The sequence below is a fragment of the Desmodus rotundus genome, chromosome 4 (genome assembly GCF_022682495.2).
Source record: "Desmodus rotundus isolate HL8 chromosome 4, HLdesRot8A.1, whole genome shotgun sequence".
Classification (NCBI taxonomy): Eukaryota; Metazoa; Chordata; class Mammalia; order Chiroptera; family Phyllostomidae; genus Desmodus; species Desmodus rotundus.
The window spans coordinates 128,183,489-128,471,846 of NC_071390.1; the positions used below are offsets into that span (position 1 = coordinate 128,183,489).

The 288,358-nt window shown below is 37.2% G+C and overlaps 2 protein-coding genes across 7 annotated transcripts; both read right to left on the reverse strand.

Annotated features, from left to right (window-relative positions):
* Positions 1 to 62,477: 62,477 nt before the first annotated feature.
* On the reverse strand, positions 62,478 to 75,832 carry COX18 (cytochrome c oxidase assembly factor COX18). 2 transcript variants are annotated; one of them, XM_045185343.3, is made up of 6 exons: positions 75,356 to 75,832; positions 74,124 to 74,224; positions 71,068 to 71,231; positions 70,253 to 70,374; positions 68,105 to 68,212; positions 62,478 to 65,429 (listed from the first exon to the last, which is right to left on the reverse strand). In XM_045185343.3, the coding sequence occupies exons 1-6, from the start codon at positions 75,695 to 75,697 to the stop codon at positions 65,256 to 65,258; spliced, it is 1,011 nt and encodes a 336-aa protein (XP_045041278.2). In that variant the 5' UTR covers positions 75,698 to 75,832; the 3' UTR covers positions 62,478 to 65,255. The 2 variants fall into 2 exon arrangements, with proteins under 2 accessions (XP_045041278.2, XP_024435383.2); XM_024579615.4 differs by having other exon boundaries at positions 62,481 to 65,429; positions 70,253 to 70,377.
* A 5,961-nt stretch (positions 75,833 to 81,793) lies between these two features.
* ANKRD17 (ankyrin repeat domain 17) lies at positions 81,794 to 226,603 on the reverse strand. 5 transcript variants are annotated; one of them, XM_024579588.3, is made up of 34 exons: positions 225,751 to 226,603; positions 165,859 to 166,012; positions 159,695 to 159,851; positions 156,218 to 156,365; positions 155,829 to 155,976; positions 154,472 to 154,705; positions 153,848 to 153,942; positions 151,747 to 151,984; positions 150,159 to 150,350; positions 149,686 to 149,795; positions 147,824 to 147,911; positions 144,602 to 144,729; positions 144,214 to 144,357; positions 143,708 to 143,810; positions 141,503 to 142,255; positions 137,170 to 137,315; positions 130,875 to 130,986; positions 130,583 to 130,728; positions 126,008 to 126,150; positions 125,246 to 125,459; positions 124,551 to 124,726; positions 121,457 to 121,619; positions 118,133 to 118,228; positions 116,502 to 116,618; positions 107,406 to 107,577; positions 105,840 to 106,290; positions 105,188 to 105,343; positions 103,234 to 103,383; positions 100,279 to 101,915; positions 94,638 to 94,835; positions 84,492 to 84,740; positions 83,798 to 83,976; positions 83,284 to 83,448; positions 81,794 to 82,398 (listed from the first exon to the last, which is right to left on the reverse strand). In XM_024579588.3, the coding sequence occupies exons 1-34, from the start codon at positions 226,153 to 226,155 to the stop codon at positions 82,339 to 82,341; spliced, it is 7,827 nt and encodes a 2,608-aa protein (XP_024435356.2). In that variant the 5' UTR covers positions 226,156 to 226,603; the 3' UTR covers positions 81,794 to 82,338. The 5 variants fall into 5 exon arrangements, with proteins under 5 accessions (XP_024435356.2, XP_024435349.2, XP_024435361.1 ...); XM_024579581.3 differs by having other exon boundaries at positions 137,170 to 137,318; XM_024579593.3 differs by lacking the exon at positions 225,751 to 226,603 and adding an exon at positions 197,788 to 198,120 and having other exon boundaries at positions 137,170 to 137,318.
* Between the last annotated feature and the right edge of the window lie 61,755 nt (positions 226,604 to 288,358).

Sequence of the window (288,358 nt, forward strand, 5' to 3'; positions counted from 1 at the left end):
TCAGGTGCTGGTCTTAAAAGTCAGGTTGCTAGATGTGGAGTTCAAACCTTTCACTTCTCAGAGAGAAACTTCGGGTTCCGAGTTCCCTGCTGTCGAGGGTTGCAGTTCTGTGGATGGGTTAACGCTAACGTTGCCTTCCAGCCTCTCCGACCTGCTTTGATGTGGGCCTTCTCTCCTTTGCCGGATGCATAGGAGACACTCAGGCATTTTTAAGCTTTCTTCAGAGGAACTTGTTCCACAGGGAGCTGCTTGTTCGGTGTATCTGCAACAGAAGCTGGGCCCAGGATCCTCCTGCTTGGCCATCTTGACCTGGGACTTCCTCTCCAGTGCTTCCATCTCTGTGTTTTCATGGCATGTGTTCTGATGGCTCAATCTGTTCCTTCTCTGTTGTGTGGCCGAAGAATTTTAGTTGGGCTGCTCTCCTTCTTTCTAACGTCTTTGCAACTTATATTTTAGCATTCATACAGCACAAAGGGCAATGAGGCTCACAGGCAGTGATTGGCAAAGGGGCCTCAGGATCTGGGGCCTGACACAAAAAGGCAGGGCACCAGTCCTGTGGGATTTCCCTGCAGACTCCTACCCTGGACAGCAAGACAGACACAAATCAGCCTTTCACCTCTCCCTTGGTCTATGGACACTCAAGGAGCAGAAACCTAGCACACTCATTAAAGTTAAGTGGATGTTCCCCTAAGATTTTTCTAGGATTAAGTGCCTTGGCTCTCAAACAAAGTGCTAACAAAGTGCTCTGAAATGCAAGCCAGCCCTGTACCAGTTTTTACTAAAAGGACCCCACAGTGCCTAAAGCCCCTGGGGCCCGCAGGCCCAACAGACACCTGGCTCAGGAGGGTCCAGTAGCTTCAGTTCGGAAGTGGAAGAAAGCGAGCTGTGTTCTGGTCACCACATTCCTAGAATCACTCAAGCACTTTAAATCACAGAGCACTTTCATTGAATGTCAGCTATTACCATCCTAGTAACTGGTGTTCAGAATGCCAGGTTTGCAGAACATACTTTGGGAAATGCAGATCAGCATCCCCTTAGGGAGCATCTTTAATGCAAACTGATCTGTTATGTAAAAAACAGTTTTCATAATGTAGGCTTTGGTTATGCTCAATGTTTCAAAAACAGTGTTTTTGATAAACCAAGAAAGAAAACCACTGAAAAGTAAATAGAACAAATATCTCTAACTTTGCATGATGTTATCCACATATTTTGAAAACAATTTCACTATTTGGTAAGAATTCAAATGAAGACATGCAAAAATTTAATACTCAAAAGAGGGAAAAACTGGCATCAGGGCATTCTCTGCTCGCCAAGCTGAAAGAATGCTATTGAAGATTCCTTACATAAATGTTCCTTGACCTTTCAGTGAACCACCAGGTCTTAAAAGTTGCATTAGCCAAAGCAAATTCCCATAGCAAATAAAGTTTTTAGATGAATGCATGAGAGTTTTTCCTTTTTCGGCCTGAAGAGGAACTGCCATCACCCATCACCAAGAACAGCAAAGTAACATGTTCCGCTTGCTTCTCAAAGGTCTTGGGAAGTCTGTGATACAGACTGAATGTTGCTCTAGTTCTACAAGAGAGACGGGGGTCACGTCGCTGGTCAAGAAATTATGCAATGCATATTATGAGACTGCTACCTGAAACGATCTCTGCACAAAGCGCCCAGTCCACATACTCTATGGTATTCCTGTAATTCTAGGGTGGTAGCTTGTAGGGCATCTGAAAGTGTGAGTATTTGAAAATCTATTATTGAAATGGAGTGTTCCAAATAATGTTTTATTTGAAAAACATTTTTAAAGTTGCATTATGTTATGTTTCTGTAATAAATAAGAGTCTAGAAGAAGAAGATTGGTAACTGGTTATTGTGGAATTTACACAGGTATTTATGAATTTACACAGGTTTTGGTCACGTGTTTAAAAGGTACCATTGCATTTCCTACGTTGCTCAAACTCTACCCCTCCCCTCCTCTACACTGGGGTAGCATGAGAATGCAAGGGGCTTGCGATTTTCAAAAGCACTTAAATGTCTGGTTTTTCATTGTTCATTGTGAAAAGATATGATCCATTTTATTTTCCTCTATCTGAATTTAAGAATGGTAATTATAGGAAAAAACTAAAAAGTCGTACCCATTAGGACCAATTTTCTCCACTAGTGTTAACTGACACTTTACTCAGACATTTCCATTCAAGTAACCAGGTTCTGAAGGCAAATGTTAAACTTCAAAAAAGAATTAAATAGTTGAAAAATGCTGAGAGCATAGCAGAAAAGCTATGGTCTTATGTACTTAGGGCTTTTAAAAAAGAAGACGAACTTGGAGGTGCTGTAGAATTACGATGGTGCAGTGAGAGGAAATAATTAACCACAGGTCAAAGCGCACTTGACTTGTAACACTGTCATTTCCATAGTTGTGGCTTAAATAATTTTGTGTTCTCTCTTCCTCTGTTGGGTGCTTTCGGCACTTGCTAAGGATGAATCTGATTTTGAAAAAACAAGTACTCCAAATCCAAAATACTTTCTGGAGACTTCCCCAAAGTAAATAACAGAAACAAAATTTGCCTTTCAACATGATGGCTGCTTCTGTTTCTCTCTGATTTACTTGCTCCCAGCGGAACAGAACTCAGCAAGTGGCCGTCTCCCTTCTGGGCCCCCACTTAGCCGACATCCACCCCAGGCAACATGGCCACGCAGCTTCTCGTGAAAGAGAAGTTGTGTAGTGTTGTGGTTAAGGGCTTGGAACCAGACGATCATGATCTCCAAACCTTACAGTTTTCCAGACCTCTTCTAAGCCTCCATGTCCGCATCAGTAAAAAGGGTTTACTAGTCCTACCTCACAGGCTTACCACGGAGATGAAAAGGGGTAAGGTTTGAAAAGGGCCTAGTCTAGTGCCGGGCTTCTGGCAGCTGAAAATACAGAGCCTCTCTTCTGAGTCTCTTCTCCCCTCCCTTTTCTCCTTCCCTGGAGACAAACAGAAAAGAAGCGTTGGGACAAGATCCTGCACTTGCTTTTCCTGAAGCATTAAGACTTTCTGCCTCCTACCACCTGTTCTACAATTTAAGGATAAGAAGACAACACTTTTCATAACCAGACCTTGTCTACTGGCTGTTCTCTACTCCAGAATGAACGTTTCTCCAACTGTTCGCCCCAGCACTCTGTGGTGGGGTGCTTCAAGCTCTATGCAACTTGTTTTCCCTTCCCAGAAAGCTCTTAACTTTATTCCCCCCAAGTCCCACTGGACCTTTAGCACAAACAACACTTACTTTGTGAATTTGAAGTACACTTCCACCAGCCTTCTAAGCTTCTCTCTCATCTGTACTCCCAAGGCACTTCTCACTCAGCTTTCTTGAGTCGTGGATCACCTTGCAGTTTAATGATGAATTGCTATGCCTGTCTTCCCTAGAAGAATATGAGTCTCTCCAGGGCACAACCCATCTCTTATGCTAAACTAGGGTTTAGCCCAGTGTCTGGAACTTAGTATTCAATAAGGGACTTGTAATTAGAGTGAATGGACGCTCATCTTCCCAATTCTCCCATAAATCCCATCCTTTCCCATTCACACCAAATTTCATAATCTCTTACAATGTATACTGCTCTGAAAACATGAAAGACACAATAAATACATGTATCAAATCATCACATAATACATCTTAAATTTGCACAGTGTTATATGTCAATTACACCTCAAAGAGCTGGGAAAATGAATACATAAATCATGAAAAATAGCCACTGATACTCTGCCTCAATTTGACGACCCTAAAAGCTGACTCTGAAACAAGGATTTTGCAGGTCATTTATTTGAGAGGAGATCCTGAAACCAATGGAGGGGAAGTGGGGGAAGTGAAACAAAGAAGGAGAGGCAATCAATCAATATGAATTATCAAGCCAGTTTCACATGGGTGGCTGGGATGGACGGCTATGGGGAAACAGTGCGGAAGAGAACGTTCTCACCCGAGGAGTAAAGGCCCTCGAGAACTTATGCTCCGACTCCAGACAGTCACTGAGGAGGGCTGCTGTTGCAGAGTGTCAATCCCCTGGCCCTTCCGCCTGTCACGTACACGCAGGCAGAGTAGTGACCCCTGGCTTTGGAAACAATATCAGATTTTGCTGGTCTCGCTGAGGTGGTGGGGCTCACCTGAGGGGTAAGAGGAGGGCACCAGTAACAGCATCTGCCTGGGCACGGACTCCCCACCGGAAGCTTCAGTACAGCCCCAGCAGCAATAGGCTCAAGGACAACCCACTTCCACAGGGACAAACATGAACTTTAAACAGAAAAATTTTTCTTCCCAGAGATAGCAAGCTAACACTGACAGAGTAAAATGGATTTTCACAACAGCTGCTCCTTATTTATAGTTTACTTCTAGGATTGTGGGCTAAAAAAAATAATGCATAAATGGATCATCATCATCAGAATGCAGCGTGCAGACAGAGGTGACCCTGTCACATGCTCACTGCTCTCAAGGGAAGAATCTCCTTTGATGATGAACTACACTATTTAAATGTCCTTGACTCTAAACAACTAAAATAGCTTACGTTTATTGGACATTAACTGTGCAGGGGGTGAAGTTGAACTCATTAAATCCTCTCAACAGCTTCATAAGGTAATTACTGTTATTATTTGTGTTTTTCATGTGGTGAAACTGAAGGTCAGAGGAGTTAAGGAATCTCCCCAAAGTTATCTGACTCCTCGTAGTGGCGCTGAGACTCTCACCCAAGTCTCCGAACCAGTATTTATGTCCGTACGTTATACTCATTAAGTTCACTGTCCCATATCCGTAACAAAGAGGAAGATCCTGTTACTCCGTAATTTCTTGTCATTCTTCTTCAAACACCGTTTTGTTAAGCTAAATTATAACCATTTCTTTAGTCATCTCTCATGTATCGTTTTCTTTTTATTCATGTATGTTTCTTCCTCCCCACCTCTTAAATATGTCCAACTGAGGTGTATGCAGACTGCATCCAATTCCTCGCAAATCTATAAATCATAAAACTATTATTTAAAGTTATCTATAAGCATTCATGCTAAATCTTGAAATAAACTAGCCAAATGAAAGAATCATGAAATTAGTCCCAGCTTTAAAAATCACAGCATGTGGGACAAAATGCAATTCAGAAGGAGAGAAAATTAATTATAATCCTCAGAATAACCAAATGGTGCTTTGGGTGGTGAAAGTATTCTGATTATGCTCATAAAATAAGCTAACAAAGAAAATTCATTCTTCAACCCTCGCATTCAAGAAAAATTATATCGTAAAGTTGATTTATTTTTGCAAATACGTGGTGAGTTCTTTCATCACAGGACCTTTTCCCAGACTTTTTAAACTGCCAAAGTTTCTTATTAATTTCGTTTTGCTTCTTTGCAGTCAGATCTAGGGCATCTGACATGTATTGGGTGGCATGTTTCCACTTTTCTTGAAGGTCCACATTACTGTCCCTCTATGGGTCGTAAACATCAGTAGTTTCCAAAAATGTAACTATAAGTTGTTACATTCTGTTTTCTACCTCTCTGCATTATAACCAGAATAGGAGAGGCTTAAGGAGGAAAAGCACAAGTGTGGGGTCTATGTCGATGGTACCTACGCTCACGTCTATATGGCCCTGAATAAGACAAGAGCTGCAGCTACTTGCCCCCTAGGACCTGAGGGACTCCCGGTACCTGTGTTGGCTTTCACAGCTGGCGCCTGCAGATCCACACTGCTCCATCCACCTCGGGTCCTTAGCACTGATCTGCACAGGCTCCAGGCCCTATCATCGCACTTCTTTGCCCTCTGCCTTTCAGTTGGGTCTGTGCTATTGGGAGCTCTGAATCTATCTATAAGTCAGTTTTTTTATTTTTATGTTTCAATTATAGTTGACATTCATATTACTTCATATTTGTTTCAGGTATATAAAATAGTGGCTACACATTTACATAATTTACAAAGTGATCCCTCAATAAGTCTAGTACCCACCTGGCACCATACATAGTTATTATAATATTATTGACTGTGTTCCATGTGCTGAACTTTATATCCTCATGACTACTTTGGGAGTACTAATTTGTACTTAATCCCTTCAACTTTTTCACCCAGCCCCCTAAACCCCCTCCCATCTGGCAACCATCAGTTTATTCTCTGCATGTATGAGTCTGTTCCTATGTCAGTTTTCATAACATTATATTATAGAGCTTTATTTGTTCATGCAACAACTACCTACTGAGCAACTACTGTGTGCCGATTCTGTCCCAGGCATTAGAGATCCCACGATTGCTAGATGAATGTAGAGTTTACAACTCACACTCTGAACATCTTCCCTTTCGAATCCATGTTGAAAGTATTTTTATACTGGGCTGTATTTATTAAGTAATTTGCCAGTTAAAAAATCAAAAACAACAAACAATCAACAAATGAGTAGATAAAAACAGTCAACAAGTGAGTAGATAAAATATAGCTTTTAGATACAATAAAATATTACTCAACCATGAGAAGGAGTAAGTACTTATACATGCTACATACGATATAGACGGACCTCAAAAATATTAGGGTAAGTGAAAGAAGCAGGACATAACAGGTCACACACTGTGTGACTCCACCCACATGAAATATCCAAAGTGAATAAATCCATAAAACACAGGCAGATGGGTGGTTGTCAGTGGCTAGGCACAGTGGGAAATGGGGAGTGACTGCTTAGTGGGCACGAGGTTTGGTTTGGGTGATAAAAACGTTCTTTAACTACATAGAGGGAGTGTTTGCACAACATTGTGAACGTTGTCAATGCCAATAAAGTGTACATTTAAAATGGTTAATTTTATGCTCTGTGAATTTCATCTCAATAAGAATTAATAAAAGATAAACAAATTAATCAGTCAGCATTCTATCATGAGAGACAACCAGAGATTGCTATGTTAAGATGAATTAAGTTCAGCTAAAGGCAAAAAAAAATAATGTTTTAATTTGTCTACAAACTAAATTTTTGTCTTCTTTAACCAGACAGCTAACTAGCTACTGGGTCAATATTTAACTGATCTCTAAACCAAGAAATGAAATGCTATTGAGAGGTCACACAATGTTCCAGGGATTATACCATGTTCCATCATGAATTTACATGTTAACTTTCTGCTTTCTGTATAAAAATACTCATGATTATAATAAAAGAGAAAGATCCATAACAGCAACAGTGACATCATCAACAACAGTCACAACATCTAACATTTACTGAGTCGTTAGTGTTGCCAGGAATTGAGCTAAGTGCTGGACGAGCATCATTTCATTCAAGCTTCATAGTAATATATGAGGTACTATTATTATCCTATTTTTTTTTAGATGATGACACTGAGTCTCACAAAGGTCAGACAACTTGACCAAGGTCAAAATCCAGTAAAAAGCAAAGCCAGGGTTTCACCAAGCAGCCTGTCTCCAGCTACCCAGGTGGTTAACCTCCCTGCTAAATTGTTCTACATAAAGCTTTGGTGCGTTTGCTAAACTCTCTTTAGTTTCCCTGATGCCAGACAATTCAAGCACTAACAAAACAGGGTACCTGGGCCAAAAGCTGAGTGCCATACCATGTTCGGTGGTCACCCTGGGTCCGAGAAAAGCCCAGACAGTACATTAACAGTCGATAAACCAAGACAGTGTTTCCATCTAGTTGCTCTTTAATCTTAAATTTATGAGCCTTTAAAATATTGAGGATTATACACCCAAAATGGTAAATTTACATAGTGGAATACTACCCAGAATTTAAAAAAAGATAATTTTACCCTTTATAACAGCACGGATAGACCCGGAGAACATTATGCTAAGTGAAATGAGCCAGTCAGAGAAAGACAAATACCATATGATCTCACTCATGTGTGGAATCTAGTGAACAGAGTGAACTAACAAGCAAAACAGAGACAGACTCAGATGGAGAGCAGACTGACAGCTATGAGGACGGTTAGTGGGGGGGGTGGGATTGAGCAAACAAGGAAAAGAAGGACTCACGGACACAGACACCAGTGTGGCGATTGTAGGAGGGGGCGGAGGTGGAAGAGCATACAGGGTGAATAAATGGTGATGGGAATAACATCATTTTGGGAGTAACAAATAAATAAAAATAAATATTTTTAAATGAAATAAATTTTAAAGAGAATTATTACCCAATCTAGAAAATCTATTAAAAATTACCTCTTAATAAGTATTCTTTCCTTTAATAATTGATTTATTGAATCACTCAAATATCAAAGTATCCAATAAAATATCTGTAAGTAGGCTTTTCAATTTTAGACACAAAAGCATGTCTATTAAGATACACAGGGTGGAGCAAAAGTAGGTTTACAGTTGTACGTATGCAAAACACAGAGTTCATTCTTGTATTATTATTTATTAATTATTATATTATTTTCCATACGAACACCTATAAACCTACTTTTGCCACACCATGTATTCAATTTTACAATAAGAACACCAGGAACGTGGGGCCTGTAAAGCTGGATCAGCCTGAACAACTATTCTGCTCCACATTGCCCTATAAAAAGGATTTGGTCAAGAGACAAAACTTTTTACATGTTTCATCCGATTGACTTAACAGCAAAGCTCCATTGGACCCATAGTATCAGTTCATGTGATATATGTTCTTTTCCAAACTAGCTGTAAAATAAAAATTCCACTTATATAATCCTTAGGAGAAATAGGTCAGTATTATTATCAAGCATTAGTTTATTGAAACTTTTAAATTGCCAGACATGTGCAGCTGGTTTTAGGTCCTATTATAGAAAACAATAACATAAAAATATCACCCATCAATCTATGGGAATTAGAGTGCGCAGTCCCCACTTGGAATTCATTATGACCGTGGCTGTGACTGTTCAAACACACATTCCCATGTGCATGCCACATAATGTTAAAGAAAGATTCAAAAGAAAGTACACTGAACAGCCCAGATGTGTCACAGTACACACGATTCTTCATTTGAAACTCACAAAAGAAATATCAATCAATCAGAATGCTGGGGAATGAGAGTTCTGATTGATTAAATATTCTGGATTATAAGAAACACTATATTTCCACAGTGGCTAACACACTCCTTAGCAGTTTTTTGTATTGATTTTATTGTATTTGTAAGCACAGCAAAGCAAAGTAATGATCTCAGAGTTAAGAATTTTTCCACTTTCTAAATATTATTCCTAATATTCATGATTAGCACAAAATAGACGCTCAAAAAAAAAGTGTCAAGCCATTGCAGATGTTCTTGGTGCCAGTGAATGGATGAACATTACAATAGATATTACTCTCAGGATACTCCATGAAGTTCATTGACTTCTTTACATCCAGAGTGTCTCTTCATACTTGTTCTGGGAAGGAGTCTAAGAAATTCTAAGTTCCTGTTTTACTCACAATCCCCTTTTAAGATTAGCAGCCAAAAAGTTGCCATAATTCACACCGTCTATGCTGAACGAAATCTGCTGTTCTGGCCTCAGAGAAGGGCCTCCAGGTTAGAGGTACGTTGCCGCACAGTGCGGCCATGGAGGAGGCCACCACCCAGGGAGTAGCTTGTATAAACCTTCCTGGCCAGCAACGTCATTGGGGTTAGTGACAGACAGATCGCGTCACATTACTTTTTTCTTGAGAAGTACTGATTCTAGTCTTGGCAATTTGAGGACCCAAAGTGAGTACATATTTGAAGACTCTGTGGCCCCTTGCACCCTTCCAACAAAGTCTCATTACCTGGAAGGACAACATACTAGCAAAAGAAGTACACTAAATAGTGTATGCAGTATACAGGTTACTTCTGATCAATACATTTTTAATGATTAGTGAATTTAAACCTAATCAACCCAGATTTTATTATACAGACAAAAATAGAGCAGTAGAAGCAATGCGGACTTTGGGGTCAACATCATGTATCACTCCAGATACCGTGGCTTTACCATTTAATAGAGTATCAGGTGATATTAGAGAAGACACGATGATCCTCACTAAGCCTCCCCTCCCATTTTACACTGGGAATAAGAAGTCCTACTTCACAGATCCTTACAGGCCATGGAGCTAGTACAGGAGTTTTTCACACAGGAAGAACTCGGGAAATACTTATTCCTTTCTCAGTCCTGCCTCTGATTCCCTATTTTACCTTTTAAATGTGTTTATACTCCCAAGATACAATTAAAGAATGTTCTCACTGTCAAATTAAAAAAGAACAAGCAGGGAGGTACAATTAAAGGGAAAATCCTAAAGTAGACAAAAATGTTCCGAGTTAAGAACGGGAGGAGGCAAGAGACTTTAAAATGGTAACAATTATTATCATTTGAATATTGGTATTGGACTGTCTTTTTGTTCACTTTATAAGTGATACGTAAAATCAGGTCACACTCTCCAAGACTAACGGATGGAAGTTAGAATGGGAAAATAGTCTCTGTTGTGTTACTCATTTCCATAAGAATCTGAGAAAATCATAGAGAAATCAAAACACGACCAAAGAATATGATATATTAAAAACTCTATTTTCACCTAAACATTGTCGAACTCCTCATAAGCTCACCTTGGCTTCAGATAAAGCTTTCTGATTTTGTCTAAGTGAGCCCCTCTGATTCCCTCAACTGTAAACTCGGCTCATGTCCTCCGAGTAGGATCTCTTCTCCCTTCACTTTCCATTTAATACCCTGTGCTACTTTTCTCCAAAATCCCTATAACAAATATTAGCTTACATGCGAGGAAAAGCAAGCAGAGCTTTAACATGGGCCAGGGGCGGCATTCTTAAAAATAACCCTGAAGAACAACACTCACTTATCCAATAAAAACATGAGCGAAATTCGGAACAGTTACACTGTGGGATTTGTACATTTATCTGCTCTTTGAAAAGGTAAAATAAACATGAAAAATTCCGTAAAATCCTAACCAAAAGTCACCTGCCATCACCACCACTCTGTCCTTTCCAATAAACACTTGTTGGCAGGGGCAGGGGGGAAATGGAAGTCTCTTGCCTCTTGAAGTGACAAGCACATTCTTTCCTTGTTCGCCAAGCTGCCTTTCCCCCTCTGAAGCTCCAGCTGTTCTCAAAACCCAGACATTGTTCCTTTCACTGGCTGGCCTCTGGCTCTAACTCTCAGCCAAGACTGTTTCTCCCTGAAATCTCTCGAGGACACCAGCAGCCAGGGCTTGGAAGACTGTGCCTACTTAAAGCGAGCTGGGTTTTTGGCGGAGAGAGAAAGAGGGAGAGAGTGGGGAGAGAGATGAATGGGAAATACTGTGTGTCAGCACGAGAACTCAGACAATTGTGTTCGGACAATGCATGATGCTCTGGTGCTGCCCAAGGATGGTTGATAATTCTCATAGTGCTTTCCAGGCTTTGAGACTATGGGATCTTTTTTCACTGTTGTCCACAGCCGCGGACCCCCAATCTCCACTGTGGAAAATAAAAACTGCTCACAAGTATGTCTATTATGACTACAATTTCTTTCATTTGTCATATGAATGAAAAAATTCCGAGGACTGTGGGATGCTGGGGGAGGGGGAGTTAAACCCATTCATTTGTATAAATAAACTCCAAAAAGGCAATGTAGATTAATTCTTCCTCAGAGGTTATAAGGAGTGAATTGTTTATGTTTCTCCCAATTAATAGTGTCCCTTCCTTGACCACAAGAGTGACAGAGGTGGGAGAAAAGGAATACAATGGCACATTTGTTCACTTCCAAACTTCAGGAAATCCACAATCAGAAGCAAAGGCAAATACCTGCAATTTTTTAGAAATTCTGGCTTAAAAAAAAAAGTTAAAGCTATCCTACGTCTAGACTATCCTGACTTGATAAGTAACTGAGAATGAGTTCTTTTTAACTCCACACACAGCTATTAACCTCTGTTTGCAGTGTTTCTTGAACATTAACCTGTCATTACATCAAGAGATGTCAGCAAAACACCCACTGAATCAGTGAGAATGTGATTTGGTGACGTGGGGAAGGGGCCTCAACGCGGGTTTAAACGTGGCTGTCGTCCATTTCTAACTCTCGTAACAGGATGACTGCACGCAGCTCCGAGGCAAGGACTCTGCTCTTTCTATCTGTCCCACCATCGCAAGGGCATTTCTGTCGCCCGTGTGGTCCAAGATGGTCTTCATCTGAGCCCGTCAAAAGTGGGAAAAGAGGAATTGGGGGAAGGGGGACCCCACTTCCCTTAAGGGCATGACTCAGGATCTGCACACATCCTCTCCACCTATGTCCCATTAATCGTAACGCGGCTGCAGGCTATTGGCTGAAAAACAGGCCGTCTGGATTTGGGGCACCCATGGGTCAGCTAGATATCAAGGATTCTATTAATTTAGCACAGACATTTGCAAACCACACCTGCAGGCCAGATCTGGGCCACTGTCTGGTTTGAAGGGACCTACACACTGAAAGTAGTTTTTACATATTTAAGTGGTTGAAAAAAATCAAAAGAAGAATATTTTGTGATGTAACACTTATGTAAATTCAAAAATTTTAGTGTCTATAAATAAACTTTTATTAGAACACAACCACTCCCAGTCATTCACATACTGTGTGCAGCTGCTTGTGCGCTGTGCGGGCGGAGTTAAGTAGTTGGGACAGGCCACATGACCTATAAGGTCTAAAATATTCACTGTCTGGCCCTGTATGAAAAGGGTTTTCTGGCCCCTGCTTTTAGAAGGAAAAAAAGAAAAAAGGTATGGATGGATAATAGCTAATTTGGCTGTACCAAAGTGGTGAAATTGGGAGCAGAGGATGGTGGGTGTTTAAGGGGCTATAAATAAGTTCTATTTCTTTAAAATTTTTTAATATAGTTTTTTCAGTTATCTATTCACGCACTAAATATTACCCCAAATCTTAGTTGTTTAAATAGTAAACACGTATTATTCTGCTCCTATGGGTTAGGAATTCAGAAGTGGCTTATATTTAATTACATGGCTCTGGCTCGGAATCTCTCATAAGGATTCAGTTAGGATGTTGGGAGATGATGTAGCGGTCTCATCTGCAGGCCTGACTGGGGCTGGAGGAGCTGCTTCCAGATGGCTCACTCACACATCTCTTTTCAGGAGGCCTCATTCCTTGCCATATAGGCTTCTCCTAGCATATCAGCTATCTTCCTCCAATGAATTATCTGAGAGAGAGAGAGAGAGAGAGAGAGAGAGACAGGGGGGCGGCGGGAGAGACAGACAAAGAGAAGAAATAATCAGTCTTCATGGATGGAACTGGAGAGCATTATGCTAAGTGAAATAAGCCAGGCAGTGAGGAACAAATTCCATATGAACTCACCTTTAACTGGAACATAATCAACAAAAGTAAAAAGCAAACAAAATATAACCAGAGTCATTGAAGTTAAGAACAATCTAACAATAACCAGAGGGGAGGGGGGAGGGAACAATGCAGGGAAGGGTTTTCAGGAACTACTATAAAGGACATGTGGACAAAACCAAGGGGGAGGGTGGAAGCAAGGGAGGGAGGTGGATTTGGCTGGGGTGGGGGTGGGGTAGTGGCAGGGGAAAAATGCCAACAACTGTAACTGAACAATAAAATAATTAAAAAATAAAATAAAATAAAAATAATGATCAATCTTCAAAGCCTCACACTGTCATATCCATTATAGTATCATATATCATGATACTATATCATATATCATGTATCATATATCATATATCATATCCATCATAGTCTTTCATTTCACAAAGCCCACTCCAGCCCACACTCAATGGAAGGGGAATTAGTTTCTATCTATTGAAGAGAGGAATTTTAAAATTAGAATAGTATTCAAGGGGAAAAAAGTAAATAATCTGACTTCAGAGCAGAAGCTGGTGATTATGAAATAAGTTACCTGATCAGGAAAGAATAGTGAGGCTTACATGGGAGGTGGCTGTCAGGTTTTACCTCCCTCATCCACTCTGATCAATCAGTACCAGTTGCCTGGAGTACTATGTTGAGCAGGATTCTGACTGATAACTATCAAGTCTACGTATTTTCTATCACTGGAGTAAAAAAAAAAAAATCTTCAAAGTTCAAACAATGAGAATTTGGAGAAAAAAGCAATATGTGAGGCATGTATCTCCAGAAAGCTAATAAAGCTATGGCTTTGGGGTGCGCTTCCCAGGGTGTTCCCCTGGAGAACAGGTTTCTGAGATTCCCCACCTCTCTCCAGCAAGCCTTCCCGCCATGAACAAACACGAATTCTCAGAGCACCGGCATGTCACACACAGAGCCACCAGAGGTAAAATGAGGAACAAAATAAAACTCTCACCCTCATGATGATATAGGAGCTCCTGTTTTCTGCAAAAAATTCTTCATATTTCTTCCCCTTTCTCATAGTCATATGTCTTATTTCTGGTTACTAATTGCAGTAGACATTATAATACTGAATAACAATGGTTATTTTTCATGGTGCTGGTTGCGGTATCACAGGGTTACCCAGAGTATGTGTCACATACAGTTTCTGCTAGGAATCAATAGATGTAACTTGAACAAAAGGACTTCACGATCACGTAAGATTGGAAACTGCTGGATTAAAAACGTTAAACAGATTTCTTTACTGTAGGCAACTTTAATGGGCTATGAAGCATCAAAAAGGGGTATAACTTGCTGCATTTCCAAAAGTTAGGTGAGTTTAACATTCAGTTTGCTTTGTTTTTCAAGAATGCTTGTTCAACGGTCTGACAAATGCTCTGAAGTGGCTGTTTATCTCCCTTTCAGCCACCTCGCTTCTCTTATTTTCTCTGAGACCTTAGAGTTCATCGCAACACAGAAATGTCTAGTATACCAGCAGTACACAAATTCTAATTGGAAAGGAAGTAAATGGTGACAATTATTTGCACAGTATAATTCACTAATGTCTATTTCAAAGCCATATAATATTTAAAACACGTAATTTATCATTATAAAAACATAGAATGTTTGCATATACATATATTTATGTAAAGATCTGTGTACGTAGTCAAAATAACTTTCCGAATTGCCGGAAAATATATATTCATTACACGCACACAGTATCAGACATGTTTTAGCATTAAGTACAATGATGAGCAGGAGGGAATGCTTTACTAATGTTAACTCATCAGTGTAATCAATAGCCCAGAGGATGTGAGGACAAAAGCCATGAGACACATCGTTACCACAATGGATACTTTATACATAACAGTGAGGGTATAACAAGAGGCAATACCGAGGTCTCTGAATGTTTTAGGATTTGTGTGCACCGTGTGTAACGGATGTCTGATGACAGTGGCTTCAGCATGCGGCCTCACAGAAAGCCAAGTGCAGTGCTGAGCGGCCCAGAGTGTCTTCCTGACTAGGCTCCGGGGCCTGCCCCCTTTCACTCCCTCCTTCTTGCTCTCTAGCTTAGTTCCTCTTCCTCCCTGTGGGCTGCTCTCAGGTTGGCCATTTCCCTCAGCTGCACCACCTACTTTTTGTAGTTAAGAGCAAGAAGAAAGGAAGAGTAAAAAAAGTCAAATCTAGCAGATTTCTTAGATTATTTCATCAGCTGAAAATGTCATGTAGTCGCCCTGAACTGCAAGCAAGTCTGGAAAAGTATTTTAACTGGACTGTGGACACACCAAGCGAAATTTGGTTTCTGTTAAACAACAAAAAGAAATGAATAAATATTTGGTAGTCTACTTGCCCTGTCTCTTCCAGATTCTTACCTAGTCTGAGGGGCAGAGAAGGCTGAAGGTAATAACAATGTTTTTTTAAAAACAGATACACTTGTTTCTTTCTAAATCATCTCCTATTTATCATGCCTCTAACCTCAAAATACCTTTGTACTAGCAATTTACTTTTGTCATAAATACAAACTTCCATGGAATTCCTACTACTTCCTTTGAATAACAATGAAATAAATGTGTAAATAATTTCCATTAAATGTTTGAAATTTTCAACTTCACTATGTTAAGAAATGGTGGCTTTCTTCTGTTTTTATTTGAGCTGTTTTTGCCAGCAAAAATAATTGTTCACATTGCTAGAAGTAGAGCATTAGCCAGCATGAAAAAATACTGTATAGAATAGCATTTAGCATACCCCAACACATATTTTCTTACTCGCACAAATCAGTTTAAAACCTTAATTTTTTATAGCTGTGGCCTCCGTACTTCAGAATTTAATTTTTTTTCAACTTTGTAGCATATAAAAGTACATGTGTGAGCTTATAGTGCCAAGAAAAGTTTTCTTAAAGTTATTGCATTTCTACTTGGAATTCTGGCTCCATTTTGCACAGGCCATGCCGAAGGGCTTCTCCTCCAGAACACAGAAATCCATCACCGCAGCCACTGCCAGCGCCTGCGATTTCTCTTTGATTCTTGACACCTTTTCATTCCTTTTTTTCTTAGTTCTTTTTTATTTTTTAGAAGGCTAATCCTGCATTATCAACTTTCTAGTAGTATATTCATCTTCTATGAATGGCTGATGACCAGGATGCTGGGTAACTCTCATTTTTAACAAATTCATGTGTCTAATGAACGCAAGATGGTTCCTAGAAATCATAGTCCCTCTAAATGTAATGTATTAGAGTACCATCTGTAAAGAATCTATTTCAGGTTACCCATCCAAGTGCACACCTCCCAATATCTAACCATGGGGAAACTGTTTATTATACTAACGTGAGGAACCAGTATGTTGCCATGTAAAGTGATAATGATACAGACTATGAAACAACAAGGGAAAATGTTTACTATTTTATATTACGCAGATTGTAACTTGAGGAAAATGATAGCATTTGACAAAAACAAGAAGGTAATATGCAATAATAAAAATAATTGTGGTAGAAGGTCTATAATATATGTTTTCAGTTTCTTAATTTTCTCTGTACAGTCCATGTACATGTGTTATTTTCAAAATTATATAAAGGGGAGCAAAAATAATGATTTAATTATTTCATGAAGAAAATCGTGTCTTGCACCTTCCTTTTCTGCTTGGCTGTTCTATGAGATGCTCAGCCAACTCCTCTATCCGCTAAATGCCTCCCTCTCTGCCACTCTCCTGAATGAGGGAGCGCCTGTTGGCCCACTCCCCACTTCACCGTCTCACTGGCCCGCCTGAGTCCCATTTCCACTGGCCCTGCACACGGGCTGGGTGCTTTTTATCTATTTTCACTTGGACACTTTAATAGTCCCCCAGCTATCTATGATGATGATACCTCTTATTCCGATCATTGTAGGGATTAAAAAACTTCATGGCTATAACACGCTCAAATGGTGGTGTCCGTCACAGAGTCGCCCACATTACACAATAACAGTAGCAGGATTAACAACAGCACTAATAGTATTCCTTCAAAATACATATATGCACATTTTAACAAAGTTTTGGTCAAATGGGCTTTCAAGCAACAGAGCAGACCCGTGAGAAAGTTATTTGAACCAGAGCTAATGGTAAGACAAGTGAGATTCGTCGGGGCTGAGGAATTGTATTCAGTCCTCGAACTGGTTAATGGCAGTCTCCGGGTTCTTGAGAGAGTGTGGTGCTCTCTGCATTTGAACATCCCCGTCAGTGGTCACCTGGGTGGCTAAGAGTATAGCTGTCTGCCTAGAATAAATACCTCCTTAGTTTGTTCTCATCGCTCTTCATCTTTCATAAGTCCATGGCCATTTGACCACCCACAACAGAAGAATATAACCTCCTCTTTGCCTTTAGCTGTTAGCACGTGTGAATTGCTAATCCTTTCTTAAATCTAGGTGAAACTCACATGCCCATGGCACTTGCATTTTCTCCAGAGGGCTCTTTAAGTTAAGGACCACTGCCTCTGTACGCCCCAGTCCTGATCTTCCTGAGGCACAGTTCATGTGAAAAGCGATGACCACACCTAACTCCACCTTCCACTTTACCTCCTTCTACCCTTTGACCTTAATTTTAAGGTAAGAATACCATCACGTTTTTCCAACTCTTTGTAGCAAGATGGAGTGGGAAGGGGTGAGTTTTATTGGACACTGAAAGGAAGGTTCCTTTAACACCCACATAAAGAGGCAATGTGGGGAAGCCAAAGCAAGCAGAGGGATTTAAAACCAGCTGGAATACAGCCAGGAAAGAAGTTAACACCCTAGGCTTTCCATGAACTTTTCTACTGTGAGTTCTAAGCCAGAGGATCCTTCATGATCAGAAATTACTGGAAACCTGCTTTCAAACCCACTGTGAAGATGATACAAGGAATGCCCAACAGGGAAAGTTTTACTTAGATTAATTGATTAATTAACGACCACATTTCAACAACTGAAGCTTACTTTGTGGATGTAAATGTATGAGTAATACCCCAAACCACAAATCCAGGAGCAATAAAAGACCTTAGGTTGAAAGTTCTACTGTCAGAATTATCCTGATTTTCCTTTGAGCAACTAGGGAGATGAAAATAAAGAACCCAGCAGGAAACTCATAAATCTGTGATTCTGGAAGGAGAGGCTCACATTCTATTGGGAGATGGGTCTAGTAGAAACTGCTTTCTGCGACATTCTGGGGAGGGAGTCCAGAGTAGAAAGGTCCTTTTCAGTTTGTGTCTGGATTCGTCTACATCTCCTGCTGGCTCGCCCACACATTACCCCTGCCTTTACCCACAGCGAGCTCCATATGCTAAACCACTACTGGAACAGAAGTACACTTCTTCTGGACCTAGCCACCAGTGAGGAAAACTCAGGGACCCAGCAGAACCCTGAATTTTTATTGACTCAAGGCCTGAACAAAAATAGAGAATATAAAAAATATCAAGGTTCTTGGTTAATTAAACCAAGGTTCTTGGTTCTCTGGCTAAGAGTTAGCAATTTCTTCCCTCTAGAATTCTGACTTCCTCCTTGTTATGAGTGAATTGTGTCCTTCCCAGCACCCGCCCCCTCAAATTCATATGTTGAAGTTCTAATTTCCAATACCTGAGAATGCAACCGTATTTGGAAACAGGGTTGCTGAAGGTATAATTAGTCACTTAAGATGAGGTCATTCTGGAACAGGGCGAGCCTCTAACCCCTTATAACGGATGCCCGTAGGGAAAGAAGAAATATGGATAGAGACACTCTCAGAGGGAGGGGAAGGTGAAGACAAACAAGGAAAAGACAACATCTGATAACAGTCAGAGATTGGAGTAATGCATCTGCAAGTCAGGGAATGCCAAGGACCGCTGGCCAGTAACAGAAGCTTGAAGAGGCTAGAAAGGGTTCTCTACTGTTCAGAGACAGCGCCGCCCTGCTGGGACCTTGATTTCAGGCGTCTAGACTCTAAACTGTGAGCCGATAAATTCCTATTGTTTTAAGCTCCCCAGTTGGTGGTACTTTGTTATAGCAGCCTCAGCACACAAATGCAGTGATCTATCACCAAAATTTGCTTAAGGGTCTATAAGTTGACTTGTTAAAAAAAAAAGAATTGGAAACTACCTCACTTTGAAAAATACTTGTTACCTGCTTTAGAGCTATTCACTCTCTCAATTTCAGGGAGGAATTCCAACAAAGCATTCACCGAAACTTCTAAAAAAGAACTATTTAACTTTTCCTTTTACTCTTATTTACAGCCTTCTTGTTTATAAGCTAAAGTTCAATAAAATGAGGGCAAAATCAACACTGAATACTGGAAATTAAATGTTTAAGTTTCTCTCTCTCCAGTGCTTATGTTACAGTATAACTTTTTAAGGAAGAATATTATGATTCTCATGCAAATATGAAGTCATGTCAAAAAGTGTATTTAACTGATTAATGAGAGTAACAAAAGTATGTAAAAATAACTGTTTCAAAGAGAATTCAGATAGACATATAGAGAGGCGATCAGGAATACTAATGGAGTGGAATCAATTGTATCTTCACTGGACAAAATTCATTTGCATTTCTAAGGACAGGAATCATCAAGAGTTCTCAGCAACCAAGTGTTGTAACAGAGCTCAAGGACAGCGAAAGGCTCAGACTCCTAGAATCAGATAACCGGGAAGGTGTGTTAACACATAGCCACCCTCTGAAGGGACATGTAGTTTCCTCAGGCCCATTTCAAAGTCTTTCACAATATTTCCTGGAATGTCCCTTACTGGTGATTATAATAATCTTAAATATTCTTCTTGATCACAAAATAAGACTGATCTCATCAAGTTTGGTCTGGTAATTTACATAAGTGCTGTAAGAGAGTTAATTTTTTTCTTTCTTTTTTTAAAAGACTTTTTAATTGTATTTTTTCCATTACCATTAACCCCCCTTAGATTCTCTCCCACCTCCACCTGCCCTCCTCCCAAGCCTCTGCCATCACCACACTGTGGTCCATGAGTTCTTTCTCCTTTTTGCTCCATCCTGCCACCCCCAACCCCTCCCAGAACAAAGAGTTAATTATTTGTCAAATGAAGTATCTATAAAGTTGGTAAATTCTCTTTTTGAGGTCCCCCAAATTTAGTAAGTTTTCTGACCTGAAAAGAACAGGTCTTCCTCACCACCTGAAAACCTGGACCCCTGTGAACCAGGGACCAGGCTGGTGTTCCTGGAATAGCTTCCGAGACTTTAGCTCTTAGTATAGTCCCCCTTTGTTCCTTAAAGTGACTGGTCACATGAGATTAGATGAGATTAGAATCATTCTCCTGTATTAAGCTGCAAGTAAAGCCTTAGTTACACAATTGATTAAAAAGACAGATTCTTATTGAACCTATGCAAATAACTATATTGCCACAAAAAGTAAGGACACCCAATAATAGCTTTTTATTTCAGTTCACAATAGATAAGTAGACAAAGAAACAAACAAAAACTAAACTGGGTTCTCTATTGTCTTTTGCCCAGTAGTGAATGGATCTCTGTAATCCACATGTAGAGATTTTCAAATAGTCAAACCATAAAACCGAATTCCCAATCATTATTGATAATGTAAGGCTTTAGCCAAAAACTGAAAAGCTAAGGATAGCATCTATCAGGAGATTTTTTTAGAAAGTGGGGACATGGGAACTCTGCTGGAGTCCCAAAATCAACCGAGTGAGGCTGGATCAAGTTTCTCAGCTTGTGTCAGAATGCCTACATGTCACAGAGCTGCCTTCACCCCACAAGGACCTCTGTTTGACAGGTGGTGGGTAAGCCATTACACATGAATGCCACAGCCCCGTGACGCTTGTTTCCCTGTGAAAGTGTGGTCCCCACCCTGAGTCACCCTGCAGTTCCCTCCACAGGTTTTCCATCTGTTTAGATCCAGTGTGAAAAAGTGGGACCTGAATCACGTACTTAACTTGGTGAACTGAAAACGGATCTGATGGCAACCCAGCCAGGCCAGGCCACACACTTCACATTCAGATGCAGAGGGAGAAGTGCAGCATCTTATTTTAAAACTGATCTGATCTTCCATGCTAACTGAGACATCTCTTCCTGTTTAGCTATTTCTTTCAGGTAAACTTTCATTTGAGTACAGTCTCAGTCTTTTTATAGTACCTGGTTTTCCTCTTTCTCTTCCCCACTATGTTCTCTACAGATACTATGGAAATTGTGTGATTTTAACTGTTAGAAGAGAAACCTTGTAAGTGTTTATGCCTTTCCTTGGTACCTGGGTTTATGAAGCAGTTGGATACGGTTTGACCGTGGGCATTCTGCAATGACACCTACTAAAATGTGGCTGGTCACTCCTAGCCCTACGGAGCACCGTGCTGGCACCCACTGCTGAAGTCAGTGGGAATACCCCCTGGTTGGTTCTCAGGAAATCCCCACATGGTGTCCTGAGCCCACGTCCACAGGGGAACGTAAAAGTATTCATCATTGCCCTGACTGGTGTGGCTCAGTGGATTGAGCTCCAGCCAGTGAATCAAAGGGTCGCATATTCGATTCCCAGTCAGGACACATGCCTGAGTTGTGGGCCAGGTCCCCAGTAAGGGCAAACACACATTGATGTTTCTGTCCCACTCTTTCTCCCTTCCTTCCTCTCTCTAAAAATAAATAAATAAAAAAAATTTTAAAAAGTATTCGTCACTGCACATCCTGACCAATACTTTGTATGCACATCCCTCACATTTGCTGCTCTGATTGTTTTAACAACTCACTGTTGCTTTAATGTAATTTTTCTGATTACGACATTTGAGATCTCTCTTTATGAATTTGTGAACCACTCAGACCTCCCTCTTTATATTGCCTTTTCTATTCTTCACCCATTTTATTGGGTTTCTTATCTCTTTTATTGTCATTGATGTTTTCTTATAAATATTTTATATATTATATTTATAATTTTAATTTTCACAAGGTCATTAATTCATGCAGATTTGCCTTTGTATACAGTGTAAAGTGGGAATCCAAGTTTCTTTTTCTTCATGAGTCAGAGTTTTCCCAATGCCACTAAAATAATTTTTCCTCATTTTTAATACGTCACTCTATCTGTCAGCTATATAAGTTCTTCATATATACAAGACAATTTCCAAGCTCTTGATTCCATTCCATTCATCTACTGGTCTGTTCCATAACCAACAATGTTTTTTAAACTGTATACAAGGGGGACCCCCCCAAAATGGAATTTATTTATTAAAATTGTGTATTTATTGTTACAACTTTAAACTTCAATCACCTTCAAAGTACTCTCTATTTGATGCAATACACCTATCGAGATGTTTTTTCCACTGCTTAAAACAGTTTTCGAACTCACCGATTTTGATGCCTTTTAGTGCTTCTGTCATTTTTGTTTGTTTCACCTCTTCCACATTGGCAAAATATTTCCCTTTGAGGATTTTTTCATCCAGGGAAACAAAAAAAAAAGTCACTCACAGCAAGATCAGGTGAATAGGGAGGGTGGGGGAAAGGTGCCATGCCATTTTTGGTCAAAAACTTTGGTCAAAAACTGATGAATTCTCAGCATGGTGTGGGCAGGTGCACTTAGAAATCTCCCATCATTATATAGGTGAACACACTGAAAGAGTTTTCAAAACAAATTCACTGAAGCCGAACACAGCCTCTCACAACAACACCAGCTGGTGCACCAGCTGGTTCACCTAGTTGGGGAACCCTGTACTACAGGGGCCTGCCCTCCAGAAGATAATGTTGGGGTTTTTTTTTTTGAGATCTCCCCTCATAATTGTTGTGTCAATATTTGACATAGTAAATCCTCTTGCTTTTCTTTTTCAAATGTGGCTTAACTATTTATGGACTTTTATTTTTTCAAACAGATTTCAGAAAGAGTTTTTCAAGTTCTTCAAAAAATATCAATGGAAATTGATGAAATTGTACTGAGTTTGCAGATTCATATGAGGAAAATTGACATCGTTACTATGTTAAGTCAGCCTGTACATTTATTCAAACCCTCTTGTATGTTTTTAATGGAGTTTTAAATATTTCTCCACAAAGATATTGGGTTTCTTTTTTAGATTGGCTCCTAGAAATGTACTCATTTTGGGTGATATTATAAACAACATCTTATTTCAACTATATTATCTAGTCAATAATCGCTGATATAAGAAAATACTATTGATTTTTATAAATTAGTCTGATACCCAAGACTTTGCTAAACTCTCATTTTAGTTCTAACCGCTTTCTCTTAGTTGTGCTGCAATTTCTATTCATATGATCATTTCACCTCCAAACTGACACTACGTGACACTCACATTCAGCGCCACACTGGTTTCCATGGCGTATGCATGGAAGAAACCTGCACAGTCTCCCTTTTCTCTCAGCCCGCACACTCAAAATCACGCACAATTGATAATGAGAAATTTTTAATTAAGATTAAAAAGAGCCAGTAGTTACAGTGTGAAAATTCTCTACAATTTTCTTTTTCTATTCTCTTTCTTGGCTTAAGTTTTCTTTTATCTTTTTATTTTCATATTTTGAATTATTTAAATTTTATATATTTTATTTCTGTAATTTTAGTTATAGTTACCCTTATAATTTCTATATGCATTAAACTGATCTAAAATCTGAAACAATTTATTTTTTCTTCTACCTGAATATTTAAAGGTATTCAAATTTTTTTCAGTATAATTGTGTTCCTCCTATTATAGACATTATTATTGTCTAGCATTTCATTTCCACTTGTGTTTTGCCTGCAAAATAATCAGTACAACTTCCATTATTTTACAGAGTTAGTAAGTGAGTATTTAGACATTCCCATGTTTACCAGTTTCTTTTTGTCACATTGCTCCTTGCTTCTCATTCCTTCCTTAACATTCAACGTTTTTGTTCCTAAAGTAGATGCTGGAGCACTTTTTCCTCAGTGAGAATCTACAACTAGTGATTCCTAAATGTCTTCACTTTACCATTGCCCTTAAATTAGTTTAGTTGGCTATGGTAGCTGGGCAACTCTGCTTTCTTGAAAGAGATTTTCTTTTTTCCTTTGTTCTCTATTGTTGCCACGGAGAAGTCTACTGTCAATCTAATTACGTACCTTTGTAGAGCTAATGTCTTTTCTTCTCTGTTAGTGTCTTAGGTTTTCTTTTATTTTTTAAATTTTTTTGGCTTTGGTACTCTGCAGTTTGATTGTGCTGTGCCCGTAGAGTTATTTATTTATTTACTTTGTGTTCCTTAGGCCTCACAAAATTCAACTTCAAGCTGATTATTACCCTGCTATACAGAAGTCCAGTGAAGAGAATGACATATGAGAAGCTAGCCTAAAGAACGTACCACCGTGTCACTCCACATGGAAAATTGTTCATTTAGACCTCAATAGCTTTCCACACTACAAAGTCATACAAATTGGGTTAAACATGCTGGAGCCATGCCTTGGGCTTTCATCATAGTTCAGCATTAGCCATTCACATAACGTTTTTGTATTGTCTGTTAAGTCGGAGCTCAAAAAGATAGGTTACGAAACCAAGATGTGAACAGTTCCAAATTTCTCTGCCTCCACCCCAAAATATTAATCTTTCTCTCCTTACATCCTGACTCTGAGAAACAGTATTTTTCCCCCTTTCCAAGGTTCGCCCACCTTTTTCTTCCACTATCTCTGACACTTGACTCAGTAATTTTCCTTCACTCCAAGGTTATGTAAGTCTTTTCCATTCCACCCATTTCTTCCTTACAGGTAAAGAAAATTCAAGTTTCACACTTTCTAAAAAATAAAAACTTTCCCATCTCCATTCCTGTCCCTCAAGCTAGTGACCTCTCTTTGCCACCCTCACAGCCAAACGTTAACCAAGGAGGGAGAGCTCTCCTACACCACCCGTCCGCCCACAGACACCAGTTCCATTCCAGCTCTGCCACAGCTTGGCCTCCTCTCCCAGTAGTCACTGAAACCACTCCAGGCAAGCTTACTAATGACTTCCTGACCTCTGAAACCAAAGGAGTCTTTTCAGGACAAATCTTATGTGGATGCTCTAAGGCTTTGGACATCTTTGCCTAATTTGTCCTTTTTGACTTTATGGTTATCACTCTCCCAGAATTCTTCTCTGGTTTTTTACACCGGTTCTCCTTGGATTGCCTTTCATGCCATGCTTTACTTTCCTCTGGGTGAGGGAGACCTATGGGGTGTTTATAGTCCTCTTCTCACAGCCGCTGCTGTGGCTCATCCTGTGCTTACAGACATGCTGACCTCGCTGCCTCTAATCCTTGCCTCACTCCTGTGCACTAGACACTTTAACTGAATGCCCGACAGCATCTCAAACTCCTAGTGTCCAAACACAAGTTGGTTTTTTTCAAACTTTCTCTCTCTTTTATATTCCCTGTATTGATAAATGCCATTATCAGTCACCATTCAAATGTGGAGCAGAGAAACTCTCCAGTCCACTGCTGTCCAGGTGAACTTGCTGTGATGATGGGAGTGTTCTGTGTCTCTGGTGACCCATGTGGCCACTTATAACTATAGAGCACTTGAAATGTGGCCAGCAGAAAATGAACGTTCACTGCACTTAATGTGAATTACTCTACGTTTAAAAAGCCACCTGTGGCTGTCCTACTGGAAAGCACAACTAAATTACTTCAGGTCCCATGGATTCTATCTCCTAAATTCATCCCAAAGCAATCCCTCTTTCCTGTCTCCACCGTTATCATTTGAAAACAGCAGTCTGTTTTTGTCTTTTTCCTGTCCCAAATTTCTTCATTAAACATTTTATGAAGAAAAGTTTTTATATTTTATATGAGATAATATCTGAACTGCCACTCATAGCCTATAAAGCCTTCCATGAGCTGGCCTACCTTCCTTCCAGTCACTCTCTTACTGCCACCACCCTCCCAGGACCCTCTGTGACAGGTGTACTCAACTCTGTTCTCTTCCCAAGTGCACAGAAGTACCTCTAAGCTCTTGTACACTGTGTACTTGACCTGGTTCATACTTTCTCTCTCAGTTCCATGAATTTCCACTCAAACTAAAGGGACCAGATCAAATGCCACTGTCTTCTCTATTGCATTCTGCTCTGAAAAGGACAGTGTTCTATGGAACATTCTCACTCCCATATGTGAATGAATGGATGAATGAATGATCATAAAATTCCAACAATTCCTTCTATAATTGGAGGCCAAAAGTGTACCTTGAAAAACTTGAATGCCTCCTTTTTTTAGATAGCCAAGATTATAAACCTATATATTTTTCTTACTGTCTCTATAAGCCATCAAATTTTTATGAGTGAAAATGGAGCTTTATTTTTCATAACTGAATTTAAGTCAATGACATCATTCCTCTAGATCTATTACTTATTACCCCTGCAACATTACTGATTACCCCTAATCCCTCTAGGTCCAAACTTTCCCATCTGAACAGCAGGGATAATTGTGTGAAGAAAATGAATAGTGGGGAAAAAAAGAATGAAAGAAAGCAAGAAAGAAAAGAGAGAGAGAAAGGAAGAAGGAAGGAAGGGAGCGAAGGTAAGAGCAAGAGAGGAAAGGGAAAGGAGGCAAGGAAGGAAAGGAAGAAAGCTAGAGAGAAAAGAGAGAAAGGAAGGAGCATGCAGGGAAGCCTTAGGTGGAGGTACACTTTCCCAGGCTGCCCCAGGTGATCACAGGAATACACAGATGCCAATGATACTACTGATTTGGAAGGAAGTTTCACTAGATCTCAGAAGCATCCCATTTTTAATTCTCTGTTTGAAAAAAGGGGAGTTGTAGGTGAATTCTCACACAACTCTGGATGTCAGATCAGAGCTTGGTCCAAGGCATCCCTGAAAACTAATTTCCCAATCTATGTCTGACTACACTTTTATATCAATGGTTCTGATTCTAAGTTTGCTGTGCAAGCCATAATTATAAATTTATTTTTCTGCAGACTTCTGTTCAAGATGGAGACATAGATAAACTCAGCTCACCTCCTCACACAACCAAAGCAAAATTACAACTAAAATATAGAACAACCATCACTCAGAACCACCAGGAAAGCAAGCTGTATGGATGTCCAACAATTAAGGATTTAAAGAAACTACATTCATCCAGATGTGTAGGAGGGATGGAGGTGAGGAGAAGCAGAGATGCAGAACCGGCTGGTCCCAAACTCACGTGTGGGGGATATAAAATGGAGGGATATCTCAGGAGCAAGGGATCCCACCTCCACACCAGATGACCCAGCCCAGGGTTCCAGTGCCAAGAAGATAAGTCCCTGTAACTTCTAGCTGTAGAAAGTGGGTGTTGGGTCAGCAGAAGAAACTGCAGGATTCTCATGCCTCTCCTCTTAAAGGGCCTTGCACAGACTTACTCAGACTTACTCCCTCTGGGCTCCAGCACCAGGGCAGCAGCATGAAGGGCATCAGTGGCATACAGGGAGGAACTGGTGTCTGGAATCAGGGTGAGAGCTGGGGAACAGCTTCCTCCCAGACAGAACTGCAAACAGCAGCCATGGTACCTTTTCTGAGCCTTCCCCCTACAAAGCCACAGCACCATATCTCAATCTTCATCAACCTGGCTCACACAGGAAGACCCTCTTTGATGATTCCCTAAGGATCTACCCATCCAATTTATGGGCCCACCCAAGCAACCCTCCCACACCGGTAACAGTGACTTTTTCCATATAAAGGGCTGGGCTAGGCACAGGCTTCAGATTTCCCTAAATCTTCTCAGATAAACAACAGCTAAGTCCAGGCCCCATATCTCTCACTGAGTGGCCCCAGGCCCAGCACTAGCAACAGCCATGTCAGATTGCTTTATTGTTTATGCCAAGGGACCCCAGACAGAACACAGGTGGAGGGTGAACTTGGCCTGCACCACCTGGGAAACCCCAGAGCCTGTGCACTCGGCAGACAGTTACAGACCACATCAGAGCACCACCCAACCACCTCCACAAGCCATGGACAGAGGTGATTGCTGGCCAGGGGTCACAGCCAGTCCTACCAGCTGTCTGGACTTGGTAAGTCCCTCCCATTGACCTGCTGATAGAAATCAAGACTCATCTACAAGAGGAGGAAGTACAGAGGGAACACCTTGAATACACAGTTTGGGAGATAGAGGAGGCTGTGCTACTGGACCCTACAGGACACCTACTACATTAGGCCACACTAACAAAACATGGAGTCAAAGCAGCTCTACCTAATACATAGACACAAACACAGGGAGGCTGCCAAAACAAGGGGATAAAGAAACATGGCCCAAATGAAGGAACAGAACAAAACTCCAGAAAAAGAAATGGAGATAAGCAATCCACCAGATGCAGAGTTCAAAACACCGGTTATAAGGATGCTCAGGGAACTCAGTGGGCACTTCAACAGCATAAAGAAGACCCAGGCAGAAATGGATATACTAACTAAAATAAAGAACAATTTATGGAGGAGTGGATGAAGTCAAGAATCAAATCAATGATTTGGAATATAAGGAAGAGAAAGACATCCAATCAGTACAGTAAGCAGAAAACAGAATCCAAAAAATCAAGGATAGTGTAAGGAGCCTCTGGGGCAACTTCAAATGTTCCAACGTTTCCATCATAGGGATGAGAAATTGGGAACCTATTTGAAAAAATAATTTTAAATAACTTCCTTAATTTAGTGAAGGAAATAGACACGCAACTTCAGGAAGCACAGAGAGTCCCAAACAAGATGAATGTAAAGAGGACCACATCAAGACACATCATAATTAAAATGCTAAAGGTTAAAAATAAAGAGAGAATCCTAAAAGCAGTAAGAGAAAAGCAGAAAAAAGATTGTCAGCTGATTTCTCAAAAGAAACCTTGCAGGCCAGAAGGGATTAGCAAGAAGTATTCAAAGTGATGGGAAGCAAGGACCTACATCCAAGATTGCTCTATCCAGCAAAGCTATCATGTAGAATGGAAGGGCAGAAAGTGCTTCCCAGTCAAGGTAAAGCTAAAGGAGTTCATCATCACCAAGCCCTTATTACATGAAATGTTAAAGGGACTTTTTAATAAAAAAGAAGATGAAAACTATAAACATTAAAATGGCAATAAATACATACTGTATTTTTCAGACCATAAGACGCATCTAGGTTTTAGAGGAGGAAAATAAGAAAAAAAAAATTTGAAGCAAAAAATGTGGTAAAATATTTAATAACATAGATAACATAATATTTCACCAATGTTAATGTAAGCTACATTCGGACTATAAGACGCACCCCCATTTTCCTCCCAAATTTGGGGAGAATGCATCTTTAGTCTGAAAAATATGGTGACTATCAACAATTGAATCTATAACAGAAACTAAGCAAACAGCAGAGCAGAAACAGAATCATAGATAAGGAGAACCCTGGGATGGTGGCCAGTGGGGAGGGGCACCTGGGGGAGCGGGGGAAAAGGTGGAAGGATTAAGAAGTTCAAATTGATGGTTACAGAATAGGCAGGGGGATGTTAACAGCAAGTTCAGGAAATGGAGCTGCCAAAGAACATACGCATGACCCATGGACATGAATAAAGGAGGGGGGATCACCAGAGGGAGTTGGGGGTACTGGCTGGAGGGGGGCAAAGGGGGAAAAATTAGGACAACTCTAATAGCATAACCAATAAAAATAAAATAAAATACAATCACTACCTAAAAAAATGTATTTCTCTGCAATAATAGTTTGTAACTCACAGGGTTTTCGTGAGGCTCAACGAGATCTGAATGCAATAATCCTTTTAAAGAGTTTAGCATAGCACCACACCCATAATAATGTGGTAGATATGATTATTATTTATGGCATTCAATAATTCTGCACGTTCTGCAACTGTGCAATGATTTTGAGTGCCAAATCATACATTGTTTTTGCTCAAGTGCTGAGAAGCCACACTGGAAAGGAACTGATAGCTGAAATATTATGTATGTGTGCAGCACTCATCAAGGTTGTCTTTTTATCTGGGTGATTGTTTGGTCCATATCTGTCTCACTTACAAGCCGGTCATCTTTGGGACAGCAAGGGCCCTGTCAGTTTTGGGTTATCGTTTGAACCCTAGCGTTTATCAAAGTGCCCGGAACATGGGAAGCACTCAATACTTGGTGAGATACTTTGTTCACTTCTTTGAAAATACTCCAAGTGCTACGCTAGAAATTAGGGATACAAAATGTCTCAAAAAGTCTTCAGCCATTGAAGAACTCTAGTCTAGTCAACAAGTCCCTAAATCAAACCAATGATTACAATAAAACAAAGTAAGTGTTATGAGAATTATTCACATGAAGTGCTGTGGGGAAATATAAGAGGGGCATCCAACCAGTTAGGAGAGAGAGGAGGGTTAGGGAAAGGTTTCCAGAGATGGCAACAGTTGAGATAATCTCAAAATGGGCAAGAAAAAGAGAACAGTCCAGGGAGAGCAAGAAACACAGAAATGAGAAAGTTAGAGGAAAGGCAAGTTTTTCTGTCTAATTGAAGAAGGATCTGTGAGAAAGAGAGTGGCAAGAAACAAGACGGAGAAGTAGGGAGATATGAGAACATGTATTATGAAGGATTTTGAATTTAATTATGAAGGCAATCTGGAGGCACTGAAGGATTTGAACAGGTATGATAACCTGAAAAATGAGTGGGGTGGACTAGATCTCGAAACTATCTTCCAGTTTTAGAAATCTGCATACCTGCTGGTCCCGTAAGCTGGAGCTGAAAAAAGTCCTGTCATGCAGGGATGTCATAGCAGTCACGGTGCTGTGGCAGAACACAGTACACGTTGGTGGTGACGGTGATGTAAACAAGCTACCGCACTGCCGTCGGGCATAAACGCAGAGCACACACGGTTGTGCACCGTACGTAATGCTTGGTGATGACAATAAATGACTGTGTAACTGGTCCACGAATTTACTATAGTATACTTTCTAGCACTATTTCAGAGCGTACTCTTTCTACTTATTAAAAATAAAACAGCTTTCTGTAAAACTGTATGCCATGTTGGGCAGGCAGCAAGCAGCCTCTCACAGCTTATATTTACCAGTTCTCTTCATTGCGTTATTTTCTCTTGTGCTCGATTTTTTTCTGTTGTTGTTTTGTACAGTAACACGCTGTACAGTCTTGTAGCCTAAGAGCGGTAGGCTCTACCAGGTAGTTCAGGTGTGTGGCGGGCTACACCATCTATGTTTGTGTAAGTACCTCTATGATGTTCACGAAACCACAGCGATGCCTAACTACCCGTTTCTCAGAAGTCGTCCCTTTCATTAAGTGACAGGACTGTATTCAAATACAGTATAGCTTTCTTCTGTCTGCTTGAGGTCCACTTATCATCTCTTCTTCCTCTTTCTCCTCCTCGTTCTCCTCCTCGTCCTCCTCCTCCTCATCAGTTGCTAACCCTACTTAACCTACACTCCTCAATTCTGATTACACTCCGTCTGGAAAGCCTTACCTGCTGCTCCTGCACCCTTTCCCTGAGCTTTCTCAGAATGCTCACTTTCTGCTTTGATGAATGTGTAACACTCTATATTATAATTGCCTGGTCAACCACCTCTCTCCTCTTCTCCCCACTTGCTCCCTAACGCAGGACTACGTACCTGAGATCAGAGAGCATTCCTGCATTGCTTACCAGCACCCCAGCACCACACAGGCAGCACATACTAAGTACTCAGGTTGACTTAACCATTTGTTTAAGCAACTAAAATATCCCGTGCTGCAGTAGTGGAGGCAGAAAAATCTTTGGCTTGTGTGTTGCTTCCCAAAGTCTTCCTATTTTACCCTTGACCGTTAATGTGTGGTTATACTTTGGCAAAAGACAATCCAATAAAGCCATTGCATGAAGGGAAACGGGGATAAAAGATGAACAACATCAACGAAAGTACTTACTTCCCTTTGCAGTTGTTAGAAGACTCAGATATTTTTTAACAAGCTGTGGAGGCTTGGTCCTTTAGACTCTTCTCTGTTAGGTAGCCAAGGTGGCTAAGAAAGGACCAGGAGACAAAAAGGTCCCATTAAGGGCTTTTATTCAAGGCGGGAACTGAGATCAGGCTGGCTGAATCTGAGCAGACTGCAGCAGCAAGGGAAAGGGTGGAAGGGTTTTTAGGGGTGTGTAGCAGACCCCGGGGAGGGTGAGTCACCCTGCTGATGTGTCCCAGGTGTCCAGGGCATAGGTGTTTGCAAGACAATGTCCTCTGGTCATGGATGGCTGATTCAGTGAGACAGAAAAGTCTGGGAGATTTATGGGTCTTGCTTCTGGGAAAAGCTCGAGGGAGAGGGGAGGGCCAGTGAGGATTCAACTGGTTTCCAGCAGGATTCAGTGGTTATGCCTCAGTTGCTTCCAGTAGTAGGGAACCTTATGGTCAGGTATTCAGCTGGTGACATACACGTTCTTTGTTCTGGCACAGGCAGTGGCTTAGGTCCTGCATGTCCCAGTACATTCCAACATTCGGAGGCTCAAATTATTCCTGATAATCAGACCACACTTGGCTGAGACCAAGATTCCTGAATCCTCACTCTGCTTCCATAACCGCCACCATCCCTTGCAGATTCAGGACCAACTTGCCACTAGGCCCAGCAGTAACTCAGTGTCTGAGGCCCACGATAAGTTTAGTAGTGCATGAAAATGTCTTAATTGCTTTTAAAATCAGAAGAAAAATACATTTTTAGGTCAAAAATATTCTGAAATAGTATATAAATATATGTGTCTTTATACTAACACAGTTGTAGAATGTAACTTCTAGTGCTTTTTTGGCAGAAGGGGTCAATGAAGTCAGGAGTGCCAGATGCCCATGAAAATCAGGACTTCGGCCCGCTGAGTGCCTGTGGAGTTATGTGTGCACAGGGGCCGGGATCAGGAGTGGGAATCATCTCAGTGTCTGGGGCCTTGGTGGAGCCCTGGTCCTGGTGAGAGGGCGGAGCCACGTGGCAGATTCAAGGACTGCTCCTTCGAGCTGGAGGAAGGCTTGCATGAGGGGCAGACTGGGACTGCTCTCACCCCTCTCCCTTGGGCTTTTACAGGGACTGCTGGCAACCCACCAAAGGAAACCAGAATATGTCAGCTAAAATACGCCCTTTTAACACGTTATTTTGAGTTGAAGGCAATTAAGAAGCAGTAAATGCAGAAAAACCTCCCCACTTTCCGCCTAAAGGCAGAAATAGCTTCTCCTTTTACTGGAGACTCTTACAGGCCCAGAGATGAAACCAGAAGAATCTGCGAACAAACTTTGCTAAACTAACCCTTCTCTTCCAAGTCAAGGAAGACAAGGACTGCCTAGCCCTAGTCGGATTACGCCTTGCCCAAACCCTTTGTCTTGAAAATTCTTCACCAGTTAATGGTTTCTCTGTCTCCAAGGTGTAAAAGCCTGCCCTGGTCACTTCTTCAGGCTTTCGTTCTCTTGTGAAGGCTCCATCTACATGTAGAAATTTAATAAAATTTGTTTGCTTTTCCCCTGTGAATCTGTCTTTGCCTGCTTAATTTTCAGACCCAGCCAGCGACCCCAATAAAAAGGTCAAAAAGAGCCTTCCCCTCCCCTAAACCACTTTAGCTTACCAGCTACCAAAATAAAATTGCTTCCATTACTAGGATTAACAACTAGTTCAATACACCAGTCATTCAACTCTCTATACACAATCAGAAGTCTATTAAATAATATTAGATCGATATTTTTATTATTAAGTATATTAAATAATATTTTTAAACAAATCATTGTTCTTCTATTACGTTGTATTTGACTTGTACAGTCTCAGCCAGGTAAGTCACTAGCTGCAGAGTTAGTGGAAATATCTTGCCCAGCACCTGACATTTCCTCTTTCATATCTCCAGCTTTAGTCTCCGTTCTGCCCCAGATCAGTTTTGGAAGTGCAAGATCACAGCATTTAGTTGACAAGGAGGAACATAAGCACAAGGAAGGCCAGTTCTGCAGAGCTGAAACCATAACTTTTAACCTTGAAAAACTTATTTCACTATCCCGTTCCGGACATGCTCTGGGGCATCTGCAGTTAAATGTTGAGTTCCCCCTGGGTCCGAGAGAAGCCATCCCACAAATTCTAGACAAGCAGACTGGGGCTTGGAACTGTGCTTCCCTGCAGAAAGAATTCTCAAGACACTACTTTGTAAGAAGGACTCCTCTCCTCTGCCTGGAAAGAACAAAGCTGTCGTTTGGCGGGTTTCAAGTGCAGCACTTACGGAGAAGACACGGCTGCCCGAAGCCAACGAAAGCTACATGAGAGTCCCACGTGTGGAAGTTTGCTTCATAAAGGAAGGAACTAGGTCTGTCTTCTTTATCCCTGAATCTCACGATGCTCACATGGTTGTAGAAATGCATGAATTGTTCAAAAAAAGTCACTGCTCCCTAGGTTTAGAGGGGGACTCCCGCTAAGCACGGAGCACGTTTACTTATAATTCTAAGCGCACATATTTGCTTTTTCTGCTTTTCTTTCATTATTAAGCCCCATAAATGTTTTTTGAAATTTTTCCAAATTGTTTATTTTTGTCTTTTTACATAACTTAATTCTTTTATCTTTTTTATTCATTCAGCAAATATTTGTTTCTCCTGAGCCAAACTTCCTACTTCAGAGATAATGAAAGAGCAAATGCCTTAGAAACAGAAATGCAGATCCAAATATTTATTCCACCAATTTCTAGCTTGGTGCCCTCCAGCAAGCTGCCTGATTTCTACCAGCCTCAGCAACTACACACGCAGTCCAGAACCACAGCCATCACAGGAGGTTGTCTGAGGACTAATGCACGTACACACGAGGCATTTGGTAAGTTTTCATTGTCTTCCCTGCCTCTATTTCCTGTTAAAAGGTGGGAAATTGTATGATTGGCAAATCCAACTTAAGCTCTCAGAGAGCAGACAAGGCCCTTCCCGCAGCACGGACCATGCTGCGTGCTGTCCTCACCGCCATGCGGTTTCCCCCCGGGAGTACAGAGCAAGGGCATTTCTCAGACCTCCTGGAGGTCATGGTCATGGGGCCATGAGAATGTGACAGAAGTAAAATTCACCACTTCCAGGTCTGGCCCCTAACGGAAGCCCAGAAGCAGAGAATCCAGTGGATGGCCCTCGAGCCCTGTGTGCTGTGGAGGCATGGAACAGAAGAAGTCGAGGGCCCTGACTTCCCGCATGGAGCAGACCCTCCCACCCCCACTGACCAGCAGCAAATTACAGTGTGCAAACTGCCCAGTTTGGGAGTGGTGTTGCTTTGTTTTCACAGCGTTAGCCTATTCTGAACAACTCGCTACACAAACCACCAGCCAGTCCTGGAACTGAAACCCTGGAAACAGATCAATAGCAGTCAGTTCTCTCACTAAAGTTTCTTGAGAGTGGAGAAGACTGGGTCTTAACCTCTTGGTGCCCCACTCAACACTTAGCACAATGCCCTAAATACTTGCTTATTATCGATGTGTGAACTGAGTATGAGATAGAGTTAAATATACTGGTATATTTATACTTACACACATTTTAAATGAAGTTCAACTTCCACCCTGCAGCTATTTTAATTTGAAATATACAAATTAATTGCTAAAACAATTCCAGTTTAGGAAACAACCAAGATTAGATGACAATTAAATGGCAATCAGAACACAGTCCATCGGTCGTAGGTGTGCTGGCCAGGGACAGGGGCACCAAGGGTGCAGGAGGGGCCCAGCTGATGCTGGGATGCTGAGCTCGGCAATTGCAAAGCCCTGACGCTTCCCTGTCTCACAGAGGCCGGGGGTCATTCCAGCCACTTCTGTCACATCCACTCTTTCTCCCAGCGGCCACGCTTGTCCTGTAGCTTTTGAACTACTTCTTGTATCTCGCTTTGGATGAATTTCCCTTTTTGGCACACAAGCATCCATCCACAAGTGTAAAAGTACTTGCTTGACAACTAAAAAATAGATTGCTATTTCAGTTTTTATGGTTGCCTCCCTGATAGAATGTGGGAGGAATATTTTTTCATAATAAGTAATATTTTCAAAGACATTTATCATCAATAACAATCCAACAGTATCCCAAGCTTTGGGCCCAGTTGTCAAGGATCTCCAGCTAAGTTTCCTACCTGCGGCTGATAGTTTCACCAGCAACCAGCAGTCAATACCTCTCTCTCTTCATTGTTTAAATGCCTTTATCCCAGTGGGCTCACTGCCTATTAATCCCAAAATACCACTACTGTTTAAAGTACACTGTGTTAAGTATAATGCATATTCAGAAAGCACAATTGTCAGCTTAATGAATCTCTTCACTGTATTGGTCAGTTAGTTGGTTAGTTCGCTTCCCCCTGAAATTTTGGAGACTCCTTTGCCAAAAGAGTCCTGATAATGGTCCTTGACACCCACCTATCTTTGGTTTGAGCAAGAAGATCCTTCCCACTCTGCTACTGCGGCTCACACAAACTCTCACGAGCTCTTACTAGTAATGAGTAAGTCAGCAGTAATCTATTTCATGAGTAATCTTTGAAGGTTTGATATTTAGTTTGTACCTTTCCATGTATTGATTTTAAGTAGCACTTCTTATTGACACAGAAACATTCCAGCAATAGAATACATGTTAACATTGTGTGCAAAATCTGGAGAGATACCTGCATGGTTCACTGGAGTCGTATTTACAGTGGACTCCAATCGATTCCAGAAATGGGGGCTAGGCATGGGAGGCAGGTCTCACAACAGACAAAAATCCTTACCTGTCTCTATCCGTATGTTCGCCCACGCTGTGCTCCCTCTCCCTGCTGCCTTCAAAGATCAACAGGTACAGATACTGGACTTATAGCTGGATGCAAACCAATCTTTCCTGCCTTCCCAAGCATGTCCAAAACATGGCCTTATTTAAACACCATAAAAAATGGAAATTATTCCAAAGGGTGGCATTCCAATGTTCTTGTGAAGACAATCGTGCCAACGTTTAATTCACAGGAAAGTGGATGGAAAATAGACAGAGAAAAAGCTTTTCTAGAATTATTCATTTATCCTGTAAAACAACAACCAACCATTTTCCCTTTTTTAATTTTCCAACTCTGTATTTAATTAAAACATCAGCCTTTTATTTGCCAGAACTGTCCTGAACTTGTTCTGTCCTAGCTGTAACCCCACAACTGCCCACCTCTCTTCAGACAAAGCTATAGTTCCTATTTAAAGAATGCTATGGAAATTTTCTTTCAGCCCATTCATAACTGAACAAAATTTCGTTCTTCAGTTTTTAAATCTTTCTAACCAGTATATCCCCCAAATTAAGAACAAAGTTAACAAGAAAGTATGAGATACTTTATATTGCTAAATTTTCTTTTTCCTAGGATGTTTTTCCTTGTGCCATTTTCTTTCTTTAAAAGCTATCATTAATTTTGTTGTTGTTGTTCCCATGTAGGTAACTACACTTTTTTTAAATCCTGGAATCTGATTCTTCACGTAAGTAACTGCCCTGCACACCCTGCTGCCCTGGCTGCGCCAGAAAGCAGCGCGCCGGCAGCCCCTCCTGCCCCCTGCCCCCCCCCACTCAGTGACAGCGCCCACGGCTGCCTCAGGGTCTGAGGGTGTGGGTGACACGAGCCTCAAGGGCTCCACATGGCTGCCCTCCCCAACACAAATGTACAGGTTTTGAAATGATTTAGGTGCCCTTAATATGTTTATGTTTTTGCTCTTGGATGGAGTGAAGAGGAGCTTCTTCCCCCCATGTTTTCTTGTTACATTTTCATGAAGAAAGGAATTATCTCCTGGTGCAGGCAATCCTATTTCAGTGTGATTTAGACCCAGTGATGAAACAAGCCCCGGGGGCCTGCAGCAATGGGGTGCAGGTGGAGATGACAGGGAAGGCTGACAGGGAAGGGTGGCAGGAGAGTGCGCCCTGTGAGCAAGTGGGAAGTCTAAACCTAAAAGCCAGAATCAGTGCTCTAAAAACGGGCTGTTAAGTTTGATTCTAGCTTTGTATATGTATTTTTGTATGTTATAACATTAGAATATATTGCAACATTTTAAAGAACTGTATCTGTTTCTTTAAACTGTATAGGAAGTTTCACCAAGCACACGGGGTTTTAGGGCAGTGAAACTATTCTGCAGGATATGGTAATGGCGGGTACACATCATTATGCAATTGCCTAACCCACAGAATGCACAATCCCAAGGCTGAGCCCGAACGTCCCCTGTGGACTTTGGGTGACAATCCTGTGTCCACACAGGTTCACAGATTGTAATAGATGTACCGTTCTGGTGTGGGTGCTGATAGTAGTCTTGGTTGTGAATATTTAGGAGCACAGGGTGTGTCTATTAAAAAGGTTTTATTATCTGGGTTTTTTTTCACTTAGCATTAAATCATGTGGAATAAATAAATACATAATTCAGATATGCCTTCTCAGTGAGCTCTCACCCTTCTTTAAGGGGCTCAAGGATCATATTGTCACATATTGGGACGCTGCAAACATCCCTGCACCCCTGGTTCTGGATGTCTTGTTTTAAGGAGACTTTTACTCCCTTTCCACAAGCCCTTGCACCTACACCTCTCCTTCGCATTGCATGCAACTTCATCTTACCTGCCTTGCCTGTCAGTCAGAGACAAAATCAGCTTCACTAAAACCTGCCTTTATTTTTAGCAACATCTTCTTAGTCTGTATGAAAAAAGGAGCCACAGAATCAGATCACTCTGGTGCCCTCCTCTGCAGTATTCTCTCACTGCCCACCATCTAACCACTCCTACAAGCTCCTGTCAGGGATGTCATTTTAAAGAGCCGGAATCCAATCACTGACTTCTTGGATGAAAATCTTACCTAGCTCCCACCTCTATACTGGCCTGCCATCAATGCCCTTGTCCGTCTAATCTGCACTTACCTTTCTTCCTTGCTATTTCTTGAAAAGATCATGGCGGTTTCCCCCTTCCATCCTTCACCTTGTCATCGCTTTCCTCCCTCCACTTTCCCCTTTTATGCCTAGGGAAAAAACGTTTATACACGCTTGCATTTCGACTTATCATCTCAGTGAAACCCCCCTTAGCCTCCCAAGATGGTATCAACACAACCCCTCTTCTGGTCTCTCTCACTAGCATAAACCTCATGTTTTGCATTGGACTACGGTTGATTATTCCTTTAGCTGTCCTTCCACTGGATGGTAAGGAACTTGAGTCTCACTGACCTGAGTCATCTTTGCCTTCCCCACTTCTACCTGAGTGACCAGCACTCAGTATGTGCGCTGTGAAGTCCAGGGTTGCATGATGAAAGCATTTATGTAATCAGTACCAATTGGTAGTCCACCTGACCAAGGAGAGGAGCCAGAATTTTCTCGTCTCATCCAAGAGAGGAAGCAGTAAACGTTTTTCCTTATATCTGCCTGGTTGGTTGCCCTATATACGTTTGACTTATATTATAGTCTTCCAATAAACATAGTATTACCTTTCCTCATCAATTTAGTTTAGAATAGCAAATTTTTCCCTTATTCGTGAAACTGATGATGTAAATTTAAGTAATGGTTATTACAAAGATTGATCCACCTATTTAGTCCCTCAAATATATTTTGTATCTTCCATATAAGATAAATGAGGTTTTATTTTTTTTAACCCATGGGTTTTATCTGGGAGATAAAGAACAAGCCTATTTATATCAAACTCACAAAGTACAAAATGTCCATGAAAATTCAAAATCTTATGAAAATGTTGACACCAGCCAGCTCCATGTCTCACGAGTTCCACAAGACTCAGCCTCTGCAGCACTCACGAAGCAATGCTTTCCCCTGGCAGCCCGGAGCCCAAGCAGAAGAATGGGGTTCAGGAGAGAATAATGGTTTCATGAAATGAGAAAGCACACGACCTCCTGTTGAGTGCTACCCACCACCGCTCACCCCCATTCATCCACTGTCACACACACACACAGGCACAGGCAAAATGCCCTCACAACTGCCCTTCTGAGCAGGCTGCTGTCAGAGGCACCCAGGGTAGGACAAAAGTGCATTTACAGTTGTAAGTACAGGAAACACAGAGTTTGATCTTGTGTTATCACTCACTAATTATTTACTGTTTTCCATACACGCCACCACAAACCCACTCTTGCCCCACCTTGTAAGTGGATGCCCACCACTCTTACAGCCATCTCCCGGCTGTACTTATGCAGTGTGGGAACCAGGTCACACGGGGTCGGTCCAGTGCCGGCGCTTTTCCTCACTTACTGAAACCCTAGTCTCCGGGAACCCATGCGGGAAAGACATCGGGTCGAAATGTATGTTGGACTGTGATGGGAAACCCACTGGGCTGGAAGTCACTGGCCCTGAGTTCTCACGCTGGTGCTGCCGTGGTGATGGTGAGCAAGTCTCCTCACACCTATACGTCTCAGCTGACTCATCTGCCATGGGGCATTCCAGTCTGCGTGTTCTTGTGTCTGGGTTTACGAACTTCTCAAAGGATATGGACATGTGCTAGGTACAATGTGAAGGATAAACAGGAATCATTGTACTCAGTGATAAGTTGTTTTCTTTTTTTAGTTGATCAAAGAATGTCTTTTTAATTTTTTTATAAAATCATGTTTTTTTCTAATTTTATTGTTGTTCCAGTACAGTTTTCTGCCTTTTCCCCCCACTCCAGCCCAACCCCCAGCTCTCCCCACCTCCCTCCCATTTCCACCACCCCCTGTTATTGTCCATGTGTCCTTTATAATTGCTCCTACAAACCTTTCACCCTTTTCCCCTGAAATTCCCTCCCCTCTCCCCTCTGGTCACTGTCAGCCTGTTCTCGATTTCAGTGTCTTTGGTTATATTTTGCTTCTTTGTTTGTTTTGTTGATTAGGTTCCTGTTATAGGTGAGATCATATGGTATTTGTCTTTCACCTCCTGGCTTATTTCACTTAGCATAATGCTCTCCAGTTCCCTCCATGCTGTCGCAAAGGGTAGGAGCTCCTTCTTTCTTTCTGCTGCTTAGAATTCCATTGTGTAAATGTACTATAGTTTTTTGATCCAGTCACATGATTCCACTCTAAGAAGACAAGGAACCCAATTAAAAAATGGGCAAAAGACTTGAGCAGACACTTCTCCAAGGAGGACATACAGAGGGTCCAGAGACGTATGAAAAGATGCTCAGCATCGCTATCTATCAGAGAGATGCAAATTAAAACCACAATGAGATACCACCTCACACCCATCAGAGTGGCCATCATAACCAAAGCAAGAAACAAAAAGTGTTGGAGAGGTTGTGGAGAAAAGGGAACCCTAGTTCAATGATATGTTTTGAAACAGTGCTTTCATTAGAAAAAAAGTAAAGACATAATTTGGAGTCAATTTCAAAGTTGTAGGGTTTTTTTAACGATAAAATTAGTAGATTTAGAAGACATATTATGCTTATTTTGGATGAACTTTATCTGTGCCTCCAGACACCAGTGAATAGGCTCTTCTCCCTGTGTGTTAGAAGACCTTTAGTGAAAATGATGGGAAAATACAGATAAACATTCTCCAAAATCCCTTCTGTATCTTTTCATCCTATGATTCTGTGTGACAAACAGCCAGTTTGATTTAAACCCTAGTTATAGCTCATAATTGAAACATAATGCTTTGCATAGAAAGAAATTAAAATTCTAGATTAAGGTGTATCACAATCCTCAGTATAATGTCTTTTCTTTGCTGAGGGGAAAGGAGAAAGTAGAGGCATCAGGAGAGAAGACACTGGCAAGTTCACACCTGATTCTCCAGAGGTGAGAGATAAAAGCAGGAGTGCGAAGTAAAGAAAAACATGTAGAACTCTCCTGGAAATGTGGCCGGGACTAAATGAACCTGTCCCAACGAAGAGGAGCAGAGAATGTGTGCTCCTGTGAGGTAGGAAGAAGTAACTTTTTTCTACCAAAACGTTCAAAAATCTAGATTCCAGTAAGTAGTCTGGTAGCTTGATTATTTTGGTTCTGGGCATCTCTGAGAACTAAAAGCTGAAAGGTTAAGGAAACTCTTAATATAGAGCTTCTCTAAATTATACCATTCCCCCTCTCCATATTTTACATGCACAGATTAATATAATTGTCAGTCCTGGTGTAACACACTCAGTCTTCATTTCATTACCTCATGATGGACATGATGCTTTTGCACAGTGCAACTAATCATAATGTGTCCAGCCAAATTTTAAAAAAGCCCTTGAAACTAAAGATGCAAATCTGCACAGATAAAAGTGGTACATGCACATATTTAACTTGACACTCTCCATCAGCCAGGAAGAAAATGCCCCTTTGTCATTCGTGAGGACTTCCATAAGATGGGGAGCTTGTCAGAAGAAACCTGTCTAAATCCGAACCCACGAAATAAAAAGAAAATGTACCCTGGGAAGACACATTGGCAGGAAAATATTTCTTTCCACTTTAATTTCTGCCAGTTTTGATCAGGTCTGTGATATAAATACTAAACAAAGAATGTGCTTCAAGAGCATGCTTATGCAAGGGGACACGGCGTAGGTCAGAACCTTCTTTCCAGGCAGAACTGCAGTCAGCTGTGTGCCCATCTGGCAGTCTGGTGGTTTGTGCACATAAAGTGTGTGCAAAACGATACACTGACTAGTTTATCCATGATTTATGAAAGGAAAAAATAATTATCTGCTACCAAATTTACAAACTCAGCATATACTCCTGTGTCTTATTGCTTCACTTATTTATTAAATTGCAGGTGAGAAAAGGAAAAATGAAAGATGACAGTTTTCCTTATGGCCAAGATGGACCTTGTAAAATAGCTGGAAAAATAATTAAAACAGATAAATTCACAAGCGAACTACAAACTTGTATTTGTGCACTCAGTTCTCAAGCACCTGGAGAAGAAAATATTCCAAAGTCTTGGCTGTAGTGATTTCTGTGGACAACAATAAAGTTCTAACCTTCAATGTGCTCTCCAAACAATTCAGGGTGTTGCCTTTGAACTTCAAAACCCCAATATCATTTGGGCTCAGGTTCCCATGGAAACGGCCTTTATGCACCACCATGCCTGTTTCAGCTGGCCAGCGGACAGCTGCCAACAGGTCTTAGGTGTGAATACCATGTGCTGGGAGCACTGCACTTTCCATGGAGAAATTCCATCTTCGGAATTCATTTTTTCAGTTGGTTTCACCAAATGCAGGAATATTGGCCTTCCGGTCACAGAACAAAGCCAAAATTACCTGAAACCTATGGGAATATTTACTGGTAAATAGACAGCAAATCAAACTATTCTTAAGATAGAATAACTATCTTGGCTTAAATTCTGAAAATTCTTTGATTTCCTTCTGAATCGCTCCAAGCATGCCAACGTGTGTTGAAACTATAATTAAGTCCTCCTACTTCTCTGTGAAAAAATTCAAGTCTGTCTAAATAATAAAGGTTCCTTTGCAAATGCAGGAGTTTCAGAACAATTGGTAATGAGTTATTAAAAAAAATAAAGCCATCAGAACTAGAACATTTATTTATATAGCTCGAATTGGAACACAGAAATTCCCATCTAATGCACTGGTTTATGAAGATCCCCAGAGAAGAATTAACCCCCTTCTCCAATCCATGAAACCAGATTTTACAGGTAAGTCTGGGAACAGCCCCCCATCTTTAGGAAATAGATATTTTACCCCGACCAAGCCTCACCTCAAATGGCACCCCCCCAGCAGCCTCCCATTTGCACTCTAGATAACATAGTGCCGACCCCAAAGTTAATCTTGACTACTTCTTCAGAGCAGAACTGACAGAGAAAAATATTAGCAAATCTGAAAGTAGGTCAATTGAGACTATCCAGATCGAGAAACAAAACCAAAAATGAATGAAGAAAATGAACAGAGCCTCAGACACCTGAGGGAAACCATTAAGCTGCCTTGCTGACATGTGCGGAATGAGTCACAGAGGGAAAGAACAGAGAGAAAGGGGCAGGAAAAATGTAAAGGAATAATAGCCAATAATTTCTCAAATTTGATTTAAAAATTAATCTAATGGCCAACTAATCTTGGAGTCAAGAATATTCAATGGGGAAAGAATAGTCTCTTCAATAAATGGTGCTGAGAAAACTGAATAACCACATGCAGAAAAAGGAATTTAGACCCCTATCTCACACTGCTCACCAAAAATTAAAATGGATTAAAGACATAAATGAAAGACCTGAATCTGTAAAAGTCCTAAGAAGAAAACAAAGGAAAAATCTTTTTGACATAGGTCTTGGCAACAATTTTTGGAATATAATACCAAAGTACTTGCAAGAAAGGCAAAAATAAACAAGTGGGAAGACATCAAACTAAAAAGCTTCCATACAGCTAAAGAAACAATCAACAAAATGAAAAGGAAAGCTAAGGAATGGGAGAAAATAGTTGCAGTATTTGATATCCATATATCAGTAAGGCATTAATATATCAGCTGGGAGGGGGAAGGCAGAGAATAGGGGAGGTACAGGGAATAAGAAGCATAAGTTGGTAGGTACAAAATAGACAGGGGGATGGTAAGAATAGTATAGGAAATGCAGAAGCCAAAGAACTTGTATGCATGACCCATGGACATGAACTAAGGGGGTGGATGCTGAAGGGAATGGGGGTACTGGATGGAGGGAGGCAATGGGGGAAAAATTGGGACAACTGTAATAGCATAATCAATAAAATATATTTTTTAAAAGAACTGGAAAAATAAAAAAATAAGAAAGAAGAAACGACATATTTTTACCATAAAATTTGAAGAAGGTAGAGGAGCAAGTACAGAAAAACATGGTTAGAGACACATATTTTCTTCAATGAACTCATGGAATTCTAAAAATTACATCAATATTTCCCCCAAGTTAATTTATACATTTTTTAAAATCTTAGTCAAAACATTTGGTTAAAATCCAGTGTTTTCTAGGCCCTAAAGGGCTCCAGGGCCCGAACGATATCTCTGACCTCACCCCTTCCACCCTCACTCCTTCCAACCACACAAACCTCCCCCTCTCCCTGCGGACCACCAGGCACCTGCGTTCCCTCTGCCCGCGGCTGATCCTTTCTTTCCACTTGCTCTCTCACTTTACTGAAATGCCATCTTTCATAAAAGCGCTCTCAGAAGGCATTGTCTAATCCCGTGCCCATCATCCTCTACCTTTGCCCTGCTGTTCTTGTTGTTTGTCACACCTAGCACCACCTCACGCTGGGCTGTGCCGCCGTCCCTGTGCCCATTTTCTGCCTCCTGGAAGAGGGTGAGGGCAGGGGCGGCGTGCACAACCGCATCCCGCCCGGCACCAGAAACAGTGGATGCCTGGCGCAGTAAAGGTCTCCATAAATATTTGTTGAGTGAAATAATTTAAAAATCCCAACTGGATAAAATTACTCTAGGTTTAATCTGAAATTATAAATAGAAAAGATTATAGAAATGGTTTTTAACGCAGTAAAAAAGAAATCTTGCTTTAGCAAGTATTAACATTGATTTTAAAATCATAGTAATTAAGTCAGTGTTGTTCAGGGAGAGAGATGGGAAGATCAGACAAACAAAAATGACAAACCCCAAACAGCCACAGCTCATGAAAGAACCCACTGTAGCATAAAAGCAACATTATGAAACAATGAGGGAAAATAAACTATTCAACAAAGGAGGTAAGGTACCCCAGATCAAACTTTCAGGGGGAAAGAAAAGAAGCTACTCTATAAAATCTAATAAACTTCATGTTTTAAAAATAGTTTTAAAACAAAGCAATTAAATAGGAAAATATATGTGAATATTTAGTTGATATATGAGTATGAATGATACTTGCTAGGAAATCCCACACACAAAAAAAGATTTGAACACATAAAACTTCTAAGTTTATACATATCAAAAATGCTATAGCCAAAATGAAAAGACAACATAATGAAGAAAAAAACCTCTTGGCACAAATACAACACAGGGCCATTATGCTTACCTTATAAAGGAAGTTTATACACCAGTATGGAAAGCATTAAGACTAATAGAAATGGAAAGCCAAGAGCATATTAAAATGTGCACTCTCAGTGGTAATCAAAAATATAAATTAAAACAATGCATCTATCGAATTATCAAAACTACAAATGCTAAAAGTCATTGTTAACAAAGACACAGTGGGATAGCATCTCATGCATTGCTGACAGAAGGAAAAATTGGTAAAAAAAAAAAAAACTATTAAAAACATTTCCTGTCTAATAAGAACCATTAATTCTACTCCTAGAAATCATTCCTAAAGAAGTAAGTGTGGACTGAGATTTACATCTGAAGTTTTTCATCACAACATTTTATATAACAGCAAAAATTTCCCCCAAAATTCCACAAGCTATCCAATATTATGGTGAAATCATTTATGGTACATTCACACAATGGATGATTATGCAAGTATTAAAGACATATTTTCAAGAAATATTTGATGATATCTGCTAACATTTATTAGAAAGTTAAATTAGAAGGGAGAGGAAGAGGAGAATGAGCAGAAGAAAAAGAGAATTCCGAATTACATTCAGTTATTACAGGATATCACAGCTGAACCAGAGCTTGGATCTCGTAGGTAAAAGAATTATGTTTCTTCTCAACACAGCAATTCAATTTAGGACCCAGGTCTGTTTGGTGGGGCTGAGTAGAACCACCTGCTTTTATAAATGTGTATGGAGCAAGAGATGCCTTCTGGTAAAAAAACAAAATGAGTCCCAAAGCCATAACCCTGAGAATGGATGTACCCAAACCAGAGCCAGATGTCAAGACAATCTGTTGCCCACAAGGAAACCCACATACGAAAGGTTAGTCCACTGAAGGCCAGAATTGAGACTCAGGGCCCAAGTCATGGAAGGCAAGGTGCGCTCCACAACCGATACGCACCTATTGCTGTTCCAACAGGCCCAATGAGGACCCGAGAGAGGGAAACGTCTGTCCCACTCCTAGCACTGTGCCTGGTGTGAAATCAGTTAGCACTCAATGAACATTTTTCTTGAATGAAAAAAAAAAAAAAGAGTGAGCCCATGAATCAATAAATGAATCAAAATCAGACACCTAGGACCAAGCAGTTTTGCTATGGGCACCTCAATGAAGCATGATGCTGAGAAGTATTTCTTTCAAACCTCAAAGTGTAGATGCACAGATATTTTCACCAGAACCAAGGACAAAAGCAAGTAGCGCATTGGTGAGCCCCTGACAGTGGTGGCTCCACAGTAGGGAAAATCCTTGGGGCGATTTTCCTGGGGCTTCGGGGTGCAGCCATGGCCCTCGGGGCAGCACTCAGGTGCAGAGGGCAGCCACAGGTAAGCAACGAGGGGAGGAATGGAGGTAGGGGTGTGAGTCACCTGGGAGGGTTTTTGGATACTTGGAAAAAAGCACCCAGGAAAAGAGCAGACGTTCTGCTCCTCTGTGAGGTTGGTGCCAAGCCACTGTTTTTTCGATATTTCATGGAGAGATGGCTGCATTGTGTGGACACAGACTTTTTCAAAATAAATTATTAAAATGATGTAGTGATATGCCCCTTCTGTAAAAGCAAAAATTCTTCCGTAAACACATGCACATGTACACAGTCACGTCTCAACATAGACAGACACACTTCTGCATAAAATTTTGGATTAAAGGCCTTGGATTCATGTTGTAAGTTGGGAAAAATTGAAAGATGGTTTTTCATAAAAAGGTGATAAATAAAGGGCACGAAACCCTAAAATACCTTCTTCTCTAAGGTCAGTTACAGTCACAAGGCCGTGCTGCACAGAACACAGCACAGTGAGGATGAAGGGCACACTGCCTTCACATCACCCGGGCAGCGCAGAGCCCTGGGCAGGGAGGCGGGAGGGGCCCCACTGCAGAAGGAGCGGGGAGGAGGCCAGCTTTGATGGGCAGCCCTGGAGGCATGGGCAGCCTGGCAGGCAGGAAGCACCTGTGCAGCAGAGTCTCCAAAGGCTTTTTGGCAGCAGAAGCAGCAGCATCACTGCAGGAGGGAAGAGGAGCACTGGAGCCCTAGCCCCTGGGACTAATGGACCAGGCGGGGGAAGAAAACCCACAGAGACCCACAGAACTGGTTTGGAAGAATGGGGAGGGGGGCTGGACTTCTCACAAAACGGGTGAAATTGGAGCCTGAAAATGTTAGTTTTTTTCATTTTTCAACAGTTTTATTGTCACTGCCCCAACCCCTGAGACAGTTTGTCGCTGGTCATATGCTAGATGTTTCTGTATATGTATAGCAGGCACTTTACATAGCAAAACATGTGTTTTTAAGCATAAAAGCAAAACTGGCATTTACCAAAGTTCAACATGAACAATGGAACCCCGAGGGGAAGAGGCTCACTGCGCTCTGAACACCCTGGCCCCCTTGCTTCTTTCCCAAATGCCAAGCACATTAAGCTTCTGGGTTTTTCTAACTTGCTCTTCTGCCTGGACCATCCTTCTCTGGGGTTCCTCCAAGGCCCCTCTGTTTTCATTCAGCTCACTGCTCAAACATCAACCCAAAGAGGCCTTCCCAGTGTATCCTGTCTAAAACAGCACCCTCTAACTCCTCTCCCTATCATCCACATGCTTTCAGATCAGTTTAGTTTAACTCGCGTCCCCGTCTAGAATGTAAAGCTCCTTCACAGCAGGGCCTGCATCCCATTCACCAGGCGCCTAGCACTTTGGAAAATGCCTGGCACACAGTAAGCACCTAAAAATACCTGCTCCGTGAAAATGAATTGGGCCTGAACTTATCTTGCCAACTGCAGCACTTGCTTTTTAGCTTGTGAGGTCACCTCACAAAGCACACCAACACAGAAGAAAGCAAAGCTCAGGTGAGGCTGGCCTGGACGTTTTTGAGCCGCTTAGTAGGGACTCGTGCAGGAATCCCTTGCAGCTCTGGCAGCCAGAGCTGCGCCTTAAAATGCTATTTGGTTCCTTGTCCCGCTGAGAAGGGAAAGGGGTAAATGCGAGGAAAATAAACCATGGGGGAAGGAGGAGTTGCTTACAAAATGACAATAACAAATAATAATAACCAATGGGAAGATAAGCCACACATTTTAAAGATGAATCCACTGAAAAAATAATAGTAATTTTTTAAAAGGAGATTTCTGTTATCTCATGACTATTCCTTTCACCTTAAAACACATACTGAAGTTTTGTTGTTGTTTTTTGTAATTTTATGTACAAAGAGCTAGCATTGTTTCTGTGATAAGGTAGGTGTCTTGAACGGCCCACTCAAGGAATTTCATTTAGCTCAACTAATGAAGCCTGTATCCTCTGCACACTGACGGAAACCCTGGCGACAACAAATATTGAGGCCATATTTCCAGACCAGACCACGCAGCTTCGCCGCAGATGGCAAGGCCGCAAACGCTGGCGTAATTTTCGCCAATGGCTCCAGTAGAGCTGCTGGTGACCCACCTTAATCCCTTGGATGCAACAAGGCAAAGGGCTGAAAATATGATTTGCCATTGTCATTGAGGCCTTAGTTTCACTCCGACCGAGTGTGGCCTGGGGCAAAGGTTTCCGCTGTTTTTGCCCCGGAGTGCTAAACCTTTGTGGAGGAAGGAAAGCAACACCTGAGTTGATGGTATTAGACAGCATAAGACTAAGTGGAGAATTAGGGCCTGAAGCCGAATACTGTTAAGATTTTAGAAGGAGGTGAGGAGTGGGTGGTAAAGGGTAAAGAGGGACGAATATGTCGTTACAAAAGGCAATTCGACTGTGGGTGGTGGGCACAGAATGCAGTACACAGATCATGGATCACAGAACTGTACACTTGAAACCTGTATGACTCTATTAACCGGTGTCACCCCAATAAATGTAATTTTAAAAAAGAAAAGATTTTAGAAGAAAGTTCTCTGAAAACTAAGGGGTCAGAAACTATTTCACTCAAGAGAAAGGAATTTAAGTTTGGCCGTAAACAATGGGCTGGAGCTGAATATAGTGAGAAAACCAGAGATGGGAAGCAGAGGGTATGTATTCCAGCGGCATGTTCATCCTACAGCACCATCTTCCTGGAAAGCTTTACAAAGGTCATCCTAAGAGCCAATGGTCAATCAAGGTAACTAACAAGTTTAACACTTCATATATACTAAAGAATCTAACCTCCTAAAAGACTATTTATTTCCCATGGAGTCTTATGAGGGTGCCAGAATTCAAGCCACATTCAAGAACAAATTATCTCCCTAGGGGACTCATCCTGAAGAAGAAAGGATGGACACAGAGAAAGACATAATTACAGAAAAACTGCTTTGCTATGATTTTACTGGAGAAGAAACCAGTGCAATGTGACAGTATGGAACGCCCTCTGGTGGTCGTATTAGTGAAGATTGGTTACTCGAGGATTTTTCACCCATTTTCCTACATGGGCGATGATTCCAAATGGCGAAATGGTATTTGATGACTTGATTCTCCCACTTCCCCCACCCCTGCATTCTTCATTAATCTACATCCAAATACAGCTCATCTTGAATTATTTCCCTCCCCCAATCCTACTGCTTGGTGCTTCCCAAAAGCCCCTCCTTTGACCACAGCTTTAGTAAAAAGACAAACGAGGAAGACTTTATAAACATATATTGGCAATAGCATGGTTAATTCCAGTTGACAAGAAGATATTGTTCTATATTTCTAAAGAAAAGGCCAAACATCATGAAAACCAAGGGTGTGGAAAACTAGGGCAGTTAATGTTATTCATACCGATCTCACTTGTTGCTGTGAGACAGGCAAAGACGGAATAAGTACGCAAAACACCTAGCAAAGCGCCTGTCACACAGCAAATACTGAGTAAACGTGACTCCATTCCCTGAATAACTACTGATAAATTTCTAAATAGGTTCAGAAGCAAAATGGACCAAAATAAAAAGTATCTCTCTGTGAGTTGATGGCTATGTTAATTACCCTTGATTGTGATATTCACATTGTACACAAATATCAAATCATTGTGTTGTTCTTAAATATGAGGGGGGACCCCAAAAAACTGCATTTATTTATTTTAAAAATTGTGTATTTATTCTTACGTGGTTAAACTTCAGTAACCTATTGAGACATTTTTTCCACTGCTCAAAACAGTTTTCAAACTTGTCGATTTTGATGCCTTTTAGTGTTTCTGCTGTTTTTTTGTTTGTTTGTTTCACCTCTTCCACATCACCAAAATGTTTCCCTTTGAGGACTTTTTACATATGGAGAAATAAAAGAAAAAAAAGTTGCTCAGGGAGAAATCAAGTGAATAGGGAACGTGAGGCATGGAGGTTATGACATTTTTAGTAAAAAACTGATGAATACTCAGCGCAGTGTGGGCAGGTGTGCTCATAAATCACCCATCATGAAATGGGCAAAAGTGTTGAAAGAATCTTCAAAAAACATTCACTGAAGCCGAATGCAGCCTCTCACAATACCACCAGCTGGCACACTGATACAGATGGGTTCCTAGAACACTCACTTAGTGGGGGAAGCCTGTCCTAGAAGGGACCTGCCCTCCAGAAGATAGTTCCTTTTATTGGGGGGGGGTTTCCCATTTATACATACAATTCTACTTTTCAATTACACTGCTGGGAAAAAATTAAAATGAAAACAAAACAGAAAATAAAGGGAAAAAATAAACTTGATAGAAGATCAAAGTGCCATAATGATATAGAATCTAGAATTTCATTATGGAACTGATTTTCTGGCTGCCATAGACTACCGCCCCGTCCTAGCTTTTGGGTGTGCCCTTCACGCTGCAACAACGAGCACAAGTGGAGCCAGCTCTCCGAGTTTCTGCCTGTTCAAACTAATAAGGGAAGCACAGTCTTCTGCTACTTTCTAGACATGTTATCTTAAACAAATCAATTTATTTGGGCTTCAATTTCTCCATATGAAAAATGAAGAGATTGTCTTAGATCAGTGGTTCTCTGGTATAGCTTAGCACTACCAACAAATGGTGTTCCTTTGTCCCTGGTGAAAGGAACAATGTGGACCTCTACACACAGTTGAACTACCACACTAAAAGACTGCCATCGATTCTGAGATCAAATCCTTCTGTAACCCATATGCTGTTAAAGTATCCCTTCTTTTATGAAGCACCGGGGACATGGTTTTAGGGGTGGTTTTAATGTAAAACTAAGTAAAACATTGTTAACCCTAAAATGACCCCAAATCTGGGGTCTCTGAAATCAGTTTAATTCACCAAAAGTGAGGATATGGTAGAAAGATAGTGAAATCTGGAGACAGTTAGCCAGGCTCTGATCATTCCACCCAGGCTTTGTTTACCATAAACCATGTGACCTGTGTGCTTTGCCTAATTGTTGTAAACCCAAGATGTGGTTAGACTCTGCCCTTGAAAAGTTACTGATCATGAAAAGCAAAGATGTGAAAACTTTCCTCACTGCTCTCCGAAGGTTCCTGCAGGTCTGCTTTCTAGACTGACACATGGACATTTGCCTTAGTTACACTGTAGCACTCACAGAACCTCCAATCACATATGATATCAACCTGGGAAAAACACTTGAATGGTCAGATTAACCACCAAAAGCTGAAAACAGGGGCGATTCTATACAGTCTGGGACTAAAATACAAAGGGAGAGGAAAAGACTAGCTATGCTTAAGTGTCAGAGAGTAAAAGATATTAGAATTCAATCAGAATACCTGCTGTATATGCTTATGACACAAATATTATATGCTAACATAATGACACATAAGAGTCATTTCATCACCCCTAAAGACATAAAATTATGCCATGAGTTTAAAAATTTCCAATTCCCTTCTTGGGTTTCATCCCCTTACTTATGTCAGTTCCATGATTTTCTTTACAAAGGAGGCAGAAAACAAAGGAAATCGGGAAAATGAGAACTGAACAACCACACAGGTCACCTTTTGGTCTCTAACTCCGCCTCCCCACAGAACTCAGGAAGGGAACACATTCTCCACCTCCGCTTTGACAGGCAAAGCTGCTGATCGAAACACAAGTCACAGGCACCACCTAGAGGCATTAATCCTAAGTCCGACTCGTCAGCTCCCACTTCAATCAACTCTGCAGTTCAAAATCCAGTTCTCCCTCATCACAGACCTGAACATTAAGTAAAGCGCTCCCCCATCTCTAAACACTGTCAGGGGAGGGGCGTGAACCTGGATGAAGAGGAGACGTGCAAATAGGCACGTCCTGCCCCATCCTTGGACTTATCTGTGTCACCATCTCGTTCGTTAGCATCTTTGTGGTTTCCCTTGCTGTCTAATCCACAGGAAAAATGTGTGACCTAAAAGCCCCAATTCTACCTTTGTGGAGTCGGGGGTCATGAAATTGGAATCACAATAACTTCACAGTAGCCTTGACTCAAGGAGTGGCATTCCCTTTTAACAATGAAAATATGTCTGCAGTAAATGATCTTAGATCCTGCCAGTTACTGCTGCTGTTAGGGACAAGGAGTGCGTTTCCAGGAAGTCTAGCGTTCGCCTGAGGGCTTTACCTCATCACCAATAACAAAGTATTTGGGTGATGTTTTAAATTAGTCATCTGTACATCTCATCTTCCTAACATTAACTGGGGTAAATAAACAGGGTCCCCCAACTTCAAACGCCTATCTATACCCAAAGTTTCACAACTCACCAGGCATAGTTAAGGGATAATTGAAAACAATGAGGAGCTATGAGCTTCCTCTGTATGATTGAGTCCCCAGCTCAGGACTATGTTTGACCCATACCTTGGATTTTCATGATATCGGCAAACTAATTAGAAGGCAGCTCAGCTTGGCAGAAATTATGTTGGCTAGGGACATTGGAGTCCCAGGTTCTAGTCCCATCTTTGTTACTCTTTAGCTGTGGCATCTAAGGCTATTCATTTAACATCTTAGTTTTCTCATCTATAAAATAAAGTCGTTTATTATGAATTATAAAGCTCTATAAGCGTAACATAATTTCATGGTAATTTGAAAGTCATGGGTGTAATAAGGCCTATACGAAACACCCATCGTTTATTAGCACTGATACTTTGTCTCTCACACCACTAGTGGGCGATGTTGGTCTATTTGCCTAAAACAACCTGCAGGATAGACGGGGTGATTACTCTGGCCCCAAGGAATAACCTCGGCAATGTTTTTCTCCTGATGGTCCGCAGCCCACTCACCCACTGCTGTAATCACTATCTCGTGTTTGCTATAATATACATCCACCAAGTAAACTAATAAAAATTCAAGAATAAAAAGCTTAATATTGTTTTCTTTACAAATGAATCATTAGACCGCACTCGAAGTGATATCATTTTCAGTCAATCATTAATTAATCACTTCAATTATGCATTCAAATATCAATTCATTAAAGCTATAATTGTTCAAAGAGAATTTAGATCATATTTAATGATCCAGAACAATTACACAGGTTCCTGCTTTGACCAAATAGAGGTGTTTCTGAAAAGATGTGCACGACAGCGCTTTTTATGATGACAAAAGTTGTATGTTTCACTACAGAAATTTTCAACTTCAGAAAAGTCACAAAAAGCTATAAGAATCCCCCAAATCTTAACATTTGGAAGATATCATTGTTTTTATTTTGTAATTTATCCTTTTAATGTTTACTTTGAAATAATCTGTATACATTTTGTTCTATAGTCTGCTTTTCCCTCATCACTTATACCATGAATATTTCCATGGCATTCATGATCTTCTCCATCATCCATGTTAATGTCTGCCCAGCATTACGTTATAGGGATAGGAAAAATATCATCAGGCTTTGTTCTGAGAGCTTGTTATATTTTAGCTCATTTACTCCCTGCAAGGACCTGGTGAGTTAGGGGCTGCTTAATCCCCAGTTGACAAACAAGAACACTGAGGCTTACAGAGGTTAAGAATCATGCCCAAGGGTGCACAAACGAGGTAAGGAGTAATTGAACCCAAGCCTCTAACTTCAGCTAGATATTACTGAATCTCAAAATAAGGAAGACAGGGACGGAGGCTGGTGAATGGGGAGGAGTATTATCCAAATTTGTATGGGAATAGGGCGTATGGGTACATGAATCCAAGACATTTACTTTACAGTTCTTTGACAGTAACTTAAACCAAAGCATCTGCTGTAGGCTGAAAGTTTGTACTCCCCTCCCAAAGTCATATGTTCAAACCTAATCCCTGATATTATGTTATTTGGAAGTGGGGCCCTTGGTAGGTGATTTGGTCATGAGTGTGGAGCCCTCATGAATGGGATAGTAAGAAAGGGCCCAGACAGGTCCTCAGTAGGGGGCGCATGAGAGGCAACCACACATTGATATTTCTCTTCCTCTCTTTCTCCCTTCCCCTCTCTCAACAAATAAATAAATAAAATCTTTTTTTTTTTAAAGAAAAGAAAGAAAGGGCCCAGAGAGCTCCCACTCACCTTCTGTCATGTGAGGGCACAGAGAAATCAGGAGTTTTGAACCAGGAATCGAGGCCTCACCAGACACTGAATTTTCTGGCACCTCATCTGATGATCTTGGGCTTCCTCGCCTCTAGAACTATGGGGTATGAATTTCTGTTGTTTACAAGCCCCAATAGTCTGTTTTGAGAGGAAAAAAATTAAGTGTATAAACTCTTCTTAGCTTTCAGGCTGTACAAAAAAGCAGTGAGGCCAGATTTGGCCCATGGGTCATAACTTCAGGTTCCCTGATTGGACTATCCCGTGCATGTTATTTATACTACATGGCATAGGACGAAGTACAGTGAATTCTCATTATTCGTGGTGGTTTTGGTCTATAAAGCCACTGGAAACACTACATTAGTGACTGAAACACTGGTTAGAGCAATGAACCATTGCTCTGAGCGGAAATATAACATCAGGTTCCTGCCAGCCTCTGTTCCAACAATTTGTCAACCAGTCTAGACATAACCTTGCCCTACTGTGTGTTTCTGTTGAAAGATTCCTTATTTAACATAGAGAGTTGACCCATTTACATTGAACTCATGGCCAATAGTACTGTAACCCATGCCTGAAGGAGGCCATCTAACACGTATTTTCTCTGTGAGGACATCATAGCCTTCCTGCACTTAGTGTTCATGGGCACTTTTAAGCAGAGAAATCAACAAATAGTATAAAAATGAGAAAAACATCATACTAAAGTAGACCATAAGAAGAACGCTTGTTTTCAGTGCAGAGAGCGGACACAGGCAGGCGCAGTGTCACCTGGGAGATGTGTGCGCCCAGCAACTTCCAGTTTTCACTGCTCTGAGCATGCATGCGTGATGCCTACTAATAGCAGCAAAATCAACATACGCATTTTACAAGTAAATTTTACTGAGTAGGTAAATTCAAAATATGAATCTGTGAAAAAAGAGGATTGACTGTATTTTTAAGTAAAATAACCCATTATCTCATAGGTAGGTGAAAGTTAAAGATGAGGGAAAATATATTTCATTTTTAAATCTGTACTTGATTGTGACTGTAATTTTAAATAGGAACCTCAGTTTTGATTTGGGCCTCAAACAATATATGTATTTGAAAATGTAAATAAGTACAAGCTGGAGCTTCTGTAATAAAACTTTCAAGAGGGAGTTCCTTACCTATAGTAACGCATGGGATGAATTTTAAGCGGCATGGATTCTGAAGCTGTTAATGCTCTCATAGACTCAGAATTTATGTTTTTAATACTCCTTACCCTTAGAAGCACCCATCATTCACAGAAGATCCAGGAAGCTTCAGGTTATAATTAGAAGAAATTCCTCAAATTAATTGTACTAGCTGAGACATTCAGAAATGCAGCTGCAATGAAAAGAATATAGTTAGATATGTTTCATATTCTATTTTTAAGTTCCTCTGGAGAGCTACAATTTAGCCAGAAGACAGAAATTAATGCTAAATTAAACACAATGTTGCCTTTCCCAACTAAGGCAAAACAAATGTAATTGCTTTATCAGGGATACAAAGAAAGAGAAGCATGCCTATGAAATTTTCTCAAAATAGAAGACAGCAGTTAGGCACTTTCCCTAGAGGACTCTTTTCATGAAATTTTTGGACCTCTGGAGTCTAGTAGGGACCTTCAAGGATAGAATTTACTTTTTGTGGCCTTAAATAGAATAATAACTCAATAGGAGTGGCTGCTTTCTTGGAGCACTTACTTTTATTTTTCTTTCAGATCTTTCCATAAATACGTTTGCTCCCAAACACCTAGACGTCCTCCTTTTCTAAAACACAAGCAGAAGTACAGGACTGGGCGGCCGAGAAGGCAGTTGGCAGTAGGACACAAGGGAACAAGGTCCTCTCTGTGTCCTGACCCTTTGGGACAGTTGTGTCCATTACCTCCCTCGTGTTCAAGGCACAGCAAAGCAAAAAGTTGCTGTTCTAAGATGATCTAAGTAAGGCCTCCGTATGAAAGACCTTTCTTGTTGTAGTCTAGCTGATTCTCGGCGATTTTGCTGCCATTCCTCAGCTGGTAATTTTTTACATTCTTTTCTTGTGATATCAGCCAGGCCTGGTGGTTCCTATGAATGGGAATCCACCAGGGCCAAATGCCTTTATATACAATTCTCTTTTTTTAATTATATGTATTGAAGTAGCATCGGTTGATAAGATGCTGTAGGAGTCAAGTGTACATTTCTTTGGTACATGATCTGTATGTTGCATTGTGTGCCCACCACCCAGAGTCAAATCATCTTCCATCATGACATACTTGGTCCCCTTTACTCTTCACTACTTCCCAGCCTCCCTTCCCTCTGGTAACCACCATATCGTTTTCTGTGTCTATGAATTTCAGTTTTCTATCCCACACATAAGTGAAATCATATGCTTCTTACCTTCTCTGACTGACTTATTTCACTTAGCATAATATTCTCAAGGTCCATCCATGTTGTCGCAAATGGCAGTATTTCATCTTTTCTGATGGCTGAGCAGTATCCCACTATTTCTATGGACCCCATCTTCTCTAACCCGTCATCCAAGAAGGACACTTCGGTTCTTTCTTCACTGAGACTGTGGGAGGTCTCAGGGGAAGCAGATATAAAGGCTAGGCTTTCTGAGTGTGGGAGTGGAGAATTGTGGGAAGAGACCCACCTTTTCAGGGGGACCGATTTCCTTCTCAGGGGCAATCCCTAAATCTATCCTAAAAAGAAACATTTGAAAATGAGGTGCAACTGATCTTTGAGCAACACCGGGTTGGGGCAGGGACCTCCCTCACAGTGCCACGTCCAAGCCCGACATAAATTGGCCCTCCGATGTGTGGATTTGCACCCGCAGATTCGCGTCTCCAGGTTCCCAACCGCTGATGGAGAATAATTTCCACCTGCCATTGGCTGACTCTGCAGATGGGAAACCAGGGATACAAAAAGCCCACCATATATGTATTGAAAAAAATATTTAAAAACCCACTTATAAGTTGATCTGCAGAGACCAAACCTGTTGTTTAAGGGTCATCTGTATCTTATATCCCTGACAAATACATTCAGTATTTTCCTCTTGTTGGCAAAAGCAGTGGAAGAAATTTGTTCAGCATTCACGGAAAACTAAAACACCTAGAAAATATCACTACATATTTTACCTGGAAATAAATGAGTACCAAAATAACAATGTAGTATTAACAATGATACAATTAATGAGTAAAGTTTAAACTTTTCTTATAATCCCTTTTGCTTTTAGCCTGAGTTTGACTCAGGATTGCAGTCAGGCAAATTTGTAGAGCTACCCAACTACTCCCTCCCCGTGTCTGTGCGTCGTCCTTACCTGGCAAAGCTTGGTTCAGTCGTTCAGTTTGCTCTGTATGCTGGCATTGTCGCAGCAGATAACTGGGAACTTTAGAGGGTGGTGCCTTTCAGCTGCCAGCAGAAGGGTCTACTGTACTTCGAGATGATGGAAAACACTCAAGCAGCTCTGTTTCCAGATTCTCCCCAACAATCTTATTTCACAATCATTTGATCTACCTACATTCTCTAATGACTGAATGAATAATTGTAAGACCAAGACTGATACGTACACTCTCTAGCTGAGTAAGTCTTCACCTATTATTTAATTTCTAGTAACATTACAACTAATGTGCTTCTTTTCATTCAAACTAATGTACTCATTTCATATGAAAGGGGCACCCCCGCAAAAAGGAATTATCATTTGGAGAATGGGCCGCTTGTAGTAGAGGCTTCCCCTGCAAGGTGCATGTTCTAGGGACCCGTCTGTATCAGTGCACCAGCTGGTGGTGTGAGGCTGCATTGGGCTTCAGGGAATTTTTTTCAAGGCTCTGTCAATGCCTTTGCCCATTTCACAACAATTTACAAGCACACCTGCTCACACCAGGCTGAGCGTTGAGCAGTTTTTGACAAAAAAAAAACCCAAAACGGCATGACCTCCATGCCCTTTTCACCAGATCTCTCCTTTTTTGTTTCCCCAGAGGGAAAAAGTCCTCAAAGGAAAACGTTTGCCTGATGTGGCAAAGAGGTGAAACAAAAAATGGCAGAAGCACTAAAGACATCAAGATTGACGAGTTCGAAACCTTTTTTGAGCAGTGGAAAAAAATGTCTCGATAGGTGTATTGCATCAAACGGAATTTTGAAGGTGACAGGAGTTTAAACACGTAAGGATACATAATTTTTAATAAATAAATTGTTTTGGGGGGTGGGTCCCCCCTATATTCATTAATTATTTTAAAATTTGCTAAATGTTATTCTGATCTTTTAAGCCTTTCAAAATCACTTTGCCCTGCCCTGGCCAGTGTGGCTCAGTTGGCTGGACCGTTGTCTTGTAGACTGAAAGATCACGAGTTTGATCTCAGAGCATGTGCCTAGGTTGAGGGTTCAGTCCCTGGTTAGGGACATGTGGGAGGCAACCAATCAATGTTTCTCTCTCACTTCTGTGTTTTTCTCCCACTCTCTCTCCTTCCCTACTCTCCTAAAAAATCAAAAGCATATTCTCGGGTGAGGTTAAGAATTACTTTGTTCCTTTTTCCAAGACATGAAATGGTAAGTTTTGTAACCTATTAAGTTCCCCATACCAACATTATATATTGTCATGCCAAGGTTTACAGGTCTATCTATAGGATTCTCTCAATTACTATTGGCTTGACCTCAGTCCGTTTTTCTATTTTTAAAAGATTTATCAAGGAGATATCTGGTACCTTTATGTTATATATGACTAGCAAACAATACATGTACAGATTTGTAGGTTTTGCCTGAAATAATCAAAATGCAAACATATAGGTATATATAGAGATGAATATATAAAAGTATATTTTTTATTGTTCAATTACAGTTGTCCCCATTTCCCCACCCCCATTACTCTCCCCTGCCCCACTCACTCCCCACCTCAGTCAGTCAGTCCTCCTCCCCACCCCCCATTGTCCATGTCCTTGGGTCCTTTATACATGTTCCTTGACTTGGCCCTTCACCTTCGTTCCCCCGTTATACCCCTGCCCCCTCCCCTCTGGTCACTGTCAGTTTGTTCTTTATTTCCATGTCTCCGGTTTTATTTTGCTTGCTTGTTTGTTTGGTTGATTAGGTTCCACTTATAGGTGAAATCATTTGGTATTTGTCTTTCACAGCCTGACTTATTTCACTTAGTATAATGCTCTCCAGTTCCATCCATGCTGTCCTGAAGGGTAGGAGCTCCTTTTTTCTTTCTGCTGTATAGAATTCCATCGTGTAAATGTATTATAGTTTTTTGATCCACTCATTTACTGATGGGCACTTAGGCTGTTTCCAGGACTTAGCTGTTGTAAATAATGCTGCTATGAACTTGGGGTGCACAGGTTCTTTTGGTGTTTCAGGATTCATAGGGTATAATCAAATTCAATTGTATAAACACATTACAGAAGTCAAAAGTTTCAGAAACTTTTGGATAAATATATGATTTTTAATACTGCGGGAATTCAAATATCCCAAAGCCAAATAATGATTTCATAAAAATATACATCTATTAGGCAATCAGTAATTAGAACTTAGAACTATACCCATAAGCTTCAAAGAGAAAATTTGCTATACATTCAGGTAATTTCCAGATTATCTGCGTTACGGTAGAACCAGCTCACAAAGACACCAATGTCTGTAATGACAGACCACTGTAACTGCAATCTCATGTTTGACATTACATTTGCATATGGCTTTAAGTTATTACAGAAATCTGACTTCTTTCATGATTCAATTGTCATGCCTAGAATTTCTAATTTTGCAATCTGTGGTAACTCCACTTACCACCCTACAGGAAAAAAAAAAAAAGCTACTTTTGTTGATTTTTTTCTGGGGTCTTTGTTCCTATTGCTTTTAGGGCTTAATCTGATTATTTAAGCAATTTAAAAGTTATTCTTTAACTTATACAGTTATTCTTCTGCATGAGACATGATGCATGAGTGGGCACATTGTCGTGATGAAGCTGCCCATCATCAGCTGCCCATAGCTGCAGCCTTCTGAATAATATGAATAGTTTCCACAGAAGAATGTTCAAGCTTAAAGCAAAATTTGATGCGGATGTGTTGCTCATTTCAAATGTGAGGGCCACACAATACACATACTCAACAGTATCTACCACCCCCACTGACTACTAGTAGAGTGAAGTCATCATTTGGATGGGATAGGGAACCCATCCAAGTGGCAGTGGCGAATGTAGCCCAGCCCCACTCGGAAAACTGGTGGGGAGCAAGTCGGCACACAGGACCCAAGCCCATGAATAGGTTTTCCTGTGGGGAACCAGGCCTACATTGTACCTAGGCTGCTTTGAGGCTTGTTTTTTGTGAAAACTCCTGAATTGAGGCAGCAAATGTTTACTGCATATCTTTAAAGTAACTTCCTAATATCTATGCTAAACCTCCCAAGGATGGAGTGTAACCAGTTCAACCACTTTTTCCTTGCATTTGCAAATATCCTTTTTCTTTGAAGTAATTAGCAACATTCTTTTGTTATCTGTAAAAGGTAATCACCTACAGTGAACCTGTGCATAGTAAATGAGGACCATCCAGCTTAATGTAACAAGAAAAGTAATAAAAGCCTGTCCAGGCAGGGGTTGGGACCCTCTCTCTCACTTAAGAGAGCAGTCAGGCCGTCCCTTTCCTCCACAGGACTTCTGCAGATCCTGTGAATTTGTTCATCGCAGCCACAACACACGGACCCCATGGGCCAGAGTCCACATCAGTCATTGTTCACACATGTACATTCTAGTCCACTCTCCTTGGCTGCCAGGTTACATCGATGTCACACAAACCGTTCTCATTATATTAACAATGGCTGGACTTTTCCTGGACAGACCTGTATATGGGTGATTTGAGTGTAGATACAAAATAGAGAAGCTACTCAAGTTTATTTGGAAATTAATTTTTATCCCATTCTTCCCCAGAAACTAGTTTCCTCACAGTGGTCCTGGACTGGGTGAACCTCTTCTAAGACGTGAGGGTTTGGTCTTTAGCTCTCGAGTGCTTTAAGGATATGGTATGTGGAAAGGCTTCGCCCGATATGGTTTTCCCTTCCCAGTCCTTCATGTAGTTTTGCAGCATCTCTTGGGTTACCTGCAGGGGTGGCAATCAAGGATTTTGTTTTTCTTTTGTAAAGCCACATCTTCCCACCTATGACATTTGGTCAGGATAGGACTGTTCAGGTTTTCTCTCCCAATGGTTCCTGGGAAGACTAATTTTGGGTCATTCCAAGTGGACCAATTTCATCTTCTAACAGAATTCTGAGCTCAGGTATCATAATGGTATGATATAAATTGATTCAGGCGTAAGTCTCCTTTCCTGACTCTTGGGCTGAGACACACCCATAAAAAAATGAACCCTGTCTGGAGACAAGGTACAAACAGACCATGGCCATCACCTGAACACAGAGGTTTTCTGAACCATAGGACCCAGGACTTAGCTCCGCCAGGAGTCCCTCAGCAGCAGAGATACAAGGACTAGACAGGAAGTGTCAAGGATCTTAACAGCATGTGTTCTCTGTGTCCATTTTGTACCCACCTGCCTGACCTCAGGCCCTGGAAGTGCTCCATATTCTAACTGTTGGGGAAATAAGATCCAATTCACAGACTTGGAATGTATGAAATATGACTTGCTATTTACTATAAAATCTGCCTGGAGAAAGAAATGAGGGGATTATTTACCAGTCTGAAGTCAAGTGACAGATTCACCTCCGTTCATAACTAGTTTTCTTTATACATGAGTGTATCTCAAGACCCCAGACACTCTCAGCCCCACCAGAAATTATTTTGAGACCTGGAAGAAAGGGCCTTTTATTCTCAAATAAACTTATTGTATGCCTTTGAGGAGCAATTCAAAAAGTTTGAAGATGGCAGCGCAATAGGAAAGTTGTAAAATATACATTGGATAAAAGATACAAATGTACAATTTGAAATCGAGGGGAATCACAGGAAACCAGGCAAAGTAGCACATGAAAGGAGATTGACCTATTTGAAAAGGGGGAGTCAAGCATTCCTTTATTTTTTACTTTTAAGAAAATGATAAACATCTTTGAGGACAAAGGAAGTGGGCTGAATTCCCTCAGCCCATCATGAGAAAAATATCTGAATCAGTACACAATGATGATACACATAACAAGGGCCAATTTGTTTCAGAGCCAAAATTTTCCTCAAATTTCCTCTCCTCTTTTCGCTATAAAGGAACACATACATTTCTGTCTCCGCTTCCTTGATTGTAAATGTTGCAAATAGTTATTTGAGGTAGTTATATTCTTTCGAGTCAACACAAAGACTGAATTAGTGAATACACTGTTGCTCCTACAGGGTTAGGTTCCTGCAAGCCTCTGGTCACATTCTTACCAACCATCAATACAATATATCATTGACTTATTGACACTGAAAGCATGGCCAACACAACTCATGACTGAAGTTTATCTAGCACAGGTATTTTCTCCTTAAGAAACTTCACTAGCTAGCACTTCAGCATGACACTTGGAGGCCATTTTAAATAGAGAAATATCTAACAAAAAACACAAAAGTGAGGGGAAAAAGGCACTAAATACACAAGAAAAAGGACACTTATTTACAGTTTGAAAACCGGAACATGAAGGCACAGCACTGCTGTGTTTGACTCCGCTGGGAAAAGTGTGCCTCCGGTGACTCAAATGTTCCGCTACTCTGTGCATGCCCAAGAATGCCATCAGAAGTGCTGCGAGTATTGATCTGGGCGTTCAAGTAAGTTTTAGCAGGTTGGCAAATTGGCAAATACAAAATCTGCCAAAGAGGACTGACTATGTAAATTTGAACTCCTTACTGGGAAGCGTGGTATTCTCAACAGGACAGTCATAAACCAGGGCTGGGAAGTCAGGAAAAGAGAACCTAATCTCTGCTGCTCTACATTCTCAGTAAGTCGCAGTAATATGGCAGCCAAAACGACTAAGACATAACAGAACATTACTCAAGAAATGACTAATTATCAACAATTTTACTTTAGTTTTTATTTTATTATAAAACATAAGATGGAATGATAGGGCATCTCAGAATCTGGTTCATATTCCAATACAGTGAAAATTTATAATTTATAATCTTCGCAAATACCTGTCAAATTTATTCCTAAAAATCTCAACCAGAATTTTATCACGTTTTTGAGTTCAACAAGTAAACAGCTGGGTCCGCAATTTATGTTACCTGTCAATTTTTTCCTATATTAAACATCTACCATAGTTTTAACCCACTGGAGTACTTAATCCTTCCAAATAAACAAATTTATAAACTCGCCTCCATAACAGGTAGCCCCTTTCTGGTTTGTCCTCCTTTGACTAAACAAACTTAATGCTTAGATTTTCCACTTTGGTCTCTAGCAGTACTTAGTCCCACACTTTGTATTCCAGACCTCTTGGGTGATGGGAAAAGGAATGTACACTTCTTGTATTCTCTCAGAGCGTGGTTGAGAGGCTGCCACCTACCATATGAGGCGCTGTCTTGCATGCATGGGCTACTCGACTACCATGTACCTCAAGTCCATTTTTAAAGAATCACACATTAACCCATCGTCAATGTATGTTCCATTAGAACAAGATTTCTTAACCAGGAGTCACCAGAGGCATTTCAGGGCGGTGGTCAATGATGGCCCCTCGTTGTGAGTCTTAGGAGTTTTCTGAAGAGAAAAACAGTTTCACCAGATGCTCAAACATGCCTCTCATCACACCTCTAACATCATTCACACCTCCAACATCATTCACACCTCCAAAATTTTAAGAATCGCTTCACTGGATTCTCCTGTTTTATAAAATTTTACTGGGTGGGACTGTTCGGTACAACTTGACATCATTTAGCATCTATTTCTGTTTTCCAAAGTTGTAGTCTCCTCTAGCAAATTGTAATTTTATAAACAGAGCCAGGCACTTTTATATTCTTAGGACACAATTAAACATAGTATCAATACATTTCTAGCATTTAGAAGACTTTAAGTGTTGTCAAACATAACTGGGTTATATTTTAACTCACAGTACTTCACAGAGTTCACGATTTTAAATAAAGGCAAATTAAATCGCATCTGAATAAATCTTCTAAGTATATTAAAGTGGTGGTGACAATTGTTTCAAAACTTCTGAAAAATATGTCATTTTCTTGAAATAAACTTGACATAAAAGGCAGCAAAAAGATCCTTATAAGGAGTGTCTGAATCTCCCTTGGTCAAGGGTATTCGGCAAAGTTGGCGAAACCTTGGAGAACGCAGCAGCAAGTTCTGTGAAAGGCCCATGAAACTGGAGCATAACCAGTAGAGAACAATCGACTATAAAAAAAACAAAAAAACCCGACATGAATGTTAACACCTTTCCATTTTCCAAGGACACCAAGCTCCATAGACAGGCAGTCAATAAAAAAGAAAATTATAATCTCTGCAAAGAGAAGTACATTAGAAGTGAACAAGACCTGCAGTGGCTATTAGGTACCTGTGATGGATCTACTAGGTAAGAAGGGAGGATGAAAGGAAGACCAAGAGGAGGAAAGAAAGCAAAACACAAGGTATTCCTGACAGAAACCAGATGAAACAGAGTAGCTCCCAGAGGCCTAAGAGAGGTCTCCCCTCCTTTCTTTGGCACTGAAGCATGCTTTCCCCCCACCAAGTGCCCGGATAAACTGCTATTTGGGAGTTAAGGTGCTGGAGGCATGGTCATTTACAATAGCAGACTTAGCCTTCCTAGACTTCATTTTCCTCCACGCAGTCCTCTACCCACCAAAAATTTCCAGTAACTATGCTAAGTATAGTCAGGAATGCACTACGTTTGACATTTTTGAGACGTATAGTGTTAATATCTTCAATTTTCTTTTGTGTCCCACCCATATTGATTTATACAGGCCAGTGACTAAGTTCGGCAGCCTCTAATACCAATCCCATACCTACAAGTGTTCCAAACACCTGTTTGGCATCAGCAGCTAATCAGACCTCCGAGGCATGAATGACTGTGGAGGTTGAACCCAGGTCCTGGAGTCAAACTGCTTGAGTTTGCATGCTACTTGACTTGGAGTATGTTATTTTTCTTCTGTTTCAGTTTTCTCATTTATAAAATGGGCAAAGGACTATACCTCTTTCAGAAGGCTGTGGTGAAGAATACATGAGATAATTCACACAGAGTCGTAAGCACAGTGTTTGGCCCATATTAAGTTCCTGTATTTGTTCCAAAAGCAAGTTTTTAGGAACAGAAAGTAACGAATCATCAAAGGTAGATTAGCTTGTAGTTGGGAGCAAAGGCCAAGCTGCCTGGATGTGCTGAGACACCACCAGTTAATAGATGAGTGAGTGACCTTGGATGATTTACTTAACCTCTCTGTGCTTAAGTTTCCTCATCACTAAAGTAGAAATTATAATAGCACCTACTTCAGTGCATTGTTGGGAGAATTATATGAGCTAATATATATAAACCACTTTAGTGTCTGGCACAAAGTCAATGTTGACTAAACATTACCTATCATCATCTGATTTATCCACTAAGCAAAAAGTATCCTGAATTTAACTACACACACTACAAATTGTCTACTAAAAATCATTCTTCTTCCTTACTAATAAAGTCCTAACTTTCAGCTGGCATATTGCCATCTCAAAAAAAAACAAAACAAAAAAAGACTTCTCAGCCTCTCCCACAGCTAGGAGGGGCCACAGAACTAAGACGTTAAGCACAGGTGTCTGGTGGACATCTGGCAAGGCTCCTCGCAAGGGGCTGGCTGCACGTGAAGCTCCTTTTCACCACTCCAGCAAGGTGGTGAGTCCCAGCAGCCATCACGGCCACAGTGTGCCTTAAGGGCAGAAACTGCAGACTGTGGACGATGGAGCACTGAGAAAGAAGCAGGCTGGGTCTCTCCCGTCCCCCAAGAGCTCTACACCAAACTGCCTAACTGAAGTTCTATATTTAAGAGAATAAACTTTTGGGTATTTAAGTTACTTTTTTAGATCTGTTACTCACTTTGAACCTAGCCCATCACTGAAACTTCACTGCTCTTATTTTATTTGAGCTGGGGATTTCCTCAGTTATAACTGATATTATTTCTATTCAGAAATGTAGTAAGTCTGTATTTCTTTTTATTTTTACAGGGTATTTTACAATACTACTTTTATATAAAAATGACTATGATAGGTACCCGATGCTATTCCATTAATTCTCACAGACATTATGATGTCTAGTTTAGGAGTGTGGACACTTACTTTACATAGGAATAGTGACGACATTCTGTCCAAGGGATAGCTTTAAAAACACATTTTTGATGCTGAAAACATACTGTTTCAGATTCATAACACAAGTATTATGAAAAACTGATAAAAGCCTAATTATCAGCAACAAATGGATTCTACTTCATGGTCTACGCCTCAGCTGTGGGCAAAGACCGAGTTATCGCTGACACAGCTTTGCCCTCTTAGCACTAAGTATCCATGACAAATAAGCAAAAGACTATAAAAATACAAAATAACTGAAAATGTAACTATTTCTACCAAAGTTTAATTACAAATAAATAGGGACTAGTGTACCTATCTCATAGAGAGTTGCCTGAGGTTAAATAACATTACCTATGAATCCACATGGACTCGGCACAAAGTTTTGCTTCTTTTTAAGTGCCAAATTCTTTGGCCCTGTCTACGTAGACAGAAAAAAATTCAATATAGCAACTAACCAAACAGAGTAAATACTTTGTTCATAGTACTGTGCAAGGTATTTTGCAAGATTACAAAAAGAGAAAAAGAGTTTGATTTTGTAGGAGAGTAAAGACACATTCACATAAAGGGCCAATCCCAAGATTTAAGTGTCACATGGTAGCACAGACAGTAAATTAGTTATTACGGAAAAAACTCAGAAACCAGTAAGGGATTGAGTAGTTTGAGTAGTCAGAGAAAGCTCAACAGAAGAGGCAGAAACCCAGCCAGTCGAGCTAAGCTCAGACAAGGTTAATAAGCAAACAGTACTGGTGCTCACTCACTGAAGGTACTGTCGCAGCAATTGGAATCATCAACACGGACACTGCTCGAACAAAGTACGTAGCATATGTCTGGAAACGAGACTTTCCAATTTTTTGTAGAGCAAAAATCTGAAGGGGTAGAATATATACACACAAAATTATTATTAAAATGCATAGTAAACAAGCTGTAAGACACAAACTGATTTTCGACTAGCCTTCACTTTTAATAAAAGCAGAAATAAATAAATAAAGATAAGATGAGGATAAATTTATGTGGTTGATCATCTATCTCACAGGTGGCAAACACAAGGCCGAGGGCGGAATCCGGCCCTCCACCTTGTGTTATCCGGCCCGGCACCTTGTTTCTATCTGGCGGCAGCACCGAGCTCTCTTTATCCGTTAAGGAGTAGTTACATTTACACAGTCCTAAATTACATTAGGCCCTTTGAAGGCAACTGCGAGGCTGATGTGGCCACCGGTGAAAATGACTTTGACACCCCTAAATCTTTTATAAAACCTAACAATTATGCAGAAGTTGTAAATGTAGCAACAAGAAAGATTCAGTTTTATTAAATAGAACCACAGCATATTTTTTACAAGTCAATATTTTTTAAAGATTGTAAGACTGAAAGTCCATTCAAGATAGGTACTACATATGAATCATTACCCTTGTTTTCAGTACTTAAATATAGTGCCTGGCATAAAGAAGGAACTTGGTATCTCAAAGGTTTGTCATCTGGCTATATGGATTAAGGGGAAGAACCAAGGCTGGAAAAAGCAGTTATGACTTATGAATTACTTATTTAAGGAGCAGCATGATTATGAGCACAGACTCGAGGTCCAAACTTCCCAGGTTCACATGGCAGCTCTGCATTTAGGGGTTAAGAGACCTTGTGCAAGTTACTTAATCTCTCTGTGCTTCACTTTCTCCACCTTAAAACAGGCATTACCAATATCACAGGATTAGCCAGTACCTACATCACAGGATTAGTCTAAGAATTAAATGAGTTCAAGAACGTAACCTGCTAACATAGTGCCTAAAACATGGCTATGCGAACTAAGAACAAGCTTTTATTAAACTTATGCACACTAGGTTAGTAGATGGCATAAAGGAAAGACTAGAGGATTGACATTAATCCATGGTGACCTTGTATTTGTCACTTCCTTCTTTCTAACAAATATTCACTAAGTACCAAACACATTCACAAAACTCTGCTAGATGCTCCTAGGAAATACACTTAGACCACACACTTAGACTGGAGTCTCTCCTCAAGAAACTTTCAACCAAGATCTTACGGTATCATCTTCATTTTTCTTGTCTAAAAAAATAAGGGGTGTGTTAGATTTCTCAGAGACCAGTGGACATAAGGCCTCTGAGGTCTCAACTGAGGTAGATCATTTCTAAGGTTTCTTCCAGTTCCAAGAGTCTATGTTCTACTGTATGTTCTACTCAGAGTCTGAGAACAGCTCTTTATGAAATTAAAGGCATGCTTCCCATAAACTGTTGGGTAAAGAAGCATGGGATAATGCTAAGATGTGGCCGAGAGGTCATATTTAATATGGCCTTCACCACACTGTTGCCTGTGTCTATGAGTTATGCATGTATGTTCTTTCATTAATCCCTTCACCTTCTTTCATCCAGTCCCTCTGCCCGACTCAGAGCTGTCAGTCTGTTCCATGTGTCCCTGCCTCTGTTCCTGTTTTGTTTGTCAGTTGATTTTGTTCATTAGATTCATGTAAGTATCTTCTTCTGACCAGCTTATTTCACTTAGTATAATAATCTCCCAGTCCATCCATGCTGCTGCAAAAGGTAAGATTTCCTTCTTTTTCATGGGGGTGTAGTATCCCACCATGTATATATATTGTTTTTTTAAAACTCAATCATCTACTGATGGGCACTTGAATCATAGAATTTTAAAGGTGAAAGAGACTCTGCAAGCGTTCTAATTCAGCTCTCTTATTTTAATCATAAGCATTCTGTCCCCCAAACAGGTTAAGGAACTGGTCTAAGACAGTTTGCCAACGGCTGACATGCAACCAGAAAACAAGCTTAATTCTAGCTACAAGCTAGAATTAAGACTCAAACACATTTATATTTGATGTCAGAACAGCAGCAACAGAAATCCTAAAAAGTTAACTGGCAAACAAATCTTACTTAAAACCACTGACCTCTACTATTAGTAAGTTGATGACACCAACGGAGACAGGCAGAATCCAAGTGGAGTCCAGCGCAGTGAGGTCAGGAAACCACAGGACCCCACCAGTAGCTAACTGCTCCTGAACAGAAAAGCCTGCTGAAAGTTTTAGAAATAATGAAGAATTTCTAAATACAGAAGAAGGAAATATATAAGACATAGTAATATAATTCTAAGAAGGTGTCCCTCACTCTGAAGACTTGCATTGGTTTTATTCAGGCTATTTTCATGCCACAACACAAATTAGTCCTTCTCATATGGAGGAAGAGGCAAGCAGCTTTCTGTAAAAAACAGATGTAGAGAGCATAAAAATATGTAGCAGTAATCTTTTCAGACTTAATTTTTAAATAATTATGTAGCCATAGGCTGCTCCTTTCAAGTCTGTTCAGAATGCTTTCTCGTTAGAAATGCCTTTAAGTGAAAATAAAAAACAAATGCTTTAGATTATATTGTTTCTTAAGTAATGTTTACACTTGTAACTGTGAAAGCTTTTCTGTTCCCTTAAGTTTATAAAGAAAAACAACTCAGCTAACACATCAAATTTTGAAATTTTAACACTAATTTGATTATGTCCTCCACAAAGAGGTGTCATTGCTGTCTCTCCTAGATTTGTTTTCTCAACAGTCTGCTTGCACTTACATTTCAAATTCTGAATTTATACCATTTATAGGGGACATGATTAAAGTATTCTAATTAACAAAAATATGGGGTTTTTCTTCTTTTTTCTTAAGAGTACAAAGACAGTGTTAGAGAACTTATTTGCAGGAAACAGACTTCCGTAACAACTACCTTCTGCGTGGGCTGCTCCTGTGCTGAGATTCCGGAGAGCAACAGACATGAAGATCCACATTGGCATCTGAATCCAGACCAACACTGTGGCCTTGAAAGGATGGCAGTTGTCCCGAACATACAGCTCTGAAACAAGCCTCCGCATATTCTTTAGATAGGTGAGCCTATTGTGAGGGAAGAGGGGACCCGGGAAAGGAGAAAATGTCATTTGACTACTCATGGTGTTTCATACCCACAGGAGAAACACAGCCAGATGGTGGTTACTGGCCGAAGGATTTAGTAGCATTTTTAACTGTCATAAGGTCCATGAAGGAGCTGACTAAACAAAAGGTAAATAAAGCCTTCTATTAAAATTCTCTAGCAATGTACAAAATTACATAACAATTCAATAAATCTGATGTTATCCGACTATAGGTTCTGTCCATGGTGATTTTTGGCCAGTTAGGCTTTAACAAGGGACACTTTACAACATGGTATTACCGCAATTTCCATCAAAAATACTAAAAGTGAAAGGACATTTTACTCAAATCCATCCACTCTAGCTAAGCCCAATTACTTGGTTCTTAAATATACTTTTTGTAGCAGTGTTGTTTTGTACTGTGTATGCTCTTAGCCTGTCAAAATGGTCTCCATTCTTCAATTCTCTCATGCAGATTTTCTTCATTTGTTTCGTTAACCATATTATTTATTCCTGTTCTTGTGTTAAGCCTCACTTTCTTGACTATACTCTCCTTGAAGGTCAAGTGTTGGGTCTTACTCATCTCTAAATCTCTTGCAGCATATTTTTGTACAAAAGTAAGGTATTCAATAGGTCTGCTGAATTTAATTGAATTACAGTGTATTGAACTGAGATGGTACTCACCGACACTCCAGGCCGTTTTGTAAGATAGCCTCTGCCTACTCTTCCATCTTTATCTCCTGTTACTCCTCTACAGAGACCTGTATTTTCTGGTGCCTGCATTACGTAGGTCATCCAACAAATCAGACTTCTCATCAGCACGCCTTTGGAAATTATCATACCATCTGTGTGGACAACCCACTATCTTGGCTATCCATTGACAAATTCCCTTTCACCTGTCAAGACTCAGTTCCACTGAAAATGCAGGAAACTTTCAGACTGAGGTGCCCTCCAAGAACGTGGCCACCCATCCGCATAACGATGTAGCTGGATGATCATTCTGCCAGTGCTGCACAAGCAGGGTGCCACAGACTTATCTCGGCTGCATTTATAACGCAGGTGAGCAGCTACAAATCTGTTCTTTTGGCCTACAGCAATAGTTCTGAGATTTCTCTGATCAGTAAAACTTTAAAACTATAGGGTTGCCAACTTTTTATTTTATCGAGTAAATACATTAAGCTACCACAATGACTTAAATGTCAGGTCATTTTAACATTAAATAAAGAGAAGCAATTTCACGCTGAAGATAGTTGGCAAATTTACACCTATAGAGATAAAATATATGGATACCCATAAACGAGGTCTGTCTAGAAGGTATCCAGCCATGTAATATGAAAAAGAGACATTTATTGAAGAAGACACAAGATACAAGAAACATTGTACATACGACAATGACACCTCAGTCCCATTCAAAGTAGGTACCTTGGGACCTCACACAGTTCTCCCAAAGGCCATCAGCTGCCTTGTCGTATTTTCCTGAATATTATCCATGGTCTGAAGTCTCTTCCCTTTCAAAGGTGATTTCAATTTTGGGAAAAGCCAGAAGTCACAGGGCATAAAATCTGGGCTGTGGTGGGTCTGAGTCACCTGGGTGATTTGATGTTTTGCCAAAAAACTCTACACGAGACAACGTGATGCACGAGTGGGCACATTGTTGTGATGAAGCTGCCAATCACCAGTTGCCCATAGCTGTGGCCTTCTGAATAATACAAATAGTTTCTACAGAGCAATGTTCAAGCTTTAATGCAAAATTTAATGCAGAGTCATTGCTCTACTCGCTCAGTCGTTTTGAATGCGACAGCCACACAGTATACATGCTCACTCAACGGCATCTACTGCTCCCACTGACTAGTACAGTGAAGGTGTCATTGTTCACGCATGTGCATCCCCATCTACTCTCCTTGGCTGCCAGGTTACATCGATGTCACACAAACCATTCTCATTATATTAACAATGGCTGGACTTTTTCCATACAGACCTTGTGTGTGTGTGTCTAACATATTTTTTCCTCATTGCTGTGAAAAGGTCAACACTGTGTTACAGTGCAGTAAGGATCAGAATTTGGGAAGCAAGTAGTAGCTTAGGCTGACTGAAGCAGGACCTAGAAGTTCCCCGTGGATGACTGCAGCATGGTCCAGCACCCTCAGGCAAGGCTTTTCTAAGAGACCAGGCAGATCACCACACAGGGTAAACAGTGGATGACCGCACCCCGCTACCCAGTTGCTTCTATCAGGACATTCACATTTCTGCTCCCCTATTCCTGTGGACTATCACCTACAGCATCTTTTCAAAAAGGTCAAGCCTGTAAATAGCCTGTATCATTCGTTAACTAAAATGCCAACAGACTGGCATAGTATCTTCATGCTGTGAAGCCTTCCCTGACCTTCCATAATGACCCAACCCCTTGCACAAAACCGTTTTATAGTACTTAATCCAGTCATTATTTGATTGCAGGTCTTTTCAGTTGGCTGGGGACCCTTAAGAATAAGAAATTTAATCTTATCTTTGTTTCTCCATTTCTTTGCTTTCAGCCCAATATATAAACTATCATGCCAGCCCTGGCTGGGTAGCTCAGTTGGTTAGAGTGCTGTCCCTATACACCAAGCTCGCAGGTTCAATCTCTGGTCAGGATACATACAAGAATCAAACAATGAATGCATCAATAAATGGAACAACAAATCGATGTCTCTCTCTCTTTCTCTCTCCCCCTTCCTCTCTAAAATCAATAAATTAAAAAAGTAAATAAAAATAATAAAACTATTATGCCACATAAAATTATTAAAACATTAAAAAGAACTATATGTTGCATAATTAACATCATTACTTACACACTATATACACACATTTTCCTGGTCTTCTATGCATAGAATCAGCCTACCTGGCAACTCTTTTGGACCACCCCAACTGATTTGCACGAATTGCAACTTCTTGGTTAAGATGCTGCGCAATGTTTTTTATTTCTGGCTGCAAATTTTCCACCTAGCTAAAAAAAAACGTAGAATTTGTTATGAGCACATAAAGGATCTTTATTTACAACCACTCATAATTTTCTTTTCTATTCCCTCAACACATTTAAAAATGTGATTTACTGAGCATGTCAAGAAACTTTAAGTGTAAGCATAAGAGGTTAATTTGCTTAAGATATGCTCAGTTACAACCAAATTCAAATTCCAGATTATACACTTAGCTGTGTGATCTTGGGCAAGTTCTTAACCTCTAAGATCTTGTTCCCTCATATACAAAAAGTGTAATAGTACCTACTTCATAGTTAGTGTAAGGATTAAATGAGAACTCCACCCTACACTTTTATGTTTCATCCTTGGATTTCCTAGTAACGTAAACTGGGAAAATTAAGTCTACTAATAAGTCTTTCATATGCTGTGACAGCCACAGAGTCCCCCAAATTTTGCATTTATATCTGCCCCGTGTTAATTCTTTCTGTGAATTAGCTCACAACCTTAATGATGCTGATGAATCCCTTTCTGTTCTGTATCCACAGGATTTTTTTCCCCTAATGATAATAATCTTAAAATACTGAAGCCATTTTTTTCTTAAGTCTCACCTTTGAATATTTTCTTTCAGTGCACTTTAACCCATATTACGTGATTTGATATCAGAACCTCGTGAAGTAGGACAGGAAGGTATTGCTATCCTAATCCCACAGACAAGATAACAAAACACTGAAAGTTGAGTGGCTAAGACTAACCAAACACAGGCTTGTAGGTGGAACGGCATTAATAGGGACTCAAGTTTGCAAATCACTAAACAGTTTTTTTCTAAAACGATCTGTTGGAATATTTAGGGACCAAATGTGCTGCAGACATACAAGCTGTTCCAACTCAAAAACAGTAATTTTATAGGTTTCACCCTACTTCTGCTGATTCATGTCTCTAACAAGGTGAGTAACCACTTATACTTTGAGCAAACCCAGTAGGATAAATGAAATGACAGGTACTTGTGTCAATAAACATCTCTTATTTCACACATCGAAAGCTGGTTAACTTTCTTAGCAACTAAGTGATCACGATTAATTAACAGTAAGCACTCCGGAAGTAATCTAGGTATCTTAAGCTGACGCACAGGGTCCACGCGCGGGTCCAGGCCCCTCACCTTGGCCAGGATGTAGTGCTGGTAGGCCGCTAGGGGCAGGGTGACGACGCTGCGCAGGGCCACGGTGGTGAGGAGGACGGTGCTCCACCAGGGCAGGCCCGTGGCGCTGTGCGCGCCGAGCAGCAGCTCCTCCGCGCCCTGCACAGGCGCCGAAGTGGCCAGGGCCTCATACCAGCCGCCCGCACCGCTCGGGCTAACTGCAGAGACTGAAGCCACCGCCCACACCGGCACCGCGGTGCGCTCGGCACCGCCAGTCGGGACCCGTACAAACTGCGGGCCCTGCTCCCCGAGCTGCAGCACTGGCAGCGGCCGTAGCCACCTACCGCCGAGCCGGCAGAGCATGTCTGCGCCAGAGCTGAGCCCGAAACGCCGGATCCCCAAACTAGCTGCAACTCTAGCCCCGTCGAAGCGGTCAGGCGCATGCGTCCGCGACCTCGGGTGTGAAGTGTGCGCGAGGCAACCCGCTGCCGCTGTTGACCTTCCCAGTCAAGCCAGTGACGCTAGCGTCGCACTGGAGATGACGTAGGAGATAGGGAAGTCCCGCCTTTCCCACGCGGCACAGGGCTGGCCTACTGCGCATGCACGAAACTTTCGCGCTGCTGGCGTGGCCCTTCTCAGAGGCGGAACCCGGATTGCTCATGCAGGGGCGAGGCTTCTTTGTAGAGACTGTCTTTACCGGGGTCTTTTCATTCTGTTTTACTTAAACTAATTGTATCATTTGTAGTGGATTAAGCTTGGTGGGTGGCTTTCGTGACCATTGGGTAGCCCCCACATCTTTAAGTGCACCCTGATTGCTTCCGCTAGAGACCGAGATAGATTGTACTGCCAGAGTCAACACGTGGCTGAAATGCCAGCTGGGACAGAGGCAGGTATTTTTGACCGACGCCCTTTTAATTACTACTATGCTTTACGCACTAGGCTCAGTTCAGTCCGTGGTATAAATATTTATTGGGCTTATTTGATCCAGTTAGCAATTTCAACCTCACCTGCAAAGTTTCCTACCTTTTATCCTTCATTATAATAGCAACGCTTTTAGGGTAAAGTACCATTTCCTCGTGAACACTTTTCTAGCGTTTACTTGTATCCGATGTAAGCTTTAGAGTCTGAATAGCAACATTAGGTGTCTTTTGGTTAAAAGGAATAATACATTAAGTCTACACGGACTAATTATTGCTGGCAACAGTAAACTGGAATGACATGAAGGAGTTTCCACAGGAGGGTCACCCCTAGACTTACAGGCCAAATTGCTTTTCGTGGAATGAAAATGTTGATTAAAACGAAGAAGCCTGCGACAGATGTTGGGGTAATGTCAAGTTGTAGCAATTGGTACCAGATACTATTCTCCGAATCCTGTTAAGTCAACTTCCTAAAAATTGGTAAATTCATACACGGATTTTTGAATGCTATATAAAAACTAGTATCTAAAATTCTGCAGCACACCCAAAAATAATTTTTTTCTGACAAAAAAAATAGGTATTATCTTGATTCACTCACACCAGACAACTGCTGTTGTGTTGGCTGTTTTTGTTGTTCATTTTTTTTTTTTTTTTTTTAGAGAGAGGGGAAGGGCGGGAGAAAGAAAAAAAGCAAGAAACATCAAAGTGTGGTTGCCTCCGGCGTGCCCTCCAATGGGGACCTGGGCTGCAACCCAGGCATGTGCCCTTGACGTTTGGTTCACAAGCCCGTGCTCAATCCACTGAGCTACACCAGCCAGGCCTCATTTTTTTGAGTCTAAGGAAGGAAAGTCAGTGCCCCTGACTAATCAGGTATTGAATCTTTTAAAAATTCTTGTGGTACATCAGAGTGCCTCTTGCAGCATACCAGTTGAAAATCTCTAAGTTAAAAAGAAGCAACCAGTTGCTACTGTTGATTAAAGTGGAAATATTTTTCACGGTTTTTAAAAAAAAAAATTAAAAAAAAATTTTTGCTGTTGTAAAAGTGGAAAGATTTCAAACGGAACTATCTTTGCCTATAGATTGGGAAAGGGAATTCCGCTGCATTCTCCTCCTTCCAGAGAATTGTTGATGTTGGGAGTCCTTACAGTGTCACTTAAGCCTAGGTACTCTCACCTGTTAATATCCAGGAGAGGGAATTGATTTAAAAATACCCTAAAACAAAAAGTCCTTATTTATGCATTCACTATGTATATAATCAAGTTTTCGGGGGCTGGGGGCATGGGGACATCTGCAGTAGTGTCGACAATAAAAATAAATTCAGGGTAATCAAAATCAATCAATGAAGAGTTTTCAAGAGTATTGCTCAGATCCCAAAGACTTCCTACCGTGGAGCTGTATCATGCACAGGAGTCAGGACTGGGACCTCTTCAAACAGTGTAGGTTGACCTTTGCTGCTACTAATTGAGGTCACATATTCTCATTTGATTATTCTATTGTTTTGAATACTGTGATCTAAAAAATATTTTTTATTTCATGTATGTAAACATACATTTCTTAACTCATAATAGGGATGCTATCTACTTCGTAGAGAATGTTGGGGGGAAATGTCAACACTAAAGCCCAACACAAAAGTGTCAGCAGTAATATATCTGTATGTACTGGTCATCCAGCAGTGTGATTCCCTGTCCTGTGTCTTTTGAGTTGCAGAGCACAGTATAAAATGACCATACAAATACTGAGCAAACCAAACAAAATCATGTCAATCCTAAGGCGATGCAAATGAACTTGTGCAACGTATAAGAACATTTTTAAGTTCAGACTAATTTTTTAAACTTTAAGCTCCTTAAAAAGATTATATATTTAACTTTGTTACAGCTTCTGAAATTCTCACCCAACACAGTGCTGAACAAAGGAATGGAGCTCAAAATTTGAATATAGGCCATTATTAACTCTATGTATATATTCAGTCATTTCAATTTCTCATTTCCCAAATATGCTTTCTGAAATGTTTGACAAAAGACACTTTAAAAGATTAACTATTTTCACAAGTAACTGTTTAAGTTACCTCTGGAATTAGATTTTTCTTTGTATTTCTTTAAGGTGTTAATTTTCAAAACCAAAGCCACCTAATGTAGGGTTAGCTCATTAGGAGAGGACCCAAAAAACCCTGGAATTTATAAACATTGTGTATTTATTCTTCCATGTTTAAACTCCAGTAACCTTCAAAGTGTTCTCCATTTGATGCAATACACCTGCCAAGACATTTTTTTTCCATCCTCAGAACAGTTTTTGAACTCATTGATTTTGGTGACTTAGTGTTTCTGCTGCTGCTTCACTTCTTCTAAATCAGCACATTTGATCTGGTGAACAGGGAGGGTGGACCATGGGTATCGAGCCGTTTTGGTCAAAAACTGAACACTCAACGTGGTGTGGGCAGGTGCATTCGTAAATCACCCATCACGAAATGGGCAAATGCATTGAATCTTCAAAAAAAATTCACTGAAGCTGAAACTCAGTCTCACAAGGTAAAACTGGTGCAGATGGGTTCCTGGAACACACCCCTATTAGGGGAAGCCTGTACTACAACAGGATCAACCTCCAAAAGATAATTTTGTTTTTTTCTTGGGTCCTCCCTTGTGTTTTTCTCTTTATTGAAAAACATCCTCTTTTATCAACTGAACATGCAAAATTGGCTTTTACCTTTTGAAAGTGTGATTCATTTGGAGGCAGTAGTATGAAACCTCTTACAACACATCTATTAGTCCTGTATTCCAACTGTCACATGATGAAAACATTTATGTCAAAGCCACAGTGCCCATTTCTCTCCATATTCACTTACCCAGAAGTGATGGTATATTTGCAATCAATCAAGGTGTGTAACATAGTAAGTTATATTAAAGCACTAATGATAGTCATGTTAAAATTCTAGTCACCTGGAATTAACCCTGGTTAATTTACAATACTAGCTCCTTGAGTGTTGTGACTTAAGCACACATTTATCAATGGAATGTATATTTCCAGAGACTCAAGAGCATTCAGAATTTGTAAAGTACAACCTAAGTGTATAAAACATTAGTATCAAAGAAAAATCTGGATGGCTTCATTTATCCTAGTGAATGGAATACTGACTATATTATAGTGGCTTAAAACAGTGAATTGGTTTTCCTTTGGCATTTTAATCATTTCAAAATAACCTTGATTTTAAAATGTTTTTTAAAAAGTTTGCTGAAACATGTTCAAATATGTTTGAAAGGCATGAAATGAAGATTCTGTTGGCAGAGGTAAACAAAACCACCTCTAAAATAAAATGATTAGTATATGCCCTGGCTGGTGTGGCTCAGTGGACTGAGCACTGGCCTGTGAATTAAAAGGTTGCCAGTTCGATTCCCAGTCAGGGCACATGCCTGGCTTGTGAAGCCAAGTCAGGCCCCAAGTAGAGGACGTGCGAGAGGCAACCACACATTGATGTTTCTCTCCTCCTTTTTCTCCTTCTCCTCTCTCTAAAAATAAATAAAGTATTTAAAAAATACAATAAAATGACTAGTATAAACAAACTATACAGTAACTGGTATACTAACGTTTTGGGATTTAAGGTGTGAATTAACCTAAGTGTTATTTGCAAGAATTAAGTCACTTCTTAAAAAGACAGAAAAGAAATACATTGGGTAATCCACAAGTACACGTACCACATACTTTCAAAAAGGGGGAAAAAAAGACCTGTATGGTCTCAATAAATGTTATTTTATTGTTCAGATAAAAATGTACTGCATTTCATCTGAAATATAAAAAAATGTTTTTGAAAAATGTTCATAGTACAGATATCTAAAACCATGGTATTGTACTTAACAAGCCCGATTTCCAAAACTAAATACGGAGCATTTCAATCTATGTCCCCTTACCAGTTTTAAAGTTAAGAAAATGTAGGGCTTCTTCTCTCCGTTTTTTAGTACCCATTTTAAGAAATTCAGTTTTGTGAAGCACTGCACCTCACATGTTGTAATACAGCTGGGTGACATCTGTTATCTACTAAGATTATTTTAATTAGAAAATAACCCTAGTTAATACAGGAAAGAAATTAACCAAAAAATTATAGGATAGTGGCAAAAGTCATATATAAAACATTCTGTTAAATAGCCTTACACCCCTTTCTTAGTAAAGTGCTATAATTTTATTTCATAGCTATATTTATATGTAGGGTCTCATTTAGTTTTCCCTTTAAATTTGGCTATAAATCCTAAGACAGATGGGCCCTGGCCAGGAAATTCAGTTAGAACATTGTCCCAATATGCCAAGGTTGTGGATTCAACCCACGGTCAGGGGATATACAACAATCAACCAATGAGTGCATAAATAAGTGGAACAAACAACTGATGTTTCTCTTTCTCACTCTCAAAAAAAATAATTAAAATCATAGAAAAACAATTTCATCTATTTTAAGACCTCCTACATTAAAAGATATGTTTAAAAACCTTAAGATATGTTTGAGAAATCTCCTTTTTACTCTTTATTCAGGCTATCGGAGTAAAAAAAGTATCTTATTTACTTGAAAAGCCAAAGAACCATATTAATACTGTCAGTACTGTGTGATTTATCTGAATTTCAGTTAATGTTTCACCACTGCAGAACCTGTTTAAAAAAAAAAAAAACCAGATTGATACATACATTACTTCACTTTTATGATTACTTTTCTTTTACATTTCAAACATACAAATTTATTTTTCCATATGAGACAGGGTAGGACACATTCTTTTGGGGTATGTTATTATTTATTGTTTCAAGTGAAGGGAATAGATAAATCCCACTGAATAGTTTAGTGTGGTCCTGTATTTTATATAAACAGGTTAAATGAAGACTTTATTTTGCAATCTGTGTATTCATGTCCACCATAAATTGTCTTCATGACAAATGCAAAATTTCTTTTATTACTTGCCCCAAGTTAGCTGTTGATCCTTTTCACTGATAATACACAAGTGTAAAGAATAAGAAGCTTTTAAAATTGGGGAAAAAATACTTTCCCCTAAGTAAATGAAAATTGGGATTTTATGTTGAGTCTTGATGACTAGGAAGCCAGTGTTAAGAATCAATATTATCCAATATAAAATAGTACAGTGAATTGTTTAAAAATAAACAATATATTAAGAGCTTGTATATGCTGACTGGGAACCAGCGGTGGCTTTTTAAATTCTCAGAAAAGCTAAACATTTTATGGTTAGAAGAAACCACAGGCAATGATGAAGGTGCTCCATGTCTCTGTAGCAGCCATTACATTAAAAATGTTTACAAATTATTTCATGATCAGCAGGAGGATTTTACTGGTATTAGTGATAAAGATGAGGAGAGAAGGGTGAAGTGTGCATTAGTTTTAAGCGTGACAAGGTAATTAAAAGACAATAGAAAAGTGATAAATTTCTTCTTCTATATGCACTTTGCTGCAAACAAATTCGAGAGAGAGCAAAGTGGGTATTTAAAAAGCCAATCTCAGAAACATCCACTGATAATGCCCATTGTTTTACTTTATACTTAAATTACACAAGCAGAAAAGTTATGCTTATTAATAGTTTAATGTATGGAGGAAACATCCAGATTTCTGAATATGAAGGTACATATCTCACATTAATTTAAGTCTACATAAAGTAGAGCCTCTATACTGACATATTGAAATTTACTTTCTGCTTAGCCTTTTCTGTTATGTAAACAATTGTACATTTATTTGCCATTCTAAAACTTCAGGATCAAGTTTACATAATTTTGCTAAATTTCCGTGTTTGCTCAGAAGCAGTTTACAGTACTAATACCAACCAGCCAAAGAACAGCTTCAACAGAAAGTTATGTCCAAAGGGGAAGAGGGAAGAGAAAAAAGAAAAATGATAAGAAAAATGCTAACTAAGGTAAAATGGATGATGATGGGGAATGGGCAGTCACAAATGTTCACAGAAAATAGGTCAGTTAGTAAGTTCTTCTGCAAAAAGCCTACACACTTCAGTCAAGCACATCAGTAGAATGATTTGGGAGCATAATTTTTTTTTTCTGGCCACTTGTGATTTCCTCTGAATGAAAAGGAATCTGCAGGCTAACAGCTGATCCTCATCAGCCAAGCTGGTTCATATGCACACTATTCATGTGAGGTGCCCAGGGTCCAGTCCACACCTAAGAATAAAGAACATGCATTTTATTAAATACACATTCAACACATACTTGATTAAAATAAAACTCTAGCTATGAACTAAAATAGCTAAATCCCATTTAATTTGTGACATACTTGGAAACAAGGAAGAAAAGCAAATGATAAATCACTTCTACCATTTCCTTGCCTTTCCTCTTATTCCTCAAACAAGATCTATCATCATTTTTAAAACCACCATTACTGGAGGACATACGGATTTATGACTGTAGAAGAAAAATGAGTCAAAGACATTAAACATACACCCCAAAATGCTAAAATATACAAATACGTCTATGAATTTGCAGTTACACACGGTTCTGACATTTAAGTTGCTTTCAAGAAATAACCTCTAAATGGCCCTTTCCATAACACTGGTATATTTTGATGTATAAAATTGTAACACTTTAACACTTAAAAATTTTTACTTAGCACCTGCTGCCCTATGAAATAAGGGTCAGGCACAAATAATGCCCCTTTTTATTACAAAATCTTTAATTACAAAATCATAAGCATGTAATTCGGTAACATAACAACATCACACTCAAACACACCATATGATATTTTAGGTGAAGTGTTCAAATTAAAACTATAGATTGTTATATCCACATTATTACCCTACCAACCATATTCAAGCAGGCATTACTTCTGCTAGACCCTGTATATTATGCCTTTCATAATTTTAGCCCAAAACTACTACCTTCGGTACCATTTTCTACATCCCTCTGCTACATTTCAGCTATATTAAATTTCCCTCAATTTTCTCAACTGCCCATATTCACCATACTTTCACTACCATGATTTATCTGTATCCTACTTGTCTTGGTATCTCATAAACACTAAATTAATGTTCAATGGATGATCAGTCTTACCGTTTGAGGGCCATTATTTTCTGTGGAGCTCGAAACCATCTTTATCAGGGAGTTCCAAGAGGGGTCTGCAGCATGAGGGCCATTAAATATGGGTCCTCCAGCTCCATCAGGAATAGGTGCTACTGGAGGAATCATTGCATTCCCATACACAGAAAAAGGCATACCCTGAAAAAAAGAAGAAAACAAATGTTATGCACATTCAATTCACTGCTTTTTCCAATATATTCAACAGCCATCAAATTCATATCTGAAACTACCTCATTTTGGAAAAGTGTGAGTTTATCTAGGTAATCTAAAAATTATTTTCCATTATTATTTCTTCTTGTATTAGATTATACATAAGCCTACTATATCTAAAATATTTTGTCAAAAAAAATTTTTTCTAAACTGAAACCAAATTAGAATTTATAAATAGTTATAGATTTTCACCTATAATTGTAAGCCAACGCCCTAGAATCATTTAATAGGAAAAACATTTGGAAATAATAAAAATGTTTATTTAAATCACTATTACCCCAACTTTAGGAAAGTCCATGTATCCTGCAGGAACATGCTGATGGAATGTACCAGAAGGAGTTACAATTCCTGTACTTTCTCGCTCCATTGTCTGATGCTGTGAAAACACTCCTGGATCAGACATTGGCCTATGAATCATAGGATTTCCCATCCCAGGGTTACACCAGTCTACTTTATCTGAGAGAAAAACAAAGAGCACAAAAAAAAAATAATTGGTGATATTTAAAATCAGAAGACAGTAAAATAAAATATTTTAAAGTATTTATAATAAATATTTTCCACATTAAATTGTGAATTCCTTCAGAATGACCTACTTTTGTACATTTAATGCAGTATTTCCATGTTTGTAGGTAATGATGTAATATCCTAATAAAATAACCTGAACACTTTTTGTTACAAAAGAAAAAAAGCTAAGATAAAGGCTATAGGGCCCCAAAGGAAATATTAACATCTCTTTAATGTGAAATGAAGAAAATATGCTTACATTAGACTATTTTCAAAAAGCAATGATAAATTCAATGGGAGATCACAGGGGAACAATAAATGTTTTGAACTCTTAAAGTGATTAGTCAAAACAAAGAGATGAATACCGATCTTTTAAGAATGACTATGAATGTTAAATACTGCTTACGATATTTTAGTTAAATGTATAAGCTTAATTTCCTGTAAGCAGGATAGTGTATCTATCATACCTTGATTGCCACCAATCCCTTCAAAGGACCAGATGCCACTATGCCCTACTGATGTGGACAAATTACTCCCAATAACAGACGGAGCTGAAGTTCCAGTTTGCCTGATTCGTGCAGAACGTTCAGTCCCAATAGGGACTGGAACTTTTCTGTCCTGAGAGACGTTGCTGGGCTTCTCTGACCCTAAAGGTACTGATGACGGGGCAGGAGAAGGTGCGCGAACTCCGGAGGATACTGACTGTGCAGGAGAATCTGGAGAAAAGACATTTTGAAATAGTACATACATGTCATCTACACAGTATGTAATTTTGTAACATAATCTTAAATTCTAAAGATACCTTAAATATTCATTCTGAGGAAAAATAAAATATGAGAATAATATTTAAATAATAAATCATGCATATTAACATTTGATTAAGTTCCATGACTTTGTAGTCACTTTTAATCTGGCTCAAAAATTTTTCATTTAGTTATATGTTAATTGAATGTGAAGATGTGAATGCTGCAACTACCATGTAATAAACCACTAAACAAATTAATATTTAAATAAATTAATCCTTGACACTGAGTAAAATGTAACACCAGAGCAATGTGAAGACAATAAATTAAAACAAACAAACAACAAAGTGGAGGTGGGGATAATCACATCTATATTGGCAATTCCCAAACTATTCCTTCGAACACTTGTCCCTTGGTATATTGTGATGAAAAAACAAAAGGATGAGGGTATCTATTAAGCCTAAAAAGGTTAGCTGAAGAAAAAAAGTAGGTTTCTTAAACACAGAATATCACAGAATCTTAATATGCTTATAAAGTACCAGCATATTATACTATACACCTGAAACTAACAAAATAACATTGAATATAAATTGTAATCTAACAAAAGAGCCAAGAGAAGGTTATGCCTCATTACCCAACTTTCCTTTATTATATATTGTGCGAGTGTGTGGCTGTATTATCCAAAGGATTCAGGTAGTTAATAAATTTGCAAAAATCTATCTAATGGATCCAAGATGGTGGAGGAGTAAGTGGAAGGTGCACAAACATCTTCCCAGGACCAAATTGCAATTATAGCTACATTGTATAACCAACTAAACATGAGCTGGAAAGAAGTCATATAACCAAGGGTAGACAGAAGAAACAGCTTCACCACAATGTGACTGGAAGGGAGTGTGGAGGAGGCACAGGAGGGCTGGCTGGCTGGGCTCCCAGACAGCAGCTGAAGTCCTGGAGGGAGCTTTCAGTGGCCAGGAGGGTTCCCCCTCAGACATGTGGGTTCTACACCCCAGGTTGGGTTTCACAGCCTACAGCAACAGAGCAGGGAAAGAAACCCAGATAACATCCACCTGTGAAAAGCACAGGGATACTGTCAGCCAGGGAAAGATGGCAAGAGATGCAGAGAGCCTCTTAAAGGTCCGACACACAAAATTTCATTGCAGCCACTTACCCTGGGCTCTGGTAGAGGGAAGGCAGAGTGGACTAGAGATGCTTGAGGACAGACTGGGGTTGGTGGCTCTGGGGAGAGAACTGAAAGAACCAACACCAGGATCCCTGTGCTTAACCGTTCCCCATGCTGTAGAAGCCATCTTGCCCAAGCAGAGCACTCTCCTCCAAATGGCATCTGCCTGAGGGGAAGCAATAGCCCTGCCCACAGGAATTATTCTGACCCAGCCTGCGGAGCTTAAGCCCGGTTGCTGAGGAGTACTGCTGGAGGTTATCTCAGTGACTAAGTTTAACAAAAAGGCGGATCTCTGGGAGCTCTGAGACTTTAGCTACTACCTTCCCCACACCTGCTGGGCCGTGGTGCTGGTAAAAGCCAGCCTTGGTGCACAGCTTGGTTCTTTCTGCACATAGCCAGGCCCAGCAGAGGGAGCCACAACTGTAGATTGCTCATAGACCCAAACAGGTTGCCTAGGGACAGTCACAGGCAGTATCTGACACAGGTCTACAGCAGGTCTTTGCAGATCTACCTAATACCTAGAAACAAATACAAAGAGGCAGCTAAAATGATGGTCTCCAAATGAAAGAATAAGAGAATCCACCGGAAGAAGAACTGAAAGAAAAGGAGGCAAAAAATTTATCAGGTATCGAGTATAATGATTATAAGGATACTCAATAGCATGAACAAAGACAGAAAAAATTAAAAAGGACCAGTCAGAAATAAGAGAATGCAGTACCTGAAATAAATAATACACTGGAAGGAATATACAGTAGGTCAGATGAAGCAGAGGATCAAATCAGCGATTTGGAAGACAGGGTGGAAACAACTTCACAAGCAGAGCAGCAGAAAGAAAAAAGTAATAAAAAGAATGAGTGCTTAATATCACAGAATCTAACAAAATATAACACGATGTATAACAGCATCTGCATCTTGAGAATACCAGAAGGAGAAGAGTGAGGAAGTAATCAAAAGCCTATTTGAATGTAATAACTGAAAACTTCCCTACTCTGGTGAAAGAAAAAACACACAAGTCCAGGAAGCAAAGAGAGTCCCAAACAAGATGGACCCAGAGAGACCCACATGAAGACACATCATAATTAAAATGGCAAGGCCTAAAGAGAAGAGAATACTAAAAGCTGCAAGAGAAAAAGCAGGTAGTCACCCAAAAGGGACCTCCAATTAGACTGTCATCTGATTTCTCAACAGAAATGTCAGAAGGGATTGGCAGGAAATATTCAAGGACCTACAACCAAGGTCACTTTAACCAGCAAGGCTATCATTTAAAATTAAAGGAAAAACAAACAGTTTCCCACATAAGAAAAAGCTAAAGGAGTTGTTAATACCAAACCAGAACTATACCAATGTTAAAGAGCTAAGAAGAAGAAGAGAGGAGGATGAGGGGAGGAGAGAAGGGCAGGGGGGGAAGGGGGTGAGGTAGCAGGAGGAGGAGAACAGAGGAAAGTAGCAGTATACAAAATTAATATAATATACATGGATGTGGCGGAGGGCTAAGGTGGGGTGAAAATAGAGACAGCTGTACTTGAACAACAATAAAAAAACCCAAAATTAATATACAGAAATTGGTTAATTTTTATATTCCAATAATGCACTAAGGGAAAGGGAAATTAAGAAAACAATCCCATTCACAATTGCTTCAAAAGAATAAAATACCTAGGTATAAATCTAACCAAGGATATAAAAGACCTGTCCTTGAAAATTATAAGAAACTGAAGAAGATACAAATAAGTGGAAGCACATTCCTGTTCATAGATAGGAAAAATTCACATCATTAAAATGTCCATGCTACCTGAAGCAATCTATAGATAGACTCAACACAATTCCTACCAAGAGTCCAATGACATACTTCACAGAACTAGAACAAATATGTCAAAAATTTATATGGAACCAAAACAGGCCCGGCATCACAAGAAAGAAGACCAAAGAAAGAAGATCCTAAGAAAGAAGAACAAAGTTGGAGGAATCACGCTAATATCAAACTATAGTATAAGGCCATAGTAATCAAAATTGCATGCACTGGCATAAAAACAGACACATAGATCATAAAAACAGAATACAAAGCCCAGAAATAAACCCACACATATAGTGAGCTAAAGATAGTTTATTCCATAAACAGGGTTGAGAAAATTGGACAAATACATGCAGAAAAAATGAAACTAGGTGACACACAAGAATAAATTCAAAATACATTAAAGACTTAAACATTAGATCCCAAAATTAAAAATCCTAGAAGAAAACAGAGGCAGTAAAAAATTGGATATTGATAATAGCAATATTTTATCTGATTTATCACCCCAGGCAAGGGAAACAAAGGAAAAAATAAATGTGACTACATCAAATTAAAAAGTTTTTGCAGAGCAAAGGAGACCATTGTAGAATAAAAAGGCACCCCACAGAATGGGATAATATATTCACCAATACATGTGATAGGGAGTTAATATCCAAAATATATAAAGAACTTATATATCCAAAGGAACCCAAAACACTAATGAACATAAGTACCCTATGTTCAGTGCAACATTATTTATAATAGCCAGGATTTGGAAGCAGCCCAAGTGTCCACCAGTAGATGAGTGGATAAAACAACTATGAGACTTTTATACAATGGAATACTACTTGGCTGTAAAAAAGAAGAAAATTTTACCCTTTTGTGACAGTATGGTTGAACCTGGAGAACATTATGCTAAGTGAAATAAGTCAGTCAGAGAAAGACAAATACCATATGATTCAGTTACATGTGAAATCTAATGACAACTGAACCAACAAGCAAAATAGAGAGAGACTCATAGGTAGCAGAACAACAGCTACTGGTGTGGGACAGGGGAGAAGTCAGGGGGTGGAGGGATCAAGGAAAAAGGAAAAAGGACTCATGGACGTGGACAAAGTATGATTGCAGGGGGAGGCAGGTACAAGGGGGTTAAATGGTAATGGAAAAAATACAATAAAAAAATATCTATCTGCACGCATGCATGCAGACACAAAGGCATAGTGCTTCTATTTTCCAATGTACTTTTTGGGGAATTTGGAAGACAAAGAAAAATTCAGAAATATATTAGCCTGAGTATGCTTTTTAAAAGACTTATTATACGTATTTTAGAATCATACAGAATGGAAGTACCGTGGAGATCAAATTTGTCTTACTAGCACTTGCAGAGGTCTATTTTTGGTTAAATTGACAGTTCCTCCTATCACTGAGTTGTAGTGACTATAAGTAAAAAGAATGTGAAAGTTCTTCATAAATTATAAGTTATACAGATATTGGTATGATTGTGGAAAAAAGCATAAAACGTGATGGGCTTATTACCTGTAAAAGTAAACCAAGAAAACTGTTACCCTCTAAGAACAAATTAAAGTATACCTCTTATGGTTATGGATCACTAGTAGTATGTGACAGTACTTACTTTTAACACATCATAAGAAAATGGAAAACTCACATAAGTGTCTTTAAAGCAATTATAAGAAAATTCACCTTAAAATTATATTGGTAAAAGAGGGAATTCTAGGATTTTGGTGATGGCAGTAGCACAGGTTTTGATTCTTCCCAAACCCTCCCATTGAAAAAAAAAAAAAAAAAAAAAAACGCTACTAAGCAAAGCTGAAAAACAACATTCCCTCTCACACCCCTCGTTGATAACATCTAAAACCAAATAGACAAGGTATCCAAATGAATCCAAAGACACAAGTAAATGGGGACAAATCACCAACAGCTGTAAGGCTCACGTTGTGTCAGTATCTGTGTGGAAGGAAGCAACACTCCAGACCTAAGAACAGAATATGAGAACCACAAAACAGTCAAAACTACTCATAGGAAAGTAAGGCAGGCCAATATGAGAACAGCAGGTGGAAATGGGTGAGTTCTGCCTAAGTATGGTGATTACAAGGGCTTCACAGTAAAACAGGGGTGTCAAACTCATTTTCACCAGGGGCCACATCAGCTTCGAGGTTGCCTTCAAAAGGCCGAATATAATTTTAGAACTGTATAAATGTGATTACTCCTCAACAGTTAAGTGAGAGCTCGGTGTTGCCGCTGGGTAGAAACAAGGTGCTGGGCTGGAAAAAACAAGGTGAAGGGTCAAATTCGGCCTGCGGGTCTTGTGTTTGCCACCTGTGCACTAAAGTCTAAAAGAGCTGATGCGGTATAAGTCCCATGAACTCTCAAAAGTACCTGCTAAAGCCTTCTTCCAGGATAAAGTCACATACTGATAAGAAAGTTCTGGGAACAGATTCCAAACTGAGCAGGAAAGGGACAACAGAAGCAAAGAGAACATCCAGTCAAGAGTAGAACAGATGTGATAAGGCCAACAAAGATTGGGTGGGTAAGGCCAACAAAGACAGCAAGCAGATTTAATGAAGTTTAAGGCCGTATTTTTGCACATTTCCCTACAAGAGGGATTTCTGGCACCTTTAAGCTAGAAAACATATTCTGATCCACTTATCCCTTGTGTAAGTTCAGGAAAACTCATCTAAAACTGCAGAACAACCGAACTGGAGTCACATACCACACAAAATTGTTATATGAAATAAAAGAGATATGAATCCAGAACATCTTACAGGCAATAAAAGCATGCTAGAAAGAAAGCTGTATCTTAATATTCCAATGGCACATTAAAAAGAAACTAAAATCTAAGGACTTTTGGTCAAGACGGAGGTGTAGGTAGACATGCCTCGCCTCCTTGCACAACCATAAGAAAGGTCACAAGTAACCTCAAAACACAAAACACCTGAACTGCCAGAAAACTGAACTGTATAGAAGGCCGACAATCAAGGATTTAAAGAAGCCATATTCATCCAGATGGGAAGGAAGGCTGGAGATGGGGAGATAGGGCAGACAGCATGTGGAGTGGTGGCAGGTGGCAGAACAGGTGGCCCCACATTCACATGTGGTGGATAACAATTTGGAAGGATACCTATGGAGCGAGTGATCCCAGCCCCAGGCCAGACCATGAGGCCAGAGTTCCAGCTCTGGGAAAATAAAGCCTCATAACTTCTGGGTTTGGGGCAGCAGAAGAAACTGTTGGTCTATCAGGAGAATCTGTTTAAAGGGCCCACATGGTTGTAGAACATATGCAAACACACCCACTCTAGGAACAAACACCAGGGCAACAGCTAGAGGGGCGCTGATAGTGTATGGGAAAGGGGTTAAGTGACTGGAAGCCAGGCGATTGCCAAGGAAACCTCCAGGGGCCAGGCAGCGGCTTTGTCTTCTCTGGGACCCCTCCCCAACATACACAGCCACAAAGCAGTAAAGTGGGTTGCCCTATCCTGGTGATATCTAAGGCTCCACCCCATACAACTTAACAGGTACTTTAAAATGGAGTTAAAGCAGCTCTACCTAATACACAGAAACAAATAGAGGGAGGCTGCCAAATTGAGGAGACAAAGAAATATGGCCGAAATGAAAGAACAGAACAAAACCCCAGAAAAAGAACTAAACAAAATGAAGACAGCTATCCTATCAGATGAAGAATTCAAAACACTGGTGATAAGGATGCTCAGAGAACTGACTATTGCAAAAGCATAAGGGAAGAAATGAAGACTATACTAAGTGAAATAAAGAGAATTCCACAGGGAATCAAGAGTGAAGGGAAGGACATCAAGGTTCAAATCAACGATTTGGAACAGAAAGAAAAAACAGTCAACCAAAACAGAATGAAGAAACAAGAATTCAAAATGAAGAGGAGAGAATAAGAAGGCTCTGGGACATCTCCAAAAGTGCCAACATCCAAACAATAGGGGTGCCATAAGGAGAAAAGGAAGAGCAAGAAATTGAAAACTTCCTTGAAAAAGTTAAAGAAAACTTCCTTAATTTGGTGAAGGAAATATACATATATATATATAAGTTCAGGAAGCACAGAGAGTCCCAAGTTAGACCCAAAGAGAAACACACCAAGACACATCATAATTAAAATACCAAAAGTTAAAGATAAGGAGAGAATCTTAAAAAGCAGCAAGAGAAAAGGAGAGAGTTACCTACAAAAGAGTTCCCGTAAGACCATCAGCTGAGTTCTCAAAAAGAAACCTTGCAGGCAAGAAGGGGATGGAAAGAAATATTCGAAGTCATGAAAGGCAAGAAGGACCTACATCCAAGATTACTCTATCCAGCAAAGCTATCATTTAGAATGGAAGGGCAGATAAAGTTCTTCCCAGACAAGGTCAAGCTAAAGGAGTTCATCATCATCAAGCTCTTATTTATATGAAATGTTAAAGGGGTTTATTTAGGAAAAAGAAGAAAAAAACTATGAACAGGAAAATGACAACAAACTCACAACTATCAAAACTGAACCTAAAAAAACAAAAACAAACTAAGCAAACAACTAGAACAGGAACAGAATCACAGAAATGGAGATCATATGGAGGATTATCAGCTGGGAGGTGGAAAGGGGAGAATGAGGGAAAAGGTACAGGGAATAAGAAGCATAAATGGTAGGTAGAAAATAGACAGTGGGGCTTAAGAATAGTATAGGAAATAGAGAAGCCATAGAACTTATATGCACGAGCCATGGACAGGAACTGGGGGCGTGTTACTGGAGGGAAAGGGAATTACCAGGTAGAGGGGGGGAAAGGGGGAAAAATTGGGGCAACAGTAATAGCATAATCAATAAAATATATTTTAAAAAAGAAAAAAATGAAACTATAAAATTCCAAAGTGAGTCATAAAAATATATGAAAGAACAGCGTAATTCAGAATTAGTAAAACTGGAAACAACATGCAAGATTTAGGAAAGTATTAGAAATGAAATAAACTCTAGAAAAGACTAAATTGAACTATAAGGAACACAAGATGGTGTAAACACAAAAGATAAACAAAGTTTTTTTAAATTGTTTTTTAAATTATGTATTAAAAGGGCAGAATTACATACCTGTGAAAAATCAACCCAGAACAACTAAAACCAAGACATACCATATTTTGCCGTGCATAATGCACTCCTGTGTATAATGCGCACCCACATTTCTGTGTGCGTTATACACAGGGTTATCACACCCATTATAATATCCATGGCATGTAATCATTACGCCCATGTATAATGTGCATCCTTATTTTTCCCTCAAAAATTTGGGCAAAAAGGTACACATTATACACGGCAAAATATGGTAGTCAAAGGAAGTAGGCAGGAAGGCAGGCAGGAAGGATGATTAGAAAAAGGGATGAATGAATCTTACCTTCCCCCAGGCCCCTTCCTGGGAGCCTGCCCTAACCTCTGTATATGATCTAGTTTCTCTTTCCTTTCCTGTATCCTTCCAAAAACAAAAGCAAAAGCAAAATAACAGTAACCTTCCAACATTCTGTTTCAATGTACAGAATATCTAGATCACATCATCATCAATATACTTATTCATTTTCTCAGTCCTACAGTGCATCTCATAGAGTATTAGAATTGCTTATCCACAATATTAAACAAATGTCCTAAGTAGAACTGAAGATCTGTCTGAACTCTATTTGTCTTTCCCCTGAAGGGTACATTATTTTCTTCTTATATTGGTACATTATTTTAACATTTCTTAACATTTCTTACATTTCTTATTTGTGGCATATTCACAATCACAATCACTTTGAATTCTTTCTTAAACCATTTCTTCTTCTTTAGGGTAATCTGTGCAAGGATTAATTAAATATTCTTTCTTTGTGATATTCTTCATTATTTGACAAACACACACACAAAAACTATACAGAATGTAAATTCACAACTTCATACTTTAACTGGCATCTCTTTAATATTTATTTATTTATTTTTCTATTTCGTTCAGTTAACCAGGCTGTATTAACTGGGTTCTGATACTCTTAGAAAGAAATTCAGTTTAAAAAAATGGTTCTTATTATAATTTCCTAAAGGAGAAAGCAATTTCATATTTCTATCTTCACACAAAGAAACTGAATACCAGAAACACAAAAACCCAATAACTTTACTACATAATTCTCTTAATATAAGTCAAATTTCCTATTTGTAGATGATCTTCCTTAGTTTGAAAATCTAATCATTGCTTCCAAAGTCTGACTACAGTTAAAAATACACATCTGATAGTCGTGCTGTTAATGTAGTAAATGAGATTTAAAGGTGGACAAAAAGCATGTGATATTTATACTTTTAAGGCTAGAAATCTTTTTCCTTGGTAGCTGTGTTCTCAAATAAATCTAAAAGTGAAGATAAATCAATAAGCGGTACAATAAGGTTTGTTCCCCCTCAACAAATAATTCCTCTTAGGAATCAACTCTAATAAAATATCCTACATTTGATATAACTTATTAAGGTTGATTTCAGTAATTTATTTCTTTTTAAAAGATTTTATTTATTTATTTTTAGAGAGAGGGGAAGGGAGGGAGAGAGAAAGGGAGAGAAACATCAGTGTGTGGTTGCCTCTCACATGGCTCCCACTGGGGACCTGGCCCACCACCCAGGCATGCGCTGACTGGGAACTGAACTGGTGACCTTTTGGTTCACAGCCTGTGCTCAATCCACTGAGCTACACCAGCCAGGGCTGATTTCAGTAATTAAAAAACCTAGAAATTCAATTGAAATTCTCCCTAGTTTCATAAATTTTTGCCATGCATACAAATTACACTTTTATATAGTATTAAATTTATGGTAAGCTTTAAGAGTTAAAAATTCCAAACTTTGAAAAACTTAAATCCTTTTGTTTTTAAGGAAACAAATGCAAACTCTTCTTATGAAAGTACAGTGTATAATACTCACCATTGGATGCTGATGAACATGGGGTCAACAAACTAAGTGGGGAAAAATGCTGTCTGTTAAAGTTCGCAGCTGCGGGTGCTCCTCCAAGGGGTGCCCCAGGTCCGTACATCTGACCTCCTGACAGGTTTGAGGCAAAGTTTCCCAAATGTGTAGAAGAAGGTGTTACAGAGCCATATGGTGAGTCCATATTGACAATACCTATAATGTAGAAGATAACTGTAATTTATAAGTTACCCTACCCTAAGAAAAATAATTAGAAAAACTTAAAATTCTAAGAAGCCCCTAATATATCCAAAAATATTTTAGATTAAAACGTCTCTCTGCTTATTTCTTCTCCATTGACTCACCATTTCCCCCTTTATTTTATAAACACAACTATAAAAAATAATTATCAAGGAAAACAGAATTTTAATATTTGATATTTTATCAATTATAAAATACATGTAGCTTTAACATCAATATTGTAATTTAAATAGGTTTAATGGCCGAGGAGTTGCATAAAAATTTTATCTTTAAAAAGTTTAGGCAGTGAGGAAGGATGAATAGGTAAAACACAGAGGTCTTAACCCTTGGAATATGTATCACCAAGAGTAATCCCTAATGTAATAGTAAATCCATATCCATATCAAGGACCTTGATATGGATATGTTAATGTAGGTTCATCACTGTAACAAAGTACCAGTCTGGTAGGGGATGTTAATGAGAGAGGCTATGCCTTTGTGAGGACAGGTGTATATAAGAAATCTCTGTACTTTCCTCTTAATTTTGCTGTAAACCTAAAAGTGGTATAACAATTAATAAAGTTTTAAGAAAACTATAGGGGAAAAAGGAAAGGCTGTGGCTACACTACTCCAACAGAGGGATCTGTTAATCAGCACCTTAGCTAAGTGGCCGTACCTTCTATAACCAACAGTGGCACAATCTGCCATTGCCTCCAGAGGTACTGCAGTGTGAGGTTTAAAACACTACCTATGGCCCTGACCAGTGTGACTTGGTTGGGCATCCTCCTGCAAAGCAAAAGGTCACTGGTTTGATTCCAGGTCAGGGCATGTGCCAGGGATGCAGCTCAGGTCCCCAGTAGGGGCACCTATGAGAGGTAACTGATCTTTTTCATCCTCACTTCCATGTTTGTCTCCCTCTCTTCTCCTTTCCTTCCCCTCTCTCTAAAAAACAAACTCTTTACAAAGAAACACCACCTATCTAATGTTCCTGTTAGAAATGTCCAACCTGAATGTAATCATGGATTAAAAAAAATAGATCTAAAATGTGGGACATTTTTTAGGACAATTCGACTCTGTGCAGAGGATTCAAATATCAAGAAGAACAAAGGAAGGTAGTAAGATGTTTTAGACTTGGGAAGAATAACAAGATGTAACAGTCAAAAGTAATGTGTGAATATTGATTTGATCTGGGATCAAAAGGAAAAAAAAACACACATACAGACATAAAAGTAAATTTGGGATGAAGTTATTGCATATCTGGTGCCATTACTGAATTGATGTTAATTTTCTTGGGTGCAGTAATAGTGGAGTAGCTGTAAAGGCAAACATGACTGTTTTGACCTCAATCTAGTGAACTGTCATATGATGGACCCTCAAGTTAAAATTCATTGCTAACTTTGGCTCTCATCAACTATAACCACCGCCCCCCAATCTCACCTCCCTTACAGAGCTTACTATATCTTTATGGAAAATAAGAATTTCCTTTTTCTCTAAATCTTAATTTTAGTCTTTCTCAGCACATCACCTAGGTTTTCATTTTTTGAAAGGTGAAGCATTACCACTAAATTCCAACTATTATAAAATGAAATATAAAAGCACTTCCAATGTATTATTGTATCTTTTAAAATCAAATTATATGAGGGTAGATCCCCAAAAAACAGAATTCATTTATTCATACACATTTAAACTTCAGTCACCTTCAAAGTACTCTCCATTTGATGCAATACACCTATCAAGACTTTTTTCCACTGCTCAAAACAGTTTTTGAACTCGCTGATTTTGATGTCTTTTAGTGTTTTTGCTTTTTTTTATTTTGTTTCACCTCTTCCACATCACTATTCCCTTTGAGGACTTGTTTCATCCAGGGAAACAACAAAAGTTGCTCGCGGTGAGATTGGGTGAACAGGGAGGGAGGGGCATGAGGGTCAAGCTGTTTTTGGTCAAAAATTGCTGAACACTCGGCTCAATGTGGGCAGGTGTGCTCGTGAGTAACCCATCATGAAATGGGCAAACATGTTGAAAGACTCTTCAAAAAAAATTCACTGAAGCCAAAAACAGCCTCTCACAACAATGCCAGCTGGTACATGGATACAGATGGGTTTCTAAAACACTCACCTAGCAGGGCAAGCCTGTACTACATACAAGGGGCCTGCCCTTCGATGATAATTCCAGTTCTTTTTGGGCGCCCCCTCGTAGATTATACTGTTTTGGTTTTGAAAGTACACATAAGTATTTAAATAAACCCCTAGCAAAGAAATATTTACTGATGGAATTACATTATATTGGGTTGGCCAGAAAGTTCGTTTGGTTTTATCAGTAACATGGCTCTAGTAGCACTGAGTTTATTTAAGTTCATTTGAAACAATTTTGTTTGACTGTATTGTGACAGTTGTCATATTAGCATTCATTTTTTAAAAACTTTACAAAACTGGTGAATTTTTGTGTAGCCATTTTAATACTGAAAATAGAATATGCAATGTTTTCAGCATATTATTCTTTATTATTTCAAGAGAGGTAAAACCACAATTGAAATGCAGAAAAATATTTGTTCAGTGTATGGAGAAGGGCTGTGACTGACTGAATGTGTCAAAAGTGGTTTGCAAAGTTTTGTGTTGGAGATTTCTTGCTGGTCGATGCTCCATGGTCAGGTAGACCAGTTGAAGTTCACAGTGATCAAATGGAGACATTAACTGAGATCAAGGTTATACCAGGCAGGAGATAGCCCACATACTCAAAATATCCAAATCAATAAAGTATTTGTGAAAATGAAAAATGTATCTTTTATGGAAAAAACCATAAAGACTTTTTGGCTAACCCAATAGTTACATGTTAAAGAAACAGGTAAAAATAACATTCAGTTCATATTAAATTTAGAAATTTCTTGTTAACAAAATGCCCCATCTTTAATAACACAGATCACGTCGGCAACCTTTCTGTACGGGGCCAGTCAGTAAATATTTTTGGTCTATCATTAAAGCATGAAAGCAGTTATAACAATATTAAATGATTGGGCATGGCTGTGTTTCAACAAAACTTTATGAATACTAAAATCTGAATTTCCTCCTTTTGTGTCACTAATATTATTCTTTAAAAAAAATTAAAAATATATTTAAAAAATCTTACACAATGTTATATCTGTTTTAAAAAATTACATATTAAGACAGGCAGCCAGTCATATTTGGCCCATGGACCATAGGTTTGTCTATGGCTTGCATGGATTATCTTTAATTGCTTGAAATGTTCATATTACAACACATAGTTCTAAATGCAACTTGGTATCCTGGATTAGACACTGTAACAGAAAAAGGACATTATTGGGAAAAAAAACTGATGGACTCTGAGTAAGGCCTGCAGTTTAGTTAGTTATATTCTACTAGTATTAATTTCTTAGTTTTAATAAATGCATCATGGTTATGTAACATGTTTACCTTAGGGAAAGCAGCAATTACAGAAAAACTCTTCTCTAAATCTAAAATTATTTCAAAGTAATAAAGCAATCACTTCAAATATACTTTATAAATATCAGCACTAACAGAACTTTCTATAATATATGTGGTTCAATGGTTGTACTGTCCAATATGGTAGCTACTAGAGACATGTGTTTATTTTGCATTTGAAATATCACCAGCTTACACACACCAAGGAAAACAATATGGAAGATCATCAAAAAACTGAAAACAGAACTATCATATAGACTCACCAATTCCATTTCTTGGAATATATCCAAAGGAAACAAAAAATACTGACTCAAAAGGATATCTGCACTCCCGTGTTTATAGCAGTGTTATTTACAATAGCCAAGATATATAAACAACCTAAGTGTCCATTTGGTAAATAAATGAATAAAGAGGTTGTGATATATATATATCGGAATATTATTCAACCATAAAAAATAATCCTGCCATTTTTTACAATGGGTTGACCTTGAGGGCATTACACTAAGTCAGGGGTGTCAAATTCATTTTCACCAGGGGCCACATCAGCATTGAGGTTGCCTTCAAAGGGCTGAAATAATTTTAGGACTGTATAAATGTAACTACTCCTTAACTGTTAAGGAGTTGAAACTACCTTCGGCCCTTTAAAGGCAATTGAGAGGCTGATGTGGCCCCCAGTGAAAATGACTTTGACACCCCTGCACTAAGTGAAAAAAGTCAGAGAAAGACAAATACTGTGAATCTCACTTATATGTGGAATTTAAAAATAAACACTCTACAAAAAGAGATTAAATTTTGGGGGGTGGGAGGAGGGAAAATGAAGGAAGGTGGCTAAAGATACAAATTTCCAATGTAGGATAAAGAAGTACTAGGGATGTAACGTACAAATGATGACTATAGTTAACATCAGTATATAACACTGTATGTTGCTGTGTATAACACGCTCCCGTGTACAATGCACACCCATGTTTTTAGCCCAAACTTACAGGAAAAAAAAATCTTTCATTTTAGTTTTTTAATTCAATTATTTATTTATTTATATTTAGAAACAAAACCGATTATTGTATTCCACGGTATTATTTTGCATACAGATATCGTTGCTGCTCTCTGGAGTTACACTTTTAATGTATAAGCAAAATAAAAGAATTAAAAACATTTATATAGGTATGGAATTAGTACTACCCATGTGTAATGTACGCCCCTCTTTTTCCCCAAAAAATTTGGGCAAAAAAGCACACATTATACCACAGCAAAACATGGTATATATAAAAGTTGCTAGAGAGTAAATTCTAAGAGTTCAAATTCACATCACGGGGAAGATAATTTGTTTTGGTTTTTCTTTGTATTGTACCTACATGAAATGACGCATGCTAACGAAACTTAACTGCAGTGATCAATTCACTATATATGTAAGTCAAACCATCATGCTGTACACCTTAAACTTATGCAGTAACAACTGTCAATGAGACAGGAAACAAATTAAAAGAAATAAGACCAGCTTGACTAAAATAAATCTAAGTTTATTTTAGTCAATTTAAAGTTATATACAGAACTTTATAAAGTTATATAAAGTTCTTTATATCACTTTAGTTTAAATAGTACATATGGTTAGTGGCTATCCTATTAAACTACGTACCTGTATATTTTTGTCATTATTTTAAAAACAATCAAATGAAATCAAATTGTAAAATTATTTTGTTAATTATATTAATATTTTAGTTCAAACAATAGCTAACTTTTGATCGCATTATCTTGTTAAGTTAAAACATAGGAGACTTTTTTATTTTGAGAGAAAAATATGCTTGATAATTTATAGGAAATTCAAAATAAAATCCATAGTTCTGAAAAGATTAAAGCATTGGAGTTACACGAATATAGCAATCTCTGCTCATCTGGCTGAGAGTAAAACTACTAGAAAAGGACTAGGAATTTTCACATCACTTGTGGAAATGAGCAGCTGCAGAGGATTAGGAAATACAAACTTACCTGAGGGACTTGGAGCGGGTCTCTGTAATGGCGGTCTGAAACCTGGAGCTTTGGAAGTATCAGACTGATGTAAAGGATCTGAATTTGGCAAATACGAGGATTTTCCTGATAGCATAGATTCTGGTGTTGACTGAGATGAAACAACAGATCCTCCCCAGAAGGCATGAGCAGAAGTAGGGCTATTTTCAAACAATGTGCTAAAGGGCCCAAACGGTAAGGGCGCACTGAAATTGGGAGCAATAGGCTTATTTGCTGGATGTACTGAATTTTGACAAGCACTTTGTGTACTTAAGGTTGAAGGTAGCTGAACAGAAGAGGGAACACTATGAGGTCTTTTAATGTGATTGACACTGAGGACTGCAACAGATGAATTTTGCACTGGAGCTGGATTCTTGTGAGGGGCAGTTGTGCCATGAGAGGGTGGTCTAATAGCAGGGGTTTCCATTTTCGGAGCAGGCTGGGAGCATCCCATTTGTGTCTGAGGCATAGGGTAAGTCACTGGGGCAGTAGAAGGCACTGCCGCTGGAGCAGAACTTGTTGTTGCTAAAGGAGGAACAGTCATTCTAACTTCCGGGGGAGGAACCTGAGACTGCTGAAGAGGTGGTCTTGGCTCCTGAGAAACAGATCCTGGAGGTTGTTGCTGAGCAGAATGAACTGATGAACTCCCAGAAGAACTGCTGCTGTTTGAAGGTCTACTATTTGTTGTTTCTACTACTGGTGGACTACCTGCTTCCTGTTCAGAGGAAGATGCCCCTTTATTTGGAGATGCTGTTCCACAATCCAAAGGGCTGTTTCTAGAAACCCCTCCTGGCTGGGCTGGTGGTGATGGGGAAGATGGGGACGATACTGGGTAGTGTTCTTTGGCAGTAGGCATAGGGTATGTGGCATTTGTAGGTGCAGTGCTGTTGTTGCTTGCTGTGGTTGTGACTGTTGTGGTGGTGGCATTGGATGTCTTCACAACTGTGACAAAAAGCTGCCTCCTGACGGAAGGTGAACTTGGACTGCCATTTGTAGATGTACCAGGCACCGTTGAAGCTGATGAACTGGTTGTTGTTGTTGGACTTGAAGTTAAAGAACCTGCTGAATTCACCTGAGAACCACTGCTATTCTGATTGCTATGGCGAGGCACCATGTGAGGCTTAGGCGAGTTAGTAGCTCTGGCAGGGCTCAAAGGCCTGACAGGAAAAGGACCCCAAGTAGATTGAGCTGGTGGAAAAGTACCTCCAAAGTGGGTCATGGGCAACCTTGGTGGACGGATCTGCTGGAAAGTCTGAGCAGCAAGCAAAGCATGTGCAAACTGTGGAGGAGGATATGCTAATGGAAGGGAAACTGGAAAACCAGGCCTCACATTATTTACTGGGTTCTTAATGGTTTTGTGAGTAGATGCAGAAGAAATTGCAGGCACAGTGAGTGCTGTGGCAGTTTGAGATGTTGATGACAGAGCTACAGTCGTCATTTTAATTCCCATTAAGGAACTGTTAGCAGCAGTGGTGGTAGGTGCTGATGACCCTATTTTGGAATTTGCTGAGGAGCTTTTCAAACGGTTCTTTGGAATAAGTTCATCAATTTCTTTGTCTGGATCCTTGATCAGAGCATTGATCAACTGAGTTGCTTGTCTTGTTGATTCAGTGCCACCCCTGTAAGTTGACGAAAAGAATTAGGTCTATTTTTTAATATGTAAAGCCAAAATTCATTTGTATGTATATATGTACATACAGAGAACAATAACCAAAGTTAAGCAGCAATTTTCTGACTTTGCTTGAGGTATTCTGCAGATAAAGCCATAAACTGTCCTGATATGCCACTGTGTTTTTCAAAGGAATAGTGATTTTCTAGAAATTCATGTTACTACTGTTTCCTTAGACTAAGAAATAATTTTCCTATGTAAAATACATTACAGTTAGAAAAACCACTACACTTAAAAGTCCATTTAATCCATAATGTTACTGTAAAGTTAAGCGGATGACTAATACTAAAAGTAATACAAATAAACAAAGAAAATAATACAACTAAGAAAAGAGCATTTTATTTTAAATCCTGGTACCTATGATGACCCTATCTACAATATATTGATTAAGAATAACATTATTAATTCCTCTGAAATGATGTCTCAAAAATGAGAGGAATTATAAATAAATTAAATTAAAAAAATAAAAAAAATAAAAAAAAAAAATGAGAGGAATTCTGATAATGCCAACAATAACCATAAGGTCAAATGCAAGAGATGGATCTCCAGGAAAATATTTGATTGCAAGGAAAGCCTTATGGAAACCCTCAAGGAAAAATTACTTGTAAAGGGTACCTGCATCCCTTTGCTCTAGATAAGGTGGGCTACCTACCCACCTATCCCAGGAAAGGGAAAAAATAAGATAGGACAGGAGGACTAAGTGCAAAATACAGCCTCCTTCCTTTTGAGGTAAGCTACATGACTGTTAGCTCTTCTATTATGTGAAGAGGCACCTGTCTCTCACAACCAAATTTTTAATTTCTTAAAATATCATCTTTATTTTTAAAATATTTAGGCACAGATATATTCAAGACAAATATCCACTTCAGGTCTAAATCTATTCCTGAGTTCATATTCTAAGGACACTATCTCAGAATAACACAGCTCAAATGCTAATTTAAAAGAATGACTGAAATCTATTGCTTAAAATGTGTTAGAGACACATTCCTTCTTAAAAAGTCTATGTCATATGAGCAGTTTATGTGAGGAAAAGATAATCTAAACCTCTGCCACACATACAAAAATAATTCCTTTACAGTCCTTTAAAATACTTCACAAGAGCATATAAATCAGAGAAAAATATTGTAAAGGTTATCTTCTCAAATTCTCATTTTAAGAAAAGTGTGCTATTAAATACAAAGTTCCATTGAAAACTCAAATGCTTATATTTTATTACGCTATAGTGCAACAAAACACAAAGGAAGAAAACATAAGAGACAAAGTTTTGCCTTATAGTTATTATCCGGTCTCCTGTCTTGTCTTTCTGTTTATCAATATCTATGTGTGCACCCGTGAACTCCCGAATAGCATTAATATTACAGCCTCCTCTTCCAATCACTCTGGATATCACAGTTGATGGAACAGATACTTTCTTTGACCTGTTTAAAAGTTGAAAACATAAATTAAGATAGACCATTAGTCTCAGTGGTTGTGATTAAAATAAGAGGACAGAGTATTACTGAAATATGATTCTAAAAATACAGTATAAATTACTGTTGAATAAATGTCTTCTATCTATTCTGAGTCTAGGAGATAATAGGCAACTAGGAATTACAGGAAAAAGGAAGAGAGGAGGGGGACAGGAGGGGTCAGGAAGGACAAAGCAGGGGGAGAAGAGAGTAGAGGGGGAGAAAGATAAAGCTTTACCATAGTTTCACATCTCATTTACCAAAGAGTGTTTGCTTTTTTGCCTTTCATCCTTCATAAATATCTGTAAAGTACATACTATGTAGACATGCACTGTGCTAATGCAAAAAGCGAGAGAGACATGGGTTCCTGCCACCATGTATATTGACTATGTAGACACCACATTATAAAACTGTAATAGCTTTAATAGGATTACTAAACACACAGCAGTTGGGGTATCTAATCCAGTCTAAGGAGTCAAGAATGGCTTCTTTTGGGTACATTTGGGTGATTGGTACAATCTTTTTATTCTTAATATATAACCAAAAGGATGGTATTAAAAATTGATTGTTTCCCTGCATCCTTCCAGAGGCATTAAAATTATCCAGGTATGGAAATTCACTAAAAGGATGTTCAGTAGTGTGAGAAAAAAAGAAAAAAAGCTCACTGGAATTTCAAAAAAGCAAAACATATCTAACGCTCACAAAATTAATTACAATTTTAAACATTCAGATTCAGGAAAGGTAGAAACATTTCTGACCAGTCTAAATTAAAGAATACTTCTAAAATACAGTATAGCTCTCAATAAAGAGAATGAGCCAATTATGCTTTAATGAACAAGTAAAATATTCAGAATTAATTAAATATTAAATTATTTTATTTTTAAAAGGTAAGGTATGATCCCTGCCCTTTATATACATAATTAAATACTTGACAATTCTTTCTTCTGCAAAGAGAATAACAATGAGTCAGTGATTATTACTTTCAAATTAGTTAGAAATATCTTTGTATATCACAATATAAAATGCATGCAGAAAAACTGAATTACCTTTCTTTTGTATAGAGAGTACTCTGATATTGTGGTTTCAATTAGTTCAATAGTATATGTGAATAAGTTAGTGTGTATGTATGAAACAAAGACAGAGGTAGAGATAAAAAGTTCTTATTTAAAATAATCAAAAGTTTAATTTTTTAATGGAATTTCTGAGGAGTTCTTTAAAATAGGTTACCAAAGACTTATAATGGATCACGTCCTTTCTGGGTTTATAGATAGTGTCTTACTACTTTTAGTTTCAGGAATACTGCCTTACTTTTTGATACACATTAGTTAAAAAACCCCAAGCAAAATATAAAGCTATATTATTCCTAAAATCCTTGAAGTAAAGGTATCCTGTAATTTAAAGGCTAGAATAGTTTTAAACCAGTATTTATTCATCTTTCAAATAGTTACAAGCATGTAGGACATATTACACAGGCTCTGAGATTACAAATTTGAACAAAACACTACCGCTGTAAGGAACTTAAAATTAGTTCTCCACGAAAACCAGTCATCTTTCTATGTAAAGGCTCCATATGTTAGGAGTATTAACATATACTTTTGTTTTTCCATCTAAAATATGAGGCAGGCTGTCTCTGTTAGCTGGATTCGGCCTTGGGCCACGAGTTTGCAACCTCTGGAATACTTGGAAGAATTTAATTGTAAGGTAATAAACCACATTTCACTATGAAACAGAACACATAAAAAGAATGAGAAAAAACAATCAAGTAAACAATTACCGTCTTACAACTTCTTTCCATCCTTCTTCCCTCTTTTGTCCACGTTTAGGACTTGCTACTGTTAGCTTCCCATTTGGAGAGGAAAGGGGAGATGGACCCGATTTTGTGCAAGTGGATAGAGAATTACTGGTCACTTCACTGACAGTCTCTGACAATCTTTAACAGAGGGAGGAAAAGTACATTAAATATAGAACAGGTGTAGAATTTTTAATTGATAAAGACTATCAACTAGATCATTTTATTCTTTTATTTTTGGAATAAATATGGTAAGTAAATGAACTTAATTTTTACTTTTTAATATTTTTCACTTTTTAACATAATATGAAAAGCCAATATTTAAAAAGATAGCATCAAGAGGTTGGATTTAGCAGAGCTGAATCACAATAATCATCCCTGAGAAACCACAATCAATACTTTTCATGGGCTAAGTTTAACAACCACAATGAATAAATAACATAGTAAAAATAATTTTAATTCTCATTAATACAAAATCTAAAAAGTAGCTTAGTTTTTAAATCAAAAGAAATCATGCCTTCTTTAGCACAAAGGCAAATCTTTGTTCTACCATTATTTGATTGCTTTATCAAAATATTCACCAACAAAGCATTTCACGATGAGACTATAAATAGTACAAACAAAAACTGGAACTAACTTTATTGAAGCCTTGCCAGAAACAGATTTCCTCTCCTCCTTTGGAAATGTAACCAGAACTGATGGCTGTTTCTTGTTGGTCACAGTGGTAGTGACCACAGCGGGAGAATGATTGTCACTTTTTCGGCTGCTATTGCTGTTACTACTTTCATCACTGCAGCTGGAAATCCTCATGTTATCACTGTCCCCACTCTCGCTGGTACTGCTGCTTTTTGACTCTCCTCCGTTCACCTTCTCTGGCTGACTGTATGAGATTGGTAGTGGGTCATCAAATATAATTTGAACGTTTTCTGGAGTAATTTTATTTTTCCTGTTTTTCCTCTTTGAACTGGTTGTAGTAATGGTATTATTTCTTTTACCATGGGAACCTGCCAAAGTTGTCCAGGTTGCAGATATACCTATGGTAGTAGTGGTTGTGGCACTTGGAGGCTCTGTCAAGACTTCAGGCTCATCTGTAAAAGTAGTGGTAATGAATTAGCAAATTCTAAGAGTTCTTAGAATATATTTAGCTTTAAGCACTTCAAGGGAAATAAAAGCAGGAGTTACTTTGCTACTACCAGACATAAAGCCATCAGTCAGTCATTCCGGCATGCATCAGTAATGAGGTAGATATGACCGATCTGTTCTCTGCCCCCATGTCCTAAACAATGCATAGTAGGCAGTTGTAAGGAATTATTTCGGAAACAATCTTGGAACTATGAATATATACTCTATATTATATGTTTTATATAATTAAATTTCTTAGGTGTCATGATGTTATTGTGGTTATGTAAAATAATGTTGTTTTTCTGTGAAATACACTCAAGTATTTAGGGGTGATTTCACATGATGCGTACAGCTTACATGCAAACTGTTCAAAAAAAGAGAGAGGAAAGAAGATAAACAAAACGAATGTGCCAAAATGTTGTAAGAATCTAGGTGATATTCAGGTGTTCATCATACTCATCTTAAACATTTCTTTAGTTCAGTTTTTTCCAAAACAAAAGGCCGAATGAGGGAGAAACTAATACACACACACATGCACACACACACTGCATGCGACTTGGTGCCTCAGTAGCCATGGTTCCTGCTCACAACATCCTCATCTCAAATAATCTTTTAGTTAGAACCTAGCTGAAAGTAATTCCCTCATTTGAGAAAAATCTGAATATGGTCTGGATTATAGATAATACCATCAAATTATCATTGAGTATTTTAGGCATTGCGATTATGTAAGCAAATGTCAGATGCTGACACTTTATAGGTGCAATATCAGAATGTCTGCAATTTATGTTCAGATGGCCTACAAAAAATCTATATACATATTTAGAGGAAAACAAGTAAATATGGTAAAATGTTTATTTTTAAAATCTAGGTGAAGTGTACCATTCTTTTAATTTGTCTGTAAGTTTGAAGTTCTTCATAATAAAAAGCTAGGGAGAAGTCTATAAATGAAAATAGTATATAAATACTTTTAGGGCTTAATAACATAGAAATATATTTTTACCTAAGTTACTGATATTTTTAAAATATAACTTTTAATAGAATGTATTAATTGAAACAAATTTGATGGTTTTAAAGGAAATACCTTCAACTTTATGCTTTTCTTTTTCTTGAGCAGCTTGGAGTTCAAAGTTCTCTTTATTTTTGGCTTCAATTTCTTCTAGTTTTCTTCTTTGTTCTTCCTTTTTCTTTCTTCTCTTCTCCTTTCTCTTTTCTCTTTTGGCAGCCAAAGCCAGCCTCCGGCTTTCTTCTCTTAACTAGTAAAGGGTCAAGAGAAGAAAATGATAACATTGGAATTTATTGTGGAAAAAAGTTGCACACAATGTCATTTTATCATATGGAAACTGAGATACCATAAAATTCAAAGTCATACAGCTCAATTCATTGTTTGACCAGGATCATATTCAAATCTCTGTAAAGAGAAAACACTTTTAAAAGATCAAGATCAAATTAATGATAAAAATCTGACTTTAAAAATGGTGAGTGATAAAGAGCTATGTAGCTTCATAATCACTAAAAAAATCTAAATTAAAATAACAAGGTACCATGTTTTGTTCATTAATTTGGCAAAAATAAAAAAGATACCCAGTATCAGCATAAGTTTTGGAAAATAAGTTGTTTCTTATACTGCTATGGTTATAAGTATTTACATTTCTGGAAACGTAATATGAAAGTTACAAACTTATCCTAAGAATTCATTGTTTATAAAATGAGTACTTATCTCTAGTGAGAATATACAGGTTCAGTAATTTCCGGTGTAAAATTAATTATAATGGCAATAAACAGAAAAAAAGGCAAATCCGTCAAAGGATGGGGACAAATTAACAACGCACATTCACAAAGTACTAGGCAGCCATGAAAAGTATTCTCAATATACACTTGGGAAAATGCTCACAATTTACATTGTTTAGGAAATGAAGAAGGCACACTGCCGACCAGTTCTCCCACTCACAGGGGAAGGTCAGCCTAATGTGAATGTTTGTAGTAATACAGAAAAAAGACTAAGGATACAAATCAAAGGCTTACCAGTGACTACCTCTGGAGAGTGGGACTGGAGAAGGGAAGCTGAAAAATGGTGACTTTTCATTTTACTTTATATGACTGTACACTGTTTCTATTTGCCAAAATGAGTACATATTACTTTCATAGTAAAAAAATTAAGAATAAGTTTAAAAGTGTATTAATATCTCTTAATAAGCTATTTTAACTATTAAATTGTCCTCTTTGGTTCATAAAGTGGGAAAAATCTTCAAACTATTTTGTTTGCAGGTCTCTTTATAGATGTTTTCAAACTATGTACTCCCTACACAAAGTCTAATGCTCTGTATATTTTATATGTATTTTAACTATTATGTGTCAAAACAGTGACACTCAGTTTATGGAAAATATCACCATACCCTAACTAATGAAACCAGAGATCAAAGACAAGCTCATAAGCCAAACTGACCTATTTTTGCCCCTACTGGTATGGCTCAGATGTTTGAACTTTGTTCCACAAAGCAAAAGGTCACTGATTCCATTCCTGGACAAGGAATATGCTGAGGTCGGGGCACCTATGAGAGGCAATCGAATGATGTTTCTCTCTCACATTGGTGTTTCTCTCCCTCCCTTCCCTTTCCTCTAAAAACAAATAAAGTCTTTCTTAAAAAAATTGATTCATTTTTCATTAGAATTTGTCTGACTTCATTTTTTTTTTAGTCTTTTGCTAGATACTCCCCCCTGCCTTTTCAAATAATCCCTTTTAGGTGCCTGAAAGGTTTTATCCACTTTTATTTAAAGTTTTTATTACCTGGGGCAATGCACCATTAGTTCAGGAAAATCACAAACTGATACCTTCTCAGGCAGTTAAGCCTTCAGGAAAGAGGACATATAGATGGCCAACAGACATATGACAAGATGGCTCAACATCACTAATCATCAAAGAAATGCAAATTAAAGCACAATGACATATCACCCACACCTGTCAGAAAGGCTACCATCAATAAATCAACAAACAAGTGCTGGTGAGGAATTCTTTTGCACCGTTGGTGGAAGTTGGTGCAACCACTGTGGAAAGCAGTAAGGAGATGCCTCAAAAAATTATAAATCGATCCGCCTTTTGACCCAGCGACCACAATTCTGAGAATATATCTGAAGGAACCCAAAACACTAATGAACATAAGCACCCTATGTTCATTGCAGCATTATTTACAATTGACAAGACATGGAAGCAGCCCAAGTGTCTGTCAGTAGATGAGTGGACAAAACAACTATGGGACATTTACACAATGGAATGCTGTTCAGCCATAAAAAAGAAGAGAATTTTACCCTTTGCAACAGTATGGATGGACCTGGAGAACATTATGCTAAGTGAAACATGTCAGTCATAGAAAGATAAATACCACATAATTTCACTCATATGTGGAATCTAAATGACAAGCAAAACAGACTCATAAATGGAGAACAGATGACAGCTAAGGGCAGGGGGTGGGAGGAGGTGGAGGGATTAAGCAAAAAGGAAAAAGGACTCATGGACACAGACAACGGTATGGTGATTTCGGGGAGAGGAGGGCATGAGGGGACTAAATAGTAACGGAAAAATGCAATAATAAAAAGAAATTCAGTCTACATCCTAAATTTGATTTACCTGTGCCTCATTTCACTTACTGGGGAACTGGGAGTATATGTGGGGGAGGGAAGAGGCTTCAAAGAAGAGTCAAGTTGTAGAACAACCTCACTGTGGAAAAGGAAAGGGCACCAACCCAACAGGTGTTTTTTAATTGAGGGTTCAGGAACAAAGTACCGTTTGACAGGTTAGATTTTTAAAATGAGAATTTAAGGATTTAGGAAGGAGTAGTCCTGACTAAAGAAACACCATCTGCACAAATGTGGATCTATGAAAGTGAAAGAGACGTGTGAGGAGTAGAAAATCATGTGATGAGCCTGGAAAATTAAGGTAGGAGGATCTGAATGTTTGGAATTTTCCATGCAGACTAGAAAGAGACCCAAGGTTTCTGAAGGAGTAAGGTATTCCCACCTTTGTATTAGAAAACTTAGGGAACTCTGGAAAAGTTACACTGGAACAAAGAAGTATTCGACTAAAGACAAAAGGTGACAGAGGCAAAGACATTTATCCAAAAGGGAGACTGTTCAGAAGCCTACCAAATAGTGAGAAGGGATGACTCAAGTGGATGGAACAGAGGCTCACACAGACTGTCAAAGCTCAGTTAAATTGATGATGATGACACTGACATAGTTAGTATGTAGGGGGTTTAATGTGTTAAACGCTGGATTAAGTTAATTTATGACACTCATGTAACGAATGTAGGGAATGGTAAACAAGGTAAGTGAGAAGCTCAAAGTTCTATTAAGATTTCATTTCTGAATAATGGGCAGTGATATCAACAGAAAAGACACGAAAAAGTGAGGAGCAGAATCAAACAAAAATTTATTGATAACTTGTCATGTACTGAGCATGGTTCCAGTCTTAGAGCTTAAAGCTCCTTAGTCAACTAGACAAAAATATCCCTGCACTCATGAAGCTGAGGAAGATAACATTTAGCTGGGGGTTTGGGAGGCACACAGCTGATACTTTTAAAAACACATTACAGATGTCCCTCAGTATTCTTTGGGGATTGGTTCAAGGGCCATGCCCCCTCCTCCACTGCAGATAACAAAATATGAGGATGCTTAAGACCCTTACATAAAATGGCTTAGTATTTGTGCATAACCTACATACATCCTGCTGTATATTTTAAATCATCTCTAGGCCCTGGCTGGTGTGGCTCAGTGGATTGAGCACCAGCCTTGGAACAGAAAGGTCACCAGTTTGATTCCCAGTCAGGGCACATGCTTGGGTTGCGGGCCAGGTCCCCAGTTGGGGGTGTGTGAGAGGCAACCCGATCTCTCTCACACATCAATGTTTCTCTCCCTTTCTTCATCCCTCCATTCCCCTCTCTCTAAACTAACTAAATAAAATCTTTAAATCATCTGTAGAAGACTTATAATATTTAATATACTATAAATGCTATGTAAATAGTTGTTATACTGTAATTTTTAAGAAATAATGACAAGAAAAAAAGCCTGTACACATTTGGTACAGACGCAACCATGGTAGGCCTAACTACAAGTACAGGTGAGCAACGACGTAACATTTCCCCCCAAAATATGTTTGATCCACAGCACCTAAATTTGTATATTCAAAACCTGCCAACTGTACATAGTTTTTAAAGAGGTGTTATGTACATTGTCAAACAGGAACACGAGAGCAGGGGGAAGATAAGTGTGTACATACAGATAAAGGGTTTCGATGTTAAACTGGGTGATCTGTGTAAACCTCATGAAAGTGAAGTTTTAAGCAAACATCTAAAAGGTATGAAATATTTCAGGCAAAGAAAACAGCCAGTACATAAGCTCTAAGCATTTTCAGGTAGGCTGGCAATGTTCAAGTAGACCAGTGCAGCTCACATAGAAAATGAATGTCCGAGTATCGGCCATCTTGGTTACCTGGCAGGGCATTTTAAAGACTTTATATTTTTATTCTGAGGGTTTTGAGCAGAAGACTGACTGATTTAAATAATGTAAGAGGATCACTCTAAGTGCTAAACAAAATAAAGAATAATGGAATCAGGGAGATCAGTTAAATAACTACTGGGGTAATAAATGTAAGAGATGGTATTAATGACTTCAACCAGGGTGAGAGGTGATCAAAGGTGATTAACATTCTAAGTACAGTTCTAAGACAAAGGAAACAAGATTTTTCCAACACACTGGAGGATAGAGAAGAATCAAGGATGACTTCAAGGTTTTACCCTGAACAATTACAAGAGAGGGTTGAGGGTTTGGGATGGGTGAAGACCTGGAGTTCACACTGGGTCACAAGTATGAGATGTCTAGTTAGGTATCCAAATGCAAATGTTGAGTAGCAAGTTGGATATATGAGACTGGTATTTAGGGAAGGTATCTGGGCTAATATAAATTTGGCATTAGCTGGTATATATTTAGAGCTAAGAAGTAGGATGAGATGACCAGTAGATTAAGAAGGACATCATGTAATGAGCTAAGGGGCTCACCAACTAAGAGGGGAGACAACGAGGAACTAGCAAAGGAGACAGAAGAGGTAGGAGAAAAACTAAGAGCATGTAGTGTAATGAAGGCCAAGTGAAGAGAGTACGTCAGGTGTTACTAGGCTTAGCACAATAAGGATAGAGAACTTGTCATTGGATTTAGCTGCATCAAAGTCACCTGAGACCATCAAAGTATAGTTCTGGTGGAGTGAGAGTGGGAGTGAGAACCTGGCAGGAGTACATTCAAGAAAAAGAGTTGGCGATAGGCAAATTAGAAAAGGGGACTGATGCAAAGGATGGTAAAGAAATGGGTTTGTAGCTGAAAACTGGGGACAGTGGGGGTTGGAGGAATCAAAGTGGTTTTTGTTTGTTTGTTTTTTTTAAATAGGAGAAATAAATTTGTATGATGATGAGAATAATCCAGGAGAGGGGGATAAACAATACAGAAGAAAAGAGAACTGTTACAACAGTGTTTTAAGTACGGGAGACCAGATGGGATCTAGGATCTAGTTCACAAATGGTTACAAGACGTTTATTTAGTAACTGGTAGAAAGTATAAGGGTACCGGATTGGTGGGTGGGTAGATGAGGTGGGAAAAGTCTTGGCGGTTTTCTGATGCTTCACTTTTCACAATGACGTAGAATGCTAGGTGATCAACTGACGGTGAAGGAGACGTCAGAGGTGAAAGGAGAAAGTATTAAATGGTGGAGTACGTGGCTGGGAGAAGGGATTAAACTAGAGAAATACACAGTTTATTGTCACATGTTTAAAGTAAAATCAGTCATCGAGGTTTTTTCCCCTACACACATTTAGTTACTAGGGTACAAATGAAAATAAGGAGAAAGAAAACAATAAGGAACAGTGAACGGTGAAAGACTAAATGGATCCTATACTTTATTGGTAAGCAGAGTGTTGCCAGGACTGTTGGAGGTAGAATTCTAAAGGGAGTAAAGCTGAAAAGATAGGAAGTTTAATCAGAGAATGAAATATACAAAATTGAGATTGCGGTGATGGCAAAAATACCCCAACTGAAAATCCCTCTTTGGAATTTTTACAGTGCTCCCTAAAAGGTTATGAACACTTATAAAGAAAACGGTAGGAAGAGCGTAAGTAGTAAAGTGGAAGGGTGAAGCATATCAAAAATGCAATTCAACAATATCCACTAAGGGTTCTAACCGCCAAGAACATAATCTAGCTGTTAATGCCCTAAGTGAAAAAGGGATTGACTGAAAATTCCATGGTTTGACCAGATAAACTGCTCCAGAGCGGAGACTCTACCACATAGTAAATCCTCAGTAAGTAAATGTTTACTGAATAGTGATAAGGGAATGAATCTGATAAATATAAGGTGAAGTATTCTCAGCAAGGATTTGGTTAATCCTATTAACCAAACTTTCAAATTAGGATGATCATAAAAGCATTTTTACATAAGCAATAAGTTTCCCAGGTAGAACATCAATTTAGACCAGACATAAAACCAACCCCAGCGATTTTTCTAAATCAGAAATGGTGGAACCTGAATGTACCATCTCTCAAAAGGCAAAAAGTGTATTTTCCTAGATGTAAATTATAATTAAAAAATAGTGAACTAAACCCTATCAGACCCCAAACTGGTAATTTTTCAAATAGAAATAATGAAATACAGAAGCTCCTCTATAATTTAGAATTCTATCTATGCACCACCCCAATTCAAAACTGTTATAAAGTATCAGTGCATGTGGAACAATCCACTTATGTCTAATTAATTTATAAGTAAAAATTACTTATCACCTTTGGGTTTTAACATTATGAAAAAATGTGTAATAACATTTGAAAGTTCCATTTGACTTGCTTTAAATCTGAGGTTCTTGAAACTATGAACATTAAGGTAAGAAATGCTGTCAAGAATTCAAGACACTGACACTTATATTGCTGATGGTAGTTAATAAAGTATTCTGAAAGTATCAAATTTGAAATATATTGGCCCAAGTGAATAGGCTTACCCTGTAAAAATAAAAGGACCAAAATATAAACATACTATGGGGTATACTCTGCAGTTATTTAAATCACTATCAACTGACAATATCCATCAATTACTGACAGGGGGAAAGGCAAGTATTAAGAGTGATAGGGACAGATAAAATAAGATAACTAAATAAAATACAGTATTTAGAATGTTAGAAAGTAAAAATAAATAAGGGAAGCAGAATAAGAAGTGTTTGTGGAAGGGAGAATAAAATATGAGGCATCTGCATGGGACTTCAAGAGAAAAGGCACAGCAAGAGCACAGAAAGGTTGATCAGTAAGGATGGAGCACAGTCAGTGACCAAAAGAAAGGATTAAAAGAATTAGATGAGAGAGGTATAGCAATAGTGTGGGTGGACACATCATGTAGGGTCTTAAAAGGCTTCACAGGTAATTGTAGAGGTGAGAACTTTAGTTACCATGCAAGGTTTATAACTTTAGTTAACTTACAATGATGACATTGTATTTTTCTTTTGTTATCTTTGCATATTTCACAGTTTAAACTGAACACATTATTGTAATAGAAAGAAATCAATGAAGTTGATTGAGAACAGACCTCCTTAATAGAGTATCTCCTAAAAAGTGCCTTCTACTTTGTAACTCACAGGTGTGCAATGAATTTTGTGTATTGAATGTAATTTATAAACATCAAAGTTATGAGAAAATAAAGATTTTATTTAATAATGGTATCTATGTTTGGCTACAGAAAACATTTTTTTAGATTCATAAAAATGCAAAATAGACAATCAAATAATTATTACTTAGAGATTCTAACATTTAAAAAATAAGAGAGTAATTAGAAAAAGGATGTCATAATACTTTAGGAATAAAGAACTAAGAGGTAAGTTAACTTCAATTAAGGGAGGGGAGGGTACCAGGAAATTTACAATAAAAAAAAAAAAATGGTTCGAATCCTAACCTAGCTTAGGCAGTTAGCCAACTTCTCCACCTGTAATATGAAGGTAATAGTTTTTTACTGAGAAGACTAAATAATATGTATTCTAGTATACTTGACCCTATTATATTACCTGGTATTTATTAGGCATTAAGTAAATATCAGGTGAAAACAAATGTGAAAATAGGTAAAGTAATAGTTATACTGTTTATAACAATAAGTACTCTCAATGTGTTCCTCTAAAAACAATTCAAAATGGCTGAAAAGGCTAATTTTGCTTGATCAGAGAATATGTATCAGAAATTTTTTTAAATAAAGAATCTCCAATATTTAATACATTTTCCAGAAAATATCAGCGTATTTTCATTTAAATTAGAATAAACTGTTTATGCAAGATGAAAAAATGAAATAATACATAGCTTAACAAAGTCAAGAAGTAAATGGTAAAAAATGGACCTGACTCAAATACAAAAGGTTGTATAATTATCATTATATCCTTTATAAATTTAAACTGTATACGTTAAATTTTACAGCATTTTAACCTTTTTATAGATGATAAGGTATGGTAGAATATGTATTCCATAATATTCAAAGTCAACCAATTCTTTTCCTGCATGATTACTATTTTTATTATTCACTTGAAGACATGGTGAGTGATAGGAAGGGGAGAAAAGAAGAAATGATGGGACTACCCAAACCACATGTTGTTTGGTGTATGCTATTTCCCTTGGGAACAGATGAAAATGATGCTGTAGTCTGCCTGAAAAGGAAAAGTACAAGAGAATTCATCCATTTAAAAAACGTACTTACTAAACATTCCACCAAGTGGTTGTATTTCACTAGTTGGTTATGCCTTAGTAGAATATCTGGTCCTTCTAGTCAACTGTTATCAACAAATTACAAGGTCTAGAGCAATGAAGTAAAGATTTGGATGGGGATTATGAGCTCATTAGTTGGGATAAGACTAACACTGAGCACTAAAGGGTAGGTTTTCTAACTTACAGATCAATGAAATTCCTATAATCAAATTTTGTTAATTTGGTTACAAAGAAAATTCTTTAAATGATATTTAAATACTCATAATTATCTCTACTGCTTGAGCCAAATTTGGAGAGAAATCCATGTACATAATTTAAAGCAAAAGCAACAACAAAATGAAACAAAAAAGAATAGATTACAAATGGGGGGAGAAGGAAGGAAAAAAGTATGTATTTTTACATGTAAAGGTTATCATTACCTTTTCCAAGTCTAACTCCTCTAATAAAATGCTGGCATTTTTGTTTGCTTCAGCAGCCTGTCTATCTTTGGCTTGTACTATTGATTCCATACAAAGATGACACTTCTTCAGCATCTCCTAAAATAAAAAAGACGTTTCCAGCCTCAAAAAAAAGCAGTTCATGTTTAGAGAGATTCCTGAAAACATGAAGATATTAAGGTACTTGAATAAACAAACTATAAGATCAGTGGTAAGGCAAAAAAGAATGCAAATAAAAACATTTAAAAAAATATACAAGCAAAGAGCTTCTACTCTTCTTCAAAATAATATTAATTTGACTGGTACTTTGGAACCTAAAGTTATTTACTCCTATAATCTGAATATAAGAAATCACACAGCAAACAGAATGGTAACAATTTATGTCAGCTGGTTAATGGATTTAAGGGAAAAGAAGTCAATTGTCAAAAAAAAGACAATTTTTGAAGCACTTAACTGACAAGAATTGTCACATATTTAGGCTTTGATGCTACAACTTCATGTGCAAGAATCACTCATAACAAATAACAGATACAGGTATTATATATTTTTCTTAGTGATTTCATTCTCTGTTTGTGACAGGAAAGGGTTATTTCCCTACTAAGACAAAAATGCTTACTTTTAATCTTCAAAAAAATCTAAGGGTATCCAGGAATGTTTGTTTTCATTAGCGTAATCTAGTGGCAGGCAAGACAGTGAATTACCTACATTAAATAAAACCCTTGGGGCTCTGCCAGGTGGTCCAGTTGCAACATCATCCTGTACACCAAAAGGTTGCAGGTTTGATGTACAGGGGGCAACCGATCAATGTTTCTCTCTTACCTCTCTCTTCCCCCATCCCTATCCCCGTCCCCTTCCTATCTAAAATCAATAAACATATCCTCAGGTGAAGATTTAAAAAAAGAAAAACAAAACAACAACAACAACAAAAGAAACCTGATGGGGAAAAGTGCTTGATATCGCATAATAACTTCTGAGAAAATGTAAGACATTTTTATATTTGTTGACCTCTTTAGATTTTCGGAGCATGTCTTATAAACTCAAAAACAAAATACCACAAAGGGAAGATCTCAATTAGATTTCTAATAGGAATATAATTTATCTTTCCTACTTTTCTGCAAAAATCATAATCAGTTCATTCTTAAGATGACAGTTACCCCAACTTTTATATTACATTGAAGACATTAAAGTTTTCTTCCCATAATTAAAAATACTATGTTCATTTTCATTTAGGCACTTAAAAATATCCTCTGGGCTTCTTCCGAAATAGATTATCAGTCTGGATAACATATATAGATTATAAACATATATAGCACTACTGAATAATAACATTTGCTTTGGACTGTTTAGTGTTCACATAAAATTAAATTAGTTTAGTACTATTTAAAAAAATAAACCTATCACAGAAAATATTTACCGTTTTATTACATAGGTAAATAATCCTAACAGTCTCTTAAATAGCACACTCCATTCCCCAATACAAGATACATGAAACTTGCTATACACCACACATTACTGCTCAAACCTAAGATTTTTTTCTTAGTGTGAGATATATGTATAAAAACCAAATGATATCACTAGCTCATATAGTAGGATGAATCCAATCAATTTATTACCTTATCAGTGATGGTTGCTATGTATCTCATGCATTCAGAATCTGATGGAAACTGATTGACTTCTTTGACTAAATAGCGCACCACCTTCACATGACCCTAAAAAATAGATATTGTCAGATTTAAAACAGATTCTAACAGAATTCAGTAATTCTACAGTCTGACTTAACTAAGATTCTTTTGGCATTAGTGCTACAAAACAAAGACTTAACTGGGTATTTTTTGCACTGTAAATGAAAAAGAGGCTTTGGTTCTAATCTACATTGTTCTTTCTCATCCCACTTTCTGAAAAATTACAGAATAACCTGACTTAAAAATCTAAATCACTCTGAATAAAACAAAAAAACAAAAAAAACCCAAAAATGAGTATGAAGAAATGGGGATATGTCTGGGAAAAAAAAACCACCCAAAACTCATCTTTTTTAGCTAATTCAGTAGAAATGAGCCACCTCTTATTTTCTATTCTAAGTGTTCAATTCCAAGCACTAAAAGAGTAGAAATAACAATTCTGTTCTTTCTTTCAGGTAAAAACTGAATGCACGGCACTGTACTAGGTAGTGTGAAATAAATAAAAAACACTTTCCTAAAGCATGAACTATGATAGTATTATTCACTATAACACAGTTCACCATCTAAGTTCAAAATCTTCAGGTTTTATAAAGTTCAGCATTTAAAAGGCTTTCCACTTTCTTTAATCTACCCTACTGCTTTGTCACACCACCTATAAATTAGCCAGTCTGGAAAAACAGCTGCTTATATGTAGTGTATTTCCTCAATTGCATCTATTCCTTTTCATCTATCCCTTTTAAAAATACCCTTTATCTTTTAATTAATAGCTCAAATGCCATTTGTATCATGTTTTGATATTCTGCCAACACTTCTATAGTATTTAATTATTTATACGGGACAACCCACAGCTGCCTGAGTTAGTGTGTGGGCCTTGCCTCCCTAATTAAATCACACATTTTAGAAGAACAGCTGCTGCGCTGTGTATAATATAATATCCCAACCATTATAGTTGTACATGGTAGGTACTAAAAAAATAAATTATAGAATGAATATGAGAGTATAAAAGATAAGCACTGTTCTTAAGTGGGTAAGTCTATTTGGAAAGATAAGATATATGCATGTTAGACATTAGAGTAGTACAAAGATATGTATTTGTCAAACTGAATGAAGAACATAACAACAAATTGTAAAACTTCAACTTTTAGAGGATTAGATATCTCAATGTGAGCTCAAATAGGATAGGAATAGGTTTTGTCCAAGGGGAGATACAAGCCACATCCAGCCTTGGCTGGTGTGGCTCAGTTGACTGAACGCCAGCCTGCAAACTGGAAGGTCGCTGGTTCAATTCCCGGTCAGGGCACATGCTTGGGTCGCAGGACAGGTCCCCAACTGGGGGCATGTGAGATGTAACCAATTTATGTTTCTCTCACACATTGATATTTCTCTCCCTCCCTCTCCCGCTCTCTAAAAATAAACAAATAAAATCTTCTAAAAAATGAACAATTGCCCAAAATTAGTAAATCTGGAAAAATTAGGAGGGATGTGGGCATTCCTGAGATGAGAACAGAGATTATGTAAAACACATGGACAAAGAACAGACCAAGCAAGAAGGCCTTCCACATTAGGGACTCATCATGATAGATGAGCTCTTAGAGCATTCGAGTGTGGTAGCTTATAATAACAAACTAAAAGTGGATTTCAAAGTATTACAGAAACTGAGAAGACAAGAAGTTTCTTGAAGATGGATACTAACATAGTGGAGTGTTAATCTCAGGAAGATTAACTTGATAATGATATACGAGCTTGCAAGTAACCAGTGACAAAGAACACCGTATTTTGCTGTGTATGATGCGCACTTTTTTGCCCAAATTTTGAAGAGAAAAATAAGGATGCACGTTATACATGGGTATAATGGTCACATACCACAGGCATAATAACACCATGTATAATGTTCACAAAAACGTGGGTGCGCATTACACATGGCAAAATGTGGTAAATTTGACTGCTGAGGAAAGAGTCAGTGGCTAGGTAGTCTGTAAGACCCAGGGCAGAGTGAGATCAAAGAGAATAATAAGCAAAAAAGAAAGATGATTTCTTGCAATTTCTAAAGATTTTCAATACAACAAAATAATTTGGAATATACAAGGGATTTTACCTACATGTCTCAGAATGACAAAACCCACAATTATAATCCCCAAAATGTTAATCTCATTTTCCCAATAACAAACTGAAACTACATTTCAGAGATCAACCAGATCATTAAATTACTTACATGCAGCTCTATGCTATGCAGTATAGAAAGAGCAAGAAAGTTTCTCTTGCTTTCACAAAATTTATTTCCATTTCTGAAATTAGTACACTTGATTTTCAGTAGTTTTAAATACTGGTGGCTGGGTTTTCATTTAATTCCTTTTCCTTAGTAATTAAAGTCGATTATAAAAAAATCAATTTAAAGTAGAGCCAGAGACACGGAAATAAAGAACAAACTGACAGTAATCAGAGGGGAGGAGGGGAGAGGAATAATGGGGTGGAAGATAAAGGGGAAGGGTCAAGTCAAGGAACATGTATAAAGGACCCACGGGGAGGACTGAATGTGGTAGGCGGGCATAAATAGGGCAGGGGAGAGTAATGGGGGGAGAAATGGGGACAACTGTACTTGAACAACAATAAAAAAATTTTAAAAATAAGATTCCAAAGTAAAAAAAGTGAGAACATTGGTGATGCAAACTCTTTTGAGCATTAATAAAAACTGAGTATATGCCCTGGCTGGTATGGCTCAGTGGATTGAGCACCAGCCTGCGATCCAAGGGGTCACAGGTTTGATTCCCAGTCAGGGCACATGCCGGGGTTGTGGGCCGGCTCCCAAGTAGGGGGTGTGCAAGAGGCAACCACACATGGATGTTTCTCAGTCTCTTTCTCCCTTCTCCTCTCTCTGAAAATAAAGTTTTTTTTTTAAAGTTAATATATGAAAATAAATTTAAGTTAAAATTTTATCTCTTGTGCTACGAGAAAACATTAATAAACAAGTAATTATTGAATAGTTACTCTTAATTGGATTTATATTTTATGAAAGATTAAGACTATAACTAGATTCTAAAAACACTCCTTAGAACAAGTTTTTAAAAGTTTAGCTGTTATGTCCAATAAGAGTTATATTAATAGCTTTTTGAGATACCTGTACCTGCCATTTCAATGCTGCCATCAGAGTGCTTTTGTCACTGCTGTTAAATCCTAAAATGAGTCCTCAGTGATCGCTAAATCATGTACTTCATAGCCTAAGGAAAAAGCATCATGTGCATGAGGATAAAAGACTTCTACCTTTCTAAATGCTGCCATAAGAGGAGTTATCTTGCGGTTATCGGCTGCATCCACATCTGCACCTGCTTGCACCAATAACTGAACCACATCGAGGTGTCCACCATTCGCAGCTAGCCACAGTGGAGTGTTCCCCTTCTTGTTACGTACGTCAATGTGAGCTCCCCTAAATGAACGACACAGATATCACTGTTTAAAATAAAAGAGAATGACTCAGCTAACCATAAAATTCAACCATTAACTTGTGAAAAGATTCTGTAAAGATAAAAACTATTTTATATTATCCAAATCAATAAATTATTGGTGAAAATGACAAAAATATTGTTTAATATTCAAGGACTAAACTACATTTTTCTCTCAAAATGACATTACAAAGAATTTTCAGTTGTTGAATTAAAAGCCACTAAATAAAAAATTAACCATATAGCAATAAGTACTTTTTGTTTTAAAAATGACAGCATAATCTGAGTTTTAAGTCCTGAGAAAATGTGAAATTCTATTTAGTGAAAAATAAAAGTACATCCTACTAATATCATAATCAATATTAAATAAACAGTATTCTAGAGACACAAATAGTATCCTCTGAGACAACTGCATCTGTTTCTGATTATTTGTATTCATGCATTCATTTTACCTTCAAAATAACATGCAGGTCTAAAACTCAGTGGGCATCATAATAGATAAGACTCATAGTGACTGACAGTAGTAGTTAGTAGCTACTACTACTATTTGACTACTGTTTAGAACACCGTGCAAAGGTCTTCAGAAAATCCAATTAAACAGGCAAGTAACTTTGGAAAATTGGCAGGCAACTTCTAAGTGACTGACAGCAGAAACTATCCTGGATCTTATCTGAGAAGTAGTCATTTAAAGTCCAAGTTACTATAAAGAACAAAAAAGAAAAAAGCAACAATGAGGACTTAAATTATTGCCAGACTTTTAGGACTTGAAGTGCTACTCTTTGCAAAACTCAAACTGTATGGGAGATGTGAATATGGATGACAATAGCTGGATGTTCAGACAGCTTATCAGGGTATTTTCAAAATGTATACGCACACGGGAAAGGAAGAAAAATATTTCTAGACTGCATTGAAATAAATCAAACAATGTAGCATAACTCTGGATGGGTAAAAAAATAACAGAGGTAGGTTTAATAAATAAAACATGTAGTTTATAAAAGTAGTCATATTTTTCTTTTTTTTTGAAGTGAAAAAGATGTTTTAATGTTTTATTTATTTTTTTGATATATTTATTGATTATGCTATTACAGTTGTCCCATTTCCCCCCCTTCATTCCACTCCATCCTGCCCACCCCCTCCCTCCCACATTCCCCCACTATAGTTCATGTCCATGGGTCATACTTACAAGTTCTTTGGCTTCTACATTTCCTACACTATTCTTAACCTCCCCCTGTCTATTTTCCACCCATCATTTATGGTATTTATTCTCTGTACCTTTCTCCCCTCTCTCCCTCTCCCAATCCCCTATTGACAACCCTCCATGTGATCTCCATTTCTGTGGTTCTGTTTCTGTTCTAGTTGTTTGTTTAGTTTTCTTTTGTTTTGGTTTTAGGTGTGGTTGTTAATAACTGTGAGTTTGCTGTCATTTTCACTGTTCCTATTTTTGATCATCTTTTTCTTTGATAAGTCCCTTTAACATTTCATATAATAATGGCTTGGTGATGATGAATTCCTTTAACTTGACCTTATCTGAGAAGCACTTTATCTGCCCTCTCATTCTAAATGATAGCTTTGCTGGATACAGTAATCTTGGATATAGGCCCTTGCCTTTCATGACTTGGAATACTTCTTGCCAGTCCCTTCTTGCCTATAAGGTCTCTTTTGAGAAATCAGCTGACAGTCTTACGGGAACCCCTTTGTAGGTAACTGTGTCCTTTTCTCTTGCTGCTTCTAAGATTCTCTCCTTGTCTTTAATCTTGGGTAATGTAATTATCATGTGCCTTCGTGTGTTCCTCCTTGGGTCCAGCTTCTTTGGGACTCTCTGAGCTTCCTGGACTTCCTGGAAGTCTATTTCCTTTGCCAGCCTGGCGAAGTTCTCCTTCCTTATTTGTTCAAATAAGTTTTCAATTTTTTGTTCTTCCTCTTCTCCTTCTGGCACCCCTATAATTCGGATGTTGGAACGTTTCAAGATGTCCTGGAGGTTCCTAAGCCTCTCCTCATTTTTCCGAATTCTTGTTTCTTCATTCTTTTCTGGTTGTATGTTTCTTTCTTCCTTCTGGTCCACACCATTGATTTGAGTCCCAGTTTCCTTCGCATCACTATTGGTTCCCTGTACATTTTCTTTTGTTTCTCTTGGCATAGGCTTCTTTTTTTCATCTAGTTTTCGAACAAAGTCAACCAGTTCTGTGAGCGTCTTGATAACCAGTGTTTTGAACTGTGCATCCAATAGGTTGGCTATCTCTTCCTTGCTTAGTTGTATTTTTTCTGGAGCTTTGAAGTGTTCTGTCATTTGGGCCATTTTTTTTTTTTTTTTGTCTTGGTGCCTCTGTTACTTAAAGGGGCGGAGCCTTAGGTGTTCACCAGGGCAGCCGCCCCAACCCCCACGGGCGTTTTCAATCAGAAGTTTGAGGCTTTATTTCCCCCCGAGCTGGAGCCCTGGGTTGGGAGGTCTGCTTCGCTCCCCACTGTTCGTCCTGGTTTATCTGTGTGCGAGTGTGGGGCCTCGGGGTACTACCCACCACCCTGCCTGCCCCGTTCTCTGCCACTCTGAGTCCGGCCCTCTCGGTTTATCTGCACAAATGTGGTGCCGCAGGGTCTGCTAGTGGTCAGCCTGCCTGCCCCATTCGTCCCACACTCCGTCAGTCTCGGTCCTGCCACGGCAACACAAGTCCTCTTCGCCCCTCCTACCGGTCTGGATGAATGTTTATTTTTTATTTCCTTGGTGTTGGACTTCCTTGCCGTTTGATTCTCTGTCAGTTCTGGTTGTGCGAGGAGGCGCAGTGTGTCTACCTATGCCGCCATCTTGGTTCTCTTGACTTTTCAATAGTACAAACTGGGCAAAAAAATATTTGCCCAGAGAGAACAGTAATGACTAGTTAACACCATGGTCACATGAGAAGGGTGTATTAACATCATACCTGCCAATGAGAAGCTCACAGAATTTATAATGCCCTTTATCTGCTGCTATGGTTAAAGCTGTATCTCTCGAGGAGGGCACTGGAGGGGCATTAACATCAGCACCTTTATCCAAAAGTACTCGGCCCACCTCTGCATATCCACCAGAGGCAGCTTCCATTAGTGGTGTGAGTCCCGTCTAAGATCAGTGAAGAATAAAAACAACACATAAGAGAAAGGAAAAAAGCTAAAATGTTAAAGAACAACAATCTGGGGGAGCAATATAGTACAGGTGTTACGAAGACTTGCAACTAAATTTCAACACTGACACTTGCTAGCTCTCTGAGTTACAGCATGATCTATTAAAAGAAGACAATTCTATCTAATGTCAATTTGTTGTAAAAAAAAAAAAATCTGTAAGATGTAAGCAGTTTGTATGTAACTGGCACTTAATGACTGTTCCCTGTCTTCTCTTTCATAAAATACATATTTTCCAGCTGATAATCCTAATGTCATTATTATCTATAAAATTTATTGTTGAGGTATTTTTAAGAGTTAATGCTTGAAAGAGTCATACAGAGTGACTTCTGATTAAATATATATGGTTTAATAAGAAAATGTTACTAGAAAATGCTAAGATTATATTTAGCATATTGCTACTCTATACCTTAATTATCACACCAATAAATCTATGTATAAATCTCAAACTTTTTCTTACCTTAGCTCTGTGTTCCACATTTGCTTTTCTATCAAGCAGAAGACTAACCACTTCAGTTCTTCCTTGGAAGCAGGCTAAGGTAAGGGCAGTGTTCCGATTGGTTTCTATTTGAGCATTTATGTCAGAGCCCATGTCTAACAGGAGTTTAACTGCTGCTGTATGCCCATTCATAGCTGCTAACATCAGAGGAGAAATGCCCAATTTGCTGCCAGTTCTGGGGGTGGAGGTATGAGGAGAACAAAAGGGAAATATACATTTTAAATATCCCAGAAAAATTAGATGACATTATAGAATTTGATTTCAGGATATATTTAAGATATTTATTTTGCAGGATTATTTAAAATAATCATTTTTCTCAGCCCTGTAAGTCTTTGAGATAATACCAAGACTATAATAGGAATATTTTACCACCCAGAAATAGATTACTTTCTGCATCTCATTAAAAAGAATGATTAGGGTTAAAAAGTGATTATTAAATTATTAGGCTATGATTAAGATTGACATCCATTTTAAAGTATATACTTGCTTAATAAAAACTCCTAAGAAAGATGTGTTTACTTTTAGTACCGTAAGAAATAGAGTAACTGATAGTTTTTCAAGTTCTGTCAACAGTTTTAAATACCATTAAAAATCTCTAACAATTTGGATTCTAAATTTGTAATGAAGGCATTTCTGAAATATGGCATTTAAAAAATAATTGTTCTACAAATATCATCTTAACATAACACTCTTAAGGGGCTTTTAAAAGAGAATAAAACTTGCCTAGAATTAATTTCGGCTCCTGCATTTAGTAATATTTTGATAATGTTCACATAGCCACCAGATGCAGCCAGGCTTAGAGGTGTGTAATCAGAAACATTCCTGTGCTCTTTGTTTGCCCCTCGAGCTAACAACAGCTCTACCACCTGGAGAGAAAAAAAGAAAAAATGTTTTCTTCTTACAGTGAGACAATTTGCAAGGTATATATTTTTTATTTCTCTTTTTGTTCTGGTCTATTATGTAACAAAAGAAGGGAAAGCCCATCTTTCATCTTTTGCACAAACCCAGCCTCAGATGATAGCAAGAAGTTGAACTGGCAGTGTGTTCATGAAAGATCTGGACTCCATTTGCTGCTTTACAATGCTATTTTGGAAATAATGTTTGTGTTATTTCACCACATAGTGGTAAAATAAAATACAATTTTTTCCATTTGATAAGTGAATGTCTTTAAAATGCTGTTTTAAAAAGATTTTATTTATTTATTTTTAGAGACGGGGGAAGGGAGGGAGAAAGACAGGGAGAGGAACATCAGTGTGTGGTTGCCTCTTGTGCCCTCCACCAGGGACCTGGCCTGCAACTCAGGCATGTGCCCTGACTGGGAATCAAACCAGCAACCCTTTGGTTTGCATGCCAGCACTCAATCCACTGAGCACCAGCCAGGGCTAAAATACTTTTATAAAAAATTTTAGACCTGACTGGTGTGGTTCAGTGGATTGGGCATTGTACCACAAACCAAAAAAAGTCATGGGTTTGATTCCCAGTCAGGGCACAGCCTAGATTGTGGGCCAGGTCCCCAGTTGCAACTGATATTTCTCTCATACAAAGATGTTTTGCTCCCTCTTTCTCCCTCCCTCCTCCTCTCTCTAAAAATAATGAAATAAAATCTTAAGAAAAGAAGAAAAATAAATAAATGTTTAAAACAGAACTTGGAGTAAAGCTAACACTTATCTTTTCCCAACATTTTGTTATGAAAATTTTCAAACACATAGAAGAATTTAAAAATTTACATACACTTGTTGCCTAGATTCTACAATATTCTACTATTCTTTTTCACATTTCTCCATCATTTTTTAATCCATCATTTTTCTATGTATTTCATCTCAAAGTAAATTGCAGACATCTGCAATTTTCTTCAAATACATCAACATGTGTATCATTAACTAGACTATTATGTACTTGTTTTCAGTTTTATTTAGGTGAAATTTTAGGTAAGATTTTTTAGGTGAAACAATAACTGCTCAAAACTTAAATGTACACTCACTGAACACTGAAACAAACATTCATAAGTCTAATGTAATTTAAATCCCTGTTATTTACTCATGGCCCTGCCAAGTCAACTCCACCCACAGATTAATTTCGTCTACCTAGGTCTTCACATACATGAAATCACAGTGTCCGATAGTCATTCGTGTGAACTGTGTACCATTCAATTAAATGAATATGGGATAGCTTATCTACTCTCCAACTGATGAATAACTTTGCCATTTCTAGTTTCTGAATTTTGAATAAAGTTGCTATGAACATTGTTGTAGAAATATATTTTCATTGCTCACAGGTTCCGCCTAGTAGTAGAATTTCTGGGTATGTTTACCCTCTTCCTAAAATGATGGTACTGCTTACAAACCCATCAACCATGAGTGAGTTCTGGTTGCTCCACCTCCTTGGCAACATTTGGTACTATCAGTCTTTATAATTTTAGCCATTTAGTCAGTGTGTAGTGGTATCTTAATTCACATTCCCTGATAGCCAAAAATATTTAGCATTTCAGTACTTACTGACCATTCATAAATCTTTTGTCCATTATGTCATTTAATATACCAAACAACTGCGCCAACAGGTTCTGGTATTTTCATCTTCCTTTTACAAATCAGGCACACAGAAGTTAAGGATCGTTTAAGATCATAACTCCTACCCTGTTCATACTATTAATAATACATCCTAGAATACTAACTGGGAAGTAACAAATGTTAAACAGTGTTTTGGTTTACATACCAGCTAATACTTTTCTTGTTTGAATAAAGCAGTGAGTAATTTAAGATATGACTTTCAGTCAATCACATTTTTGCTTTTAGAAGCCTAAGACTATGTTCCAGTGGGAAGAGGGGATTACAGGAATTACTATAAAGGACACATGGACAAAACCAAGGGGGAGGGTGGAGGTGGGTTCACCTGGGGGGGGGGGGGTGGAGGGATGGGGAGAAAAGGCATACATCTGTAATTGAATAACAATAAAAATTAAAAAAAAAAAAAAAAAAAAAGAAGAAGCCTAAGACTAGGTGGCTTACGTGACAAAACCGCTTTGTCTTATGTATAAAAATGAGACCAAAAAATGGCATGAGGCCATTTAATTTTACAAGAGCCCCTTAAGCACTAAAGTAGAAAACCCTAATCATATTTCTATAGTTTTCTGAATTCTACTATGTAAAGATAGACTGATCTGCATTATCTCTCAGAGGGAATGACCAATGAATAATATAAAAGAAATTAGTTCGTGATTTTATGGTAAAGTGACTTTCCCATGTTTTCCTAAATACTTGAAAATACCTAACTGTTCCAATAACACCAAATCAAAGCAACACAGTATTACAGGCAAAATTATTACGCTAAAAGACTTTTATAACTATTATAACCTCATCTACTACGTTTTTTTCATCTATTACATTTTAATAAGAACACGAAGATTATGGTACACTGCAGACTTTATTATGTCTTAGGAAGGAAATCAACTGATTTCTTTTTGATTCAACACTGAATAATCTGTTATATAAACGTTTTATTTCAAGCTACATAATGATTGATAATTTCAGTTAAGTCAAAATTTTATTTTCATTACATTTCAAAACAGAAGCATTTACATTTCTGACTGATATAAGCTTTTCCATTTAATGTTGGTATTTAATTGCAAAATTTTCTACCATCACATTTCAAGAATGATGGAGATCACTATTTTTTTTATATAGTAGAAATAATTTATCTAATGAAGCTTATTTTTTACTATCTTAATATTATTTGGTTAAAAATCCTTTTAACATACCAATCACCTCCACTGTGTACAGAAGAAAAAAAAAAAAGACACAAATGTATTCATGTTACCAACCAAAAGGAATAGCATAGTAGGCAGGGATACATCTCTCATTATCTCTTGTGCTGAACATCTCTGTTAGCAAATGCATCTGACTATCCATCCACACATGTAAATATATACTCCACATATAAAAAAGCAAACATTATAAAAATACCCAAAGCAAAAACTGTATGAAAAAAATTATGCCTATATTATTACTGGGCTCCGATTCTTTGTAATCTGTAAGGTAAGGTATCACTAACCCCTATTTTCTACTTGTATATCATTTTATTAGATTTCCCATTCTTTTTGTGCAGGAATTATTCTGTGCATTAAAACATTTTATTTACTATTTTATTAAAAACACTAGTGGGTTTAACTGATTAGAGTTCAATAACAAAGGCGCAGAGGAGGACAATTTAAGATGCATAAACAGGGACCCAATAATAGTGCCCCAGTTCATGATACATTAACAGTACAGTTAAGATACATTTCAGAAGGAATACTGAGGGTATTTGAAATAAGCCAGGTGAAGGGTTTGGAAAAGGCATTATCAAGCTAACAATGAAAAGAACAGGGTATGTTTCACATAAAGAATAGGTGACTAGCAACTACAGACTCAAATATTTGAAGATAAAACAAGATAGTTTAAACCTCTTTCCACTGGTTCAAGAACAGAGGTAAAAATAGTGGGGAAATTTAGGAAAGACATACTTCAGGCTTGGTAAGTATGAGAACTTTATAATAATTAGAATGGGGGGGGTAGGAGTGAGCAGAGATTTTAAGCTGAGTAGGAAACCTGGATGATCTAGGATGATGTAGGGTGCTTCCATAATCTAAGATTCAAGAAGTTGTCAATCTATAGTGACAGCATGATTGACTAATTCAAAGCCTTAAATCCATTGCACATAGGATTAGATTTTAAAAATTAGGTTATCCAGCTGATTATTAAAATGCCAGAAGAAGAGACACAAACAGTGTAAACTATACTTTCTTGGGCCTTCACCTAATCACAGCAGCTGTTCTACCTTACTTAAAACTAAAAGGTCCTATGATCTTATGAGAACCTTTCCCCCAGAGTTGAAAGAGTAGGAATAATTAAAGGACAAAAGTCCTCAGAACAACTAAAAATTGAATACACAGAGGGCAACAGTGGCTGAGCTTAAGTACCTTTCATGCTAGGTGCTCTGGGACAGGAAAAGATGAGTGCATATAGATCAATCCTGCTTATCAGGAGCTTAGTGATTTTACTTGGAATGTCTTACTCATTCTCTTAGCCTGAATGTAGCACATGGGGATTCCTACACAGAAATGATTTATGGTGTGATTTATTATATGATTTATGGTGACAATCAGTTGACATTTAGATTTATCACAGTAACTGAAACTATTATCTGTTAGCAAAAGGAAGAATATCACTCTTAACATAAGCTATCTCACCATAGGTTATTATTCTCCTCATCTAAAAGTAGTAAATAGATGAAGGAAAAAATTACATTGGAAAAAAATGTTACCTCCTGTCTTCCCCCAGAACAAGCCAAAGATAGTGGTGTGTCCTTGGTTCTTTCTGACTGGGCTTCAATGTCTGCACCATTGTCCAGCAATATTTCCACAACACCAACATGACCAGCTGTAGCAGCCAAGATAAGTGGAGTAAAACCTGGAGAAAAATAATGATCACCTCACTACATGCTAAGCAAAGGAACAATACTATTTTCCATCAAAATATGGCTAGCAGTAGTAGCAGTAGTAGTATTTCTTCACAGAACACAAATATCCTTGAAAAAAGATTAACATAGGCCATACCTTTCTTGTCTCGGTGCTCAATACTAGCTCCCCTCTCCAGCAGTGTTTGTACCAGCTCCTCATGACCACCGGCACAGGCAAGTGTTAGCGCCGTGTCATGATTACTCTCAGTCTGTAAAAAATTAATTCATGATTAGCTCATTATATAATTACGAAATGTTAACACCAATTCTGTAATATGTACACACAAACAGACATGTACCACTCTACTGTAGCAAATATTTTGATAGTAAATTGTTCTTTTCCATTAGTGATCAACTTGTGCTTTTTTTAAAAGTCTACTAATAATGTTTAAGATCAATTCTTGAAGCAAACATGGAGAAAAGAAGTATGATTTTCAACCATATGCTGTTTTCAACTACATGATTAAAAATCCAGTGGACTCACTTTCACTTCCAGCCATTAATGGCAATTACATGACAAGAATGTCTGAGGAAAGAAATGATTTACTCAACTTATTGCCTGGAGAGTTTCCAGGCTGCAGTGCAGAAAGAGGGTACCCGGAAAGAGCCTAGTAGTCTCCCAGAGAAGACAGAGTTTGGAGAGGTCAAGGTGGCTAGAACTCATGGAGCAGAGTACTGGAGAGGAAAGTGCCACAGAGAGTGAGTACTCCAGAGATCTGCAGAGGGCTCCGGTCTTCAGCTGAGTTTTGATCAGCACGTATGTATGAGGTTGGGGAAGACCACCAGGAGGGATGAGGCTGAACAATACCCAGACCTTACACAGGGCCAGAAATAGTTTGGTTCTGGTTCCTACTAGCCAGAGCAGAAAAACCTCAAACACAAAGGATATGAAGTAAAATCCTCAGCTATGAGACCATATTAGCTGTTCTGGACCCAGTTAAAAAAAAAAAAAAAAAAGCTGAAAATCAAGCTTTGAATTAAAAAAAAAGTTTCTGAGTAACCTAACTGCATTTAAAAACAGAGTCCCAAAATACTTAAAAGAAATATATATATACAAATACAAAGACAAGCACTATTATAATTGAGACAAGACACTGTTTATACACAATTTCTGATTTTGCCAATGATAGTAACCAATGCTGGATTCACCAGTGGTCATACTCTATCATAAAGTGCTTATTTATTGCACAAAGTCCTTGACTTTGACTACTCTAAACTTGTGCCGTACAAAGAAGGTAACTACTAGCAACACGTGGCTATTAGTACTAGAAATATGTGTAGTGTGACTGAGGAACTGAACTTTAAATTTTATTTAATGTAAATTTTAAAACTGATACTTGATTTGGTTATTGGAAAGCTTTTTAGTATGCCTGTAACAATGTGAGTATACAAATTTACTTTTCCAACTTCAAATCTACTTAATGTACTTAATCAAATCTATGTGCAAATCATGTATTTCTAGTGAAGTCCAAGTTGAGATATTTTTTAAATAGGGTGAAAAAATATTCCACTTTGCTGGGGACTGACATATTTGATCTCTTTAAGCTGTAAGTGGAACATACACATCGAACTTTGAAGACTTTTAGTATGAAATAAAAATGTAAAATAACTCAGCAATTTTTAAATATTGATTATTTATTTAAATAATAGTATTATAGATATATTAAGTTAAACAAAATATATTCTTATAATTCATTCCACCTATTTGTTTGCTTTTTAAATGTGGCTATTTGAAAATTTTAAATTACATGTATGTCCTACATTATTTTTCTACTACACAGCACCGGTCTAAGCCATCTTATCTCATTTTTACATATGCACCTCTATTATAGCACTTAACACCAATCTTCCCTGTGCTAATATTAATTATGTGGCTATCACTCTCAGAGGACTATAAATTCCTGGAAGGCCATAAACATTTCCTATTTATGTTTGCATTCTCCACCTATAATTGATGCTGTGTTAGAAGAAAATAGTAAGTTGAATAAATGACAACAGAGTCGCATTCAAAGACTATTACTAATAAACCAAAGGATTACACAAGGTGGGGCAAAAGTAGTTTTATAGTTGTTCACATGGAAAATAATACAATAATTAATAAATAATAAAAAACTGTATTTCACATACAACTGTAAACCTACTTTTGCCCTACTCTATAAATACAAAACACACTATATTTATTGTATTTATATTTATATATTTACATAATAAATATAAAAAGGAAAGGCATATCCTCCCAGAAGGTCAACAGCTCTAAAAACCAAACTCCATTATAAAAAAAAGTATGAATAACAAGAGACAAAAGGCAAAATTGATAGTCAAGAAATAAGAAAAGCCTACTAGTCAGTGATGAAGAGGGAGACCGCAAAAGCTGCTCTGCAGAAGGGGCTGGCAGAGAGCAGAGCTACTGACTGCAGAGATCAGGGATGGCCACAAGGGAGAGATGCACCAACTACAACAACGGAGAAGGACATGAATACTTAAATGAGTGACAGCTCTGATTGTGTTAGTATTTGATCTTCATTTCAAGGTTTATAAAGAAGAAATTATTATGTCCGATTTCAGAGAAAAGGAGACAAAGGCTCAGAGAAATGACCGCACGATGGTCACATATCCTAATAACTCGTACATGGTGGACTAAAAAAACGGCAAGATTTTGGATAACAAAATCCTGTTTTTCCATTACATCACAGAGCAGCCCTAAGGTATAGCTGACTCAGGTCAATGCAACATTAAGCTGATCTGTCTTATGTGCTCTCCATGTTAGCGTATAGACAAACAGTAGAAGAGTCAACTGCATGAAGTTTATGAGGTTTCTAAAAATCTTTTCCAAGATGCCAATCTTAAACAGAGAATGAAAGAACAAAATCTGAGAAAGTATGAAAAAGTTTAGTGGCTCAGTGAAATACTGTTTTTTAATTTTTAAATCACATTATAAAACATCATTTCAATTGACTGTTATTATCACCTTCTATATCAAAGTACTCTGATAAGTACTCTAGTACTGACCCTGCGCACTATGAACTTACCCATTATTACTGTACAGGACAAACTTAGGCTCGAACTATGAGGGAAACATAGTTATGAAAATTGAAGAAATAGTATTTAAACCTGAGAAAGGAGGGCTGGTCAAATTCCTTGGGGATCTTAAGAGTGGGTAAATTCACTGTATTTTCTGCATTAAGGAGAAATTATAGCAACTAATCTTTTATGACCATCTTTTAAAGTCAAAAGTGAAAGAAGTTTTGAAGTGAGGTTTCTACCTTCCCCACCCTAAACAGAGACCTACCCAATCCCAGAATGATAAGGAATATTATCCTGATTTGCAATACATCAAGAAACAAATTAACTGAAGTAGAAGTTTGGGTTAAAATTAATAGTAACTTACAAGGTACAGAAAAAGGTAGGTATTTTAAATATTGTCAATCAAAGACACTGGATAGCTATATAGGTAATGACTTTCTAGAAAGCAAAGTATCACGGAAGTTATATTATACAGGAAAACAAATAACATTCTTTGTCATACATCTAAAAGATACCGGGAAAAGGAGAAAGATACCTGGAGCTTTGTTAAGAGCTCATCCAGGTTTATATTCGAAATAAAAATCCTATTTAGCCCATGATATCATCAAATATGCCATTCTGTACCATAACAGATATTATGAAGATTCTGGCTTATAAAAATGGTGAAATTATATATAATGTAAAAATATTCTCTAAGTATCAATACGACTACTCAAATTTGTAAGAGTAAGAAAACAAGAAGGAATCATAAGATAGATGCAATATTAAGTGAAAAGGCAACTTTTAAGGATCTGGAATGCAAGTGAAAAAACATTCCTGATTATCTATAAAGATGGAAATATATCTATTAATTACATCTAAAGACTGTGAAAAGTATTAGAAGTTAAACGGCTAAACTTTTTAGACCTCCACAAACTTCATAATCCCAAACATCCTCTAACCATGTCAGGGGGCATGTGAGATTAAAAATGATAGCACTTTAGGGTATTTAATAAATATGAATAATCATTAAAATAATAAATAACCTGTTTAAGAGTACACATTAAGTAGAATACATGCATTTTTAAAGTGAAATGCTTTAATGGCAGCATATCACATATCACTTTTAACTTATGTTTCCTGGACTGAATTTCTCTCAATAAATCATTGTGATAAATGATTCTCTGGCCTCTGTACTATAAAACCTATAGGAAAAGGGATAGCTATAAAAAATGATATTTATAACATTATAGGTAAGGTATAATTTTTTTACATACTTTTCATTTCAGTCTAAATATATGAGTTAAAGGGAGAAGGGGAGCTGGCACGCAAATTTTTCCAATCTATGAACATAATAACTGGTTTTTTCTCATATTTATTGGCTATTATAGTTAATCAAATTTCACACAATAAAATGCAGAGAACATTTAATTCAGTAGCAGTCAACTCTAACCTTCAACCAGATTACTATTTCATATAAAACCAGTGATTCTTAAAATTATGTACATGACTCCTAATTTCTATATCTCAAGAATCCAGTATAAGTTTTGTTGTATCATTCAAGTAAAATAAAAACAAGGATTAGAGCTATGCTATCAAAAGTTATAGTAAAACAGTCCCAAATAATTCCTTCAAACCAGCATTTATTGTTTCCTAAAATAAACTTTAATCAATGTGGTATTAACCTTAAATTTTGAAAATATCCAGACCTGATTCAAGAAAACCATTACATGAGAGGAGAAAAGCCTGTGGCACATACTTGCACACCAACGGTGAATTCTAGTTATAAAACGGGAGATTTGAGGAACCTTATAAAGAATACAAACTCTTATGTAAAGCATTTCTTCAATGTCCAGAAATTAAACAGGATTCCTGCTAATTCTTGATAAAACTATTATTTCCTAAGCATAATAATCAATTAAAGGAGTTTAAGGTAGGACAATTTTAAGAATCATTAATTAGCATTTCAAAAAGGAGACATAGACTGAGGCTTTAAAAATATTAGCTTTTGTTTTTCCTTAAATTAGGATTTAATGTAAGTATGGAGTTATTTACATTACCAATATCAAGTTCAATCCAATTCTACAACGCTATCTATATAAAACATAAGGCATTATATAGTTCATCAAATGAATGCCATGTCATATTTTTAAAGAAGTATAATTTGACCCCCAGCTCCACAACTTCCTAGCTAAATGAAGTGATTGTAAGCAAAATGAACAATCTACTAGTTTAGGTTTTTTCATCAGGGAAATGAGTATTTAACATAGCTATCTCATATATGTAGTCTGAAGATTAGATAACTTCTTAAAAACAGTTCCTGACAATTTTAAAGTGCTCAAAAAAAAAAAAAAAAAAAAAAGACAAAGTTAGCATGTATAAAACAGTAAACATTTTGGAAGCAAGTAAGAACAAAAATGAAGTTCCTTTTTCAAGTATTACCAAGAAACATTTTAATGACAGGCTATAGTTTAAATAGGTTAAGAGTACACAGTCTAAATGGTCCAACAACACACACACAAAGACACACCCTGAAATTCAAGTTTATAAAGAACTGATTATTTACAAAATTAAAAGTTTTATAATGCATAGCCCCACTACAGACACATACCCTGTCAAAATACAAAACTAAATAAACTGTAAACATTTATCAAACTTGAAGAAGGCTATATACCCATACTTCATTCAACTGTGTTCTAAGCAAGGTCACTTAGCATTTCTTTAGGACAAAACACAAGCTATCCTCTCCTCTCCAACCTCACTTTACCATGACATTTCATGGTAAACTATATATTTAAGAACAGTTGTGGGTTGTCTTTTTTTGGGGGGGGGTGGTGCTATCTATCTATCTGTCTATCTAATCTATCTATCTCTATCACCATTTATCCCCCCATACCATCTTCTAACTCCACCCACCCTCCTGGGAACTGGGTTTTTTTGGTTATTTATTTATTTTTTTACTTAACAGTGTTTAACGGACAAACACACAGACTCACTACATATGCCCGTCAGCAGGATCAAATTTTCAAAGACAATGTAAATGCCATTAAGTATGTAATGAAACAATCTTTTCTTTTACGTGCAATCCATTATGAATTTTAAAACATATCTTTTAAGATTAGAAGAAAATATACACAACTCTTAAATAAGCTATTTCTTTGCATATCCTCCTCTAAAATTTTTAAAAATTATCTGATGACCTTAGAAACCAGACCATCACACAGTAATAATCTGTATTTGGTATTTTATGTTTAAAAATGGAGATTTAATTTATTTACACTTGTAGCTCAGGTCTTTGCCCCAAGACAAAGTACTCTATGATGATTTAAATCACTGATTACTGTTTTGAAGATGATGTAAAACCCATCACTCCTGAATGTGAAGCTTACCTGTGCATCAATATCAATGGCAGGGTAGATAGGAAGCATGGCTGAAGGAGAGATGATGGGACTTGGAGTTGGAGTCTGAGGTTGGGAAATGGAAGCAGCAATGCTGTGGGTAGGAGTGTTTGACATTGCAGATGCTCTTCCACTGACTGCTGTTAAACAAAATAACTGCACTTAATAAAGACGAAACATTGTTAGGTGACTGTAAGAAACAATTATTAGAAATTATTTTAAAACTTTTAGAAAACAAAATGTCTACAGGTAGACTGCCATAACACTGTAACTTATTTTCCTAGTTATTTCTGACTTGTGACAATAGTCCAAAATTATACTGTATATTGAGAGTAACCTATTTCCTAACTAATAATTCATCTGAATAACAAATTCCCCTCTTTTGGTATGTAATCACAAAACCTTAATTCAAAATAATCCTGAAAACAAAAGTATTTTTCCAAATTAAAATTATATATAAATGCAAATGGGTAAGTTGTCCATCATATCTTCTTAATCAGAAAAGGAATAAAAGGTAAAATAGTCATGTTCAGAAGGAGAAAATGTGATTTTTACCTGGCAATTTTATACTTTATATTCTAAAACCTAATATAAGTAGCATCACTGTCGGAGAGAACCTTGCTATCCAATCATTTGAAAACACCTCCTACTACTTGACTGCAGACAGGGGGATAATTATATTCTGAATTGCAGTCCTCAGTATGACAGCATAGTCAAATATAAAAATTTGATCCTCACACAGAAGTACAGTTTCTCACAAGTAGAAGTATTCTGAGGGGTGTAAAATGTCCACCAATCAACCCAGCAATCACACTGACATATGAGGGCAAAATTAAAATATTAGGGTAGAAATAAATGTATGCATACAATCATCCTTCAAATACAGATTATTGTTACTTCTTTTAAGTATAATTTACCATATTATTTTCACCAAAATATGCAAATGAAGAAGGGGCTAATTAGGTCAGTACTTGAGGTGGGAGAACTCCAAAGGTGGTGGCAGTTGAGGGTACTATGATCCCTCATCAACTCGCTTCTGGAGTTGGTACGTGAACACCAGTCCTTTTTCCCCCTATTAACATGCTACAGTACTAAAGTCTGGGCATTAATCTTTGAATGGTCACCAGTAGTGCAGATGTGTGTTACCAATGTAGTTATCAACTACATCAGACAGAAAACAATCATGATTCACAACTGGATCTGAAACCAGGCAAAAGAGGTTATAATCCTGCCAAGAACAAAACTAAAATTGATCTTATTGTAACAATTATAGACATGATTGTCAATTAAGAACTCTATTTTACAAAATCCTTAGTTCAGGCACAAACATACACTATACATTACAGCAACACGCATTCTATAATTATACAATTTTTCTAAGTCCACTTAAAAGCCAAGGGAAAAACAAAGGAAACAAAACAAAACAAAAACAAAAGAAAACATAAAACACTGTTTGATTCCTTAGGAATCAGATCAACAGAAAAGGGCTTATACTAATATATTAAATTGATCATCTAATGACCTTCATTATTACTACTCCATATTGATAGCTTGTATATTAACAAAAAAATCAAGAAAATGTAAATGTACATATTCTCTATATACATTTCAAAAATATAAAATTTATGGCTCTTAATATAGATTCCATATTCTCCTTTAATTGGATTTTTTCAAATGAAATGCTAAATACAAAAATTAAGTTAAACAAAATGTCCACCAATCTGTCCAAAGAACTGATTTATATTTCAGGATACTAAATGAAAAAAAAAATTAAGCTTCATTGTTAAAATGACTAAAATACAATTTACATTTCAACTGGAGTAAGTTCTTTTGAAGAATGTATTAAAATAAGTTTCCTTATTTTGGGTCAAATTGGTTGCTCTTATCACCTCATCTAAAAGGAGATAGGAAAATCAATTCCCTCATTTCCTTTCCTTATTTAAAACTAAATAACTGCCTGTCACTCATCCATTCTCTATACTTAAAAATGATCATTACAAATACATAGGTATGTGAAAGAACTCTGGTAAAGCTCTTTACATGTGGGACTTCATTTAGGGTTAATTTTAAAGAGGGAGAACCAGGTGCTCAAAAAGTTGTAACATCAGGTAAGGAAAGTGGGAAACCTGAGAGTACAGCTAAGGCAAGGTATTAAGATTGATAAACAGAAAATTGGTTCTGCTTTGGCAAGTTTGTAGAACAAGGAAGACAGATTTTGACCAGCCAAGTGCTAGAGAAAAAGACACTGAACCCTGTAACAGCAGTCTAAAGGATAAGGAACAGAGGTTTATGCTGACGGAGGGAAGGACGACTGAGCCTAATGAGGTTGTAAGATAGTAAAAAACCCAAAGAAATGAAAATGGTCATTAGTGAACTGAAAGCACAAGTACTAGCACAGAAGTTTAACGAAAGGCTGCAGAAGTGACTGCATGAGTACATGTGTGTGCACATGCGTGATGACAGGGATAGGTTTCAGGTAGGTAGCTGGGTTTTAAAAAATCCTGTTCTTCCTTCTGGCCATCTCTCCTATCCCTATGTAAATGAGCATAATAAAGAGGTAAAGTATTTTCATAATATGACAAATATTTGTCGTATTTCCTAAAAAGTTATGTGCTTAAACTATTTTTTATATGAAAACACCTGGAACACATAGGCAGAATTTAATGTTTTTGTTTGGTAAGTAAATCAACAGAAAAAGTACTTTGCAAACCTCTGATAACTTGGATCAGCACACACCGTACAACTAACCAACAAATCGCTGTTGATAACTGTGTCCTAGAACATCAGGTCAATTCTGATAGCACGTCAAAAAAATTAAATATCCATTGGTATGGAATGCCCATTCTTCATTTAACTGGATAAATAACACTTCATACATTCTTTGGTAGATCAACTGACATAAGTAACGATCAAATTTGGAATTTTTGGCTGCTGTGTTCCAATTTTCATAAGATATCTAATTCTTTTAAACTGTATTCCCAATTATTATAACGAGCTAATGGTGATTAGTAGTGTTCAAATCTATACAACAATTTTATACTTATCAATGAGAATCTTTGTAGTTCTTACTAATAATAGCATTTTCCCCCCCAAGGTGGTTATTGTACCCTATAAAATTAGCAGAGGCTTTCATTCCATGTTATTACTGTTGAGGTGCTACTAAACAAGACTGGGAATGGGAAACTAGAGCAATTTGTAAGTAGAGAAAACGTGTGTCAGCTGTTTCTTAGTTTCTGAGTGTTAGGCTAAATATGTCAACACTATACACTTTGTATTCTTTTAACAGGTGAAAGTTAAATTACATATAACCTCATCATAATACGTAATGCTACTAAACATAGTTTCAAAATTAGAACAATTCAATCATCTTTTAAAGTATAGACCAAAGAGTAAAAAAAGGGAGACAGGACTATTTTACTCCCTTTGTGTTTTCTCTTTCGTTCTTCGGATTTTCTCTTTTTCCTTTACCTTTCTTAAATGAAGAATATGATCCTTCTCAGTATAACATTCTTATGGCTTATACTCCTGAAAAATGTCATTGTACTACTTTGTTATACAATTCATGGGAAAATAAGCACCAAAAAAGTAAAACCATTAAAACCACCTTCCAAAATATTTCTTCTAGCCAATAAAATTAATTATAATGGAATAAAATTTCTCTCACTGCACATTAAGAGAGATATTTATGATACTATGAGGGGGGACCACACCTGCCCATAATACAATTAGAAAGAGACTACACATTAACAATCACAGGGGATAAAATCACTGACATACAGTATAATCAAACCCTATTTGGTTTGGTACTTTATTATTGTTTTAAAGGTAAGTTTTTGTTTTTTTTTAAATATCCATCAGGTTTGAAGTCTGATCCATTAGGATATTAAGTATGTCTGTCCACAAATAAGCTTCCTGATGTCCTACTAAGTTTTGTACTTCAACTTCTATCAATTTCTCAGTTTACTGGTGTGAATACAGAAGCAAAAAAGACAAAATTCAATCTTAGTATTCTGAACTGAAAGAGCAAAAAACGAAAACAAAAACAAAAAAATCAAACATCAACCCCACTACTGAAAAACCTAGATTCCCAGGCTACTGGGCTAAGCCAGAAAGTTTCAGCCACTTGTATCGAACGAGCTAATCTTTAACTTGACCTGTATCCATCTGAGAATTTCTGAGATTGAACTAATACTTCTAAAGATATACACGGGTCAAGAGTCCAAAAATAGTTCCCAAGTTGGGCAATGGCAAAAAATTCTGGCACACTCTTACTCGCCTTAAGCAAATCATATTTTGATACCTGCTCATAACGATATAAACCCACCTGCCATGATGTCATCCAGCGTGTCATTGAGGGTCTGAGCAGGGCTGGCTACCATTAACCCTTGTTGTGTTTCTGTCAGAATTCCTTGCCCCAGCCCTGCCAACTGTGCTTGGCCCAGTACTGGCTGTCCAACTATCACTCCTTGCAGTTCTGTAAGATTTGCGATGGACCCAGGAGGCAAGGGACCTGCAGCCAGAGGCAAAGCTTGAGGCATGGCCAGAGGCTGGATTGGTGCAAAACCCATCTGAGCTGCAGTCTGCTGGGGTTCATCTTTAAGCAAAATGGGATCCACTTGCTGTAATCGTGCATAGTCTCCTTCAGAAAGCTGTTCTCCAACCCCAACAGGAGTTAGTAGTCCCAGATGTTGGCAAGATTGTTGCTGCTGCTGCTGAAGTTGAATTCTTTGAGCTTTAACTTCTAGATACTGCTTTTTCAGCTGCTGCTGAGTTTTCAGTTGTAACTCTCGTTCTACTTTCTGTAGTTCCTCCAAAATCTTTTGTTTCTTCTGAATTTGTTCCTCCCTTGTTTTGTTCAGCTCCTCGATCTTCTCCTTGGTAAGTTGATCAGCATGAGCCAGTTCCAAGGACTGCAGCTGTGCATTCTTTTCTATGGCTTCTTTTATCCTCTGTTCCAGTTCTGTTAACTTTCCCTGAGCCTCTTCTACAATGCTCTCTGGAGACTGATTGGTGATGTAACCCTGTACATCCTGGCTGTTTGCTGGCAAATGGCTGCTGGACTTTTGTTTAGAAGCAGCTGTGTGAAAAAGAAACCCCCTCAGAAGTGCACATGAATGGCATCCTCATTACAGAGTTACTGTTGGGAGGTTTAGTGCCAACAGTTATGCACCAAGTTATCATAGCCACAGAAGGTGAAAATGCACTGTAAAGGAGTTAAAAACAAATTCACCTTCTTTATTATAAGTATAAAATGTATGTATATTATGTGCATAGAGTAATCTTTGGGAAATTAATTTCAGAAATTTTAAAATATCACATGGCTAAAATTAGACAATAGAGGGATGCAGGTTTGTGATATCTAAGAAGTACAATTAAAGTAAAATCTAAGGCTATGTGTAATCTGGTCATAATCATGTAAAATTTATCAAAAGAATAAAGAATAATGCTAAATTATTAAGATGTAGGGAAAACTTAGACCTCTAAGTCAAGGTTTTTCCACATCTAGTAGTCTGTGCCTTTTAAACACACACACATACACACAAAGAGTACCCAAACCACTGATAAGTACCAGGAAATTAAAATCCAACTTAAATATGTCTTTGTTGGGGCCTACCATCTTCAAGACTGATAAAGCAAGATATAAATTCACATATTCACATAGCTACCTGGCCAGTAGAGAATTGGCATTCAGTTTCCCTGGAAGAAAAGATGTTGGACTACATCATCCACTGTATCTTCTGATAGCCAGATGAAAAAACAGATTTGGCTACAGGTACAGCAATCAGTTGTTTGAAGCTATAAACTGAAAAAGGTGCCAAGGCTCTAGATTGGTAGTAGTGATTGGAAAGAGCTGGTGGTAATACTTTGTATTCTTGTTGGTAAAATACTATAGGTAGCGAAAGACCAAAAAATTTAAACCACATTGGTTCTGCAGGTAAAACTTTTTAAAAAGAAAAACTGATTAAAATTGGTAGCTGTAATGTTTTGGGACATAACTTATAAGCATGCACTGTGTAACATCCACAAGTCAAATATGGACCTCAGAATTCTAGAGAAACAGACAAGCATATCTGAAGTAACTTTGATTATTGGTTGAGAAAAGGTATCCCAGATATAAAATTGTATTACACCAGTTACTATAAAATAAATTTTAATTTTAATATAACTTCTTAATTTTATGTTTCATATCACTACAGAAATTTAATTTACAAAAAAGCATTGCCCAACTATACCCAGCCTAACATTTTAACATGAATAGAAATGACTGGTTATTAGAAGAAATCATGGATTATCAGAATTGCATCTGAATTTCTCTTGCTATAACTTCTAATTCTAGCACAAGTTAGTGCTATTAACTATCTTTTCTCCCAATAACAAGCTTTTTTCATTGGTAAAAATGTCTTTAATTATGCCAACTCAATAAAATTCAGTTTTTGTGGAAAAATAATTTTAAATGGCTAGGTTTTGGTAATCTTATCACTTTTACCTGGAGAACATGTTAGAAACAGTCTTTAGAAGTATAACTGACCTTTATTCCTGATGGGAAGAGTGGTGGCAACATTGGCAGGTGGTTTATCAGGCTCCTGAGGTGGGACAACCATGGGCAGTGCTTGAACTGGTACACGAGGAGCCTAAGACAAAGGCAAGTAATCACACATCTGCTTTTCCTATACACTTCATTAAATAATATGCTTTAAATGAAGAAGTTATAAAGGCTTATTCAAAATATTCTTAATATGGCATTATTCTCAGACAAAGACATATTTATTTAAAATGTGTTGGTACCCAGCTATTTTCCATGACATTTTTCAAATAAACAGTGAATTCAAATGGTTTAGTCTGGCCATGAGAGAGCAAAGCAAAGTCCTATTAATCTAGAATCTAAATATTATACCAGATGTTTATTAACCACATCAAGTACATCTACAAAGAGAGTACATATTACAACCAAAAATAATCTAGCTTAAACTGAAATTCTGAGAAAGAAGAGGAATAAAGAAACTATAATATAAAGTACTCAAGTTTTCATCTTACCCTATTTAAATCGTGGGATGGAGGGGTTAACTGAGTGACATCTGGTGGAGGAGCTGAAAGCAAGTTATTAGGATAGTCCAAAAGATAGCAAACAACACTTGTATGGCCACCTTTCGCTGCTTCTATTAACATAGTTGAGCCATCCTAAAAGAGTGAATATGGAAGGAAAAAAATCTAAGTAAGTTAACTTACAGAACCATTAAGGAAGATAAAGGCAACAGGCCCCAACACATTAAAATCATAGGTTTAGTAAAGAGTACCTTCCTCTAATAAAACAGAAGAAAATGAATACACTTAGAATGCCATTATAAATGGAACTTGTACATGATTTTCTAATATTCAAGAATAAAAGATCTATAGTGCTACCCGAAACATCTGAGGTACATACTTTTAAACGGTGAGTGGGATCTGCCCCATGAGCTAAAAGTAGTTCCACCACAGCCAGATGACCCCCTGCGCAAGCCAGGGACAGTACAGTATGGTCATTATTAGCTGTAGTTCTATTCACATTTGCTCCTGAAACAGACAAGGTATGGAAAATCATGTTATCAGAGTGTAGTTTCTTCAGTTAAGGTAAATTTAAAAATCATAAAGGGTAGAGAGACAGTCTAATAAAGCCTCACATAGCCATTACCCAGTTTCAAAGACTGTAAACATGCAGCCAATCTTGTTTCACATATACCCACACCACTTCTCTCCTCCCATCTTGAATTACTCTAAAGCAAATCTCAAACAAATATGATATAATTTCATCTATAAATATTTAAGTATGTGCCAGCAAAAGATAAACATAAAAGATTACTAAAAAATATATATATATTACTAATGGAATTGCTGCTTTAAAAAAGTAAAATATAAAATTTTATTTACATTTTAGTTATTCAGTAGAAAAGAAGACTAAAAACCAAAGAAAATAAATACTGCTCCCCATGGGCTAAATTATGTAGAGAATGAACACGAGATACAAAGTTATAGTATCATCTTTTTCCAGTGGGATTATCTAAAGATGAAACCAGGTACTTGTCTTGAATTTGGAACACTGCTCAATGATGTAGAAAATGAAAATTAAACAGCAAGAAGAAACTAGAATCGGATTCATTAAAAACAACCACAAAAGAGAGGGTATAGTGATTATGTAAGTAATTCCATTCTTCAAAAATGCTATGGTAAAAACACATATCACAATTAAGTGTTCAAATTGCCTAAAATAATTTAATCAGTAAGATATTTCTTATTTTACTTTCTTTACCTATATACAATTATACTGTACATTTCTTTAGTATTTTCAGTAAGAAGGAAATGGCATAAACTGTCTTTTTAATTGTATACATTCTTCCTATATATCCTCTTTGTCTTTTACAAATTTAAGCAGTGACATAAACATAAAAATCCAGACCTCCAGCCAATATAGAGGCATAGGTAGATACACTGTGCCTCCTCACACAACCAAAAGAGGGACAACAACAAATTAAAAAACAAAAAATAACCAGAATTGCCAGAAAATCATAACCATATATAAGTCCAACAACCAAGGAGTTAAACAAGAAACATTCACTCAGATGGGTAGGAGGGGTGGAGATGAGCAACCTAGGTGGAGAGGACGCCCAACAAGGCGGCGGCTAGAGGACCAGGCGGTTCCACATTTGAGTGCAGATAAACCAGAAGGAACAACTAGGGAGCAAGACACACCACACAACTCAGGGTTCCGGCACAGGGAAAACTCCCAGCCTCAAAGGAAAGTTTGTTGGAGAGACCCACAGCATTCTATATGTATACAAACCCACCCACCCACCTGCGAATCAGCACCATAGGGCCCAATTTGCTTGTGTATAGGGGAGAAGTGACTGATAGCTGGCTAAGAGCCAAGCAAGAGGCGTTGTTCCCTCTGGACCCCTCCCCCACATACAGCACCACAGTTCCTGCCCCATCCTGGCAAATAGCTAAGGCTCCGCCCCTTACTATGTAACAGGTGCACCGAGACAAAACAATATGACCCAAATGAAAAAACGATCAAACGTCCAAAAACAGAAAGGCATACAACTGTAATTGAATAACAATAAAAATTAAAAAAAAAAAAGTCCAAAAATAGAACTAGGCGTTGAAGAGATAGCCAACCTACCAGATGCAGAGTTCAAAACACTGGTAAATCAGGATGCCCACAGAAATGGTTGAGTATGGTCAAAAAATAGAGGAAAAAGTGAAGGCTATGCAAAGCGAAATTAAGAAAAATACACAGGGAACCAACAGTGAAGGGAAGGAAACTGGAACTCAAATCAATAATTTGGAGCAGAAGGAAGAAACATTCGACTAGAACAGAATGAAGAAATAAGAATTCAAAAAAATGAGATGTTTAGGAACCTCTGGGACAACTTTAAATACTCCAACATCCAAATAATAGGGGTGCCAGAAGAAGAGGAAAAGCAAGAAAGTGAAAACTTATTTGAAAAAATAATGAAGAACTTCCCCAATCTGGCAAAGGGAATAGACTTCCAGAAAGTCCAGGAAGCTCACGGACCCAAAGAAGTTGGACCTAAGGAAGCACACACAAAGGCACATCATAATTAAATTACCCAAGATTAAAGATAAGGAGAGAATCTTAAAAGCAGCTAGAGAAAAGGAGGCAGTTACCTACAAAGGAGTTACCATTAGACTATCAGCTGATTTCTCAAGAGACCTTACAGGCAAGAAGGGGATGGAAAGAAGTATTCAAAATCATGAAAAGCAAGGACCTACATCCAAGATTACTCTAGCCAGCAAAGCTATCATGGAAGGGCAGATAAAGTGCTTCCCAGACAAGGTCAAGTTAAAGAAGTTCATCGTCACCAACTCCTTATTATATATAAAATGTTAAAAAGAACTTATCTAAGAAATAGAAGATCAAAATATGAACAATAAAATGACAACAAACTCACAACTATCAAAAGTGAACCTAAAAAAAAAAAAAAAACAAAACCCAAGAACAAAAACAAAGCAAGCAAACAACTAGAAAAGGAACAGAATCACAGAAATGGAGATCACATGGAGGTTTATCAGTGGGGAGGGTGAGGGGGTAGAATGGGGGAAAAGGTACAGGGAATAAGTAGCATAAATGTTAGGTATAAAATAGACAGGGGGAGGTTAAGAATAGTATAGGAAATGGAGAAGCCAAAGAACTTATATGTATGACCCAGGGACATTAACTAAGGGGGGGGTGGGGGGGTGGAATGCTGGTGGGAAAAGGGGTGCAGGGCAGAGGGGAATAAAAGGGAGAAAAAAATGGGACAACTAATAGCATAATCAATAAAATATACTTTTAAAAAAACATAAAAATCCAAGTTTCAAGATATAGTTACATGAATAGAACTTTAAGTCATCTAAACCCTCAAAACTTTTATATAGAGAAATTTCTTTATCAGTGTTTCTTGACAAAGGTGTTACTCAGTATGACAATTCTTCATAGTTTGGAACTGCCCTATGTATTGCAGGATGTTTATCAACTACCTACTCACAAAATCTCAGCATGTGATACTGAAAAAATTTATTTTATCCCTCAATCTTTAAATGCCTGAGAGCAGGGAAGAGACACCTTTGAAAACAAAATATAAATACACCCTATTTTACACAAACCTACCTTTACTAATTAAGAACTGTACAGTACAAACATGACCAGCTCTCGCAGCTTTCATTAAAGGAGTTCTTCCACCTTCAGATTCATGCTCCTGTTTAAAAAATACAGATTTAATTGATATTTAATTGCTAGTGAACAATTACCCTTTTTCATGAAAATCAAATGGAAAACAATTGGACTAATTTCTGAATCTAAATATATTAAATATCATTCTTTGAAGTAAAATTAAGGAATACATTTTTCAATTTAAGAAATGTGAATTTACATACATGTCCTACCAAAAAAAAATTTAAGAACTGGAGTTATAGGATTAATCTCATCCACTCCAAGTGATTTTCCTTTCGTCAGTTTGTATCCTATCAGTATGAATTTCTGTAAGTACATCATTCCAGCCTTATGACTTTCCATGATCTCTATTTTACTTTACATAAAAACAACAAGGCTACTAATAACTTAAAGAATTCTAAAACCACTGATTATAAGATATTAATAGAGATTTCAAGATCTCAAAAGGATGGGGAGTCTATTGCATTCCTGTGATTTCTGGATAACTGAGAACACTTCTAGAAAAATTTTCAGATCTTAGAATATACAGATTTGAGAAAAAAATACAGGTATTTACCTTTTATAAAGTATTTTATATATATATTTTTAATACTCACATCTGATGAACAACTTTTGATTTTTCTCTTAAGCCATACATTAGCTTATTCTAACTGCAATTCACTAAGCAATATTACATTGCTGCATGTTTCATAGCCACTGTGTTAAACACTAGATATATTAGTTCTTAAACTGAAGCAGCTCAAAATCGAGGAACATACATCTAATTAAAAAATGTGATATAAATGCTTCTAGAGATACTAACACACACAGAGTTGAAAGAGATCACAATAACAATCTAATTCAATACTCTCATAAATAAGAAAAAAGAAGTTAAATTAAGTTTACAAAATTAGTTTATGGAGCATCCTATTTTTGCCTGTATGTGAATTTGTTGTAAACAATGAACTTCTTTAGGAAAACACATTTATTTGTTAATCTCAGTCCCAAGAACATAAGAGTGCTTATGTTTCAACTAAAACTAAAACCACCTTTCTATGTCTTACTCCTCCACTCTCACAGGCTAAACTGGAACACTAGTTATGTGATTTTCCCCATGCACATTTGCTGTATGCTTCCCTGCCTCTCAGGCTATACCAACCCTACACTATTTCTTCCAACTAGAATATCTCTCTTTTGTCACAACATTGCCATTTATGTTGTACCTTCCTAAATTTTACCCAGCCCAAAATTACAATAATCTTAGATGACATATTTACCTCTTTTGACCTTGTTTACTCTCTGCACTTTCCCTATGACATCTCTTTATAATCTTCCTTATAAATGACCTCAGTATTTCAACCTTCTTACTAAACTAAAAGGTATTTGAAAGATTATTTGTTAAATATTCATATTTTTAACTTTTCATTTAATAATGCTTTGAACAGTATAAGGACAATTTGTGTCCTAAGTACAGTGAAAGGCCTCTAAGCTATATATGTCTTTTTATACCAAATCAGAGAAGCTTCTAAAAATGGCTAAATACCTAAGAGAAAATAGTTTCTCTTTTACACAAAGTTTTCACTTTTTATGTGTGTGTGTGGGGAATGAGGGGTAGTAGATTTGATAGTCCTACTAATAAGGAAAATACTAATGGACACCAAACAGTAGACAAAAGAAAAATGCAACATGAGATAAATAATGGTAAAAAGACTAACATAAAATCTGAATAAAGAAATCTTTTGTCTAAATTCTCCATGTAACTTTAAATTAATTTCTTGTATTATTTTAAATACTAGGATTTAAAAAGTGACAAAGCTTACCAGATCTGCTCCTGCCTGAAGTAATACATCTGCTACATCAGTATGACCATTTTCACAGGCATAAGTTAGTGCTGTGTCCCCTGTTGCTGTTGTTGCATGAACATTAGCTCCTATAATATTATTAAACAATACATGGACTTAATAAAACAATCATAAAACACAAATGCATAGAAATTTGTTCTAGATAAGCCATATCTCCTCAAATTAGACAAAATAGCCTTATACATGTCTAAAAATAAAGAATATTGTCCACATCTTTAAAAGCAAAAAAGAAATAAAATTAGATCACTACTTGAAATTTAAGCTGCATATACTTCAAACGCAATAAATTATTTATTCATAATATACACAAATTTTATCACATCACTTTTTACACATATTCAGTGTATGATAATATCAGAGAAAATTATTTGCATTGTAACATTTTTACTTATATAAACCATGTAAAAACTCCCAAATGCAAAAATGCCTACCTGCTGCTAATAAGTATTTAACTAACTCCAAATGACCCTCTTGAGCAGCTTCCATTAAAGGGGTAGAACACCCTAGTTCTATATCAGCTCCTGCCTTAATTAGAAAGTCTGCCACTTCCAGAAAGCCTCCGCAGCAAGCCAGAGTCAAGGCAGTTTCTTGAGTTTCTTCTGTCTGTGCATTGATATTTGCTCCTAAAATATTTAAAGAAAGTCATTAACTTATTCCAAAGATAAGCAAACCATGACTGTTTCCTAATAAACCATACTTCAAAAATAAACCTTTACATTACTTTACTAAATAATAAAGTGACTCTCTCCTTCTCTGAGAAGCAGTGAAAAATAAAACTATTAAATCCTAGCCATTAGTCCATATTAGATGCTCATAGCTGAAGTAAGATTTATTCAGCCAGAAGTAACAAGTCAGGTGATAAAAGAGCTTAGAAAAATAAACTACATTTTCTCCTTATAAACATTCAAAAAAAGATGTTGATGATGATAATAACAGCTAATGTTTAATATGCTAGTACTGTATTTTCCAGGTAGTATTAAAAGCATTTTAGACTTAGCTGGTATGGCTCTATGGATTGAGCACCAACCTGCGAACTAAAATGTTCCCAGTCAGGGCACATCCCTAGGTTGCGGGCGAGGTCCCCAGTTGGGGGTGTGTGAGAGGCAACCAACTGATGTTTCTCTCACAAGTCAATGCTTCTCTCCCTCTCTCTCTCTTTCCCTTCCCCTCTCAAAATAAATAAATAAAATCTTTTAAAAAACAAATAAAAACATTTTACATGTTATTATTAGCTCCATTTTACAGCTAAGAAAATTGAGGTTAATTAACTTGCTCAAGGTCACAATAGCATAATCATCATTATTACCACCATTACCATAGCTAACACTTAACAGGTACTATATGACAGTGTTCCAAAAGCCTAAAAGCATTATGTACACATATACACACATGTATGTATGTATATATATTTCAATATTACCTATCAATAAAGGGGTTTTATTAAAATGTACCATTCCTCTTAAACTCTACCACTGAAACAAATATAAAAATTAGACCACAAATACAGCTGGAGATGGGAGGTTACTTCTAAACTTAAGGTATCTTAATACAGTAAAGTAAGCTTCCATTTTTTCCAAAAAAAAGTCCATGTGTACTGAGCTCTTTGACAGCTTCTTATATGTGGAGTCTCATCAAGTAATACTTATGGCAAGATTTCTCATATTGTGTTTTGTGGAACACTACATATACGTAATAGTAATAGGTATTCTGTCCCAAGAGAAATTCTCTTAAATTAACTTGAGAAGTGTTGAACCTCAACATAACCTACAATCCTGCCTCACCTCCAGTTCTGTTCTTAATCATGCAGCACATGATGGCTGTGAAAGCTCTATATTAAAGAAGTCCATTCAATTTTGTTTAGCACAGCATGGAAGCCATTTTCAAAGCATATATTTTATCATGAGTTTTTGTGACAACTCTCATTACATATCTATTAGAAAGATAAAATACTGAATTTTATAAAATTGTAACCTTACATTTCACATATTTATGCTTTAGTGTCTTGATTGGAATGATTACCTTGACCTAGAAGTAATGCCACCATTTCTTCATGTCCTTCACGAGCTGCTTCCATCAATGGTGTATAACCTTCATCATTGACCTCTTCCAGGCTAGCTCCTCTTTCAATAAGTAAAGCCGCAAGTTCCACATGCCCACCACATGCAGCCAAAGTCAATGGTGACTCAAATGAATCAGCAGGCATGTTCACTTGGGCACCACTGTCAAGAAGTAATCTAGCTACTTCAACATGGCCATCCTAATTACAATGCAATTAAAAAATTAAATGAGCATCATTAAAAAAATGAAGATGTCTCAATTATTAAACAATGAAGCATACTGATCTCTATTCATATAACAGCTAAAAAATCTACACTTAATAGTTTAATAAGTATTATTATGACCTAGCTATATTTCTTTAGTACAAAGTAGGAAACAGATTGAGGATATAAACATGTAGAAAAATGATATCTTCGATCAAGAGGGTTATTAACCATATTGGGGAAAAAACAGTACATTATGTTATCTCACATAATGTGAGATAACAACAACATTGCATGGTCAATCCTGCATATTCCCTTAAATGCTAAATGGATACAGGTTAGAAAGTGAAAGCTGGATTTTTTTAGAAACCTTTAGAACATGCAAACTTTTGATTAGGTAGAAACGGAAAAATGCATTACTTTTAGGCATGGCAGAATTGTGCATGATGTGTTAGAAGAAGGGGGAACACAATAGGCACATGGTACTTCTTTGTTGTTCAACAAACAAATACCAATGAAAATTAAGAAAAAGAAATTCTCTTATTATCTTCTGTTACCACAGCTTTCCTAACTATTTGCAACTCTAAGGCTCCCTTTTCCATTCCTTTTTTCTTTGGGTACACTTTTTCCTTCTATATATTACCTCACAGGCATTTCATCTTCTTTTGAACATGTTATGTCCAGTTTTGCCTCCACGTTTACCATATGATACCACTTTAATGTCTTATTACTAAGGTTCATTTGATGTTCCTCCAGCTCAGAATTTTCTCCCTCCGGAGTCAATTCCTACATTTCCTGGCCTCTACTAGTAACTTTCATCTACTTACAACACTTACTTCCAGTGCATGCTGGTTAGAGCTATAGAACACTTCCTTATAATTTCTTAATCTACTTATAGGTTGTTACGCTAGCAAGGGTGGCAGATGTTTTAAGTTCCTTAAATCTTATCATGCAGATAATACTGATGTGTTTTACACACATTATCTCATTTAATTTTCATAATAACCCCCCCCAGAAGGGAGAAAGAATATTATTTCTTATCTTAAAAAAAATGGGGAACTCCAGCTTATGTTTATTCAAAAGAATAAGTTACTAAAGCAAACAGTGGCATGGCAATGAAAAATAAAAGATAATTAAAGTCTTACATGGCTACCTAATATTTTTTAAATTAATAATTAAAAATTAAAAATCTTTTAATAATGATTCTCTGAAGGGAAATTGAGAAGGAAACTTCAAATTCATTGGGGCCTTTATCTATCTTTTGCATCTTTTTCTTATTAATCTGTCGATAATGTTACTCTGATCCATATCTGTACCACAAATCACAGGCTAATATACATTAAGTTTAAGAGTACTATTATTACCCATTCCCACACACAAACTGTAAAACAGAGTTCTTACAAAAAGAATTCAGGGCTCAAAAAAGACCATGACAGAGAATTATGTTACACAAGTAATATTCTAATTTCAAATTTTTCATAAATAAAATTACTGTTTTGACAAACATGTTATGCTAGTAATATATGTATACTCTGTGGATTACTGTCCTCTTTAATATCCTTAATCAACCTTTTAAAAAGTCACTTTTTATGCCAACTATGTAAAACCAGTCGAGTTATGTGAGACTAAGAAAATGAAGGTAGCATAAAGCCTCAGAAAGCACTTCTAATAGAAGTTAATATACTACTGACTCTAGAAACTCTTGATAATTCAGATGGCTGAGTTTCTGCTCTATAATAAATCTATAATAAAAAGAATTTCTGAGCCTAAAGGCTCTCAATGTAAACTGTATAATATATAATATGTCATTATATATTAACATATAAATATACTTTATATATGTATTTCACCAATCTTACCATGCAAGCCTCCATTAGGGCAGTGTGCATTTCATCTGTTTTATGCTCTTGATCTGCTCCTGCTTCCAAAAGAAATCGCACCATCTCTAGGTGTCCTAAACCAAAAGCGTATCAAGATTACTTAAAAATCTTATTCCAAAAAAAAAAGACAAAGTACAATATTTTTTAAAGTTTTACTTAAATTATAGCAATAAATTTTTAAGTGTAATTAATACTAAAGTCAGCTACAAGCTAACTTCAACCGCTGAATACAACTCATACAAGTGATCTTTGCTGTTCTACTTCTTACCCTAGAAAGTGTTGCTACTAGAATCCTTGCCACAGGTGAGCAAAGATGCTATTAAAATCCAACACCCAGAATATCCAGTGCATACTAAAAGTAAGCAAATTTCTGATAAAGTAACGGGATCAATAGTCATTTTTCACTGACCAAATTTTAAGAGTCTATATTTTAAGTTTACATGTTAGACTTTTACTTTGAAAAACTTTAAACACTTTTACTGATCAGTTAATTAGATGCTATATACTATTACATTTTAATTTTACTTTTTATTTTAATTAAAAAATATAAACTGCCATTTCACATATTTAAAACTTTATTATAAACAATGTTTTATACTGTACCTTTATAACAAGCTAATGTAAGGGCACTCTCCTTAAATTCATTGGAATGCGTGTTAATGCCAGCCCCATTTTCTAGCAGCAATCTGGCTACTTCCACATGTCCAGCACTTCCAGCTTCCATAAGAGGAGTATGACCATTTTCATTATGGTCCTCAATACTAGCACCGGATTCCAAGAGCACCTTTACAACATCTACATAGCCTCCAGCACAAGCATATGTAAGTGCTGTATTGCCTATTTCAGTGAAGAAAAACAAAAAACCATTAACATAAAATAACAGAAAACAATCTAATTTAGCATTAAAAACAACCAAAATGAGAGACTATAACCTAAATACATTTAGATAATACACTTATATATAATTTCCTTCCTCACTGCATTTTATCTTACTGAAATCAACTCCCTCCTCTTTCCTAAAATCAGGGTCAAAGACATGTGGAAAATCAGATACACTCACCATGATTGTAGAGTTATAAAACAACTGAGCAATTCTGAAACTAACTTTTCAGATGAGAAATAGGTTGTGTTCATTCTAACTTTAATCAGAGAAATGTTTCCCAATCTTTGTTTTTTTGGACTGTATATATTCATCATATACAAATATACCTCATACTGTTCCTCTTAATCATACATATTTATTTTCTGTACAACTTAAACATCGGTTAACTGATTGAAGTTAAAGTAATTTTGAAAATATTCCTTCTCCCAGGTTATAAGAGAAAAAAAATCAACTTTCTGGGTAAAATAAGGATTTCTAAAATTCCTTCAAACCAGAATCTGTAGACCTTAAAAAATATTTAATAATTTTGAAATCCTACATGAAAAAATGCATAATATATATTTCCATATAATTTTAGAGCTTTTATAGAAATCTATGCCCAAATTTGAAAGAAAAAAATCAATTTAGACTAAAGTTATGTCCGTTGTGGGACATAATGTTTTCATATAATCTCTTTTTCTATAGGCCACAATTTAATAAAAGTAGGCAATGAAAGACCTGCCTTTTATTCCATATCCTACTTGTTCTCCATATCTTCTCTTCCCTTCTCCCTGAAAAATAGGAAACCAGGGTTTGCGAGCCATAGCTCACACCTCTCCATTTCCAAAATAGTGGTCCTTCTAACTGGGCCAGTGTATAATCTAAAAGAATCTTAAAAGGACAAGTAATTGCCCTTATACACAAAACAGGAGAAATTTCATTCAAAATATATTCTATATACTTTACACCTAATGTACAGACTTATGAAAACATGCAGCACTTATAAGAGAATTGCAAAAGCATCACTAATGATCACTTTCTTGTGCAATAATTATTACCAAAGAAAACTAATATTTAACAAAACAAAATACACATAACCTGTTGAAGACTGTGCATTGACATCAGCTTTATGAGCTAGCAGCAACTTCACAATTTTGACATGTCCTCCATTAGCAGCAGCCATTAATGGTGTAATGTCACCTTTGATTCCCCTATCTTCCACATTTGCATGCATTGCCAACAAAACCTTATGAAAAAAAAAATTTTAATATTAGAAAAGGATCATTTCATTTAAAAATTTTGAACATATGTTAACACCTATGTAACCATACTGTATATATAGGACAGACAATAAACACAAAATGTAACTAACAAAAACTATTGGTTGACATGAGTCTAATGGTTGCTATTATTTCCTTACTAAGCAAGGCAGATTAAAAGCAAAACCGTATGTGAAAACCTACAAGCTTTATTTTGGTAATACAAACCTGTGCAAGCTCATAGTATCCAGCAGAACAAGCTAAACAAAGGAGGCTCTCCCCTTCCTCGGTGTGTTCATTTACACTCCGCCCTTCAATAAGTAACTTTCGCACAGCATTTACATCTCCTTCTGAACAGGCTTCTGCCAAACTGCGGCTATTAGGGGAAGAATATTACAATATCAGACTATGAGATTGTAAAATAATGTACAGTGTAAGTACTGAAGAGTAGTGCCAGGCAAGCATAATCATTTTGATAGGATCCATAGCAAAAACAAAACTGAAAATGACTCAGTTCATTGAGTTTATAAATATACATATAAAAGTCACAAATTACAAACTTTAACACTACAAAAGGTTTTTTGTTATGCAAAAGTAAAGCCCAATTTACTATAATTACAAAGAAATCAAAATTTTAAAACATAAAACTTTATAGAATTATCAAATGAACAAAATAAGGCTACAATTACACTTCATTTTGTTCAGTTACTGGAAATTTTTTATAAAATTTATTTTAAAAGTATTTAATAAAATGAGTAAAACTTGTACTAATTTTAAAAGCTTGTCAGAGATCTCCAATCAAGTGAAGAAAAATCAGGCAAGCAAAATGTGAACATGTAATTTCGGCTATTATATAAATACCTGATAAGGAGATAATCTTTTTTTGAAGTATTTATTTATGTCGTCATGTTTTGGGGGAGCCTAAAAAATATCTGGCAAGGCAAAGGCTGAATTCAAGCAAAAGAATAATGGAAAAAGTGGAGCAACAGGAAATTAAACTGAGAGTAAAGTGTCTGCCTTATAAACTTCCCAAAACAATTCCAACAATACACATTTCTGAAGATTCTCTCACTTTTTGATAAAATTCATTATAAAAAACACACTAAATCCAGGACTATTAGTAAGTATCCTCATTATTTCAAATATTAAAGCAATTCATATATTACCCTCTTGAAACATGGCCCTGTCGCTCTAGATACTAAAGGCATCATTGATAACATCTTTTCTCTACCTCTATCATTACTAGATTCAGAACATTATCTTTAGCCCAGACTATGGCCAAGTGTCCTAAGCAATTTCCCTGACTTTACCCTTGCTCTCATTCAGGTTCTTTTCAATGCAGAAGCCAGAGAGATCTTGTTTAAAGGAAAGTAGATCATGTCACTCCTCTGCTCAGAAGGGCTCTAATCTCACTCAATAGAGACCAAAGTCCTTACAAGATCTGCACAGTGGTAGCACCACACTCTTCCTTTTTACCTCTGGTTTCATCACCTACTATTCTTACTCTTGCTCTTCACACTCTAGCCACACTGGCTTTCTTCCTTCTTATAAAAAATGCTAATTAAGCTCCAAAGCCAAAATATATGTATTTGCTGTCTCTTACCAAGACAGTTCTCTCAGATACAGTTCATTCCCTTACCTATTTCAGGTCTTTGCTATAAAAAGCCACCTTTTAAGTGAGAATTTCCCTAACCAAGCTATTAAAAATGCCACGTGGCCTCCAACACCAAACACTGCCTTTGAACTTCCCCATTCAATTCTCTTCTCCATGATTCTAACCATTGTGTGCCATAGTACATATTTTATCTACCTGTTAACTGTACTGTCTCCTCACCAAAGTCAAAATTTTGAATAGCAGTTAATAAGCTTGTCTTTTATTTCCATTTTATGAGATACTGACTGCTCCTAGACTCTTAGTGTTCTCTATCATCTTTAAACACATTTAGAACATTTAGAACAATATCTTCCCCCAAGGTATTTCCTATATAAGAACATATGTTTTCTCTCTTTCAGGTGGTCTCTCACTCTCTCCCTCCCCCTCAGGTATACACCGTCCTCTACCTTACCATTTAGACTTTCATTCAATTTCCATATTTGTATGCCAGCTTTAAAAAAAACCTATAAAAACTATTCTAGCAACAGGTAAACTTAAGAACTCATAAGCAAAGGGTAGGCTGAATCTGGTACGTGATACTGCTCCTAACTAATGTTAAAATCTGGCACATAGCGCTCACTGTACCCCACTGTATTTCTCAAGCCTTGCTAAATGAACATGGCTGTCACAAACATGTTTACTGTTTTGCTGATAATTTCTAGTATTTTCAATGTCAAAGAATCCTATGATTTTTTTTCTATTCTATTTCCACTTTTAATTAGCTTTAATACACTCTTCAAGGAGCTTCTAAGTTTCTCTCTTGCCAGTCTCAGCAGGCATCATTACCGAAAGAAGGATCAACATATGAAAGAATGATAAAATAAATTAATAAGAACACAAAAACCTACACAAATAACAAATAAAGATAATACAGAACCAACAGCAAATTCATACTCTAGTTAATAATACTATATAACCACTCTTTCATGCTCTTAAAAGTAGTTGCATAAAAAATACTCTCATACAAAAGGCAATTCTTGCCCTGGCTCAGTTGGCTGAAGTAACCCCAAAAGATTGAGGGTTCAATTCCCAGTCAGGGCAATACCTAGGCTGCAGGTTTGATTGCTGACTGGGGTGCATATGGGAAGCAACAGATCCATGTTTCTCTCACATTGTTGTTTCTATCTCACATTGATGTTTCTATTTTTATCTCCCCCACCCCCTCTTCCTCTCTCTCTAAAATCAATGAACATATCCTTGAGTAAGAAATAATAATTAAAAAATACCCCCATTTTCTCAACTGGTTAAAGGAAAATGCTAGAATAAATAAAATAGCTTCTTTTTAAAGGGAAAAGGAGCTTCTAAGTAAAAAAAGTAAGATGTATTAATACTTTATTCTAGTTATTTCTTTGGAGTTTACATTCATTTTTTACTCTACTATACACATAAATGTTTCTACATGAGATAGTGATTTTTATTGCATATCATCAGCAGCAAAACTTAAAAAGCTAAGTCACAAAATAGTAAGCCGTTACTATGTTACATAAAAGGAACAGTAGTACATACAAAAATAAATGCATGTGCTACAATGTGCTTGAATGTAGCACTTATATACAAGTAATGGGAACTAGATCTGTGACATTTTTTGACTGATCATAAAACAAACAAATAAAAACCTTGCCCTTTAAAATGGTTAGATCCATGTATATGCACTGGAAAATGGCATGACTAATTAGAAAGCATTTACATCTTTGTCACCAAAACCTTAAAAGACAACTAAACCTAAATCAGCAAAAGGTCTTTTATAACATATTCACTAAGACATCACCTTTGCAGCCAGGCAGACACTGGTGTCCCAGCTCTGCCTCCCGTTACCTATTTAAACTTGACTAAGTTACTCACATCTCTCATGCTTTCCGTGAGTAAAATGGCTATAAAAACAAATTCCACACCTAAGACTTTTTGTGAGTATAAACAACACAACACATGCAAAGTATCTGGTATAGTGCCAGGCACAAAATAAATGTTAGTTATTTTTTAATTATTTTTTTATTTTTTAAATTATTTTAAAGAAAATTTTCTTATATTGATCAGAATGAAAATGTTCTTACTTGTCCGACTGCCCTGCATTTGCTGTGCTTTCAGCTCTCATCCGGGTAAGTGCAGCAGCAGCTTCATCCAACGCACAACTAACAGATGATGTCAATCTCCGAAGCACTTCAGGATCTGCAAAGGCTTTACCATCAGCCGTGGACAATTTGCCTATTCCTATATATTTTCACACCAAAATGAATGCACCCAAAAGAAGAAATAAAGCAAAATTCAAGTTACTTAACTATATATGTTATTAAATGACTTACAAATCGTACATTGTAAATATACATTACCTGCCCTGAATCTTTTGGGAGACTGCTCTTCTCCAATTCTCTGATAATCTTACTCCTTCTGAGTGTTCTATAACCACTTGATCCTGTGACTCACTGGTGCTAGAAATGAGTCTCTGGCTATACTAGGACAATTAGGAATCCTCACTCAGACTTTTGCCATAGGTTTGAAAGAAGAACCTATGTTCAAAGGTTGCTAAGTTGCTAAGATGTGAGTATTGAACTAACTGACCACTTTCATCACCACAAATGAAAAAGACTACCCCAAAATACGTCAACACAGGAAAAAAGAACAGAAAAATAAAAAGGAGACGGAGTTCTGGTTAAGTTATTTTTTACTCAATGACACCAGTAATGCCAGAAGCCAGCACCATCCCTATACTTTTGGTAAATGCCCACTTTTATTTAAGAATGTTTAGTTGGGCTATCATCACTTGTGACCAAAAATGGCCTAATAAAACATTATAGGCTATACAAAAGATAACTTATATTTGAATACCTATTTATTTCAAATTATGACTATGAATTATATATAAAATCTTAATGTACCATATTTTCAAAATTCAGAATAGCAAAAAGAAAAAAATTCAAAAGCAGAAATGGTTAGTAACCATCTGAACGAAACATAATTTATTCTCTTCCAAATATCACTATAAAGAACGTTTATCTCTAACCTTTAATATTCTAACTTATTAGTACTTAATCCAGGTTGTCCATCAGGGAGTGGAACTTTATAAAAATATAGATGCTGAGCTAACCTATATCTAAAGATGTAATTTAATAAGTAGGAAGTGAGGCCTAGGCATCTACATATTAAAAAGCTTTAAAAAGATTCTGATGCACATCGAGCATTAAGAACCTTAGCTCCAACTTGAAGACAAACATCTAATGTCATGATGGATATTACAGAACCCCTGCTACTCAACACATGCTCTATGGACGAGAAGCATTGAGACCACTTGGAAGCTTGTCAGAAATACATAATCTCAGGCCCTAAGATTTACTGATCCAAAAAGAGCATTTTTAAAAAGGATCCCTAAGTGATTTATATGCACATTCAAGTTTTTTTTTTTAAAAATACTATAGGTTTTAAAACATACTATTTAACTAACAGACCAAAAAGACCACTCAACTGGAAATAATAAACATTTTGTGCAGGTTTCTCCTAACAGCAGAAGGACTGAAAGTTTTGTTTAAAGTTTAAAAGAGAAAAATGTATACCTAATTTGCCTTTTTTTCTGAGAAATCTAAAAGATCAAATATTACATATATGGAACAAAAAAATAAATGTGGCAAGTAGCCTTTATGGTTTTAGATATAATATGTGTTCAGAGCAGTCAAATTTAGTATCTGCTACAATCAAGATGTGCAAAGGATAAAAGTACTTTTGGTCTTTTAAGACCAATACATACTGTAGAATTTCTGACACCAACAGTAAAAGCCAACTGTACACTAAACCTGCTCTAGTAATATTTCTTCAGTAAGACACCATGCTTAGATAAGTATCCTAAGGCACTACTGAGGCCAAGGTCACAGATCCATTTTCATAAGAGAGAATTAGCTCCAATTTTTTTCGCCAACTCAGATTAGCTACATAACAACAATTTCTCAGTGTTAGCAACAGTGAGGATACATCTGGATCTGCAGAAAGTAATCACTGCCTCAAAAAAAAAAAAAAAAAAAAGAACAAAGAAAACAAAATATTTCATTAAATTTTTATGAACTCATTTTCATAAGTAAAGATAACTATTTAGTAAGGATAACTAGAAAGTAAACTAACATTTATGGTAACCTCTCAAATGAATCAACAGTAATGGAAACTTAATTTTATCTACTGTGAATTATGGAAATCCTTTTTTAACTAGTCATATTCAGTTATTAGATATTAATCAGTATAGGTCAAAAAACAGTACATACATGATGGCCGGATCACTCCCAAATACTACTTTTAATCAACTGAACAAAAGAACCATATAACTCAGAAAGATGCCCTGGCTGGTGTGGCTCAGTGGACTGAGTGCCAGCCTGGGAACCAAAAAGAAAGTCCAAGGTTACCTAGATTTCAGATTTTAAGATAATTTTTTCCCTTTTCCTCTTATAACTTACTCAAAGGAGAACTAAAATCCAACAGGAACTCCACCTTTGATAAAAGTAAAAGACATTTGTAAATTAAGGTAATATTTATGAAGGCAAAGTAAATAAGAGACGTAACTGCTTCGCGGAAGAAAATAAATGAAAATGTAGATATATAAGAGAAACAAGATGATCATCCCAACAGGACTCAGGAATTTATAGGCAGCAGATACAAGGGTAAGGCTTGGGTCAGCAGCAAACAGAGCACCTAACTAAACACCTATGAGAAGCAGTCAGACACTTAGACTCCATCCCCAAACTGCACAGCCAGGTGATTATTCTCTAACAAAACAAACCAGAACAGAAAGGCCTTGCACTAAGAAATACCAAGTACAGAGAAGGAAGGGATGAGATACTAAATTGAAAATCAGGGAGTTAAGTAAATGTGTATGATAAACAGTGAGATCCTCAGCCCCCTGCCCACTTTTAGCTCCCTAAATGCTGCCAGCCAGATTTATAATTCATTAGACAAAAATTCATTAGACTGGCAGATGTGTCTCGCAAGAATTTGAACAGCCACTGAGAAAAGGCTTAAAGATACTGACATTTCAGAGTTCTCAAGGAAATGGAAGGGTCTCTGTCCAATCACTGTATACTAGGAATTCTCAAGTGTTCCCAAGATTACCCAGCAGCAGTATACATACTCTACATAATGCTTGGAACTCTGAATATGATAGATTTTTACTGCCATGATTAGGTTATGTTATAGGGCACAGAAGACCTGAAAATAAGGAGATTATCTGGATGGGCCCGACCTTATCACATGACCCATACAAAGATTTCTTTGGCTGACTGGAGAAAAGGAAGTCAGAGGTGCAAAGCACGAGGAGTCAAATATAGAGGGTGCCACATGTTAAAGAATGTGGGTAAACTCAAGGAGGTAAGATCAACCCTTGCTAACAGTGCATGATGGAATTGGGACCTCAATCTCCTACAACTCCAAGAAACTGAATTCTGCTCCCGACAATAATAAACTTAGAAGCAGACTTTCTCCTACAGCCTATAAATGAGAACTCAACTCAGGTGACACCTTGATTTCAACCCATGAGACCCTGAGCAAGAGAATCTAGCTGTATTGTGTGCCCTGATGTCTGATCTACAGAAACTAAAAGATAGTAAATGGGTATTGTGTCACACTCTGTTTATTGTAAATTGTTATGCTGCAATAGAAAACTAGTTATATTACATATATTATATATTATATCAGATATATCATATATCAATAAAGACTCTATGTATAGTAAAACCTGCCAGTTTAAAAACATGAATGTACACATTTGAATTTAGCTTTTAATGGCATTGCTACTGACTACAAACAAAACCCAGAGATCACCTGGCATTTGAAATCCTAAATGTGAAAGAGATATAAATATTCAAAGTAAGATCAAAATTCTTAAATGCCAAAAACTGTAACGCTTTTGAGAAGGAGTAAGAAAAAGTGGCAGAGATAAGAGAATATCTCAAATAAGTATAATGTCAAACTTCTGAACTATAACACCAAAAATCAGGGGACAGTGGAGCAGTAACTTCAAAGTCTGAAAGAAAAGTGATATTTAAACTACCCTTCTAAACCAGGTCAAACTATCAAGTATGAGGAGAGTATGAAAGGCATTTTCAGACAAGGTCTCAAAAACTTTTCTCAAGATGCCTAAACTGTAATCAATCTCAACATCATAAAAAAAGAAACACCACCACCACCTATGTGACATATAAGGAAACATAAATAACCGGGAATGACTACTCTCGTCAAAAACTAAAGGAACTGAAATCAGGTCAAATATCTGAATCTAAATTCTGATTGAGGAAGTAGCACACGGAAGTACAACTGGGAAAATCCATAAAGTTAGACAAATGATCAATTTCTTTAAAAATAAAGCAGGAAAAAAAAAGGAAAGAGGAACCGCTATGATTAAAAGACACTTTAAGAAAAATCATTAACACCAAAAATAATGTAAAACTTGCTTGAATATTAAATCAAATACACCAACAGTAAAAATGATGATTATAAAACCATTGGGAAAATCTGAACACTGACAGGATATCTGGCAATATTAAGAAATTACTATTACTTTGTTCTTTAGATATTCAATGGTATTATGGTCAGATTTCTTTTTTAAAAAGTTCCTTAGAGTTACATACCAAAGTATGTATTTATACATGAAATATGATGCTTAGATTTGCTTTAAATTCACATATGGACTGGGAGTTAGTGAGGTGGTAAAGTGCAAAGGTAAAACAAGAGTGTTCCTACACTGATAGCTGTTGAAGCTGGATGATGGGTATGTCAAAGATTCATTGTACTATTCTCTCTGGGTTTGTATGTGACATGTTTTATTTTAAAAAGGGAAGAAAATAAATGAGGGAAGGAGAGGAAAAGTGAGAGAAGGAAAAACGAAGAGAGGGAGGGGGCCTGCTGGCTTGTTAGCTACTGTAAAGAAAACAGAATTGAACTCTACCTTGAAAAGCAGCTCCTTTCACCTGCAATCAACCTGGTTCTGCCTCTTGGAGCCACAGAAAACAAACATCCCTCGTGTATTCAACCTGAGTCTTCTCACCTTCAGGAGAAAGGTTCCCTGTTCCTCTTGTAACACAATCTCAAATAATTTCACAACCCCCCCACATAAACTTCTATAACAACATCAAATTTCTGGCAAATACTAAACTGTATCTCTATTCTATGCCATACACACACACACACACACACACACACATACATAGTGCTAAATCTTTGATTATGTTATGTGATCTCTAATTATGTTAATAATTAAAACACTGTTCCTATAGAGACAATATAATGATGATACACTACAAAAATATAATGATTCATTTTACAGGGTTTCAAGAGACAGCCTATAGCAAAAAAGTGGGGAAATTATATGTAGTCGATTCTCATTATTCATGGAATTTATGTTTTGTAGAGTTGCTGGAAACAATGAATTAATTCATACCCAACCACTGCCCCTACAGGAAAACAGTGGTTGGGTTCTTCAGGCCTTTGGTCACAATATTTTCATTAAACAATCAATATATGTTTGTTTTGTGTTTTTGTTTAAAAACAACCTTTTTAATATATAGTTGATTCACTAACATTAAATACACAACTAATAGCACTATATTAACTCATGCCTGAGAGAAGCTTATCTAACAGGTGTTTTTCTTAAGGCACATCACAGCCTTCTCACATTTAGAGATGCTAAGCAGCATTTCAACATTTTAAACAGTGTTTAAACAGTGACATTTTAAACAGTGAAATTACCAACAAAAGGCACAAATTTAAAATGTGGCATGACGTAGATCATGAAAAGGACACTTGTTTACAATATGAGAGATGAAACAAGAAGGCAGAACATCACCTTATTCCACCTCAGTGAGGAACATGTGTGTAAGGCGACTCAAATTTTTCAACATTCTGTGCGTGTCTATGAAAGTGCTGCAAGTACTAATTTTGGGGTACAAATACATTTTATTAAGTAGGCAAATTCACAAATATGGAATTTGGGACTAGTGAAAACTGACTGCATATAAGAAGTCCCCCTTTATAAAAAGGTTGACAGCAACTTTGTATTTTACTCTTGTAATGATAATATTCTTTTAATGAAATGTTCCATGTAATTCTCTAAAAAATAACACATATGACCTTTATGAATAGTATTGTACTAAATATCCAAGATCATACATTGATAACAACAGGAATTCTTTAGATTGTAACTTGACATGATTAAGTAGACTTATTACATATGTGTAATCTGCAGACTTACCTGCAGCTTCTAGTAAAGCTTCCAGTCTAGCTTGTGTTTCTGGATCTACTGTCCTGAGGTCTGCACCATCAGCAGTACCTGATAAGAGCAACTTGGAAGCCGTTTCCAGCATTGGATTTTCCAAATCATCCTGATCCAAAATGAAAGACTCCACCTAGAAAACAAATACAAACAGAAAGGAAGGGAGGGATGAAAGGAGAAGGAGAAAGAAGAAAGAGAAATAGATGAGGAGAGAAAAAAATATTTTAAAGTAAATATAAATGATAATAAATGCAATGCAGTCCTAAAGTCAATGGGATTATATAAAACCATTGTTTAATAAAAGGAGAAAGTTACATATGTAGAAGAATTTTAAAATGTATTATTCATATGCATTTTCATTTTTTTAAACAGTTTTAATTTGGTGGAATGAGGGTCTAGTAGAAGGAGGCTATAAGGTTAATTCTTAGACTGTGAAAACTTTGACTTCAGTAGAAAACCTAAATCAGCTGTTCTTAAGATGATTTGCTCTCCGGGCCCCTTTGTTACATGTATACAGGACTGCATCCCAAAAACTTCACATAAAGGTTAAATTTGCTATTATTTACCATATTAGAAATTAAACTACAATATCAAAAAATACACATTCATTAACGTCACCACTGGTTTCATCAGAAAAGTTTTTAAGTTTAGGAAAGCTGTCAAGCCCAGGCAAATACATTTCCAAAATTCTAATTTGTGCTTGAAAGCTTAATTTTATCACTCGCAACAAAACATTGCCAATCATTTTCCCTGACAGGCTCACTTCTATCATTTCTAAGAACTTTTGACAAAAAACCAAGTTTGATCAGTGTAATATGTCTGTCAGTTATACTTTCAAGCAAAAATGGCATTTCAGGAAAAAAAAGGAGCTAATTCACCTGACACCCAAAAGTCCCACCAATGCTCTTCCTCCAAACACCATCCTTTTGTATGCAGCAAAAGTGCTTTATGTGCACTTCTCATTTTGTCACACACACTGATATTCAAAGGACATGTAATCAAAAGTGGAAAAAGTAAATTAATATTTACTGCTGCATTAAGATTATTCTTAAGGTGAAACTGGCTTTTTAAAAAAATCTATGAGTGTACGGCAGCGAAGAATACAATGACACTAGTACAATTTAAAGAATTAGAAAAGAGCAAACTCCTAAGATACAGGGACAACTTTGTCTTGACATTTTTTATCATAGTGCTACTTGTAAACAGGAATAACTGTTATGTTTAATTTACCACATTCAATAGAGAAGGTTAAATTTGGAGGTAATAATGCTTCTCTCCAAATTTCCTAAACTAATGCAGTTTAACATAAAGTAACATTGCAGATTTCTAATATTTCAAATACAAATAGACACAGAACAGTCTGAAAGTAATCTCAGTAAATATTTGAAAAACTTCAGTGTGTTAATTTTAACCAATCAATAACAACTGTTAAGATGGAAGTGAGTTAAGAAGACAAGTTTCTAAAGAAAAAGTTGCTTTGCAGTAAAATTTTCTGATAAACCATGTTACAATTTTTCAAGCCAGTGAGAGAAGACAAAAAAAAAAGGAAATAAACAGAAAAATGAACATAGGTAAACTAAACAGATGAAAACAAATAATATTTTAAAATTTTAGAAAACAAAAGATCTCAAAGGGTAGTGCATGGTTAAGTGCCAAATTAAAAATAAAGACCAGAGGTACTAAAACTGTTTAAAGAAGGCACTGCATACAGAAAGTACATGAACGATTTTGACTGAAATAACTAATTTTTACAACAGAAGGGGAAAAGAAAGAATGTGTCCCTGGTAGACAAGTACAAAACTTCTATATACTGGAACAGAGGGCTTACTGTAGGAAAAGTCAGAAAGTTAGAAGTTAGATCATAGAAGGTATGAAATTTCAATTCAATTGAAAGTGAATTTTAAACACAAACTTCCTGACATCTTAACTAAGCTTGGTAAAAATTTACTAAGAAAAATGCATGTCAATCTCTTCATGAGGGATATGTAAATACAGTAATGTTTTCGTATTGACTTAAAACTTCTCCACAAACTCTGTTTTTTTTTAAAATTTATTTTAGAGAGAGGGGAAGGGAGGGAGAAAGAGAGGGAGAGAAACGTCGATATGTGAGAGATATGTTGATCGGTTATCTCTAACGCATCCCACACTGGGGACCTGGCCTGCAACCCAGGCACGTGTCCTGACTGGGAATCCAACTGGCAACCTTTTGGTTCGCAGGCTGTCACTCAATCCACTGAGCCACACCAGTCAGGACTCTTACGATGTTTTTTAAGTCCACTATTCTTACTATGTGAAAAATGTGGTAACTTAAAAAGCAGTAAACTCAAATAACTATGAAATTCTGTATGTAGATTTTAAAAAGATATTAGGATAAGAAAAGAATAGGAATAAATATCTATCATATCCTCCCTACTGCCAATGTAAGATTAATGATAACTAATTTCAAGGATACTGTTTGGATCTGAACATCAACTTACCAAAACTGCTGCAGCTCCTACCTATGAGATCTAAACAACTCTCTCAGCCACCTCTAACTTTCTATTCTGCATAACTTTTTTCACAGATTTATCACATGACTTACTACATATATTTATTGCCTTTCTAACCTTCACGGAAACAGGAACTTCTTTTGTTCACTGATATATATCCAACAACTAGAACTATGCTCACCACATTTTCAAGACTTAAATAATTCTAGAGTAATAAAAGATGGTTTGGGGAACTTGCCCTTTCAGATTATTATAAAAGACTACGGTGCATTTAGAGACAACGAGTTAGCTACAAAAAATGAATTTAAGGATGTACTTATAAGTACAGAAAAACTGTACATTAGAAAGCAGGTAAAGCAAAGCAAAGTGCTGTCTTCACTGATTATTTATAGAGCTTTGGAAACGTATGGACACCCATCCAGGGGTGTCAAACTCATTTTCACTGGGGGCCACATCAGCCTTGCAGTTGTCTTCAAAGGGCCGAACGTAATTTCAACTCCTTAACAATTAAGGAGTAGTTACATTTATACAGTCCTAAAATTATTTCAGCCCTTTGAAGGCAACTGCATGGCTGATGTGGCCTCCAGTGAAAATGAGTTTGCCCCCCGATCTAGAGCAATAGCGAATATAAGCATTACATTTCAAACTAACTCCTCTTCAAAGATGGATTAGCACTGCCATTACAGTCCATTTTATAGTGTAATAACTGGTATTCATTTCAAAGGATATAGATATAGCATATTCTGATTAATAGGACAGCATATATACAACCTTCATTCAATTTACTAAATATTTATTCACACATCGTATGTACAAAGCAGTAAGACAGTCAAAGGAAAATGTAAATGCTATAATTTTATCATAATCACTGCCTTCCACAAACACATAATATAGAAAGGCTAGAAAGGCAACTCAATGTGCAAACAGCTACTATATAAAACGAGATTTAGAAATTGTACTAAATAGATACTAATAATTACACAGAAGAGAAAAGCAATTCTGAATGAGAATAAAAAAAATAATGCCTAAGAACGATGAGGCCTTTCAATACTGTGCAAAGAAGCTTAGAATGTATACGGAGGTTACTGAAGGAATAAAGTATGGCATATCTGTTTTACTGACCTTCACTTTTGCACTGTGCGAATACTTCATTATGGACAAACTAAATATTTCTGTCAACCTTGTGTCAAGCAAATCCATCAGTACAACTTATCCACAGCATGTGCTCTTTCTGTATGTCCCTATATTCAATTTTGGTAACTCGTGAAGTATTTCAAACCTTTTCACTATTATTATATTTGTTATGGTGATAGGTGATCAGTGATCTTTGATGTTACAATTGTAATTGTTTTGGGGTGCCACAAACTGCACCTATAGAAAGGAAAGAACTTATTCAATAAATGTCATGTGTGTTATAACTGCTCCACCAACCAGTCATCCCCTCTTTCCCTCTCGTTGGGCCTCCCTATTCAATAAAAAATAACTACATTGAAACTAGGCCAATTAATAACTCTACGACGGCCTCTTAGTGTTCAACCAAAAGGAAGAGTCCCACATCTCTCACTGTAAATCACAAGGTAGAAATGATTAAGCTTAGTGAGGAAGACATGTCAAAAAGCCTAGAAAAGCTGAAAGCTAGGCCTCTTATACCAAACAGCCAAGTTGTAAATACAAAGCAAAAGTTCTTGAAGGAAATTACAAGTGCCACTGTAGTGAACACACAAATGATAAGAAAGTGAAACCGACTTATTGCTGACATGGAGAAAGTTATTGTGGTCTGGATAGAAGATCAAACCAGCAATAACATTCCCTTATGCCAACCCTAATCCACAGCAAGGCCCTAACTCTCTTCAATGCTATGAAGGCCTGGAAAGGTAAGAAAGCTACAGAAGAAAAGTTTGAAGCTAGCACAGGATGGTTCATGAGGTTTAAGAAAAGAAGCTGTCTCCATAACACTAAAGTATAAGATGAACAGCAAGTGCTGATGTAGAAGCTGCAGTAAGTTATCCAAAAGAGCTAGGTAAGATAATTAATGACGTTTGCTACTCTAAACAATTAATTTTCAATGTAAATAAAACAGCCTTATATTAAAAAAGATGCCATCTAAAGCTTTCATAGCTAGAAAGAAGTCAATGCCTGGCTTCAAATCTTCAAAGGACAGGCTGACTCCATTGTTAGGAGCTTATGCAAGCTGGTGACTTTGACACCAATGCTCATTTACCGTTCCAAAAATCCTAGAATTCTTATTAAGCAAAATCTACTCAGCCTGTACTCTACCAAGGGAACAACAAAGTCTGGAAAGAGCATATCTGTTTACAGCATGGTTTATTCAATCTTTTAAGCAGATTGGTGAGACCTACTGCTCAGAAAAAGATTCCTTTCAAAATATTAGTGCTCACTGACAATGCACCTGGTCACTCAAGAGTCCTGTTAGAGATATAAAATAAGATTGATGTTGTTTTCAAGCCTGCTAACGACACATCCATTCAGAAGGCCATGAATCAAGGAGTAATTCTGACTTTCAAGTCTTATTACGTCTTATTACTTAAGAACAAACATTTTGTGAGGCTATAGCTGACATTGATAGTGATTTCTCTGATGATTCTGGAAAGGATTTACCATTCTAGATGACATTAGGAACACCTGTGATTCATGAGAGGTCAAAATACCAATATTAACAGGAATCTGGAATAAGCTGATTCCAGCCCTCTTGGATGACTTTGAAAGGTTCAAGACTTCAGGAAAGACTAACTGTAGATGTGATGGAAATAGCAAGAGAACTACTTATTAGACATGAGACTTAAGATGTGACCTAATTGTTGCAATCTCTGGATGAGCAAAGAAACTGGTTTCTTGAGATACAATCTACTGGTGAAGATGCTGTGAAGACTGTTGAAATGACAAAAGGATTTAGAATATTACATAAACTTTGTTTATAGAGGACAGTAGGGTTTGAGAGATAGCGACTTCAATTTTGAAAGAAGTTCTACTGTGGGTAAAATATATCAAACAGCATCCCATGCCACAGAAAACTCTTTTGTAAAAGGAAGAGTCAACTGATGAGTCAAACTAAATTGTTTATTTTAAGAAATTGCCACAGCCACCCTAACCTTCAGCAACCACCATCCTGATAGGTACGCAGCAAGACATTTCATCAGCTAAAAGATTATGATTCATTATCTGAGAGTTCAGATAATGGTTAACTTATTTTTTAGCAACAAAGTATTTTTAAGTACTTTTTTAAGACAAAATGCTACTAGACACTTAATAGACTGGTATAAATATAATTTTATATGCACTGGGAAACCAAAAAATTCACATAACTATTGAGATATAATCAGTGTTTGAGAAAAATAACTGAAGAGCTTGTGAAAGATGGCTTTGCACAGATATGATGACAAAATAACCTAGTAGAAACTTACTTCAATAATGTCAAATGACACTATGCAAGGTGGAAATGGGAAAAAGGATCAGTCTCTGAGCATAAATATACTTTAGAAAATTAGAACCCAGTGACTCCAGAATTTGGACTTCTTGGCCTTTATTACTACCCATCCTCCCATCCTACCCCTATCCACCAATTTATTACTGCTTCTGTTTTCCTAGAAACTGCCCTGTTTATTTACCATTGAATTTCAAGCTGGTAATGGCAATTTCAAGATGCTAATCTATATTTCAAGCAAGGTTATCTAGATCTTGACTATACTACAAATGTTTTTGGAGTAACAAAGAATTCCCACTCTTGGTCCAGGAAAACAAGATTATCTTCAATCCAAAATCCACCATGCTTAAAATTTGAAGATTTCTTAATCCAGTCAATGCAGAAAAATCTTAAAAGATTTTTCATGATTTTTCCATCAAATAAATGTTAGTGTCTTTGATTTTTATAACCAATTTTGTCATTTCAATGACAAAGTGATTGTACAGATGTAAATCACACCTGATATCATTTTACCCACAAAAAAATAACAGTTCATTAGAACTTGACTTAAGGCAATACCATCATCATGGACTGAATTATGGAACTTGTGTCATCCCTTATTTACTGATATTCAGAGAACAGCCTATGTAAACATTAATTCAAAGCAACAGTAGTTGTGAATCTTGGTATTACTTATTGGTTGTATATAAAATATATTAAAAACCTGCATATAAATAGGTAGATATTAAAAAGTTGAATTTGAATCTACTAATTTATTAACACTGATTGAGTAAGTTCTTAATACTTTACGTTATGTCTCTTAAACCCAGAAAAACTGGGTATTTGCTCTTACTCGTTCTTTGAATACAAACAGAGATTTATTATGTGTAAAACAAGACATTCCTAATTATAGCTGTAATAACTTATTCTCTTTTGCACATGGCCATGAAATGTAATAAAAACTTCTTTGGACTGTTGTTAAATAGAGTAAACTTAATCTAAAACACTACAATTCTTAATAAAGAATAAATTACTCCAAAATTAATATACCTGAACATAATTAAGATAAAATCTTCAGTAGAGTCACTGAACATTGATCTACGTATACACTAATATAAAATGAGATTAAATAAAAGCACACAAACTCCGTGTTACAAAAAAAATGTCGATTCTGAATTTAAACAATGTATGTAATTCAACAACAAAAATTAATGCAAGAAAAGGGCAGCCTTGGAATAATAAGACTAAGCAGGTAGGAAAAAAGCTAGTATAATACTACCTGTCTTTAACACCTCAGGTAATGGTTAATAAAAAAAATAATAACTGAAAAGTTAGAAAATAAAAAGCATATTCAAACATTATAAACATATTACTAAAATGTCAGATTTAGAAAATAAGAAAGCCAAAATTCAATGAAATAATGCCAAAAGCCTATTTTCAGAGAAAGGGAGCAACTAGTTACAAATACTGTTTAACTCAATCAATGCCTGCAGAAGAATTGGAATAAAACACAGTTTTCAAACTAGATATCAAACAAAATAAAGAAAGCTCCGTAAATTTAGCTAAAGATAAGAGGTGAGAGTAGAGGATTGAAAGGAAATACATGTTTGCCATAACCTTCAATGTTAGGAAAAAGACCAAAGGCCAAAAAGACCAAGTTAACATAAAAGTGAGTGGGGAGATTTCTCTTATTAAAAAAAAAAAAAATGACCCATAGATTAGTTTTTAAAAAAGGAAAACAACAGCTATATGCTATTTTAAGAGAAATATCTAAAATTTTTAGTCATAAGGGTTGAAAATATAGGCATGAAAAAGCAATTCCAGTAAAGGGTGCTATTATTAATATCAGTTAAAAAGAATTAAATGCAAAAGCATTAAATACTAAACAGGATATTTTATGACAATAAATATAATACACCAAAAGTATTTATATAATTGTTCAACTTTTACACACCTGACAATATAACATAGAAACATATAAAGTAAAAATGCTAGAAATATAAAGAACCAGAAAGTTCATACACCTTAGTGGGAAATTTATGCATACCCATCTCTGAAAATGAGGAGAGTAATAGATTACGCAAGGATACGGAGGATTCAGAAATTATTCAATGAACTACAATTCTCTTTCATAGTGACACAGAACTTAGTATGTTATGAATAAAGAATACAGTCTTTGAAAACAAAAACCTGACTATCTCTTAAGCCAAGTCATATCTCAGCAAATTAAAAAATAATAATAATAATGTTATATTCTAGGTCCATAAAGCTAAAAGAAACTAAAAATCAACAATAGAAAGATGAGACTGTACTTGAAAACTTAAAAAGAAAAAAAAAAGCCTATTAATTACCTCAAGAGTACAGAGGAAATGAGAATTTAAACTGTGAGCATATCTCCTGTGGGATTTGGCCACAGCTGTCCTTAAAGAAAAAAAATGTGGGCCTTAAATGTGTTCATTACAACACAACAACATTTAAAATACATAAAATGAAAATCTTCAAAAATCAAAATATTTAAATAAAATAAAAATATATGAATAATTTAAATACGGTAAAAATATAAATAAAGAAATTGATGAGAGAGAATTAATAAAACTTAAAACTGTTTCTTGGGTAAGTCAAGCAAGAAAGAGACAAGGCTTTGGCAAATCTAATTATGGAAAATGAGAGAAAACTATTAAAATTTGAAAACTCAGCACTATAAATCAATAAAAATGAAAGTCTAAACAAAATAGATGGGTGCCTACAAAAAAGAATTATAAAAATTAATTAAGGAGATCATAGAAATATTAACAGGATATGTCCATAAAAGAAATATTAAGGGTAGTCATAGATCTACCCTTTAGAAGGAACAGAGCATTATGTTATTTACAAAGCTCAGAAAACAGATGAGAAAATTCCCTAGCTCATAAGCATAAATAATCCTATAAGCAAACCTCAAAAAGAGTAGCACACACAAAGTTACATAAAATATACCATGAGAAAATTAAATTTGGCAGTTGTATAAAAGAATACCATTCAAAATATACAAGAAAGAAGTTAGAGAGAATACTCAAAAATACAATTAATTGTACATACAGAAATAGTGACGTTACCCTGCTGAAACGCTTTTCCCAAAGCTTTCTTTCTTCAGGTCTTGGTTTATATTTTACCTTCTCAGATGATGCTATAAAAGGAGGTACTCTCCTCATCTCTCTACCACTCCACCCTCTTTGTTTCCTCCACAGTACTATCACAGCCTAAAATTATCTTGTTCTTGGGTACTTGTTTATTTTCTCTCTTCTCCACATAAAAAAAGAGGATCCATTCAGACTTCCAGCTCTCACCACTGTGTGGCAAAGTTCCTGGCACAATACAATATCCAAATAAATACTAGCTGAGTATTAAAAATGAAAACATCATAACTAATGAGGTAAATGTATTACATAATTCCTTACATTAAATTATTAAGAGGTGAAAAAGAATATGGATCATCTCAGCAAAAGCACAGGATAAAACACAATATCCATTACCATGAAAATATTTGTTAAGCCAAAAAGGAAACTTCACTTCCTGATAATGTATTTTACCAGAAATCTAAGGCACATATAAATGCGAAAGTTTACAAATTATAAGTATTCCATTTACATCAGGAGAGATGTCCAAATCAGAACTGTTAACAGATCTGGAAATCTAACCAATGTAACACAACCAGAAAGAAGAACAAACAAAACAAACAAAAAAGCCCTAGAGAACTAGAAACACTAAAAAACAAAACAAAAACAAAAATGCCATCATTTGCAGAAAACATAACCACCCTTCTAGAAATTTCAAGAGAATTAATTTAAAACTAAATAAATGGTAAGATCAACATACAAAAACCAACAGATTCCCTACAGACTAGTAATAACCAGTTGAAAAACAAAATGTAAAATGGAAGATGTAATTCACAATAACAACAAAAACTGTAAAATACCCAGGAATAAACCTAACAAGAAAAGTGTAAATCCTACATTTAAAAAAAAAAAAAAAAACCTTTAAAACTTTGCTAAAGGACATAAAAGAACACCTGAAGAAATGGAGAGGCATACCATGTTCCTGGATGGGAAGATTCAATAGTGTAAAGATGTCAATTCTCCCCAAATTAATCTGTAAATTCAATGCACTTCCAATCAAAATCCCAAAGGGATTTTTAATGGAACTTGACATGTTGATTCTAAAGTTCATCTGGAAGAGAAAATACACAGAAATTGCCAAAAATTTTTTGAAAAAACAGTTGGAGGGGTGCCCTACCAGATGTCAAATATAAAATGACAATAATTAAAACAATGAAGTATTAAATCTGAAATACCTGTATCTTGGACTTTTTAAAATATGATAAAGGTAGTATTTCAAGTCAATGGGAAAAAAGATGTATTGTTTAATAAATTATTTTGGGAGAATGATTACAAAACTGGAAAAAATAATGCAGTCTCTATCACAGAATATATTTTTTAAAATTTCCAGATGAAATAAAATCTAGAAACAAATAAAACTAAAGAAGAAAAAAAAATATGAGACAAAATTACTCTAAGGTAGTTTTTCTGAAAGACACAAAACCTAGAAGCTAGGTAAAAAAAAAAGTGATAGGTATTGACAGTATAAAAATGAAAAACCCAAAGATTCTATAAAGTAAGGAAATTGACAGGTTAGAAAAAAATATTATAAAATATAATGTAAGTATTAGAAACACAGTGATAAACATATCCTAAAATTTCAGTAAGAAAATGACAAACCCCACAATGGGCAAAATAGTAGGCAATTTATATGAGAAATCTTCATTGGGAATCAGGTGAATAAATACAAATTAAAATGAGGTATTTTTCATCCATTAACAAATAACGTCTAAAGTTTTAGAGGATAATTTGACAGAATCAAAAACCAACATTTAAAAAGGCAATTTTCCTTCTAGGAATTTAGTCTACAGAAATACTTGTACATACATGTAAGCAAAAAAAAAAAAAAAGTACAAGGGTGTTTATTACGATACTGACTATTACAGAAAAAAACTATAGATAACCCATATAACCACCAATACAATGGTTAAATAAATAATACTATGAAATGATAGCTATCTGAATGAAGAAAGTGGATTTACTTATAAAGCATACCACAACTATCTAGTGAACCGGTCCTGTCCTGCTGACTCTGTCCCATCACTTTTCATCCCTTTAGCCTTCATTATTTACCTTTATGAAACGTATCGATGGTGGCATTTGCCCCCAATTTGCTTATTGGCGTTCTCTTACTTGAATACAAGTTCATTTGGGAAAGGACCCTATTTTGTTCCTTGTTCTATCCTGGCATCAAGAAAACAGTCTTAAATATAAAATACTTAAAAATATTTACTGAATTAATACAAACTTCGGTGCAAAAAGATATTCACATTACATTAGGTGAAAAATAAAGCTGCAAAAAAGAAGCACACATGGTATGTATCTATTTGTTGATTAAAAACATGCATATGTAAAAATACAAACAAAAATTTGCAAGATGTACAAACCCAAGTTATTAACAGTGGTAATCAAAGAATGAAATCAATGAATTTGACTTTTTACTTTTTTGTATACTTCTATTTTGCTTAGCTTTAAAAAACATGACCACACACTTCTTCCCTTGTGCATGAGTTTTAGCAAAAAAAATTCTTTTTAAAACTACTTTAGACCGTCAGAGAAAAATATCAGGAATCACCTAAACATTTCCATATTCCTACCAAACATTCCAATTGTCAATACATGACAATTTGTATTATTTTGAGAGGAATATAATAAGTTGGAGATATTTCTCTCTTCCAAACAAACTTCTCTGAGTTGCAGTTCTGTATTAATGTAAACTTCTAGAGATGTCTTCTGGATGTGCTACAGACACCTCAATTAAACTGACACCATTTTTGTACTCTCTTCCCCATATCCCCACCTCCAAAAAACAAAAAACCTCTTCTTTCTGTATGTTTTCTAGAGAAAAGTATAGAGCCTTGCCTTTACTATCTTCATCTCTTTGGCTCCACTGATCAGAAACAATACTACACACAATGCAGCAACAGCAGGGGACAGAACCCTAATTTAATTTTATACATATATATATATATATATATATATATATATATAAAACTTAAATCTTAATCTAGCTTGAATAATAATTAAAAGTCAGACTTCTAAGTATTCCAATTCCCTTTAAAATGTTAATTGGACTTTGCCCTTCTTTTGTTCAAGACTATAAAATGGCTACCGTTACACCTAGATCAATGCCAAAGTCTTTACAATTTCCTGAGATGACAAGAATCATTATGGTTTCAGTCACTTATATAACCCAAGCTACAAGAATATGATAGATGCTCAATAAAACAGTTGCTGAATAAATAATTTCCAATATTTGGGTGAGACCCAACAAAAAAGAATATTCTTGGCATACCAAACAATGGGCAGCAGAAGTAACATTAGAACACTAGACCCTTGCTCATTTAATTGATAAGTATGTATGTACCATATTTGACAAATTCAAACAAGTCATTGCTGTCCATTATTTTTCTAAGCATTAATCTTGCTCTAGCTAAGTCTAAATGTAGTATCCAAAAGAAGGCACATTTATTTCTATGCCATGCAATAAGAATAAAGAAAGCTTCACTAATGCTTATTTTTTACTTTCATTGATTTTCAAAATCCTAAAGCTGGAGAAAATGGTAATCTTTTGTTAGCCAAGGCTTGAGAACATTTGTATTATCTATCGCAATGAAATTAAGAAAAAATAATTTTTAATTTTAAAACTAATTGCATTTTACATAGAAATTATTCCTAAAATCTGAATTTGCATATAGATGCAAAGTATACAACCAAATGTGTAAAGCAATGCTTACCCTCCACCTCCCCCCTCAAAAAACCCTTCAAAAGAGAGGTAGTCAACTTGTATATTTCCTTGTTTGGGGGAAGACACATTTGCCTAAAGTAATCCAAGTTTAGGGTATATGAGGTCTGTCCAGAAAAAGTCCAGCCATTGTTAATATAACAAGAACAGTTTGTGCAACATCAATGTAACTTGACAGCCAAGCAGAGTGGACTGGAATGCACATGTGTGAATAACGACGACTTTGACTTCACTGGACTAATCAGTGGGGGTGTAGACGCCGTTGAGCGAGCATGTGTACTGCGTGGATGTCCCATTTACAATGACTGAGTGAGTAGAGCAAAGGGATCTGCATCAGATTTTGTATTAAGTGTGAACATTCCTCTGAGGAAACTATTCAGATGATTCAGAAGGCTCCAACTGTGGGCAACTGGTGATTGGCAGCTTCATCACGACAGTGGGCCAGCTCCTGCATCACATCTCCAGCAGCTTTTTTGTTGAAACATCAAATCACCCAGGTGACTCAGCCCCCTACAGCCCAGTTTTGGTGCCCTGCAACTTCTGGCTTTTTCCAAACCAAAATCACCCCTGAAACGGAAAAGATTTCAGACTGTCGATGAGATTCAGGAAAATACAATGGGGCAGCTGATGACAACTGGAAGAACTGTGTGAGGTCCCAAGGTGCCTGCTTTGAAGGGGACTGAGGTGTCATTGTCCTATGTACAATGTTTCTTATGTACAATAAATGTTTCTATTTTTCATATTACACAGCTGGATATTTTCTGGGCAGACCTCCTCGTTAAGTCTATGTAAAATTTACATGGCAATGTTTTTAAGGCAAAAAAAAAAAGTTAACAAGATTAAAAATATATTCTTGGTCTTGATTCTAAATGTTATATGTCATTATAAAGATGGCTTTTAAAGATCACTTTAAAAAACTACCCACTAAATGATTTCATTGTGTAGATCAAAAGTAGATAGCTACAAAGAAAAAATGAAAACCCCAAGTTTTAATAGGTATTTGTGGTTTGAGATACAATCATTACACATAGCTGTGAAAGTACTTTATTTCACAAATCTTAAAGGGAAGATGTGTTCTGCAAAACTGTGCTGACCCAAAATATTGATTTAGTTTTAAAGATAGTAATATAAAGGCATATGTCAAAGGTATATGTAAAGAATAAGAATAAAATTATTTTATAAAATGTTAGAGTGGATAAGAATCAATATTTTTCAAAATTACTTCACCAGTAAGTAGACATTTAAGTAGTTCCTGTATATCCTAAAGTTTATATTTAAGGAGCTATTACAATGGATTCCTTTATCAGGATTGGCCTCTACAACCATTTCATAGAACAGAAAAACATACAGTGCTTTCCATAACTAAGTTTGTGGGTTGGCTTTTTTTTTGTTTGTTTTATTGTTTTGTTTTGTTTTTTGGCTTGGCCTCATAAAAGGTTCACAAAATTATTCAAATGGCCCATGGAAATAATGCTGCTTTTGCTAGCTATCATTAAATAACTCTCATTTTGAAATACTTTTACTGGACTTACGTGAAATTACAATCATGAAAATACATGCTCAGGAAAAAATATTCAAACTATAGGATTACTCATAACTTGCCTGTCATGGTTTCCCCACAGAAACTGATTTTGATGTGTCGTTGGTAAGCAAGCAGCAGACATGCGGTCTGAATCACATAATATTACCACAAAAGTCTTGTCTTCAGCCAAAGAACAGGTCTATTTTGCAGCTGACTTAAGCAAATAAGAAATTAAAATATCTTAAATACCTTCTGGGAATTAATCTGAAGAAACTCAAAACACTAACTTGAAAGAGTATACGCACTCCTATATTCATGGCAGCATTATTTACAATAGCCAAGATTTGGAAGCAGGTGAGTGGATAAAAAGTTGTGGTACATTTACACAATAGAATACTAATTGTCCATGAAGAAAGAGGAGGAAGGAAGAGGAGGATAGAGGACGAGGATGGAGGAGGGGGAAGGGGAGGAGGGGGAGGAGAAAAAGAGAAAAGATAATCTTAGCCTTTGTGACAGCAGAGATGGACCTGGAGAGCATCATGCCAAGTGAAATAAGCCAGAGAAACAAGTAGCATATGATTTCACTCAAATGTGGAATCTAATGAACAAAATGAACTACCAAATATATGGAGACAGGCTCATGATAGAGAGAAGGCTGACAGCTGTGGGGTGGGGGTGGGGGGCAGGCAGGGCTGGAGGGATTAAGCAAAAAAAGAAAAAAAAAACTCATGGACACAGACAACAGTGTGGTGACTGCAGGAGGCAGTGAGGAGGACATGGGGGGATAAAAGGTGATGGACAGAGACTTGACTTGTGGTGAACACACGAAAGAGTGCACAGATGATGTGTTGTAGAATTGTGCACCTGACACCTGTATAATTTTGTTAACCAGTGTCATCCCAAAAAAATTCAATAGAAAGATAAAAAGATTAAAAATGAATTATCATCTGCAGTATTAAAAGAATCTTCATGGGCAATTCAACAGACATTATTTAGCTAATTAATTTGGATGTGAATCTCAATAATGAGATCAGTCACTCCTGGTTGGTAAGATCTATGTCTTTACTCATCTCTGATGCCACCACATGTCACACATAAAAGGTCATAATTGCTGGTTAAATTTAACATAAATAGCATATTGTACTTCCCGCATTTAAAATGTTTAAAGGAAATTAATACATTCAGTTTTCAGAAAAAGGTCTATGAGCATTCTCTAACTTAAATGTTCTATTTGCCTTGTTATTTAAAACTCAGGATGTATTCTGAGCAGCCTCCGTTGAGCACCAACTCCTTACCGGTCACTCTAAACTGAGCAGCAGTTCTGAAACAGTTGTTAGATCTTGTGTTGCTAACACAGCCCATCTACAAGAACAGTTCTTGTGGTAGAAGCTGGAAAAGCAGTTACTATGCAAATACCACTCATGTTCATCCAAAATCCATACTTTGTAAAAGAAATAAGACAGCCTGAATGTAATTAATAGTCACATGATTCAACATTAATATTTCAAAAAGTAATTCCTTTGTACAAAGAGTCGAGTATCAGAGAGAGAGAAAAAAATTAAAACTTACTTTAGTAATTACAGCTTCACCCTAAATCACAAAAATTAAACCAAAATTCTTTCATTGGACATTTGGCCTCCCTCACACATTCCCCAACATCAAGGCCATCCTTTCCCCCCAAAATGATGCCCAAATCCTTTCTCCATGAATGACATAATAAATTAAATGAGTCAATGAACAAAATAAATTACACATTTTAAGAATTGTTAAGATTAAACATCCTAGCTAAGGAAGGTAACCTAAAACTTGTAACATAAAAATACAAGAATTTGAAGAGTTCAGTGTCAAAAAACTCAACCTCCTACTCTCTGAGTGAAAATCCAACAGAAAGTGGCTATAGTGCATTCTGAAAACTTCCCATTCTCTTCCCAACACATATCATTTAGGCATGGATCCATTTGCCTCAAATCATGCCTCAAGATTTTGATAACGGGACATTAGCAATCATCCTACAGCTACAGAAGTTACCATATATCCATGCTTTCCCTGGGCCCTTTCTTATGGGCTGGTAAAGTGTGTGTGGGGGGGGGCGGGGGGCACATTGGTAGGAAAGGAGGAAGACAAGGAAAGTAAAAGATGAGAATAGAAATGAAAATGCAAGGACAAAGAGAAAGTCAGGCTACCGGGCACCTCCCAGCAAGAAGTCCCCTATTTAAATGAGGAAAACATTGTCTCAATTTCCAATTCATTATCTCATATAAAATACCCTCAAAATTCTACTTCTTCTAATCCCCTTCAAAACATTAACTGTACTGGCATACCCCAGGAATTTACAATTATAGTTCCCTCTGCCTAAAATTTTTCAGCCCTCAGAGTGGTATTCTCTGACCTTATGACAATAGCTTCTCCCGTCTATCATGGCCTACTTCATCAACTCAGTCTTTATTTTTTAACAGTACTAATGACCATATTAAGTTGTATTATTTACTTTACAGGCTAATTGTATATTGTCATGCAATATACAGTATTACATTTTAGTCTTTCCAACTAAAATGCAAGCTCCACAGAAGTAGGAACTTCGTCAGTCTTTTTCAATGATGTAGTCTAAGTCAAGAGCAGTGCAGGACACCTACAAGCCAATTGATAAATATTTGTTGAATGACTACATTATTAAATACATATTAAATATATTTAAGCTTGACAAGTCCTTAATTTGGAGACCCTAGAATACATCTCTATGCCTCCCATATTTTTTCATTTCCTTAAAAAGTTTCTAACAACAGAGTATATCCATAAACTGTATCTTTTTCATCTAGCAGAGTACTATTACAATGAAAATTTTTATCCGTTTGGTATGTATCCCTTTTGGAAGCAAGAAAAACATTAACCACCAAAAATGTTCTTGTGCTAACAGAGATTTACTCATATTTTTAATTCATCATGAATTTCAGAATCCCCAAAAAAGCATAGAAGGGCTTTTTGTCTCTGCATTGATTATGAAATAAAATAGGTTTGGATTACAAATTAAAGACACCAGAAACATTTTTGTCCCAATTACTCAAACACTGAAAAAGTCCACCATGACAGACTTTTCCATGAATCTCACCACCTGAAATTTTTTCTGTAATTCTCACCTGAGGACATGCTCCTTGATTTTAGAGAAGGGAAGGCCAGGAGAGAGAAAGGGTAAGAAACACTGATGCGAGAGAAACATCCATCGGTTGCCTCTCTTAAGCCCTGACAAGGGACCAAACCCCACAACCTAGGCATGTGTCTTGACCAGGAATCAAACCTGCAGCCTTTTGTTTTACTGGACAATGCTCCAACTGAGCCACAAGGCCAGAGCCCCACCTGAAATTTTTACAAAGTGCCAGCCAATTCAAAGGTCTGCTTCCATTCAGCTTGCAATAAAGAAACAACTTTATTCCCTTGGTGTTATAGACTAAATGTTTGTGTTCTCCATAATTTATATGTTAAGATCCTACCTCCCTCAATGTGATGGTATTAAGAGGTGGGTCCTTTGGGAAGTAATTAGAGTTATATGTCATGAGCGCAGAACCCTCATGAATGGGATTAGTGCCCCCGTAAAAATCATGAGAGAGCAGGCTTCCTCTTTGCTCTCCACCACATGAGGTCACAGCAAGAAGTTGGCAGTCTGCAACCTGAAAGAGCGTCCCCACCAAAACGCAATACCATGTTGGCACCCTGAGATCTCAAGACTTCCAGCCTCCAGACCTGTAAGACATAAACTTCTGTTGTTTGTAAACTGACTAAGACACTTGAAAAGTTAGGGGACACACTGCTTTAAATTCTCTTTATCCACAGTCTTAGGGCAGTGGCTCTAAACTTTATCGCTCTGTACTGAAATTAAGAGAAAAAGTACTGATGCCTGGGCCACATTCTCAGATATCCTGCTTTAATCATTCCAGGGTATGGCTTGGGCATAAGAATTTTTAAAAGCTCCCTAATGTAAGACCAAGGTTAAACCACTGCTTAAAAGATAAAAATTAATAGTTCTATCATGGAAGTACTTTATTACATAAAGATAAAAATAACTTCTCTTAATTGGAAGACATTTGGTCATTTTAACTGCTGTTAGATTTGTTTATACTCAAAAATAATCCAACGTTTTATAAGTCACATAAAAGGCACCAGCAGAACTTTCCTCGTGAACAAATGTATCAGAATACCTATAATGTACTCAGCACTATGGTAGGCACTGATGGATAAAACTGGATCCCTGTACTCTTGTACCCACCTCTACCTTTCAGGTGTCCTCACCTCAACCACCACCATCACTGCTCTCTCCATCAGGGTTGCACTGGATCAGAATACAATTGCAATGACAAATATATACATATTGGGGACCAGTGTTTAGTTTTAACTACAGGTTTGTTGGATGTTAAACTCTGCTTTTACTCAAGGATTATTCATAGGATTTAAGTCAATCCTAGTGACTAAGGATTAGTCACTAGGATTAAAAAAAAAATGAAATTCATTCTGTAAAGAATAGACATCCCAGAATACAAAGTGTGACCTCACTTAATCATATGCTTAATGGTGGAAAGGGGAGGGAGTTCAGATTCTTACCATATCTGTGAACTACAATATAAAATAAATTCTAGCAAGACTGGATAAAAACATACATATTAATATTATCTGATCTCCAGAGGGAAAGATTTTTCTAAGTATAAAATAAGAGAAAATAATCATAAAGAAAAAAGACATGCTCATATAAAAGTTTTCTAAAAAATACCCTTAACGGAAAAGGATAAAGTCAGCAAAATTTTTAATCACATTGGACTAAGATTCACATCAATACATACTCTCAAAAAATAAAGCCATACTTCCATTAGCAAAATGGCCAAAGGACATTTAAAAAACTTTTTGTCCAATAGAAAAACTGAAAGTAACCCAGATATCCAACAAAATAAATATACAGTAAGTTGTATGCTCAAGATAAAATATTATAGAATCACCAGAATTATTTTCAAAAAAGAAATAACACAGGAAAATCTCAAGACATACACATATTAAAAATTAGAACAACAAATTCTCAAGCCTAAAATATTTCAGACATGAGCATAAAGACTGGGATACAAATATCAAAATATTCATGTTTTTACTTTATGCCTCAAAATCTTTATAAGTATATATTCATGTATATTTTTACATCTCACCCAGTTTATATTTGCACAGAGAATGGACTGAAAGAAAAATACCAAAATACAGCATCATTCATTTTAACTTTCTTTGAACCCCTCTGTAATTTTCCAAGTTTTCTATGAGAGTATATAATAAAGTTTTGCATTCCATCCCTAGAGCTGACAATACAGTGATTGCCATTAGTAACAACCTTAAACAGTTTATTTTAAATTGCTTCAAAATTCATTCACTTTTCTAAACACAAGTAGCTGAGAGCAATTTTTGAAAATACTCACTATATGTGTAGGGCTCCTTAAAATGTACTATGAAACTTAAGCATGTTAGATGCTGCAATACAAACATAGTACACTAGCAACACTTAAACAATGGCAGTCATCTGTGGTAGGAGCATTTGAAATGAAACTGTGTGACACTGTATCTGTTGAGTACTTACTCCATCTACATGATAGGAAACAGCTTTATAACTAAATAGATGAGAAGTAGAAAGATGAGGCACTCTATTAGTCATGAAAAATATTTCACTGCAAATTTGCCACCACTTCCCCGGTCTATTTCAATATAATTCTCTTCACAATGTAGTAGTTTAAATACAGTGACTATATGGTTTATAATCACAATAAAGTAGCGGGTACTTGACTAGGTTTCCTGTCTCTTTTCAGACAATGAACAACAGGCAAAACAGGAGTATAATAACATAATTCAAAAGAAACAAAGACATAACCCTACTACTTCCCCATCTTCCTGCCATGTGCAGCAGTGTTTGAGGAAAACACAGCAGAGAACTGGGGTCTTAATCAGTTCAGGAGATGAAGATCAGAAACTGAAGAAGCTGAGAAAGATAAAATCTGTGGGGCAGAGGACTGGGAAAGGAACTATTAGGGAACTGTAAGCTAAACAACTATAGGAGTTCCTACAGGGTAGGGATGTATTGAGATCCAACCAGCCAGAGGAGAGGGATTACAATGACCACCTACCTGCAGTATTTGGTAGAGAATCTAGAAAGGCCACATATGAGGGTAGGGCTCCCTAACCAACTGTGCAATACAGGCTACCAGAAAGATGTCATAACCATGGTTCAAAAGAATGAAGCTGATTCACACTGCTACCCATGAACGAATAAACAAACAAACATAAAATCCAATACTCTTTAAAAAAGGACAACAACACTCAGACATTCAACAATGTAATATTATAATGTCCACCATAAAAATTACCAGACTTGCAAAGAAAATGTCCCATAAATAGAGATAAAACAGGTATACAGAAACAGATGCTGAAATGATGTGTGGAGTTAGCTGAGGACTTTCACCTCTTTAAAATATGCTCAAGGATTCAAAGAAAAATGTGAACATAATGAAGATAGAAGTGATACCTATAAAAATAAAGGATCAAATAGAATTTCCACAGTTGAAAAAAAAATAATATTTGTTACCAAAAAATTCACTGGATGGCACTGAAGACCAGTAAACCTGAGGCAACAACACAGAAATTACCAAATTAAAGCATGAAGACAGGAGACTGAAGAGAGTATCCAGAAGCAACATTTACCTTTAGAAGAATATAACACAGTATGTATATAACTGGAATTCCAGGAAGAGAGGAAAATAAGAAAAAAATTTTGAGGAAATAATGCCAAAAATTCTCAAAATTAGACAGAAAAATATAAACTTGCAAATCCAATGAGCTCAACAAACTTCAAATAGAATAATCCTACAGAAAACTATACCAAGGCTATGTCAAAATAAAACTACTGCAAAGCAGTAATAGAGAAAAATATCTTTAGAACAGACAGAGGAAAAAAGACACTATGTACAAAGGAAAAAAAGTAAGAATGATTGCTGGCTTCTCATAAGAAAGAATGTAAACCAGCAGACAAAAGAAAGATTCTTTTATAGTGGTGAAAGAAAAAAATCTTTCAATCAAGAATACTATGTGCAGTGAAAATATACTTCAAACCTAAGGGGAAACAGACATTTGCAAACAAAATCTGAGAAAATTTGACGCATGCAGACCTGACTATTAAAAAAACACATTAAGGGAAATTATTCAAGTGGATGGGAATTATACAAGTAGGTACCTGATGAAACTGAATTCACACAAACAATGAACAGTGCCAAAAATAATATAAAATGGGTTCCTTCCTTTTCCTCATTTAAGAAAATATTTTTAAATAATAACAATCTATTTTGCCCGTTTCTGGTATACACAAAAATAAAGTATATGACAATAATCCCACAAGAAACATAAGGGGAAAAATAAAAATACTCATGTAAGGTTCCTAACATTGTATTGTGAATCGGTATATTATTATGTGAAGATAGCTGTTAAGTTAAAACACATATACTGCAAACCCCAAAACCACCACCCAAAAAAGAAAAAGAGGTAATAAGGCAACAGAGGTAATAAAATGGGATACTAAAAGTAATGAAATAAAAGGCACAAAGGGAAAAGAAGCAATAATGACTGGAACAGAAAACAATTAGCAAGATGGCAGACTCAAACATAAAATATTAATAATTACACTAATTTAAAATACTGATTCAAAGTCAGAGCTTGACATTACAGATAAAAAGGCAAGTTAACTATATGCTGTCTGTAAAAAAATATACTTCAAACACGAAAACACTGGTAGAACTAAGTGCATTCAGCAAGCCTGTAGGACACAAGGTCAATATACAAATACCAATTGCATTCCTATATATAAGCAACACACATTGGAAAAATTAAAATTATCACTTACCATAATTTAAGCATAAAACACCCAGAAGATGAATGGTATCAAAATATGCCATCCCATAATATGCCACTTTAGCATAAGGACTATTTTGACTGAAGGTAATTGATAAACAGCAGATGCAGAAGGAACTTTATGCCCCTCCCCCTTTCTGCCTAAAATCAGGATATGAATTTCCCTTTGTGAAGTGTTCCCTCCTGCTCTCCTGTACCAGGAAGAGAAAGATGCTTTATCACCGGAGATGACTCTTATCACTGCTGATGCTCCCTACTTAAGTCTGCCTAAGAAACCTTAATAACCCTTATCTAGCATTAATTTCCTACATACTGTATTTACCTTCCTACAATTTACCACTCCTAGAAGCCCATATCCCTTTTTCTTTGGCTAGTCATTTCATAATTAATCATCCTTTTTAAAAATAGTATATATAAGTTCCCAAGCCTAACTGCTTTCTTTAGGTTTTCACCTATTTTCTGTGAGGTTATCACATGCATGCATAATGAATTTTCTCTCCTATTAGTCTTTCTTTTATCAGTTTAATTATCAGCCCCAACCACTGAACCTAACAAAATATTTGCAAGACCTGAACAGTGAAAACTACACAACAAAGCTGGGAGAAATTAAAGAAAATGTAAATAAATGGCCATGAAGTGGGCTAAGGTTATGCCTGCTAAACAAAACAAATTTCTAAGTCTATTGAGCCACTAGTTTGGAAACTCTGCTTTGAATGTTCTAAATATTATCCTTGGAACAAACCAGATCATCAGAAAACTAAGCATTCAGACTACATAATTTTTTTTAACCTAAGTGCATTCTACCCGTATATCCTTAACTTACATTCTATAGAAACAATATAAAGCTTTTTGATTTTTGGAATGTTGAAGAAGTTATTTACTATATAACAAGGCAGTACCTCATTATAGGGGCCCAAAAAGAAATTTTTTCTGAGACCTAAAATGCACAGAATGTATCAGTTCTCCAAATCATCTAGTATGCCTATAAGAGTTCGTGGACCACACTAACCCTACAACTCATTTCTAACTTGGCTCTGGATGGTATTCAATTTGATCTAAGTTTAGCAGTTATATATTGTATATGCATTTCTGTATATACTTTTACCTCTGATCTTAATTTTACTAATACTGCCTTTTATATTACTTCTTAGAATATTTAATCTAAATTCTTTTCTGAGATGAAGTATTTTTTATCTAAACATATAAGTAGTTATTTTTAAAGAGAGCCATCGTATCCATATTAAAGAATTCACTATTTCATCATGGACATAATAAAGACCATAAAATTATTTTCTTTTTTTAGATATCATTTATTTATTTTGGGAGACAGGGGAAGGGAGGGAGAAAAAGAGGTAGAGAAACACTGACAGGTTGCTTCTCACGTGCACCCAACGGTAGTCCTAGTCCACAATCCAGGCATGTGCCCTGACCAGAAATCGAACCAGTGACCTTTCAGTTTGTGGAACAACATCCAACACACTGAGCCATACCAGTCAGGGCGATATCATAAAGTTATTTTAAATGTATGTAGTCTCACATTACTTTTTTTTTAGAGCAGAAAAAAGTGGAAGATAATGAAAATAAAAGGAAAACTTGGGAGAAAACCCAAGTAAGGAGTAGGACTTTGAATAAGTGAAGAGGGTAGCAAATAGACAATGTGAACAGTAACACAGTATTAGAATACAATGTAAAGCAAATGATTCAGATTAAATATGGTAAATATAAAGTTGGGTCAGATGCAAAAAGTGAGCTTGGATTTGATTCTTAAATGTGAAATAATACTGTAAAACAGATTGTAAACCTTTTGAAATATATGGGAGATACAACATCATCTCAAACTTTGTGTTTAGAAGTTTTTAAAGCCACTACCTAAAGTGATTTAGGTACAGTTTTACATCTAGAAGGAATCCTAGAGAAACTATATGGTACAAGTTAACTTTAAAAATCAAGAAAAAATTTAAAAATACTTTTTTCAGGTAACATACAAAGATTATCAGTCTTAAAACTCCACCTTACTAATCAACTGGGTGATTTGAGTAACATGAATAACTTTTAGTCCTCATTCTACGTATAAACTTAGCCAAAACTAGGCGTTCAAAGAACTTTCCAAGGGAAAAAGATAGGAAGCTGATTCTTTCACTATACACTATCTCAAATTAAAATGAAAAACAAGCATTTACTGTGTTTGAGATACAATGTTAAGTCACTGAAGACACCAAGAAGAATAAAACTATTCACAGAAAATCATGCAACACTAAAAGTTCAAGACGATGAAAGAGGAATCCAATTAAATTATATCTAGAAAATTTTAAAAATCAATGTCAACATAATTCAGCATTCTCATTTACCTATCACTTTATAAAAGATATAGCCTTTATAATTCATAAAATATAAAATGATGATCCGCCTGACAAGATTTATTAAATGACACATGTAAGGCTTAATGTTAATATTTTGGTTATTTAAATGGATAGTCTAATAGAAGAGAAACCTTTCTATTTACTGTTATCTCTATTTACTTCATGAAGAATACTATAAACAATGGAAAGAGAAATTAAGGAAAATATTTTGAGAAGATAAAATATTGTACAAATGTGACAAAATATTAAAAAGGAAAATTTTCCAATATGTGTGAACACTTAAAACACCAACACGTTTTTGGAAAATCCTAAATAGTATTTCCTTATGAAATATGAGAAGTTAGAAACTGTATTTCTCAAACTTGCTTACAACATTTCACACAAATATATGTCAGTCTTTGTTATGATGACAGGGCATAAATTACAAATGTAGAGCATGTGACAAGGACTGGGGAAGTGGCAACTGGATAAATTCAAGGTTAGAACCAGCTAAGAATAAACTCTAGTAAGACAAATGAGAAGGTCAACAAATGAGGTCTGTGTGAAAACAAGGAGTTAGGCTGATCATTAACATCCAAACATCAAGTACAGGGTCAGAATCTGGACAATCTATAGCAGGAAAAAAAAAATCAAAATGAAGTTGGCAGCAGGTGTCAAAAGTCAGAGAAAGAGGCTAAATAATAAAAGGTCAGAGACTAAACAGCAGAAAACACCAACAAGCAGTTTCACAATGGCTCAACAACTTTCCTCAGCAGTTGCTTAGAACTTAAGAGTTGGGAAGGGTTAGTATTTGAAAAATGGAAAGAGATATGCAGACATTACTGACATTTCTCTTTTCCTATAAAACACATGAGTTCAATGCCAATTTCAAATTTCAGGGAAAATATAGTCCAAATAAAAATACATGCTGATATAAATATAAATATAAATAAAAGATATAGATGCTAACTGATTCATTTTTCTACCAAAGGAATCTGAAACAGTTTAGTCTCTGGATAACCAAGATATACATTAATGAAATCTTATTTTTCATCTTCATAGACAATATAAAAGATAACTAGTCTCAGAGAAAAAAACTCTTTACTAGATGCAGGCACCTGTGATAAGATACTGAAAAAACAATATTCAAATTCCTATACAAACTTTTTCCCACTTCTTAAACCTGCTGTTTTGTAGTTGAAGGATAGAGACCCAAGGGGACCCCCAATACTGTTTCAGAGGATCTATGTGGTCAAAACATTTTTATAACCCTAATATGTTATTTGTCTGTTTCACTCTGTTGGCATTTACACTGAATGAAAGCAATGGTGGATAAAACTGCTGGCCCCTTAATATGAATCAAGGCCATGATCTGTATTTTTTTTTCTTTTATTTTAAAAGAAAAATAAAGGGTGAAAAGGCTAGTTCCATTATGAAGCAGTAAAAAATAATAATATTTAAATTTTTAACAATGAAAATGACTTTTTCTTATTCTAACAAAATAAAAAAAAATTCTACTGTACGCCTAATTACATAGTTGCCTCAACAAAAATGCTTGTGTACATGTGAGCTCAATCAGTAGCTTTTCCTCATGGAATATCATTTTCACTTAAGATAGAGTATGGTTATTCAGACTTACTTGGCAGACACTTTCTTGAAAATAAGTGAAGTAAGCTTTACAAGGAAAACAACTCACTTTGTCATCCATGATAAAATTCAAGCTTTAAAGCAAAAATTAAAAATTTGGCAAACATATCTGGCACTGTGAATGTGACATCTTCACAGTTTTCGACCTTTCTAAAGAGATCGGTGGTGATATTAGCAAATGTAATTTTTTTAAAAAATACTGTAGCAGTATTGGGAAGTCAGTAAGTAAACCAGTATTTTCCAAATGACCACTGTACTTGTTAGGAGATTAAGCGTGGGTAAAAGATCCATTCAAATGTGCAATAAACCAGTGGATTTTAACCTAACAAAGTTCAGAAAATTCAATGATAATGTTTCAGATTCCACACTACACCCTCTAAGAAACTATCATCTGAGTAGTTTTAGAAGTAATATCAAAGAAGAACACCCAAATATCTGAAAGGGTGATTAAAATATTCTCCCCTTTGTACCCTCACATGAGGAGGAGACCAGATTTTCTCCTTAGACTTCCTCCAGAATAATGTACCGCAACAGACGGAATATAAAAGCAGGTATGTGAATCTGTTCTCCTACTAAAAGCACACTTTAGGGATATTTGGAAAAAACGTAAAACAATGTCACTGTTCTCAATTTTTTTTTATTTTGGAAAATAGTTATTTTTAATAAAAGTATGTTAACATGAAATGTTATTAAACCCATTGTTTTTTAAATCTATACATAAATGTTTTCAAATTTTAATTTTAATTATCGATAATTATTGAAAAATATAACTCTCATAAGCAAAAACTCTTTTGAGTCCTCTGAAATTTTTAAGAGTATTACAGTCCTGATTATCAAAAAATCTGATAAATGCTATTATAATCATCTGTGAGGCTAAAATATTCTTTATCAAATGGGGGATAATACTTACAAGCATAAAATAGTACATGAGGGTTATCACTTAAAAATACCTAACAGTGTAGTATTAACTGTGTGTGTAAATGCTGGGCTTAATGTTTACACAGATTATCTAATTTTCCCTTACAAACATTCTAGAAAATGGATACCTGTGTCTTCACCGAGTCATGTAGAGAATTAAAAAGCAATACTCGTGTAGCACTTGACACAGTCCCTCTATATAACTTAAATTTTTAATAAATGTTAATTGATGTGCTTAATTGCTGTTGCCACCATAAAACTATCAGAGCATCCAATGTACAAGTTAGAAGGCAGCTAGCTAGCTAGAAGGCAGCTAGTTAGAAGGCAGATTCTATATCCAAGACCAAGTTATTAATGGCCAATGTTAATCTAACCACTTACTAAACCAAAGTTATCTTACAGACATTTAACATTTATGAACACCTCCTGAAAGGCTTTTCTGTCTTGGCAAATCTGGAAACTGTATAGCAAACCAAGCCAGTAGTTAAGCAGGACTTTGATGCTCACCAACTCTGTAGTGATCAAGTCACTTCATATCAGAACAGGTTCTTTATTCGAGTGTCAGAACAAAGGCCCCTAACAATTTAGAACCAGGAAAGCGCCCATGTTGTTGCATGCATATGCAGATAATACATGATACAGAACTTGCCGAATTCATTCTCTACAGCATGTATTCATTCTCTATAGCATGTATTAAACACTGAACTAAAATGATTTAATGTGGGACTAATGACATTTGGACAACCTGGCCTTTATTCTCATATAACAGTAATTAATTCACATACTTCTAGTTACACTACTGTTTTGATACCTCTTTGCAGCCTTTATACTCCACTAAAATATCAGTCTTCTTTACAGGGATTATTAGCTATCATAAGTGTGTCTTCTACTATTCCCCCTGCATTCCCTCAAAATTAGAGTGTGAAAGCAATGTTGAAACTTCTACTCCCCATTCAACATAAACTCCAATTTCAAATAAGAGTATAAATTCACAATGCGTAACATATCAGGAACACAAATGTGTGTATGTAGCATTTATGTAAGCATGTGTGTGAGGGTATTGCATGTATGTATACATATACACATATACAAAATATACTGATTTAAATGTTAACAAAAATCTTTATGGACAAAAAGATAAACCTGGGATCCAAGAAACCTTCTAGATAGCCCCACATTCATAATGATACACAACAATTACAAAAATAATCATAAAAAATATAACTAAAGGTGCTCAGATAAAGAAAAATATCTTATTGATAAATTCAGAATGCTGAAAACATGGGTTTCAAACTCTCCAGATAAACAAATTAAGTAAAATATTAGTATTCAAAACCATATCTGTAGGCATTCTAAATTCAAGAGTGTTTCATTATCAATGGTAGACATTTTATCTTATTACCTTTGTGAAGAAAAATGAGCTAGACTAATCTCATTGAATTTCAAGGCCTAGTACACTGAATGTGCTCAATTAAGTACTGGCGTGAAATTGTTAAGATTCAATCTCCCCAATATGTCTAATCTTTCCAAAACCCTTTAGTAAGTTAAAGATTACTTATGTCAATTCAAATAATTTACATGCTAAACTTTTCTGTCCCTAGATCAACAAACACACTTATGTCCTAAGAGGTACTCCAGCTCTTCCTAATGAAAAATGTCACTATGGTTATACTAAATATAGCACTTTAACTTTAGAAACATATGTGTATCAACATAAGCCAATACATTGTATAAAATAAAAAGAAATATAGCAAGTACCTGTTAAAAGAGTCTACTTCACGGAGATTTATATCATTACTAAAAGTAACTTTATATTATTACTAAAATAATAGGAAGTAGATTTCCTGTTTGAACTAGAATACACTATTTACCATTAGCCAATAATATTGACAGTCAAAATGAAACAACTTCCCCATAACTCTTTCAATCTAATTAAAAAAACAAAACACCAAACCTCTGGTGTCCAAATAAATACAGAGCAAGATAATGGTTCTGTAATAAACCAAAAAGGGTTCAACCACGCCCTACACCCACCATAATCTAAACTGGAATCACAAAGATTTGAGACTTTTATCTTACATCTTACAACCTGTAAAATCAAATACAGATGAAGTTAAATTATTTGGATAATTTAAGTAACCAAGTTTTTCGGTTTAATCCATTAGCTTGGGACATCTGAGAAGCAATGATACAATTTGAAATCAACCTCTTCCAGTTTTATGAGTTTTAGAAACTTACAATATTTTACTTAAAATTGTGAAGATCATTTAAAAATTCAAGTTAAGTAACAATTGTTATATAATAAAACAGTCACCATGAACCATAGCATTATGTAAATTAATCTACACAATATTCACTGATGATTCGGGTTTAAGAGAGCCTTTTAAATGGACAACAGAGTGGAGACTGACTCTGGAAGGGGGAGAGGAGAAGGGGAGAACAAGGGAGGGGGGGAAAATGGGACAACTGTAACAGAATAACAAAAATGTATGATTCAAAGAAAAAACCCAGTTACACTGGAAGACAGATGAAAACAGAAGGGATCCAATGGTTAATGTAAATAAGCACAAATCTACATAAAATTCCAGATGCTTAATAAAGTCACAAAGATGAATATTAAGGTAACACACTTAAAATAGCCTCAGTGACAACAGTAAAATTGTCACTGTGGTATAAAGAGGAAATTCATTATTCATTATTGGACATTTGCACAAGGAGTTAATCCTTTAAACAAATAAAAGTAAATTTCTGGAAAACTGGTTGTGTAATTGAACCTCTTCACTTGCAATGAGAAACTTTAGAAAATGCTACACTTAGCTTCAGAGAGTTAGCAAGTTTATCCTCTTTGTACTTTTATTTTTAGACTTAGGTCATTATAAATACTTTTAACTTTGGGAATTAAAGTATATCTTATTACCATTCAGAAAATTTTTACACCTGGCCTCCCAGTTATGGAAAAATATTCAGTTAAATCAAATAATATTAAATAAAGAGAGAACTACTCACTTACTATGGTTTAATGCAACAGGTATATAGGAACCAAATTAAGAGAGATTTAAAATTAGGACAAATAATTAAAATTACAGAGGTTATTTAATAACTAGTAACAATGAACTAATTAGGTACGGCAAAATGTTAACATGATACTAAAAAATGTTAGTGGAAAGCATATAAAGCCAATTTCTAAGACACCATTAGAAAAATCTGTACCTAAGGCACAAAACTATGTTCAAGTAGGTTTTCCTAGAAAATAAGACTTTTAAAATCCGTTACTCTGCAATTTTAAATGGGCAAAAAAAGAGTCAAAGAGACCTAGTGAAATCTATTAAGTACACTTTTTTAAATACCAAAGCAAAAATTTTTAAAAACAAATTATGATGTAGTCACTTATAATGGAATTAGACTTGTTTAAACTAAAGCAGTAAAGTCATGTGACCATTCCTATTTACAGTTCCTTGATGAAAGTGTATATACCACTATTTCTAAGTAGATAATTCACCGTATCATTTATAAGGAAACTCACTAACAGCATCAAAAAAATTGAAATAATGGAAATTAACCAGAGGATTCAGACAACAAGCTGTTAGGAGAGGAGGAAAGAGTATGTTGGCAGGTGTCTGAAAGAAGGTAGATGGTACAATAGAATCAGTCTTCATTCTGCAGAACCACCATGAGACTTGCTGCAATGTCAGCTCCAAGCACACACTGTGGGACTCCAGAAAATGCTCATTGATCATGCAGCACTTTATAATGCGCATAGGCTTTTTTCTCCTGCTAACCCCGCCTAGCTTCCTTTTGCAGCTCATTCTCTCAAGCCCTCTCTCCCTAATCAAATCTCTTCCTGCAAATAGGGAAATATTTAATAAATTATCTTATCAGTATGAGTATTAGGAATACCACTCACCATCATGAAACCTCTTATTTTGAATTAGCCAGTCTTATCTTAATGGGGCGGGGGGACCCTACAACCTACAGACAAGAAAATTTTAAATATCTATACCTATAAATACAAATGCTTGACAATACACTACATCCAAGGCAAAAATCAATTATAGTTTCACTTTGACATGTATTTCCTTGAACTGATTTATATATTCAAATAGGTCCTTATAAAATTGATACAACCAGGAAAAAAAACAAAATTTAAAATTCTCATGACTCAAAATGCAGGTTTTTATTGTAAGCTCTGAAGCATTAGTGCCTTAAATTTAGGACCCTTTAATGTTTATTTAACAATTTATAATAATCAAAGTCACATAAAAACCTAGAACCAGAATGTACCAGCTAAATTAAGCAATTAAGCTGATATACATATGTCCTTAATTTTACCCTCAAAAGTAAAATAACCAGTTGTTTTTAATACTTAACTGCCAGCAGAGCTTTAGGCTTAGATATGTAAATGAATTCTAAGACATATGATACTAAACCTACTCAAAGCTGCTTTTCAGACCCCACCTTCTAATGAGTTAATCTAAAGGTCACCACCAGCACAGGCTTTTTATTAAGTCCAAGGCCTGTTCTTTTTAAATTTATTATCAAACATATATCTTGCAATTTATAAAACATGAAGTTTAACCAAAATAACTCTAGACTTGTTTAGTAATCACATGAATCAGACTGGAACATTCTCACACAGAATAAGATCTGACCGTATCTTGCTTTTATGCTGTGCCTCTCTTTGCTCTCTCCTCTAATCTATTCATCTGTAAAATAATTCCGTCACATAAGGTTTCTTTGTTTAGATTTGAACTTTCATTTCATTTACAAACCTAGCCCTACCTCAAGAATGTCTTCTAGAACATATGCTTCCATTTCAGCCGCTGTCTCCACCATGTTTTATCAAACTGCCATGTTTCTTACTGCACTATGATTAGATCATTGCCAGCAGGAACACTCCTCTGTGTCAGCAAGGGAACAGGAAATGGAATGTTCTATTACATGCCTAAAGCAGCTTAGCTGTTCACTAGCCAGGCACCTACCAAAAGAGCAGGGGGTGACTCACTCTGTATTTTTTAAAGATACAGAAGCTCTGTTCCAAAGCAAACTTCTGTCAAGTAATTCCAATAGGCAAAATAGATAAAGTCTCTTATTTTACCCTTTCAAAACTTAAAATCCTAAAATTTCAAAACACACACATACATATTTATTTAAAAGCTATTTCGCACGCCTGGCTTCCTGGTTGAACAAAAGAGGTTGAAGTGGGTCACATAGCAATTTATCCTTAGTAAAACCTTGCAGTGAGATTAATGGCTGTATTAAGTATGCAAAGGAGGCAAGGTAAAACAAAATTAGCAATTTGCTACATCAAACAAATGCATTATGTAACATACCTATTACAGGTGTTGACTTGAGGGCGTCAAAAATAGTTACCTTAATGCAGTTTTTTTAAAGTGGTAACTGGTTTTCTATAAACAAATGTTTGAAAATATCTAAGAGAATGAGATGAACATTCCACTGACTTACAATTACTGAAGCAAGGCATACCAGTTATATTCATATAGGCATATTCTAGAGAGTAAAGCCTTTAATTTCATTTACCTCCAAAGAAATGCACCCCCCTTATCATAAACATTACAAGAGACGAAGATATACAACTGAAATTCAGAAATACTGTATCTGGATCATTAAATAGCAAACATAATCAGTGACAGACCCAATTTATGTTATATTCATTATTATAACTGCTCCTCAGTTTATAAAGTTTGTTACTTTGTCAAATTTCTTCCCTATGTAATCTGGAATATTAAAAAATTAAATGGGAAAGGTACAATGGCTATGCTCTGTGGCATTAATAAAATAACCCTGCACTTCCAGGACTACCACACAAACTGAACTGGAAGTGATCCTTTAATGTGCAGATTAACCAATCTAATTATAATTCTAAAGTAAAGACTTCTTCCAGTCTAAAATTTTCTAATAAAAAGAGGAAAAAAAGATTTTTTAGGAAAAAACCCCAGAAAATGGAGGAGGGAGTTATTATTAACACATATGGCCAAATCAATGCTGAGAAAGTGCTATGCAAGGCATTGCCAGTAATGTCTCCCCAAAGTAATGCCAAGGAAAGAGATTTTGTAGTTCTCTTGGGCCTCAGTTTATTAATCTGTAAAATGAGGTAACATTTATTCAACATGAAATATCTACTGTTTTATCAGAAACTGTTCTAGGTACAGTCAACAGGACAGATAAAATTTCTCCTTATAGGTTTGCATGAAGATCAAATGTGATCAAGTATCTACTACTCAGTTTCTGATATTTAGGAGATACCCACACTGTCAGCCAATATGTTTCTTTTTTCATAAATATGTTACTTAACCCTCACAAATAACCCTAAATGATTATTTAAAAGAACAATAATATTAATAATTACACTGTTTACTATATGCCATATGCCATTTTAAGTGCTTTGTATATATTAACTCATTTAATTCTCACAATAATCCTAAAAGAACAAAAGGTACTATTACTATTTCCATTCTATATGTGTGGAAACTGAGGCACAGATAGCTTAAGCAACTTGCCAAACTTACTCCTAATGGAGCTAATTATGTTGAGGAGCTAATATCTGAATGCAGGCAGTTGGCTCCTCCTCGGAACCATCTACTACACTCCCTCCAGGTGATGTCATCCTGATTTTACAGATGAGGAGGTAAGTCCCCCATAGTACACGCAGTTATGTAGCAGAGCCGGGACTCAAACCAAGAACAAGCTGACCAAAGGCAGTGTGAAATTATGGGAAAACAAGTGGTATTAAAGATAATGTTTTCCCTCACATCATATATTGGGTTGGCCAAAAAGTCTGTTATGTTTCTTAGGTAAAATAAGACACATTCTTGATTTTCACCAATAACTTTATTGATTTGGGTATTTTGAGTATATCCACTATCTCCCCACTTTTGGTTTCTAGTGGGCAGAGAGGACAGGGGTGCTGCTAAATATCTTCCAATGCATAAGACAGCCTCACAGGAAAGAAGTATTTGACCAAAATGTCAATAATGCAAAGAAACTTCAACCAACCACTTTTGACACAGTCAGTCAGTCACAGCACCTTCTCCATACACTGCACAAATCTTTTTTTTTTTTTTTTGGCGTTTCAGTTCCGTTTTTACCTTTCTTGAATAAAGCATAATTCAATGAAAATGTTGTGTATCTCCTTCCATCTTCAATACTAAATGACTGCACAAAAATTCACCAAGCTTTATAAGTTTTTTAAAAAATGCATGCTGATATGACAGCTGTCACAATACAACAAAATTGTTTTGAATGAAGTTAAAGACAACTAAGCACTATTATAGCTATTATACAGAAAAAACATAACTGACTTTTTGGCCAACCCAATAAAATGCTTATGTATGGATAAGTCTGGCATTTGGAGGGTTCTCAAACAAAATAATTTCCACTGTTAAGACCTAGGTTAAAAAGAACTAGCAAACTGGCTTTTACTATTTCAGGAGTTCCAGGTTAATTCTTTTTATGCTTCAAATAAACTGCTTCATCCTTAGACTAAGAGAAGTCATCAGTAAAGTTTCTTTCTCAAACCTTCCTCTAACACAAGCAAGCAAAGACAGGTTTGAGTTCAAAGGCTTCTCATGTTGGAGTATTCATTTCCCATAAACCAAAGTCTTTCCAACTTTACAATGATAAGAAATTTGGCCTCCTAAGGCTCAAGTCAATCAAACCACTCACTCCTTCCTTTCTGTTGTAGGATTACTAGGGCACTTATCTTATGGTTTCTGACATTTATTGTTAAGTTTTACCAATAAATATGTGATTATGGCTTTTCTACAGAATTATGGGTGTTTTTATACCATCTGTTATCTCTCTCCCTTACAGAGCAGAAGCTTCAAGAAAGTAGGCAACACTTTGCTAACCAATGTATAGCCAGGGCCAGCAGTCTCTGGCACAGGACAGGAACTTAAGTATTTGTTGATTAAATAAAAATGCATGAATAAAGGAATGATTTGATATCCAGTAATGCATCCTCATTCTTCTTAAATTATTTTGTCATCACAGTAACTTCTGATGACAAAAACATTTGTTCTGTGACTATTACCTATAGGTCACAATAAGAAATAGTAAATATAAGCAGAATATATATTTCAAAATTTCTGTAACTCTTTGTTATACAACAAATTAATTTTATTTCCTGCTTTTTTGTTAGTATGATGACTTATGCCACAGTATAAGATACTCTGGGCAAAAGGATATGAGAAGAGATTCATACACATCTGCCTTAAGACCCCATATTGTAAGAGAGCGCCACCTTCCTTCCATTTCAACCTCATTTTGTAGGCAAAAAAGCTGTTTTTCCATCTGCTTAAAATGGATTTCAATGTTACGAGATCTGTTATTTATGCCAATGGCAAAAGCATTGAAGTCTATATAGTAGTTAACATACTAACAGTTATACAAACTAAACCAATACCTATAAATAACTTAAATCGTAAGATAAAATACTAAATAAGAAGATTCAAATGTCCAAAGTGAAGAGAAAAGCTTGCCATTAAAAGCAGGGTGCAGGGGGAAGGTGATGACAGAAGAGGGCTCAATAAAGGAATTCTCTAAAATTTACAACTTTATTTAGGACAAGCACAAGGTTTTTGAAAAAGGAACAAGAAAACCAAACATACGCACAGAAATGCACTGACAAACAAGCAACCATATATTGTGAAATTTAAAAATTATGATGTTTGTTTCTACACATTAATCAAAAATTACTTGTAAAGGAGTTCTGTTCCCTTCAAATACATTTTTATATATTTTTTCAATTCAGGAAAGGGCAAGACTTTTCAAACTTCACATTTTCAAACAAAACCAGGACAGATAATTTGTGGTAAGACAAATATGATTTCACCTACCTACATAAAAACAAAATCTGAACCCACTTCACCTTTCCTATAAAATGTATGAAATATGGTCATTATTTCACAATATATTTTTTGCTCTTCTTTACTCTGTAAATTATATTTTAGCAGAAATATGAAACTCAACTGTGAAACAGCTTGGATTGAACATAAATGAGACAGAGGTATTAAAGAGTTGAACAGCATTTAAATTAAAAGGCTAATAAAATCTGGTAAAATTTCTGAAAGCCTATACATTTATCAAACAATACCATCCCCATGATTTTACCATTTATTTCTCCAGAATTGATCATGCCACAATATGACTGAAGAGTTTTAAATACATGGCTAATACAGCAGGGTAATATTCTTTTTATTACCTTCATAGTTTACTTTTTTATTAACTATGGTTTTTACCTATAAAGTAATACAAGCTCATGAAAAAAATATTCAAGGAAAAGTAACCAACCTCTCACAATTCCTAAAAGACACAGTTAGTATATTTTTCCAGAATAACCTACATATAAGAAGCCTATCTTAGTGTAAGATAATTTTTATACAAACAAAAACATAGTATGCATACTTTTCTCCATAACTATTTCAGATTAGCACATGTAGATCTCTTTGATTTTGATAGCTGCTTAAATTTTCACTGAAGAAGTTGTTCTACAATTTACTTAATCAGTTCCCTACCTAATGGCACTTGTGTCGTTTTCTAACATCTCATAATGCTGCAATGAACAGACCCAATGAAAGGGCACACATACTCTGCACATCCCTTAATATAACTGTAGTGGTAATTAGGAAATGGTAAATTTCCTAATGGGTATACGTATTTTAAAACTTTGTTACCAGCCCTGGCTGGTGTGGCTCAGTGGATTGAGTGCTAGCTTGCATACCAAAGGATCACTGGTTCAATTCCCAGTCAGGGCACATGCCTGGGTTGCAGGCCACGTCCCCAGTTGGGGGTGCATGAGAGGCAACCACACACTGATGTTTCTCTCCCTCTCTTTCTCCCTCATTTCCTCTCTCTAAAAGTAAATAAAATCTTTTAAAATTAATTAAATAAAACTTAGTTACTAAATTACCCTCTGAACAACATGAATGTATACTCTGACAGTGAAGAAGACTGCCTGCTTCCCTACAAATAAAACCCAGATCAGGAAACAGCATTAGTTTTAAACCCGTATCTAGACTTATTTTTAGTTCCTCATCATTTCCATTTTTCAAGAAATCTCAAATGAAAGTTACACCTCCTCTCATCTAACTTTTGCCTCTTACCCCCTCACCCTACCAAATCATATAAATTCATTCCCTGACAGGTTAAAAACTTCAATTATTTACCAAAAAGAAAAAGAAAGAAAAAAGAAAAGAAGAAGCCACAACAGACTATGTATATATGTATACATATGTGAGTGGAGAAGAATGAGAAGTCAAATAATCTATCCTTTAAGATACATAGATACAGATATAGATATAGATATAGATATAGGTATATATAGATATATCTACTTCTGCTAAAATAAAATTCCATCCAGGTTTCATGCTATTTTTTTTTTAATTTAGGAGTAAATTTTAAAGTTTCTGCCAGGATGAAGTATTCTAAAGATCTAGAATTAGCCCTGGCTGATGTAGCTCAGTGGATTGAGCATGGGCCTGTGAAGCAAAGGGTCGCTGGTTCGATTCTCAGTCAACGCACATGCCTGGGTTGTGGGCGAGGTCCCCACAACCCAGGCATGTGCCTTGGTTGTGCAAGAGGCAACCAAGGTAGCCTCAAGGTAGCCTACCAAGGTAGGGGGCGTGCAAGAGGCAACCATACACTGATGTTTTTCTTCCTCTCTTTTTCATTCCCTTCCCCTCTCTGTAAAAATAAAATCTTTTTAAAAAATACCGTTCCCTTACTCATCTTTACTTTAAAAAATCTAGATTTGACTATATTGTCACTAAAATACTGTATTGTTGGATACATTTATTAGTTTACCTGACACATTTCATACTACTCATTTTTAAAGCATAAAATTCTAAAGTAATCCAAAATCAAATGTGTACTAAGAATATAGGGCCACACGTAAGCAATTTTTATTGACACAAAGACCCCTAAATAATTTCTATCTTAGTTTCTTGACATACATCCCAGTCTAATTTTGGTAAGATTTAAAAGTATGAACAATTAAAACTTCACCAGAGCCTTCAAAGTAAATGTTAACAGTTGGACACTGTTTTAGATAAGTGTAGGAATAACTAAAAGACTTAGGTAACAAAGGATTAAGTAACGATATATAAAATTGTAACTTCATAAATAAAATATTTTACAATAATTTACTTAATTGCTTAAATTTGTCTCAAGGCTAATAGTATTATAAGGCCTAGTAAACTTTTTTCTTAAAGATCATACTTATCAACTTTGATCATTCATTTATACAAATAATACTAAGTGCTTACTAGGTTATATGCTTTACACTACATAATAGATAATAGATTGGCAAATAAAATTAGTATACCTTGAAAAGTCTACAATTGAGACTCTTGAGCCTATAACATCCTGTTTCTAGACAAAGTTTAATATCAAATTCAATAATTTTTGCCTCTTCTCTGACTTATAGACCTTTTCATTTTTCTATAATCCAACTAATAAGTAAAACCCCAAACTCCACTTGAATACAAAAATATTACATTTAAACAAACTATTTTGCCCAGATGTATCTTGTGTACATAATGAAATACAAGCACAGTCTTGTCCAAATATTAGTAAAATATTATGCAAAGTAAAAAAACAAAGCAGCTTGCCCATCTTTTCACGTCTCCAATAACAGTCGTGCCTGTTGGACACTTGTATTGTTGTCTCTACCCTTGAATTCATTCTTTTTCCAGTATTTCACAATAGGCTCTATGTATACAAATAGATAAAACATATTTATTGTTTTTAGATTGCATTCACCCCTCAAATCTGTCTGTATCATACATCTTCAGATAAAAATAAAACAAGGGCACATGTAATAGAAATTACTTATGTCAACGTTTTTGGTTTTGCTTTAAATAGGCTCTATCTATTGATAGTACACCATTCTCCGTTTGGTCAGCAATAGATTAACTGTCTTCTGCTCCAAAGCCACAATTATCTACGAGCAAATAAAATACACCAACATAACTAGAGCCTTCTCCACTGCCATATACTCCACACATGCACAGTGGTGGAGAGTGAAGGGGCTGGGAATAAAAACACAAATTACAAGAAAAGACTTAACTCCAAAGCCTATGTTTTTGACTCACCAATTTCTACCACCCTTCTGAAGGACAACTGCCCTACCCTAGGAGACTAAAAAAAGAAGTGCCAGGTAACTCACTTAAAATAGTTATCAAAGGCATGAACAATAATCAGGATGTAAAAACTACCAAAATAACCTTGGAATCCAAGTGGTGTCACTGGCTTTCCTCTGGTTCCTTGATAGTCTGGGGTTGCTGGTAACAAGCTCCATCAGTCTGGTCCCTCAAAATGGCTGTTACCGCTATGCTATTTCTAGCCTATTTATACCAAATCTTTAATAGTTTCCCTGTAAGCAATTATTCCAAGTACCAAAAGACTCCTTTTTCAAACTCATGATTGTATCTCCTGAGAAATATGGGCAGACCAAAAATTACAAAAGGGGCACCATTCCCTTTCCACTAACCTAATCCTGACCAGATAATAGGATCTTTAGAGGTCTTCATATAAAAAGAACCTCAGAGCAGTTATGACATTCTCAGAGCGTAACTATGACATTCTAATATAACCAAAGGAGATATATAGACAGGACTACCACACAATGCTTATATATGAATGTAATTTTTTCAGTCAATATAACCGTGAACTACCTCTTTGATTATCATGAGGATATCTCAAGACACAACTATGTTAGAAGCAATGTTATCATTAGTTTCAATGATAACACCCCACCCCAAATTTCAGATATCCAATTTTATTACCAAAGTTCCAATAAAAACTAACAATATAAAAACAGTAAAGGCAGTATCTACTAACTTTGATGTATGTAATAGTTATCGCATTAGGATGCTTCATGAAATTAAATTTAACCCACGTTCATGTATTTCAACCTCTTTATCACTGATTTCTCATCAGAGTCAAGAATTTTTTAAGAAAGATTATCAATTCCCATCCTCTTCAAAGACATAAAGCTACATCTCTCTGTGAAGGTAGTTATTGTTTAAAGTGAAGGCCACTGAATAATAACTTACAAAATGTTTAACAGTATAACTGAACTGTCTGACACTTTATACTTAATAATTTGTTTTTGAATGCTCAAGGAAACCTTTTCCCTCTTACACAAATTCTACAATTTCCAGTAAAATGCTTACTTTTTAAAGTATTTCTCATAATTAAATTATTTTAAACGTATACATTTGTATAACTTGATTTTTTAGCACTCCAGCTTGCTTAGAAAACTATATACAATTTAAGTAGAGTTACTACAGTGTTCTTAAGTCATACAGTCTTTTCCAGTTTACACTTTCAATACTCAAAGGTGTATGATATCGTAAGATTTTGTTAAAAAATCAAATCCAAAAAGCATACAATTAGAAATCTGCATCACAAAAGACCATGTTTCTGATGCAACTCTCCTAAAACTAAGCTTCCAAAAAACAATTTACCTATGTAGAGCATAAACAGGATGACAATCTGCCTTTAAATTGAAATGGCATCAAAATAAAATTATTTCATTCAACAAATATTGTCTGGTTAGGACCATAATATCAGCTCCTTCTATAGAAGGTAAAAAAGATCATTTCTATTGGCATCTTCCTTCTTCCAATTCTCCCAGAAGACACACTCAACCTCCAGCAGCTATGGCTCTTCTTGACATGACTTCCTCTTATGGATAAGCCAGGCTTCTAATCTGGGTCTTCAATACATCAAGAGAAAATGTCACCTTATTTAGAGGCATTGTCAGCAGGAAGGACTCAGAATTTTACCTTGTATCTACATTTTTAACAATAAACTTAGAAATAAGAATCATGGAAAAGATTCAGGAATTGACACATAAAATCAAGAATGTAAGCCAATCAAGAAATAATTATGCATCTTACATAAAAGCTGGCACACATGTATTCTGTGACTTTCCAATTTCTGGAATTAATCCCTATGTACCCTCATTTCTGTCTCAGATAGTTTCTAAAAACATGTGGCCCTATGAGACACATTACAAATAAAAGTATTAACTAGGAAGATGCAGCACGTCCGCAATATTTTTAATATTATAAATGTGATACATGCAAGTGGGATATTTTTTTAAAAGTTCAAGGGCCACAAAGGCAGAAGACTAATAAATCTTTTTATCTACCTGCATCAAAATGGCATTAAATTATCACACTGTTAACAGCCTTCTAGTGTGGTTACCAGCTAAATTTTAATATCATTTTGTTTCTTGATTCACCAATTTTATATGCAATTAACTGTCCATTGAAGAAATAAGCATTGAACCTTACTCTGTTGCCCTCTAAATCCTAATTTTATAGGTTATATTATTTATATAATGGTTATGCTACAGTCTTCATAACTATAATGCATTCTAAATTTTATGTATTTACTAGGTTAATTCTAAAAACTAAATGTATATATAATGTGAATAGGTAAATACTAATCACTAAAGTAAAGGTAATTTTATGTCATTTAGACATTACTAGTTGAAAGAGAATTGTCCATGTATTCTAGGCTGATAACACTCTTAAGTTTTCTTCTGGTTTTCTTCAGTTCTTTATGAAGGCCAAAGATTGCCACTGTAGCTACCACTGTTTCCACACCTCCACACTGCCCTAGCATAATATCCTCTATCTTATAGTTTTCATTGTACTATAGTATCTCAAATATTTTCATATAAGATACATAGTTTTGACTAATGTGAAATATGTACTTATCCTCATGTGATAGCATGGTTAATATAGAAAATTTAGGTCCAAATCTATTCCCCTCCAAATGATGAAGACCTGCACCACTGTTTTCAAGCATCCAGCAAGGCTGCTAAGAACTCAGTCATTTGATTTTCCATTCGTTATTCCCCCTCTCTAGCAGTAACGTGGGGTTACCTCGTTATCCTTGAAATTTTATCAGATATGTCTAGATTCTAGATGTAGATCTTTTTCCATTCATCCTGTTTGGTGCTAGATGGGCTCTTTCAGTTTGAAATTCATTATTTTTCTTCAGCTCATGAACTTTTCTTCAACTGCTTCTTCCAGTATTTTCTCCTTTCACTCTTCCTGTTTTCTGCTTAAAGAACTCATATTTACAGGCATGAACGCTTTGTGACGTATTTTCCATACCTCTTTAATTTTCTGCTTTTCCAGTTGGGTTTTTTTTGTTGTTGTTCTGTTTCATACACACAGAGTTCCTCCTCTTTAGTTGTAAATCAACAATTCAGTCTTCTTTCATGCTAAATTGTTATTTAGCCCATCCATTAAATTTTTCATTATAATTTTCAAAATCTTTCTGGGTCTCTGCCCCCCTTTCAGTGCCCTCTTTCCATTGCAACACATTCTTAAATCTTAAATGAAATACAATTATACTTTTTCTTTGAAGTTTTCTTCTGAATTATATCTGAGGTTACTTGTTCTTTTATTATGTTAATCCTCTTCCATCGTGATTCTCCTCAATTGTATGATTGTCCCTATTTATACCGGCGAACAAATGATTACTTTAGAGAGAAAGTATAGGAAGCCAATGTGACCTTTTCTGAGATTGTTCAGGTTTGTTTTCCCAACTGGCTTCTCCCTTAAATGGGAGAGTAGTACTAATTAAACAGGGCACATGGATAAGCAGGCACCCCAGAAAAGTACCTGGACATGAAGTCAAATTTGCTGGGTCCTGCCCAAACTGCTTTTTTTTTTGGAGTAGCATGCCTTAATGCCATTGCTTCTCTCCCAGGTTCCAACATCTCGGTAGCTGTCCTACTGAACTGTTGATACTATTTTGTTAAGAGATCAGTTCTTAGACTTCAGGCCTGAGGACAGGAACCACTGCCACCAGAGCTGTTTATAGACTGGAGAAAGGGCAGCAAGAAGGCCCACCTAACATAGCATTTTGGAAAATAATTCTTTTAAAAATTCTTCATTATTACCCAATTGCCCACTACTGTTCTTTGTATTGGGTGGCTCCAATTTATAATTTATAATTGGTTGGAGCCTTTCTGAGATTCCCCTAAGAAAACCTGAGCTTACCTCTGTTATCTTGGGTTCCAGTTTCCTCTGAGATTTTGCTGTCAATCCGATCTCGTGAACTTTCTATCTTCTCCAAAATTTCTGGTCCTCTGATGGTACCTGTAGTGGACTGTGAACTGTAATTTTACTGCTCAACATGCTTTTTCCCCACCCCCCTTTTCCAGTAAAATAATCCTTATTGTCTACAGGAAAAATACTGCATGTGATTTGGGTAGAGTTGATTCTTTCCAACCACCACAACGGTGGCCATATGACCAGGTCTGGCTAGAATATCCCATACCCCTCTCCTTTGGCAGCCATCTTTGCCTGGCTGAAAATATAGTTAATAGAGAAGAAAAGAGAGACAAAAAAACATTAAGAGAAAAACAGTACTGATGACACTATTCAATCTGGATTTACCCATGCCTAAGGAGGATCTTGGCCCCTTCCCCACACACATGCAAACACGAAGTTAGAGAGCTAATGAGGTCCTCTGCTCCTCTTTATCGTAATTTTGACTAATGTAACAACATCTGTTCCTGCTTTTCAGATGTATAATTTAATTCAATCTTTAAACAATTATCAGTGGGACGTTCAAAAGAAAGGAAGTTAAGGAAATTTGTTGCCCTGCCTGGGTAGCTGGGTTGGTTAGAACGTTGTCCCTACACCCAGAGGTTGTGGGTTCAATCTTCAGTCAGGGCACATAAAAGAATCAACCAATGAATACATACGTAAGTGGAACAATAAATCAATGTTTCTTTCTCTCTCCCTCGCCCTTCTTCTCACTCTCAAATCAATAAAAAATGTTTTAAAAAATTTGCTCAATTTACCATATTTAAAAGAAAAGTTAGGATAATAACTACAAAATAAGCCCCCCAAAATGAAATTAAAGCATTATAGTTTGGTGTTAAACATATAATGAATAAATAGATGTAAACTTTATTAAGTACATCTTATCATTGCATAAGGCAGCCTTCATACCTCTAGGGAGGAAAAAACATATAAAATCCAATTACATTATAATTATCTCTTACATTTTTTCTGAGTCAAGATTCCAATTATTTCAAAAAAGAGCAAAGGAAACAATGCTAGTGTAGTGATTTAAAATTTTCTAAATCTACTATTATACAAAAAAAGTCTCTGAATGGTTACATAGTGGCAAACCCTGGAAGAAGAATTCTGTAGCTCCTAAGTCTGATTATTAGAGCATAAGTAGGGAAAAGGTGGTTTAATTTATAATTTTGGAGGTGATAAAGAGCACAGAATGTCACTGAACTCTTCAATGAATGAAGATAAAAATCCAGTACTCTTTACCTAAGGCTCATAATCCATGGTTCATAGGCCTATGCCTGAAGAACTCTATAACCCTCCTGAAACAATTTGTAAAATGCTCTATGTATGTAAGTACATTTTGCGGGAGAATAGGTCCATAATTTTCATAAGAATCTAATTAAAATCCATGACCTAAAAAAGGTAAAACTGTTCCTGACTGCAAGATAATGACAACTTCGTCTAAGAATTATATGGAATAAATCCAGAAAAATATGTGAGTAATGAATACCTCCAACATATAAGCCAGTAATACAGTAGATATACAGATACCTCCATTCTTTAGAAAAATTGTCAGAAAAATGTTATTAGCACCAACATGAAGAAAATGAGGTTAAGCAGTAACTTTCCAAAGTTACCCATTATTAAAGCAGGAGTCAAAAGCAAGTTTGCCAAGTTGATTTCAAATTCTTTCCATGTAAATCCTTTTTTTCCAGAAATATTGATAAGGAAAGAAATACAAAAGCAATGGATTATTTCATAATGGAATATAATGTTATGTCAGGCACAGAAACTGCCAAGCGCTCACATGCCTGGGGTTTAATGGGATTGGAATCTGACCCTTCTTTCTAATTGCTATTTAAGGTTTTTAAGGGAAACTTCTGCTTCTGGTAGTGAGGTCAGGAAGACCTTAGTATTTGATTAAGATGAATGAATCATATTAATGTTCGAAGCTGCCGAAGCCAATGAATGGGTTGTTTTGCAAGGAAAGCTGTTCTTTGGACTCTATGAAGTACAAAATAAAGTTGCTCATGCATACAAAACAAAAAGCTGCAATACCAAGCTCTGTGTTTTATGTCTTGGCAGAGAAGTCAAGAATCTGGTAGGAAGCTAAAATAGGTAAGACCTCCCACATACTAAGGTATATTCACAACTTAAAACATACACTCCATTACCTGGATCTAGTCAAGAGAACTCAGGTACTAGTGTTTGGGTTGGAGCCAGAAAGCTGGGTCGACAGGTAGAGAAGATTTTGTACTGTGAGGTGGTTATATGGCAGCAGAGTAAGAAAAGAAAGGTAGAGAAGATACAAGTGAAAGCAATCTACAGCAAGTTAGAGATGTTTTAAAGATTCTGAGACTTAGAAAAGAGCATGGTCAAATCTTTGCTTTGATACATTGTCATTTTATCTAGAGCCATAGAATCACCTGCTAAGCCTATATATAGCAGAGAAGTCACAGAAATACAATTTGTTCCATAATTCCAGAAAAAGAGATAGTTTATTTTTCCCCATTAATCTTATGTCTCTCATTTATTAGCAGTATGATAAAGTACTATACATTTTTAAATTCTGAAGGAATTTTTGAACGTGCCAGAATATAACCCTAAAAGGACATCTATCCCATACAACTATCATTTGTGAAATCTTCATTACAGAATCCCATTCTCTATGCTAACACTGGTTCCACCTCAATTAAATTAACCCAAATACAAAATTTCAGCTTAGGAAATTTATTGGCAATCTATGAATTCAACAAAAAAATCAAATTAAATGGAATTAAGAAAAAAAGCTATATTTTTCTAAATTACATATTTTTATTATTTTTTAAAAATAGCCAAACATCTTACTTACTAGTCAGTAATCCCATCTTCACAAGGATCTCCATTGTTCCTCATAGTTCGGTTTTAATAGCTAATATTTAGTTAAAATTTTGGAGACCCTTGTAGTTTACAAATGTTTTCACATATATTATCTCATCTGACCCCCCCCCACCACCAAATGAAGGTATTCTTATGTCCCTTTTATGTGAGGATCTGAGATTCAGCCTGCATATCATACTTACTTTACAGCATGCGCTGAGAGATACAACAGGGTATAAACCTGCATCCTTCTCACTTCACATTTTAAGAACTTACTATAAAGGAGGTCATCTACAAGATATGTACCTGGATTTGATGTTCCAGAAAAGGTGAATAGTATACTATTCACTCAGAGTCTATGAAATCTGTTTTAAGATCAATCATATGAATCTTTCCCAAAATGGATGGGATCAGGAAAACAAGATGCAACAGAACAGAGCAACATTAACTAGCTACACTATGATAAAGTCATTTTCGAGGGAGGGGGGTTTGTCTTGTAATCTGGTGTTCTAACCAACTCTTAAAATGTTACAGGACTGTATTACTATAATACTTAAGTGTAACGATCTAGAGGTAGGTCCTAAATGACAGTAAGAGGTCATTCACAAAGATCTATAATAAGGACATAGATACAAGATCAAATGAGCTAGTGAGCTCTATCACTCACATAAAAACATATTTCTTGAGCAATTACTAGGGAGGCCATAAAGAATAGAAAGGAGGTAGTGGATTACAGGAGTTAAAAAAGCAGACTTTAATGTAAGACTGCCCATGTTTTATTCTACTTTTATCATTTTTGTGACCTTGAGCAAGTTATTCTTTGCTGTGATTTTTTAACTATACAATTTGGATAATAACATTATCTACCTTAGAGCTGTCATAAAATTAAATGAGATACTGTATGTCAAGCAATTATAATTTGCCTGGCATATAGTAAGCATTCATGAAAATATTAGTTATTAAGATATTAGTTACTGAGGTTATAATTACCCAATGTGCTAAGTGTTATGAACACCCCAGAGAAGAAGTTATATTTTATCTGGCTCTTTATGGACAAATAAGCAGTCAAAAGAGAGTTACATCAAGAGAAAACAGATTAATAGGGCTTGAATGCTGACATTAGGCCTAGCACATCCTAAACTGCTACAAAACCATTGTAGTTTTAAAAATATGGCATTGACACACATAATAAAATGGGAATTACAAAAACTGACCCACGTACCTTTGGTCTAGCACTTTCACCACTGGAATGTATAGTGTATTTGAAACATATTTTAAAAACACGGAAACAAAACTAAAGAACACTGGCATGATAACGAAAGAGAACTGAAACACATTTCGTCGAGTTCATAGGTCCTGCCCTAATGGTACAAGTACATAAAAATGTCCAAGGCCAAAGACTGCCTACTTAAGATTAACCTTAAGGATATTACGCTAAGTGAAATAAGTCAGTCACAAAAAGACAAATACTGTACGGTAACACTTGTATGAGGTATCTAAAGTAGTCAAATTCAAAGAAACAAAAAGTAGAATGATGGTTGCCAGCAGTCGGGGAAAGAGGGAATTGTTGAATGCATATAAAGGGTCAGTTTTGCAGAAGAAAATGTTCTGGAGATGTTGCACAACACTATGAATATACTTAACACTACCAAACTGTACATTTAAATGTATAAAATGGTAATTTTTGTTTGCTGTTTACCACAATTATTTTTTAATTATTAAAAAAATAAGAGGTACAGACCAAATTGTATAAACCACTTAAAAATAAACTATAAAGAGATCAGATAAAGCACTTGATCAAATTCCTTTCTAACTTCTCAGTGGCATATGTGGTTAAAAATAAAACATGTAAAATTAAAAAGAAATAGGATGCATATAAATTGAATCTACAAAGCACAAATCTTTATAAGACTGATTTGAGGAAGGAAATTATTCACGGTTTTTCCCAAGAATTTTGCAAATCTAATATAAAATGGATAATCTTCATAGAAAATATAAATTAAAATGTTGATAAAATCAAATCCAACAGTGAGTTAAAGGAATACTACATCATACTAAAATTAGGATTAATATTAGGAAATTTATTATTGTAGTACATGAATAGACACAGGTGAGGGGGGAGAAACAATCATTTCAATAGATGCCAAAAATGCATTTGATAAAATTCAGTATGTATTTCTGATAAAACACAATAAGCTAAGAGAGATATACTAAATTAGTACAGGGTATTTGCATTATACTTAATAGTGACACAACAGCACTCCCATTAAAATAAAGGAAAGAAAGATAAGCCTCTACTAGCACTTCTAGTTAGCATTTAGGGAGTATTCCAAACTGATGCAATAGAAGAAAAACAAACAAGGGGTATAAATGTTGAAAAAGAACAGACAAAAGACAAAAATCATTTACTGAAGTCAATACAACAGTTTAGTCAGAAAACACGCAGAATAAACCTCAACATGACAATTCAGTTTAGTGGCTACATACACAAGATCAATAGGTTTCTATAATCCAACTGTAACTAAATTAGAAAGTGTAATGGAAGAAAAAAATACCATTTGTAATAGCAATAAGAATGACAAAATAATCTAAACTCCACAAGAAATGTGCAAAACCTTTAAGAACACTATAAAATTTCATTAATGACAGAAGAAGGACCTGAAAAAAAAAAGAGGCATGCCATATTCATGGATGGGAATGCTCAGTGTTACCTCTCTACTTCTTTCCCAAATATTACAAATTTTAATGTAAATCCAATAAAAATCTCAATGGGCATATCTTCCAGTGGTTTACAAAAGCCGCTGTAAAAAAAGGTAGGCATATCACATCATTACCAAATGTGTACCTCCAAGAAAAGCAGTTAGAAAAACTCAGAATACTGATGTGTGTTGGCTGTTTAAAGAACAACCAGAAAGATCAACTTAACTAAAAACAAGGTGGTTTGCAAGTACAGCAGACATAAAAACAATGCCACTTAGTAGCAAACTCTAACCAATAAGAGTCCAGTAATTTGAGACCTCTCAGTTTGGAAGGGGCAGCTACTCTCCCTATACAAGGAGGTAACTTTGTGACCTCCAGGGTTCTCTGCCAGGTAGTAACAAATACCATCAGATTAACAGTGTTGCTTTCCCACCCTTGATGATTTTTTATGTGTTAACTTGGTTAGGCTAAACTAAAAGGAAAGGAGGGCAGCAGCCATTTTCTAAGTACCTTCTCTGATACTCAAAAAAACAACCTAGGTGCTGTTGGGAGGATTTTGCAGATGTATTTAATCCCCAATCAGGTGACTTTAACCTAGGGTGATCATCCTCACTGAGCCTGACCTACTGAATGGGTTTTTCCTGGCAAATGAGACTCCAAATAACAGCTGAGTCTACAACTGCTCTTCCTGGATCCTCATTCCTGACTGCCTATGGAGAACAGCATATTGCCCATGGGTTCCAACCTGTCTGAAATCTTCCTTTCCTAACTTTCTGCTTTTACACATTCTGGACTTGCTTAGTCAACTCCCAGAATTGTATAAGCCAATTCCCTGTAATAAACCTGTTAGTACATACCTAACTTTCTATCATATTAGAAATCTCCTGCTTATTCTGCTTCTTTCATTAAACCCTAACTGAAACACCATCCAAGCCTATTATTTCAGATGCCCTCAAGATGGGGAGGCAACGCACACATACAGAGAGGGAGAGGGAGAGAGAGAGGGAGGGAGAGAGAGGGGGAGACAGAGAGAGAAACCTAACACAGAGACTAGTAAGAGAGAGAATGAGTAGATTTTCAAAAATTATGACATAAAAGAGATCTTGCTGTAGTTATTCTCACACGGTACCAACAACAGAAATCTATGAAGCATTTGAAGAGTTTTACTACCAAACTAACTGGCCTATAAGAGCCTATATGTAGATATTCCTCGCTTTAAGCTATATGAGTAACTGGATAGGACTTTGGATTGATTCTCTTGAGAAAGGAAGAAGATTGTGCTGGAAGAAAAGATTGTACAAATGTTGGGTAACCAGAGGGTCCGCCTGGCACTCAAAAAGGTTTAAATTGGAGAATTACACTTGAGAGTCACTAGCAAATGTGTACATAAAGACACTAGACTAGATAAAATCACCTAAAAAGTGATCCCAGATACAAGATGGAAAAGGGCCCAGGACTCAGCAAAGAGATACTAAATAATCAAAGAATGTATAGTGAAGGGAGCAGGAGAAAGAAATAACAAAAAGTAACTACTGACACAGAAACAGGAGAGGAAATTCATTATAAAAGCAAAGAGGGTAGCACTTTTTAAGAGGCAAAAACTGATCCGCAAGTCAAATGCTACGTGAAAAGAGTAAATAAGAAATGAACACAATTAAATTACTATATCCAAAAAGAAATCAATGTATCTTTGGAAAATATTTCTAAAAGCTTTTAAAAAATATGGGGTTGAGGGTCTCCAGAGTCATCAAAGAATAATTCATTTTACTATACAAAAACAAACACTTTTCTACATTATGAGAATACTGTAAACAGATAGAGAATATATGCAACAACACTGTGAAGAATTAATACCCATAAATATAAATAGCACCAACAAGTCACTAAGAAAACAACTCTAATACAGTAAGTAAAGGATAAAACAGTAAATTTTCAAAAGAAATCCAATAGAACAATAAACATGAAAATTTACTCAACATCAACAGTTATCAGTAAAATGAAAACAAATAAAAGACTATCTTTAAAAGATTTTATAAACTAAGAAGATTGACCATGTCCAACAGCATTCTTACACACTGCTGATGGAAGAAAACTTGGGAGTGTTCATCAAATTTAACATGTGCAAAATCTCTGATTCAGCAATTCCATTTCCAGGAATCCATCTCAAAGAAATATTTTTTACTCAAAAAACTGTACAAGAATGTTCATTTCAGCACTGTATGTGCAATAGCAGTGTATTCAAAAAACCTAAATATCTACCAACATAAAAGATAAAAGTAAATTATGCACATTCATACTATGGAACATTCATAATAAATGAGAACAATGAGGCAAATCCTAACGTACTCTCAGTCAGACACACACACACACACACACACACACACACTCTCTTCCACAAAGAAAGAAAGCAGAACATTTGATATACACCAACCTGTTAGCAGCATTTATCCTGACAAAGAGTGGGATAAAACTTTTATGTATTTGAAGACTCTCTTTTTTAGAAGTATGAATGCATTAATTTTTAGAGTTAAATAAATGTATAATCAATATCTGAAAACTCATCTCTTCAACTGATATATTTTAAGAATGCTCATCAATGAAACTTTTAGCAAATAAAATTTTTAGTCTGATTAAACAAACCAAGGAAAAAGAAAAGACAGTTTCAAATAATAATGATTAATTCCGGAGAGTAGGATTATTAAGTAATCTTTATATTCTTCTTTAGATATATTTGATTTTGTCAAATTTTCATAGTGTGTATGTATGTTTCTATACATATGTATAACAATAATATTTAATAGAAACATTTCATTTAAAATCAAATTTAAAAGATATTTAATAACATTGTACCCTACCACTGTCCTGTAACTCAATTTCTCATATTTCACCACGTATCTACCTGCAGCAATGACAAGTATATTAACATAGCTACCTCTTTTCTTACTACATAATCTTCAGGATAAAAATTAGGATAATTCTTTGGTGTAATTTATTGTTAAGGATACTCTACAAGATACCATGTACCAACCTCATCTTACAAAGCAAAATACCAAAAAATTACTGAGTATTTCAAAAGATACTCTTAAAAGATACAAAGTGTACCCTACTAGTATTCAAAAACAAAACAAGCCCTATAATGAGACCAACTCTAAACATATACAGTTACATTGAAAACTAACAGACTCCCAAGTAAAGGAATTACACAGGATTAAAATCATCTTCATAGTTTTAAATTATTATTATTTTATCTCAACAAGATTTAAATTTTATAAAGCTAGGAATACTGTCTCAGTTTCTTCAAATCCCTCATAATCCCTAAGTAATTTTGTTGGGTCTCAATGCTTCTTAAATAAATTTAGTTAGAAAAATATACTAGTAGTGATACATCTTCTAAAAATCATAAAAAACAGAGTTCCATCACTGTGCTGTTTTTATGTATATAAGTTTAAAAGTTTTACTAACTACAGTATGTATAAAATCACTGAATTCGACACATACAGCTATGATTTTAAATGTAGCAAACTTTTTCAACTTCACTGATAGGGAAATGACTGAGATTATTATATACTGAAGAGCCACAGATAGGAAATAATATTGATGTTTGTCAAGTAAAGAATCAACTGTTATATTGCATCTCTCACTAGTAAAAGCTACACAGTCAGAGGCTCTGCACCAGAACTATTCTTGTTATTAACTTGTAATAAGAGGGAAACATGGCATAGAGAAGAGATAATAATGGTGTCAAAGACTGAACTGGAAATAGACCTGGTGTAACACAAGCAGGAACACTTCCTTTTCTTCTCAGGTCTCATATTTAGGGTGATAGGAAAGAGAAAAAGGAACATAGAACTCCATGTTATTTATTCCAAATTCAAAACTGATAAAACCAATTTTTCCAAATATCTGAACAGTTTCCAATCGAAGGTCCTTTAATTAAAAGACAATCTATGAGGAAAAACACAGATCAAGAATTTCAGAATAGGATTTTAAAATTATTTTTATTTTTAATTTTTTTTACTGTTCTGAGGTTTTCTTTGGGGAGGATAAGGGGAGGAGGATAAAAAAAAAAAGATTAAGAAAGACCAAATGACAACCTAGGAAAGGGACATGCCCTGCCAGAGATGCACAGCTAGAGACTAGTTTCATAAATTTTTCATGTCTACTCTGTACTTTCAAATAATTTTAAGAAATGAGAAATGAGGACTTATTTTCAAAACTGAAATATCACTATTTAATACACCTCACATTTTTCCCCATGTTATGATTCAGTTTGAGTAGCTTTTACTTTGAACATTAATTACCAATAAGAATATAATTAAGTATAATCTGCAGTCCTCCTTGTTCATGGTTTCCATCCCTAAACCTCTAATCATTTTTAAACTACCTCTCTCTAGAACTTCCTTAGTTTTAGTGACATTATCATGATAGAGCAGGCAGAAATATGTATGTGTATGAAACGTATTTTGTATAGCTACATTATTTAAATAAGGATTATGATTTTGGTTATCTCCAATACCTTATTTAGTCTTGTTCATTATAATACTGAACTTTGTGTCAGACCTTTTACCCAAAAAAGAACATTTTTTACCCATGACTCAATAAACCTATTTAACATTTTCAACCTATTCCCAACAATCTTGTTCACTCCCATCCCCACAATTCAATATGATCTATCTGCACCCTTGGAGAGAGACTACATCATATATCAAACTTGTTTTATAAAGAAACTAAATAACACTGGCTCCAAATTAAATTCCTGAAGTACTGTGATTTTTACATTGTTTTCTACCTGACCCTCTTTTGTCTCTAAGTCTCATCCAAAAGTAAACTTAGTGTCACTCTCTAACATGAGTTGTGTAGGATGATGACAGAAAGCAAGCTCAGATTTCCTTTCAATAATTTGGCCTATATTAATTTTAAGTTTCATAGCATGCTTGGTGAAAATAAAATTCAACATGCTGCTTTCAACAATTAAAATCCAAAATTATAAATGAGGATAAATGATAACTATAATGCTCCACAGTTCCACTTCCCCTCATGACGGGATAAGACAGTTTCTAAAGACCAAAAAAAAAAAAGGTTAACGAGCACCCTAAGCCAGGAAGGGTAATTTGCTTCTGTATGGCAAATGGATAAGCATAACTCTACCAGACAGGAACGGTTCAAAGGACTAAAAGTGTGTTCCTATTTACCCATTACCTTCAATCCCTTAATATACTTGCTTTTCCAGAAGGGGAAAGTTGAAAGAAGTTAGTCAGGTTTGGCATAGTTTACCAAGAACACTGGTTCCCCCTACTGGCCCTATCAAAAACCTAAGTGATATTAGCACGCACTGCAATTGTGAAGCAAAAATTCCTTTTCATATATGGTCAAGTATGGAAAAATTATAAGGAAATTCACTATATGCACATCCCCTAGCCTAGTAAACTATCTTTATAAAAATGTAGAATATAATACTGTTATAAATGCAAAATACTGCCTCAAGGACTGCCCCCCCGCAAAAAAATTCAACTTCCTACTTAACTGGATGCCAGTAGAAGCAGTCTAATGAATAATCTGGTGAATTTCTGGGAGTCACAATGTGCTGCTTTGATGATTATTCAACAGTGAAAATTTTTACAATACCCTGATTAGGTTGATGAAGTTTAACAATGACTATATTAAATTAAGTAGAGTCCAATTAAAACATCTGACAGAGGTCCACCATCAACAGCTGCAACCAAGTTAGGATACGTTAAGATTTGAGGTTCCAAATATTTCCAAAAAACTGGCTAAAGAACTAATATTTATGAACTACTCTTACTCCAGAGATCTGACTTTATGAAAATCCAACAGAAGTAAGATGCTAAGACTTACAGAATACATATAGCACAGTGCAGTAGGAAACATAGAAGTATGAGACAAGGTTTCTGTCTTCAGATCTAAAAGTCCATAGCAGACTAGATGAAAACTGCTTCATCAATTAAAAGACAAAATATAAGAATTTAAGAGAAGATAGAGTTAGTATAGGGCTAGTTTACCAAAAAGAACAGCTAAATCTTAGACTCCCCTACTTTGCAACACAAATATGCCTTTTTTGTTACCACAGTTTCCCAATTACAACTATCCACACAAAAGCCTTTCCGATTCCCGACTACCGCTGCAGTGAGAAAGTTTCAAAATAACATGGTGGGAGGGAGTATGCAGTCATGGACTTCTTTTGCACACATACTGTGGAGGTAGGGAAAGAAAAAAATTATAAGCACCTTCAACAGCCTATCAAGACCCCAAGTTAACAACTCCTATTTAAAAAGGAAATTTTTTTAGCTCAAAAAAGGAAGATAACCTTAAAAGCAAAATTCTTGAGAGGCTGGGAGAAGCAACAGGCTTCCTCTAGAGAGAGCAGTTTTCACTATAAAGTTTCATTTTGTTAACAACTGTTAATTCTAGATTGTGGTATGTAGATATATTTATCTGTACTTTAGTGTATTTCTTTCTTTAAATGTTTTTCAGAACAAGAAAAGGAAAGAAAAACTCAGGATAGTCAACCTGTCTTCAATGGTGGCCCTATTGCCAAAAAGTGTATTACTCTACATTATCTAAATGTATCTTAACATTATCTGAAATGCCAACATCAAAGATGTTCCTTTACACTCAACATTATAAAACTCCTTCACATAACAGAGCATATGAATGAGTATGTGAGTGAGTGAATGAGCGAGCAGGTTTGAATCAAACCGACACAGGTTGAGCCCCAATCTGCCGGGTATTAGCTATGTAACACTAATGAAATTACCTAGAACCCTTCTAAACCAGTATCTTTGCCTTTAAAATAAGTATCTCCTTCCAGTGTCTGTATACTTCTGAAAATATTCAGCTATACATTTAACCATTTAATCTCTCACACCTCTCCAAATCTGTATTTCATCACTGCACATCTTCAAACCAATGTGTCTTCAGACAGTTTTGCTCACCATTGCCTACCCAGTAGAGCAAAATACTTGGCACAGAGTTCAAAACTCCAAACATTTACTGAATAATGAAACAAATACAATGGCACCTATTTCCTATAGGGTTATGGTGAAAATACAATGAGAATATATGAAAAATTCTATTAACTCATTTAAATCTCACAGCAATGCTGTAAGGTAAGATCTATTATTATCACCATTTACATACAAGAAAACTGAGGGGGAGAAGTTAAGTAACTTGCCCAAGATCAAGGTGATGGATCAAGGATTTGAATACTAGTTCTAAGCCATGCTCTTAACCATTACTTTAGACTTGACACATGATAGGCACTGAGTAAGTAACAATTTTTATTGTTTTTTTAAATGTATCTATATCTAAGTGGCTTAAGTTACTTTTCAGACCTTCAATATTCAATGTCCATTAGTTTCAATTCCTTTTCCCCAAATATCCATGGAGGATCACCATCACTAAGAGAAGTAAGTAATTGAAAGATGTTGAAATTCAAACTTCAACTATTCAGTAGCCCTGGATCCAAGAAAGAAGAAACACCATTCCTTCTCTTGGCTTCCTAAACGAGTTCATGGAAAATGTTTTTTATCAAGTACTATGCAGAATAGGAGACAAGATAATTATGACACAACTATTGATTCAAAGAGCCTAATGTCTAGTTTACAAATACTGCTTCATCAATTAAAAGATGATAATGGGAAACAAGTAAGCTTCTCTGAACTATTTGGGATTCTACCATCACAACAGAGGAGCTTAGATGGCATTTTTCCATTAAAAAAAAAAAAGATTTGGAAGTGAACTTGAGGGAACACAATCTACTTCTGAAATAGATTTCTCTTATTTTCAACCCTACCTCTTTCATGTCAAGAAACTGATTCTGCCAAATTCTTTCGAAACTAAGTCAGTAGTAATTTATTTACTGGCTTCCCTTGTCTAAAATTTCTTTACTAGGTTTGTCCCTTAAATTTAAAGCCTTAAGTTATCTATAAAAATATATGGGATTCTGATTAACTTTTGCTACATTTCCATTTTATGCACACAAAAATGTTACTTTTGTACACAAATCCTACTTTTACACAGCAAGTTTTTCCCCTTTGATTTCTGCTTTAGCAAACACTGATGCAGTTTAATTACATTTAAAAACACATTCAGTAGAATGCAATGTTATATCTGAAATGAAGTATGAACATTTGCAATTTCAATGTGATTTTCTTTGTAATACTTGAGTTAGTAATTTAATTTAGTCCACTAATTTGAAATGAAGTACATCACAGCTTTTATGTTAGGATATACATTTCTGTTTTCCATATTGGTCAGCCATCCACTGAAAAGACAAGATAATTATACATTTTTCCATTTCTGATCTAAGGTTTTGTGTCAAATGATGGGAGAGCTCTTGGTCTTATATTTTTGTTCCCACGTATATTCGAAGTGACACATATTCTAAAACATGATTATTCTATTCTGAAATACTGAACAGAAAATCCAATCTTATTAACCTATTCTAACATTTAATAAGAATTAAGATTCTTGTTCTTTGACATTCAAATAAAGCTCTTGTTTAAATTGCATCTCCTTTCTTTCCAACTTTTCCTCTTTCATCAGACACAGTGAATATCTAGCTAGCACTTTTTCATAACAAACATATATATTGTTGTTAAATTATCCTCCATCTCTTCAGGTTAAATACCCCCAAACAATAACCTTTCATATTCATCTTTAACCTTGTTATTTTTTAATGGTAGGATAATCTCAAGGATCATGTTATCCACATTTTTCATTGTATAGACAATAACATAATGAATTAGAAAAAGGACTTAAATATGAGAATTAACCACATGATCACCTAACACTAGAAATTTCAACTTCTGCTGACATGGCAATAAAATGGTAATGAAGTGAAAAGCATTGCAGAAGTGATTGATTTAGTTTATAATATACAGTGACTGTGAGGTTTGTTTTTTTATTTTGGTCAAGGATGGAGGCAGTTGTAGGCATACTGTGCTCCTTTCTGTCTGCTCATCCCTCATCATGTACCCATACAGATTTATTTTAAATGGCTGTACTTTCTTACTTCTTTTGACTCATCATCAAAACAAATGACAAACCTATTGTTTACACCACTGTGCAGAAGACAAAATAAATTAAAAACGAAACCTACTTGATCCAAGTCAACATATACCTCTCCTGCTTTTCAGGGGAAACCAACACAAAATGAACATACTTACTAAACTTAAGACTATTCTACAAGATTTAAGAAATAACTAAAAGTTTTGCTTATCAGGCCAATCCAATGGACAAAAACTACCTAGGTATGTGAAGTTTATGGCATAATATTCCAGTAAGTAATGCATTCAACTTGACGTTGAGTTCTAAACCAGAGCTTGACAATTTTGTTGGGAGAACCTAAAATCCTAATATTGGTATTTTGCCCATAGCTGCATGATTACCACAAAAGATAAGCATGCAATTTATTGCCTATTTTGTGAAAGAGGTCAGGAAGGGAATACAAGGAAATAAACTGTCATAAAAAGTGTACTGGTCTGAACTATCAGAAAACTCTGATTCCTATTTTTGCTACTACCCACCACAAAGAGTTTTCTCTAAGCCTTGTTTTCCCCGTCTTTAAAATAAAAGGGTTGGACTAGAGTCCTGTATAATACTTCTCATCTCTGCGAAGAACCCATGCACCTCACTAATTCTACCTACAGAGTTTATTGGAAATAGGACCCCGTCACATCCCTCTCTTCCATGTTTCCAAGCAGCCTGAGCCTACCTTCCCACACATCCAACTGGGTCAAGACAAAACCTACTGACGCGAGCCCAGCACAGAATTCAACAGGTTAGTGAAACTGCAGGGAGCGTCCATCTCCTCGGTACACACACTCGAGCAGCTGCATCTCCTCTCACAACGTCCTCCAGTCCGAGGGAAAGGAGGGTCCGGTGGTGCACTCCCAGGCCAGTCTCAAATCTGCAAAAGGTTTTCTCTCTCTGAAAAGCACCCAAGACCCAATAATGCGATTTTAAAGAAACCTGCCTTGCGCCCAGTTAAGCTCTGTGTTTGTGGAAGAGAATAAATGGCAAGAGGTACTTCTAGAAAATTCAGTTCTCTCGGAACTCAATGTATAATCGGCCTTTAAAGCTGTTTTCCTTCAGCTGCCAGAAGTTACAACTTCTTTCCCCACATCGAGATTTCCTAGCTTCCACCTCAGAGTGGACGAGAGTTACCAGAACAGCTGGTAACAAGGAGGCTGACCCGCGTGCGTCGGCAGCGAGGTCCGTTCCCCGGGCTGCGGGGTAACGCGGCCGTGCGCGGGGAGGGGCCCGCAACGCCGCCTGGCTGTGGCCCCGGGCAAAGCCGGGAGCAGTTACGAAACCGGGCCACCAGGACGGACCGGGAGACTCCCGTCCCACCTCGCCGCGGCCCGGCAGCTGCCCCCCAGCGTCCGGACCACCGCGGAGCCTCACGGAGCCCCCTCGCGAAGGCAGCGTCTGGAGGCGCAGCTGATGCGCACGCAAGGGGCAGATGCACTTCTCTCCCACTGCACCGAATGTAGACGTACAGGGACACAAGGCCAGTTCCCGCAAAACCCTCGGAAGAGGGAGGCAGCCCCAGTACGAAACAAACCTGCAGCAGGAGAGCATGGAAAAGTACAGCCGCTCACGTGTCTCTCACGTACACACTTAGCTCTGAACCCATCACAACCTCACCTCCCCCCGAGCTGCTCCTCGACCCTAACGCTTGCGAGAAATTTGCCAACTTGCAGTCGGTCCCCACGAGACTCGTCCCCCATCGTTACCCGGCCCCGACCCCCCCCCCCCAGAAGTGAGAAGACCCGACCGGCCCGGGCCGACCCCACCGGGCGGTGCCGGGAGGGCAGCCACCCGGCTCCCCGCGTCCCGGGACGACGCGCCGTCCGCCGACTCCGCGGACTCCGCGGCCCTCCCACCCCCACGTGTCACCCGCCCTCCCCCAGGGCCCCACGGCCCCACGCCTCGCGAACCGGGGAAGAAAGAGGGCAGTGGACGCCGGGCCCCCACCACCCCTCGGCCCCCGGGAATCGGTCCCAGCGCGCGCGCCCTCCCACCTTCGGCCCGGGCCCTTTCCAGCCCCTTCCTCCCTCCTTCCTCTAAAGCAGGCCCTTGCCTCAGAAACCTCCTCTTCCTCGTCGTCGTCGTCCTCTTCTTCCTCGCTGTTGTTGCTGCTGGTGCCGCCGCCTCCGCCGCCGCCGCCGCCGCCGCCGCTGTGGTCGCTGTCGCTGCTGCTTTCGCTGCTGCTAGGGGGTCTGCAAGCCCGGTTCCGCTTGGCCTTGTGCTGCGGCTGCGGCGGCGGCGGCGGCTTCTTCTTCAGGAGCAGGTCGCACACTCGCACCATCCCACGAGGAGACGAGGCCGAGCGAGCCCCGCTGCCGCCGCCAACGCCGCCGCCGACCTCCGCCGCCGCCGCCGCCGCGGGGGGGCCCGCCGCCGCCGCCGCCGCCGCCGCCGGGGGGCTCCCTTCTCGCTCAGTCGCCGACGCCGCCGCCGCCACCGGAACCGTCGCCTTCTCCATCCCCAGGGAAAGAGGGCGGGCGCGGACGGGGGAGGGGCGCAGGGGGCTACCTCAACCGCGACTTCTGCCGCACCGGGGCCAACACAGCGCTCGGTGCCGCCTCCGCCGCCACCGTCTCGGTCACCTCTACAGCCGCCGCCGCCGCCGCTCCGCCAGCTCTCACCGCGTCTCGCGATACTAAGGGCGGGGAGCCTGGCGGTGGGAGGGAGGGAGGAAGGGGGGAGCGTGAGGGAGCCAGGCGGGGGGGTGAGACGTACGGGAAGACCCGGGTGTCGGGATTCTCGGCAGAGGGGAAACTACAAAGAAGCGCGGAAAGTGTGCCCAGGGCGACTTCCAGTGAGGCGACCGCGGGGACAGAGTGGGGCTGCGGCTACTGCCTCAGGGTCCGCGAGTGCCCCGATTTCTTCTCTTTCCTCCGCTCACAGCCCTTCAGCCATCCCTGCTTCCTTCCCCGCTTTAGACTAGAACGCAGCCGCAGGCGGAAGTACACGTGACGCCATCAGACGTCGCCGGGGTGGCGCGGCAGTGGACGAAAGTGAGGTTTCGAGGGCCGGTGCCCGGCTCCCGCGGGCGGCCGGTGTCCCGGTGCGTGGGGCGGGCAGCAGACGAGCGGCCCCGGCCGGGTGGGAAGCCGGTGCGGAAGCGCGGTCCGGACACCTTGTTAGCGGGAGCCCGGGACCACCAGGTCTGGGAGGTGGAGCCTCGTTTCGCATTGTTGTACATTGTGTTGTTCTCGGCCTTCTTTTTGCCCCCTGCTAAATCGTGAGTTAGGGGGTTGGATCTTGAGAGATGGCCTAGTGTAAGGGAAGGAGCCCTCTGCCTAGTTTAAGTGTTGGGTCATGGACTTCTTGAACCTGAGTATACGCGTCTGTAAGTAAGGAGTTCTGATCACTACAACGGTAAATTTCCGAAGTGGAGAAGAAAACCGGATCTGTGCCACAGTTTGCAGGCGATTCGCTGAAAGACCCCGGTTCAGTTCTCCCACCCCTCACCGACTCAGCTTTTATCTGTGAAGTGTGCATCACAAACAACCTTGTCTTTGCACCTTTATGAAGGACTGTTGTGATGAGGGGGTTGAATTTATGGTCGGTGTCTAAACCTCGAAAGTCTAAGACTTTAAAAATAATAGCCTAGCTTATTAAACTCAGAATTATCTCTTTCTGATCCAATTAAAGCACGGTAGCATAAGGAAAATGAAGTAAACGTCAAAAGTAGAAGTGCTGGCACAAGATAAAAAGTATATCTCAGCTGACACAGTTGCCATGTTAAGACTGCTAAGTTTAGCTGCATATGTCTGATTTTTTTTAGCATTTTTTTTCTTTTTAGCATTGGCATACCGAATGAAATGTGGGCAGCTGCCAGTACCCTACACAATACTATAGCAGAACTGGCAATGACTGAATCAATCCATTCAAGCAAAAATTAGTCATGTGCCTACTGTGTGCATAGTTTAGGACATCAAAGTATCTGCTTCCAGAGGCTTTACAGTGTAATAAGTGTTGTAGTAAATTTACATACAAAGTACCAATCATCTGTTACAGTAGTTGCTGAGTTCCTGTGCAGAACAGTAGGCTACAATGTATATTTTACCACTACAGATTTAAGTTCTATGACCTCAGCTGGATTTCTCCCTCCAACTTTGTATATCCTTCAGCACCTTTGTCTCCCTTCCCACTGGAATACTTTTTGCAGTCTTTAAATTCCAGCCACATTTCATTATATGATTTTACTTCATACTTTACAAGAAAATTAATGGTGTTAGGCACAAATTCCTTCAATTTTTCCAAATGCTAGAAAATTAGATACTTCATTGTTTTTCTCCAATATCAGAAGAATAAAACACTCCCCACTCTTATAAAAGATGTATTATTCATCTGTACCCTAGTTCCGTATCATCTTTCTCTTCCATTTATTATCTTGGCTGTCTTTAATCTTCCACATTTCTAGTTCCACTCTATTTCCTTCACAGTCCAGCTTTAAAGAGTATGCTATGTTCAATGTCTGTTTTTTGTTATCTGACTTTCATTCATTAACCCTCTGCAGTCTAAATTCTGTACCTATTACACTATCAAAAATGCTGTCTTCAAAGTAATCCCATTATTTAGAAGAAAGCAAATTACTACTTTTTAATACAGTACTGAAACTATCTTGGTGGAACCAATAGGAAAAGGTCAAACCTATTAGGAGGGAGTGACTTCCTGTTATTTTTGTCTAGCATTTTTTTTTTTCTTTTAGAATCTTGTGGCAGAGACTTGACCAGCCATTCATGAGAAATATTTCTTCTCCCTGGTCATACAGCTAGACTAAGTTTCCCAATCTCCCTTGCAGTTAGTTGTGACCATGTGGTTGACTTTTAATCAGTGAGATATGAATGAACATAATATGTTCATTTCCAGGCTTGATGGGGTCCTCCCATTTTCCCTTCATCTTTCCCTATTAGCTTGAAGCTAGTGAGTATGGTAGACCTGAAAACTATGTATTAGAGATTCCAGAGCTAGGAGGGAGAAGGAGCATGACTGGCTAAATCACTACTTGGAAGACAGCTACCTCCAAATTAGAAAACATTTATTTTTGGACTTATTATAGCAGGGAAAATTTAGATTTGAAAATTTATATGTTATAGGAACTAGAATGACCATAACTAATCCAGAAATTGGTATCAGAAGTGGGGTACTGCTAAGACAATAACTTAAAATATGTTGTGTTGGCTTAGCAATGATACAGCACATTGCTGTATCAGAGGCTGGAAGGAGACTCATGTTTTGTAGTGGCAAAATAATGGGTAAAACTGTTACCTGCAGTAATTGAGAAGCATATCAGCCGTCTATTGAGACTGTAGTCCAGAGGAAAATAGTTCAAAAGAACAAAAGTAATAGTATATTTTAAATTTTACATTTTATGTCTAGAAAGATTTTACTGTAGAGATAAGTTCTGTAAATAATTGCAGAAATTAAAGTGCATAGAGACATTTGAAAGGATTAGAAGAGATAATTTTTTCTAGACCTGGAATAGTAAAAAAAGAAAAGAAACAAAAAGGCTTTGAGCACAGTTTCTTTAAGATTGAGTTCCAGAACAAAGATCAGATGAAGGCTCTGGTTTTCACCTCCAAGACCATTGTTTTCACTGCTGTGACATTGTAGAGAAATTGACATGGGAACAAGGAAGCAAAAAAGTAATTCGTTTGACAATTATGTAAGAAAGAATTTTGGGAGTAGTTACTGCAAGTAAATAGGTAAAAATAAATTTTTGAAGGAATTTTATTAGTAATCAAATCATGAACCTGGTTCAAATATTGTTCAGGTGTTAAAACAGGCAATTATTGAACCCCAAACTTGCATAAGTAGGAAATGGGGCATAAATGCTTTACAGCTCCCCAATATCTACATAGGATGTGGTCATGGAGAGTGATGGATAAAGGACATTTCAGAGGCTGGTGTCAGGTCAGTACAGAGACAGGAGAAGGGAGTTCCTCTCAAAGACTAAATTGAGGTGTCATCAAAACTTCCGCTCTTAAAGGAGGGAAATAGATCACAAAATGCCTATGCATTATTTCCTTATTGCTATGCATGGGTATTGCTTAGTGTCACACTTTTTTCTAAATGTGAGCGTATTGTTACTTGTCCCTCATATTCCTATAAATTGTTTTCCTGGGACATGGGGTGATATGAGAGAGAACTTGTCTTTTTAGTTCATAGGTTGCATCTGGACCAAAAGAAAGAGACCACACAATTACCTAAAAATCTAGACTTTAAGCCTGACTTGGTGACTGGTTAAAATTTTAGGTTGTCTCCATTGGGGTAGGATGTATTTTGTGTGTATGAAGAGAGGTAAAATAAATATTTAGCGACCATAATTATAGACTCAAAGACACTAGATTCTTTTTCTGAGCACACAGATTACACTTTCCAGCCTCCCTTGCAGTCAGGCTAACTAGTTACATGTGCCCATTAGGTTCTAACTAACTACGAATGTGAGTAGAAGTGATGTGCTGCTGTTGCAGCTCTAGCCCATAAAGATGTCACGTGAAGTCCTCCAGAATCTCCCCGTTCTCTACCAACTTGAGGAAGGATGAACACCTTTGTACTGGAAGCTATGTGTTGAAGATGAAGAAACCCAATGTGGAAGGATTCTGGTTTCCTGAATCATCACTTAGAGGATAGCTGCCTGCCTTTTAGGAATACTTGTGTTAGAGACCGTATGCATTCTTTTGTGTTTAGTCATTGAGATGAGAGTTTATTGTAATATAGACCTATCCTTCTTTCCCCAGGTGCAACCATCCATTACCTGGTCCTAACTTCTGCACCACAGGGTGGTCCCATGAATCAGGCCAGCCAAAGTACCCTATTCCTCAATTATAATGATTGGTTCAGGAATGGGCAGGTTAATTAACAAAATGAAGCCAATCAGAGACAGTCTCATCATTTGGGTTAACACTTGAGAAAAAGTACCTCATTCTGGAATTGAGCAAAAACTTTAACTATGGCTTTGGCCAGCATGCAGAGGGAACCCGTCTGAGAATGAAATCATTAGAAGAAAATGGAGGCGGAGTCAGTGGTATTGTAGGAGGGGAAAAGAGCCCATGAACTGAGACATTTCCTGGCTCTTCCCTCAGGGTTGAAGCCCTAAGGAGGAAGGGATAGATACAGCCAGGAAGACTTTGAATTAAAAAAAAATGGAGCTTATGGCTTGTGCCCAGCATCCACCTGGAAATTTGTCTCATGTGGGCAACCGTAATCAAGTAGAAATGGCAGCAAAATATGTTTAAGCAGAGAGGACCAGGCAGCATTGATAACTACTGTGTACTGACTACGGCAGACTGAGAAGGAAATACAGAATTCCTGAAAAGGAATGTGAATTTGGTTCACAGTGAGAGCCCAATTGCTTCCCAGGGTTTTACTGCAGTACAGGGCGATGGAAACTAATGGCAGAGGCTGTGGTATGAATCCCTGGGTTGGGCAGAGGATTCTATTGAGAGGGCACTAACATCAGTTACGTTCTGAGTTAAAGGTAGAGGGAAAACAGTCACATTCGACAATAGATGCAAATTTAGCAACAATGGACCTTTCAGCAACAAATTCAGATAGCATGCAGACCAGATGCCCCTCTTCCCGATACCATGCTGGTGAAGAACTTATCTTTAGCAACCAGATAAAATCTCAGAGAGATGAAAAGAGCCTAATAATACCTTAAACTTTAAATTCCCTGAACTTGAATCCAAAATTGATGTGAAATTCAAAACAGACTGTGAAATTGGAAGAGAGTAAGAAATCTCAAAATAGCAAGGTTTGGATTTTTATTCCTGACAAGTACATAAAATTGTACCAATGTCAACAAAGGAGCCACCCTGAAATGTAGAACTGGTGAGACTAGGTGGGATGCACAGTAATAACAATTTCTTAGCCCTGGTTAGGATTTTGGCAAAACTTATTATGTTGTAGCAAGCAAGCAGCCTGTTGAATTTTAGGTCTTAAGACAATTATGTCAAGATTGAAGTTTTAGGGAATTTGGTAGGAAAATGTCAGGGTTTTAGAGTGTGTCCATTAATGAGGTCCTACAAGAAAAAGATACATTTCAAGCTAGCTAATTAAATGCAAAAGGAATATATTTCTGACACCCTCTTTCCATGTGTACTCAGTAAGCTATGTGTTTAAGAAAAAAGCCTGCAATTTGTAGGTTTGGAAAACCCATATTCTCTCTCCTGAGCTAAAGTTAGTGCAAGCAAAGGTAGGGAGTTGGAAACACAGTAAAAGATGTCATTCAAACCCTGGAAAAAGAGCCTGATCCTACTCACCTCAGGCATCTCTTGCTGTATATATCTTGTCTGGCAAAGTTTGTCAAATTAGTCCTATTGTGAGAAGCCATTCACTGAGATGGAATTTGGGGCAAGGGAACAGAGATAAAACCTAGCCGTATTTCTCCCAAACTCATTCTTCACATTATAATTTTGGCTACAACAGTCAAAATAGAAATACTTAGTTTATTTGGCTGGAAGATAGTCATTGCATTCCAACTTTGAAACCCATTGCAAAGGGGTAGAAAGCATTGAAATACCATGTCTGTGTTTGGTTTCTAAACTACAGTTACTGAAAAGCAAAGTGGCCAGCATGCAGCTAAGGTTGCAAGAGAATTTTGTTGACAGAAACACGAAGCCTTGCAAACAAAGGCCTATGATTGCTTATTCCAGTATCCTTTATGTGTGGGCAAGAGGTAAGGGAGTGCCTTCCAGAGAGCACACTCAAGACCACTAGATTAACTGACCAAAGACCTCATCTAATAGGTAATTAGGGTGCTCTTACTCTTGTTAAGTATATGCCACTATTTAAAATTATGTTTATTATGCTGTACCATGAAGAGCTACGTCTAGACCTGACCAACAGAAATGCACATTATCCAGAACTCTTGGGTTTCAAGCAAGATGCAATAATTGGATGAGACTTGGGCATGTCTGCCACTGGGGAGAAGAGTTGTCTATGGGATAATTACATTGTCTTGGACTAGGGCATTTTTTAAATTATATGTACTGAAAGAAGCAAAAATATAGATGCTGGATAGCCAAAGAGTGGAATGTAGGAGACAACAGTTACTTTTTGTATGTCCATCCTTTCTGGAAATGCCTTTCCTCTAACTGACTAATAAACCTGTCAATATGTGGCTTTTAAAGACATTGAAATTGAGAGCAGGCTGACAATGCTCGGAGGGGCGAGGGGAGGGGATAATGGGGGAAAAGGGTGAAGGGTTTAGAGGAACAATTATAAAGGACATATGGACAATAACAAGGGGGTGTGTGGAAACAGGGGAGGTAGGTGGGGAGGGCTGGAGTGGTAGGAAGGGGTGGAGGGAAAAGGCAGAAAACTACTTGAACAACAACAATAATTTTAAAAGGATAAAAATACAACCAACATGGAATAGGAAAAAAAATGTGACTTTTTCCCTGCCATGAAGATAGGTATATGAGCCAAGCCAATCTTTCCGGAGTCATCTGTGAAAATTTTCCCGAGGCTAGGTCTGCTGTTGACTATCTTTGACACAATATGGAGCAAGCCTTTCTTACCATGTAACAAGAACAGAAGAAAGCAGATATGAGCAGTAGACAGTAGAGACCAGATGATACCATTTGAAAGCCAGGATTGTAGATACACCCATTGTTCCTTATTAACTAATTGGCCACTGAGTTCTGCCTTTTCTCCCACCCACCCCAGCCACCCTCATGTAAGCCACTTTAAGGTAGATTTTATTAATTTGCAAATAAAATAACCCTGACTGGTATTGTTTCCCTGGGTGGCAGAGTCCTATTCTTAGAGAACCTTACAGAACAAGGGTTGGGGTAGTAGTTACAGCTGCCCCACCAACACCACTGTGGAGACACTCTTCAATTGCCTTCCCTACAGTAACTAACTTTATTAAGGAACACAGCAATTTGTGATTACTTCCTAACTGCCAAAATCATTAGCCTTTCTGCTCTTTACCTGACTTGTGAAATTTGACAATTGTTGCAGTTTACAAGGAGATCCCAATAAACTAATTCCCCTCTTGCCTAGGTTCTGAACAATTTAGGAAATAAAACAAAGGGTAGAAATGGGGGCTAAAATATCACTTCATTGCTAATAAAACTAAGTTGGTTGATGTTGGTTTGTATGAAAACCAAACAGGCCTGCAACCTGATTTACAGGATTAGGCAGGTTTATACCTCCAGTTCCTAGCACAGTTGACAAGGACAGCATGGAGGGTCAAATGAGAGTTCAGTCTCTAGACAGTCTCGTTCTTGGAGGCTGGAGGACAAAGCCAAACTAGGTATTCTTCACAAATTTCCAAATATAAGTTTCTCGATCTAAGTGCAGAGAAAGACCTCGAACTAGTTGAGATCTTTCTCTGTTAGTTTTCTCTGTTAGTGTCATGGACTAAATCCTACTTGAAACCTACCTTTAGTTTCTGTAATAAACTCCTAGTTGCTTTATCTCTCTAATCACTCCCACTTAGTTTTCTTTACATGCTTTTTTATTCTATCTGTCTCTTAACTATTAAGAGTTTCCCATGATTCAGATCATTGCCCTGTTTCTACTTTATATATTCTCCCTAAGGAATCTCATTTAGGGTCACAATTTCATTTATCATGTTGAAGGGTAATGAATTTATAACCCATAGATCCAACCCCCATAGATCCAAGATTACCAAAGGAAATACCATGTTTAAGCTAATGTTTTCTTAACCTTTATCTTCACCCTAAAAAAAAACCCAAGATCAAATCCTGTTCTTTCTGTCTTCTGTTGCATTACTCTCTTTGTTCTCACAGCCATTGCCTTAATTTGGCTTCCACCATCTTTCACCCATATTAAGCAATAGTATTAATCTGTGCCTCTGATCTTACTCTACCCCATTTTGTGCCATGTTGCCACATAACTTCTCTAACCTTGTAAAAACAATGTATTTCCGACTGCAAAAACAATACATGTTCATTGTAGAACATGAAGAAAATACAGGAAAACACTCAGCAGAATATATAATTCCATCAGCTAGAGATAGCCACGGATGACATTTTAATACAGACATTTTCAGTGCTTTCTGTGTATTTTAAATAAAATGAGAATGCTGCTGCTGCTACTTTTTAACATGCTTTAAGAAAATATGTGAGCATACTATCATGGCATTAAATTTCCTCTACAATAGCATTTGTTTGGGGCATATAATGAATATGTCTATTTAAGACAAGCAGTACAATCTGGCAGCCTATAACTAAAACTGGTATATGGACATGGCTATATTTTATCATCATAGCATTTCAAAGTTATTTGAATGTTGAGTGCTTTCATGTAAGATCAACTCTTCAATTCCTCATGGTTTCCAGAATTCCACAACTCATATTGTCTTATGCCCAGTGTATTCCCTCGTTTTTGTCACCTGTTTTTATTTCATTGTTGTTTTTACATGTTCTTTTGTTTGTTTGCTTTTGTTTGGGGGGAGGGGAGTTACATTTGAGTTGAAAAGGGACAAATAAGAAATAGTTAAACAGAGGACCAGGTGGATGACAATTTAACACAAATACTGATTGACTACTAGCCACTTTGGTAGAACATAGTTGCTACATAATTCATAATCAAATATTGTTGAATAATAAATATACATTTTAAATTTAATTTTCAAAAACGTGTCTCATTTCTTATATTTCACATAGATTAAAATTAAAATCTGCATTACTTGTCTGTTTGTACTCCCAAGCTGGACAAGAAGGGAAACAAATTTAAGTGGAAAATCTTAGAGATTCCTGGATAGAAAGAGAAAGCATCTGAGATTTAAAATATGCCAAGGATAATCTACAACTAATAATGTGCATTAGCTCTTGGGTATTAAACAAATAAGCTACCCACATTTAACTTTCATTTTCTATTTTATGTCAGGTTGACGATGTTTGTCCTTGTTTGGGAGATGTAAAGTGGTTATTGCATACAACAATTCCTACATAGAGATTTGTGAGTTCCTAAATTTGTTACTTTCGAATTGAACATGAAGAGAAACAGTTGCTGAGTTCAGGTTCAGAGCAAGCAAGCATATTAATTACTAGTAGCAATATTAAAATTTAGAACAATTCCTAGCTTATTTCTTTCTCAGGACAAATTAAGTCCATTAGAAAGTTGGGGGGTGACCTGGTAATCCCTGAAAGATTCTAGGGATTCCCAAGGTGATCTTTCAGTCATTCGTTTATTGATTATCCCACAAATATTCATTAAATACCTACTGTGTGATATACGCTATTTATGGTACTGGATATAGCTCATACAAAAGTGCAAAATTTATGAATGCATTTTGTGCAGGAAATAGTATAATAGGTCCTTGACAAACATACAAGGGATTCTCCCATAACCTTAAATCCTCAAATATGCACATAGTTTATATAACTTAACCCAGAAAATAGAATAAATTAAAACTAACGTTTGGTATTTTCACACATAATGAATTTTAAAAATGCACAGTTTCTGGTCTGGCATATAAAAAGTTTAAAAGTTGCCACTCCATCCTCACAGCAAAAAGCTCGTTCTGAACAAACGAGAACAACCCTATGTAGTTCTATTAGAGAAAGGAGGTCACAGAACAAACCACTAGCCCAAAATTGAATACACTAGACAAATGGACACAGAACTGCAACATACTAGCACAGAAACCTCCATGAGAACCTGCCCTGTGGTAGAAACCTGAACTGTAATTGAAAAAAAAAAAATCGCTACAGGCTTATTACGGTGAGTAAGTCTGAGAGGTAAAAACCCCAGGGAGATCTAATCAAAGGGGAGCCCCATGCTTTAGTGGGTTTTACCTTCAGGAGCCCAACAGGTCGTCTCAGTGAATATTGGAGGGAAAGTTGGTGTTCATGTTTCTGGCAGGAGGAGGGGGAAGGTAACCATTTTGAAATATGCCAGAGCATTATGTTTTTAACAAGGCGTGCCCTGAAAACAGACTGTTTTACCAAAGCCTAACCTGCTGGGGGTTTTTATCTGAGTGTAACCTACCTGGGGAAGGGAAATACCCAACTCTAGCTACCTCTAGCCATCCTGTCTCTCCTAAGGCGAGATGGAGGAGGGAAGGGAAGAGACTAAGAAGGCTTATTGAAATTCATTCTAGGGCAGCAATATTCAACTGGTGTGCCACAGGAATTTTTAAAACATGCAATACCTGACTATTTAGTCAGGGGCACTGACCTCTTTTCCCTTACATTGTCAAATAGAAAAATAAAAAATATGTCCCAAATGAAAGAACAGATCAAAGCTCCAGAAAAAATACAACTAAGTGATGAAGAGATAGCCAACCTATCAGATACACTGTTCAAAACACTGGTTATCAGCATGCTCCAGAAACTCACTGGGTACTGCAACAGCATAAAAAAGACCCAGTGTCTTTTCAGCAATGAAGGTTGAATTATGTGAAGTAAAGAAAAATCTACAGAGAACCAACAGTGACAGGAAGGAAACCAGGACTCAAATCAATGGTTTGGAACAGAAGGAAGGAAGAAACATTCAACCAGAACAGAATGAAAAAACAAGAATTCAGAAAAGTGAGGAGAGACTTAGGAAACACCAGGACATCTTTAAACATTCCAACATCTGAATTATAGGGGTGAAAGAAGGAGAAGGGGAAGAGCAAGAAATGGAAAACATAATGAAGGAGAACTTCCCCAATATGGCAAAGGAAATAGACTTTCAGGAAGTCCAGGAAACTCAGAGAGTCCCAAAGAAATTGGACCCAGGGATGAACACACCAAGGCACATCATAATTACATTAGCCAAGAGTAAAGATAAGGGGAGAATCTTGAAAACAGCAAGAGAAAAGGACACAGTTACCTACAAAGGAGTTCCCATAAGACTGTCAGCTGATTTCTCAAAGGAAAACTTGCAGGCAAGAAGGGGCTGGCAAGAAGTATTCCAAGTCATGAAAGGCAAGGACCTACATCCAAGATTACTGTGTCCAGCAAAGCTGTCATTTAGAATGGAAGGGCAGATAAAGTGCTTCCCAGATAAGGTCAAGTTAAAGGAGTTCATCATTACCAAGCCCTTATTATGTGAAAGGTTAAAGGGACTTATCTAAGAAAAAGAAGATCAAAAATATAGACAGTAAAATGGCAACAAACTCACAGCTATTAATAACCAAACATAAAAAATAAAAAAATTAAAAAAAAAACTAAGCAAACAACTAGAACAGGAACGGAATCACAGAAATGGAGATCCCATGAAGGGTTATCAGTGGGGGAGTGGGAGGAGGAGAGGGGGGGAAAAGGTACAGAGAATAGGTAGCATAAATGGTAGGTAGAAAATAGACAGGGGGAGGTTAAGAATAGTATAGGAAATGGAGAAACCAAAGAACTCATATGTATGACCCATGGACATGAATTAAGGTGGGGGGAATGCAGGTGGGAAGGGGTCTGCAGGGTGGAGGGGAATAAAGGGGGGAAATTGGGACAACTGTAATAGCATAATCAATAAAATATATTTTTAAAAAATCCTAGATTCAGTGCAATTCCTATCAAGATACCAATGGTGTTTTTCACAGAACCAGAAAAACAACAATAAAAGTTCTTTTGGAGCAAAAGGGTGGGTTATTATTATTATTATTAATTTTGTAAATCAATAAAAATTATACCTATTTTTGTCAGATTGGCAAAAAATAAATTTTTTGGTGTGCCAGAGAATTTTAGTGATTAGTTATGTGTGCCATGAGATTTGAAAAAAAAAGGTTGAAAATCGCTGGTCTAGGGGCAGAGGCCCACCAGAGACTGAGACCTATAAAGGACAATGGAACACTTCCCTTCTCCCCACACCTTACCATCACAGTACTAACGACCTATTTACTACAGTTCTTAAATAATTCTTAAATAATAAAACATGAAAGTCAGAATTACTCCCTGGTTCATGGGCTGCAGAATGGATGTTGTGTTAGCAGGCATGAAAACAGATCAATCTCATTGTACATCTGCATCAGAGCTCTTGGGTGACCAGGTGCCATTGTTAATGAGCAGTAATATTTTGAAAGAAATCTTTTTTTTAAGCAGTAGGTCTCAAAAGTAGGCTAAAATATTCAGTAAACCATGTTGTAAACAGATGTGCTGTCATTCAGGCTTTGTTTTCCATTGATGGATCACAGGGAGAGTAGATTTCACATAATTCTTCAGGATTCTAGGATTTTGGGTAAGTAATAAGCATTGGTGTCGACTTAAAGCCAACAGCTGCATTAGCACGTAAGGGAATTAGTCTGTCTTTTGAAGCTTTGAAGCCAGGCACTGAATTCTTTCTAGCTATGAAATATCCTAGCTGATGTCTCCTTTTAATACATATAAAGTTGTTGTATCTAAATTGAAAATCTGTTGGAGTTGCCACATTTATCAATTGTCTTTAGCTAGATCTTCTGGATAACTTGCTGTTCCCCTTGCACTTTTATGTTATGGAGACAGCTTCTTTCCTTAAGCCTCATGAACCATCCTGTGCTAGCTTCAAACTTTCCTTCTGCTGCTCCCTTACCAACTAGGCCTTCATGGTACTAAAGTGAGTTATGGCCTTGCTCTGGAGGAGGCTATGGCTTAAAAGAATGTCGTGGCTGGTTTGATCTATTTGAACCAGTATAAATTCATCCATGTCAGCAATAAGGCTGTTTTGCTTCCTTATCTCTTGTGTGTTCACTGCAGTGGCCCTTTAAATTTCCTTCAAGAACTTTTCCTTTGCATTCATAGCTTGGCTAACTGGCACAAGCAGCCTAGCTTTCAGCCTGTCTCAGTTTTTGACATGCCTTCCTCACTAAGTTTAATCATTTCTAGTTTGTGATTTACAGTGAGAGATGTGGCACTCTTCCTTTTAGTGAACACTTAGAGGCCTTTGTAGGGTTATTAATTTTCCTAGTTTCAATATTGTTGTGTCTCTGGGAATATGGAGGTCAATGGGAGGGAGACAGATGGGGTAACTAACTGCTAATCAGTGGAGCAGCCAGAACACACAAACATTTATGACTGAATTCATCATCTGATATGGGTGCTGCTTGTGTGCCCCATATTACAATTACAATAGTAATAAAGAACGCTGATCACAGATCGCCATTACATATATAATAATAAGGAAAAAGTTTGGAATACTGCAAATATTACAATGTCACACAGAGACACGAAGCAAGCAAGTGTTGGGAAAATGGCCCTGATAGACTTGCATGATGCAGGGCTGCCACAAGCCTTCAATTTGTTTTAAAAGAAAGAAGAAGCTATATTTGTGAAGCACAATAAAGTAAATTGCAATAAAATAAAGTATGCCAGTGTATGTTTATGTATAAGTAAAATGCATAACAACACTGATATGATGGATGGTAGGAAGGGATTAGAAATATTTTGTTATAAATTACACTATGGCATTGTGTTATTTGAAAGTGGGCTTGAATTAGTTGTGAATGTATGTTGCAAACCTTAGGAAACCCACTAAAAATGTTTTTTAAAAGTCATAATTGATGTGCTAAGGCAGGAGAGAAAATAGAATCAAAAAACAACACAAAAGAAAGAAAAAGTATGGAAGTCAAAAGATAGGAACAAAGAACAAAGGCAACAAATAGAAAACAGTAACAAATATGTAAATATTTATCAATAATCACTTTAAATGTCAATGGTGTAGATGTATTAATGAAAGCATGTGGATTTTCAGGGTGGATCAAGGAAAGCATGCAGTGAAATAATAGAACAAGAATACAGAAATAGGCCAATGTAATAGCAAGTCCAGAATCAGAAACAGAGATATGAGGGGGCACCCCCCAAAACTGGAAATATCTTGTGGAGGGCGGACTTCCCATGCTACATGAGTGTTCTAAGAATCCATCTGTATTGGTGTACGAGCTGGTATTGTTGTCAGAGGCTGTGAGAGGTTTCAGTGCATTTTTTAAAAGAATCTTTCAGTGTGTTTGCTGTTTTCATGCTGGGTGATTTACGAGCACACCTGCCCACACCATGCTGAGTGTTCAGCAGTTTTTGACCAAAAACTGCATGACCTCCGTGCCCCACCCTCCCTATTCACCTGACTTCACCCCTCACCCCAAGTGACTCTTTTTGTTTCCCTGGATGAAAAGAGCCCTCAAAGGGAAACATTTTGCTGATGTGGAAGAGGTGACACAAAAAATGGTGGAAGCATGAAAAGGCATCAAAATTAACAAGTTCAAAAATTGTTTTGAACAATGGAAAAAAGTGTTGATAGGTATATTGCATCAAATGGAGAGTACTTTGAAGGTGACCATAGTTTAAACATGTAAGAATAAATACACAAATTTTTGTAAATAAATTCCGGTGTTGGGGGGTCCCCCCTCATATATGGGAACTTGGTACATGACAGAAGGGGTATTATAATTTAGAGGGGAAAATGGACTATTTGATAAATGATGAGACAATTGGACAAAATGAAATTGGTACCCCACTTAGTACCATACATAAAAACTAATCTTAAAGTAAAAGTTTGAAACTAAAAAAAATGTTTATATATGTGTGTGTGTGTATTACATAGGAGGTTAGGACTTCTTAAACAAAATACTAAAAAGCATAATCCATAAGGAAAAATATAAATTTCACCAACCAAACAAGGAAACATTTCTATGACCAAAGATATCTACAATGCATCTAGTGAATTTGGTGGCTTACCATCAACTCATGCACGTAATGAACACTTAGTCCCTGTAAGGGACAAAGGGACAATGAGGACCCAGCTGTTAACAAAATAAGCCAAATTCCTGCCATATTTAACTTCTATTTCAGTTGGAGAATAAAACATAAAGAAAAATTAAAAACAAAAGGGAGATAGAGTGTGCTGAAGGAGGGGGAGACTTGTATCTGCCACAAGATAGTTAGAAACTACCCTCTAAAAGTGACAGCTGAACAAAGAACTAATGGAGGAACAAGAGAAGCATACAAGTAGTTGGGAGAGGTGGCGCGGATCAAGCATTACATACAGGGGAACAGAAAGGCCTAACCTCCTCCTAATGTGTCTTCCTGTACAGAATACATTGGAAAAGTGAAAACTACTTTTCCCAGCCTTCCTTGCAAATAAGGGTCCATATCTGATATAGGCTTTTCCAAACACATTCAGATCATGAAAGTCTTGAACCAAGTCAGAACCAAGAAAAGGAGAGGGAAAGAGTGTAGGACATGCATTTTGCTGGTTCAAATTTTGACAGAAACTTCGAAAAACATAAACAAGATTTTGGAGGAAGTTTTCTAATTATAACCATGATGGTACTTTTTACCCAAAATCTTTTGCAAGAGCGCTACACAAGGTTTTGGAGCCAGAAGCTTCAGCTAGGATTTAAACTTGGCAGGTACCTTCCTGATCTTGGCAGGAGCATCAGTAGCCCCTCACCCCTGAGGTGACCTTATTCAGAGTTGGGGGCTTTAAGTATTAATTCTGGAAGCTCACCTAAAATCAATTATTCTGTCCACGAAAATAATGTTGTGAGTCACTTAATGCCCTGTAATATATCTCATTCTGCTTAAACTATAGTCTTGAATGTAACTCTGACCAATAGAGAAGTACCAAGAGTTGCTATAGACAGCATCCTTTCAAGAAAATGGGGACCTGTGATTGGTTATATGACCTGGGTGGGTTTTATGGAAGCAAAAATACTCTAGCATCAGCAGGTGGGAACCAGGAAGTCTTTTACTTAAATAATTACTTTGTGATAGCCTGGAATGAGGTGTCTACTGAAGGCAAGACTAGAAACCGTATTACTACAGTGAGAATGAGTAGTACAAGTTTTGTGAGGTGGGTTGTGTGCTTTTAAGTGTACCAAGAAGCATTAAATAAAGGCCATGATAAACCTTGGATTTTAAATTCTAGGCTCAGGCAAGATTAGAGATTCAGGGAGCTTCTATAATTGTCCTATAAGAAACTCTTGTGCCCTGGCCAGGTGGCTCAGTTGGTTGGAGCATTATCTCATACACCAAAATGTTGTGGGTTTGGTCCCCGCTCAGGGCACATACCTAGGTTACAGATTTGGGGCTGTATGAGGGGTAGGGGAGCAAACAACTGATGTTTCTCTCTCTCTCTCTCCTCCTTCCTCTCTCTCTAAAAGCAATAAAAACCATATTTTTGGGTGAAGATTTGAAGGGTAAATAAATAAATAAATAAACTCTTGTATCTTTAAGTCCAAAACAATCACACCTGAAAATAAAATGTAGAGTCTGGTCTTCCAACTTAAATTAAAATGAAGGTTGAATTTACAGAATTTCTAGGGCTGGTGTGCAAACAGGAACTTCAGGTATGGGATATAATGGGACCCTGAGAACATGTGGGTGAATTCCGATAACGAAGTGGTCACAAAACATCTGAAACCTTAGTGTGTCTTCCTTGCCAGCAGCCCCTCTTCTTTTTATGTTGAAACTGCCTTTTCCATGCCTACAATCCCCATAGCAACCTCACTTGAGGGACCTACCTCATGTCATACCCCTACCATTTCTTGTATCCAGTCCAGATCTATAACTAGAACCGTAATCCATTAAGCAAAGTTTTGTGTACAGATGAGTGGCAAGATTTGCTAATTTATATCCAGCTCCCCAAAACTGGAATATATATAAAGATGAAGAAAAAGGGAACGTGATGTTAGATAGGGTCAAATTTATTGATATAGCATTTCAATTCAATTAGTTTTAATTATTTTGGAGTGGTGATAGTCATTCACTGGGGGACAGCATTGAGTGGATTTAAGTAATCATGTTTTCTGTGAATAAAGGGAATTGCGTTTCTTCTTTTTCCAGTCTGATGTCTTTTATTTCTTTTTCTTGCCTGATTTCACTGGCTAGAGTCATCACTATAGAGTTTATTACAAGTGGTAAGATAGGCGTCATTTCCTTGTTTTTGATTTTAGGAAGAAAACATTGTCCTTCACCATAAGTAAAATGTTAACAGTAGGTTTTTTATATGTACCATTTATCAGGTTGAGGAAGTTTTTTTCTCTTTCTAGTTTTATGAGAGTTCTTACCAGGCATAAATTTTGTATTTCTCAAATGCCTTTTCTGTATTTATCGAGATGAACATGTGGTTTTTCTTTCTTAGTCTGTTATTACAATGAATTACATTCATTGATTTTTTACTATTAAACCCACTTTACATTCCTGGGATAAATCCCACTTGGTCATGATTGATTATCCATCTTGTATATTATTGTATTTTGTTAAGCAGTTTCTCATGCCCCTGGCTAGGTAGCTCAGTTGGTTAGAGCATCGTTCCAATATACCAAGGCTGTGGGTTCAGTCCCTGGTCAGGGCACAAACAAGAAGCAACTGATGAATGCGTGTATGGATGGAACAACAAAATCAGTCTCTCTCTCTCTCTCTTTCTCTCTCCCTCTCTCCCTTCTCTCTCTCCTTTCCTCTGTCTCTCTAAAATTCAATCAATCAATCAATAAAACAAGTTTTACATGTATGTTCATGAGATACATTGGCCTTTAGTTTTCTTATAATGTTATTTTCTGGTTTTGGTATCAAGTAATGTGGTCTAACAGAATGATTTGGGAAGTAGTCCCTCTTCATCAATTTTCTAGAAGAGTTTGTGCAGAATTGGGATTATTTCTTGTTTAAATGGTTGGTAGAATTTGCCTTTGAACCTATATGAGAATAGTGTTTTCTTTGTGGGAAAGTTTTTAACTAAAAATTCAATTTCTTTAATGGTTATAAGGTTACTTAGGTTATATATTTTTTCTTGAATGAACTTCAGTAATTTGTGTATTTCTTCAAGGAATTTGTCCATTTTATGTCCTTTTTCAACTCTGGTAATATTATTTGCTTTGAAATCTATTTTTTCTGGTGTATATATATATATATATATATATACACACACATATATATAATTATAAATATATATATAACCATATGTATATTAGAGACACTTCTGCCTCTCCTACCCCATGCTTTTACTTCATACTTTGTGCATCCTCTGTTTGCCTAGCTAACTCAGACCTATAATTCAGAGTTTGCTTTGAATGTCATTTTTTTCAGGGAACCTGTCCTTGGCCTACTTCATAAGTTAACTTTCTATGATTGTTTCTACATGCTTAGGGATCGATATTAATATTAAGTAGATTATTGGTAATACATCAAAGTATTAGGTTAAATAATTTCTGAGGGTCTTTCCAATTATAAATTTCTATGATTTGACATAATGTACATTCTTCTTTATTATTGGTTTTGGGGTTGGAGAAAGAGAGGGGGAGAGAGAAAAAGAGAAAGTTTTGTTGTTCCACTTATTTATTTATTCATTGGTTGCTTCCTGTATGCATCCTGACAGGGGATTGAACCCTCAACCTTGGTGTATTGGGATGATGCTCTAACCAACTGAACTACCAGGCCAAGTCTGATAATGTGCATTCTTCGAAAATGAACACATAATTTTGAAAACTGCTTTATTTATTAATACTATAGTATTTTATTAAATTTGATTGTAGAAATGTTAAGTGGGATCTGGTAGTTTCAATTAGGCTTAACATTGCCAAACCCATTGTATCTCTCCTATAATCTGTCACTATTTGCAAATTCAACATATTGATTAGGTACTCAGTATTATAATCACCAGAGAGATAATATAAAATCAATATTATTCCTCAAGAAAGTTAATATTTATTTAGTGTGGTAAGGTCTATATATTGGAAAAAAAAGAAATTGACCAATTATTTAAAAACTAAGTAGCCCTGGACAGGTGGTTCAGTTAGTTGGACCATTATCCCATACACCAAAAGGTTGTGAGTTCGATCCCTGGTCAAGGCACGTATGAGAAGCAACTGATCAATGCTTCCTCTCACATTGATATCTCTCTTTCTATCTCAAATCAATAAACATATCCTTGGGTGAGAGTTTTTAGAAATATAAATACAAAATAAAAATATATAAATATGTCTTAAATGCATATTAAGTTATATATTCTATAAATCCTGCCCAGGCTGCTCTGAGAGTGGGAAGGTTTAAGTCATTTTGAGAGAACTCAGCCACTCAAGTTTAAGCTCGATAAGGGACTCCAGAGGCAAAATCAGGTAGTTTAGTTCATTATCTGGGGTAGCTAGAAATAAAAGGAGGAAAAAAATAAGTATAAATCATTGCCCAAGGTAAAAAGCTGGAAAGCAAGTTGATAAAATTCAATATGTTGTCAGAAACAAGGAATGGATATTGGGCCAAAAGCCAGAGGACAAATCAGAGTCATGAGTGTGTCAACACAAGAATACAGTAGGAGGGAGGTGGCAATGAGGCCAGCGTATTGGAAGTCAGGATGTGAGAAGAGCTAGAATCTGGGAAGCTCCCTGTTCATTACCAGAGAAGACTGGGTATAGGTCACATGCTGAATATGTGAGGGGTCTGAATTAAAGGAAACTGGTTAGTGGGGTGATTTTCCCTCTGATTTTTATACAAACACCCAGGCTCTCCCTCTCAAGGAAAGGAAGACTTTTCCAGGGCTTGCCCTGGAAGGTATCAGTTCTCTTTGGTCTGAAGTTCTATTCCACCTATATGTCGGAAATAAGTTATGTATGGCCATGGCCTTAGGCATTTGCCTGCTCTGATCTGTTTACTATAATTATAGTGTACACACCCCTCTGGTTCCTATTCTGCACTCATTCCTTCCATAGTCCATCTGGCCTCTGATGGTGGCTCCATTCCCATTTTATAGTCCTGCTCTTGTCCTTTGAACTAGACTTGGCATTTGGCTTCCTCTTTCTGATTCTTGGCTTGCTCTCAGAAATGACCTAATGATCGTTCCCACTTCAGACTACTTCATTTTTATTATTCTGTAGGAATCCAACTCCATTTCTGTAGGGACCAAGATCCAACTTCTGCTTATGGAGCAGTGCCTCAGCCAAGATCACTGGACCTTACATGAGGGAATCACATCTGTGGTTGTTTATATGTTTTTTTCCTCTAAGTACTGTCTCTACCAGATGAAGTACCAGGGCTAGCTATAATAATGGCAAAGTCCAGATCATTTTCTATTGTGTATTTTGGCTCCTCATCCCTGGCAGTTGGGGTAAGTGGCAAAGGTATTGGTTTCAAAGTGGAGTTCTAAGGCCATGTGTATAGGGATTAATACAAAATGAGTATAGGATACAAGGAGGGTAAACCTAGACATGGAAGGTCTGCACTTTTTGTGTCAGGAACCTTGTTCTTGTATAGGCTAGAATGTAGTGATGGGTGGCTGGTACCTATCTATTATGAGAAGAGCCACAGAATCTGCTTCTGTGTTTGTCTCTCTTAGTGTTCAAGACTGTCAACTTAAGATTTCATTTATTTAACTGATTCTTATTAAGCACTGAGTATGTATTAGGCCCTGGGCTAGAACTTGGGGATACAATGGTGAGCAAAAACAGACATGGTCCCTATTGTTACTGAGTGTACAAGCTAAGTGGGGGAAAGAAATTTTACATTAATCCAAAAGTTGTTTAATAAGCATAATTACAAAATATAATATAACTATCCCATATAACAAAATATAAATATAATAATATAACTGTAATTAAGGGAAAAGTATAACTATGTTAAGTGCTATGACGAAAAAGTACATGGTCTTATAAGAGAATATAATAGTGCTTTCCCGAGAAATTATGGTTGATTTGAGATCTTAAGGGAAAGTAGGAACCAACTAGGTAAAGGAGGGATTAACTATATTCATCCCAAATCCCTGTGGTAAAAGGAATTATGGTGGCTTCAAGTAGTTGAAAGAACGCTATTGTTGCCATTGTGCCAGAGAGCTGTGAAAGCGTATTGCCAAATGAGTCCAGGAAGCAAGTAAAGGCCAATCATAGAGGGACATTGTAAAGATTTCTGTCTTTACCCAAAGAAAGATGGGGTGCCATTGAAATGTATTAAGCCAGATAATGCTATGATATGTGTTTTGAAAAGATCGTCTTAGCTGTATATGTGGAGGAGACAAAGGGGATGTAGGGAGACCAGTCAGCAATGCTGATTTGTTATCTTCAGGCAAGATATAATGCTGGCTTAGACTGTGTTTGTGGTGGAGGCAGCTGGAAGTAGTTGGATTCAAAATGTATTTTGAAATCAGAGCAAATAAAACTTGCTGATGATTTGAAAATGAAGGACAATTTTTAATCCAATTTCCAACCACACCCCCACACACCTCCTTGATCACTTATAGATAATCTCATTTCCTATTTTACTAAGAAAATAGAAGATAATTAGACAATAACTTTCTTACTTGCCTGCCAACAAACATGCACTAGAGAGGGGCTTAGGAGAAGTGGTGTCTTCAGGGGACAGACAGCCAGATTTTAGTTAAAGCAAGAGAGTAAAATGGGAGCTCAGAGAAGTTTCAAAGGATATAGTAGAGTTTTCTGGATTAATCCTGGCAGTTGTGTTGGGCTCTTTACTAAAGTTTGGAAGTGAAGGAAAAGGTGGGGACAGATCTGAAGAAAGGGAATGGAAAGTAATATGGTGATGAGGTTGAAGTAGAGAATGGGTGACCATACAATTTGCCATATAATGGAAGCATGGGTGAAAGGCATGGTGAATTTCTTTGATGGGGACAGAAGGTGGGAGAGGATTTGACCAGGGTGGCCATAGACATAGAAATTGGCAATCCACACGTTGGAAGGTCTGGACAATGCTGGCTGTGGAAATTCAAACTCACATGCCCTGGGGCATGGATGATAGTGGAAATCACAAAGCTTTGTATCGGATGTCCATAATTCCTTTGGGTCGTTTTGGATTTCTTCCAGGAATAGACTTGTGGCAAAAATTATGGTGATGTTGGGCATAAAGGAAGGCAGTAGGCATGGCATTCATATTTGTTGATGAAGGAGTATATAACAATTGTTAAAGGCCAACTTCTCTGTTGTAAGCTGGGTGACCTAGTAACATTGTCTATTTGCTATGTAGCCATAAAAGTTTTCTTTCTATATCTGATTGATCATTCTTTTTAAACTTCATCTGTGGATAATGAATAGGAGAGGGGTAAATTCAGACATTGAAGGTCTTGAGGGATGCACTTTAAGAACACAAGACTAATTGTACTACATAGACTCACTCTCAATTTTCAGGTAGTTTAAGGAGATAGAACACCTCCTTAGTCAGCAAGGCAGCAAGCCCTGAAACAGAATATGACCCAATGTAAAGAATACTTTGTGCCCCATCTTGGTGGAAGCACTAAGAATTATAGAAAATCTATATGAAAGAGAAGGGCTACCACAAACCATGGTAACAGTTTTTTAATGAGTTCTGAGGGATCAGAGTATAAGTTTTCCCAGGGCATCCTGAACCTACTTTAATTCTAGATGCAAATCTTGTAAGCAGTGGTATACATTGGAAAGTTTTGTAAGAAAAAGGGTCACCAGATATCCTTATGCATCATATTTAGGGTCTTGAATGGATCTCAGTGAACAGCCAGGTCAACATTTGTCTGGGATTCTCTTTGGTGAAGCAACATCTTTTAATTTTTTAATTAATTTATTGATTGAGAGAGAGAGAAGCATCAATTTGTTATTCCACTTCATTTATTTATTTATGTATGTTGATTCCTGTATGTGCCCTGACTGGGGACTGAACTTGCAATCTTGGCTTGACATATCAGGATGACACTCCACAGTCCAGCCCAGCTACCTGGCCAGGGTGGTGAAACAACACCTTGATTCTTCAAGGCTACTTGCAATAATTCTGGAGCTCCTTCAGATGCTGCTTGGCCCAAGTGTCTGCCTCTTGTTGCCCCATGATGACATGTTTTACTTGTATCTGTGGTTGTAGGGCCATGTCAGTCTTTGAGCAAAGACACTTGGACATATATACCTTGTCTATCAATAAATTAATAGGATCTTCTTGCCTTATATGTACCTAGTATATATATGATATGGAGTTTGACTTCCCAGAAGACTATGGCACACTGCACTTGACATATGTTTAGGTCTCCTGTCATTTCTACTGTTCCTTGTTAAGAATATCAGGCCAAGGAAGAGTTTTAAGTCCTCCCAAGTAAGTGGATTTAGGTTTTAAAGACAGTTTTTACAGTGACCATGTCCAGCCTCATATGTTGTGTAATTAATCATTGCCCTATATGGTGTTCTCCAGAAATATGTGCAGGGGCAGAGTTCACCTCGACCTGAGGTGCCCCTGTGGCACGCATTCCTCCATGAGATGATGGAGGCCGCTTTTACAATAAGAGGAAGAAATGGATGGCAGGGTATGATTGAGATGGAGGTGAAGAAGCTCCTTCACTTTTGAAAGGTAATTACCATGTGTAGACCACTGATACCTGATTCCTCTAACTTGCTGGGCTGGAAAGGGTATCATTTAGAACTCTGTCAGGATGACAGAGCCACTATAACATTTATGGGAATAAGGGACTTACAAAATGTGAAAGGAGCTGTGGAAATGAAATTTTGAAAGAAGGGAGTTAGAGCCTCAGAGAAATCATCACCCATCAGTATTTTAAAAATACCTGCCTAGTGGACAAGTCAAAACTTGCAGGAAAAAGCAAGAAGCCCACTACTTCAGGCTGCCGAAGTGCAACAGCAAGGGGAGACTTGTGGTGAGGTCAAGGGACATTGTTGCCTCTTGGAAGTTATTACTTCATATAGCTATTGCCTTGGTGGGGCCACAGTAAAGCAACTAGTGGAAGGCCTGGGTTCCCTGTTGGCCAACAAGGCCAGCATCTGGGAAAATGAGCCAAATGCAGGGGAGGACAAGCGAGGACATGCTGATATTTTCCATGTGTTTGTCGCCATGTCTTACTTCAATGACCTGCAGAGAGTGATGACTTCTGCCTCACTTTTGCCTTCCAGATTTCATGCAGTTCTTCCTTTGTTGAACTCTAACCTAATAACATAGAAGGAAGAAAATTTTGGGAAATGTAGTTTTCAATACTAGCTAAATTGTTGACACAATCCAGCACAGACATTTCAAATCCAAAGCTCTCAAAGATACTTTTGTTGGAGTTTCCTCAGAGGTAAAGATCATATAGTGGTCCTGGGGCCACAAAATCCAGGAAATCATATGAGGCTACATTTTTGATCATGGATAATCAGAAAACTACTTGAATGTTCCAGTGACTATAGAGTATCACCAAATACTTGGATTACTCCAAGTGTATCTAGAAGACTATTTTTCTGATAATGTACTCTTTAAAATTTTTTTATTGATTGATTTTAGAGAGAGGGAAATACTAATTTTTTGTTCTACTTATTTATGCATTCATTGATTGATTCTTGTATGTGCCCAGACTGGGGATTGAACCCACAACCTTGGCCTATTGGGATGATGCTCTAATCCACTGAATTACCTGACCAGGGACTGATAATATTCTCTTGAATAGGATTTGGATTTCATGTTCCCTATGAATATTTTTTTAAGGCCTTGGTGATGAGCAGCCTCATACCAGGGCAGCTTTGCAGTTGCAATAATTCCTGGCAGAATTGAGGTTTCTCATTCTTTTAAAGAGTACCAGGCGCCCAGTAAAAAAAGCAAAGAAGGTTGAGAAATTTCCATAGATATGTAATCTATGAAACTTTAGAGGACGTAGGAATCTTCAAAGAGTAGAGTACATTCATTTTTCTTTTTGAATTTGAGCCACAGATGCAAATTAGATCATGTGGTTATCTGTTGATTCATAGTTAATATCTGCTTCCTGTCTCAAGAATAACGTAATAGCCCTTACTGGTGTAACTCAGTGAGTGGGGTGTCATTCCACAAACCAAAAGGTCACTGGTTTAATTCCTGGTGAGGGCACATGGCTGGGTTGTGGGCCAGGTTCCCAGTTGGGAGTGTGCAAGAGGCAACCGATCAATGTTTCTCTCACACATTGATGTTTCTCTCCCTCTCTTTCTCCCTCCCTACCCCTCTGTCTAAAATAAATAAATAAAATCTTTAAAAAGAACACCATAATATATATGTATATGGTATGTGGTATTCTAGATATATCTTAAGGATATATACATACATATATAATACATGTGTATGTGTGTGTGTGTGTGTGTGTGTCCTCAAGAGTGAGAGCATCTGGTATAATAGTTGTCCCACAACTTGTGGGAGTGCTAGACTCGGGGGAAGTTTTATGTCTAATTTATTGCGGGAGTTGACAGTGCTGTGTGTTTCCAGTTAGTTGATCATAGCCTTCTAACAGCACATGCCTATTTAACATATATGCCTGGATATGTTCCCCCAAAATGTTCTGGCTCCGTTTGGAGCTCAGTACAAACTCAGCTTCGTTTTCTTCTCTTCCACAGTCCTCCTCTCCACTTGTCTATCTACAGTGGAAATTCATCCTTCTGAGCAGGAGGTCACGGCTACTAGGAGGTATGATTAGGTTGCTATGTATGAAGTTTGATAAAAGATTTTGATCAACTTGGTAAGGTTTTTTGGATAAGCAGTTCAGGCTATCTTATCCCAGGATGTGATACTCCACCTAGATCCCCTTCAATGACGTACTGAGGCCTCAGCTGCTGAAGGAGATATTTACATAGAGTTTTCAGTGCCTTCAGCAATTACCTTAGTTACAGAGGCACAGGAAGTCCCATCCTCAATAGCTGATGGATTTAGGGAATAAAGGCTTTGCCATCTGAAAGTCCATTCTAGCTCCAAAGCTTTTCATAAGGTTGGTTAAGGCTGTTGCTTGACTTCTCCCCCCCACTCCTGTTTCCTTCCCCCCTCTACAGAAGTCAATCCTATGGGTACTCCTCGTACACTAAACTCAGTCTCAGAATGTGCTTTCTAGGAAGCCAACCTACAACACCTGTATACTTTGTGAGTTTTCTTGGAGTTGTGCTTGGAAAGACAGATGACTGATATTGTTGATGTCCTCTCAACATTTCTCTCTTCAGATACTGGCATTGTGATGAGGTTATAGATTAAAGGTGTATTGTCAGAATAAAAAAATACTATTGGAATGTAAAAGGAAGAAAGTGCTCAATGAGAGCTCAAGCAGTAAAGAAAGGCTTTCGAATTACTATGGTATTGATCTGGTCATTGAAATATAGTAAAACATGTCATAATTGTAGGGTACAAGAGATGATCCTATTCTTCCCTTTCTCCTCCAATCTATTTTCCACCCTTCAGTCCTCAATTTGCAAACCCAAATATGGTCAGATTGTCTTTTTTTTCTTAAAATCCCCAAATTGCTTCTTATTATTTTGGGGTAAAGTTGAAACTCTCTTACAGAATCTTTTGACCTGAATCCTACACCACTTCTCTGGACTCATCTCTCATTCTTCAGCCCTACTTGAATTTCATTCAGTTTCTCCAAAGTACCATGTTAATTCATTCCTGGGCATTTTCACAAAAAGCTCTCCTTGCCTAGACCACTCCTTTTTCCTACCATCAAACTGACTGCAACTTATACCTCAGGATCCAGCTTAATGTCACTTCCCCAGGCAGCCTTTCCTGACAATGCAGTTGCCTCATTTGGCCCTGCCATGAAACCCTTACTTCCCCTGGAATCGCACTTATCCAATATTGTTTTAACTTTTTTTTTCTTAAACACTATATGCTCCCTAGTAACAACTAACATTTGTTGAAAGCTTATTATTTGCTAGGAACTGTTCTATGCAATTGACATATATTATTTCCTTTAATTTTTATGAAAAACTTATACTACATTACCTCCTTTGGACAGATAGAAAACAGAGACACATGGAGGTTAAGGAGCCTCATAGTAATGGGATTTTAGTCTGTATTTTAACTTGGTCTGTTTGATTCTGGAGCTGTGCCACCATTACATTGCAACTTGGTGCCTGTTGTGTAGTAAGCACTCAACACATATTTATTCAACCAACGAATTTAATAGGCCCAACCAGAAGAGAAGAAGAGAGCTCAGCCTTATTGGGAATAAAGTAGGAATGTTAGGTTCAGATTATGGAAACTCTAGGACCTGAGAAGTAGATTAGATTGGAGGTGGTTTGAATAGGGACTCATTGTTGAAAATACTTTTTCAAGGGAGATTAGATTGGCAACAGTTGGTGCAACTCCTACTCTGAGCCTTCTACTTGAACATTTAGCTAGAAGTCAGAACGTGTAAAAATGGGCATGACGAAACATGAATAGAAAAAATCAACAGTACATAAAATCTAAAGGCCGAAATTTCTGTTTTCTTTAACGGGAAGTCATAAACATGTAAAGAAGAAGCAGAAATTATTTTCATATGATTTTATGGCATGATTATTAAGATTTTATATTTTATAAACATAAATAGATTTTTAAAAATCACTTCCTTCTTAGGATATTTAGGGGCCAATAATATCTTTTTTGAAAATTTAAGTTAGATATCCTTACCAAAGATATATTCTTTTTTAAAAAACTTTGTTTTCAATTAGGGTTTTAGGGTTAATGTTTAACCCAATATATTAAAATCAACCAAGAACACTAAAAATAATATTGAATGTAAACTGTAATTCAAAAGTAAAATTAAAAAAATAATAATAAAAAGTCAATTGTGACAGTCTACGACTTTCAGTTCTTTTTGTTGGTTCCATGTTCAAATGACAAATAATAGTTTTTGTTGCAAACTAAACCACCTATTGGCCCAAAAGTCTTAACTGAAAACATCGTTGTTAATCTCTTAAATGCTAATACACCTTCAAATATGTTTGTTGAGGGTGGTAAAGACTTAAAAATCATTGTCCTTCAAAGTGATTTGAATACATTGGGTGAATACCAGGGATCTTTTAAATGCGGTCATAGAGCTAACCAAGAGTTGTGTAAGCATCTTAATATTTGACTTTTTTCCCCACTCCCCTCCCCTTTATACTCATATTACACTAAGAGTGAGGAATTGTAACAATATCTTCCTCTTGTAAATGCTAGTTGTCACCACCTCAAAGGGCTTTAATTATTTTAGCGCTATTAATCCAGGGTCTTCTGCACAATTTTTTGTTTTACTTTTCGTTTTCTGATACATCACTGGTGAACATTGTGACAATTTAGAAACACACAGATAGTTTCAGGGAAACAGAGGAGACCAGCCTAACAGGAAAAGACTTGTCTGCATAGTTGAGAGGCTCTCTTTCTTGCCCTGAGCAGTATATATCTAAATCTCTACATTCCTGTTCTTAGAATTTGGGAACACAAAGGATGGAAGATAAACAAAATCCTACCTTACAGAATGTCTCAGTGTGACTGAAGCCTAGGATAGTATTTCTTCTCAGGAATGGTAGAGAGCCTTGCATCTTGGAAGTGAAAACAGCAGTCATTTACAAATAACATAAAAAATACAGCTTGCGTTTTCATTTCTATGCTACAAAAAGTTATATGACCATAATTGTAAGTTCTCATTCTCTCTTGCTTCATCTCTTCTGGTCTCCTTTCCTTCATTTTTGTATTTGCAGAGTTTGATAGCTGGCGTATGTAACAGAGATAATTTATTATACTTTGAAGACTATTATTTTTAACCTATTTCAATATGTATAATTATTAGATTTAGCATGCCCTTAGACTACTAAGATGCAAATCAAAATGCAAAAGAATTAAGTGAGCAAAACTATAATGTAATATATAAGATGATATAGTAAATATGATATAATATGATATGTAGTCAGAAAAGGAAGCACAGGAAATCCCAGTGTAAATGAAGATGGTCCCTGATTTATGATGTTTGCCATACAATTTTTTGACTGGGAATGGTGCAAAAGTGATAGCATTAGGTAGAAGCTGTATTTCAAATTTTGAATTTAGATCTTTTCTGGAGATGACAATATGTGGTACAATACTCTTTCGTGATACTGGGCAGTGTCAGCCCGCCGCAGCTCCTCTCAGCCACATGTTGCAAAGGTGAACAGCCTATGCCGTACAGTGTACCATGTTGCCAGTGTATTTTGGATATTGTGTTCTGAGCACATTTCTGGTAGGTTAGCCTAAGCTGTGATGTTTATGAGGTTAGGTGCATTAAATGCCTTTTTGACAGGATATTTTCAACTTACGATGGGTTTATCAGGAGGTAACTGCATCATAAATTGAGGAGCATCTGTAAATTTCTTTATGGAGAGCACCACAAAAAAGGCAGTGATGCTCTGGGACAGCTCAGATTGAGGCCTGTGATATATTTCAGTTGTGGGAGATGGGTCTTACATATTAAAACACACTGAACAAAGAAAACAGACAAGAATTTTGAATATGAGCCTCGGTCAAAATTCACAAGGAAGTAATTTTGATTTTTGTCATTGATTTGTAATTGAGCTGCATCTCTCAGGGGCACCTCTATGTAGTACATGGTGGATGTGAGGCTACAGGGATTTATTCATTGTTAAGAATGGTTGATGCAGGAGGGGTGCATATGCTGGAATGGGCTGGCCGCACACCCACATTGGTGGATACAAATTCAGGAGGGAAATCTCAGGAGCAAGGATTCCCAGCCCCACACCAGGCCCCCAGCCCAGGGTTCCAGTGCCAGGAATATAAGTCCCCACAATTTTTGGCTGCAAAAACCAGTGGGTATTGAGTTGGTGGAAGAAAATTCTGGACCCCAAAGAAGTTCCTCTTAAAGAACACACACATGGACTCACCAACTCAGACTTACTCCCTCTGGGCTCCATCACTAGGGTAGCAGCTTGAAAGGCACCAGGGGAATACAGGGAAGAACTGAAGTGTCTGGCATCAAAGTGAACAGAGGCCATTGTCCCTTTTCTTTTTTTTTTTTTTTTTATTGTTATTCAATTACAGTTGTATGCCTTTTCTCCCCATCCCTCCACCCCACCCCAGCTGAACCCCCCTCCCTCCCCCCTCCCCACCCTCCCCCTTGGTTTTGTCCATGTGTCCTTTATAGTAGTTCCTGTAATCCCCTCTACCCACTGTCCCGGCCCCCACCCTCCACCCCCGCCCTGGCTATTGTTAGATTGTTCTTAACTTCAATGACTCTGGTTATAATTTGTTTGCTTTTTCCTTCTATTGCTTATGTTCCAGTTAAAGGTGAGATCATATGGTATTTGTCCCTCACTTCCTGGCTTATTTCACTTAGCATAATGCTCTCCAGTTTCATCCATGCTGTTGCAAAGGGTATAAGCTCCTTCTTTCTCTCTGCAAACGAGTGGATCCAAAAACTATGGTATATTTACACATTGTCCCTTTTCTAAACTCTCCTCCCACAGAGCCACAGAAGCGGCAAGCTGCTGCCATATCTGAGACTCCATTAACCTGGCTAACACTGTGTGACCCACCTTGGAGATGCCCAGAGACTATGCCCTGCCCAATTTACAGGCCCACCCAAGCTGCTTTTCCATATGAATGGCTGGTCTGGGCTTATACTGCACAACTTCCTAAATCCTCTCAAACAAGTAACAGCTGGCCTCACTGAGCCCCAGGCCCAAAACTAGCAAGAGCCACTCTAGATTCACAGCCTGGCTTCGCCTGGGAATCTCCAAGCACTGCACAAGTAGTAGCCATCTCAGATTGCTTTACAGCTCTGGCAGGGTGGCCCCAGGCAAAACACAGGTGGGGGCTGACCTTGGCCTGCACCATCCAGTAAACCCCAGGGCCAGTGCACCCAGTGGACTTCTACAGACAACATTAAAGTACCACCAACCTGCCCCCACAGAGCCAATCCTCCACAGAGGGTAGAGGTTGGTGGTCAGTGGTCATATCCAGGCTTTGCAGCTCACTGGAGTGGGCAAATCCCTTCCATTGATCTGCCAACAGCAACCAAGACTCAAATACAAACACAACATGTACTCAGCCCACACAAAGGGTATACCTCGAGTACACAGCTTGGGTAGGGGAGTCTGTGCCACTGGACCCTACAGGATGCCTACTATATTAGGCCATGCCTCCAAGACAGCGAGTCATAGAAGCTCTGCCTAATACATAGAAACAAACACAGGGAGGCTGCCAGAACAAGGAGACAAAGAAACATGGCCCAAATGAAAGAACAGATCAAAACTCCAGGAAAAGAGCTATATGAAATGGAGATAAACAATTTGTCAGATGCAGAGTTCAAAACACTGGTTACCAGGATGCTCAAGGAACTTAGTGAGAACCTCAGTAGCAGAAGAAAGATCCAGTCAGAAACAAAGAAACACTAATACACTAATTGAAATAAAGAAAAATTTATAGGAAACAAAAGTAGAATGGATGAAGCAGAGAATCAAATCAATGACTTGGAATATAAGGAAGAAAAAAAACAACAAATTAGAACAAGAAGAAAAAAGGATCAAAAATTTTTAAATTTTTATTTTAATGTATTTTATTTAATCTTTGTTGTATTTTTTCTATTGCCACTTAGTCCCCTTATATCTCTCTGCCCCCAGCAATCACAACACTGTTGTCATACCCATGAGCCCATTTTCCTTTTTGCTCGATCCCTCTACCCTGTTCCTCCACCTCCCCCCACTAGCTGTCATCTGCTCTCCATCTATGACTCTGTCTCTGTTTTGCTCCTTAGTTTAGTTTGTTCATTAGATTCCACATATAAGTGAAATCATATGGTATTTGTCTTTTCTTGACTGGCTTATTTCACTTAGCATGTTTTCCAAGTCCATCTATACTGTTGCAAAGGGTAAAAATTTCTCTTTTTTTTTTAATGTCTGAGTAGAATTCCAGTATGTAAAAGTCCCATAGTTGTTTTATTTATCACTCATCTATTGATTATCACTTGGGCTGCTTCCATATCTTGGTGATTGTAAATAAGACGACAATGAACATAGGGGTGCTTATTTTGCTTCAAATTAGTGTTTTGGGTTCCTTTGGATATACTCCCAGAAGTGGGATCACTAGGTCAAAAGGCAGATGCATTTTTAATTTTTTGATATATCTCCACACTGCTTTCCACAGTGGCTGCACCAGTCTGCATTTCCACCAACAGTACAAAAGAGTTCCCCTTTCTCCACATTCTCAATATCACTTGTTCTTTGTTGATTCATTAACGATAGCCATTCTGACAGGTGTGAGATGGTATCTCATTGTGGTTTTAATTTATTTCTCTGATGGTTACTGACATTGAGCATCTTGTCATATGTCTATTGGCCACCTGTATGTCCTCTTTGGAGAAGTGTCTATTCAGGTCCTTTGCCCATTTTTTAATTGGGTTGTTTGTTTTTTTGATGTTGACTTTTGTAAGTACTTTATAAATTTTGGGTATTAACCTCTTATCAGGTGTATTGCTAATATGTTCTTCCATTCTTTGGGTTTTCTTTTTAATATTTTTGAATTATTTCCATTGCTGTGGAGAAACTTTTTAGTTTGATGTAGTCCCACTTGTTCATTTTTTTTCCCTTGCCTAGGGAGATATATCCAATAAAAAATTGCTATAAGCAATGTCCAAGATTTTGCTGCCTATGTTTTTTTTTCTAGGATTTTTATGGTTTCTAGTCTAACATTTAAGTCTTTGATTCATTTTGAATTTATTCTTGTGTGTGGTGTAAGAAGGTGGTCTAGTTTCATTTTTGCTTGTATCTCTCCAATTTTCCCAACACCATTTACTGAATAAACTATATTTGGCCCATTGTATGTGTTTGTTTCCTCTGTCAAATATGAATTGACTATAAAGGTTTATGTGTGGGTTTATTTCTGGGCTCTGTATTCTGTTCTATTGTTCTATGTGTCTGTTTTTATGCCAGTACCTGACTTTTATTACTGTGGCCTTGTAGTGTAGTTTGATATTAGATAGGGTGATTCCTCCAACTGTGTTCTTTTTTTCCCAGGATCACTGTTGCTATGTGGGGCATTTTGGGGTTCCATATAAATTTTTGAAACATTTGTTTTAATTCTGTGAAGTACGTTCATTGGAATCTTGATAGGAATTGCGTTGAATCTGTAAATTGCTTTGGGTAGCATGGACATTTTAATGATGTTAATTCTTTCTATCCATGAACATGGTATGTGCTTCCACTTATTTGTATCTTCAATTTCTTTCTTCAATGTCTTATACTTTTCTGAGTACAAGTCTTTTACATCTTTGTTTAGGTTTATTCCTGGGTATTTTATTCTTTTGAAGTCATTGTGAATGGGATTGTTTTTTTAAATTTTGCTTTCTGTTAGTTTGTTATTAGCACATACAAATGCAACTGATTTCTGGATATTAATTATGTATCCTGCTACTTTGCTGAATTCATTTATCAGGTCTAGTAGTTTCTTGGTGTAATCTTTGGGGTTCTCTATGTACAGTATCATGACATCTACAAATAGAGAAAGTTTTACTTTTTCCTTTCCAACTTGGATGCCTTTTATTTCTTTCTCTTGTCTGATTGCTGTGGCTAGGACCTCTAGCACTATGTTGAAAGAGAGAGGTGAAAGCAGACATCCCTGTCTTGTTCCCAATCTTAAGGGGAAAGCTTGTAGTTTTTGCCCATTGAGTGTGATGCTGGCAGTTGGTTTGTCATATGTGGCCTTTATTATGTTTAGATATGTTCCCTCTGTTCCCACTTTGCTGAGAGTTTTGATCACAAGTGGGTGCTGGATTGTATCAAAAGCTTTTTTGGCATCTATTGATATGATCATGTGGTTTCTATCCTTCATTTTGTTTATGTGGTAAATCACATTCATTGATTGTGAATGTTGTACCTACTTTACATTTCCAGAATAAATCTCACTTGATCATGGTGTATGATCTTTTTGATGCATTGCTGTATTCAGTTTGCTAATGTTTAGTTGAGGATTTTAGCATCTATGTTAATCAGGAATATTGCCATATAATTTTCTTTCTTTGTAGTGTCTTTATCTGGTTTCTGAATTAGGACAATGTTGACCTCATAAAATGAGTTTGGGAGCCCCCCTTCTCTTGAATTTTATGAAATTGTTTGAGGAGAGGCATTAGTATTTCTCAGAATGTTTGGTAAAATTCACCTGTAATGCCATCTGGTCCAGGGCTTTTGTTTGTTGGGAGTTTTTTGATTACTGCTTCAATTTCATTAGGTGTAATTTGCTTATTCAGATTCTCTGATTCTTCCTGATTTATTTTTGGAAGATTGTACATTTCTAGGAATTTATCCATTTCTTCCAGGTTGTCCAGTTTGTTGGCATATAATTGTGTATAGTATTTTCTTACAACCCTTTGTATTTCTTTGGTGTCAGTCATTATTTCTCCTTTTTTACTTCTGATTTTATTCATTTGGGTCCTTTCTCTTTTTTCTTGATGAACCTGGTTAAAGGTTTGTCAATCTTGTTTATCTTTTCAAAGAACTAGCTCTTGGATTCATTGATCTTTTGTATTGATTTTTTAGATTCTATTTCACCTATTTCTGCTCTAAATCTTTATTATTTCCTTCCTTCTACTCACTTTGGGCTTTGTCTGTTTTTCCTTTTCAAGTTCCTTTAAGTGTGAAGTTAGATTGTTTACTTGAGCTTTTTCTCATTCTTTTCTTCCTTTTTGAGTTAGGCCTCTAATACTATGAATTTCCCTCTTAGGATTGCTTTCCCAGTGTCCCACAGATTTTGGATTGTTGTGTCCTCATTTTCATTTGTTCCAAGTTATCTTTTGATTTCTTCCTTGATCTCATTGTTAACCCATTCATTGTTTAATAACATGTTATTTAGCTTCCATGTCTTTGTATGTATTTCAGTGTTCTTCTTGTGGTTGATTTCTAGTTTCATAGCATTATGGTCAGAGAAGATGCTTGATAGGATTTCAATCTTCTTAAATTTATTGAGACTTGTTTTGTGCCCCCAACATGTGATCTATTCTAGAAAATGTTCCATGTGCACTTGAAAAGTATGTATATTCTTTTGTATTTTTTGCCTGAGTTGTTAAACTAATTAGTCATTAAACTGCTCAATTATTAATCTAATCAGCAGCCTGGCTTAAGCACCACAGGATTGGGCAGAGTGCAACCCTACAGAAAGGATTCCTGCAGGTGGGGGTATGGTTTCCTCTATTGATGCCATTCAGAGAAGCATGCTCTGCCAGAGAGTAATGTCTCCTGCAGTATGGGTGATGACTCAGCACAGGGATCCCGGTGGCTATTCCTTCAGTTTTCTCCCAGAGTCACCAACCCCCAGACTCTCCTTAAGTGTCTCTAGTCCACTCTGCCCTCCCTTTTCTGGTGCCCAGGGTAGTGGCTGTAAATGAAATTTTGTGCTTTGGCCCTTTAAGAGGCTCTCTACATCTCTAGCTATCTATCCCTGGCAGACAGAAACTCTGCTGCTTTTCACAGCTGGATGTTATTTGGGTTCCTTTCCAGCTCTGGTGCTATAGGTTAGGGAGCCAAGCTTTGGGTTTAGACCCCACAATTATCAGGGGGAACCCCCTGGCCACTGAAATATCCCTCCAGCACTTCAGCTGCCCCCTGTGGGAGCCCAGCCAGCTCTCTCATATCTCCTTTATACTCCCTACCAGTCACATTGTGGTGAAGTGGTTTCTTCTGTCTGTCTGTGGTCATAAGGCTTCTCTCCAGCTCTTGTTCAGTTGGTTATTTTGGATGATTTCTCTTCAATTTAGTTTTAATTCCAGACTGGTCCTGGGAGGAATTTAGTGTAGCTTCCACTTACTCCTCCACTACCTTGGATCCTGGTATAATTATTTATTTTAACATATGACCTATCAGGTATTTTGAAACAATGGGGAAGTGAATGAGGAAGATTTTATCAAAAAATGAAACTTTAAAATATATTAGGTGGCCTGAACACAATTTGAAGAGGCTTACAAAACAGAATATATCTGAATATTTTAAATTAAAACAATAAATTGGGAAAATATTAGTATGACTTAAAGAGGTCATACAAAGTCATAAGTTAAATTTGATATTTTCAAAAAAAAAGAACAAGGAATATAATTTGATTCATTTATAATAAAAAAATTAATAATGAGACATGAGAAAATGACCAGTTTCAGTAGTAATCAAAATGAATAAGAAACAGCAACATATTTTTTATTCCAATACTAAACATTTCAGGGAAATTAAAATGACTAATGGTGAGTTTATTTTGAAATACTTATATTTTTCTGGTATCATTATAAATTGCTCAAACCATTTTGTGAAATTATTAGGCAGAAAATGTAAAAAGTTATATAGTATCTTCTCCCTTTGTTTCTCTAATACTCACTAGAACTTATTCTATGAATATTAGAGAAAAATTCCAAACAAGAAAAAATACGTGCATTATGATCTTTTAGGGTAGGGAAGGGAAAACTGCAAATGGCCAATGATAGTGAATTGCTTAACTAAATTATGGTGGGGAACTTAAGGCTGCCATTTTTAAAAGATATTTGGGGTACATGGGAGCAATAATAAAGTGTTTATCAATAACTAAGATTTAAGAAAAAACTATTTTTTTTGCAAGAATGAGACAGTGAAATTAAAGCTTAATGGATCAGGACAGAAGAGTATATACAAGGTCTGTCCAGAAGACATCCAGCCATGTAATATGAAAAATAGAGACATTTATTGAAGAAGAGACAAGATACAAGAAACATTGTACATAGGACAATGACGCCTCAGTCCCCTTCAAAATAGGCACTGTGGGACGTCATACAGTTCTCCCAGCAGCTTTTCTACTGTTCAAAACACCCTGCAAAATCCTTTGTTGGAATCACTATCAGCTGCCCCATTGTATTTTCCTGAATCTCATCGACAGTCTGAGATGAGATGAGATGATTTCAAAGATGATTTCAGTTTTGGGAAAAGCCAGAAATCGCAGTGTGCCAAAGCTGGGCTATAGGGGGGCTGAGTCACCTGGGTGATTTGATGTTTTACGAAAAAACTGCATGAGACATGATACATGAGCAGGCATGTTTTTGTGATGAAGCTGCCAATCATCAGTTGCCCATAACTGTGGCCTTCTGAATCATCTGAATAATTTCTGTGGAGGAATGTTTAAGCTTAACACAAAATCTGACACAGATTCATTGCTCTACTCGCTCATTTTGAGTGCAACAGCCACACACTACCCTGTGCACTGAACAGCATCTACTGCCCGCACTGACTAGTCCGGTGATGTTGTAATTGTTCACACATGTGCATTCCAGTCCACTCTCTCTGGCTGCCAAGTTACATAGATGTCATGCAAATCATTCTTGTTACAATAACAATGGCTGGAATTTTTCCAAACAGAGCTCATGGAGTATAATATCTGTAACAGAATGAACTTGTCAATACATTTCATGAAAGAATGTGTTAATTAGGGATAGGGAGGCTCTGTGATGGAAAAAAACAAAAAAAGAATTCTTAAAAACAGAACAGGTGTGCGCATCCAATACTGATTAGGGCCTCACCTTGTTTAGGAGTGCTTGAAGCTACTATGGATAGGTATTCAAATTACATTAGGGAGCCTTTTTGTTTGTAGTATGCCATTCTAATCTGGCAACCTCCTTATTGTTTACCATCACACGTAGCCTGCCTAGAATGAGACAATGTGATAGTTGGGTTAAAGCAAACATAGGGAGGTAGGCTTATCCCTTTATTCTTATTGTAAATTAATGAATTATTATCTTAGTTTCATCATACATCAATCTCTTTGAGGTTTGTTAGAGTGAATTGATCAGTTCAATTAGTTCTGGGACAGGGAATACATTGAGTATCCCCATCTATAAAATGAGGGGATAGTGGAAAATTTACCAAGTAAGTGACACATTGTGGACATGACTAGTCAGCTGGCCTTCCACAGGTGATAGTGATCGAGACGGTATCTGCACCATTGTTCCAGGAAGAGAATGTCTGTGATGCAGATAAAGAATTGTTTTTCAATGGATAAAGAAATACTAGGAAAATTGACACCACTGGGCTAAACCTCTTATCTAATTCACCTTTTTTCCAAACCCTTCACCTACTCTTTTCTTATCTTTATAAAAAGGTTGGCCTGAGACTAGATGTTAAGATGGTTTTCAGTGTACATAACCCACCATCTTTTCAGATTGCTGGCATCTCAATAAAGGACCCATAAAGATTCAATCCTTGTCTCTACTTATTGGTTCTGGTAGTGACAGGCAGCACAAACACTGGCTTTTCTGGTTTCATTTTCTGGTGGCTCTGGTGGGACACCTTCAGAACTCTCCAGTAAGTTGGGTATTTGGCAGGGAGTCCTGTCGGCTGCCTGGACTGGGGGGCCCCGTGGTGCAGATTTGGAGACTCCCTAGCAGCTGCCAAGTGATTTTACTTGGGAACTGTCCTTCTGTGATTCTTGGCAGTCCCCATTGCCTTCACTTTTGATTGAATTGCTGCACCTTCTGGTTCATGATTACAGTCCCAGGTTATGACTTAGAATGGTTGTCGATAATTAAGTTGCCTTCTGGTTTGTGTGATATTACAGAGCTGTGTCTGGTAGAATTGTAGTCCTTGGTCATGACTTAGAACAATTGTCAGGAATCAAGGTGCCTTCTGGTTTGTGTGATTACAGAGTTTTGTCTGGTAGAATGGGCAGGGGAGCCTCTGTTCCAGCAAACAGCCCTTTGGGGTGAATTCTGGCCGATTGGTCAACCTATATTTATGAATCTAAGGAAGTGGTTTCTTTTTTGTAATGCTGCTTGGCTTATGTATAATCTAGGCTCAGGAAAATGTTGGCCACTGAATGGGTCTTCGAACTACTATACCATACTGCAATTAGAGTTGGTTTGTCAAAGATTGGGGAAGTGGGATGAAATACCTTATGTATAGATATTTATGACTTTTAATAATATTAATGCAGAATTAAAAATAAATAGATTAATGGTCCAGGGAAAAGGGAATTTTCAGAAGCTCAGAAAGGAGAAGGACCAGGAAAATCGGGATGGCTGTTATGAGTACAGTCAGGGTTCCCATGGTTCCTCGAGCCCTGAGGGAACCTCTTCCTTACTTGGTGGATGAACTGAAGGAAGGGAACAGGTCTCTCCATCTCAGACCCATTGGGGAACTAAATTCAGTGAAGGATAAGCCCCAGAGCAGGGAAATTGTGTTGCAAGAGCACAGGAAAAATTAGTGCCCAAGTTAGGGAAAAGGAGGTCGAAGTCTGAGAACCTGAGAGTTATACTGGGGACAAAAAACAGCTCCAATGATGAATGATGGGGCCCAGAGAGTCAATCATTACAACAATCTATTAAAGGCACTCCTGGAACAGCAGGTAAAATTAACAGAGCCGGACAAATTGCAGACCTTTTTGATTGATACCAGAATGATATATTCGATGGTCCATAGACCTCTAACTGAATTCTAACTAGAATTTCTGAAAGATCTGAAAGTCAATTTCTTTTAAAGCCATTAGAAGGTGCTGTGGAAGATACGGCTTTTCTCTTTGGGAATGGATTTGTTGTCAAAACTCCATGCTCAAATCACTGTCTCTCCAGAAGAACAACAGCTCCACCTATAGGTACATTCAGAGCACTCCCAGCAGTTCATTATGAAACTGTGGGAAGAAGAAGAAAAGCAACCCTGGCCAGAAGAAATTGAGAATCAGGTAAACACCCCTGTGTGGGCTGCTGAAGGCCAGGGAGGGTAAGCAAACATCCCCTGTTAAAGTTGACCTTGAACAAGAGGCGGGGACTCCCAGTAAGAGGCAGTATCTCTTGCAAAAGGAGACCCTAGAAGGAATATGCCCAATAATTCAGAAATTTCAGAAATATAGACTCATTCAGCCCTGCCTCTCCCCATAAAAACAAGATTTAAGGGCCGTAAATTACATTGATGACATTGTGCAGAACAGTATACCCTCTGATGGGGCGTATTCTGTTCTGCATGGACAGCATCTGAGATTCTGTATTAGACTGAAAACATACTTTCTTTTGCATTCCAGTTGACCGAGATGCTCAATCATTGTTTGCTTTTGAATGGCAGGACCTGGAATCTTGGGTCAAGGCTCAGTACTGCTGGACAGCCTTACCACAAGGGTTCAATAACTCACATAATTTCTGGGGAGACCTTGAGCCAGGACTGAAAAGATCTAAAACTAGAAGGAGAGATTTTGTTAACAATATGTAGATGCATCATTTAACTAATACTGTAGCTACCTTGGACCACTTGGCATCTTGTGGCTACAAAGTTTCAGCACAGAAGGCCCAGATTGGCCAATGAGCAGTAAGGTTTCTTGGATTCCTACGTGAATCTGGCAAAAGGACTCTTATTGGACTTGTCAAAGAAACTAGTTCACACTGTCCAAGGGTGGCCAGCCTGTCTGAGAGCTGTGGCAGCCACCTTCAAGCTTTTACAGGAAGCTGAAAAGTTTTCCCTGGGACAGCCAGCACCATTTATGTACTCCTTAAACCTGCTAGAGCAAAAAGGAAATTTGTGGCTCACTGCTGGAAGAATTGGCAGGTACCAAGCAATTCAAAACTGTAAGTAAATTAAATCCTACCCCCCTTGTCCCAGAGCCTGACTTGGTTGTGCTAATGCATGACTGTGCGGAAATAATGGATGGCATTTATTCTAGCAGAATTGATTTAAAAAAGAGTGGATGTGTATCTAAAGGGAAAAAGGTCTATTAACCTCCAATAAAAAGGAAATTAAGCATACAACAGAAAATTTAAATTATTAGAGACTGTTGAAGTACCTTTACAGGTGGCAGTTATGCCCTGCACCAGGTGTCAGAAAGAGGACAATGGAGTGGCTAAAGGAGACAATCTGGCCAACCAGGAAGCAGAAGAGGCTGCTAAAGGAACACAGTGTTTTTGGTACCTGCTTTAGACTTGTCACAATTAGACCCTGACTATTCAACTGCAGACTTAGACAAAGCTAAGAGCTGGCGTTTCGAACCACCTGTAATAAACCATGGCTCACAGGTCCCAGAGTTTCTAAAGCCATGTGTGCCAGAAGAACAATCCTAAGACAGGTCCCCATCAGGAAAGCAGAAGGGAAACAATACCAAGGGCAGTGCCTGTTTGATGACTGGCTGATAGACTTTACCCAGATGCCAAAGTTCCAAGGATGAAAATATTTGTTAGTCTTGGTTGATATCTTTTCACAATGGGTAGAGACCTATCCTACTAGAACTGAGGAACCCTCTAAGGCAATGAAAGCCCTACTAAGGGAAATAATACCTCGCTTTGGCCTACCTAGCAGCATATAGAGAAATAATGGACCTGCTTTGGTTTCAGAAATTACGGGAAAGATGAGTAAATTTTTAGGAATCAAGTGGAGAGACTTCACACCTCATGAAGACCACAAGTTTCTGGGAAGGTAGAGAAGATGAATCACATCTTGAAGAAAAATGTAGTCAAACTACATTTTTCAGGCAAACTACATTTTTTGTAGTCAAAAAACTCATCTGCATTAAGATAAACTTTTACCTATTGCCCTGCTTGGCATAAGGGTGGCTCCTCAAAATGGGATTCAGTTGAGTCCTTATGAACTTGTGTGTAGGTGACCATTTCAGGCTACAACTGGGGTGGAGACACAGATGTAGATCAAGAAGTGAAGGTCAAGAACTATGTACAACATCTAAGTCAGAACTGAACTTGCTCATATTAGAGATCTCTCCCCTACAGGTTCGCTGCATTCCTTTGAGCCTGGACATAAACTGTTACTCAAGATTTGGAAGACAGGATCCCCAGAAAGCCAACTAAGAAGAAAAGTGACTGGACCTTTGGATGCCCAATATTTATAATTGGGATTCTATGGTAACTCTAAAGGGCGGGGAAATGTTTTCTTTAAAAATTGTGGATGTAGCCCCAGCTGGAGAACGTGCAGCTTTTGTTAACTGCACTAAAAATTGTTTGATGCTTTCAGTAGATGTGGAGATAAATTGTAACACCACCACTAATGTATCTCATACCTTCAGTCATGTCAAATTGCCTGCAGGATGGTTTCTAATTTGTGGAAGGACTATTTATTCAACAGCAAAATGATTACTTACATGAGACTAACCTCATAGAAATGAGATAAATAAAAACTAACAGTGGGGAATGATAGAAGAACTCAAGAGTTAAATATTTATACAGCTAAAATATGACAGACTTAAGTGATTAATGCACATGGAAAGCTATTATTCCAGGAACTGGAATGCATGACCTACGTGACTCCAGCAGTCGCTGAGCAGTTCAGCCTTTGTGCCCCAGGGCGTCTGCATGGATGGAGGTGGTCTCTGAGCCATGGGGTTCCAGGGAGGAACATTTGTGGTGCAGATCAAGAACTATTGATCATTACATAAAGAAATGCTAGGAAAATCGCCACTGGACTGCAACTCATATCCGATTAACCTTTTCCCAAATCCCTTACCTACCCTTTCCCTGTCTTTATAAAAAAGTTGGCTTGAGATGAAATGTTAAGATGGTTTTTTTTTAAAAAATATTTTATTGTTGTTCAATTACAGTTGTCTGTATTTCCTCCCACCATTTCCCCCTACCCCAGCCAAATCCCCCTCCCTCCCTTTCATCCTCCCCCTTGGTTTTGTTCATGTGCCTTTTATAGTAGTTCCTGAAAACCCTTCCCGCCATTATCCCCTCCCCCTTCCCCTCTGGTTACTGTCAGATTGTTTGTTAAGATGGTTTTAAGGATACATAACCCACTGTCTTCTCAGATTGTTGGCATCTGAATAAAGTAAGAATTGAATCCTCATCTCTACTTGCTGATTCTGGTAGTGATTCTGGTACTGATTCAGGCAGCACAAACCTGACTTTTCTGGTTTCAATACCCTATCTCATTTTGCAAAGTCTTTGAGTATCTACACATTACAATAATAATTATGAATCTTGTATGTAATTACAACAGTCTTGATGTAATTTTAAGTGAAAAAGTTAAAACCTAACATTTAGTCCATACTGAAAGCAGCCATTTAAAACACACGTAAACACGGGTGCCGAGATAAGAGAACAAAGGAGACAGCACAGTGCCTGAGAGAGGGGCCTGCTACTGACGTCTTTTCTTTATTGCCCCTGCTTGTTTGCCTCATCACATCAGGAGAAAAATAAAGTTCTGCATTATGTGCACATAAAATTTATAATAATGATGTTTAATAATAGAAATAATAGCATATTTCATAATGAAGTGATAAATACATATTAAACACTACTAATTCTAGAGACATTTTCATTTCTAGATGACTTATGCATTAAAATCTGTTATGGCCAATACGTGATAACAAAGAAAAGTCAAATTCAAAATTAAGGTGCAATAGGCATATAACCATATACTTCATATGAAAAAAAATATTTTCTGGACAAGTGGCTGTCAAATTCTCAGACAAGTGAAAGAATATTGAGCATTTAATCATCTTCTAAACATGTTGAGTACTTTCAATAATCCCTGGTAAATTACTTTGTAATAAATACATACATAGAAGGCTAGCCATACATGTTTGTAATTTCCTTTTTAACAAGCAGGTTAACTTACTGGGGTGTTTTTTTTTTTTGATAGATTTAGACAGAAAACAACCAAGAATCACCCCTACCGTCCTCTTTTCTTTTAACTTACTGGTTTTCTTTATTCCTGGTTTTCTCTTCTTTCTCCCTAAGTTATTAAAACAACTTAAAAACATATTTGTTTATCTTGTAGTTCTCATAGTCAAATTAGATATTATAAGAAGTAAATTTTTTATGGAGACACTGATAATTAAGAAACTTATAATGGTGATTTTATTCTATACCCTTAGCAATCAAAAATTTTTATAGAGTATCATGATCTATGGCTTAAACATTAAGTGAAATTTATTGTTGAGGGCTACCAGTATTGGATTTATAGAAAATATATGGTCAATTGTGAACATTACACAAATATAAGTTTTAGATTTAAATTTATCTTGAGTACTTAAGTGGTCTCATTCAAATAGTGATTCAATGTGAGCAGCCATGGTATCACTGCAATTTCCTCCTTTCCTTTGTTTTTCTCCTTTTAATCTCTTTTGTGTCTTCTCACAACTGAGTCAGTTTAGTAAAATCTGCACCTCCCTTCAGATTATGAAAACAGCAGTCACTTTTCCCTTGTGTTGAGGGGAAATACTCTTCCTAAAAGGGATTTTGTTTGTGCTACCAGAGTTCTGTTTTTCAAGGTTTAGCATCAAAGGCTATTTTTATCACCATTCTCCCTGATTGTATTCCCCCTGGCTAGCATGAAAGCTGAAGAAGCCACTGGATCTGACTCAGTCACTGCTTACCACATTCAGAACTATTTCTCAGAGATAACAGCAAGCAACAAGGAATCGTGGACTATAAAGGTTAAATAAATAGCAGTAGCTTTTTAGAAAAACAAGAGGAGAGTAGATTCTGTACGTAACTCCATTCATTCCTTCTGTACATAAGGAATGAATGGAGTTAGTTGAGTCCATGAGTAGGTATATCATATCTTTAGCCAGTCTTCAAAAATACTTTTTTTAAAATTGAATTTATTGGGGTGAGGTTGGTTAATAAAATTATATAGGTTTCAGGTGAATAACTCTATACTGCATCATCCGTATTTCTTATTGAATTTACTGGGGTGACATAGGTTAATAAAAATATATAGGTTTCAGGTGTACAATTTTATAATACATCATCTGTATATTGTATTGTGGGTATTCCCACCCCAAGTCAGGTCTCTTCCCATCACCATTTATCCCCCTTTTACTCTCCTTTTACCCTCTTCTACCTTCTCCCACCCCCGGTAACCATACTGTTGGCTGTCTACTTTTTTTTTTTTTTTTTTGCTTAATCCCTTCATCTTTTTCACCCAGCCCCCTAACCCCTGAGCCCTCTGAAACTGTCAGTCTGTTCTCTATAACTATAAGTCTATTTCTATTTTGTTTGCTCGTTTATTTTGTTCATCAGATTCTACATATAAGTAAAGTCATATTGTATTTGTCTTTCTCTGACTGGATTATTTCACTTAACAATAATACTCTCTATGGCCGTCCATGGTGTCACAAAAAGATTCCTTCTTTTTTATGGCTGATTAGTATTTAATGTACTACAGCTTTTTAATCCACTATCTACTGATGGGTACTTAGGCTTCCAAATTGTGGCTGTTGTAAATAATGATACAATGAACATAGGGGTGTACATATTCTTTTGGGTAAGTGTTTTGGTTTCTTTGGATATATTCCCAGAAGTGGAATTGCTGGGTCATAAGGCAGTTCTATTTTTAATTTTTTGAGGAAACAGCATACTGGTTTCCACAGTGGCTGCAGCAATCTGCATTTCCACCAACAGTGCATGAGGGTTCCCTTATCTGTACATCTTGGCCAACACTTACTGTTTGTTGATTTATTGATGACAGCCATTCCATCATTGGGTGAGGGTAAAGCTTCCATCTGAAGCATCATTGTTGTTTTTGAATCTCTGATGATTAATGACATTGAGCATCTTTTCATGTGTCTATTGGCCATCTGTATGTCCTCTTTGTAGAAGTGTGTATTCAAGTCATTTGCCCATTTTTTTAAATTGGAGTTTTTGCTTTTTTGGTGTTGAGTTTTATACATTCTTTATAAATTTTGAATATTAACCCCTTATCAGATGTATCATTGGTGAATATCTTCTCCCATTGAATGTGTTTTTTGTTTTCATTTTATTGCTGGTTTCCTTTTCTGTGCAAAAAGTTTTTAGTTTGATGTAGTTCTATTTGTTTATTTTTTCTTTTTGTTTCCCTTTCCAAAGGAGATATATCAGAAAAAATATTGATATGAGAAATGTCCAAGATTTTGCTGCTTATGTTTCTTCTGGCACTTTTATGGTGTTGAGTCTTACATTTAAGTCTTTAATTCACTCTGATTAAAAAATTCTTTGAACTCAAATAAGTTGAAACATTTGGTAGTTTCTATGTTTGTCATTTGTAACATGCATAAATGTGGACTTAGAGTTAGTTTAAAATTATCTGCTTTTTGTTTGTACATGCATTTTTTTCTGCAGTGACTTTTATCTCAAATTTCAAAATGCAGTGACTTTTATCTCAGATTTTGAAGAAATATATTTGTAGGCACAGATGTGTACAGCTTGTGAACATAGATAAACAGAGATAGACCCAACTTCGAGAAGTTATAGAAGATATTTAGGACACAATACAGTTAAATAAATGCACAGACAGTTTCCCACCTCCATAATCAAATGCAGATATGGGCTTGGGTATCTTTCCCTTTCCTATGGGTATGTATGAAAAGAAAACAGGAAGAAAAACATAAATATGTTATAAAGTACAAATAGGCATCAAAGGAAGGATCATGTAAAAATATGGAAAGAGATTAATACAGATAAAATACATAGCTTTGGATACTAGCGTTCTACCTATGATGTGATTTTAAAATGTATCTTGCAATCAGTTAAGGAAATAAATTCAAAAATATTTTTAATGGAAATAAACAGAAGTCTTTTCCATTGTCTCTAGATAGTTTTTAAATGATCCATGTTAAAATACTCCACATGTGGTCTGATAATATAGAATAGTCTTGAGGTTATATTTCTCTATGAACTGAATTTATGTGTATTTTAATTCAGTCTTGGATTATATTAGCTCTTTTTAAAGCAATCACATAATATTTTTGCTCTTTGTGAGCCTAGGATCCACTAAAATCCTCTAATCCTTTTCACATGATCATTCAACTAAATTTTTGAGATTTTATTTTTGAACTTAAGGGCAGAACTTTTTATTAATGACTGCCAAAATTTATCTTATTTACGTCACTTTTTAATTGTAGTCAGTTAAGGTAATTTTGAATCTTGATTCTTTTATGGGCTCTATTATTTACTCCAGGGTGGCAAGCTTTTTCTATGAAAAGCTAGATACTGACTATTTTAGGCTTTGTGGTCCATGGGTCTTTGTTACATATTCTTTTTTATTTCATTTAAAACAAAATACCCTTTTAAGCATAAAGACTATTCTAAGCTCATGGGCCATACAATGGCAATCCTGAGACATATTTGGCCCTCAGGCTGTAGTTTGTTGACCCCTGATGAACTGTAGTGGATATCCTGTGCTGTATAACAAATTATATAACACAGTGACTTACAATATCAAACATTGTTATCTCACATTATGACCTGTGGGCCAGCAATCCAGAGCATGGCATAGTTGAGTGCCTCTGCCTCAAAGTCCCTCAGTAGGCTCTAAGGAAGGTGCTGTCAGGTGCTGTAGTCTCATTGGAAGCCCCAAATGGGAGAAGATCTGCTTCCAAGCTTGCTCATGTGGTTGTTGGCAGATTCGGTTCCTCATTGGCTGTTGGACTGAGGGCCTTGGTTCCTCAGTGGCAGTTAGCCATAGGCGTCCCTCCATTCCTTGCCAGGTGGGCCTCTCCATAAGAACAACTGGATTACATTAGAGCAAGTTAGCCTGAGAGAGCAAAAAAGAACATGCAAAACAAAATCCATAGTCTCTTTGTAACCTAATTTCAGAAGTGATTCCCATCACTTTTGCTGTATCATATTCATTATAAGTGAGTCATTAGGACTCTTCGCAAACAAGGGAGGGGATTAGACCAAGGTGTGAATACCAGCAGGCAGAAATCATTGGGACCACCTTAGGGGCTCCCTACAGCATCAGTCCATCTAGAATTTTCTGCAACCTAAACAAAGCATGCTTTATTTACCCAAGTTTTTGATAAAGACATACGGAAGAAGTGGCGTTCATGACAGAGTCTTGTGGCATGCTTCCCTACCCCAGGCTGATTCCTGTCCACTAAAAAATACTATGACTATTGCTGGTTGCCCAGCTGTGAATTCTTGGTCATGTTGTCATTGGACTAACATTTTGTCATCATGTCCTTGGAGGTCTTAGGACACAATTTTTGTCAAATATTTTTAAAAATCGCACTACTTATACTTCATTGGACGGGTGAGATCAAGTTAAACTAAGCTTCAAGGACTGTAAAATAGAAGTCAGGGCAATGCTGCAGCTCAAAGGATATCAGGAGTAGAGAGGACCAGTTCTGTTCCTGCTTCAAGACAGACAGAGCTGATTACATATTATAGAGGCCAAGATTTTATTAACCAACTAGTGAAGCTCCCTTTCCTCCACTTCCATTTATGCTCTCATAGGAAGTTTTGTATTTTCTGGTAGAATTGTCAGCAGACAAAATCAGGGGTAAATTATATGTTCTAAATCTTTTGACAGTAAATCACAATCACAGTTTGATTCAGGGGTCTTTCAAGATTAGAGAATACCAGTCACTAATACCTCATCTAGATAGCTGCACATCCCAATACCATGTTTCTGTTGCTTCAAGAATTACCGTAATGAACAGGTTTTAAGATGGCGGCAACATAGGTGGGAGCGGAATCCACTTCCCCGCAACGCCAGGGAAATACCTAGCTGATCTGAGGAGCAGAGCGAACAGCCAACAGTACTCCAGCATATACGAAGATCAGAGACCAAAGATAGAGGACATTGAAAGATCTGACGGTAAGAAGAGTGCTCAAGGACAATAAGGTCCCCGGGACCCGGGACCGCGCGGTACAAGGGCGGCAGAAGCCCCAGCCCAGGCGCAGGGGCTGCGGCAGGAGTCTTGGGAGAGGGCCAGGCTGCGCTGTGAGCAGCCAGGTGCTTGATTGGACCAGGGGGGCTTGAAAAGGAGGAATTTCTCAAAAAGAAAAAGAAAATAGAGACACTCAGGGGCTAGTTAGAGAACTCTCGGTGGTGGCCGAGGCCCCCCTCCACCCCTGGACTGCGAACGCGGAACGCGGGATAAACAGCACCGGCGCTCACCTGAGGTCCAGTTGTGCGCCGTTGCGCGCGCAGATTAGCGAACGGGGCCCATACATGAAACCCCGGAGGGGCGCCCACACCTGAAACCTCCGAGATCATTTGGAGCAGAGACTAGCTGCTCCACCCACAGACCCAAAACCTCGGAACCGAGTACCGCGTGATTTGGTTCCAGGGCGGCCCCGCCCACCCGAGAGTCTCAAGCCCCGGGCGGCTGGATCGGGCCCCCAAGCATAGAGCCTCTGGCTCGGCGGCGGGCTGCGCGCTCACCAAGCGTAGGGCCGGCTGGATGCGCATTTCCCAAGCACAAAGAGGCTGGTGAGTGTCGTAACACCAAGGCGGCTGAACCAGCAGCTTGCGGCGCGCCAGCCTCCCTAGCCTGGGCGGCTCGATCTGTCGGCCGGCTGCGCGCTCAGAGCCCAAATAACGTCACAAACCCGAAGCGGCTGGATTCCCCTGCTGCGCGCGCACGCATCCCGAGCCAAAGCCGCTGGAGCGGCCTCTAGCTTGTCCCAAGAACAAAGCTGCTGGATTGGCTGATCAACGGCCTGATTGCCTGCCAGGGACCACACCTACAAAACAGTGAAGAGTGTGACCCAGGAAGGAAGAAAAGTGAAACCAATCCTTCCAACCACCCCCTCCCGTTGCACAGACAGGACAACAGCAGAAATAACCTGAACGGTTTAAAGCCAACAGAAGATTTTTTTTTTTTTTTCCTTTTCCTTTCCCCCTGAACTCCTTCTTCCTCTCTCTCTCTTTTTTTTCTTTCATTCCTTCTTCCTCCCATCCTTTACCATTTTTATGTCTTCTTCCTGCCTTCTTTTATCTATTTCTATGTTTTAATTTTTGTTAAAATTCCTTCTTATCTTGCCTCCGATCTTTCTTTAATCCTTCTTCCCTCCTTCCTTCCTTTCCTCCTTTCCTATTTCCTTTTTCCCTCCTTCCCATCTTTGGTTTTTTTTTTTTTTCTTTTTTCCTTTTCTTTCTCCCCCCCTTTCTATTTTTCCCACAGGTGCGACAACAAAACCTGGAGTGCTGAAAAGACTAGAGTTAGACCGTGTTAAACACATAAACGTCAGCTCAAGACCAGTGAGCACAGGAGAGTAAGGAGACAGCACCACCGAATCCCATTGGCATTCTACCATAGAAGTTCATATCATAAACCCAGGGATTCAGAACAAAGCAATTTAAGAAGCAGAGGCCAACAAGAAGAGCCTCACAAACAATGGGAAGACAAAGAAACAATTCCCAAATGAAAGGAAAGGAGGAAGTCTCAGAAAGAATACTAACCGAAAAAGAGGCAAGTCAACTATCAGATACTGAGTTCAAAGCAATGGTCATCAGGAAGCTCACTGAGCTCTCTGAGCTCAAAGAGAACTACCAGAAACTACAAGGAAACTACAATGAACTCACTGCAAATTATATCAACATGAAAAAGGAAATAGAAAATATCAACAAGAGCCAAGAGGAAATGAAGAATACAATTTCTGAATTGAAGAACACAGTAGAAGGAATGAAAAGCAGACTTGATGAAGCAGAGGATCGGATCAGTGAGCTGGAGGATAAAGTAGAAAAAAACACCCAGAAGGAGCAAGAAAAGGAAAAGAGGCTCAGAAAGAATGAAGAGGCAATAAGGGAAATGCAGGACAACATGAAACGTAACAATATCCGTATAATAGGAATACCAGAAGGAGAAGAAGAAGAGCAAGGGATAGAAACCCTCTTTGAAAAAGTAATGATGGAAAATTTCCCTAATCTGAGGAGAGAAAAAGTCACCCAAATCCAGGAATCACAGAGAGTCCCAAACAAGAGGAACCCAAAGAGACCCACTGCAAGACACATCATAATTAAAATGACAAATTTCCAAGACAAAGAGAGGATCTTAAAGGCAGCAAGGGAGAAAAAGGAAGTAACATACAAGGGAGCCCCAATAAGGTTAGCAACTGACTTCTCAATGGAAACGCTCCAAGCCAGAAGAGAATGGCAAAAAATATTCCAAGTAATGAGAACCAGAGGCCTCCAACCAAGACTACTTTACCCAGCAAGGCTCTCAATCAAGATAGAAGACCAAATAAAGAGCTTCCCAGACAAAAGAAGTCTAAAAGAATACAGCTCCACCAAACCAGCTCTGCAAGAGATGCTAAAGGGACTGCTTTAAGGAAAGGAAGGAAAAGAGAAAGACAGAGGAACACAGGTAGGAAATAATGGCAATGAATAACTACCTATCGATAATAACCTTAAATGTAAATGGATTAAATGCTCCAATCAAAAGACATAGAACAGCTGAATGGATAAGAAAACATGACCCACACATATGCTGCCTACAAGAAACCCATCTCAGGACAAAAGACTTACACAGACTGAAAGTGAAGGGCTGGAAACAAATTTTCCAAGCAAACGGACAGGAAAAAAAAGCAGGGGTAGCAATACTCATATCAGACAAAATAGACTTCCAAAGAAGGGCCATAAAGAGAGACCCAGAAGGTCACTTCATAATACTCAAAGGAAGAATCCACCAAGAAGACATAAGCATTATAAATATATATGCACCCAACATAGGAGCACCCAAATACATAAAGAAAATCTTGGAGGACTTCAAGAAAGATATTGACAGCAACACAATTATAGTAGGGGATTTTAACACCCCACTATCAAAAATGGACAGGTCTTCCAAACAAAAGATTAACAAAGATATTGTGTCACTTAACAATACCCTAGAGGAAATGGACTTAACTGATATATACAGAGCTTTTCATCCCAAAGAAGCAAAATACACGTTCTTTTCAAGTGTCCATGGAACTTTTTCAAAGATAGACCACATGATAGGACACAAAGCAACCCTCAACAAATTCAAGAAAATTGAAATCATATCAAGCATCTTCTCTGACCACAAGGGTCTGAAACTAGAAACCAACCCCAAGGGTAAAAACCCAAAACACTCAAAATCATGGAGACTGAATAGCATGCTATTAAACAATGAATGGGTCAAGAACGAGATTAGGGAAGAAATCAAAAACTTCCTGGAAACAAATGAAAACGAACTCACAACAACCCAAAACCTATGGGACACAGCGAAGGCAGTCCTGAGAGGGAAGTTCGTAGCAACACAGGCCTACCTTAAGAAGTTAGAAACAGTTCACACAAACAACCTAACCCTACGCCTACAAGAACTGGAGGAACAACAACAAAGACAGCCCAGAGCAAGCAGAAGGAAGGAAATAACCAAGATCAGAGCAGAACTAAATGACATAGAGACTAAAAGCACAATTGTAAGGATCAATGAATCCAGAAGCTGGTTCTTTGAAAAGATAAACAAAATCGACAAGTCTTTAAGTAGGCTTATCAAGAAGAAAAGAGAGAGGATCCAAATAAACAGAATTAGAAATGAAAGTGGAGAGATTACAACTGATACCACAGAAATACAAAGGATCGTAAGAAATTACTATGAAGACCTATATGCTAAGAAATTTGAAAACCTAGATGAAATGGACACATTTCTAGAAAAATATAATCTTCCAAAACTGACTGAAGAAGAAGCAGAAAACCTGAACAGACCAATATCAGCAAAGGAAATTGAAGCAGTCATCAAGAAACTCCCATCACACAAAAGCCCTGGACCAGATGGTTTCACAGGAGATTTCTACAAAGCATTTAAGGAAGAACTAACCCCTATCCTTCACAGACTATTCGAAAAAATCCAAACTGATGGAAGACTCCCAAACTCTTTTTATGAAGCCAACATCATCCTAATCCCAAAACCAGATAAAGACACAACGAAGAAAGAAAACTTCAGGCCAATATCGCTGATGAACATAGACGCTAAAATTCTCAACAAAATATTAGCAAACCGCATCCAGCAATATATTAAAAAGATCATCCACCATGACCAAGTGGGATTCATCCCAGGGATGCAAGGATGGTACAATATTCGCAAATCAATAAACATAATACATCACATCAACAACAGCAAAGACAAAAATCACATGATCATATCAATAGATGCGGAAAAAGCATTCGATAAGATACAGCACCCATTTCTGATAAAAACACTCAGCAAAGTGGGAATAAAGGGAGCAGTCCTCAACATAATTAAGGCCATATATGAGAGACCTACAGCCAACATCACATTCAATGGACAAAAACTTAGAGCTTTCCCACTAAGATCAGGAACAAGACAAGGATGCCCTCTCTCACCACTCCTATTCAACATAGTATTGGAAGTCCTAGCCACAGCAATCAGACAAGAAAAAGCAATAAAAGGCATCCAAATTGGAAAGGAGGAAATGAAACTGTCAGTTTGCAGACGACATGATAGTGTACATGGAAAACCCTATAGACTCCACTCAAAAACTACTCGACCTAATAAATGAATTTGGCAAAATAGCTGGATACAGAGTCAATACCCAGAAATCAAAGGCATTCCTGTACACCAACAACGAAACTGCAGAAACACAAATCAGGAAAAAAATCCCATTCGATATAGCAACAAGAAAAATAAAGTACCTAGGAATAAACCTAACCAAGGAGGTAAAAGACCTGTACTCAGAAAACTACACAACACTGAAGAAAGAAATTAAGGAAGATACAAACAAATGGAAGCATGTACCATGTTCATGGATTGGAAGAATTAACATCATCAAAATGGCCATACTACCCAAAGCAATTTATAGATTCAATGCAATCCCTATTAGAGTACCCATGACATATTTCACAGATATAGAACAAACATTGCAGAAATTCATATGGAACCATAAACGACCTCGAATAGCAGCAGCAATTTTGAGAAAGAAGGACAAAGCAGGAGGTATCACAATACCTGATATCAAACTGTATTACAAGGCCACGGTAATCAAAACAGCCTGGTACTGGCATAAAAACAGGCACATAGACCAATGGAACAGAATAGAGAGCCCAGAAATAAACTCAAATCTATACGATCAATTAATATTTGACAAAGGAGGCAGGAGCATAAAATGGAGCAAAAACAGTCTCTTCAACAGATGGTGTTGGGAGATCTGGACAGCTACGTGCAAAAAAATGAAACTCGATCACCAACTTACGCCATACACAAAAATAAACTCAAGATGGATAAAAGACTTAAATATAAGCCGTAACACCATAAAAGTCCTTGAGGAAAACATTGGCAGGAAAATCTCAGACATTCCACGCAGCAACATCCTCACAGACACATCCCCTAAAGCAAGGGACATAAAGGAAAGAATAAACAAATGGGACCTCATCAAAATAAAAAGCTTCTGCATGGCTAAAGAAAACAGCACCAAATTACAAAGAGAACCAACAATATGGGAAAACATATTTGCCAATGATACCTCAGACAAGGGCCTGATCTCCAAAATATATAAAGAACTCACACGACTCCACTCCAGGAAGACAAACAACCCAATTAAAAAATGGGCAAAGGACTTGAACAGACACTTCTCCAAGGAAGACATACAGAAGGCCCAGAGACATATGAAAAGATGCTCAGCATCACTAGCCATCAGAGAGATGCAAATTAAAACCACAATGAGGTATCATCTCACACCAGTCAGAATGGCCAACATAAACAAATCCACAAACAAATGTTGGAGAGGATGCGGAGAAAAGGGAGCCCTAGTACATTGTTGGTCGGAATGCAGACTGGTGAGGCCACTGTGGAAAACAATATGGAATTTCCTCAGAAAACTAAAAATGGAACTGCCCTTTGACCCAGTAATTCCGCTGCTGGGTTTATACCCTAAGAACACTGAAACACCAATCCAAAAGAATCTGTGCACCCCAATGTTCATAGCAGCACAATTTACAATAGCCAAGTACTGGAAGCAACCGAAGTGCCCATCAGCAAACGAGTGGATCCAAAAACTATGGTATATTTACACAATGGAATTCTACGCAGCAGAGAGAAAGAAGGAGCTTATACCCTTTGCAACAGCATGGATGAAACTGGAGAGCATTATGCTAAGTGAAATAAGCCAGGAAGTGAGGGACAAATACCATATGATCTCACCTTTAACTGGAACATAAGCAATAGAAGGAAAAAGCAAACAAAATATAACCAGAGACATTGAAGTTAAGAACAATGTAACAATAGCAAGGGTGGGGGTGGGGGGTGGGGGCGGGGACAGTGGGTAGAGGGGATTACAGGAACTACTATAAAGGACACATGAACAAATCCAAGGGGGAGGGTTGAGAGGGGGGAGGGAAGTGGGTTCACCTGGGGTGGGGTGAAGGGATGGGGAGAAAAGGCATACAACTGTAATTAAATAACAATAAAAAAATAAATAAAAATAAAAAAATAAAAAAAATTAAAAAAAAAAAAAAGAATTACCGTAACAAGAATTGACAAAATTAAGTGCCATAGTTTAAGTGATATAATGCTCCAACTTCAGTCTCACTCATTGACGGCAACTTTTCCCATCAAGTAATATAATGATTAGTATTTATTGTGTATATTCTATGGGTCAAATTCTGCACTGAACAGCTTTGTATGGATTTTCTCATTAGTGCTTACGAACTCTGTGAGGAAGTACTACTTGCATGTGTACTTTGCAGAGAGATAGAGCAGCTTGTCTATGGTCACTCAGCTAGTAAAGGATGAAGTCAAGGTTTAAAACCCCAGCAGCTGAAATGCAGAGTGCTTTCTCTTAAAACAGAGGCACAGTGTCACATTTGTTTATTTCAAACTGCTAAGGAAACTTTTCCTAGGCAACTTGGTTGGCTGATTTACTGTTTTGTTTTTCATTTTGTAAGTTTGATGCCACTAGATGGCATCATTTTCAAAAGTTTTTTTATTGTTTAAGGTGGAAAAGTAACAATTAATGTTCACCTTAAAATTTTAGTTTTGTTAAGGTTTAACGGACAAGATTATATTTAAAGTGTACATAAAGGTGATTTGATAAATGAATACATTGTGAAAGGACTTCCCTCATTTAATTACCATATCCATCACTTTGTTTGTGTTTGTTTGTTTATTCTTTCTTTCTTTTGGTGAGAGCATGTCAGTTTACTTTCTTAGCAAATACCAACTGTGCAATACAGTGTTATAAACCAGACTCACCAGGTTTTACCTCAGACCCTCACGACTCGTTAATCTTATAGTTAGTTGAAAGTTTCTACCCTTTTACCAACCTCTCTCCATTTGCCCCATCTCCCACCTCCTGGAAACCACTTTTCTACTCTCTGTTTCTAAGAGTTTGAATTTATTTTTAATTCCACATGTCACTGACACCACGCAGGATTTGTCTTTCTCTGTGTGGCTCATTTCACTTAGCACAATGCCCTCAAGTTCCGTCCGTGTCATCACAAACGGCAAGATTTTCTTCTTTCACATGACTAAATAATATTATACATATTATATATACATACATAAAATTTTATTTATTGATAGACTCTTAAGATATTTATATAGTTTGCCTTTTGTAAATAATGCTGCAATGACCATGATGGTGCATATATCTCTTCAATATCCTGTTTTAATTTCTTTTGAATATACTCACAGAAGTGAGGTTGCTGGATTATGTGGTAGTTCTGGTTTTAATTTTTTGAGGAATCTACATACTATTTTCCATAGTGGCTGCACCAGTTCACATTCCTTCCAGCAGCGATTAGGTGTTTTCCTCCACATCCTTGCTAACACTTGTTATCTCTTGGCTTTTTGGTGATAGCCATTTCAACAGGTATGAGGCGCTAACTCACTGTTGTTTCTATCTGCACTTCCATGATGATTAGTGATGTTAAACACCTTTTCGTGTACCTGTTGGCAATTTGTATGTCTTCTTTGGAAAAATGTCTGTTCATATCCTCTATTTTAAAAACAGATTTTTTTCTTTTGTATTAGTTCAAATACATGATTTGCAAATATATTCTCCCATTCTATAGGTTGCTTTTTTATTTTGTTGATGGTTTCTTTTGCTATGCAGAAGCTTTTTTGGTTTGATTTAGTCTCACTTGTTTATTTTTGCTATTGTTGCTTTTCCTATTGGCATCAAATTAAAAAAAACCATCATTGCCGGCAACAACATGAATGGATCTTGAGGGTATTATACTAAGGGAAATAAGTCAACAGGGAAAGACAAACACTGTATGGTTTCACTTATTCCTGGAATCTAAAAAACAGAACAAATGAAGAAAAATAAAATAAAACAAAAACAGACTCATAGAAACAGAGAGCAAAGCAATGGCTACCAGAAGGAAAGTGTGGGGGGATGGGTGCAAAAGGGAAGGGGATATAGTCAATAGTACTGTGATCAGTTTACACCACGACAGAAGTAGTGGTGTGGTCACATTGTACGGTATAAAAATGCTGACTCGCTGTACTGCACACCTGAATCTAATATGACCCATATAACATTGTATACCAACTATACTTAAACAAAACATTAAAATAAAATATTGCTAAAACCAATGTCGACGAGATTAAACTCCATGCTTTCATCTGGGAGGTTGATATTTTCAGGTCCTACATTCAAGTCTTTTATTCATTTCGAGTTAATTTTTGCTTCTGGTATAAGATGGGGGTACAGTTTCATTTTCGTGTGTGTACCTGTCCAGCTTTCCCAACACCGTTTATTAAAGAGACTCACCCCCCCATTGTATATTGTTGGCCCCTTTGTCATAAATGAAATGATCCTATATGTGTGGGGGGTTATTTCTGGGCTCTCCATTCTATTACATTGCTCTCTGTGTCTGTTTAGGCCAATGCCACAGCTTGTAACATAGTTTAAATCGGAAAGTGTGATGACTTCAGCTTTGTTCTTTTTTCTCAAAGACCCCTATTCAGGGTCTTTTGTGGCTCCACACAAATTTTAGGATGGCTTTTCTATTTCTGTGAAAAATCTCGTTGGGATTCTGATAGGAATTGCATTGATTGTGCAGACTTCTTAAGAAGGAACATTTTAACAATAATAATGCTTCCAATACATGAGCGTGAAACATCTTTGCATTCAGTTGTATGTTCTCAGTTTGTTTTATGAGTCTCATAGTTTTCAGTGTACAGATCTTTTCATCAACTTGTTTAAATTTATTTTTAGATATTTATTCATTATGATTCCATCGTAATTAAGAATGCTTTCTTAATTCTTTTGTTGTGATAATTTATTGTTAATATATAAAAAACAACTGAATTTTGTATATTGGTTTTGTGTTTTACAACTATTGAATCTGTAGATTCAATATTTGAATCTATTAGTTTCAATAATTTTTTTTTGGTGGAGTCTTTATTGTTTTCTTTATGTAGTATCTTATCATCTGCAAATAGAGGCAAAAGCTTCTTCCTTTTCAGTTTTGATGGCTTTTATTTGTTTATTTTTTCATGCCTAACTGGCTAGGACTTTCAGAACTATGTTAAATAGGAGACAATAATGGACATTCTTGTCTTTTTCCTGATCTTAGAAAAAAAGCTGTTAGCTTTTCACCATTGAGTATGTTAGCTGTGTCTTGTCTTGTGGTCTTCATTACGTTGAGGTATGTTCCCTCCGTACGTAATTTGTTGTGAGTTTTTTATCCAGAATGGATGCTGAACTTTGTCAAAAGCTTTTCTGCATCTAATGAGATGATTAGGTGATTTCTAACCCTTCATTTTGTTAATGTGGCATATCATATTGATTGATATGTATATACTGAGCCATCTTTGCATCCCAGGAAACAATTACAATTGGTCATGGTGTATGATTCTTTCAATGTTCTGTTGAATTCGATTTGCTAATATTTTGTTGAATATTCTTGCATCTATGCTAATCAGGGATATTGGCCTGTCATTTTCTTTCCTTGGGGTGCCCTTGTTTGGTTTTAGTGTCAAAGTAACTAACGCTGGCCTCGTGAAATGAAAATGAAAATGTTCCCTCCTCTTCTATTTTTTTTTGGAAGACTGGAGAAAGGATTGTTATTAGTTTTTTAAATGTTTGGTAGAATTCACCAGTGAAGCATCTGGTTCTGGACTTTTCTTTGTTGCAAGGTTTTTGAGTCCTGATTCAAGCCCCTATTAGTAATTACTCAGTTCAGATTTGCTATTTCTTCGTGTTTCAGTTTTGGCACGTTGTGTATTTCTAGGAATTTATTCATTTATTCTAGGTTGTCCAATATCTTGGCATCACTTTTCTTATTGATTGGTTTTCTATGAAGACATTATTTATCTTTGGTTGGCCAAATTATGATTGCTGTATTTCTAGAAAACGTTTACAAGAGTGTAAAATAGCGGTGTTAGAGGTCTAAGTGGACAGAAATTGGAGTGTTACATTCTTTTTCTATCTGTTTATGTTTTGTTCTAGATTAGTTTGAGGTTGAAGGTGATCTTATGAAACAAAATTTCCCTCTAGAGCTCTTCCTTATATACTGTATATTATGTACACAGAGCACTATTTGTTTGTTTACTATCAGGCATGGCAAACACTAAAAGCATTTTTCAGTAAAACACTGTGTTATAACAAGCCTTAGCGACTTTACAAATAAAATTTACATTGTCTGGCACTCACCTCTCCTGCTTTATACTCCGTACTCTTGTGTGTACTTTAAGGCCCAACTTACATTTGTATCTTTTTCCTCTGTGATGCCTTAGCTGTTAGTGCAGGCAGTTGTATTCTTCTACGTGTGCCCTCCCAGCACCGCATACAGGATTCATTCGAGCCTTTGGTACTTCACATGTGGGCTACTGATACACGTCTGTCCTTCTGCTCCACAGGGGCATCTCACAGGCAGTCTTTTCACAATTTTCATTTGTAATCCTCTCCCCATCCCAATCTTTGCTCACAGTGCTTAGCATTGTGTCAGACACAATAGTGTCTCAATACCCAGATTAAAAATGACATATTAACATATCATAACGTATTTATCCAATTCTCTACCAATGATATTTGAGTTCTCTTCACATTTTTGTTATTATATGCAACACATCAAAAAGCATACTTGTTCCTGTCTTATACATATGTACAATTTCTTTACAAATTTTAGAGGTCAAATTTGTGGGTCACAGCGTATACATATAACTTTCATCATAGTTGACACTTGTCATTCATCGTGGCTGCTCATCAACTACTTTGCCTTGTTATGCTTTCAAAACTTTCTACTTCATAAGTATGGTTGGAGGCAGAGTCTCCTTTCCATCATAACACTGAAAATGTCGAATGCTTTCTCCATTCCCTTCCAGCTAGGATGTGGACACATAATCTTGGCTCTGTACTCAGAACGGGGAGTCAGTGCGTCAGACTAGAGGAACTCTGGACGGCTGTGTAGGTCATTGCAACAAAGTTATATTATGTAGCAGTAGCGGCATCAATCCCACTGGTGTCATTTAGTGTAAAGAGCCAGTTCTGTTTTCAATGCAGGCTGCAACAACCGTTGCTTGCTGGGGGCCACAGCAGCATTCTCATTTGACCACTTCTATGGTGTGATTTTTGGAGCAGAGCCCCATCTCTAATTGTCTAGGCTTCCTAATGATTCTACAAGTTATGCAAAATTCTTTTAATAAATTCATATTTTGCATAAATCAAATGAACTTTGTTATTTCCAGCTAAAAAGGCTGACTGACATTAATGAGCACCAGGAGTGGGCAGGGAGTGTTGTTTATAAATATGCCGAACAGTTTTTAAAAAAGGAATGATATTCTCAAATTTTTAACTTAGGACATATATGGAAAACTATATATATGTCCTGAAACTATATATATGTCCATGTTCAGATTCCATAGGCATATGTACTGACCTCATACATATGATAATGGAATCTGAGCATGCTAGACCAATAAAAAGGAAGAATATAATTTAAAACTTAACTGAATTTACCCATTTGAGTATTCTTATCGGAATTTGACTTCTAATGTACTAGTTTAAAGATCTGGGAGTGGTTTTCATTGTTTTCTTTGTTGGTTGATAAATGTGGACAATAGCTCACATGGAAAGACATTGGCATACCGTAAAGAAGAAAATAGAAAAGAATGAAAGAAATGCTGGGTTAATTTGTTGTATGCATTCTGCTTTTCTCACTCAACTATGTTCCTCAAGTGGGTACAGAAGGCAACTGTTTTACTAAAACCTTGAGAAATTCATTGGAGAGGGGAATGCCAGCACCTTATGGACCCCCTTCATTTCAGTGAGGCTGAGAAGATTTTAAGATTGGTAGAAGCTAATTAGAAGCCCTTAATCAATAGAAGCAAATTGGTATGATTATCATAATAGCAGCCAGTAAATCCTGACTGTGAGACCAAGTAAGTACTTGATCATAGCTGCCCCTGATGAATCACATGTTATCAAATCAAAATAACCAAAAATTGATCATGTCCTGCAGTATTCCATCCTCAAGGGAGTAGTATTAATCAAACTAAATCTGAAAATATCTAGAAACATAAGTAAGTTGCACATGCCGATGACTCACACTCTGAGCATACTATTTCTGCTACATTGTTATTTCTCCCTCACCCTCATTTAGGCCCTCAGGGTGAATTCCTTATTTTCTAAATATTTCAGTCTGGTTAACAAACAAGTCTACATGAGTTGCTGGTACCATGTGGAGGTGAGCTGCTGCCGCCTTACAACTTCACTCGGGATTATCCCTTAAGGACCCTGAGAAGGAATTCTTCCTCATGGGTGGAATTTTAAGTATTTCAGATATTTTTCAAGTTTCATGCAAGGTGTGGCCTGAGTCACCAGTCCTTATTCATTCTTGGTCATTGGCTAGTGGAACAGGATGGAAGAAGATTAGACTGGAATCTTAGAGACAAGAGGGCTTGAGAAGTGAAATGTGTGGGTAGACCTAGTGGACCAGAACAGGAGAATCTTGTCCCATATCAATGTTCTTCAAAAGGTCCTCTCCACGGAAGAGGCTCTTAATGATCAGATGCAGAAAATGACAATTCCTTTAACTGTCAGTCAGCTTCTTTCCATGGCCACATCATTGCTTTCCCAATGGGCTCGTGAATAAAAGGGCACACCTGCAGGGATGGAGGCTGTATATGGACTCAGTGTTCACTCCTGAGTGCTGATTTGTTTACCACTGCTGAATGGCTAACTATCCAATAACAGCAACTTATCCTCAACCTTTTCTGTCATAAATCCATTAGTTTTTCTACTGCATAAAAATGATCACAAATTAACAGCTTAAAGCCATACACATTTATTATTTCACTGTTTCCATGGGCCATAAGTCAGCACATGGCTAAGCCAAGTCCTTTGCTCAAGGTCTTGTTAGGCTGTAATCAAAGTGTTGGCCAGATTCATTCTCATTTGGAGGCTTGACTGGGGAAGAATCCAACTCTAAACTCATTCAGTTTGTTGGTCCCGTGATTGACAGCTCTAGCGTTTTGCTGGCCTTCGTCTGGAGGCCATCCACATTTTCT

Bases quoted from the DNA above. Each gene is read 5' to 3' on its own strand.
- COX18 (XM_024579615.4), bottom strand. From the start codon at position 75,697: ATGCTCTGCCGGCTCGGCGGTAGGTGGCTACGGCCGCTGCCAGTGCTG. The intron at 71,232-74,123 runs GTAGGCTGATTC...CCCTCACAATAG, and splicing joins TGGTCCAAAAGAGTTGCCAG to GCTCACCTATCTAAAGAATA. The intron at 65,430-68,104 runs GTGAGTGAGCAC...TTTTTTTTATAG, and splicing joins TTGCTGCGACAGTACCTTCA to TCGATTGTTCTCTACTGGTT.
- ANKRD17 (XM_024579581.3), bottom strand. From the start codon at position 226,155: ATGGAGAAGGCGACGGTTCCGGTGGCGGCGGCGGCGTCGGCGACTGAG. The intron at 83,977-84,491 runs GTATGATAGATA...TTTTTCTCTCAG, and splicing joins AGGGATTGGTGGCAATCAAG to ATAAAGTAGACTGGTGTAAC. The intron at 82,399-83,283 runs GTAAGACTGATC...CTTTATTCTTAG, and splicing joins AAAATAATGGCCCTCAAACG to GTGTGGACTGGACCCTGGGC.